The sequence below is a fragment of the Cydia amplana genome, chromosome 2, assembly GCF_948474715.1.
Source record: "Cydia amplana chromosome 2, ilCydAmpl1.1, whole genome shotgun sequence".
Classification (NCBI taxonomy): Eukaryota; Metazoa; Arthropoda; class Insecta; order Lepidoptera; family Tortricidae; genus Cydia; species Cydia amplana.
In genome coordinates, this window is record NC_086070.1 from 25,690,075 (window position 1) to 25,946,669 (window position 256,595).

At 37.4% G+C, this 256,595-nt stretch overlaps 8 protein-coding genes and 5 non-coding genes across 16 annotated transcripts; 7 read left to right on the top strand and 6 right to left on the bottom strand.

The window, feature by feature from the left end:
- The first annotated feature begins 4,691 nt into the window (after positions 1-4,691).
- LOC134661437 (inner centromere protein) lies at positions 4,692-39,191 on the top strand. The gene is made up of 22 exons (XM_063517534.1): positions 4,692-4,860; positions 5,169-5,286; positions 6,163-6,326; positions 7,888-7,987; positions 9,188-9,322; positions 11,343-11,453; positions 12,365-12,480; positions 14,079-14,142; positions 14,456-14,507; positions 14,972-15,305; positions 15,963-16,068; positions 16,810-16,912; positions 17,755-17,839; positions 18,219-18,332; positions 27,139-27,311; positions 28,656-28,748; positions 29,747-29,807; positions 30,628-30,767; positions 32,354-32,454; positions 34,217-34,353; positions 35,430-35,624; positions 39,041-39,191. Exons 1-22 carry the CDS (start codon positions 4,780-4,782, stop codon positions 39,044-39,046), a joined length of 2,589 nt encoding a protein of 862 aa, XP_063373604.1. The 5' UTR covers positions 4,692-4,779; the 3' UTR covers positions 39,047-39,191.
- Trnag-acc (transfer RNA glycine (anticodon ACC)) lies at positions 7,423-7,495 on the top strand. Its single transcript has one exon. It is a non-coding gene; the product is annotated as a tRNA-Gly (tRNA).
- Positions 25,626-26,892, bottom strand: LOC134655592 (uncharacterized). Its single transcript, XM_063511039.1, has one exon. It carries the CDS (start codon positions 26,890-26,892, stop codon positions 25,645-25,647), a length of 1,248 nt encoding a protein of 415 aa, XP_063367109.1. The 3' UTR covers positions 25,626-25,644.
- On the top strand, positions 38,721-38,793 carry Trnam-cau (transfer RNA methionine (anticodon CAU)). The gene has a single exon. It is a non-coding gene; the product is annotated as a tRNA-Met (tRNA).
- A 3,372-nt stretch (positions 39,192-42,563) lies between the features above and the next one.
- On the bottom strand, positions 42,564-51,135 carry LOC134661121 (ATP synthase subunit gamma, mitochondrial). 2 transcript variants are annotated; one of them, XM_063517083.1, is made up of 9 exons: positions 51,024-51,135; positions 50,674-50,844; positions 49,762-49,840; positions 49,309-49,366; positions 48,802-48,881; positions 48,606-48,683; positions 47,153-47,317; positions 44,706-44,804; positions 42,564-42,757 (listed from the first exon to the last, which is right to left on the bottom strand). In XM_063517083.1, exons 2-9 carry the CDS (start codon positions 50,832-50,834, stop codon positions 42,590-42,592), a joined length of 888 nt encoding a protein of 295 aa, XP_063373153.1. In that variant the 5' UTR covers positions 50,835-50,844; positions 51,024-51,135; the 3' UTR covers positions 42,564-42,589. The 2 variants fall into 2 exon arrangements, with proteins under 2 accessions (XP_063373153.1, XP_063373145.1); XM_063517075.1 differs by lacking the exon at positions 48,606-48,683 and having other exon boundaries at positions 48,724-48,881.
- A 1,002-nt stretch (positions 51,136-52,137) lies between these two features.
- Positions 52,138-52,241, top strand: LOC134662255 (U6 spliceosomal RNA). The gene has a single exon (XR_010098057.1). It is a non-coding gene; the product is annotated as a U6 spliceosomal RNA (small nuclear RNA).
- A 7,086-nt stretch (positions 52,242-59,327) lies between these two features.
- Positions 59,328-84,925, bottom strand: LOC134661239 (V-type proton ATPase subunit C). Its single transcript, XM_063517227.1, has 13 exons — positions 84,767-84,925; positions 83,610-83,743; positions 82,907-83,008; positions 82,190-82,241; positions 73,070-73,167; positions 72,559-72,647; positions 70,551-70,649; positions 69,851-69,974; positions 68,288-68,419; positions 63,824-63,921; positions 63,144-63,282; positions 60,833-60,936; positions 59,328-59,949 (listed from the first exon to the last, which is right to left on the bottom strand). The coding sequence occupies exons 2-12, from the start codon at positions 83,736-83,738 to the stop codon at positions 60,844-60,846; spliced, it is 1,155 nt and encodes a 384-aa protein (XP_063373297.1). The 5' UTR covers positions 83,739-83,743; positions 84,767-84,925; the 3' UTR covers positions 59,328-59,949; positions 60,833-60,843.
- A 1,047-nt stretch (positions 84,926-85,972) lies between these two features.
- On the top strand, positions 85,973-98,934 carry LOC134660930 (large ribosomal subunit protein uL24m). Of its 2 annotated transcripts, none has more exons than XM_063516818.1 (6): positions 85,973-86,121; positions 86,200-86,375; positions 86,556-86,673; positions 87,706-87,846; positions 96,174-96,305; positions 98,779-98,934. In XM_063516818.1, exons 1-6 carry the CDS (start codon positions 86,026-86,028, stop codon positions 98,875-98,877), a joined length of 762 nt encoding a protein of 253 aa, XP_063372888.1. In that variant the 5' UTR covers positions 85,973-86,025; the 3' UTR covers positions 98,878-98,934. The 2 variants fall into 2 exon arrangements, with proteins under 2 accessions (XP_063372888.1, XP_063372896.1); XM_063516826.1 differs by having other exon boundaries at positions 98,791-98,934.
- Positions 98,935-108,265: 9,331 nt separating this feature from the next.
- Positions 108,266-119,763, top strand: LOC134660947 (vanin-like protein 1). Of its 2 annotated transcripts, none has more exons than XM_063516838.1 (8): positions 108,266-108,403; positions 109,863-109,946; positions 110,962-111,033; positions 115,889-116,031; positions 116,437-116,618; positions 117,183-117,476; positions 118,554-118,686; positions 119,298-119,763. In XM_063516838.1, the coding sequence occupies exons 1-8, from the start codon at positions 108,341-108,343 to the stop codon at positions 119,686-119,688; spliced, it is 1,362 nt and encodes a 453-aa protein (XP_063372908.1). In that variant the 5' UTR covers positions 108,266-108,340; the 3' UTR covers positions 119,689-119,763. The 2 variants fall into 2 exon arrangements, with proteins under 2 accessions (XP_063372908.1, XP_063372915.1); XM_063516845.1 differs by having other exon boundaries at positions 118,557-118,686.
- A 2,259-nt stretch (positions 119,764-122,022) lies between these two features.
- Positions 122,023-126,654, bottom strand: LOC134661112 (chymotrypsin-1-like). Its single transcript, XM_063517063.1, has 7 exons — positions 126,456-126,654; positions 124,952-125,135; positions 124,417-124,561; positions 123,848-123,949; positions 123,145-123,291; positions 122,609-122,707; positions 122,023-122,155 (listed from the first exon to the last, which is right to left on the bottom strand). The coding sequence occupies exons 1-7, from the start codon at positions 126,538-126,540 to the stop codon at positions 122,024-122,026; spliced, it is 894 nt and encodes a 297-aa protein (XP_063373133.1). The 5' UTR covers positions 126,541-126,654; the 3' UTR covers position 122,023.
- On the bottom strand, positions 125,758-125,841 carry Trnal-cag (transfer RNA leucine (anticodon CAG)). The gene has a single exon. It is a non-coding gene; the product is annotated as a tRNA-Leu (tRNA).
- A 2,874-nt stretch (positions 126,655-129,528) lies between the features above and the next one.
- LOC134662234 (uncharacterized) lies at positions 129,529-137,336 on the top strand. Its single transcript, XM_063518495.1, has 11 exons — positions 129,529-129,577; positions 130,155-130,268; positions 130,991-131,102; positions 131,948-132,150; positions 132,823-132,921; positions 133,526-133,617; positions 133,955-134,075; positions 134,429-134,572; positions 135,325-135,506; positions 136,285-136,386; positions 137,173-137,336. Exons 1-11 carry the CDS (start codon positions 129,544-129,546, stop codon positions 137,293-137,295), a joined length of 1,326 nt encoding a protein of 441 aa, XP_063374565.1. The 5' UTR covers positions 129,529-129,543; the 3' UTR covers positions 137,296-137,336.
- A 16,290-nt stretch (positions 137,337-153,626) lies between these two features.
- On the bottom strand, positions 153,627-153,698 carry Trnag-ucc (transfer RNA glycine (anticodon UCC)). The gene has a single exon. It is a non-coding gene; the product is annotated as a tRNA-Gly (tRNA).
- Positions 153,699-256,595: the final 102,897 nt, after the last annotated feature.

Genomic DNA, 256,595 nt, shown 5'->3' on the forward strand with positions numbered 1-256,595 from the left:
ATGAGTAATGAAGAGATATATAAAAACATTACCTGTGACACGGAGGTGATCTCGGTCAAGAGATTTATGAGAAAAGTGGACGGCAAATTGGTCCCCTTAGGTACCATTGCCGTTACTTTTGCGGCTACGACTTTACCCCAATATGCATATATGCAAATGTACAGATACCCGATATATATGTATATACCACCACTGCTGCAATGCTACAAATGCTTAAAATTCAACCACTCAGCAAGAATTTGTCGAGGCGAACAAATGTGTTCAGCTTGTTCTGGACAGCATTCATATAAAGATTGTGATGTAGACGAACTCACTTGCATTAATTGCAAAGGCAATCACTTGGCGATCTCCAGAGATTGCCCTGTGAAACAAAAGAAAATGGAAGAAAAGAAAGCTAAGTATGAAAACCTCAGCCGTAGTTTTGCCACTGTGGTGAGTAATATTGCACCATCAGCCCCTGTACCTATTACTAATCCAAAAGTATTTCCAACCATAACCAAACCTAATAATACTACTACTGTAGGCGTAAGCCAAACTTCCCTGAATATTGAGCAACTACTGAACAACGAGACCATCATTAATGCTTTAATCAAATCTTTGGTTATGCTGGGAAATGACAGGAGTGATACTCCAATTAATAATAAAAGAATTAAAGAAATACTCAAAGAAAATTTATTAAATTAAATCATGGACACTTTTTTACATTTAGCACAGTTTAACATTCAAAGTTTGTTACATAAGAAAGCCCTATTAAATACATTTCTTGCAGAGCAGCAGATAGACATTTGTTTACTTAATGAAACATGGCTTAAAAGTTCAAGTACCATTCCTAACTTTGCCCCATACAATTTTGTACATAAAATTTCAAATAATGCTAAAAATGGAGTAGGTATACTTATTAAACAAAACTTACAATATAGTATCATAAACACAACTTTTTATGAGTCCATTCAGAATATCTGTGTAGCTATAGAAACTTCAATTGGTAAATTATACATTCTTTGTGTTTATTGTCCACCCAATGGTAGCAGGTTTGATGTTCGTAAAATGAAAAAGGTGTTGCTTGAAACACCCAAGCCATGTCTCATCATGGGCGATTTTAACGCTCATCACATATTATTTGGCTGTCATTCAAATAAAAGTAGAGGCAATAGTTTATACAATATTATTGATGAATTTGATTTGTGTATTTTAAATGATGGTAGTCCAACAACAGTGCAATATCCAAATAGGAATCCATCTGCAATTGATATAGCTCTTGTCAGTCCCACAATAGCTCCACTTTGTGAATGGCGAGTTCATGATGATCCAATGGGCAGTTACCACTATCCAACTCTGGTTGATGTAAATGTGAAGCCATCCATATATGAAGTCCGACCTGTGGAAGAAAAATATATTTATAATAGAGCAGATTGGTCAAAATATTATAATTTATCAGAAACCTGTTTTTCACATTTAGACATTGATGATAATACAGAACCTCTTAATTTGTATAATAATTTTGTAAATATTTTATATGACATTCGTTCAGAAACAGTTCCAAAACTAGAATCCAAACAATCCATGAAGGTCATGAGGAAACCTGTTCCCTGGTGGAACCAAACATGCCTTGAGGCTGTTAAAAAGTCTAAAGATGCTTTAACTCAGTATAGAACATCACCCAGCATTGCTAACTTTATAAATTACAAAAAGCTTGATGCTCAGAAAAAAAGAACATTAAAAGAAGAACGTGTGAGGTCTTGGCAAGAGCTATGCAGTAGTTTTAATAGGATGACACCGGTTTCTAGGATATGGGGATACATGAAAAAGTTTAAAAGAATTGGCTCTTCTCACAATAGACATTTAAATGATGAATGGGTGCCAAGTTTTTTAGAAAAATTATCAGACTCATCTCCATTAAATAAAAATCATTTAAATAACATTATTAATCAGTCAGACGAAACTCCAAGGAACACTTTTCTGAATAGACCATTTACACTTAATGAACTTTTTATATCACTCAAAAGTAGAAAAGACACAACACCAGGGTTAGACAATATACCATATATGTTAGTAAAAAAGTTGCATCCTAATGCTATAGAAATACTTTTGCATATTTATAATAAATTATGGGATCATTTAGTCATTCCAGAGTCATGGAAAACACAATGTGTTATTCCCATCTTAAAGCCAAATAAACCAGTAAATAGTCCTTCATCATATAGACCAATTTCATTATCATCATGTTTAGGTAAACTTTTTGAAAATATGTTAAAGTTACGTTTAGATTATTATGCGGAAACTCAGGGAAAGCTACCGGATGTTCAGTTTGGATTCAGAAAAGGCAAAAGCTGCACTGAAAGTTTTGTTTCATTTATTAGTGACCTTAAAAAGGCTAAACTTAGTCATACAAATGTTATATGTGTTTTTCTAGATGTAAAAGGTGCCTTTGATAATGTTAATATTGAAAGCTTAATTAATGTATTACATCAATTAGATCTCCCTGCAAAAATTTTAAATTGGATTTTTGGTTTTTTATATAATAGGACTGTATATGTAAAATTTAACAATAAGCTGTATGGCCCCACAACAGCTAATAAAGGAACAATGCAAGGTGCAACCTTATCACCCTTATTATATAACCTTTACACATCTCAAATCCTTAGTTTTGTAAATACATCCCAAGTTAAAATATTGCAATTTGCTGATGACTTGCTTTTGTACTGTGAAAGTCAAAATCTAAATATGGCTGTTGAGAATATGAACACTGCTTTAACTCAATTACAAAGGTACTACAGCAACATTTTAAAATTAGAAGTTAGTCCTGATAAAAGTAAAGTCTTAGTAATCAGTAGAGACCCATATGCACAGTCCATTGTAAATATTAGTTATAATAATAATGTAATTCCTATTGCCAATCATCACAAATTTCTAGGTGTTATTATAGATGATAAATTGAAATTTGATAAACATATAGACTATATAAGTCAAAATGCCATGAAAAGCATAAATATTATGAGAAGTTTAGCAGGAACATTCTGGGGTTCCGACCCAAAAACACTAAACATGCTTTACAAAAGCATAGTCAGAAGCCATTTTGACTATAGTTCCCTAGCATACATGAATGCAAGTAGCACACTTTTAAGAAAGTTGGATGTCTTACAAAACATTGGTTTGAGAGTTATAAGTGGAGCCATGCGCACCACTCCCATTAACTCAATGGAAATTGAAAATTGTATACCTCCATTGTCCTTGCGTCGTTTACAGCTGGCTGAGAGATTTTGTTTAAAGGAGTTATCTTGTGAGAATCTTGTTGTCTTGGATAAAGTGTTATACCCAGTAGAAATTGCTCAGTCAGCTAACATCTCGGCTAATACTCTCATTACAGGTTCTTTGCCTGAAATATCCATAATAATGATGAACACCAAAAATGTGGCAAAAAATATGTACATAAATAACCAGTGGCCAATTTATAAGTACTCATATAATACTATACTAAGTTATTTTGATGTTAAATCTCATTTAGACTTAGTAAACAACAAATTTGACTTTTTTGCATTTTTAAATGAAAAACACGACTTCTATACCATGTATACTGATGGCTCTAAAAGTGAACATGTTAAAGCTGCATATTATGACCCACAAATGAAAGTCACAAAATGTATTAAAATAGACAGTAACTGTAGTATTTTCACTGCTGAAGCTTGGGCAATACTAGAAGCTTTAACATATGTAAATAGTAATGTAAATAATGTAAATATTCTTATTGTAAGTGATTCTAAGAGTGTTTTGACTGCCTTGTGTAATAGTTCATTAGGATATAAGCAAAATTATATTATCTACCAGATTAAGGATATGTTATGTAAGTTAGACAAAAATGTAGAATTTGTATGGGTGCCCTCCCACAGTGGCATAACAGGGAATGAGGTTGTGGATCAGGCGACTCGTCGGGACCATGACCAGGACCTCACAGAATCGTTTAAAGTACCATTTACTGACTATTACCATAACTTCAAAATTATTTCTAAGAGAATGTGGAAAGAATATTGGAAGCATAACACAGAAGTACAGGATAAAGGAAGATGGTACGCAGATATACAAAAAGACTTACCAACAACACCGTGGTATTATGGCTTTAAATATACCAACAGGAAATTCATAACGTGCCTTAACCGTCTGCGTTTTGGTCATTGTTTGGTCCCAGCACATCTCAAGAGGAAGAATATTATTACTGATGATAAGTGTACTTATTGTTTTAAAGAAAATGCGGACATCAAACACGTTATATTTGATTGTGAATCGTTTGCCATGCAAAGGCTGTTACTTGTCAGTGTCATTAGTGATGTTGCAGAAGAGAACTCGTTAAGTGTTCCCCGCCGCGTTCAAGATTTACTATCTAACCCTGTTTATTTTATACCAGTATTTAACTTTATTTTAAATACTGTGAAAGAAATTTAATTAAATTTGAATGTATATAATTATATTATTTTATGTCTGATAAATTGCTTGTGTAAAATGTTTCAAAAAAAGTTAAGACTAATTGATGAAATTGTTATTCTTCTGTGTACTAATTTATCTCATATTGTTATGGCTATTCAATTGTATTCTTTGTGGTTATTCTTGTGTATTTTATGGTTTTTTATGTAATGTTTATGAATACGACTGAAGGACTTGTATCCATGGTCATGAAATAAATTAAAAAAAAAAAAATTTCAATTTCAAACGGTTTTCGATTGTGTAGTGTTTTAGGTCGTTTGTCAATTTGTGAAACATTTTTAAAGTGTATTTTTTATTACAATAATGTCCGTTTTTGATGAAATAATGTGTAAAGTTAATGAAATATCTAACAGTTATGTTCGCTCCCTAAATGACGAAATAAAGGTACAACGATATTGTGTTTAAAAATACGTTGTGAAAATGGTGGCTTGTAGTGTACCTTATCTAACCGTTTTTGAGGCGATTTGTTTTTGAAAGTGCCATGTTATTGTCTGTTTGTAATTCATTTACATCTTTTAGTCTACGAAAATACTCTATATTAACTTTAAAATACATATCCAGTGTAAAAATATCACATCAAAACTTCAATTCCAAACTTTGTTCTCGCGACGCAATTCCGCCTGGAATCTCAATAAAATATTAAATTACAGAGTGGAATGCAGTGTTAGTGATTACGTTGATGTGGTTTGCAGATCGCTTTCGACGCTATAGACAAGTTTGCTGAGGAATATCAGAAGGGACGCGGGAAACGGGACCAGAATCAGAAAAAGGCCCTAGTGAATACGCTTATGAGCATAAATGAAGACGAAGGTACGCTAATTTTACTAGAATATACTCAATTTATAATTTACATGCTTACAAAAATGTTTGTTTTGGTTTGTCTTAAGTTCTATTTAAAATGGTTACTGGTTTTACAACAGCCTACAAACATGTATTTGAAGTCTTCAAAAACACTTACAGCTACCGTGAGTATAGGTGTACTAGGTGTAGTAATCAGCCTGAAGTAAATATTGAGTAATTTTTTGTTGTTGAAGTAAGACAGCATTCACGTTTTCATACTATACTTAGCTCACTACTTACTCTGCCTCATAATTACAATACAATACAATACTCTTTATTGCACACCTCACATACACGTAGTTAACACATATTTATTAGAAAGTATGTTATACCAACTATACTCAGTTACCAAGTGGTCCGCAGGCGCTCTTGAGACTTGGCAAAAGACAATGCTAGGAAGCTGATTATTCAGACCAAAATTTAAGATCTTAGATATTGGACAATATTAGTATTTGAATACTGGGATTAGTTGCCAAGCGGACCCCAGGCTCCCATGAGCCGTGGCAAAATGCCGGGACAACGCGAGGAAGATGATGATGATTAGTATTTGAATAAGTAAAGAATAAGAAAAGTAATTATGAAACTTATTTCTAACTAAAAAGATTACTTTTTTTTATTTCTTATATTTTATATTGCCAAACGGTACTTATAATTCTCCAGCAAGATATCTGAGAAAATTCGAACTATACAGTCACCTGCAATAATATGTTATACACAATGAAGGCCGCAAAAATATCTGACACAATTTCATTTGTAGAGCCATAAGAGCGTGTCACATATTTTTGTGGCCTTTGAAGAGTAACATATTGCAGGTGACTGTACCAAACATTACAACATTAATTCCAGATGAAAACTCCCCCAAAGAAGCCAGGAAGTCCAAGGATGGCTCGGAGAAGCGGCTCTCGAACAAGCGGAGCAAGGAGCAGGTGGACGGCATGTTGAGCCCTGAACAAGAGAAGAGGCCCAAGAGAAACGCCTCCGTCAAGGCTCAGAACAATATTACCAAACAGGTAAATATTACAAACTCTTCTTGTCGTAACCTCATGGCTGAGGGATGTGACGATTGTGGGCACACTTCACTAGTGTTTGCTCCCAACGTGTACTTGGTTACTTGGTTGGTGCTACCACTAACCAAGTAACCGGGAGTGTAAAAAAAGGAAAAGATTTGAATTTATACAGGGGTGTTTAAAAGCTGTGTTTGAATCTTTCTGGGGAAGTCACACTTAACCTGTCGAATCCCACGATATGACGTCACCCATAAGCATTCTGGCTCAAATATGAGCCACTGGGAGCTGATAGATTAATCATAATAATTTTATCAATATAAAATAAAACTCTTTTTCATGTGCAGAAACAACCCCTGAAGTCTTTGAATCAGAACATTTTACTTCTCAGTGATGATGAAGATGTGGTAAATTTAAAAAATGTTTCAAAGTCCATAGAATGTAATGTAAATCAGTAGTAATAGCTAGTTATTTATTTACCATTTCTTACTTAGGTTTAGTTCTATCTAAAATTAAATTATGGAAAGCATTATGGATGGAATAGGGTATATTTTGATGTAAAATATTCTACTTTTATAGTTGTAGCAGTTCTTTCTACAATTTCTCCTAGCTAGGTGGTTGATATTATTATTAAAACAGTTTACCCCATAATATCTCACAAATTCCTAGTTGCATTGTTGTTAAAACATTTTGAGTAAGCTAGGTTTAATTTACTATATAAGGCAACTTACACACTGATTATATGATCTGTCGCGACACTTTCCCGCTTACATACTTGTTAACCCTTTATAAGGCACAAAGGTGTCAGGTATTATGCAAAATTTGAACCCTATCACTTTGAAATAAAGTTCAAAATTAGGTGTGAAACATATTCCATATGAATTTAATTATTCCATGTGACCGATGCTATTAATAGCATCAGACGTTTCTGCTTGTAAAAAAAAAAATTAAGTTAGTATGGGTAGCACATCGAAACTGGTGAATTTCCAATATGACTTGAAACTCCGGTAGCCGTTTAAGAAGTGTAACGCTCTTACGGTAGATGTCGCTAGGGTCCCCTAGACCCATAATATGGTGGAAAGATTTGCTGGCTATGGATGAGGTCTTGGTGACTCAGATGGCAGAGCGCTGGAATACCGATCCAGAGGCCGTGAGTTCAAGTCTCACCCAAAACAGTAATATTTCCACTTTTAAATTTATTCTAAGTGTAGTGTTCGGCGTTCAGGGGTTATAATGACAACACAAGAGTCGAGTAAATACTGCATCTATTGGTAGAAAGCGCTGGCCTTATATACTAAAGTTTTAACAGGCTTAATCGAGTGGAAGTTATGGCAATGGTCATTAACCATTGTATATCAAATTACAGTAAGTCAAGGTTTATGGCATCGTTAACTTAATGTTCTGTAAAGTAGTAAAATACATATATGGGAGATAGGTATCAGATGTATCAGCTGATAGCAGCTGTGTATGAACTGTGACTACACTACATAAGCTTAATATTCCATATGCCCTATAAAGGCTTTAAAAGTGGCTGTTGACATAAAACATAAATATGAATAATCTGCAGGTGAATGTGAATCTGACGCAGAAGCTGCGACGTGACGACACGGAGAAGACACGTCGAGGTCACGATGACAACAAGGAAAACACGCTGCCCGTCGTACAGGGTAATCTTGCTATGATACCATAAGCATAGAGAAAACAATACATAGAGTGCTCACTCCATACATCAGTTCAGACTATTAATTTCAGTGTCTACACCTAGCATCGAGTAGCGGAACTATCAGTACTGCTACTTGACAATAGATGTAGCACCGACCGAAAAGTCTTATCTCAACGGCATAAGACTTTCCGGTCGGTGGCGACATCTATTGTCAAGTAGCAGTACTGATAGTTCTGCTACTCGATGCAAGATGCTAATAGTCTTTTTGGTACTAAAACTGATGTATGGAGTGAGCACTATGTATTTTTTTCTCTATGCCATAAGTACATCTAAAGCTATGTCCACACTGCCATTTTGTTACAGAAGGTCATGTTTATAGCAAGTTCAACAACATACGCCAGACATGCCCGTGGTATAAATAAATAATAAATATTATAGGACATTCTTACACAGATTGACTAAGTCCCACATTGATAAGATTGACTAAGTTGTGTGATGGGTACCTACCCAGACAATGATGAAATGAAAACACCCAAGACTCGGGAACAAATATCTGTGCTCGTCACACAAATAAATGCCTTTACCGGGATTCGAACCCAGGACCGCGGCTTCACGGGCAGGGTCACTAGGTCACTACCCACTAGGCCAGACCAGTCTCACCATGGTATGTCTCTTTATATAGTGAGAAATAGACACCCTACTACCATGGTCACACTTTTCCTAACAAGGAATTGGGCGAAATGGAAGGGCCTGCAAGGCGAAGGTGCCTCTATGGGTGTACTTATCCCAATCAATCTTATATATATATTTTTTTAATTTATTTATCACAAAGTACACAACAATTTTTAACAATTTATATTCCTCGCCAAACTGCGATTGCAGTTTGTTGGCGAGATCGCGCTCATTTTTAAGTTTTAAACATAAATATTATGCTATGCACTAATGCACTAAATACTAAACTTAACTTAATATGGACATAGGTCGGCCATCCGTCCGGGTTTCCCCGGATTTGTCCTATTTTGGAGGCCAGCCAGGTTTTCAAAAACCCGGCCACTTTTTATATAAGGAAACACCTTATTGAATTTAATTTATTTTTTAATTTAATAATACTATTTTCGGACACGTCCGGGAAAAAATGTCCTGTGTCTATTAGGATTTTGATGAGCGAGTTTAAATACTAACATTGACTGTCTTTACATTACAGTGAAACAAGAGAAGATATCCCTCCCTTCAGAGCCCATGGAGACAGAGGCGGTGTTAGACATACCGCTAGTGCCTGTGAAACAGGAACCTAACAAGGATGAAACGTCTATGCCGCCGCCAGCCGCCCCTGTTCCGAGTAAGAGTCATATGGGCGTTTTCTAAAATAAATATTGAAAACCCAATTCTCCCAGATCCTGGTGTTTTTGGGTTCTTTCAACTCAGAATCACTAGCATATTCATTCCTGGTGATAAAAAAAATGGTCCCAAAATTTTGTATGAAAGTGAACATTTTTATCATACTAAAAACGTGACGTAATGGAATGGACATTTTGGGACATCTTTTTTTAATGGTAGGACGGAGAGTGCTGTCGATTCTGAGTAGAATGAGCCCAAGAATGTCCACGTTTGAAAGAATCGGGTTTTCGATATTTATTTTAGAAAAAGCCCATATAGATATAAGCCATAACCCGAAGCCACGCGTGTGGTGTGCGGCCATCGTGAACCTTGTCAGAATGCACTAAGGTTGATATTACACTGTAACCGAGCGCGTCAGCTAGTGTTGGTAGGAACTCGAATCCTTTGAGTGTGAATTTGAAGAACTCGGCTCGTTTTTACGAGACTGCGCTTAAAAAACTTCTGAGTCATTTAAGTCCTGAGTCGAGTCCTTTGTTGTCTTTTTTAAGAGCAACGTAAAAGGAGTCGAGCCTCCAAATAAAGGCTTCGTGAACAATTTTATAGGTTTTTCCTAAATAATAGTAAATAAGTTAGGCGTTATTGTATGATTTGTGTACCTAACCCACAAATTGTACATAAAGACAATGCATTTCGAAATTGTAAAAGAAATCAAGAATTCTCTGAAAAGGTCTTTAGTCTTTATAAAAGACTCGGGTCTCTATCAAGTTGAAAATAATTCGAGTTTAGACTTAATTATAAGAGTCTGAAAAACTGAGTCGAGTCTTGAAGCAGAGGACTCAAAGGACTCGAGTCCTACCCAACATTAGCGTCAGTTGACGTCTTTAGCTGAGGCTTAAGAACTGTAACAATACACTGTGATATTTATTAATAGTACATTATTGTCGAGGTTCGGAAGTAGCTACTTGCAGGCTGAGGATTCGTTTTAAACGGACGACCTTGGGAGTCCGTTTAATTGAATTCGAAGCCAGCAAGTAGCCTTCCAGCCGAGTCATATATAGTGCTTTTCTCAAAAATGGTGCAAGAAATAGAAATATTTTACAGAATTTACAGAAGCAACGTTCTAATTTTCCATTAATTTTCACAGAAAAAAATTCAACCATTAAAAAAATTAGCTTGCCGCCTTTAAAAAAAAAGAAGTGTATTTTTCTGCTGAAACTACGCCAACCTATTTGAGACACCTAAATAGTCGCGGTACCAACATTAAGCCTGTAACAGACTATCGCACCGCACCGCGACCTTGGAGCGTTGCACCCATAAGTGAGAGCGAGAAAGAGATATCTGTTTCTCGCTCTCACTTATGGGTGCGACGCTCCAAGGTCGCGGTGCGTTGCGATAGTCTGTTATAGGCTTTATAATAATAAGTGCTGATCATCTGTTTGGCTGTTTAAGGGACCTATGCCTTCATTTGATATGGCCATTTGAAGTTTTAAAAAGTTTGGAACTCGTTAAATAATGGAATTTGTATGCGACATTGCAGTCCCGAAATCGAGACTGCAATGTTTTTAACTTTTTAATTTTTTGAATGACCATAAACTACGCACTTCGCGACCTATTTTTTAACCGGTAACGTCGACTTTGCCGTCCATTTTTGAGAAAATAGACTATGATTTTATTTGTGAAGCGCTGGTGGCCTAGCGGTAAGAGCTTGCGATTTGCAATCCGGAGGTCGCGGGTTCGAACCCCGGCTCGTACCAATGAGTTTTTCGGAACTTATGTACGAAATATTATTTGATATTTACCAGTCGCTTTTCGGTGAAGGAAAAACATCGTGAGGAAACCGGACTAATCCCAATACGGGCCTAGTTTACCCTCCGGGTTGGAAGGTCAGATGGCAGTCGCTTTCGTAAAAACTAGTGTCCACGCCAATTACTGGGATTAGTTGCCAAGCGGACCCCAGGTTCCCAAAATGGCAAAATGTCGGGACAACGCGAGGAAGATGATGACTATGATATTATTTGTAGAGCCTCGCAAGCTACCGCCTAAGGAGAAATCTACGGATAGCGAGGAGGAGTCGACCGGCAAACGCAGCACAAGAACCAGGAACTACACGGACACCATGCCGCCACCAGCCGGTCAGACACATTGACTTTACTGTAAAATCGTTAGATCAATCTTTACCTTAGTTAAGGCTCCGTTAACGATTTTAGAGCCAAAATGTAAAATTGATAGATTTAGTCGTTGAAATTGTACTCTTTTTGTTATCTAAATAACAAGTATTGGTTTCTATTGACACGTCTTCTCATCTTGCCTTTTAATAATAAGGTCCCGAGCGTACGTCACCGGCAATATATGACGAGAAGGGGCAGTTTTTAAAAATTCATCAAAAAATTATAGTTATAAATTATAAAAAATAATGTATAGGAACAATTTCAGGAAATGTTGTAGATTGTTTAAGTATCGAAATTACGTTGGAATTAAGTTGATTTTCACGAAAAATGTTCACTTGTTTTGAAGTAATTTATGGTGAAAATTGATTTCGTCTAACATTCATTTACTCTTGTTCAATATCATATAACAAAAATGTAGTCTATGCAAGTTGGAGTACAGGATATGTGTAATACAAAATTACCATTTTTAGCAGTCCAAACTTTACGAAATTTACAAATAAGATCGACTAAATCAGTGCTTTACGCACGTTTACCTAAACGCCCATCAGAAAAGAAATCATTACTAATTTAGTGCGTCAATTTAAAAAAAAATGATGTGTACAAATGCAAGATAAGAAGACGTGCTAATAGATACCAGTACTTGTTATTTCTATTACGTAACACAAGATGCACAATTTCATCGACTAAATCTATCAATTTTACATTTTTGCGACTAAAATCGATACCGGCCTCTTAACATTAATTCTCATGCTGCATTCTGCATGGGTGCATTCTCTAGCTCTAGCTACGGAAGTCTCGGCGTCATTTAGGTTAAAATTAAATAGAATTTATAACTTTTTACTATTTATTTTATTGTCTGTTTGTGTATTTTGTAGCCCCGGCTCCCGTGGAGCGAGCGGCGCGCGCGTCTCGGCGCGGCACGGCGCGCGGCGCGGCGGGGGCGGACGCGCCGCCGCCCGAGCCCAGGCCCAAACGAACCCGGGCTAAAAAGGTACCTCCTCTTTTCAAACGAGCGAGCGAAGCGAAGTGAAGTTCTTACATTCAACTTGGAGCACACGGCTGGCCAGGGGCACGTCCCGGCATTTCGATGTTTTTAAGCTGAACTATCAGAGGATAGTTTGATACACAATAACTTGAGTAAATTTGTTCTAATTTAAATGAAATTGGGTAAACGTGTAGTTGAGGGCATTATATTTTAGTCATTAAATTATGAGCAGGCTCGATCAAGGGGTGATTGAGCTAGACGAGCTTGGAAGGCTAAAAAGCTATTTGTGATGGGTCTCGCTATTCTGGACATCTTTTTTGCAAGAAAGTATGGTCGAGTTTGGTATCAAATGAAAGTGCTCGGCTTACACATTTATAATATAGTTTTTAAATTTACAATTTTAAAATAACGATCTAACATTTTGGCGAACCGCGAGTTCTCAGTTCGGGGCGAACTACTAGTTATATCAAAAATACTCTACCTCAATAGGGATGTTGACACATGTTGAATTTTATAACAAAATCTAGTAAAATAGATAGCAAACGAGCAATTTATCACAATAATGTGGATATTAAAATAAAATATTGAAAAATTACAAAATTACAGGACCTGAAAGTTTCAAAATTTAAGTTTTTTTTAACTTCCAAAAACGATAAAAGTAAGGGTACCATTCGATTCCTTACGTTTCACCAAAAAAAAATATTGTATAGCAACTATATACATAAACAGAATATTTCACCGACAAAAACGCAATTTTCTTGTTTTGTCCATACTACAACGTGGGCGATGACGTCACGGCCCTTGGCCGTTTTGTATAGGGCGTTTCGCGAGTGAAGTGCGACTGTCGGACTTTGACTACAATTTCTGACTTTTGTGTTACTTTAATGCAATGGGTCCCATATAGACATTTGATCCTAAAAACAAACCCGATCGATTGATACCATAAAAAAAAATTAGTCATGTAGCCTATTATCCGGTAGGGAATATTACGCGAAACTATGCGTAGGGGGCGCCCCTCCCGCGATAAGTCACGATCTAAGGGTCTCCCGCAAACGAGAGACTCGAAATTTTGTTATCTAACCTCTATCCTATTTAAAATTCTGACGGAAAATCAACGCTGCGGTATCTATGCTGAGTCAGCGCCTATTCTTTACCACTACACATAAAATAAATATGTAAATTGCTATTACTGCTACTAGTGTCAAATTGTATGTTGCCTTCTTCTTTTTGTCTCTTGTTAACTTTCTTTGTTATTATTTATTGTGTCACAAAACATGTAAGTTGTAGTTAAATAAAGATTTTATCTATCTATCTATCCCTCTTGCATATTTGAACGATAAAGAGGCAAATAACTGAGTTTCGATTTCGCGCTTCCCGGTAGGCCCTTTGTAAACGAACCGCCTTGATGTATCAATGTCATATTTCATTGTGTGAATAGTTGAAAACTTGTCAAAAAAACAGTTTAAGGTACAGTAATGTATGAGTTACTCTATGGTTTCCTACGGGCGCTAGTGATGCACTCTGGCGGCAGAACATTGCAGTGATACTCCCTCCGCCAAAGACGTCAACTGACGATACACAATATATGTTCATATTTTTTGCAGAAAGTATCAGAGTCCTCAACTACAGACGCAGAAAATACACAACCGCCCGTACAAAACAACATTGGTAAGTTACCCTACCTCTTAATGAATGAATGAAATCGTTTATTTCAGGCAACTAGTGGCCCATACATAAATACCTTAAAACTAGCATACATATTATAAAAATATAACTAAACACTAAAAAACACATTATGATTGCGATGCATTACGCAACCCCGCAGTGTCAGGGAACCGGCCGCGGAACCGCGGATATATCACACAAAAATAAATGTACTCCATTTTACTTTCTAACGCATCACATTAAAATTACATTGATTTCCGTATGTTTTTCTTTATTTTTGTAAATTAATATAAAGTACTCATTAATATTTATCCAGGTACACCAGACAAACCGCGACCAAAGAGGACCAGGCGAGGAAAGAAAGCGGCGTAAGTATACTGTAAATATTATTAATGTCTACACCATTTAACTATGTACCTAAAGTAGGGACTGTTGCCGCTATTTCTATTGCTAAAAGAAATACTAAAAAGTACGGAACCCTCGGTGGGCGAGTCCGACTCGCACTTGGCCGTTTTTTTTGAATAATTTTATTCATAATCAGGAACAATTTGAAACCAGGCAAAGATTAAAAATGTCCCCAGTTTTTCACACATTTAGATACATACTTTGTCTGTCACATCTGTCTAAAATTGACAAAAATTAAAACATAACCAAAAAACATTGTCAATGTAAAAGTGTGATCTTATTTGAGAATGATAATAATATATAATAAATAAATAGAATACCTCCGCTAAACGTATGTATCGCGTTACCGGGCGTCGGTAACATAGTGAGGTGAGTTTTCACTTCTATCGGCACTCCCGGAGTGCAACCCGTTGTTTTTTTTTTTCAGCGAGGAAGAACCACCGAAACCAAAAGATCCATCCCCAGAACCAGAAATAATATCGCCAAAAGAAGAAAGAATATCCCTCCCCGACGCCCAATCGCCCGCCATACCCCAAAAGACCGTCAAAAAGACCAAAACAGACTCAACTCTGTCTATAACCTCGGACTCGATCCAATCGAAAAAGGGCCCTAAAAAGAAGGGAGCAAAGTCGAAAGTTGACAAGCAAACGATGGAGGAGACTCAGGTTATTAGCAGTATGAATACCACGGTGACTATTAGTATGGATAAGACGGTCGTGCTGACTAATGGGGTGTATGACCATACTGATGCGAAGACTACGGTAAGTCATTAATATTAGGTATCGAAGAGAATTTGAAATAGAGGCGCATTGTCAAAGTAAACTTTGTAGCCACAGTAAATTTACTGCCATCTTTCGACACATGATTTAAACCTTTAGCTTAGAATGCCATTTGACTCTTTCCTATCGCTCGAAAAGATAGCGCCATTCCTTTTTGGCATATACTCGAGTAGATGGCGCCACTTTTTGATATTTAACCTTTTGGACGCCAATGACCGATATATCCGCACCGTAGGTTCAACGCCAAAGACCGATTAATCGGTCACAGACCACAGAGCAACATCGACCTACGTGCATATACATAAAGTTCAACTTCAGTTTTGACACTTCAATGATGTGGCGTCTTAGTGACAGCTTTTGTGTTTGACACGGCGTGGAAAAGGTTAACAAATTTAAGACATATCAGTGAAAGACTAAGGATTAAAGTCAAAATGGCGTTCTAAAAGTTTTAATCATGTGTCGAAAGATACAGAATTTACTTTGACAATCCGCCTCTATACTAAATTCTCTTTGCCTATAATTAGATAAGAATGAGTCATGATTGTTATATAGATTTAAGAGCATGTAAGATGTATTATCTGTTGGTAATGCTAAATAAAGAAAAATAAAATACAACAATGGATATCTTTTTTTTTCTAGATTGCAATGAATGAAACAGTCGTTTTAGACAAAATCAACCGAGACACCATGGTTTTAGACAAACCACAGACTAAGATTATGGACTCCACAGTTGTTATAGAGAAAGGTAACATATTACTTCGATTTATAGTTGGGAAGAGGCCACAGATAACTTACGCGATAATTAGCACATACGTAACTATGTTGAAAATTTAAAGGGCCATATGTACTGTAAAACGTTGTACGATACATGTGCGAATAGATAATTCGCAACGAGTGGCGATAAATTAAAACACGACCGAAGGGAGTGTTTTAAGTTGGGGAACGGGAGTTTATTGAGGGTATGTATGTTTAAATTTCCTATTTTTTGCACTTGTATCGTAAATAACTATTATAGTTGAGAATAGGCCACAGATAACATTCTTTTTATTAAATGAACAAGGACAACATTACTTGTAAACAGTCATTTTCAGCATAAATATGTAACCTAATAACTAATAACGATATGACTGAATTTGTAAAATAACCTTTTCGCCTTATTTGGACTGTTTTCCTAAAATAACCTTTTTTTTTATTGTTTTCCTAAATTACGTCCAAGTATATTGAACGTTTTAATACCTGCCACGCAAAATTCAACTTTTTCATGAACGTCACAAAGACTGTCATGTTATATATGTATGTTCATCATCATCATCATATATTTAAGAGTAAGACTCTTGTCGGTGGAGCAATTTCCATGCGTGTCGGTCCTCTGTCTTCTCTTTGATAGCCTGATACGACACGACGTTAATTTTTCCTTTACTTGATCCATGTACCCATGTATCCTTGGTCTCCCCTTGTTCACTAACATAAAATGTATGTATTTAAGATGGCGCGACGCCCAACATGACGGACGACCTGTCTCTGCTGACGGACGACAACAGCGAGGGGTGTTGCACGCCCACCAAGGACCACAAACAACCAGAACCCACGTAAGCAAAGAATAAATAATAGTATAGTTTGTAGCTTTCTAATAGACCCCGAAGGCTAATCCTATTGTCTATTGTTAAGAAAAACCGCTCGCGCCACGTGCCACAACCACCTGCATAAAAAATCGGTACTTCGGTTACTGAGTGCCGGCGAGTCGGACGCTACAGAACCAGTCTAAAATGTGTCATCGAGATGCGTAACAAAGGCGCGCGCAGGCGTCGGAGAGCGCACCTACACTGGTTTTTTGAGCGTTGGACTAGCCCGCGCTCAGGTGCCAAATAGAATAATTAGGACCCTTTTTTGCAGGTAAGTAGCACGTGCGGTTTTACTGAACAATAGACAATAGGATAAGCCTTCGGGGTCTACTAGAAAGCTACAAACTATACTAGGTGCAGAAGGTTCGCTCTCTAACGTCTCTATTACGAGTAACTTAATGGCTACTAATTTATTTGCCTTTGATTTGATTAATTTTTGCTGGCGAAATGCTAAAAAGTATGTAGTCAGCTACAGAGGTGACCCCCCTGTATAGAAATTTGTTTGCAGGGACGAGGGGTCACCTCTGGGGTCAATTGTATTTTTCTTATTTACTCGTAATGCATGTTAATTATAAGATGTAATATTTGAAAAGATGTGTCCCGCCGAGTTTGTTGCCGGTCCCATATTGGGATACCCTCCTCCAATTGAGGGGGGATTTAAATCTTCTCGAGGCAAAGGTGTAGGATTGGAGCCGGTCTAGCTTTATTTGACGTTCATAAGCACATTGTAACCTACTTGAATAAACTAACTTTTTATTTTTATATCTGTGCAGCTGACTGTACATCTAATTGGTACGTTTGGTTTGCAGTTCTGCTGTAAAAGCCAAAGTGCAACAGTTTGAAGAGATGGCCGCCAGGACCACTAGGACCAAAACGAGAGCTATGGCCAAAAAGGTAATAAAACTTCTAATTCTGTCTTGAATAATCACTACATAGTATAAAACAAAAGTCGCTTCCCGCTGTCTGTCTGTCTCTATGTATGCTTAGATTTTTAAAACTACGCAACGGATTTAGATGCGGTTTTTTTTAATAGATAGAGTGATTCAAAAGGAAGGTTTTTGTATAATTTGTTAACCCGTGCGAAGCCGGGGCGGGCTAGTCTTAAATATATATTGCTCCTTAATTGGCCCACTGATTACCAGTCCGCCATCAGTCTGTCAGTTAGAACAAAAAGTTGACAGTTCCGAACAACTGACAGGCTGATATCGTCCGGCGGATTGACAACCCCCCTTAAGTTTAGATTGGAATTCAATTATTTTAATAAATTTGACAGGCCGCCGATACGGAAAACAGTACGCCGCCCGACAAAATAATATCCAAGCAGGTTCTGTCTGCGGACACGCTCACCAAGATGAACAACATGATATTCAACGGCAAGACCACTCAGGTGAGCCCAAACATAAGTATATGGTGTAAAAACCACAGAACATATTAAAGAGGTTAGAACGGCTATCGCGCGCAGTTAGTATCGGTGTCGCCGCTCGTTCCTTTCCACATTTCTCGCGCAACGGTAGTAAAAACTTGTGTGCCTGGTGAATGGATACGCCTCCTTTAGACAGATTTGATGTCTGGCTTCTTAATCTGAACGTCTATTGTGGCGCAAAAGGCATGTTTACGTTTTTCGGTCAGCGCGGGCGAGTAGCATGCGAGCGTTTGCTCATAACCGGCGGCGACACGTACCCTGCTCGCATCGCCATTCTACTTGTTCTGTGGTAAAAACCAAAAGAATTCAGAATCCAAGAAAAAGAAAATATGAAAAATTGTTGGCGTGTGCGTGACATTTTCAGATGAAACAAATCGTCACTACTTTGAAAAAATCTTGTATCTCGCACTGCTATTCAAAGTTAAAACGTAGTAACTCTATATGCATTTCATACATAGTTGCCACTTTTTCTTTTGATTTACAGAACAAGATAAGGTCAATGTGGCCGATTCCGGCTATTCCATCCACGAACGTATATTTATTTGATTTTCAATCGTGAGGAAAAAAAACATCTGCTTTTATTTGCTGAAACTAAAAGTAATCGCTGCTTTGTCGATGAAATTATCAATTTTGTTCGAGAAAAACGCTAGTAGATAAAATAGTCCCTATGACGGAATTAACCACATTGACCTTGTGAGTTTTTTTCAACTTAGTCACGAAATTACGCTCAAAAGGTTAATACAAATACAAATACAAATAATTTATTGAGAAAAGTATAGTACAGTGGTTGCTCTTAAAGACTAAGAATTTATAAAGACAAGTGATTTACAAATGCCTGAACTAGGATTCCCTGTGTTTCAGGCAGCGAAGGACAATATTAACTATTTATTAATTATTCACTTAATTATAAACTATAAGTAGTACACAATATAAGTCTTCTTACCTAAACAAAAAAGTAGGTTCTTAAGTATTAAATATCAGAATACATTTAGTAATACTATTAGTAAGTTCTCTGTATCATCGTACGTCATTTTTTGAAAGGCGCGTCGTAGAGTATTCTTGCAACAAGCACTCGGAATAATAAACCAACAGGAACCGCCATTAACAGGCGTTCCCCTCTGCCAAAAGTCGGCGGCCGCCGGTCAAGGAGGTTATATAAAACTAGTTGCCATACGTCATACGCCATTCAGCAAACGTCAGTCTAAGCGGAATGTTAGGAGCAGAAAATGCCGAATTGTAGCGTTTTCTCCTGTAAAAACCGATCGGAAACATCTAGCGTACTTAAAAAACACGTTTCTTTTCATATGTAACTACTATTACATGTAAATATTATGAAATAATGCACTAATTTAGCAAAAAACTAAAAAACATTGTCAATCTGAAAGTGATACCACTTCATGGTACTAGATCTAATTTAGGGTAAAATTTAAAGAAGACTTTCTAAATATTCATTAGGTATACCTAACTTCCAATTTGTGTTGCTTATTGTTATATAATTTATATAACACATTATTTTTCTATAACACCTTATTTTTATATCAACATAATCCATTCAATGAAATAAATAGTATAAATCATAAATAACGTGATAAGTATTACCAATATAGGGTCATTGTGCAGTTTCCGTCCATGCTCTAGGTAGTCTCTAGTTTTCGTCCACATGACAGATTAGCAAATAGCATATTTGATATTTAATTTGCTACTTGCCAAATACATTTTTTATGTAGATAGATATATTGTCTCGACATTAAGGATTGCATTAAGTCCAAATTTGTGCAGCAATGTAGATTTATATTCAATTTCGTCAAGTGGACGAAAACTAAAGCTGGTCGAAAACTAACGCACCTACCCTACTACTGTTTGAAAATTCATTTTTTCTTAGTTTCTATCGTATATTTTTTATTTTACATGTCCAATGTTTGTATTGTAATTTATTTATTTTAAGGTATTTACTGCCGTCATTTTCCATAAATAGGCACTTTTAATTTATTACTCTGGTATCACTCTACCATAGTTAGTGATGGGACACCATAAAAACCAATATCGATAAAATCTATATGAACATTATAAATATATTGTTATTTTGATTTATTTTTTAGATTTCCAAAAGATGCAATAAATTTTAAACATAAGCAGTTTTCAGCTTATCAAGCCATCGAAAACCTAAAAATATTGCAATATCAGTCACGTTTTAAATATCTAAGAACTGCATAAGTAAGTTTGTAATTCCATATAAATATATGCTATTACAAAGTTACTGTTGCAGTTCCTACAAATAGTAGGTAAAGTAAAGGTACACTACGATGTATGTACGATGTGAGTATGAATAAAGATGTGTTTAGTTATGATATGTGTATACATAGTATGGGTATGAGTACCCGAAAGAAGGACTGTCTACAAAAAGAGATGAGATCCCATCAAAAACATTACATGTAAAAAGGTGCAAGTCTCGCAACGCTTCTACTACAAAAAAGTTTTGACATGTAATGCTAATGTGAAACCAAGTCGGTTATTTTAATCAGTGCCAGGGGGTGTTAAAACCGTATCAATAAGATATCTTTAATTTGTAATACATATCATGACTTGGCAATCGCACATAATGCTTTACTCTTACCGTACTCGTAAATATATGTTATGCTCAAACTGCAACTAGCGTTATGTTCAAATTAGAATTATTTTTAATAGGTGACGATAATCCTTATGTCATTATACAGCCGTGCGATGGCCAAGTCATGATACGTATTACAAATTAAAGATATATTATTGATACGGTTTTAACACCCCCTGGCACTGATTAAAATAACCGACTTGGTTTCACATTAGCATTACATCTCAAAACTTTTTTGTAGTAGAAGCGTTGCGAGACTTGCACCTTTTTACATGTAATGTTTTTGATGGTTATAATTGACTAAAGAAGACAGTTAAAATTCAGTCAATAAAATATCGACAATATTATCGACAAGTCCCTCGCACTTCTACGTTTACTTAGAACTGACATCATCTCGTTCACGGACAGGGTTGTCTGTGTTTGTTCTTGTATTTGTGTGAATATAGTTTATGCTAGTGTTTGATAATTTTGTCGTGTGCGTGTGTAGCGACGCATGCAAAAAATGCATTAGTGTTTACATTATTTGTGTGCGTTCCTCGCCCCCCGCGCCGAAAACGGCAGAATTTTTCACATAGAAATTAGTGCGTGTCACTACTCCATATTGGATTATTACTCCGAGAACAAGCATAGCTAAGTGGGTATAAGTCTAGTGTTGCATTTAACCTGTTGTACAAAAATGGGCCCAAAAAGACAAAGAATCTAGATGAAAATACGTATTTTCTTTGTACGGTTTGCATGCATATAATATCTTTGCGCCTTTTATTTCTATAATCAGTGTTGAAAGGAGTTCTGGCGTGCTGCTTTAGTACTGTGCTTAATATATATAATTGACGAACAGTTAGTTCAATTTCATTATAACTTAGGCTAAAAAACCTAAGTTATAATGAAATTGAACAAATGTTAGAATAATACAAACGTACACGCACACACACACACACCCACACACACACACACACACACACACACACACGCACACGCACACACACACGTACACACACCACAAATATGTTTTCTCCTTATATTGTACTCGAGTACCTACTGTACCTCTACTTATCTAGGTACCTCTTCTTATTATTTTATATTGTAAACCTTATACTGACGCCTTCAGCGCGTCTATTCCAAATCTTTAAAATTAAAATTACTGTAAACCACCTGTTTATTATATAACGTCTACTTTAAGCTACAATTTGTGGAGGAGCGGTGTTCTCTTAACACAAGTATTTAAAATACTTAAAAAGAGGCACCGGATCAGATATTGTAATTTAAATTAAGTTAACGAATAAATCATTTTTATTTATTTTTTTTTTTTTAGTTAGTACTTCACATGATTTATAAAGGAGGTCAGTAGGGTATAGGAATGGGCGGGAAGTGGCTACCTTTAATAAGGCTCTTTGAGCTCTTTCTAGGGTTAGTAGTGTAGTTTTAGCTGTGCCACCCCAAGACGAGATGCAGTAAGTTAGTATCGATTGACATAGCGCAAAGTATACTTGTTTGATTAAATTTGAATCAGCGATTGAACGAAGTTTTTTAAATATAAACATTAACTTTCGAACTCTATTGCACAATGCTTCAATGTGATATTTAAAAGAGAGGGTTTCGTCTATCATGACTCCCAAATACTTGATTTTGTCAGTAATAGCTAGAGATTGACATGAGCAGAGATTATTCGAGTTTTCCTTACAGTTATGTGCGTAAAGTTTGAGGTTATGTGCGACCGGATCTGTTTTCCGCATGGAAAATCTTATAAAATTCGTTTTGTCGGAGTTCAGTGTTAGTAGATGCAGTTTTAGCCAGTTAGTTACAGCATCAAATCCGCGTTGAGCGTACTCGTAGGCCTCGTTTGTTGACTTTGCGGAAAAAAGTAGGGCAGTGTCATCTGCGTAGGAAATGATTTTGCCACTATCTATTTTTAGGTTGCATAGGTCATTAATATAAATCAAAAATAGGGTCGAGGCCAAAACGCTGCCTTGGGGCAAGCCAAAAGGAGTGTTTTCTAAATCGGAACTTATGATGTTATCTATTTTTACGCATTGAGTACGTCCGTCTAGGTAGCTCGCGATTAATCTATGCTGTGTTCCTCTAATACCTAGTGTTTCGAGCTTGTGCAGTAAAATGGGAGTAGAAACAGTGTCAAATGCTTTTGCGAGGTCCAGGAAGATGCCAATTGTCTTGTTACCCTTGTCTAATTCCTGAACTAGATAGTCAGTCAATTCGTGTACAGCATCTGCGGTTGATAATTTTGGCCTAAAACCAAACTGTGTCTTTGCCAAAAAGGCATTCTTCTCGAGATATTGTACAAGTCTGTTATTAATAATTTTTTCTAGGATTTTGGATGTCGCTGGTAACAGAGAAATCGGTCTATAATTTGTTACTTGAGCTTTGCTACCAGATTTGTGGATAGGGACTACAACGGATTTTTTCAAACATTTCGGAAAAATTCCTTCAGAGATGCATTTTTGAAATATGTGTGTTAGCGGTGGAACTAGGATGTGTCTGAAGGTCTTTATTATTTTGTTCGAGATGCCATCCCAACCAACCGCGGAATCCTCTTTTAAGTTCATGATAATTCTGTCAACCTCAGTTTCATCCGTATTTAATAACACAAAAGATTTGGAAGATTTGTTTGGTTCGGATAGCAATCTTGAAGGGAGTGGCGATGAAAATCCCTGGACTTTTTCAGCCAGGTTTTTGCCTATGTTAACGAAAAACTCATTTGTGTTATTTGCAGCCAACAATTCGGACGGACCTGCTTGCAGCAAACTTGCGGATGATTCACGTTGTTTTGCTGTGTGTGTTACGTTTTTAAGATGTTTCCAAACTAATTTACTGTTTTTTCCAGCAATTTCCAGTTGTTTTTTGTCGTAGTTTGTTTTTATGTTTTTCAGTAAGTTGGTACAAAAGTTACGATATCTTTTATACGTCAGTTGCAATATAAGATTGTCTGGATTTGCTTTAGCTTTCAAGTGTAGTTTATCCCTGTGTCTCATAGATCGAAGAAGTCCCGTGGTTATCCATGGTTTTTTGTTAAAATTCTTGCTATTTAAACGTGTCTTATTAGTGTTACGTAAAATTGCTTGCTGGACATTTTTGGTCAAGTACAGCATACTATTTTCTGCATCAGCAGAATTATAAACGGGGCCTAAGTCAATATTGCGTAAATCATCTCTAAGTTTGTTTATATTTAATTTATTGACAAATTGCGTGCGCGTGCATGTACTACGTGATTTACGATAGAGGGTTAGTAGGGCAGCTCTGTGGTCGGTCACTGTAGAGTTAGTAACAAGTGCTAACGCCGAAGAATTAGATTTTACCATAATATGATCTAAGCATGACCCGCTTTGATGTGTAGGAAGCGTGTGCGCTGGGAGTAAGCCATGGAAAGAACACAGGTTAAGATAGCTTTGGGCTGTCAGCGAGGATTCGCTGTTTTCAGATAGAATGTTAATATTAATATCTCCTATCAATACTATATTTTTGAAGGATGTTAGTTTACTTAGATTTTCATCCAGGGACTTGATAAAATTATTGGTATCTCTAAAGGAGGGGGGTCTATATAAGGCTAATACTGCAGTATCTGATCCGATTTTAATTAAGAGCCGATTGCAATCTAGTATATGGGGTTCCACAACTGTGATATTTAAATTATTTTTTACATAAACTACTACCCCGTCATTTTGGTTATAATTATACTTAGTGCTATACGAAATGTAACCGGGCATATTTGGTAGATTGGTATGAGTACTAAGCCAGCATTCAGTCAAGACAATGATGTCACAAGTAATATCTAGTCTTTGTTGAAATACATTAAAATTATCGAAGTTTTTGCAGATACTCCGTAGGTTTTGTGTTAAAATTGATAATGGACTTCGACAGCGACGAACATGTTGTTTGCAGGTTTCGACATCGCAGGCTTTAGACTCTGATACAGAGAAACTATCTAGGTCAGTAAATATGATATTGTTCATAGGTAGTTAAACTAATGAAATAAGAAGTGCTATATAACCAAAATCACCAAGAGAGCAAATTCTGTGCTGTATATGATCCGCAAAGCATTCCATGTAATTACTAAGGACCTATTTATTAGAATATATAAGTCATACCTTCGTCCTTTACTTGAGTATGCTTTTCAGATATGGTCCCCCTACTTTAAAAAGGACATCACATTGCTGGAGAAAGTTCAGCGAAGAGCAACCAAAATGGTTATTTCATTGAAAGACAAGCCATACGAAGAACGGCTTCAGGAATTAGGTCTTACAACATTGGAGGACCGAAGGAAGCGAGGCGATCTTATCGAGACATACAAAATCTTGTCTGGACACTACAATGTTCCTAATATTATCGACCTATACACATCAAGCCAGAATGTAAGGTTAAGAGGACACTCCAAAAAACTTGTCAAACCTCCGTGTGCTAGTAATCCTAGAAAACACTTCTTACCGAATCGTGTGGTAAATGTGTGGAACTCTCTACCAGAGACTGTTGTTAGTGCACCATCGGTCAACATTTTCAAAAATAGACTGGATGCACATTTTAGAACTTTAAAAAGTGCAAAATAAAATAAAATACAAGTGCTTCGATATACACGCATCAGCTCCAAGAGCTGCTAGTGTATCAAATAAAATAATAATAAAATAATAATAATAATAAGTATGTAGAAAGTTAGCGCTCCTAGGCGCCTTCATAATCTATAGAGTTTAAATACCTTTTTTCGGCCATTTTTCTAGCTGGGCAGTCGGCTTCGCCTGTTTGGTGGTTGCATGGTTTCTTGTAGTGCGAGCATGTTGCACATTTTGGTGCTTCGTCCTTTTTTGTGCATTCCTTGAATGAGTGACCCGCTTCGCCGCAGTGGCCGCAGATGTTGGTCTCCATTTTGCAGGTCTTCGCTGCATGATTGTAAAGCTGACATTTGAAACAGCGCGTCACCAAGGTGAAATCCCTAACAGGGCAGGATGACCAATTCACAAAAACTCTGTCGTTCGTAATTAAGGCCTTGCGTATCGCTCCAGAAACTTCAATTATATAATTACAGGTCTCGGCGTCCTTTTTTCCGGATTTGTGACTGAGCTTAGTGGAAGACATAAATTTTTCGAGCGACCAATCTTGTAATTTATCGGCTAAGTTTTGATTGAAAATGCACTTGAGGACTTCAGTTTCCTGCATGTCCGCGGGAACTCCAATGACTACAATTCTGGGCTTGCGTTTTTGTGGCTCGTCAACGGTGAGTCCAGAGGTCGTAAGCTGCGCCGATTGCTTCAGTTTTATGACGTCTTCTTTTGAGTCAGTGCTTATCACTACACCGCCGTTTTTGATCTTGCGCAACCCTCTCACGTGCAGCTTCATTTCTTCGGGCCGGATAATCTTTTGAACGAGAGATTTTGTCTCCTCACTCGATTTTAACTTGTCGACCGGATAGATTGCGACTGAGCTAATGTTAGATGGTTGAACGTACCTCGTTCCATTTTTCTTAAGGGCGTCGGCAAACGATACAGGTCCCGAAACTTGTCGGCTGGATTCCTCAATTGATTCCTTTAGTTCTTGGATGCGTTTTACGAGGTCCATCTTTTCCTGATGCGCTTGGCGAGACTGATATGCTTGGACTGCGTGGCTTTTTAGAGATTGGTATTCAATAGCCATTTGTGAGGCTAAGTGGTTCACGCTGCGACACAGGTTGTTGATTCTGAGCTTCTGGTCAGTGTTGAGTTTACCTTCTGCAGATGTAGAGCATACGTCGTGGAGGTTCAGTTCGATCTTTTTCAGCCAGGTCTGGATGTCACTCGTGGGAATTACCTTCGGGGGCTCTTCTTCCTGCTGCATGTTTGCTGGTGCGGGCCCGGGCGGGCCGGGCTGCGGCGTGGGCGTTGAGGGCGGGCTGCGGCGTGTTAGTCCACTCCGGTTAAATGGACTATTCTCCGACATTTTTCGCTTACACCTCGAAATAAATAAATCGAAATAAAATAATACAGAAAAGATACCTTGGTATTGCCAGGGTATTGTTACATCTACTATGTATTAATCTACGATGTAACCTTCGTATATTTATCAGAGCAGTCTATTATTGATTAAATTCAGGATTATTCTAGTGTTCGCTTTGAATGATTTTTTAAACCGCATTTAAATAAATCTAAAAACGTATGTAAATCCTATCATTTCCTTGTTCCCCAGATATCAAGTTCAGCCACAAAGCCGACCGCGAAACTACCCCCTGTAAAAACAATGCCGGCCTCAGCATCTAAAGTGACCGCCATTAATAAAGCCCGCGAGGAGTTGCTCAGCAAAGATGACGCGAGGAAGAAAAAGGAAGCCATGCTGGAGGCTAAGAAGGAGATGCAGAAACGGTGAGTGAACTAACACATTAGACAGGCAACAGAACTAACCTGAAGAACTAATAAAGCCATGCCGGCCTCGGTATCTAAAGTGACCGCCATTAATAAAGCCCGCGAGGAGTTGCTCAGCAAAGATGACGCCAGGAAGAAGAAGGAAGCCATGCTGGAGGCTAAGAAGGAGATGCAGAAACGGTGAGTGAACTAACACATTAGACAGGCAGCAGAACTAAACTGAAGAACTAATAAAGCCATGCCGGCCTCAGCATCTAAAGTGACCGCCATTAATAAAGCCCGCGAGGAGTTGCTCAGCAAAGATGACGCGAGGAAGAAAAAGGAAGCCATGCTGGAGGCTAAGAAGGAGATGCAGAAACGGTGAGTGAACTAACACATTAGACAGGCAGCAGAACTAAACTGAAGAACTAATAGCCATACCGGCCTCAGCATCTAAAGTGACCGCCATTAATAAAGCCCGCGGGGAGTTGCTGAGCAAAGATGACGCGAGGAAGAAGGAAGCCATGCAGACTAAGAAGGAGATGCAGAAACGGTGAGTGAACTAACACATTAGACAGGCAACAGAACTAAACTGAAGAACTAATAAAGCCATGCCGGCCTCTGCGTCTAAAGTGACCGATATTAATAAAGCCCGCGAGGAGTTGCTCAGCAAAGATGACGCGAGGAAGAAGGAAGTCATGCTGGAGGCTAAGGAGATGCAGAAACAGTGAGTCAAAGAGAATAGAGTGAATAGAGAGTTACAGTCATGGTATATTATGTTATTATGTAGCACCAGTACATTTACTGCCATCTTTTGACAAAATATTAAAACTGTTAGAACGCCATTTGACTTTGACCCTTATTCTTTCACTGACAAGTATGTGTTAATTTGCTAAATATTGAAATTAACGCCATCTACCCGACAGTAGGCCAAAGGTTATGGCGCCATCGCTCGAAAAGGTTGCACCATACCTTTGGCTTACTCTATTTCAAATTCTCTTTGTGGTGAGTGAAATAAAATGTCATAGATGTGCAAGTTGCCGAAAGTTTCCAAGCTTGGAAAATTTCGCTTGAAACAAGGGAAACTTGCATTATGGATTTTGATACCCATACAAAAATCTCATATCTTAAGTTTCCGAAATCATGTGGAAATTTCGCAATATTGGAAAATGTCCGTCGGCACATCAGTAGTCAGAGAGCTACGAGCTACAAATAGTAATGCCTGGCAAATCTGCATTCGCTGTATATATATCATTATCATAATATTGAAGGAGGTCCACAATTAACTGGACACAGGTTTCAGTAAAGGATTACTGCGGCTGGCCATGCGCTGTCATATTTAAAAACTTTTTTTTTTTTTTTTAGTAAACGCGAAGAGAAAATGGCGGCCGCCGCCGCGGCGCGGGAAGCGGCCGAGAAGGAGCGCAGAGCCGCGCTACAGGCGCAGGCGAAGGACAGGTACTTTATTTTTAGGGTTCCGTACCCAAAGGGTAAAAACGGGACCCTATTACTAAGACTCCGCTGTCCGTCCGTCCGTCTGTCACCAGGCTGTATCTCACGAACCGTGATAGCTAGACAGTTGAAATTTTCACAGATGATGTATTTCTGTTGCCGCTATAACAACAAATACTAAAAACAGAATAAAATAAAGATTTAAGTGGGGCTCCCATACAACAAACGTGATTTTTGACCGAAGTTAAGCAACGTCGGGCGGGGTCAGTGCTTGGATGGGTGACCGTTTTTTTGCTTGTTTTGCTCTATTTTTTGTTGATGGTGCGGAACCCTCCGTGCGCGAGTCCGACTCGCACTTGGCCGGTTTTTATTTATTAGATTTTAGATCTAGACATCTTCCTCATTAACTGGCCCGAAGAGTCGCTAGCTATTCGTGGAGATCAAGAGGAAATGCCTTTGCCTAGTAGTGGGACACTAAAACTGGATAGGAAAAAAAACCAGCCAAGTGCGAGTCGGACTCGCGCACGGAGGGTTCCGCACCATCAACAAAAAATAGAGCAAAACAAGAAAAAAAACGGTCACCCATCCAAGTACTGACCCCGCCCGACGTTGCTTAACTTCATTCAAAAATCACGTTTGTTGTATGGGAGCCCCACTTAAATCTTTATTTTATTCTGTTTTTAGTATTTGTTGTTATAGCGGCAACAGAAATACATCATCTGTGAAAATTTCAACTGTCTAGCTATCACGGCTCGTGAGATACAGCCTGGTGACAGACGGACGGACGGACGGACGGACAGCGGAGTCTTAGTAATAGGGTCCCGTTTTTACCCTTTGGGTACGGAACCCTAAAAAACTAGATTTAACTCGCGACTTCGTCTGCGTTGAATGACTTCCGTGATAAAGGCTGGGGAGACTTATGTTCTTCCCTAGGACACAAAACTCTAATCAATTTTTTGGTTTGAAAAATGAGTATTGTCTTATGTGTGAATGTTTGTCATCAGAATGGAGAAACAAGCCCATGCTGATCAAGGAAAACTAGAAAAGATGAAAGAGGTAGAAAGGGTAAGAAAAATATGCTAATGCCTTGAATATAAACTGATTTGTAACAATATTTTAAATATATTTTTTATTTATCCTCTTGTGAACCTTATTACAAAAGGCATAAGGTCCACCGATGTACGGTTACCAGTGTGGGCGATGGTACCATGAAATCATGAAAATAAAAATGCTGTCCTTATAAAACATACATTTGTTCGGCCAAATACAGCTTTTATTTTATGTAAGTCGGTGTTGTTCCCTTACTAAAAGCAGTATGTCTAACATATTCGTCTCCCAAAGCATGTATTTTTTTACACTTTCCTGTTTAATTGCGTTTTTCATAAACGTCTGCTAAGTTAATCAGTTGATGATCGTCGTTTGTATCTGCCTATCTGTCGTTATGCCATAGAGAGGGACAAACGACGATCATCAGCTGATTAACTTAGCAGACGTTTATGAATAACGCCGTAAGTGTATAATACAATACAATACAAATCCTCTTTATTGCACAACCTCAGAATAAATGTACATGGAAACACAAATAATACATGAAGACAGAGGTAAACAACAGGCGGTCTTATCGCTAAAGAGCGATCTCTTCCAGACAACCTTTAGGTAGTGGAGAAATGAAAAAAAATTATATAATTAGGAGGTGCAAAAAAACTAAATTTAAACTAGAAAGAATACCATTAAATTTTAATTCTACAACAATAATACAATACATAAACATACATACTACTAAAATTATTTATACCTACATACATATACACAACACATATATGTACATATATTATAATACATATATACAATACTATAATAATTATAATATAAACGTATGTTTTAGAAAAAGCAAGAGCTAGCGCGTAAAGTGGCTGAGACGGAAGAGCGGCGCCGCGCTGAGGAACAAGCGAGACTCGCGCGACTCGCCGAGGAACAGAGAAAGGCTGATGCCGCCAGAAAGAAACAGCAAGAAGAGAGCGAGGCGTAAGTACCAGGGATGTTGCGGATGCAGATTTTTTGACATCCGCGGATGCGGATGCGGATATTTAAAGGCTCACATCCGCGGATGCGGATGTCAAGATTAGGTACTTAGAAAACGTCAAATATTACATTTTTAGTATTTTTTTATTAAAAAAAAACGAAACGTTTAGTATTTAAGTAAGAATATAGGTGCGTTATATTTAATAAACAGTAACTTGGCCGACTTTTCTGGATCTAGACGATTTCGTTATAGGTAATGACGAAATGACCTAGCACTTACGCCGCCGCTAAGACGTTACTGTACCGACTTGTTCGACATCCGCATCCGCATAAGATCCGCATCGATTTTATGCGGATGCGGATGCAAATGCGGATGTTGAAAATAATGCGGAAGTTCCGCGTTTGCGGATGCGGATGCGGATGTTCGCAACATCCCTGGTAAGTACCATACGACACACTCAACTACTGATGACGTGATGACATATTACTGTCTCTTTCACTTGTTACGACTATACAGCCTGCAGCAGAAGTTGCTAAGCGGGCCAGGTGTTCAAAATGATCTTGATGCGACTTTGAATAAGAGCGTGTCAAGGTAATTTTGACCACCTCATCCGCTTAGTAACTTCTACTGCTGACTGTACCATGCGACACACTCACCTACTGATGACGTGACCGAGAACATATTACTGTCTCTTTCACTTGTTACTACTATGCAGTAATAATAAGCATAGTAAATAAGTATTTGGCAAAACTTTCATTTTTGGTACAAGCTTTTATCGCTGACTGTACTTTTCTTCCCACAAGAACCTAACAATCATCGAGACAATTCTAATAAACCCAAACACAATTAGTATGTGTTGTTGTATCAGAGAGTTCCCATGGCCACTTCCTATCTCCATCATCAGATCTGATCAATGTCATCATAATATTGCATTGTCATCAGATTTACATATGTGTGTAAAATATCAACTCCATCGGAAATCTAGAAGTAGGTCAAATTTAGCTTCCAAGATTTGACCCACACTAACAAAATAACTAACAGGGCAAAGTTAAATAAAAGCTTGTAATAAAATAAATATTTTACAGTGCATATTACATATTTTCCCGCACTAGTGCGTAAAATAGCACTTTTCCTGCGATGTCAAAAGTTTAAAGGGTCATATGTACTGTAAAACGTTGTACGATACACTTGCGAATAGGTAATTCGCAAGACTGCCTTCAGTCGTGTTTTAATCTATCACCACTCGTTTCGAATTTCCTGCTTTCCGCACTTGTATCGTAAATAACTAAAACCATTCAGACACAGTAAGCTCAAGAAGGCTTGTAATATTCAAATATGTTTCAGTACATAGACTAGGAATCCTCTAAGACTGAGTTTAGAGCAATTATTTCATGAAACCGATGCTGCCAAAAATACGGGGGTGCGGGGGGACGAGGTGAGCGAATCCCGTGCCGTGATTGGTCCGTTCAAAGACACGGACCAACCACGGCACGGGATTGACTCGAAGATGGAGTAAAACTACCGTATGAGTGGCAGAGGGGGTAGCGTTACTATGCTCAGTCTAGAGGATATCTTGTCTGTGTTTCAGTATGAAGAAAGAGGCTGCGATGATGGCTAAAGAAATCGAGAAGAGACAGAAAGAGTATCTCGAGAAACAGAAGATGAAGCAAAGAATGGAAGCTGACAAAAGTAAGTTAAACATATGTGACGTTATCTATGAAAAGGGACCTTATAGTCGTTGCCGCTTACGCCATTATTAACGATGCTCCGATATAAATACAATGCCGCGCGACGCTGTGCGGCGTAAGCGCCATCGACAATAAGGTCCCTTTTCATAGATATTGCCCCATATATACAGGGTGCCCAGGAATTAATGGATAACCATCTAACCACCAACAGGGCACCTTAGGCTGATCCAGAAAATGCACTTATAGGTCTAGTAAAAGTTTCGTGATTTTCGAGATAATCGAACTTTTCTGTCTTTTTTAATAGCTAGCACCATACTTCAGAAAAGTGCTATTATCTCGAAAACCACGAAATTTTTACTAGACCTATAAGTGCATTTTCTGGACCAGCCTAAGGTGCCCTGTCGGTGGTTACAAGGTTATCCATTAATTACTAGGCACCCTGTATATTTTTTACAATCCGAGCTTTTGCCCGCGGCTTCTTTGCGTGAAGTTAGTAATTTGGGTCTTATTTTTTATCCAATTTACTTTTTATCAATTCCCCATTCCAACTTCCACCCCCCTTTTCACCCCCTTGATTATTTCTGGGATAAAAACTACCTTATCTCCTTCCCCGGGATTCAAACTATCTCTATACCAAAAATTCATTTAAGTGTGAAGAGGTAACAGACACTGAGTCAGACAGACACGCTTTCGCATCACTACATAGCATAAAACAAAGTCGCTTCCCGCTGTCTGTCTGTCTGTCTGTATGCTTAGATCTTTAAAACTACGCAACGGATTTTGATACGGTTTTTTTAAGAGAGTGATTCAAGAGGAAGGTTTATATATAATTTGTTAACCCGTGCGAAGCCGGGGCGGGTCGCTAGTTTATAATATTAGTATGTATTTTGGTATTTCTCATTTGGACTATATATGAGTTATTAAATTATACAACGGGACTTAATCGCGTATCTAAGTTTTAAGATTTACCTCCGACGTTTCGAGGACGGCGTTGTCCCCGTGGTCTCGGAGAAGACTGGCTTAACCCTTAAATACATGATTTTTTCGTTTTGCCCGAAATTAATATATATATCACATAATTGTTTGCCGTTTCTAGGAAAAATAGTAAAAAAAATATATCATCGATTTTCACTGGGAAATCAGTGTTAAAAGTTGCATAGTCTAAATCATATTTTTGGAAATATATAGCTATTAGGAAGGGGTATAGGAAAAATCTTAACTGCCAACAGAAAGGTACACTATTTGTGATGTTCCTATGATAAAATTTGTAAATATAAAATAATTACAAACCCCGAAAAATCTGCCCAAAATCACATACTAAAAATCATCAACTTCCAGGTTTTTCCAAGTTTTCCGACATTTCGTCTATAAACAAATGTAACTTTTATAAATTAAAATACTGCGTAAATTTATGTAATAATTCGGAAAATTTATTAGTTTTACTATTGAAATAATATACAAGAACAAATAGAATTTGTTTAATAATGCATAACATTTGATGTTTATGTTGTGTGTATAAATGCATCACTATGCATTTAAGGGTTAAGTTGACATCAGCATCGTCTAACCGCGCGAGTTTTCGAACTACCCGCACTTGGTCTTGTTTATCCGTTTATCCGAGACCACGGGGACAACGCCGTCCTCGAAACGTCGGAGGTAAATCTTAAAACTTAGATACGCGATTAAGTCCCGTTGTATAATTCAATAATGTGTAAAAATCGTGAAAGTTTAAATCAGTGTTATATATGAGTTTTTGTGTTCAGTGCACACGCCACTGAAGAATGGCACGAAAGCGCCCCCTATGGAACCCGTGTACATGCAGGACGGATTCCAGCACCTCAACTCGGACGATGATGATGATGACGCGCCACCCAAGCTGCCCACACCCGCCTGGTGCAAGGTATTCATTGTTTAAGCTTAGAATAGAAATAGTACATTATTGCAGAGGCCGGGAAAAGTACATTATTGCAGAGGCCGGGAAAGGGCAATTCGTGGATGAGTTTCGATTTTGTCGGACGACGCGAAGCTCACGTCATTCGCTATTCCGCGAGAACGAGTACTAGATACCTACTGTAGATATGGATATATATGGATGCAATGCAAATTGCAAAGATGAGTTAATTCGGTTAATGAGTTCTATTGCATAAAGGTTTAAAGCTTAAAGTTGTTTGGACATAGCATGATTATATTAGCGTTGTTATTATACTGGCTGCGTTTTGTCACAGAATAATATTATGTCATGATACAAAATGAAAGAAACAATGTCGCCACGTTATAATAACTACTCTCTCTCTCTCTCATGACTCAAAGTCAGCAAGTGCCGATGTTGCGAGCGGGACGACTGTTACACACGGATATAAAGATATAAAAGAGCGATACACATCCCAATGATAAAAAGATATATATCAATCTTCTCCCTCTACTGACACATTTCGCCCATGTCTAGCCCACTGCCATACGCCTGTCCGATGGGCGCGCCGGCCAAATGTACCTAAACTGCGGATATATCGGTCATTGGCATACCCCGGCCGGCGAGAGAAAAAATGCGTTTGCTCCTAGTGCTTAATTAAATATCGACTATTCTATCGACATATGGATGTCGATAGAATAGTCGACTTTTAATTAAGCACAATTTTTTTTGAGCCATTAGTATTTGTTATTTATTTCAACTTGATACCTCCACGCGTTTCTAAGAATAACCCTAAAACAATTTTAAACTGAATAAATACAAACACTTGGTTTTAATTTTGTTTACAACAATAATCAATACTTCTGCATATCATAACGGTGGTCCAGTACATCGTGTTGTTTTTATCGACATCGACCAAAGTGTGTGTCCTCGCACTATTAAGCTGTCAACGCATTTTTGCTCTCGCCGGCCGGGGTAGATATGTGACCGGTTAATCGGTCTTTGGCGTTGAACCTACGATGCGGTCATTGGCGGTCAAAAGGTTAAAGTGAATGCTTGTGTTCCAGTCGCGGCACCGGCAGCTAGCGCTACAGCACCAGCTGCCTAACGGCCTCGTGGACTCTCTGTTCTCGGTGCGCGTGCACCACGTGGACCTGCGCGCCATTTTCCCCTGCGTGGAGCGAGCAGCGCTCAAGCGCACCTCCTCCGCCGTGTGGCGCACCCCGCCTACCCTACAACTGTCCAGGGTACAGGAATCGCCGGTCAGTAGCATCCACTGACAATCCAACCTCTAGACTGAGCTTAGGCCAATTCAAATATCAAATATCAACATTTATTCAGCAAATAGGCCACAAGGGCACTTTTACACGTCAATATGGAATTTACATACAGCAAAAACAAACACATCAATAATTATAAAATACAACTAAGCCGTAAATATCAAATCAAACTAACATAGAGATGTATAAAGCCTCTAAATGTCGAATTACAAAAAATGAAATAACAATAGTATTGAAAAAAAAACACAAAGATACAAAAACTATAATCTACAATTATTTAGAGATGTAAATGTCTCTAAGTGTCATCATAACTAAAAGATTACAATATATAGTAGTTAATCAAATTATCCTTAGAGATGTATAGGGTCTCCAAGAGTCAAAATCCTGTATACCTAATTAAAACATTCATTAAATTAAAGAAAATGATAGTAAAAATAAAATAGCATACGAGAACCGAATGAGGTGTGTCCATGTAATTATACTAAAAAATAAAGTTACGGTGCCATGGTTACCAGTACAATTTGACTGAGTAAACGGTTTAACCGCATAACCCCGGGTTAGTGGGATGGTGCAAGTGGGCCTTAATCACCTATTTATTTATTTTATTTTTATTTTCTTTATTGGAGAAACAACAGAAGTACAGTAAAAGTTAATGATAAGATATACAGTTCAGAAGATGTGCACTTACCTCCTAAAACGCTCTCACTAAGAACTATGCATAATATAGGTAAGGTAATGCTACAGTAAACTTAACTAAATTTAACGCACACTAGCGACTAGATAGCAAGGAACAAAGCTATACAAAGAAATTAAGTTGACTCAGCTAGACTTTCAAAGATTTGTTTTTGGAAACATACATATTTCTTAAAGTTGTAGTCTTCTTCCTCGCGTTGTCCCGGCATTTTGCCACGGCTCATGGGAGCCTGGGGTCCGCTTGGCAACTAATCCCAGTAATTGGCGTGGGCACTAGTTTTTACGAAAGCGACTGCCATCTGACCTCCCAACCCAGAGGGTAAACTAGGCCCGTATTGGGATCAGTCCGGTTTCCTCACGATGTTTTCCTTCACCGAAAAGCGACTGGTAAATATCATAATATATCGTACAAACCCAGGAGTGAGTGAATGGGAGTTCCGAAAAACTCATTGGTACGAGCCGGGGTTCGAACCCGCGACCTCCGGATTGCAAGTCGCACGCTCTTACCGCTTGGCCACCAGCGCTTCTTTTCTTGAAGTTGTAGTCATTTTTCAAAATTATCCAACGTTGGAGATGATTAGAGATTATCAAAATACCATTGATATAGTATAAAGAACTGGATACCCAATCAGCCGCCAAAAATGGCCCCACAAAAGTGATGTCAAAACAGATCATGCATTACTTTTTCGTTTAGTCTTGTTTGAAACGCTCAAATGTGAAGTTGTCAACAATTACGAAATGTGCCGTTAAAATATGTAAAAATAAGAATGATAAAACAAGGAAAAAGGATGGAATGTATTTCTTTCGGTTAGTTCTTTGGATAGCATTACATAATTTATGTAATCTGGTGGTAATTTTATGGTTTTGAATAAATTAATTTGTTAGTACCAAAGGGATGTCAAGGAACAAAATTCTATTGAGTCGATGTGAGGTCAATATTTTTTTATATTTTTATATGGAATTCATAAGAAATAATATTATGTTTAAATTGAAGATTTCCAAGAAAACCTATGCGACGTGCAAAGTGGACTGCTATTTAATTATAGCAAGAGATAGGGGTGATGCAGTTTTAAACAAGGCAAAACGGCACTTGTGTGTTTGGCCCATTTCCCTGTTTCCGACATATACACCACCAATAAGGGCTTATATCGACTAACTGTAAATGCTAAACCTGTCGGAACACAGTGACAACCACAGGATTTTTTTTATAAAGTATAGGTAGACTTTGTTGGTATGTAGAGGGTGTATATGCAATCGACACTGGCTTGACACATTTAATTTGAATACAGAAGCTCAAGTTTGAATGATGTTTAATTCAAACTTGAGAATGTCAATTACTCTACTTCCAAACGCCGTCATGTAATGTTGTGTTTATAAAGTTTATAAATTAAATAATAAATAATGTATTGACAAACTAAAGTGCCTTCCAGTATTTATAATAAACCTCCAAAGACCTCCTGCAACCAATTAAGAGACTTTATAAAAAAAATCCAATCAGTATCTAAATGTCCCCGTGCACCCGTGCTATGAGTAAATGTAGATCTGAAATACACAGTTATTTAATAAGTAGAATTTATTTCAAGGAAATTAGTATTTAAAGACGTATACTTACGAATTAAAAATTTAATTTGTTTGAATTTGAACCACGAATTAATTTTATTTGAGCTCCCGATTAAATTAAATTTGTTTTATTTATTACTTCAATTTTAATATTTTCCTGTACAGTAATACATATTAAAGTGTACCAAAGTGACTCCATTCGTTCATTATTCTCGTTTGACGTTGTTTGACGTAAATACGTTACGTTTAGTGCCATCGGACTAAATTTTTAAACAGTGTTGGTACTTATGTTTGCAAATTTGACACTTAATGCTTACGACATTAAGCTCTTTTCTGTACGAAACATTTATCTTGACTCAAAATTTACGTAAGCGTTTTTATCATCAATGCAAATGGTGCGAAACGTCATTGGGATCCACATTTCTTGACGTTTTTGTTCTGCTTTGTGTGTCTATTTCTTTTATATTAAGTCAGTGCAAAATACTATTTTAGCCCGGAATCGTCCTAGCCTATGACCGAAACGTCCTCGTCCCCGGTGACAAAAAACTATACTCGAAACTATACTTAAATTTTAAATTGATTGCGAAAACTGCAATATTCTAAAAATATTTCCAAACAATATTTTTTGAAATGTTTTTATTAGCGAATCTACTTAAATATCCCCAAAAAGTTGGATTCGTCAAAAGGAATTATACTAAAACAAATAATCCGGAACATAGATATGCACTTTAATTTTATTCTTTACCCCGAAAAATGCAGGTATATTTATATAGATAAATAAACACGACACACCAACAGTTGCTTATTTTCGTCGGTCCCGTATCGGCCTCGGTGGCGCAGTAGGCAGCGCGTAAGTCTCATAATCTTAAGGTCGTGAGTTCGATCCTCACCCGGGGCATAGTTTTTGTATTTATTTATGTGAATTATTTAAGGGCTTTTAATTTGAAAAATTTGTTTATCTATTTATGAAAAACCTGCCGAAATAAATCACGTCTATTTCTAAAAAAAACCTGACACTGGTATAATTTTTTTAAAGATTTATCATAATTATAAATTAATTCTTGCTTCATTTTGATATTAATAATTAAGGTGAAAAGGGCTTGCTTTTATTTGATTTTCAAAGTTTTTATCTGTATATTTTTCAGATATAACATCGAGTTGAGACCAGTCGCGGGCGATCATTGTAAATAGTATTATGTAATTTGTATGTTATCGCTAATTATATATAGATATATAATGCCGACCATCTACTGAAGACCTGATCACGCTCAAAATTACTCTAATTTTCTAATTTATAATGAGCTACTGTACTGTTGCTTATTGCCATCATGTATTTTCTCGGTATACATTATATTCACCAGAAGTTTTAATAATTAAGGCAGTCTTACACAAATCGAGTCCTACAGTAATCATAGAAATATTTTACGCTTAATATCTTCTGAAAATAATATGTATTTTACGCTTCCTCCAAAAGTGTAATTTTACTAAACTATCGACCTGGATCGGATATGTCAAAAGTATCGTTTCTTCAAACAAAAACGTCACATTAGACACTGACATGTCCGATCCATTTCGTATCTTTATCTTATAGTTCGAATCAGGCCGTGTAATGTAGTTAGTATCCAAAATACCATGAAAAGAAAATTAGCAAGTCATAAATATCATTTCGCGTTGATTTCATACTCGGTACCACCATAGAACTGTTTTTTCATGCTCAGACAGAATTAATATTTACCTACAACATGTGTATTGCCAATAAACGGTTTTTCTATATCTATAGCAGACTTAATTATGTTGATTATCTAAAGACTGTCAGTAGAGTATAATTTTAGAAAATATTCTCGGGTGCAAAGATTCGGGCGAGATCTGATTTATAATTTTAAATTCATTTGACAATACAATTATGTCAAATGAATTTATAAAATTGCCATCACACTTTGAAAACGGTCAAGAAACATTTATTGTTATAGTTTATTGTAATCATGTTTCTTAGGCAAATGGATATTGTTTAGGTATTTCGTGTTATTAGATTTTGTTAAAACATTGTTTTAAAGTTGACGACATAAGAATTAGCGCTAAGTTACGACTCGTGGCTACTGCATTCAATTTTAATAGGCAATTTAAAGGCACCTTTGATTTTGAACCTTAACTTAATGATTTAAGGCTGTTTATTGCATGTTTAGGTTGACATAATTTGTGTGCGATTTCTATATTTAATTTATGAATCTGCTCATTCTAAATTCAAATTTATGTGCTCTATGGTTAGGTTCATTTTCAAAGAATCATTTAAATATAAAAAGTATAACTTTATAACACTACGACCAACGCTGATATAATAATACTTATTTAGTGGCTATGTGCGCGACTGTTGCCTCACTTTTGAATGCATTTGTCAAATCGTGTGTAAATTTTTGCCACAACGTGCGTTGTCATGGTTTTAACATAGTTCCCTCTACGCGTTGCGCACATAGCCAATAGATGTATGTAGTAGGAAAAAATCTTATAAAAATTGTGTTAGACAAAAATATTAGATTTGTATAAATTTGAATGCAGCCGTTTCTTTGACGTATATTAGAATTTTAAATAATATATTATAAAGTTGTAACTGTATGTAATGTTTCTTGTCGCTGTGCAATTGAAAGTTTTATAAAACAGCGTGAATCTAAATGCGTTTTTTTGTTAATATAATTATATTCCTTTCAATAGTCCTTAGGATTAGCCCTTTGGTTGTCAAACAAAACCATTTGAACGTTTTACGTTATAGACAAAAACGTCACTCACACGCCAAGGTCACGGGCGCAAGCGAGCTAATGTAAACCTTACTTAAAATTTCGAAAATTAGTAAAAGATATTTGTTCATTTTAACGCCACTTGCACCATCCCACTAACCCGGGTTAACCAGTTAAACCTGGTATTACCATTGATACCAGTACAATTTGACACTGGGTTAACGATTTAACCTGTTAACCCCGGGTTAGTGAATGGTGCATTATCAAACTTTCAGAGTGTTAAAGAAATTGGGTTTAAGTCCTCATTGCACATTCTATTACAAAGACTGGTTTTACAATGTAAGTTTTAAATAAAAACAACGAATAAATCTAAACGATACTTTATTTAATAAACCACCACTTTCACCGTTGATTTCCAACCACGATCGACTATGAACAACCTCATCTAACAGTGTCCAAATATATTTATAAAAAGGTGTTAAAGCCAGTGAAGTATATAAATGCGTGTGTTTTACAAATAAATGTGAACACCGTCCGACAATGTCAGCAATATGGTACATTTTTCTATTGAATACATTTTTTAAACGGCAGTATAATATAAATAAAATAATGATTACTTTGACAACGCATTTCAAGCTTTTCTTATATGTCTTGTATGGTAAAGACCCCATGAGCCTAACACCTGTATTATACAGTTTTCACTCTAGATGATAAAATATCGATTCTTTTGCAGGAATTATATACGTCATCTTTTCTATTTCAAGACACAATAGCTTTTCTTCAGGTTTGAAGAAATATCAATTCAAATGCTCCGTCTCGGATATTTTATCTGTGTTTTAAATCCCAGCAACACTCTTAACTGTCCATCGGTGGACCTTATGCCTTTTGTAATAAGGTTTACGGTCGGTTAACAGAGTGGGCGATGGTGCTAAAATGTCAATTATCTATCAAAACGACAGATTGATAACAAATAGGGAGTATTACTGCAATGTTTTGCCGCCAGAGTGCAGCACTAGTGACTTAAGTATACCATAGAGTAACGTATACTGTATACTGTACCTTAAACTGTTTTTTGACAAGTCTTCACAGACAATCAAATATGACATTGATACATCAAGGCGGTTTGCTTACAAAGGGCCTACCGGGAAACGCGAAATCGAAACTCAGCTATCTGCCTCTTTATCGCTCAAATATGCAAGAGTGATAGAGAGGTTAGATAACAAAATGTCGACTCCCTCGTTTGCGGTAGACCCTTAGATTGTTTACTTGTTGTTGATGTGGCGCCCCCTACGCAGACTTTCGCGTAATATTCCGTATTCAAATGCTGTCTCAGATATTTTATCTGTGTTTTAAATCCCAGCAACACTCTTTAACTGTCCATCGGTGGACCTTACGCCTTTTGTAATAAGGTTTACGGTCGGTTAACAGAGTGGGCGATGGTGCTAAAATGTCAATTATCTATCAAAACGACAGATTGATAACAAATTGGGCCATTATTTTAGGGGTCAATCAACTATTTCTTGTTGTTATTCAGTCCCATCAGCGAGGAGACAATAGTAGCATAGATTGTTAGAAGAACTGCTGTACTATGTTCTACTAACATGCTCAGTAGGTGTCCCATTATGGAAAGGTCTTATAGCTACCATAAAATGCAAGTTCGGTTCGTTTAAATACGAAAAACCTGGAATTTTAAGAGTGACTCGGGAGACCGTAACCATAGCCGCCGCCGCAGCCGCCGCCGTTTTGTCGCCTAAATAGTGTTTAGTTTTTTAAGTTTATATAAAATGCATATATATGTTAGTCTGTAAGGTATTTGTAATATGGGCCTTGTTGCCTGATTTCAAATGTTAAATAAATAAATAGCAACGTGTGACAAGAAAAAGTTGATTAACCCTTAGTATCCGGGATATAAAAACAGTTCAATATTCCCCCCCCCCCCCAAAATCCGTTGTCGAAGTGGTAGGTTTACTCTAGCGCAGCGGCGCCGGAGATGATCTCGATGAGCTCTCTGGTGATGACGGCCTGGCGCGTGCGGTTGAACGTGAGCGTGAGTTTGTCGATCATCTCACCGGCGTTCTTGGACGCGTTGTCCATGGCCGTCATGCGGGACGACTGCTCAGAGCACGCACCCTCCTGCGGAAATAGGTTGTCATTAAAAGATAAAAGATAGTTTATTCAAGTAGGCATAATTACAATTTTTTTTTTTTATACCACATAGGTGGCAAACAAGCACACGGGCCGCCTGATGGTAAGCAGTCACCGTAGCCTATGGACGCCTGCAACTCCAGAGGTGTTACATGCGCGTTGCCGACCTTTTTTTAAAAACCTGTACACTCCTTTTTTGAAGAACCCCATATCGTAGACCCTCGGGAAAACCTCGGAAGGGAGCTCATTCCACAGCCGGAGCGTCCGCGGGAGGAAATTCCTCTTAAACCGCACAGTACAATGCGCTTATGAACGTCAAATAAAGCTAGGTAGACCGGCTCCAACCCTACACCTCTGCCCCGAGAAGATTTAAATCCCCCCTCAATTGGAGGAGGGTATCCCATTATGGGACCGGCAACAAACTCGGCGGGACACATCTTTTCAAAAATAATTACACCTTATAATTAACATGCATTACGAGAAAATAAGGAAAAAAAATACAATTTAAATTACTATAGAATTCATGCAATTATACACATAAGGTGTGATAGAAATTTGATTTAGAAAATATACATATGTACATGGAATCATACAAATTCGTAGCTCTTTCAGAAAACATATCAAATTCTTACAAAAGGAAAAGAAAATAAAGTTATTAAAAGAAATAGGAAAACATATTATATAAATCTGATTGATTATTATGAATTACCAACATATAATATTTGATGTGCATTGTCAGGCGTGGCTCACTCCGCGATTTTCTCGCTTCGCTACAAGTACATGCGGCCCACACCAATTTTGGTGTCTAGCCATAGTAGGTGCCGCGCACCGCCACGGAACGGACGCCTGCTCGTGCCTCGGGTCGAGCTGCCTCAAACTGAGGCTGTTTGCTTCAAGTCGAGGCTGCACGACCTGAGTTTGCCTCTAATGGATACGCGGATATACAGCGTGTGGCCTGTAACACGGGCGAAAAATTAAAACGTAGATTCTACTCCTCAAACTAGACAATGTTTGTTCAGCGCCTTTTAAAATAACTTGTGGTTTGGATTTTAAAACACTTTGAAATTTATTCGAACACGCAATGTATTACAAAATTGATTATGCCTGTACGGCGACAAGACTGACAGGCAATGTCAATTAGACGGAATTTAAAGTACATTGAAAATATTATTTAGTTTGTTTGAAAAAGGGACAATGTTAAGACTACATAATTTCAAAAAGTTGTTGAACTAAAGTTTTATAGTTTGAAGAGTAGAATCTACGTTTTAATTATTCGCCCGTGTTACAGGCCACATGCTGTAGACGCTTTTTGTTAGAGAGTGAATCTTCTGTACCTAGTAGTCATAGTGGAAAGAGAAGAGTCGTGGAATGTATGGAGCCCAATACGTGGGACCAACCCCGAAAACGCGAAAAAAAATCTGCTGTTCTATAGAAAACATTGACATGTGATTCACCGAAATGTATGAAGACAAAAAACTGAGATTTTTATCTCATTTGTCTAAGGGAAGCTTTGAATTGAATAATACCTAGCTAGAAACAAAAACAAGCCATAGTGGGCACAGTGTGTAACAAGAATTAACCTTTTGGACGCCAATGACCGATATATCCGCACCGTAGGTTCAACGCCAAAGACCGATTAATCGGTCACAGACCACAGAACAACATAGACCTACATGCATGCATAAAGTTCAATTTCAGTTTTGACACTTCGGTGACGTGGCGTCAGCGTGACCTTTGGTTTTTGACACGGCGTCGAAAAGGTTAAGAAATGACACAGTAAGGGCCACTTGCACCACCCCACTAACTCGGGGTTAAGCAGTTAAAGCGTTAACCAAGTGTCAAATTGTACTGGTAACCATGGTAAGTCCGGGTTTAACCGGGTAACTCCGGATTAGTGGAATGGTGCAAGTGGCGCTAAGAGAAACAAAATACCAACCTTCAGAGCGTAGAAAAGCATGGAGGCCAGGGAGAACTCCATGTAGGACTGTAGCACCTCCGAGTCCAGGGAGTCGTACACCGCCAGCTTGGGGGCAGCCTGTTGGAATAAGCAGTTTTCAGAATTAATAACTTCGATCAACACGGGCTTCCGACACGTCGGAAGGGATAGGCCCAAGCGATATCTTAACATACAAATCATTCTGCCATTTTTCGCGGGGGGGAACGTGCACACAGTCGCACTTCTCACACACTAACGTACAAAATCCAATCTGTAATGACGACACAAATACATAGAAAATGACACCCTACACAGACAAATCTTGCACACCTCGATCTGTTTTTGTGCACGGACGAGTCACAAGTGTCATAACACGCACACTAACGCATTTTCGTCAAGAGATGAGAAGTCGGATTTGTCGCTCGACCGATCCGCAATTTGTACTGGGCGAGAAAAATCGATAAATCCAACAATTAAGGTGAGTTCGACTAAGATCGGACGCCGGGTAAGATCGTATGATTCAAATTTCTGCCTGTTGCGGGGCTTTTTTTTAATGCTGGCAAGGTGATGCAATGCGCTGTTTTGTGCCGCACCCCCCTTCAGGACGCACTTAACGCAAGACGCGCCTAACGAACAGGTGAATCATACGATCTTACCCGGTGTCCGATCTTAGTCGAACTCACCTTACATGAAACTAAAATATAATAATTGTGTTTAAATGTAATTAAACGTACGATATGTAAAAAAAATATTACATGTGAAATGTAACACCATCTTTTTGTAAATTTGATGTATTCGACCTGTTTTTACAACAGAAAACCGAGCAAATAGGCATTTTTGTGTAGCAGTGTTCACTCGCGCGACTGGATTCGGTCTAGTTTAAAATCCAAGTGCAACTAGTTTTATTACCCGCACTAGATCAGTTGATCTTGTACCTCGGCAGAGGGGAAATAGTGCGAATACCGCCTCCCTTCCGTGTTGCTTTAAGATTAATAAGGATTGTAAATTTTATTTCTTCCCAAAAAAATTTATAGATGGCAGAAACGTTTCTTGCTATGTTGCAATCCCGTAAGCACATGCTGCTTGCCTTTGGAGTTGGTCAAAGACGCCTAGTCTTTCTATGATGGCATAAAGTCAAAAACTTGGGACGGATACCACCGTGACGCCTGTTTTTGTACAATTTTGTCTTTATTTGAACACAAAATTGCTACAAATCAGGGTGATTGGTACTACAGTAATCAGCAGAGTTATGTGACCCCCACTCCCCCTGCAAACATTTGAGCCGAACTCGTAGCCGGAGGTGTACTACAGTTATGTCACCAGTGATATAGCCTACCTCGACAGCCTTCCTGCTGAACAGGGGCAGGTCAGCCTGGGCGTAAGAGACCACGGAGCGGAACTTGTAGATGATCTTGGACCCGTCTCCTGGTGACATGGCTGTGGTACTGTATCACTGGTGACATGGCTGTGCTACTGTATCACTGGTGATATAGCCTACCTCGACAGCCTTCCTGCTGAACAGGGGCAGGTCGTCCTGGGCGTAAGAGACCACGGAGCGGAACTTGTAGATGATCTTGGAGCCGTCTTCTGGTGACATGGCTGTGGTACTGTATCACTGGTGACATGGCTGTGCTACTGTATCACCATAGAGAAAAAAATACATAGATTGCTCACTCCGTACATCAATTTTAGTACCAAAAAGACTATTAGCATCTAGCATCGAGTAGCGGAACTATCAGTACTGCTACTTGACAATAGATGTAGCACCGACCGGAAAGTCTTATGCAGTTGAGATGAGACTTTCCGGTCGGTGCTACATCTATTGTCAAGTAGCAGTACTGATAGTTCCGCTACTCGATGCTAGATGTAGACACTGAAATTAATAGTCTGAACTGAATGTATGGAGTGAGCACTCTTGTCTTACTATATTTCTTTATGGTATCACTGGTGATATAGCCTACCTCGACAGCCTTCCTGCTGAACAGAGGCAGGTCGTCCTGGGCGTAAGAGACCACGGAGCGGAACTTGTAGATGATCTTGGAGCCGTCTCCTGGTGACATGGCTGTGGTACTGTATCACTGGTGACATGGCTGTGGTACTGTATCACTGGTGATATAGCCTACCTCGACAGCCTTCCTGCTGAACAGAGGCAGGTCGTCCTGGGCGTAAGAGACCACGGAGCGGAACTTGTAGATGATCTTGGAGCCGTCTCCTGGTGACATGGCTGTGGTACTGTATCACTGGTGACATGGCTGTGGTACTGTATCACTGGTGATATAGCCTACCTCGACAGCCTTCCTGCTGAACAGAGGCAGGTCGTCCTGGGCGTAAGAGACCACGGAGCGGAACTTGTAGATGATCTTGGAGCCGTCTCCTGGTGACATGGCTGTGGTACTGTATCACTGGTGACATGGCTGTGGTACTGTATCACTGGTGATATAGCCTACCTCGACAGCCTTCCTGCTGAACAGAGGCAGGTCGTCCTGGGCGTAAGAGACCACGGAGCGGAACTTGTTGTAGATGATCTTGCCGGAGCCGAACTCGTAGCCAGAGGTCAGGATGCCGTTAGCTAGCTGAGCGGCGTCCAGAAAAGTGGGGGGGAGGCGACCGATCTGAAATAATTCATGGATATCATTATCCTCGCGTTTGTCCCATTTTGCCACGGCTCACGGGAGCCTGGGGTCCGCTTGGCAACTAATCCCAGGAATTGGCGTAGGCACTAGTTTTTACGAAAGCGACTGCCATCTGACCTTCCAAGGGTAAACTAAGCCTTATTGGGATTAGTCCGGTTTCCTCACGATGTTTTCCTTCACCGAAAAGCTACTGGTAAATATCAAATGATATTTCGTACATAAGTTCCGAAAAACTCATTGGTACGAGCCGGGGTTTGAACCCGCGACCTCCGGATTGCAAGTCGCACGCTCTTACCGCTAGGCCACCAGTGCTTTTTTTAATTCATGGATATAGTTTATCGAAATTAAAGTTTCGTGAGACATATTTTAAACTGTTTAGAAGAGAACGGACGCTCAGTGCACGAATTGCAGCCGCCGCGAGCACTTGACCCTGAAGATGGACCCCCGACGGGCCCGAAACATGTCGCCAATAGCAACTATAAATTTAAGTGAGTGAAACCGTTGTCGTCTAAACAGTTTGATATATTTTATGGTCCGATATTAATACAAATGTGTGATGACTTGGTGTACTTATATGGATATATAGATGGTTGCAAAAAATACGTATAGCATAACCTTTTAAGATCTTAAGAGACATATTATAATTGTTTCAGTGCCTAAAAGTTAAGAAATTACTGAATTTTGGTACAGACCTACAACTATATCAAGGTGGTTTCACAGACAGAAATCAGGCACCATTAGGTATCTTTAAATTCGGAAACAATAGTAACAACTTTTGTTTTACTACGAGTGTATGACCCCAATAATGGGGATCGCGACAAAATACCACCACGCCACTTGTTGCCGACACAGATGACCTTTGGAGGATGACCTTGACACCTGACTTGACCTTGACCTCGTTGCACAGTGCACACACACAGAGATGATGTGCTTCCCGTACAAACGGGACAGAATAGCGCGGGACTTGTCGACGACGCAGATGACCTTGATGCTCTCGGCGCTTGTGTATGACCTTGACACCTGACTTACCTCGTTGCACACAGAGATGATGTGCTTCCCGTACAGACGGGACAGAATAGGGCGGGACTTGTCGCCTGACGCAGATGACCTAGTTGCCCTTTGGAGGGTGACCTTGACACCTGACTTACCTCGTTGCACACAGAGATGATGTGCTTCCCGTACAGACGGGACAGAATAGGGCAGGACTTGTCGCCTGACACAGATGACCTAGTTGCCCTTTGGAGGGTGACCTTGACACCTGACTTACCTCGTTGCACACAGAGATGATGTGCTTCCCGTACAGACGCGACAGTATAGCGCGGGACTTGTCGCCGACGCAGATGACCTAGTTGTCCTTTGGAGGATGACCTTGACACCTGACTTACCTCGTTGCACACAGAGATGATGTGCTTCCCGTACAGACGGGACAGAATAGCGCGGGACTTGTCACCGACGCAGATGACCTTGATGTTCTCGGCACCAGGCTCGGCCAGGCGGAGACGGATGACCTTGGACACGCCAGTGTGGACGGCGCCGCACAGACCTGGGGATATTATGAGTAAAGACTTATGGCGCTATTCATAAACGGCTACTAACTTAATCAGTTGATGATCGTTGTTTGTCCCATCTGTCGTTATGCACTTATGAATAACGCCGCTGGTGTCCATACTGTCCCTCCAATACACACTGTTGTGACTCCAGGGATGTCACATAAGGGTTGCCACTTGCCTTTTTTAGCGTTGTAGCAAAAAAACAGGAAAGGCTCTTGTTCTTTGAATTTTCTGTTCAATTATCAATGAAAATAATTCCAAATTTGTGCATTTACCTGATCATTTTTTTAAGTTTCAAAGAATTGTGTTTGTAACTGTTGGTAGCGCAATACCTGATTACAGAAAATTAAGCTAAAATTATGTATGTATTCGTGAAAAAGCCCTTAGGGCCTACTCGCAGAATTAACGCTGATAACTTACCTCTGTCAGAGGTCATGGCAATATAGAGCTGCTTCGGCTCATCTTCGGGTGCCTGGACCTGTGGATATATCAGTAGTGACTTAGGATGTTTTTTACACTATGTTAAATACAAAGTATTGCAAATTTGTGAGAAAACCTTTTGTCATTTGTGGAGCCAAAAATGGTATAAATTGGAAAGAACTTGACAAATGTATATGACTTAGTATTTGAATACAGATTTTAAGATTCTAAAAGAAAACTGCAACTCTCACCAAACATGAGAAAATACCGGTTTAGAAGTTCTCATCATTAGTCTATTACTTTTTTTTTATACAAATTTTATTTATTTATTTGTGTGTCTATTACTTGAGTTCTTCTAATTCAGACTCATAACACCCAAGTTTTTACCAACTGCGATATTCTAGTTAGTAAGCATTATCTGTGTAAATTATAAGACCCAGTTAAGAGTATTACCTCAGCTTTGTCATAGAATTGGACAGCACCCTCCCCATAAGGTCGCGCAGCCTTCAGGTCACGCTCAGCGCGAGTGTATCTGAAATGGGCATAGATTACAAAACTCATATCACATAAGACAGACTCTTGTCATTGAAAAATTTATGGTTCTCTGCTAAACTTTATGAAAAGATTTTTTCCAGGGATTTTAGAAACCCCTAAATTCCATAGACAAATCAGTAGGGACCCGTTGCCTTAAGTTTGTTTTTCCCTTTCTTACAAATACATAAGATAAATGATAGATAAAGACAATTGATTCATAGCTAATTCAGGTATGTAGTGTGTTTATGAATAACGCTATTAAACACTAATAGAGGCTGTGCGGAAAGAGAAGAGTCGTGGAATGTATGGGGCCCAATACATTCCACAATTCTTCTCTTTCCGAGCAGACTCTATTCCTTTTATGTTAGGAGGGTATACAAAGAACTGGCAAGTAATAATTATAATATAGCACTTGTTCTTTTTTTTTCAAAAATGTCATGTTTTCTTTTTACTTAGACTTTGGTCATGTTAACAGCCTTTAAGTTAGTGGCATACTCTTACAATAGTTAGTCGAAGGACTGTCTCATTTCAAACATAGACAGAGAGAATCATACTATCTTTGTCTTACACTAGTACTAGCACCCAAAAGAAAAGGTTGAGTACCTATAGTTTTTTTGTTCTTATTTACTGACAATTTGGTTTCACCAACTATAAATTATATTACATCTAGTTTGTAGCTAATACTAACTATTACTTAGGTGTACCAGTTTATCACACCAAGACAGTTCATCCAAGCTTCTATGTCTATGAATGAGCTTTGACATACTACATGGTCTAGGACGTCTAGGTGCTAAATCTGGCTTAATACACCCCATCCACATCTGTACTTACTTGGCAGCAGACACCATCTTCATAGATTGCGTGATCTTCTGAATGTTCTTTACGGACTTCAGACGGAGGGAAATGGACTTCAGAGTGGCCATATTCCTGTTCTGCTGGTGACTGACCACCGCCGTCACCTGGGCGACACCAGGCGCGATACGTCCCAACATTTTCACGGCTCTGAAAACAAAATCAGATGATTGAAATGCAGGTTAGGTGCAGTTATGTAAGAATTTGACACCCTGATCCGCCGACATTGAAACAACTTTAACGCTTTATAAGCACTCAATTTCTACACGGATGTATTGAACACGTATTTGTGATGGAAAATGTGCACTTTTAATTGATATTATACTAACTTTTATTGGTTTTTTTGGTCAAGTACACCAGCCGACGATAATGTCGCTGGTTGGAAACGTCGTTCGTGGTTAGCCACAGAAAAAAAAACTTATTGTATCCGGAACGCAACCAAGAATAATATTATCCTCAGGGTAAAATAAACGTTAAAATATTCTTTGGTCAGCCTATTTTTGTTTAAACTTTGTTTTTTACGTATATTTCAATTGAATTATAATTAGTTATTAAACAACTGTACCGATATTCGGAACCTAAAGTAATATATTGAGAGTGGCAACACTGTAGTTAGTCGTATTGTCCTTTTCTAGCATATACGTCCATCTCTCTCCCACACCCCCACCACTTCAGGCAGTTGCGTTTGACAATTTTGACAGTTAGAAACAAACGCAAATTACCTCATTGGCTTGCTGTTTTTCCATCTGGAAGGTCGTGAAGCTAAACTGCTGGTGAGTTTTTGAATTTGTACCCCAGTTTAGCTGACTATATTGAAAAACAGTTTCTAACGGCTTTTGCCGTTCGAAATAAATATTTAAATTTAGTTGTCCGTTAAACTATCTAGCAAATAAAAATGATCCGGAATAGTGATGTGCAAGTGTTTTCAAAGGCTGCCTGCGCGCACCGTGGCTATGCCAATGAAAATACTAAAACACATGGTAGAAAACACATCGAGCTGGTAAAGCGTGCACGTGTCACCATTATAATTTAATTTTATTAAGTCTCTTCCGAGTCTTGTTAGTTTAAATCTTTGTGTGTGTATAATAACGGTTGAAATTATATAATACTTAAATGGTGATGTGTGGAGGTATACCCTTTCAAGTGATTTGTGTTTTCGAATACGAATGGATCGGATAGTTAATACGTGTTACGTAGAACCTACGTATTAAGGTAGAAGCTTATAGACGTGTAGGTTTTTTATCTGTCCAAGTATCTATCAGCAATTTATCTTTTTATCCCGTTCCGGGTTAATATAATATTGCAAAATTAATTTTTTGGTAATAAACTTGCTGATAAATAACGTGTACCCGAATAGGAGTCGACGATATTTCCGCTCTAAGGGACACAAGGTAACGAACAAACCTACATCGCAAACATTGCATTTATTTTTGTGGAAAGTGAGTACTTCGGCAGTACATAAACTTAAATCTGACTAGACATAGAGAGAGATTAGCATGGCTCTGCGCAAGAATGACATGCGAATTCGTGAAGTATTTCACTCTGTATCTATCAACTTATATCTCTCCAACTAGATCTTTGATTTATGTAGGTAGGTACCTACTTAAATATATAACTTAGCAGGTACTTACAGCTTTAAAGGTTAAGGAAAAGAACTCTTGCATGTAGGTGCTATATGTGCTTGTGTTATTTTGAATTTGAATAACTTGATTATTAATTCTATACGTAACTACATACAAGAGGGTCAATTCTTAAGCCTACTTACCTACCTACATAAATAGTACACTTAAATTAAACGTTTCAAATAAAATCGGAAGCCTGTGACATGGAAGGGCATTAACGATACGGGAATCTTTAGATTGATTCATTGACGAAGACGCATGGTTTGGTTCATATTGTCAAATTATATTAGTTAACTGTAGAGTTAAAGTTTAGTTTTGGCAAATCTGCGCGTCACCGTGAATGACACTTTCTAAAAGTGCCTGTTAAAGCCGGCGTAAAGCCTTTCACCTTGTCGAGCAAGGAACCCGTAACTTAGGGAATATTACCCATAAACTCAGGGTATTTGATTTGAATGATACTTATTCTTAAACTTACGTTTGTTATGGTTCCACCTGCTAAGGTGCGCCTAAGAGAATCTTTTATTCGTTCACAAACTAACGTCAAGTTATTTGTGATGAAACCAATATATTATGTACCTATCTAAACCTGCGCAAGGCTGCCATGTTTACACCTGCGTAAGGTGTGCCAAAAGAATCTTTGATTCGTTCACAAACTAACGTCAAGTTATTTGTGATGAAACCAATATATTATGTACCTATCTAAACCTGCGCAAGGCTGCCATGTTTACACCTGCGTAAGGTGTGCCAAAAGAATCTTTGATTCGTTCACAAACTGACGTCAAGTTATTGATGATGATATTATAACCTATGTAAGCCTGCGCAAGGCACGTCAGACATATTCACAGAAATATAAATGATATGGTCATAACACAGGCGTGCGAGTAGACCACAATCACAAAAATATTACAAAGATTAAGTTGTAAATATCTCTTTTTAGAGAAAGTAAAAATGGTTTAAAATAATGTTTTGGGTAAAAATCAGTCGAAATAGGCAAGGCTTCGTTATTAGAGTTTTCATTTTTGTTTACCAATCTATTTCAAGGGTCCCGAACACCCTATTGGCTAAACCCGAAATTGGGCTAATTAACTGTGGTAAAAGTGAAAACTGCTTTCCATTTACATAACATTTCTAAAATTATAATAGGTAAAATAAAAACCTAAGATTCCAGGCCTATCTCGACTCATTTTTATTTTAAAGATGAAAAAATCTTTGCACCCTAATATAAAATTGTGGTCTGGAGACGCTAAGCCTCATAACTTGGGTGGCATAGATAATACTAAGAGATTTAGTCACCTAATTTCGACTATAAGCCCAGGCAGAATATTGATAATTAGAATAAGGAGTGGTCAATCCTCCAAGGTCCATACAATCTGTGGACTCTAATTAAATCAGGCTCGGTAAGCTCACGACACGACAGAGCTTACGATTCCATTCTGAAATAAGCTATGTTTACAATATATATTACCCATGGTGTGAAACAAACAGCCTGCTCAAGGTGTACAAAGGGTCCGTTTAACGGCCCTATAAACATCTACAAACCTTTGAAGTCTAGGCCTGCTACAATATGACAGACTAGAAATAAATACATATGATCCCAATGTAAGAGCAGCTCACAGTTGCATAAATTATATTTGGCTGGAGAGCACTTGTCTTTCAGTTAACATGTTTACGAGTACCTACCTATGTACACGACATGACCAAGGTTACCTACCTTTTTACATAATTATTATATCCCTGACTGCCATGGTATATTAGGAAAATTATTATGTGCTGGCGGTGCTGCACAAGCATGTTTGAAATAAAATATACAAAACTGGCCTAACGGGCGTTTATGAATTATGTCTTTTACACCCTTGTGTCTGTATTGTGACCCTGGAAGTTTTAAACCACCTGTATCGTAAGTGCTCCTATGCACGGATTAAGTTTATAATAAACTACCCATGCCCTAACCTCAAGGGCAAGTGCTTCTATGCACGGACCAGATACTGTTATCACTTATTTCACTTATCATGACTTGCCATAGTTTGATACTACACGTTTAATAAATTTAAGACCGTGGAATGTACCCACTACAAAAGGTTTTTAAAAATAGTGACTGAATGGTTTGCACGAACGGTTCTAGCACAGTTTCTGGGCGGTCACGTCTAGGGCATGACCCTCTAGTTCTCAATTTATACAAAATTATAGCATTGTGATACTGTTCGCTTTGCACAATAAAATAGGGGAACAGGAGCACGCCTTGCGAAAAGGCGAAGCTATTTTGAAACGCAAACCTTTCAAAAATAGATTGAAATATATAAATAATTATGTTTTTGGTGTGGAACATGTAATTGTACACCCAAACAAATGCAATCATTTATTATATGTTAGCAAAACTCTGCCAAAGTGTTAGTCTGTCTCTACAGTGTAACCTGAAGGCATGAATGCACATGAATCTCTTGAAACATGGTGGATTAACTAATTTACACCCCGTCTGTGTCTTGCTCCTACCAAATCCACAAGTTGAGGACCTCAACCTATCTAGGCACCCTTCTTGCTCGAGACCTGAAAAAATAATCTCATGCAGTCAAGTGTCGGAAAACCAGGTCCACACTCTTAGCACTACCGTGAATATATCTAAGAAGTCTGTATACTGCCTTCCAGGAGGCGGGATGTTAATAGACTAGCCTATATAGTAGGCCAGAGATATAGTATACAAAAGCACACTGGCCCAAATCCAGTAATATTATATGCACTTCAGAATACAAAATAATTGACTATTCTGCGTATATTTGATATCAAAAAGTTACAATTACCTACCCTTAGGTCATAAGGAGGATAAATATACATAAATATCAAATATATTCGACAAAGTGTTGACCCTAGCATTGGATAAAATAGAGGTTCCTCTTAAACGGCATCTGCGCTGTTGGCTTTGGGCCCACGGGTGCCCGGCAAAAGGTCGGGGACCCCATGGTTCCGCACAGTTATTGCAAATAATGTCAAATCACAAAATAAACACAAATTTTCATTTTGGTTAAAAACACATATGCGATGAGCTAAGGTTTCGAATTAAGTACCTTATTCTTAATCTGGAAAGAGAAGACTGAACATTCAGAATTAAGCTATGTCTATGAATGGTTTACATAAATTAAGCCACTTTAGCGTTCAGAAACAATCAAGTTTATGTCTACTAGTAGGCACCAGATAAGGTAAACTACTCATACTGCATATATAGACAATAATGAGTACAATTAAGGTCACTTGATGATAGCTAAACATGAATATAAGCAGAATGAGCTGCACCTATACAAATATCATTGATAAAGCTCTGTGGCAATTCTACATTTACCATTTGAACGCCAAGAGCACCAAAAAGCGTCGTAACTAGTGCCCACATGAGTATTATGATATGGTTTAAGCTCTCAAAGTAACCTTCACAATTTTAAGTAAGGTTTGTTTAGGTCCATTAGCTCGCGTTCGCGTTAGTAAAGCGTACAAACGATTAAATGCATTTTATAGCTATAACCAAATAAATAGCTCACACTGGCTCACAGTCATTAAAAGAATTCAGTAAAATCATTAAAAGTATTCCCTATGACATTTTATTAAGTACCTACCCAATATTAACTTTGTGGGTGATAGTGATATAACGAATATTTAAAATATTCGTCTACTTAATCCTGAGGGATTCTGGAAATAAGAAAGGTCTTGTCCTTGTTATATCCTGCAACTGCTTACCTTACTAGATAATTATTATCAAACTTGTCAATAATTGGGAGTTATAAATAAAAACTACTCGAGTACTTTATGATTTTTATCTTTTCATATTTTAATTACATCACTCCATATCACAGATGTTGTATGCTCCCTGAAGAGTAGACTGACTTATCTTCTTTTACATAGTCTCACATACATATAATTAAGTACTATAGCACCCTTGTGGTGACTCACTTATTTTCGTTGAAAATTTATAAGTACCTACATTAAATACGTATATAAAATGGAAAGTTAGTATCATAATATAATGGTATATAAAATTGTATGCTTTACTAAATACCTCTCTCCTCACATGTATTAAAATAAAGGGTGTACTACATAATTAATTAATTAATTAAACACTCCTAATATAATAATATTACATATACATAATATGTAAGTACATGTATAATCACATTGGCTTGGCGTCTTCCCACCACCAGGCGATAACAAACACGTCTCAATATATTACTTTAGGTTCCGAATATCGGTACAGTTGTTTAATGACAGCGTTTTACACAAAAATAAAACGCTAATTAAATAACTTACCATATTCGGAACCTAAAGTTTTAATCCTGCCTGGTGTAAATATGTATAATTTTGAGACAATGAGGTAATTTGCGTTTGTTTCTAACTGTCAAAATTGTCAAACGCAACTGCCTGAAGTGGTGGGGGTGTGGGAGAGAGATGGACGTATATGCTAGAAAAGGACAATACGACTAACTACAGTGTTGCCACTCTCAATATATTACTTTAGGTTCCGAATATGGTAAGTTATTTAATTAGCGTTTTATTTTTGTGTAAAACGCTGTCAACAAAATGGTTCATGTCCTTAAATCTACAGCAGAAAAATTAAAACGTCACCAAATTTCAAAGTGCGTGAAATGGAGCGTTAAGTCTGATAACGAGGACTTAAACCACACTTAAACTGACTAATTTAAGAAGTTTTAACTCTGTATAGTAACAATGTTGTATCATATTCAACGTAATTTGTACAGGTCATACTTTATGAGCAATTTATAGGTGTGTACTTTTTTACAAGTTCTTTTGTTTTTATTAAAATTACTCATCAGAATCTCGTGTTTCTAAAATGCCCGAACCAGAGAAGACCCACCCAGCGAATCCTGACCAAATTCAAGAGCAGCCGACTCGAGAAATAAGTCAGACCGATCATTTGAACAAGAAATTGTTGACTTCCCTTTTCAAAAGATTGGATGAGGAAGATTCTACTGCCTCAAAAATGTTGGAAACGGAAAACACCACGGAAGACGACGAATGGAAGGACTAACGTTGCACCGTGGCAGCATTATTTGTAATTTTGTACGGTATTAAATTAAGGCTAGATGTAAAATATATTCTAATGTGAAAAGCGACATTGTTTTTATTATTGTTTCCACAGTTGAGTTGCCAATATTCAATTTTAAGAATTTATTTAATTAAATAAATAATGGGATCAAGAAAATGATCCCATTATTTATTTAATTAAATAAATTCTTGCAGATACAAATGTTTAAGCAACAGATTGCGTCAGCGCATCGCGCTGATCCACTCAGATAAATCTAGGGCATAAGCCAGCAGAAACATATTGTCTTAGTTGCACTTTACACGGATGTAATACAAATAAGGTTTACATATGTGTGCTATAGGTAAATTTGTGTATATAAAGAAATGCAAATTGTAAATAAATCAGATACCAATTGTCCGTTGGTGTTTCACTACCTCTATACCCAAAAACCTCTGCTTGCTCAGGGCGACACTCTGAGAGTAGAGGCTCCCATCCACCACCTTTTTACAGGAACCCTTGCTGTGGCATAAGACTCCTTCAGCCTTAATCGGTCGCTTGAGCCTGGGCGATCGGCAGCAAGTATCCATCCAAACCACCTTGATCCCCCCCCGTAGGGAATCCGTCTGTTACCGATAGGTCTCCCGGTACAGACATCCTTGTCATAGAATAAGTTAGGGCTAGGGAAGTAGGGACTTAGGCCAATAGGATCCCTTGCTATCGCCTCCCACCTTATTTTATGCAGTCTGTGCAGGCACATGCAACGCCTGAGTACCATTTGATTCCATAACGATTCAGTCCATTTAGTAATCCAGGTACTCGGCCTTAGCGTGTGGCTGTACACAAATGTTTTTCAAACGATAAAGGAATTAAACTTGCGTAAGATAACATTAGCATGGTTGATAGGTACTACTCTCTGTTGCAGGGTTTCCCAACATTTGTGTCATGCCTCATAATATATACTTTGGTGCCACTTTGCCATGTCGCTACACACCCCTCTGGGAAACTTAACATACACCTTAAAGGCTGTTTATTAATTGGCAATATCTTCAATCTTTATCAAACTAATGCCCAGTTTTATTAAGCAAATTCTTTATATTAAGAGACTATCTGAATTGAGGTATTACTTTTTCTAACTTTTTCTAGCTATGTGCTCCTGGGTGCCAGGGTTATGCAATTAGTTGTACGTTATAGGTAGGTACCTTTCTAAATTCTAACTCCTAATAATTCTAACTTACAATAAAACTTCAGTTTGAGTACTACATTATGGTGTTTATCTTAATATTTTTTGTGAATGTCTGCTGGTGTCTGATTTACAACTGATGTAATGTCATGGTTTTGTTTTGTATCAGAAGTAGGTATTTTTTACTACATTTTTTAACTACATTACTTAAACTTTGTACAACCGGTTTATAGTATTTCTAGCGTATCGAGCATTTGTGTGTATTGTACATTCTCGTTGTTTTCTTATCTTTGCTATTTTTAATCGTTATGCAATGTAATTCAATGGATGACATTTATTGGCCTTATTTTTATGTAAGCATTAATATGTCTTAGTTATATTTACGGCTGTTGTTGTCCTGAATACCAATAAAATAAAAAAAAATAAAAAAATTAATACTAGTAGGGAATACTCACAGTACTGTGGTTGTATGACGAGAACCAGGAATTTGTATATAAAACCAGTAACGGGAGCACTCGCCAGGCGCATGAGTTTTATATGAACAGAGCAGTTATATTTTCAGTTACCTATGGGAAATCTAAATCTTAGGAATATGATATTTTACTGAGCACTGAAAAATTATATTCGATCTTTACCCATTTATCAAATCACTAGCTTCTGCCTGTGCCAAATGATTATGATGGTTAAAAACTATCCTGTCCTTCCTTGGGCCTCAGTACAGCATTTTAATCATGAACAAGAGTTACTTTTGCTTTTATAGTAGGGATGGTTGTTTGGGTTAAAATTAATAACAAATAAAACACACACAAACAGTAACTTGAATAATAATTTTTATTTTATTATGTACTACACAAGTTATGACGAGGAATGTTCTTATTTACATAGTTTTTTTTTCCATTTCATTAACTCCAATATAAATATCTGTTGAACATTTATTATACAGCATCAAACGGATGATATGCAACTAGTCTACGAACGCAACTCACATAATACTGAACATAAGGTTGTTGCGCTTGGAACATTGCAGTTAAACACTTCCAAATACCTTATTTAAATAACAACTTACAATAATAACATAATAGAAAACATGCTTAATAAAATGTCAGTTATAATAGACAAAAAATGTTTTTTTATGAGACATTGACAGACCGTGTGCCAAATGAAAAGGCACAGAAAATTGGCCTGATTTTCAAAATGTTACTATTGTAAGAATTCAAAACATACAAACCTGCCTTTGAAAATATAAAATAAAACAAAAACTGTACATGGTAAAATATATCGCAAATGATTTTATTCATACAGGCCAGTGTATATATATTTTGTCGGTTGATAAATATTCTATTTAAAAATATAATTATTGTACAATTTTTTTTAACAGATTGCAACTATTTCTTGCGGGCCGCAAGCCGGGTGACATGTAGTTGTATTACCTGTCACAAAAAAAAAACAATTAAAATAATAGGTAAGTTATGCGGTAAAGACTAGTAATCAAAAGGTAATGTTTGACAATCCAGTTAAGCGGGCATTACATTATACAATTTGCAGAGCGCTAATTAAGTGTTGCTAGGCGAGATAAAAAAGAGCTTGTTCATTACACTACACTAGCTAGCGACGCTAGTTAGTGTCCTATTTTCATTTCGGCAGTGATCATCGTTCGAATCGAACCTCATCTTCCGAACAGAGCTAGTATATCATGGCACCATCAAAACATCAAAAAGTTGGCATTGTTTTAACACTTGTCTAGTACATTTTCACGAATAAAAATCTTTAATTGTAATCTTTATGTTTTTTATCCCATAAAAAGGGCATGTCTTAATAAAGTTCAATCATGTTTAAGCAGTACTTCCTTTTCCCTAGTCTGTGGCTGCATCATTTTGAACTGAAATACAATAAATAAAACATTGCGTGCCGACAACTGACCTTGCACAGTAATCGCTAAGCGCGCTAAAACCATTTACACTATGCGTTCTAGTGCGACAGAGCACATGCGATCGCACTAGATTGGGTCACTAACTGGCTAGCTGCCTTTACACTATGCTAACTTAGTGCGCTAACTCAGCTAGCGCTCTGCAAATTGTATAATGTAATGCCCGCTTTAGGGAACATACCCATAATACTAGTCCAGTTTAGGCGGAAGAGGGGGGGGGGGTCATCAAAATACCACGCTTGGTTACAGGGGGAGGGTGGGGTCTACCACAAAACATGGCGCCTTAAAGCGCCGCCTAGCTCAGCTGTCAAACTTGGGGCACTTTTTCTTAGGTTTAACATAATACTTTTCGACGATATGAATACACAATTAAGGTTGTGACGTACCTAGCTATGGCCTAGGCCTTTTCAATCATGTCGACGTTGACCTTGTAGAACACGTAGGGGAAGTACTCCGACTGCCCGAAGCCCAGACCCGCGAGTTCCGCCGTCTGAAACAAATAAAAAAATAAATTAAGAAAAAAAAAACCTGGAGTGTTTACTGATTAAGTAGTCCTAGATATACAGTTTTGAGAGCTTAACTAAACCCTTCTAGTTATACTTTGGAAAACCCACTTTGTCAGTAAGATAAAAGCGCGAAATTAATTCAAATTTTGTATTAGAGATCGAGGCTTCTCGCCTACATATTTCAAATTTTCCTACTGTGGGTAATGTCTTGCCAGAGTAGGTATAGTTTGTTATCCTTCTGCTACATCCTACTCCGGGCGCCTGGCAGCTGTTCATTGGGGGAAGTCATCATCAAGTCTATCCTCCTAAGGCCCAAGGTCCTACCTATAGGTATTTCTTCATTTCGATGAAATTTAAATTATATTCAATTGGAACAGAGTTGCATTTACTTTGTTTCAAACAAATCAATATCAACTCTATTCCCTGCACTATAGGTTCAAATTTCAGTGGCAATTTTTTTATTTTGATTTGTAGCCTTAGGAGGCTAGTATACTCACGTCTGCTGCGTTCGCCCCGTGGCTCTGCGCGGAGTGGTCGAGGTGCGCGTACAGCTGCTGCAGCACGTCGCGCAGCTTCTTCATGCTCTTGCGGGACGGGACCATCACCGCGGCCTGGCAGCTATTCATCGGTGGGTGTAGTATATGTACTCACGTCTGCTGCGTTCGCCCCGTGGCTCTGCGCGGAGTGGTCGAGGTGCGCGTACAGCTGCTGCAGCACGTCGCGCAGCTTCTTCATGCTCTTGCGGGACGGGACCATCACCGCGGCCTGGCAGCTGTTCACTGGTGGGTGTAGTATATGTACTCACGTCTGCTGCGTTCGCCCCGTGGCTCTGCGCGGAGTGGTCGAGGTGCGCGTACAGCTGCTGCAGCACGTCGCGCAGCTTCTTCATGCTCTTGCGGGACGGGACCATCACCGCGGCCTGGCAGCTGTTCACTGGTGGGTGTAGTATATGTACTCACGTCTGCTGCGTTCGCCCCGTGGCTCTGCGCGGAGTGGTCGAGGTGCGCGTACAGCTGCTGCAGCACGTCGCGCAGCTTCTTCATGCTCTTGCGGGACGGGACCATCACCGCGGCCTGGCAGCTGTTCACTGGTGGGTGTAGTATATGTACTCACGTCTGCTGCGTTCGCCCCGTGGCTCTGCGCGGAGTGGTCGAGGTGCGCGTACAGCTGCTGCAGCACGTCGCGCAGCTTCTTCATGCTCTTGCGGGACGGGACCATCACCGCGGCCTGGCAGCTGTTCACTGGTGGGTGTAGTATATGTACTCACGTCTGCTGCGTTCGCCCCGTGGCTCTGCGCGGAGTGGTCGAGGTGCGCGTACAGCTGCTGCAGCACGTCGCGCAGCTTCTTCATGCTCTTGCGGGACGGGACCATCACCGCGGCCTGGCAGCTGTTCACTGGTGGGTGTAGTATATGTACTCACGTCTGCTGCGTTCGCCCCGTGGCTCTGCGCGGAGTGGTCGAGGTGCGCGTACAGCTGCTGCAGCACGTCGCGCAGCTTCTTCATGCTCTTGCGGGACGGGACCATCACCGCGGCCTGGCAGCTGTTCACTGGTGGGTGTAGTATATGTACTCACGTCTGCTGCGTTCGCCCCGTGGCTCTGCGCGGAGTGGTCGAGGTGCGCGTACAGCTGCTGCAGCACGTCGCGCAGCTTCTTCATGCTCTTGCGGGACGGGACCATCACCGCGGCCTGGCAGCTGTTCACTGGTGGGTGTAGTATATGTACTCACGTCTGCTGCGTTCGCCCCGTGGCTCTGCGCGGAGTGGTCGAGGTGCGCGTACAGCTGCTGCAGCACGTCGCGCAGCTTCTTCATGCTCTTGCGGGACGGGACCATCACCGCGGCCTGGCAGCTGTTCACTGGTGGGTGTAGTATATGTACTCACGTCTGCTGCGTTCGCCCCGTGGCTCTGCGCGGAGTGGTCGAGGTGCGCGTACAGCTGCTGCAGCACGTCGCGCAGCTTCTTCATGCTCTTGCGGGACGGGACCATCACCGCGGCCTGGCAGCTATTCATCGGTGGGTGTAGTATATGTACTCACGTCTGCTGCGTTCGCCCCGTGGCTCTGCGCGGAGTGGTCGAGGTGCGCGTACAGCTGCTGCAGCACGTCGCGCAGCTTCTTCATGCTCTTGCGGGACGGGACCATCACCGCGGCCTGGCAGCTATTCATCGGTGGGTGTAGTATATGTACTCACGTCTGCTGCGTTCGCCCCGTGGCTCTGCGCGGAGTGGTCGAGGTGCGCGTACAGCTGCTGCAGCACGTCGCGCAGCTTCTTCATGCTCTTGCGGGACGGGACCATCACCACGGCCTGGAAGTTCACGGGGAGGCCGTATCTGAAAACAAAGGTTATATGTTAATTTGTAACTAGCAGAAACGTCTGCGAACGATGATATTAAGCTAAGAATAAATTTAAATAGGTCGGTTCCCCTTGACCTACATGGTGGAAAGATTTACTGGCTATGGATGAGGTCTTGGTGGCTCAGATGGCAGAGCGCTGGAGTTTCGATAGTATAGGGCGGATTGTCAAAGTAAATTTAGTAGTCACAGTAAATTTACTGCCATCTTTCGACACATGATTAAAACGTTTAGAACTTCATTTGACTTTGATTCTTATTTTTTCACTGATATGTGTTAAATATCAAAAAGTGGGGCCATCGCTCGAAAAGATTCGAGAAGAACTTGCGAAATTGCATGGTAACACCCTATCTCTGTACCTAGGTAACATATTTCTAGCAAATAAAATTTCTTTTCTCTTTCTTTATAACCTACCCAAAGATAAATAAAGATTTACGATAGTGACTATTCGTTTTTGTCCAACCGAACAGTTAAACTACGGCATTTGATGTCACCGATGGTGGTGTACATAATACCAACCTGAGCACGGATTCTACGAACACACGCAGCGCCTTCACGTGTATCCAGGCACAGAAGCACTCGGAGAAGTTCACCTTCAACCATCGGACCAAGGGACCCTGTGCAACGGAAAATAATCAATTATTACCCATGTCATTTAGTTTCTTGTCCAATGGATCGCCTATTAAATGCTAGACGAATGACGATAATGGTGCGACAATTACGGTGTTTAGGAGGATAATGAATATTGAGGAGGATAATGACATATAATTTACATCTTGTCGGTGACGAACTTGGTAATCTCGTTTACACCAGCGGAGAGGGTCTCCTAGGGACGCCTACTACTGTTGTACACAATACGTCCGACTTGTATTTTTTTTCTTGTTGATGCCGACAATATTGAGGCGAATGACGTATATGCTGCGACAATGACGGTTTTTAGGAGGATAATGTCCATGTCGGTTTTGAGGAGGATAGTGCCTACTGACTGATTTGAGGAGGATAAATAATGTCTAATGACGGATTTGATGAGGATTATAACGGTTTTGGGAAGAACAATGGCGGGGGAGGGTAGTGAATGACGTGAACGAAGAGAACGTACGAATTGTTTCTTCTTGTCGGTGACGAGCTTGGTGATCTCGTTCTTGCCGGCGGAAAGGTCGTTCTCGTTGTAGGAGAACTCGCGCCCAACGAACTTGTTAATGACTACAATATTGATGCAAATGACGATCATCAAGCAGCCAGTGACGATGTATAGGAGACAATGACAGTGTTTTGGAGGATAATATATATTTTAACTGATTATATTTTAACTGTATGTTCCTATCCTTCTGTGCTATGTTTGGAGTTATAGTCCAGATCTAAACTGTAAGCTTATTAATGTAATTCCTGTAAATGTCTGTAACTTGTTTTGTGAGCCAAATAAAAAAAATAAAAAAAATGACGGAAATAAGGAGAATGACGTACGAATTGTTTCTTCTTGTCGGTGACGAGCTTGGTGATCTCGTTCTTGCCGGCGGAGAGGTCGTTCTCGTTGTAGGAGAACTCGCGCCCAACGAACTTGTTAATGACTACAATATTGATGCAAATGACGATCATCAAGCATCCAGTGACGATGTTTAGGAGACAATGACAGTGTTTTGGGGGATAGTGACGGAAATAAGGAGAATGACGTACGAATTGTTTCTTCTTGTCGGTGACGAGCTTGGTGATCTCGTTCTTGCCGGCGGAGAGGTCGTTCTCGTTGTAGGAGAACTCGCGCCCAACGAACTTGTTAATGACTACAATATTGATGCAAATGACGATCATCAAGCATCCAGTGACGATGTTTAGGAGACAATGACAGTGTTTTGGGGGATAGTGACGGAAATAAGGAGAATGACGTACGAATTGTGTCTTCTTGTCGGTGACGAGCTTGGTGATCTCGTTCTTGCCGGCGGAGAGGTCGTTCTCGTTGTAGGAGAACTCGCGCCCAACGAACTTGTTAATGACTACAATATTGATGCAAATGACGATCATCAAGCATCCAGTGACGATGTTTAGGAGACAATGACAGTGTTTTGGGGGATAGTGACGGAAATAAGGAGAATGACGTACGAATTGTTTCTTCTTGTCGGTGACGAGCTTGGTGATCTCGTTCTTGCCGGCGGAGAGGTCGTTCTCGTTGTAGGAGAACTCGCGCCCAACGAACTTGTTAATGACTACAATATTGATGCAAATGACGATCATCAAGCATACAGTGACGATGTTTAGGAGACAATGACAGTGTTTTGGGGGATATTGACGGAAATAAGGAGAATGACGTACGAATTGTTTCTTCTTGTCGGTGACGAGCTTGGTGATCTCGTTCTTGCCGGCGGAGAGGTCGTTCTCGTTGTTGTAGGAGAACTCGCGCACGATGAACTTGTTAATGACTACAATATTGATGCAAATGACGATCATCAAGCAGCCAGTGACGATGTTTAGGAGACAATGACAGTGTTTTGGAGGATAATATATATTTTAACTGTATGTTCCTATCCTTCTGTGCACACATGTTTGGAGTTATAGTCCAGATCTAAACTGTAAGCTTATTAATGTAATTCCTGTAAATGTCTGTAACTTGTTTTGTGAGCCAAAAAAAAAAAAAAATGACGGAAATAAGGAGAATGACGTACGAATTGTTTCTTCTTGTCGGTGACGAGCTTGGTGATCTCGTTCTTGCCGGCGGAGAGGTCGTTCTCGTTGTAGGAGAACTCGCGCCCAACGAACTTGTTAATGACTACAATATTTATGCAAATGACGATCATCAAGCATCCAGTGACGATGTTTAGGAGACAATGACAGTGTTTTGGAGGATAATATATATTTTAACTGATTATATTTTAACTGTATGTTCCTATCCTTCTGTGCACACATGTTTGGAGTTATAGTCCAGATCTAAACTGTAGGCTTATTAATGTAATTCCTGTAAATGTCTGTAACTTGTTTTGTGAGCCAAAAAAAAAAAAAAAAAAGAAAAAAAAAAATGACGGAAATAAGGAGAATGACGTACGAATTGTTTCTTCTTGTCGGTGACGAGCTTGGTGATCTCGTTCTTGTCGGCGGAGAGGTCGTTCTCGTTGTAGGAGAACTCGCGCCCAACGAACTTGTTAATGACTACAATATTGATGCAAATGACGATCATCAAGCATCCAGTGACGATGTTTAGGAGACAATGACAGTGTTTTGGGGGATAGTGACGGAAATAAGGAGAATGACGTACGAATTGTTTCTTCTTGTCGGTGACGAGCTTGGTGATCTCGTTCTTGCCGGCGGAGAGGTCGTTCTCGTTGTAGGAGAACTCGCGCCCAACGAACTTGTTAATGACTACAATATTGATGCAAATGACGATCATCAAGCATCCAGTGACGATGTTTAGGAGACAATGACAGTGTTTTGGGGGATAGTGACGGAAATAAGGAGAATGACGTACGAATTGTGTCTTCTTGTCGGTGACGAGCTTGGTGATCTCGTTCTTGCCGGCGGAGAGGTCGTTCTCGTTGTAGGAGAACTCGCGCCCAACGAACTTGTTAATGACTACAATATTGATGCAAATGACGATCATCAAGCATCCAGTGACGATGTTTAGGAGACAATGACAGTGTTTTGGGGGATAGTGACGGAAATAAGGAGAATGACGTACGAATTGTTTCTTCTTATCGGTGACGAGCTTGGTGATCTCGTTCTTGCCGGCGGAGAGGTCGTTCTCGTTGTAGGAGAACTCGCGCCCAACGAACTTGTTAATGACTACAATATTGATGCAAATGACGATCATCAAGCATACAGTGACGATGTTTAGGAGACAATGACAGTGTTTTGGGGGATATTGACGGAAATAAGGAGAATGACGTACGAATTGTTTCTTCTTGTCGGTGACGAGCTTGGTGATCTCGTTCTTGCCGGCGGAGAGGTCGTTCTCGTTGTTGTAGGAGAACTCGCGCACGATGAACTTGTTAATGACTACAATATTGATGCAAATGACGATCATCAAGCAGCCAGTGACGATGTTTAGGAGACAATGACAGTGTTTTGGAGGATAATATATATTTTAACTGTATGTTCCTATCCTTCTGTGCACACATGTTTGGAGTTATAGTCCAGATCTAAACTGTAAGCTTATTAATGTAATTCCTGTAAATGTCTGTAACTTGTTTTGTGAGCCAAAAAAAAAAAAAAAATGACGGAAATAAGGAGAATGACGTACGAATTGTTTCTTCTTGTCGGTGACGAGCTTGGTGATCTCGTTCTTGCCGGCGGAGAGGTCGTTCTCGTTGTAGGAGAACTCGCGCCCAACGAACTTGTTAATGACTACAATATTTATGCAAATGACGATCATCAAGCATCCAGTGACGATGTTTAGGAGACAATGACAGTGTTTTGGAGGATAATATATATTTTAACTGATTATATTTTAACTGTATGTTCCTATCCTTCTGTGCACACATGTTTGGAGTTATAGTCCAGATCTAAACTGTAGGCTTATTAATGTAATTCCTGTAAATGTCTGTAACTTGTTTTGTGAGCCAAAAAAAAAAAAAAAAAAGAAAAAAAAAAATGACGGAAATAAGGAGAATGACGTACGAATTGTTTCTTCTTGTCGGTGACGAGCTTGGTGATCTCGTTCTTGTCGGCGGAGAGGTCGTTCTCGTTGTAGGAGAACTCGCGCCCAACGAACTTGTTAATGACTACAATATTTATGCAAATGACGATCATCAAGCAGCCAGTGACGATGTTTAGGAGACAATGACAGTGTTTTGGAGGATAATATATATTTTAACTGATTATATTTTAACTGTATGTTCCTATCCTTCTGTGCACACATGTTTGGAGTTATAGTCCAGATCTAAACTGTAAGCTTATTAATGTAATTCCTGTAAATGTCTGTAACTTGTTTAAAAAAAAAAAAAAAAAAAAAAAAAAAAAAAAAAAAAAAAAAAAATGACGGAAATAAGGAGAATGACGTACGAATTGTTTCTTCTTGTCGGTGACGAGCTTGGTGATCTCGTTCTTGCCGGCGGAGAGGTCGTTCTCGTTGTAGGAGAACTCGCGCACGATGAACTTGCGCTCGCGGGCGTGCAGCTTGAACTCGTCCGCCACCTGCGGAACATACATACAAACTTCAAACTTCAAACATTTATTGCCACAAAAAAAAACTTACTAGCTAATACATATGTACTTAATAATTAATCTATCGTTACAAATATTGTGAGGCAATAGGTCTCAGTCTCAGCATGTGCTGTGCCGGAGCCTCAGCGCTGGTTTTCAGACCGAGCCTGTGTTAAGAGAAACATAATACCAAATAATTAGTCTTAAATTTTGTTATTTTGTATGTTAATATTATTGTTATGTTATGTAAATATGAATTAATTTTAGATATTATCTAAGTGCATGTTTAGTATTAGCCATACAATTTGCATGTCACTGTGTGACAAGGTAGCTTGGCTCACTTAACTATGAAATGTAACATCCTATGTAACCCTATCTTTCGCAAATAGGTAAATAACTTATGACTTATGACATAGCATTACGAGCATATTGTGGCCTTAGGGGTCATCCATTAATTACATCACACGTTTAGGGGGGGGGGGCGTGTCAAGAAAATGTCACATGTTGTGACAGGGGGGAGGGGGGAGTCACAAACTTTGTGACGTCACTTTAAATTATTTAATTCGCTGTACAATCAAAGTTTTTGGGAAGATAATAATTTTTATTCGTTTAATTTTCTTTCCTAATCAGTTTTGGGTTAACATTACTAATATTTCTTTTATCAAAAATATTTTGATTAAATATTAATAATAGGTACAAAAACCTACTCCGATTGGCCGATTTCGTTAAAAAATGTGACGTCACACCAGGGGAGAGGGGTCAAAAAACCTAGAAATTAGTGTGATGTAATTAATGGATGACCCCTAATGCTGCCTATTGTATCCCACTGTTGGACAAAGGACACTGTGTGTCCACTGCTGGGAAAATGACCCATATGTCTCAGACCGTTCGGCACACAGACAATCCAACCTCTAGACATAGCATAGTCGCGCTAACCCCTCTGCCACACATACGGTAGCGTTACTCCATCTTCAAGTCAATCCCGCGCCGTGATTGGTCCGTGTATTTGAACGGACCAATCACGGCACGGGATTCGCTCACCTCGTCCCCCCGCACCCCCGTATTTTTGGCAGCATCGGTTTCATGAAAGAATTGGCCTAAGCTCAGTCTAGAGGTTGGATTGTCAGTGGTTCGGCATAACACCCAATACTCGTATTATGTTCCAAATGCTAGGCGAAAATGCCCACAAACTCGGGACGAATAGAAAAGCATGACCCAATTTCGTGCTACATTTCGCCAGTGTCAAAATGGAGTCCCAAGTTATTTCGTCAACGCCGACGAAGACATTACTCGTTTTAAATATGTCAATCGTTCCTATTTGATCCATAAAATAAGATTACCTTCTTGAAAAGCGTGACGGAGCGGGGCACGATCATGTCCGTGATCTATACGTATAACTGTACATGTTAGAAAGAGACGCACCTTCTTAAAGAGCGTGACGGTGAATAGGCCGTAGTCGTTGTCCTGGTGAACGAGCTGAGAGGAACGGGGTACGATCATGTCCGTGATTTTCTCGTAATTGGCATTCCAGTCGTTGAACATGGCCCTTTGAACCAAAAAGAAAATTGTATTGAAGGCAGTAAGGACATAATTCAAAGAAAATATGGTTTTGGCAAGAATTTCATTTTTGGTACAAGCTTTTATCGCTGACTGTACTTTTCTTTCCACGGACAACTGGATGGTGTTTAGCAAAAATGTCAAGCCACATTGATTTTGCAATAAAATGTCAACTTTAACCGTCAATTTTTTGAGTTGACATCTTATTGCAAAATGAATGTGGGTTGACACATTTAAATTTTGCTAAACACCAACTAATACTCATCGAGACAATTCTAAAAACCTCAAACACAATTAGGTTGCGTTATTTTATCGCAGAGTTCCTATGGCCACCTCCGGTCTCCATCATCAGATTAGCTTCATGGTACCATGATATTGCATTGTCACCCGACTTACCTACACACAAATTAACTTATGAAAATTAACTTGCAAGATTTGACCCGTACAAACATACATAGTTAAAAGCTTGTAAAAATAATAGTTGCCTTTTAATGTTCTTGTCCATTACAGCCGGGCTTTAAAAACACTCCTCATAACTGAACTTAACTGCGAAATGAACACTCACTTAGGCACGATGACGAGGAGCGTCACCAGGTACTCGCTGTCGAGGATGAAGTGCTCCTTCTTCACCAGGTCCGACAGGTTACGGGTCAACAGACTGCCGCTGTAAACACACCAATTTAATTAACTAACTAATATGGCTCAGCGACCCAAACCCGACCCGACTTTTCCCGATCCTGCGCCGTTTCCTGCCAAGAGGGATGTTGACACATGTTGAATTTTATAACAAAATCTAGTAAAATAGATAGCAAACGAGCAATTTATCACAATAATGTGGATATTAAAATAAAATATTGAAAAATTACAAAAAACAGGACTTGAAAGTTTCAAAATTTAAGTTTTTTTTAACTTCCAAAAACGATAAAAGTAAGGGTACCATTCGATTCCTTACATTTCACCAAAAAAAATATTGTATAGCAACTATATACATAAACGCAATATTTCACCGACAAAAACGCAATTTTCTTGTTTTGTCCATACTACAACGTGGGCGATGACGTCACGGCCTCTGTCCGTTTTGTATAGGGCGTTTCGCGAGTGAAGTGCGACTGTCGGACTTTGACTACAATTTCTGACTTTTGTGTTACTTTAATGCAATGGGTCCCATATAGACATTTGATCCTAAAAACAAACCCGATCGATTGATACCATAAAAAAAATTAGTCATGTAGCCTATTATCGGCTTGAAGCTGACGCAGATCCGCTTCCACACTGGTTCAGTCACCTAATAAGAATGGGAGAGGACCGGGCTGCCAAGATGGCGTACCTGGAAAGACCGACTGGTGGCCGCCCGGTAGGTCGGCCCAGATACCGCTGGGGAGACAGTGTGGAAGCGGATCTGTATCAGCTTGCAATTTAATTCAAATGAAGCATATTCCTAGCTAGCTCTATGCAAGGCCGAGAAAATCCTATACAAAAAATGTTTGTCTATTTCTAAAATCTCGCTACATTATTCTTAAGATGCAAGCACCAGTTGACCACATACATCTCGATGCCAGTCGGTGTCATGGTCTTCTTATCTTATCTTATTATTTTCGGGGGCCCTTACGGATACACTTCGACCCATAGGGATCTTTTGTGCAATTACCCCCTGGAGAAGATCCGTCAGCTACTCAAGAGCTTTTCCCGCCATATCCATGTGTCGGATGATGGAGCTCATGGGTAGCGTTTTAAAGTCCTTTGGTTCCAGATATCCTGCTCCAAAGTCCTTCATTCTTTGTCTGGCTAGGGCGTGACATTCACACATTAAGTGTTTCACTGTATCTTCCTCTTCGCCACACATACGACAATCGGTGTTGTCAGAGTGTCCCATCTTGGCCAGAATTCCTTTGACCCCGTAATGGCCAGTGAACACCCCCGTTATGATTTGGAGTTGTCTCTTGTTAAGTCTCCAAAGCTTTTTGCTCCAGCCGGAGTCTACTCCTTGCATGAAGAGCTTTGCATGCTTTAGACCCGTCAGACTGTTCCATTCTTCCTGATGTTTGGTCTTGGCATGGTCTTTGATAGCCGTTGTGATGGTTCCCTGTGAGAGCCCCACGAATGGTTCCGGACCTATAAGGTTACTTTCAGATCCGGTTCTGGCCAGTTCATCTGCATTTTCATTGCCTATGAATCCCTCGTGCCCTGGGATCCATACCAGTTGCACTCTGTTTTGCCTTCCAAGCTGGTTCAGAGCTTGGACGCCATTATATACCAGTCTAGAGTCCACTCTGTGCGATTCAAGCGCTTTGAGTGCAGCCTGACTGTCGCTGAGTATATAGATATTCTTCCCTTGGGTTTGCCTAACTATATTCTCATGCACGCAGGCAATTATAGCGAATGTCTCGGCTTGGAAGATGCGGCTTGGAAGAAAGGTTTGGCGGTGTCATGGTCACAATCGTTATTGACAAATGCTAAGTGAAAATGTATCGGGATCACATTGGGCCAGGGGACTACAGCACAACACAGGTCCTCTCACGCATAAGAGTACAGTGGGACGTGTATATATTAAATTATTATTATTGGACACTTACGTCTGTTTCTTCTCGAGGTTCTGCAGGTTGCCCTTGAGCGCGTTGTAGGCGCTCGACTTCACCTTCAGGTCTGCGTCGATTTGCCCCACCTGCACAACGTTTAACATATACATATAAACATCTATACTTGGTCAACCAGATCTTGACAGTAGAAAAAGGCGGCAAATTTGAAAAATGTAGGCGCGAAGGGATATCGTCCCATAGAAAATTTGAATTTCGCGCCTTTTTTTACTGACAAGATTTGGTTGACCAGCTATACCTACAACGCCTATGAAGGATAGAGAAATATGAGACGAAAAGTGTGTATATTCGTGTACAAAGTGATGATGTCTTTCTCTTCCTAGCTATCTATCCCACATGGTGCTGGGGTCAGCTTTCCTGCTTAACCTTCTCCACTTCGCCCTGTCCACGATAGTCCTCACAACTTGCACTCACTCATGTCCTTTATTAGCACTACATCCTTCCATCTTGTTCTAGGTTTTTTAAATAGACTGTGTTTTTTGAAGCATACCTGTTTGCTAATAATATCAGCGATGTTGCGCAGGCTCTGCTTGATGGGGTACTTGGCCATGTCCCACTGGAAGCGAGTCAGGTAAGTGGGCAGGTCGGCTGTAAACACACGTCCGTTTTACACTTGTATAACACATTTGGTGAACATACTCTTTTTTGAACCGACAGTCAAAGTCGTTGTTAATCGGTCTTTTAGCAAGAAGCTTTTATAAGCATCTGGTGGAGTTTGCACGCCGGCATGAGACGGGGACAGATAAGGACAAACGATTATTAGCTAATTGAGGGTTGTAGAGCGTTTAATTAATGAATAAGGGGTTAAAAGAGTTTATTGCTCGTGCAAACTCCATAAGCTTATTGATTTATATTAGACCAACTTATGTCAGTTTTATCGCTTTTAAAAATATTAGGCACTTTAGTAATCTGAAATGTCAGAGTTTAATAACATTTTTGTAGGTATGGGCAATATTTTCATGAATCAGACTAATCAGAGCCAGGGTTGTGTGGTGATATGAACTTAGTGGACAAGGGACAAATCGTTGTGGTGAAGCTTAAGGTTGAACAGTCACCACACGGGATTGTTACGCCAATTAGGGTCTTAGCTAAATTGGTTGTTCCAAACTTAATACGCTATGGAATGCCCAATTTAGCTAGAATCATAAATGGCGTAACAATCATGGAGCGTGACTGTACCTATATAGATAAGTAGTACATGTTGCATGTGTTTTAGTTTTAGGCAGATTTTAGGGTAACGTCTGGGGGAAAGTTCGAAATACTGCAGTCTACTTATTGCGATCTAGGAAACTTCTTGAATTACAGTAACAACTAGGTAACTAGGTAGGTACTTTTTTCTATGCAAGACTAATTTTGTCGTGTTACACAAAATAAAAAATAATCGTGTTTCAGTTGCGTTACACGCATATAAAAAAACGTTCAAACTTAAATGGGACAATCTAAAAAGGTTAATTTGGGGTTACGTGGCTTTAATTTACTATAAAACGAATAATGTAGTAACAAACATAACTACCAAGTTCAAAAATATGCTAAATATTTTTTTTATTAAGGTAAAACTAATCTAGTCCCTCCTTTCCATGCAACATGTAAAAAAACGATTTCAATGCCAAACGCAAAAAGTCCACAAGTACAAAATTAAATTTTTCCGGTCGTCTTCACAAGTGCGAAAAAAAAAAGAAAAGAAAAGGCTTCTCAATAAAACACTAGCAATAACACATTTCATGCGTTATACCTACTACGTGAAACAAAATTAAATTAACTTAACACCAAGTACTACAGCGTGCAACATATAGATATTTCATGCTTTCAAATGCCTACAACCAATGCAAAGCTTCACATACAAAGTAATACAAACCATACATATTTATTTTTATATCACAAACCTTTTAGAATCGAGATATTAACTATATCTCTAAAAATAATATCATATTGACCATATTGGGCTCTTCGAAGTCAATTTAAAGACGTGCCACTTAAATTAATTTTATGTCCAAGTGACGTCTTTGATACAAATGTAAAAGACACGTTTTAAAATGGACTTTTAAGCACCGGACAACATCAGGATACAGAAATATTGTGCAAAAAAATCCACAGCTTTTTCCACTCCCACCTAACTTGTTTGTTTGTTTAGATTTGTTAGACTCAAGTTAACTCACTAACTCATATTCAAACTCATAAGTGTACACCGGTAAAGTTTTAATACCGTATTAAGTTTTAATAATTTACGGTATTTTAGACCGTATGTATGTCTTTTTAATTGTATTTTAACCTGTCTTTTATTTATATCATTATTATTGGCAAAACACTTTTAGCCATCAAACTATTTCTATTTTGATACCAGTTGTTAATATTAAATAAAAAAATACGGTCATTGATTAGCTTTTAACCACAGTATTGCATTGCGGCATCCCGTGTAATATATCCTGTGTTTTTGTGATACTAATTAACCTAATAAATAACTTTTAGAAATAGGTATCGCCAAACTTATATTATGAATAATCACCAGGCCTCGGAGTTTTTTTAGCACGGTAAGACTAAGGAGAGCTATGGAGTCTTTGTTAACATTAAAATTAAGTTCATACTCATACTCATCCTCATTAATTAAGTACAAGTAAATTATGTACAGCTCTAGACCTAATAAATATCAGCGATCATCACAATAACGAAATACGTAACTATATATTCATGACATAATGTGACATCTGATTTACTCATACACATATTTAGGTAAAGAGGTTTAATCATAAGTGGCCTATCACTTAAAAAAGTACTTAAGACATGCAACCTATGATTATAAACATTGGTAATACGTATTCGACATATTAAAACGATATTCCATAGATATTAAAACTGTTTATTATTCATTAAGGTTGATATAGAGCTACAATATTTTAGAATAGTTATGCGTTACTCTTCCTTACGTCTACAAAACAGTTCGTTCACACATAATGGGCAGTATAAACGTCGTAAGTCGCATTCATGGGCATCATTTTCAAGACACCAATATCAATATCTTAACAGTAATTATAGTATGTAGGTACGTTAAGTACTTAAATAAAATATTGGAGCGATGACACTGCAATATGGGTAATATAATAATATTAACATACACATATACATATTATATTATTGGGCATCATTTTCAAGACACCAATATCCTTATCTTAACAGTAATTATAGTATGTAGGTACGTTAAGTACTTAAATAAAATATTGGAGCGATGACACTGCAATATGGGTAATATAATAATATTAACATACACATATACATATTATTACTTTTTTATAATATAACATTTAATTAAATATATGTAAACAGAATTAATTACATATAAGTAGTCTAAGTATTTATAAAACGATTCGGACGAACTTAATTAATGAGGATGAGTATGAGTATGAATTTAATTTTAATGTTAACAAAGACTCCATAGCTCTCCTTAGTCTTACCGTGCTAAAAAAACTCCGAGGCCTGATAATCACGACGTAAGTTGATTACCTATTTTGATTTTTATGTGGCAGTTTAAATCTTTACCAAATTTATAAAACACATTCAAATTATATATTTACATAGAGGGTGGTCCAAACCTACACGTCCAAAATTTTTTTTTAGATTCCTCACGTCTTGGGCTATCAGAATATACTCCATGTATGTTAGCCGATTTTTCGTACTTTTCGAGTTATGATTTTTTTAACTTTCAACTTTTGTTATGAAATTCTGCGGTTCCCATACAGGGTGGCTAAAAAATAACTGCATTCCCGTTGTTAGGGAGGTTTTGGGATTATACTGAGCAACTTTTACTATGGGACCAATCCCGAAATCGCGAAAAAAAAATTGGCTGTTTCATACATTTTGGCTGGTCCATTTTCTAATGGGAGGGTACATTTTTTTACCTAGAAAATACATAGAAAAGGATACATAGAAAAGCCGCATACAAGTATTTTAAAAATATGCAACTCAATACAAAATTCATACATACGATAATATTACTTATACATAATATATGAATAAAATACGAGCAAAATGCACGATTAAATGCGTCCAGAAATAGTCTGATTGAATTTCAAAACTGTTTCAAACTTAACTAAACGTTCATCTGTAAAAGTGCAATAACCTAAAAAATCACATTTTCGGGTAGGAAAAACATAAATTCGTCTTAATAAAGCTACTTACATATTTTATAACGAATAAAAAAACATCGATGCAAAATAAAAGTTAAACCTAAAAACAACAAAAGCTAAAAAACATGGTGTTTAGCGGTTTTGTGAATTTTTTTCAGGGGAGAAAAATTTCACTTTTGTCTACATGTTAAATAGTACTTAAATATAGCAGTTATACTTAAAAGCGACATTAAGAAGTGACAATCAAGACATACAATTTGCGGAATGCTAGCCAGTGTCACAGCGTCAACCTAAACTTGTAGCTTCACAAATGCTTTAAAATAATATTACGCAGAAAATATTTTGACCACTGACAAAAGAGAAAAGTTGTCGATATTAACTTTGCGCCCGACTTGAACAGAATAAAATGAAGGAGTGTCATTATAAACACCATATTTTTACAGAAATTTGACATTAATGATAACATTGCCACACTTAGTCACTGCAAATGCGATGCAGAGTTAGCTTGGTCCGACTAAGTATATTTTGCGTATATAGAGTACTGCTTTGTAAAAATATACTCAAGAATTAACTCTTTATACATTATATGATTTCTTGACTTGATTCTTAAATATTTTGGTAAACAAAGTCAACAGTGATCTGGATTATTGATGGAGTATGGAGCTGCTATCAGCGACAACGATTTAAAGACAAAACACGTTTGTCAAAGTTTGCGCTGGAAGTGTCTAATAAATAGGTATTTTGCTTCTTAATGGAAAAAGGAGGCTATTTTATAAATTTAGATTGGCGCTCGACACTTAATATTACGGCCAGCGCCAACTGCTTAATTAGCAACTAAATAAACCTAGATAGTCTAGATACCTATTGTTTACGCAATCACTGCCTTCACATTTGACTAAAAACGCAGGCAGCGCTGTTCGTAGAGGAATGCCTACGGGGTCAGAGCGAAAGGGCCTAACGGATAGGGAAGGGCATTTAGTCAATGATGCTGAGAAAATAGTCCATAATTTTGACATTATCAGATGATAATGTCAAATAGCCAGCCATTACACAATCCGATAACTCTATAGTATTGCCATCTGGCAATACTATAGAGTTATCGGATTGTGTAAGTTGTGTAACATAATTTCTTCAAGCTTGAACACTTTAACTACAAGGTCAAGGTACAGATAAGTAGCTTATATAATAAGGACTGGCATTTCATTTGCTTCGTCACCTGTCGTGGGTGCTCGCGATCTTCCTTTCCTGCTAAGTCTGTAGTAGACGGTGCGCGCAATTTTGCAAACACCTTCAACATAAAACTAAGTTACAATACGACTTACGAAGAATTCAGGCTTCTTATCCGCGGATTAGGGTTTTGAAGTAACATTAATTTCTACGCGCTAATTAGGGTATTCACAGGATTATTACAGGCCGTTAAGGTTTAGTAGACTTCCAGGACTATTCTCCAGCATCAAAGACAAGGATCTCGGGACCTAAACCTTGCGAGAGCACGTGATGCGGCCTCTCCTCTTCCTCCTCGTCGTCCCACCGCGGCGAGCTGCGACCGCTGGAGGCCTGGGACTGCTCGCAGGAGTCCCGGTGCTCGCACGGCCAGCAGCCGTGGTGTTCGGAAAACGCCGAGTCACAGATGGGTGAAGTCGGCGTGCCGGGCGGCTCGCCCCCGCCGGGGTCGCCGTATGAGTCCATGCCTGGCAGCACAGTTGTCGCGGATTCAAGAGCATAATCGTGCTTACGCAGTCGGTCAAGTAGCATCGAGGTTAGCGTACCTTTAAAAGGTACTGAAGAGCACCTAAAGAGAAGCTCCCTGGTGCCGTTGTGTTGAAAGAACAAAGCTCGCAGAGCCCTTTGTACGACTCAGTGTGGTTAGTCTACATGGCATTTGTAATATGGGGCCCTTGTTGTCTGAATCTAAATTCAAATAAAATAAATAATCTCCATACCTTAATCTATGATGCGACATTTACCCGTACCTATTTCAGTCATTACAGTCATTAGTTTATTATTTATGACAGTTTGACAGAACAACTCATTCGAGGTACTGTCATAAATAGTATTAGGTATAAATATTAAATTAAACATCAGTCCATTCCCATGGAACTTATAGGCCCGGTGAATATAGAATTATAAAATTTGTCGAACAAGGAAGTCATTCTTGCTGGTAATATTAGACTTCGAATATCCTTTTCTACATCGTTCGCTTCAATTATAAGAAGGATGCTCTTATACCCGCGACAACACATGCTGCAGGGTCCCACGCCATGTTAAGGAACATGTTAAGAGTGCTATAAAAGATTCCGACGAATAGACCACTTTTTTCTTTTTTTCAAATCGGTTTAATGGTTCAAAAGGTTGTTATATAACATTTTATTAATTAAACTTTAAAAGCTTCAAGGACCTGATTCCGATATCCAATCACCAAAATGTGATATCGTTATCACTCAGTGAGAGCTTTACTTCTCTGATTTTTTTTATTACCTTTTAATTCGTACTCTCTCGGTTTACAATCTGGAAATTCTTGCCATTTTCAAAGCTCTTAACACGGTCCCCCACAAAAGCATTGCCCGTATAAACTCCGCAGCTATAGTTAGGTTGAAGACTCGTAACGTGTTATTGTTATGAATTATTCATCGTTTACGATGTTATAAAGCTTTTATTCGCCTATAAAACGCTCTTCAGCGTCAGATTTTGAACCTAAGCTTGTTTTATTGAAAATAAAATAAAAATAGGATTTTAGTGGGATAGGAGCAAAATATAACAAATAAATTTAAGGAAAAATAAACTAAAATTTAATAATAACAAGAAGCGCAAAGCATAGACGGTATGTAGAAGCTCGGTATGGCTAAGCTATGAATGTCTTGTGAGGCAGTGATTGCGATATCTATGGTATGACGACATAATTCTACGTATATCTTATATCGAGACACTTGTGCATGTATAGTTATCATAAACGCCGGTTGTGGAGCCAAACATAGATAAATATGGATTAAGGAACCTCTTCTTTTAGTGGTAAAAATGTAAAGGGCTTACCACAGCAACCGATCGATTCACGATCCATGTGTCAAACGATACATTGGATCAGGCGATAATAAGCTGATCGGACGATTGAAATGGTAACACCTAAAATAATTTATTAGGTATTTTGTAATTTTATGTAGAACTGATTTAAAACAGAAGCCGTCGTGTCGTTGCTTCCTTAGGTAAGTTTCAAATTTACGCAAACAATAGTGCTTGTTGCAATTTAAAATGTTGACTTAACGACCGCACCTTGCCACTATATAGAAAAGCCTCCGTTTTTATCCACGTTTATCACAATATTATTTAGTTCTATAGACACTTATATAATCTATTTTAAACAACGATTACTTATTTTATATACTAAACGTCACATTTGACAAATAACCTTAAACACGCATTTAAACTTCTAAAACATTGTAAAACAAAGACACAAGACTTTTAAATAAGCTACAATACATAATACAACGAAATTATTTAAAAGACGAATGGTTCGAAGAATTTGTTTTTTTTTTAATACTTTATGTACAAGATGTACATTATTCCTTATTACCTAAACCAATTTCTAAAATTGTGAATAAGAATGTCTAACCATACATCGATCGTATTGATTATAAAATAAAAGAAATAAAAGACAAAATCCACATAGCGACGAACATGCAAAAGTAAAACTTCCAACAATATAGTTGACCTTTTTTTCAACAGAGTATCTGTATTTTTACCCTAACCTGACAATATCAGATAATGAATATAAGAACGCATATACTTACTTTCGCCGTAAATACATATATCATACCCGATACGTGGAATATGTATATCCTCAAAGCATCAGAAGCGCAGTAATTGCTAAGCTTTTACATATACTACTAAATAGTTACTCACTGCCAAAAAACTTTTTCCACTTTTCAGACACTGAAATGCAATTCCAAATACTAATTTGCAATCATCTACAATAGGAACGAATATATTAAAAAGGTCATTAACGAACCTTTATTGATATATTTAAATACATAAAAGAAGCGTCGAAAATAAAAAATATTTGTGATTTACGATGTTACCATATGATATAAATAATTTCGAAAAATAAAAACGAAAATTAAGAAGTCTTGTTTTAAAAAATAATGACTTCTCAAAATAATAATTATAATACATGTAAAAATCACTCACCAACTATACTTATAACTTTATCCACTGCATAATGTTTCTAGAAGTTGGCCCTAAAATAGAATAGTCAAAAGCGCCAACTTATAAAATTAGTTTATGATGTGCCTTTTCTATGACGGAGTCGGAGTATAACACATCAAATATCCTACGCAACAATAATATTTAAAACAACTATCGTATAATACAAGTGATACTGTAATGCAAAGTGCGAGAGGTCAGAATAGCTGTAAGTAGACGAACCTCTTTCTAAAACAATCAAACATTCGTAACAAACACTGTCCACGCAACATTCTTAGCCATTTTACAAAGTGTAGTCAACGAACCTTCTACGAAAAGCCCCAAACTTATAGATACAATAACATTTTAACATTAAAATAGACGTGCAAACTTTGCGATAGATTTTTTTGACTTGACAAATCTTGAGTTTTATACATTCAACTTATGTTATATCATCACAATTGACATCTTAATATTTTATGACAAAATATTTTTTTTTTCTGTTGTAGCATTAAGTACTTGGTTGACAAAAACAGTTCATGGTTTATGGCTTTAGGTAAAGATTCGTTGTCATTTGAAAATCACATTTAAGTTAATTAATTCAATATTAAAATATAAAAAGATTAATAGGTGATATGAGATGTGTACATGAAAATGGTAAGTGTTAAATAAAATAATTATGTACAAACATTCTTATATACAGTGCAATTTTATATTGCAAATAAAATTTAAAAAAGAATCCAGAAAGATAAAGTTACTGACAGTGGTTCAAGAATTAAATAAATTAACAAAGATTAAAGTGTTCGTTAAAAAGAAAAATACATGCAAAATATACACAAGTTGAAACGTAATTAACGAAAATCAAGTAGGAAGTATAAAAAATAAAAAAAAAATATAACCATCGAGATTCAGCGACGCATGCTAAAAATATTCGCACTACTCTGTGCTTTTATTTCTTTTTGTCTACATCAGTTCATTCTTGTCTATGAATTAGTTTTTCATGCTGGCCACTTTCCTGCTTTTAAGCAGCCTATGTCCTGTCTAGCCCAAATACATGCCATCGTTCAATTCTAAAACTTTACATGCAAGATTCTCGTCTTTTTAAAAACTTTATTTAACTTACTAAGACTCTAGGTATAACTTCAATTTTATTTCACTTGTTTAATTTTTAAACGAATGGCACCAAACAAAGTACCGTAATTGTTTTTATTTTTACGGAATTACTTAAAATAACTTTGTAATCAAACAATAACAAATAAAATGTTTAGTGCCACATGAAAAATAAATTGCTCCAAAAAATTAAAAAAGTGACTTACTGTTGTTTGCCATCAGATTTTCGTGCAGCTTGTCGCGTTGGTCTTCTAGTACCTGTCAAATATGATTTAATTCTTTTTTAATAAAATACTTCTAAAATAAATACAAACTATGTATTTAAAAACTTGAACGTTTTAAACAATGATGTAAATATTAAGAAAAAAAAAAACAAAATTTGAATTCTTTGGTATTTTTGATACCACACAAAAACACATCTAGGTACAATTGACAAACTATAATTTAATTTAAATTATACCCCTAGTGTAAATTTCAATCGATAGCGCGACGTGACGTACGCCTTTACGTTAAGTGTCATTTTGTATGGGATTTTGAGTTTCCAAAACTTCCCGCTTGGCGCGCTGTTCAAAATCCCGATATGAAAATAGACATAACGCAAACGCGAACGCTCGTCACGCTATGGAATGATATTTACACTGGGGATACCGATCTCTCGAACAACTCGAATGTCGAATAGTTGCCTGTAACAGGCTTGGCTCACTCCGCGATTTCGTCGCGTCGCTACAAGTACCAAGAAGTACATGCGTCCACACCAATTTTGGTGTCTAGCCATAGTAGTTGCCGCGTACCGCTACGGAACGGACGCCTGCTCGCGCTTGCGCCACCTAGTGGTCATATCTGGTCGTAATAAACGCGTTTTGTAAGAGAGTGAATCTTCTGTACCTAGTACTATTATTTATTCTGTAAGGAGAAGGACTCACCTCTCCGAGGTACTGGGCCACTTTCCTGGTGACTCCCTCCACGAAGGTGTCCAACTTGCCAAGGTCATCAGACAGACCCACCAACTGATCCAGCGTTCCCACCTGAAGAAAAGTGTTCAATAAATATAACAAAAAAAAATAGTTTTTAGTATACCATACAAAACTTTGTTGACGGAACACTTATGGCATTACTTTGGTCTTGTTATAAATGCATGGGCTAAGCAATATCCTTCGCCCATGGACACCTGAAACACCAGAGGGGTTGCAAGCATACAGTGTAAACATGCTAAATCCATTTTTGAAATTGATTTAAGTTTAAAGTACGAGTATACTATACAAGTAGGTACAAAATCCTCTATTTTCATAAATGGATTTATGTAGCAGGTTTACACTCTTAGCCAACAATATTTGTTACGAATTTCATTAAAAATTTCCTTATAAATTTTGAGTAAAATGGCTGTGAGGCTGTGACATACGGACAGACAGACAAAACCAAATAATTAAGGTTCGATTTTTGCCAAGACCCTAAAAAAAAAAACCTAAAAAGAAGCTGATTTGAATCATCCTAAGTCAGCATCAAAAAAATAGTGATGTCCAAATATGTCCAAACACAGCCTTATTCCCATAGCACAGGTGTGGCCACTTTGGTTGCCACTATCTACATATTTGATACTGACTGTTTGGTAAGTTAGTGTAAACATACCTTAAGGTCAGGAATGGGGAATTTGTAGTTGACGCTAAGGTTGCCTGATTTGGTGGCATTGTTGAGGGTGTCCCAAGTCTGTTGACACGTCTTGTCGCCAGGGGCGCTGATCACCCAGTACTCCGACATCTTCACTGTAAACAAAAAAACATCATAATTTCGCTTTTTAAAAATTTTAACAAACAAAATAAACATCGAATCAGATCAAGCAAATTTTGCACTGACAAGTAAGACTATGTGCTATCATAAGCATCAAATTCCTAGAAAAATAAGATGTTTATAGTTAAAATAGGGCATTAATTGTTTTAGAGGAATTTCTGCATACTGTATTTTATTTCAGTGCCACTTTCTTATTAATTTTAGTCGTTGTATATTATATTTTCAATACTTTTTAATTCAAGAACTTCAAGTAAATAAGCTATAAAATAGTGATACATAACCCATAACCCAAAAACTAAAGACTACCACTGTAGGATGTCGTAAAAAAAAACATGTGACTTATTTGAAGAAGACTGCATAACTAGACATACTACTGCATGGTCTGCATGATATGTACCTATTATTTTTTCTTATTAGACACTGTGATATAAAGTACTGCAGTGACGAAAACCACCAACTAACCTCAGGGTGAACTCGAAATCTATTACGCTCTAGTTTACAGTTCGAAGAGTAGTTCACTTCACACACCAAAAATACACATAGTTAAAACTCAGAACGGAACATCACGCGAATGTTACACATTATTGAGGAATGAGGGCTGACCTTGAGTGAGAATTAAGCTTCTATGAAAACCGTAATAGGCCAGAGCCCAAGCAAATACGCAGCGATTTTCATATTGAGAAACATAAATAGTACTCCTTGTCGAAAAAATCGATTAGGCTCCGAGAAATTTGGAGACGTCCTGTTTAACGCGAATATGGGCAACGAAGTGGTGTTTTGCGCGGTCTGGCGCGGTGGGATTGGGAATCGATACTCGCCCCGGCTGTCCGGCGCCCCGTTAACGCTCAGACATCCAGGCGCCACTATTACTAACACCAATTCACCCCAAACCACCCCATAGTACACCCGTCAGTATTTTGACACTTTCAAGTCCCGCGCAAAAGCAATTTAAAAGCACACCACGCACTTAATAAGCCTAAATACATTACTGTACTCACCTAGAACTTAAAAATTAATGCTGTTTAACAGTAAATATTAGAAACAGCTATAATTTCGTGAAATCACAAGACGTCGGGACTAGCCCTGCTTCAGCGCCATGAAAATTCACGTGACGCTGTGCTGCCACCTACAACGACTGATATCAGACAGCTGATTTACGTCAATTGTCTATGGTGCACTATGTTTTTGGCGAATTAAAAAACAGAGAATGTGTAAATTTACTTATTCAAAGTTATGATTTAACCGTATCTTGATAATCTTTTCAATAAGATAGTGAACCAAATAATGTTATATTTGCGACATAAGTAGATTTTAGGACAATTTTAGATTTTGACAGTGACAGATTGATTTTTTTTTGTCTATTATTTAGTTAGGTGTAAACTGACTGTCAATCATCTGTCAATAGACCGTTTAATCTTTTAATCAAACTTTTAATGCTCAGATTAGTCAGATTTGCCCCAGCGTTTAAGTAAGTACGTTCAACTAGAGGATATACTTGAAATAAGATATTATATCGTTTCTTTATTTAGCTCGAATCAAAGGTTCATAATAATAATAAATTTTATTACCGTGAAATGAAACGCTTTAGAATTGCCAGATGATATAAAAAAATAGGCGGCCAACGGTCATACACAATGTATGGACTGACGTTTATCTGACATGGCTATTTTTACGTTACGCATACATTTGACGTTCCCCTCCCCCGCAAAAATCGGCAGACTGTTTTGTAGAGAAAATTACAGACATGGCGTCTCCGTTTGATTATATCCTCCAAGATAAAAACTGAAGTGTATATAAAAAAAAATGCCGCTACAATTTTAATTATTCACTGTATTCTAGATAGACTTCTTCGTTCGATAAATTTTATTTATAATATGACTTTATATTTATAATTTAAAAAAAATATTTACTTTACTGTTTGCTTTCAGTCTCAATGCAACTGCCGCCGTGTAATTGTGTAGCGTTTTATCCAAAATTTGGTCAACGCATCTTGACAGTAGAAAAAGGCGGCAAATTAGAAAAATGTAGGCGCGAAGGGATATCGTCCCATAGAAAACTTGAATTTCGCGCCTTTTTTTACTGACAAGATTTGGTTGACCAGCATAATACTCACCTGTTTTATCACGCTTTTTGTAATGAAGAACTGGCAATACATTGAATTTCAGCCCCTGTCAATTCCTTCTGTGACATCTGTCACTGTTACTGTCAAAAGTTAGTAAAATTCGTTCTATATGTTCTAGGTTAATTACGGAACAAAATGCGAATAATAAGTTTCCTAGCGAAAAAAGTCGGCGACCTCACCGTTAAATACTCAAATTTACCGGAGTCCTACATAAAAAGAAGTTATGAGCAGGTATTTAAATCGAAATACTCACATTTATATTTTCTATTTGGTGCTACATAACCTATAAATTGTTATGTTTATTTTCAGGTGTATTGGAAGAACCCCACGGGCTACCCACAGTATCCGAAGGCGCAGGTAGCTCGCAAGAAGTTCCGTTTCACCACGAACCGTCCGTGGACGGGCCAGTTCCGAATGCAAAATGAACGAAATGTGCATAGGAAAAAAGTATTTTTGGAGCCCATTGGAGAATGGAGTTTCTTTAGGTAAAACACTGATCGAAGTAAAGGGCTGTTTTAAATTTTACATTTATTTTAGGTGTTAAATTTTAGGTTATTACCAAATCGATAATTATCAGACATAAAAAACACCACAATTATCAAGATAACTATCATTGATAATTATCCTTTCGAACCCTGTTTTTACCGGGCTGTATGTTTTTTCAGAGGTGACCGGGTTGAGGTGATGGTGGGCAAAGACAAAGGCAAGCAGGGCATCGTGGTGCAGGTCATACAGGAGCGCAATTGGGTCATCGTGGAGGGGCTCAACACACACCTCAGGACAGTATGTATTGCACACCAAAATAAATCATCTTCCTCGCGTTGTCCCAGCATTTTGCCACGGCTCATGGGAGCCTGGGGTCCGCTTGGCAACTAATCCCAGTAATTGGCGTGGGCACTAGTTTTTACGAAAGCGACTGCCATCTGACCTTCCAACCCAGAGGTTAAACTAGGCCCGTATTGGGATTAGTCCGGTTTCCTCACGATGTTTTCCTTCACCGAAAAGCGACTGGTAAATATCAAATGATATTTCGTACATAAGTTCCGAAAAACTCATTGGTACGAGCCGGGGTTCGAACCCGCGACCTCCGGATTGCAAGTCGCACGCTCTTACCGCTAGGCCACCAGCGCTTAGCACACCAAAATAAATATTAAAACATTTTTTATTTTATTTTATTGTACCACTTTGTTGGATTTATTGATTTGTATATCCATGCTAAATTGCAGCTTCCTAGCACTAACGATCACGGAGCAAAGCCTCGGACAGACGGACAGACAGACAGACAGACATGGAGAAACTATAAGGGTTCCTAGTTGACTATGGAACCCTGAAAAGCTGATAACTAAATGCTTTATTTCGTGCACGGTGTGAAATAATTTATTTTAAGTACAGGAAACATCCCTATTTAGTAATCCTATGACATTCCCTCATTGAAATAAATCTAATGACATCTCATGTATTGAAATGGTCAATTTCTGTAGACTGTGCTAAGGAATTAGCCATACATACATTTCAGAACAACCTTTCTTTCGGCAGTTGGTTAAAAATTGTTATTTCAAAAGCTTGACTGCTACAAGGTACCCTCATCTGGCAGAATATTATTTTATTTTATGTGAAATGACTATTTATAGATGCCATAATAGTCATTTCACATAATATTTTTTTGCCAGAATTTTCTAAGTGTGTTAGGTTAGGGTTTTCTGCCATATGCGAAAAAAATATATTCTATTAAACAACTTTCTGCAACACATTAGTAAACCGTGATAAATTAAACAGTATTCATTTGTTTTAATGAAACGTAAATCTTTTCTTCAGGTAGGCAAAGACAAAGAGTTCCCGGGCGTGACAATAAGATCCGAAGCACCCTTGCTGGTCACCACCGACGTGAAACTGGTGGATCCCGAGACCCTCAAGCCGACTGAAGTCGAGTGGCGATATACGGAGGAGGGGGACAAAGTATGATAATATATTTTTCACCTCAGCAGCTCGAACAAGGGTACTTTGCTACTTAAAAACAGTGAGCAAAATCGCATTTTGCTCACTGAGTGGGACAAAATGAGCAAAATGCGATTTTGCTCACTCAGTGAGCAAAATGCGATTTTGCTCACTGTTTTTTAAGTAAGTAGCAAAGTACCCTTGTTCGAGCTGCTGAGATGAAAACTTAATTGTTGGTATATCTTAAGAAAACATGAGTGAATAGAGGTAAGTGATGAAGAAGGAATACATTTTTCGGGTTCTCTAATATGTTCTCACTGCTGAGGTGAAAAATGTTGTGTACTACACGAGATCAAAGTTATTTACATCTAGTGCGCTTTTGAGTTGAGGTACATTAGCACAGTAGACGACTTTGACGTGTACCGAGCTACTAACAATGGCGAATGTATGCAGCTCGGGTGCGCGCGGTACACCCCTCGCACACCGCAAAATTGCCCTGTCTAGACGGCTTCGTCGAATGACTATTAAAAGATAAAGATAAAAGATAGTTTATTCAAGTAGGCATAATTACAATGCGCTTATGAACGTCAAATAAAGCTAGGTAGACCGGCTCCAACCCTACACCTCTGCCCCGAGAAGACTTAAATCCCCCCTCAATTGGAGGAGGGTATCCCATTATGGGACCGGCAACAAACTCGGCGGGACACATCTTTTCAAAAATAATTACATCTTATAATTAACATGCATTACGAGAAAATAAGGAAAAAAAAAAATACGATTTAAATCACTATAGAATTCATGCAATTATACACAAGGTGTAATACCAGCGTTTTACCTACCAATAAAACGCTTATTAAACAACTTACTCATTCGAAGCCTAATAAATGAGAGTAGCAACACTGTTATCCGTGACTATGTTGGTTGAAGTGCCGTTTTTCAGTACTGGTCACCCTACTTTCCCGCCATCTGTTTCCGTTTAAACCCCACCATGGTAGCCATGATGGATTCTCGAGTTCAGATCGAGTTTCATTGCGTCTTATTTACGCCAGGCAGAGATAGAAATAGGCTTCGAATGAGTAAGTTGTTTAATAAGCGTTTTATTGGTAGGTAAAACGCTGGTATTAACCAACTGTACGTCATTCGAAGCCTAATAAATGAGACGTGTCTGTTATCGCCTGGTGGGGTTTGTTTATGATTTCTAGCCAATGTGATGAAAATGATTCTGAAGGTAACATCCCAAGTTATTCCTTGGGCCTATTGGTATCAATTGCATGTATGAAAAGCAAGATTCATTATGTTATTCTTCAGAATCATTATGTTTCACTAGGAAAATAACTGGAAGTATTACTGACTGATATTGAACTGAAGAAGCAAGTGTATAGTTATATATATAACTATACACTTACTCCCTATTATGATTTGTACAAAAGAAACCAAGCTAGGGAAAATCATGAGCTCTGAAGCTTAGCAAAAACCGCTTCTTAGCTTGGCTTCTAATTAGGGAAAGCTGGGAAAAGCACAACTTGAGAGAAATTAAATGCAGACATCAAGTACAATAATGGTATTTATTGTCATACATAACACCATAAAATGCAGTTTTGCAAAAATTAAATAAAACATCAAGTTTTAGCTAGCACATCACATAATATCACATCCTTTTTATTATTATGAGAAAAACTTAACTGAAATAAACCAATCACTGCCAATAGTGCTAATATTAGACATACATATCTTAAACCAATCTCCTTATATGTATAACAGTAATCATCAGCTATCTGTAAGGATAATCACATTATCCCTTTGTCCGGCCAACTCCTGCAGGTGTCCCGGCGGGAATATGAAAGTTTAATTAATCAATCAAAACCATAAATTGATAAACTCTAGCATCTCAAAATGGTAGTATGCTAACAGAAGGATTATAAATAATATAGTAATAATGTACTTTATTTATACATGTATTTTATTTATTATTCGGCTCATTTTGATCAATTTATTATCACATTCTAGTTTCTTACAGTTATTTATAATCACTATTTGTTAGGGGTTAAATCTTTTGTGATTTAATAAGTTTGCTACAATACTAATACAGCAATCTAGAGATCATCTTAAGCTACAACACATTTCAGACTTGGTCGCTGTCTGTTTACACAAATGAAAAATGAAACAGAAACATACAAGAACATCATTTTAAAAGTTTTTAAAACACAAAATGGTATTTTTAATCAAATACATCTACACAATGCTTAATTGTTTATTGTTGAGAAAAACTTAATGATATTTTCATTATAGGTAGGTATGTAAATGAGGTTACCTAGATTTCTAATCAGACATTTTAGCATAAAATTTATACTATTATATAGGCACAAACGAGGGCACCGCAGGTGTTTGGGGCAAATTTATGGGTTGGATTTCACGGCGGTAAAAGCGAGTAAATGTGTCCCGGCTACGCCAGTTACCTTGCGCCAAGATGTCGTCTACAGGTAGTTGCAGCACCCAGTTTTTGGATGCCACCGCAGGGCGAAGGCTCCCTGGACTAGCTTTAATGCCTGCCTCGTTTAACGTCCGTTTCACCCACCCAGCAATTACTGTACGTGATGCGGGTTTTGGTGGTCCACAGCAGGTAAGAAATAAATTGTCTTTATTGCACACACTTCGCCGGTCTGCCGACAATGTAATGACCCGTTTCACCCAGTGAACTGGGTCAATAGTGATGTTGTTTTTATTGCGCAGTAGGCGCCAACCAGATTGCCTTTGCCTCTCATTGTCTGTCTTGGACCCAAACATTGGAAACAAGGACACAGAATCTTCTTCTATTACACACCGGTTTTGATTTATTGACAGCAATGTCAGGTCGTGAACCCTACGCCCTGAACATAGCAACAAGAGTGTTGCCGTTCTTTTGGAGCACTGAAATAAGTTATTCTCATCGCATTTATTATTTATGAGATAATTAGTCAAAATATCTGAATCCCAAATAGGTGGTTTACATGTTTCGCGTGGTTTTTGAATAGCTATTGATTTTAGAATTTTCTTTACCAAAATATTTGAGCTTAGTCTGTCTGATACATCGGGATTACATAAAGTAGCAATTGCCGATTTATAAACTAAAATAGTGCGATACGATAGCTTATCTTTTTGGTACAAATCAGAAAGAAATCTAGCTAATTGTGACCCACTAGGATCATAAGGAGACGATATATTATTAAATGAGCACCATTTTAACCATTTATTCCATGCATTTTTATAGGTTTTCAGAGATGATTCGCGCCAACCTGATTGTAACAGTAATTTCTGTTCTGGAGTCCAGTCTGTTAATTTACAAGTCCACCCCCACATCTCCAGACTTGAAGAGTCATTTCGTGGACTTTCTTGGGAGGTAGACCCGTAAGCGTATCTACTAGGACCCGGTGCAGGCGGTGTATTGTGAAAGGAGGGCTCAGGGATCTGTTCCGTATGTCTGGTTTCCAAAATACTTTCTCCCATTTGGGAGCTACAATCAGATAGGTCCCTTTGGCAGAATTCAGGTGAGAAAGTACTTTCGGAATTAGGAACGGCGGAGGAAAGACCCATGCTAGAGGGAAGTCCCAATTTCTGCTGAAGGCATCGTGAAAGAGTGCCTTCTGATCCAACATGTCCAGACTGACATACTGGGGTACCACATGAGCTGATTTCGATGCCATCAGATCGACAAGGGGCACTCCCCATTTTTGAAATATGACTTGGGTTACCTCGGGAAGAAGGTGCCATTCTGGATCGGTCCTGAGTCGAGATATATGGTCCGCTTCCCCATTGAATCTCCCTGGTATGTGGTGAGCCGTCAGGTGAATGTTGTACTGGTCCAACAGTTTGAACACTTTCCTGGTTATGCCCATCAAGCTGCTGGACTTCGTCCCGCCTTCCTTCCTCAAGTACGCTATTGTCGTCTTGTTGTCGCATTGTAACATCACAGACGAATCCTTTAGGTAAGGACCGCGTTCTCGCAAGACGTGGAGCACAGCGAGCATTTCCTTTTGGTTGGAGTGTAGGAGAGTCTCTTGCGGTGACCATCTGCCCGATAGTTGCCATTTGTCTAGCCGCGCTCCCCACGCTAAGCCTGATGCATCGGTCGCCAGAAAGTGTTCGATTGGCGGCTTGTGGAGGGCAGACGGCCAGTTGTGATGTCTCAGCCACCACTTTAACTCTTTTAGACTCTGCTTGGGGACCCAATAGCGGCGAGAGAAATTGTTGGCCGGCAAGCTCAAGGAGAATTGGATTAGCTCGCGATGGTTCAAGCGACCACGTGGTACTACAAAACTTGCGAAGTTTATGCGACCTATGAGGCTTTGAATTTCTTTTAGTCGAACAGACTGTCGACATAGAACTTGAAGTATTTTCTCTTTCAATACCGTGCATTTCGCATCTGGGAGGCTTTTTATCCCGTGCCACGGGTCCCATGTGATCCCTAAAAATTCCAGACTTTTTTGTGGCGTCAGTATGGACTTCGCATAATTGATCTGCCATCCTAAGGTTTCTAGGAGGTGTACAGCCTCGATTGCTTGTACCGATAACGTCTGCTTGTCTTGGTGGGCTAACAAAAAATCGTCTAGGTATACTATTACCCTGAGACCTCTTTCCCTTAATTTTTGGGTGACCCAATTCGACAGGCTGGCGAATACCTTCGGTGCCGTGGCCAAGCCGAATGGTAATGACGTCATCTGATATACTTTGCCCTTGAACATTATTCGTAAGAATCTTCGATGTGACTCCGCGACAGGGAGATGAAAGTACGCGTTGGATAGGTCGATCTTTACTAACCAATCGTGCGGTTGAATAAAATCCGGTATTCGTTGGATATTTATTAGACGAAACTTGGACACAATCAGGTATTTGTTTAAATTGCGCAGATTGAAAATCGGACGCATTGTCCCGTCTGATTTGGGAGCCAAAAACATTGGAGATATATAACTTGGGGATGGCAACACCGGTTCCAGTGCCCCGATTTTCATTAATGATTTTACGGCTAACTTCATTTCGCATGAGAATTTTGTTTGATGTTTGTGATTGTTCTTTGGCCAACAAAGGGGAACTTTTTGTTTCAGAGGCAATCGATACCCTCGGATCATTTTTATTAAAGAGTCTGGCGCCTTCATTTGCTCCCAAACATGAATGAATTTTAGAAGGCGGCCCGCTATGAATGTCTGCGCGACAGAGTCAGAATCTTCGCTTGCCTCGAAACTTTTTGCTGTCTCGGCGGCCTCTATAGTTAGAATTTGGCACTTGTTCGTCATTTTTCGGGGTGTTACGATTCTTATTGAATTTTCTATTTTGTTTGCCATCTCGATTTTGCGAAAATCGTTGTGGCATATAATAAGGCGCCTGTTGAGAAGGCGGATTCATCAAGTATCCTTGCGTAGGATATTGGTAGTATGGGAAACCATGCGCTGGTGGAGTTGGTAAGGGTTTGCCAAAATAGCCCGTATTAGGACTAGGGCTTGCAAATATTCGAAACTTTCAGATATTCGAATATTCGACTTTTTCTGACGACGTATTCGAATATTCGAATAATTATTCGAATATTATAAAAAATAAGAAAAGGAACGAGAAATCGGTTTATTATCGTTTTATTCAAAAGCTTTTTTCACATATTGCTAAAACTAAGGATATTTGGCAGAAATCCACTTAATTGACTAGATTTTATCATCCTACTATTTATAAGATGCCCACATTTCTAAAAACAAGTAAAACGCCAAAATTAGACGTATTTAATATTTCTAGATAAAACTTATTATAAATGCGTCTTTGTGTGAAATAATATAACTTTAACCATCCAAACACCTAGGAATGTAAGATATTTTTTTTTAGTAGGTACCTAATTATTTTCCGATTTAAATTAACTTGTAATCACTCAGAGGCCTGTAAAAAGGCCTTTAATTTCATTGTATTTTGAATCTTTATTGACTTAATTTGTTTTGGCAAGTTATTATTCCTAATGGTCGGCTAATTATATAATATTGGAATATTTAAGGGAAAAAGTTAGTTGAGTACCTACTGGGTGGATTATTCGTCAGCTAAAGGTGCATGGTTAGATTACCAAGTTGGGCAGGTTTGGTATGATTAAATTTGAGAATTGCGATAAGTGGCAAGGTTTAGACTTCAAAAATTCGCTTAACGTACGCTTATACCTACTGAATAAACAGAATGACCCTTTAACTTAAAACTTACGCACCGTAAAAATAACATACTTTTTGATTTCGTTTTCTTTTAAATTGAGTTAGGTTTCACTGTATTCACGAAGTCTATCGAGAGGAATACAGTAAAAATATTATTTCCTTCGTATTTGGGTACCTACCCTTCCTCATTCACTGTAAATACCCGTAAAACACACAGAAACTGTAACTACAGCGGATGACATAGATTTTTTTATAGTAATAAAAAATATTCGAATATTCGAAACTTGAGCGGCCGAATATTCGAATATCAAAACAGGTCGAATATTCGACAAATTCGAATATTCGAATATTCGAATTGCAAGCCCTAATTAGGACCATTGTTTGAGCCCTGCGCGGGCTGTCTAGCACGAGATGGTCCGGCTTGCGCAGCCGGCCAGTTAGACTTTGATGTAGTTTGACTTGGTAACGGCCAAAGGGTTTTCGCAACCCCGCCGTTCTTTTCTAGCTCAGCTGATAACAGCTGTTTATCAAACAACCCCTCGCAAGTTGGCGGAATCTTACGAAGACCCGCGCGAACGAATTTATCTTTAACGTATTTCAGAATACCGTCGCGCCTCTGTTGAATTAAATCTGCTCTATGCCCACATGCCATTTGAAGAAGATCAACGGAAATTTTGTTAAAAGAACCATTGATAAAAATTTCATTAAGCTTTTCTCTTAAAACAGCTACAGTAACATCTTCATCTGATGTGGAAATCCACGTGAGTAAAGACTCTAACCCAGATTGCAACGATTCTTTTTGTTTGATTAAAGCCTGAGTAATGGCGGCAAAGCCCTTCTCAGTGACACTAAGCGAGATATTTCTGTCGTACGGTTTCAATTCATCGTTACATTCGGTATCGATGAAACCTGGGGTAGAGGAATAATTCTTCTGAACCTCCGCATATCGCACGTCAGCCCAATCGGATGCGCCAAAGTGCTGTACAGTATTTAAAAAATCTATATGACCTTGACATGACTTTGGAACAGCCGGTTCTTTTACAGTAGTATTAAACGGTAAATTAATGCTTAAATCTGCCGTTTCAGTTTTATCCGCGCCACGTGGTCCATTGTCAGGGCAAAGTTCACCGCTGACATTCAGACTGATATCGTCGTCGTCATCGTCCGAGCTAAGATTCGACGAGGGCACAGGCATGGGCGGTGGAGCATGTGGGTACACCATTGAGGATAAAAAGCGTTTTACATCACTCACCTCCTTCACAAGGTTATGAACCATGGTATTGCTATTTTCGTGACGTTTCCTTTTTACTTTTGAAGATTTGTGGGGCGCTCTCCGTTTCCTTTTTGAGGGCCCTGGTATTGGCGGATCCACAGGACCCACCGATTCCATGCTCGCTTCCGAGCTATCCGAAAATGAGGAGTTACTTTTGTCGTCACCCATAGTTCGTACTGAAAAACAAAACTAATTAAAATCTATCATACGAACGGTTACACCGTTTAAAATATTTTCAATATATACCATAAATAGATATGAATAATTAAAAATTAGGCACTTATTTTTACCAGATCGCAGAAATATCGAGCGTGCTTTCTGGTAACAACCTTCTAGTCGGAAAACAAAATTGCCAATGAAACTCGATCTGAACTCGAGAATCCATCATGGCTACCATGGTGGGGTTTAAACGGAAACAGATGGCGGGAAAGTAGGGTGACCAGTACTGAAAAACGGCACTTCAACCAACATAGTCACGGATAACAGTGTTGCTACTCTCATTTATTAGGCTTCGAATGACGTACAGTTGGTTAATAGGAATTTGATATATTGTTTTATAGACTGTGACATTATACGCGTGAATGGAAGAAATCGCACTATGATATGCAGTTCTGACATATTTTTGATGAAATAAAAACACTATTGAGCGTATCAATATGCAAATTTAGATTTAAACGTACTTTTTTTGCGCCAATTACAACACACCTAATGAAATGATCCTTGGTACAATGCCTCAAGGGCCTATTTTAGATTTAAGCTAGTATTTAATTTCTTTTAGTAATACCTACCACTGTATATATCTTGTTTGTAAATAAATGAAATGATTACGTTTCGGGAGAAATGTAAAAAAATTGCAAATTGGTGTGGTTCCCCAACTTTTGGTCATTAGTTGGTGGCACCATTTTCACTCACACTCACTGTTTCAGGTTCGAGTCTCAACAGCCAGCAGCCGCATCATCCCAATACCAAAGACGGCGGAAGAGACCATAGATTATAAGAGCAAGGAGCTGTATTTGGAGAATGAAGAGAAAGATACCAAATCTGATGACGTCATCAAGGTGAGTCTTATTACGCAACTGTGCACTTACGGGTGCGTATTGTTACTACCTAACCCTTCCTTCTGAATATTGTCTTCGGTTACCGCGATAGTACATACATACATACATACATACATACATACCAGGGATGTTGCGGATGCCGATTTTTAGACATCCGCGGACGCGGATGCGGATGCGGTTTTATTTTTTATTTTTTTATATTTGGAAATTTAATTCAGGCAACAAGGCCCATATTACAAATACCTTACAGACTAACATACATATGTATTTTATAAACTTTTAGTAATTTATAAAGGCTCACATCTGCGGATGCGGATGCGGATGAGGATGTCAAGATAGATACATAAAAAACGTCAAATATTACTTTTAGTAATTTTTATTTCAAAAAACCGGCCAAGTGCGAGTCGGACTCGCGTTCCAAGGGTTCCGTACATTACGCTTGAATGCGGATATTCGCAACATCCCTGATACATACATACATATAATCACGCCTATTTCCCGGTAGGCAGAGATCACGGATTTCCACTTGCTACGATCCTGACATACCTCTTTCGCTTGGGACACTCTGACAACACCGATTGTCGTATGTGTGGCGAAGAGGAAGAGACAGTGAAACAGTTAATGTGTGAATGTCACGCCCTCGCCAGACAAAGAATGAAGGACTTTGGAGCAGGATATCTGGAACCAAAGGACTTTAAAACGCTACCCATGAGCTCCATCATCCGACACATGGATATGGCGGGAAAAGCTCTTGAGTAGCTGACGGATCTTCTCCAGGGGGTAATTGCACAAAAGATCCCTTTGGGTCGAAGTGTATCCGCAAGGGCCCCCGAAAACAATAAGATAAGATACCTCTTTCGCTTCCGTTACTTTCATAACACTCCTCATACACGCTCGCCGGTTTAGGGTGCTCTTGACCTGGCCTTTCTTCAGGACTTCCCCGATCTGATCAGAGAAAGACCGCCAAGGTCTGCCCCTTCCTACTCCCTCTTCTACTTCAAATATCAAATATCAACATTTATTCAGCAAATAGGCCACAAGGGCACTTTTACACGTCAATATGGAATTTACAGACAGCAAAAAAAAAACACATCAATAATTATAAAATACAACTAAGCCGTAAATATCAAATCAAACTAACATAGAGATGTATATAAAGCCTCTAAATGTCGAATTACAAAAAACGCAATAACAATAGTATTGAAAAAAAAACACAAAGATACAAAAACTATAATCTAACTCTTCTCCCTTATACTATATCTTTGTCAACCTTCTTTCACTCATTCTTTCCACCGCACCCATTCACTCACTCACCGCACTCATTTTTACAGCGAAACTTACTCATGAAATAAAACTATTGAATGAATGAATGAATGTTTCTTTATTCAGGTAATAGACCCATTACATAATTTTAAAATAAAAATACAATACATTTAAAAATAAAAATAATAAAAATAAAAAGGAAATAAATGTAAAAATAAAACTTAAAAACAAATTAAAAAACTTAAAACGGATTATATGGCGTATATGTGAATTTATAATACATCGCGACTTCAAAAAAGGAGGTCAAATTTTCCAAGTAAATGCATTTCTTACTGAAGGCTTATGGCGCCCCCTGGCCAACCCTAAGGTAGAACAGTATGGTTCGACCTTCTAACTGAATCCAGGTGATTCCGAGCTAGCGGGAGAGATGGCGCTGCCAATCAATACTATTAGAAATTCGACCTATGCCGCCGTGACTCAGGTCATAGATTAGTACTTATATGTTATTACTGTAGTCAGGAGGCCGAATGGCTCTGGCACCTGCCGCGATAGCAGAGGACGCTGGTTCGATTCCAGCCTTGGGCACTGGAGCCCTTGGTCACTTTCTGAAAATAATTTATTTTGTTCTAATACTTCTAATAGTCAGGTTTATGTGTTATTTTAAACCTACAAAATGGAGCATATAAGATGTTTCGAACGAAGCCTTTATAGTGTTTGTGGGCAAGGGGAGGTAACCCAAGCTGGTGGTCTCTACCACCACAAAAAAAACCCGGCCAAGTGCGAGTCGGACTCGCGCACGGAGGGTTCCGCACCATCAACAAAAAATAGAGCAAAAAAATCGTGTTTGTTGTATGGGAGCCCCCTTAAATATTTATTTTATTTTATTTTTAGTATTTGTTGTTATAGCGGCAACAGAGATACATCATTTGTGAAAATTTCAACTGTCTAGCTATCGCGGTTCATGAGATACAGCCTGGTGACAGACGGACGGACGGACGGACGGACAGCGAAGTCTTAGTAATAGGGTCCCGTTTTTTACCCTTTGGGTACGGAACCCTAAAAACCACCTACCACAAAAGCCATCTTCCCTATTCGAACGACCATCATACAACACATTGATGCAAAGCAATTTGACCCAAATTGAGTTAGTATCACACGTGTGATACCAGGGCGCTCCGCGGGTTAAATATCAGATATATTCACGTTGCAGATCACGTTCCAGCCGAAACTAGCCACGTTTGAGATGGACGTCATGGAATCCATGGGCATTAAGGAAGATCGGGTGCCGGCCAAGAGCTACTGGTACTGAATCAGATAAATTACTAGTTTATGTATAGTTTATGTTTAATAAAAATATAAATAACAACGTTTATTTTCATTTACTGTACAGTCATGGGGGTCGATTTTTGAATTTCGATCGCTCGATTTCGTCACTCGAAAATCGGTGGAAAACGGCGAAATGCTAATTTTAGAAATACGAGCGATTGAAATTTGGAATCTATTGGTATTGACCACTCGATTTCAATTCTAGAAGTAGAATTTAAATGCCTAGTAGTGGAGATATTAATTAACGAAATACACGAAATCGAGTGGTCGAAATTCAAAAATCGGCCCCCTGGTCTATAGTTCGTTTTTTTTAGCATTAGAAAGAAGGTAAGCGATTTTCTTTTTATTAAAAGTCACCATTGAAAAATAAGTCACAGCAAATATGTTAGAATTATAAATCATATACGTTCTTTTACATTATTTTGCTTTCATAAGTAGTATAAAGTAATTTTTAAAGCGTTTTTCAATATTTTTTAATAAAAAGACACGTCAAGATTGTTTACCTTCTTTATAATGCTAAAAAAACGAACTATAAAATATTGATAAGGGTAAAGAGTCAAAAAATCTATACTATAACCTAAAATCTATAGGCTACTATCTAGGCAATAAGGTAATGTACACATAGTTTAGGTGTTTTGTCCGTGACGATATTTTAGATTGTAAAGAGTAGATAAAAAGTTTATTTCGACGTTACCTATGCTCAATAAAAATTGGTTCTGAAAAGACAAAACACTACCTAGAATTATAACACGAAGAGAATAAGAGATCTTGGAGGATATAATCAAACGGAGACGCCATGTCTGTAATTTTCTGTACAAAACAGTCTGCCGATTTTTGCGGGGGAGGGGAACGTCAAATGTATGCGTAACGTAAAAATAGCCATGTCAGATAAACGTCAGTCCATACATTGTGTATGACCATTGGCCGCCTATTTTCGACAGAGGGGAAAGCCTGTTAATGGCTACTCCGTTTAGTTGTATCCTCCAAGTAAGAGATCGATGAAGCAGAAAGCATGAAGGTTGCTTAGACATCGCACTCAACAACTATAAAACTATATCGATATCAAATATACTCAAAACGGGACACTCACGTATTTTAAGTCGAAAACGCTCGACATGCTTCACTCCGTACCATAGAGAAAAAAATACATAGAGTGCTCACTCCATACATCAGTTTTAGTACCAAAAAGACTATTAGCATCTTGCATCGAGTAGCGGAACTATCAGTACTGCTACTTGACAATAGATGTCGCCACCGACCGGAAAGTCTTATGCCGTTGAGATAAGACTTTTCGGTCGGTGCTACATCTATTGTCAAGTAGCAGTACTGATAGTTCCGCTACTCGATGCTAGATGTAGACACTGAAATTAATAGTCTGAACTGATGTATGGAGTGAGCACTCTATGTATTTTTTTCTCTATGCTCCGTACCGAGGAGCGTCATCAGGAGCTTGCGTTAGCGTCATCAGTCTGCGCCGGTCTGTCACAGTTTTCAACTTAAAATACGTGAGTGACCCGTTTTTAGCATATTTAATATGTCTGTGTCTCGAAAATGGGCCCCTCATCGCACATACTTATTACTTAATCATGTTATTGACGAAGCCTCACCGATTAACATAATAACAACGTGACGTCACGTGTTTGTTAACTTTAACCTTTATCTAGCGGTTATCTTGCCGATAACTGTTGCCTGATTGTTGATAACGATTCGCGGGGGTATTTTTATAGCTCTTGGTGACGCTTTGTTGAATAATACCTAGGTATGTTATTGAAAATAATCCGCCGATTTTTTTGATCTTCTCGAGGCTGTGGTGTAAGGTTAACATCGGTGGTAGTTTATGACATTCATAAGAGCATTGTAATATGCCAAAATTGAAGAAGAAGGGCTAATTTCAAGTGGTTTTTCAATCTCAAGCTCATTCACATATTGGGCCCAAAAGTACGAGGGGTATTCAAAATATTCTCGGTATGAGAATGAAAACAAACAAGTACGAAAAGTTTGATATTTTTATTTTTCAATATACTCCCCCCCTATGTTCATACACTTAAAAGATCGATCAATTATTTTTTTTAATCCCTCGTAAAAATATTTTTTATCTTTCGTGTAAAAATGCTCCTCCACTGCCGCCTTCAATGCTTCATCGTCAGAAAATTTATTTCCACGCAGATCCTTTTTAAGATTGGGGAGCAAAAAGAAGTCGCTGGGGGCTAAGTCCGGACTATACGGTGGGTGAGTAACAGTTTTAAACCCACGTTCAACAATAGCTGCCTTGGCAATATGAGCAGTATGGACGGGGGCGTTGTCATGCAGAAGCAGAATACCTTTGGTTAACTTTCCTCGCCTCTTTTCTTTAATTACATCCTTTAATTGACGTAGAATGTTAGCGTAGTACTGTCCTGTGATATTTACACCTTTTTCTTTATAATCGATTAGTAATACTCCTTCACAATCCCAAAATATCGTGGCCATGACCTTGCCAGCTGAAGGGATGACCTTCAACTTCTTGGGATGAGCTGAACCCTTAATGTGCCACTGCATGGACTCTTGTTTACTCTCTGGGTCATAATGATGAACCCAGGTTTCATCTCCAGTAACTATTCTTTGCAGCACCTCATCAGGATTTTCACCGCACAGGTCAATAAAATCGGAACAACAAGCTACACGCATGTCTTTTTGAAGCCGAGTCAGCATTCGCGGAACCCATCTTGCACTTACTTTTGACATATTAAGATGGTCATGTATAATATCATGTACGGTACCAATAGAGAGATTGGTTACTTGTGCTATAGATTTTACCTTCACTCGACCATCTTCCAATATAAGTTTTTCCACTTTATCAATATTTTCTTGTGAAGTAGCTACTACAGGCCGGCCAGGTCTAGGGTCATCTTCAATACTCTCCCTTCCGCGTTTAAACTCGCTTGACCACTTTTGAATGGTAGATAAAGAAGGAGCAGACTCACGGTAAACACAATCCATTTCCTCTTTTATGGTTTTTTGATTTTTACCCTGTTTTGTCAAGAATTTTATCACGCATCGATGTTCTAATTTAGTTAACATTGTCAATTCGCACAGGATGTTCATGTTTGTTCAGCAATTGCAGAAAAACAAAAGACTATCTCGGTTCGAATTATACTTTTTTTTAATGTCAATGAATAAACCTTAGCGGCCAGTAACGAAAGAAATTTTAGAAGAGGTCGTAAGATATCAATACCGAGAATATTTTGAACGCCCCTCGTATACAATAGACTCCCAGATTCAATAGTAGTTGCCAAAAGCGTAGCAGTATTTAAAAACAAATTAAAAAAAGCGGCCAAGTGCGAGTCGGAATCGCCCATGAAGGGTTCCGTATATAGGCGATTTATGACGTATTAAAAAAAAACTACTTACTAGATCTCGTTCAAACCAATTTTCGGTGCAAGTTTACATGGTAATGTACATCATATATTTTTTTTAGTTTTATCATTCTCTTATTTTAGAAGTTACAGGGGGGGGGGGACACACATTTTACCACTTTGGAAGTGTCTCTCGCGCAAACTATTCAGTTTAGAAAAAAATGATATTAGAAACCTCAATATCATTTTTGAAGACCTATCCATAGATACCCCACACGTATGGGTTTGATGAAAAAAAATTTTTTGAGTTTCAGTTCGAAGTATAGGGAACCCCAAAAATTTATTGCTTTTTTTCTATTTTTGTGTGAAAATCTTAATGCGGTTCACAGAATACATCTACTTACCAAGTTTCAACAGTATAGTTCTTATAGTTTCGGAGAAAAGTGGCTGTGACATACGGACGGACAGACAGACAGACATGACACATCTATAAGGGTTCCGTTTTTTGCCATTTGGCTAAGGAACCCTAAAAATTGGTTAGTCGAGCAAGCGTTCTACGACCATAAAGAGTTCTTTAAAATTTAGGAACTTAGGTAGATGTAGCGTACTATATTAAATACAACCTACATTATGTAGTGAAAATTCATACTTAAATATAATCTTTATACACAGGATCTAGTGCGATTAACCATCATAAAATTGAAATTTAGCTTTAGCAATTGGTTGCATTACTATTTCCTCTTGTAAATCTATCATTCCTTCAAGTCATGTCCTAAATTAATCAAGATATTTATCTTAATCCAAATTAAGTGTAAATAAATAAAATCTATAATCTCAATCACGCATGCATGAACGTTGGCTGATCATCACGACTTTTACACGTGGTGATAATGGTGATAGTAAGACTTCGATAACTGATAAAAGTGCATTGCTTTGGTAACAGTCTTAGTCGATAAGTGATAAATATACCAAGGCCTAGTGACCGTCTATGGAAAACGCCAATCAAAATAACCTAAATAATTAAAGGAAAATTTTATGTAAATGCTCCCGGCTCCCTATACTGAATTTGTATGGCTAGAATCAGTAATTCCGGGATCTGGGACTGATTTTATTTAGAAAATCAGGGTCTCTAGCGAAATCACAATCGTTTACAAAACACGCCAATCGAACTCATGATATTATAATGTATGGAAATAGTCACGAGACTTTGATATACACGCATAGCAGTTACCTACAGCCTTTTGAAAACGCATTCAATCTTGGAGGATATAACCAAACGGCGACGCCTTCTCTGTAATTTTCTGTACAAAACAGTCTGCCGATTTTTGCGGGGAGGGGTAGGTACGTCAAATGTATACGTAACGTAAAAAAATAGCTATATATAGTAACAGCACCAGTCATGGGACATTTAAGAGGAAATTTGGAGTATTTGTGATATTTCCCTGATACCGGCAAAAGTTCTACCGCTTAGCGTGTTTAAAGATGAAAATCCTATCCATCTTTTATGTTTCAGGCGTGTTATATCAAAGATACTGCAATTAGTTTCCACATAATTTACAAATTAAAACTATGCCTTTTTTCTCCAGTCATGGACACCAAAGCTCCAGTAATGGTACCCCGGTAATGGACGTGGATCCAGTAATGGGCCCCCTATAATGGACATACCCTATCAGTATAAGATATTGGAACAGGGAATAAATTTTTGGCAAAAAACTAGTTATTAGTCATATTTGGTATAAGCTTTTATGTAAGAATGTATTTTTCTTTTCACAGCCAACTAATACTCATCAAGACAATTCTAACAAACCCAAACACAATAAGGTTGCGTTTATTACAGAGTTCCCATGGCCACCTCCTGTCTCCATCATGAGATCAGGTCCATGTTATCATAATATTGCATTGTCATCCGATTTGCTTACGTATCCAAAATTTCAACTCAATCGGAAATCCGAAAGTGGCTCAAATTCAACTTCCAAGATTTGAACCACACTAACTAACAGGCATGTTAAATAAAATTTTGTAAAAACGATATTAATTTTTTCTACTCCCGTACTTTTATTTGTCATTTAAAGGGTCGTGCACACACCTTTAAACCCCTCTCTTATAGTTGTCAAGACAAGTCTTTAGTCTATTCCCCAAAAAAGTATTTGTGCATACACGCAGTATCTTTTTGGCACTTTTACGATACTTCGTGTAATCACCACTTAAAAAATATTGTATGGAATACATTGTTGCCAACCTAATTTTAATTGTCATTTCTGCCAGATGAGTGAACCATAGACATGTTTTGGTCACATCATCATCATCATCATCAGTTTTCATCTTTATAGGGCTGTATCTCCTAAACCGTGCGTCGTAGCGCAAAAATAATCAAATTTTCGTTCCCCTTTGAATCCCGTAAGTAATATTTAAAAAACACGAAAAACAAAAAAAAAATTATAAAAAAGAAAGAAAAATGTTTATGGGTTGTATCTCCTAAACCGTGCGTAGTAGCGCAAAAATATTAAAATGTTCATTCCTCTGTAAGAAGCCCCTAATTAATATAAAAAAAACACAAAAGAGAAATAATAAAAAAAAAACAAAAAAAAAATTATAATGCTGTATCTCCTAAACCGTGCGTCGTAGCGCAAAAATAATAAAATGTTCATTCCTCTGTAAGAAACTCCTAATTAATATTTAAAAAAAAACACAAAAGAGAAATAAATAAAAAACAAAAAAAAAACTTTATAATGCTGTATCTCCTAAACCGTGCGTCGTAGTGCAAAAATAATAAAATGCTCATTCCTCTGTAAGAAACCCCTAATTAATATTATAAAAAAAAATAAAAAAAAACAAAACAAAACTTTATAATACTGTATCTCCTAAACCGTGCGTCGTAGCGCAAAAATAATAAAATGTTCATTCCTCTGTAAGAAACCCCTAATTAATATTAAAAAAACAAAAAAAATATATATATATTTATAAGGCTGTATCTCCTAAACCGTGCGTCGTGGCGCAAAAATAATAAAATTTTCGTTCCCCTTAAGAATCCCACGCACTGAACAACCTATCACATTAGGACATTAAACAATCATCATCATCTATTCTTATTATTATTTCATTGCATTTCAAAGTAAGTGCTTGGTCGTAGAAAAAGTATTGTATGCAACGTTGTTTAACTGAGTCAAAAAATACTCGTGGCGTCTTTATTAACAATTTTCGGCTTCAGGCCACTCGCCTTTTTTGACCCCTCTTAAACAACGGTTGCATAAAATACTATATCCGAAGTCCGAGAAGACTTCCTGACATAGTTCGTAACTACATTATACCTACTTCTGTATTATTTAAACATGAAATTACGCCATGGCAAGCATCATTATGTAAATTGTAAGTTATCCCATCATAGGAGGTATGCAGTTTTAGAGCTCCTATAATGGGATTGGGCAAAATACCATTATTTTTTATACATCTCTAGAGACACAAAATAGTGTGTTGTATACCTTATTTCATGGTAAATGCAATTAACAAAACACATTCTAGTTTACACCAAGTTATAATTAATTACAATTTAATATATGAACTCACCTCTCTTAGCGAAGTTGTTAAGAATTCTTACTAGTTATATTTTTCGGTGACACGACAACTTTTGGGTTGACGCCAATTTCTTAAAAAGTAACCGAAATTAATAAAAATTCAAACTTAAACAGCTCTATGACTCTTATTTATGGTAAAATATTGCCAGTGTTCATAAACTACTTTTAGATACTTATTTTAGAGGATTTGTGGTTTTATGTCCCATTACCGGTTCCACGTCCATTATAGGGTCCATTACATTAATTATGTCAGATAAACGTCAGTCCATACATTGTGTATGACCATTGGCCGCCTATTTTCGACAGAGGGGAACGGAACGCCTGTTAATGGCTACTCCGTTTGGATATATCCTCTAAGCATTCAAATGGTTTATCTACCGTATTCTCGCGCAACAAGGCTATAACAGCGAAAATCGAAGTTCGCAAACTGCGGGCATCTGTCTCTGTCACTCTAATTACGCCTTCATTGGAGTAAAAGAGGATACCCGCAATTTGTGGATTTCGGTTTTCGCGGTAGCCCCCAAGATTCCAAATGTAAACTGGGTTTGCAATGACTTACGGCTGTTATGCGTGGTAGCGCGGTTATATTGTTCCTAACTTTCAACATTTAGAACCCTCTGACTTGGAAAATTTATTTATATTTTCGTCCTTAGAACTCGATTTCCACCAGCTTACCCAATTATAAGCGCCTTTTCCTACATACCTATATAAAACCAAACCAAAAGAGCTCCGGCTTGCCTGTGTTGCCTATTTTTATGACGTAAATAAGTATTCTACCAATCAGGAAGTTGATAAAAATAAGCATCGTGGTGTAAGTCACGCAAGCCATGGTAATGACCTAGGATTCTAATAAAACTATGTAATTCACCAAACTTTACAACATAATACCATAAGAAAACCAGTATAACTCACAGCTCTTGCTAAGAACTATTACTAATGGACTTAAGGGTCAAATTAGTGTGGAGCTATGACGGTACTAGGGTAAAACAGTGGATGGAAACCGGTTTGAGAATGTAGGGTCAGGTCACTCAGGTCCTTATGAGACTTGTCAATGTATTTACGTATATGGACATTTATGGCACACGTTTTTGTAATATTATACACAGGCAATTTTATTGTTTCCTACAAATTACGATTGTCACGTATGCACGAAACTTTTATTTTATGCCACTTTGATGGTACTTTAACATAATTACGGCCCTTATGGTAAGCGGTTGCCGTAGCCTAATGCTTGTTAATTGAGTATTAAGTAGGTACATGCGCTTTGCCGACCCTTAAAACCTGCATACTCCTTTTTTGAGGAACTCAAATTAACTCAATGCTGTATATTAGCTATAGTATTTTGACAAAGCCTAGGTAAGAGTATATAAGTACCTAATACTTATTATTAACATGAGAAGTGTTCGCACAAAGATTTTTTTGTGTCTTAAATAACTTATTTTTTTATTAAATTCTCTGTTTGGTAATAAATAAGTAAGTTTTTGGCAAAAATTTCATTTTTGGTACACGCTTTTATCGCTGACTGTACTTTTCTTACGACAGACAACTAATACTCATCGAGATAATTCTAAAAACCCCTAACACAATTAGGTTGCGTTGTTTCATCACAGAGTTCCTATGGCCACCTCCTGTCTCCATCATCAGATCAGCTCGATGGTACCATAATATTGCATTGTCACCCGACTTACATGTGTATATGCAAAATTTCAGCTCAATTGGAAACCGGGAAGTGGATCAAATTTAACTTGCAAGATTCCATTACATAGTTACATACAGGTTGATCTAATAAAAGCGTGTTAATAGTTATTTTCGATACAAGTGCGAAAAAGAGGAAATTCGAAACGAGTGGCGATAAATTAAAACACGACCGAAGGGAGTGTTTTAAATCGACACGAGTTGCGAATTACCTATTCGCACGTGTATCGAACAACGTTTTACAGTACATATGGCACTTTAAAGTTTCGACATCGCACGAAAAGTGCTATTTTACGCACTAGTGCGGAAAAGTAGCCCCATATGTACTGTAAAAAATATACCTTTTTAATTACGAGCAAAGTAACTCAGTTTCTTCTGATAGAATACTTATAATAGGATTGCGTGACGTTTTAAGTTAGGTCAGGATACAATTACGAGTAAGTCTATGATGCTATCTTTTTATTGATTTAAGTATGCAGTAATGCACCGAATGCACGATATCAATTTGCATAATACGATTTGCTCGTATTGTCTTAAAACACAACTCAGAATGAATAAGGATTTCTGCACTTATTCTCACCACCAATCCTATATGAAACTGAAAACCATCACAAAACTTTCATCCATTAGTCGTTCCACAGAAAAATCACAAGAAATCGTATAATAAACTCAGCAATGAACATCACAATATCCAGATAACCAAACGATATATCTAAGCTATCTACTCTCGATTTCAACTATATATGTCAGGACGTCTATTTACTTTTCAGTCATTCCTTCGCGAGGTCTCAAAGAGAGTGGTCGTATTTTAAATAAACAAGTAGAAATATATCCGTGAGTGGAAATGGGGTGTTTGTTAAATACAGTGATCGTCTTTCTACTTGTTGGTTTGACGAACTCTTCGACGGTAAGTTGATTTTGCATTGTTTTTATATATTTTTCGTAATTGGTATTAGGTAAATATTAATATTTAAAGAAATATACATAAGGACAAAATACATTTGAGCTGAAACGCGAAAAATGTACAATTTTATTTTCGGAAAAAGTTATGTAGGTGCGCTAAAGGAAGCCCTTAGTTTAAATTTGTCTACCTAATATACTAGTTCAACAAAAAATCGCATTTCTTGTACATATATTTTTGTCGAATTTCTATAGGAGGGTAGACGTTAAAAAAACTACTTTTTGATTAAAGTACTATAGGTAGTTCGTTTTTTTTAGCATTAGAAAGAACTTGCAAGAAGGTAAGCGTTCTTGACATGTCTTTTAATTGAAAAACGCTTTTTAAAAATCAAAAACTATTACTTATGAAAGCAGAAGATTATAAATGATCGTATTAGATTCATAATTGTTACATATTTGCCATGACTTATTTTTAAATGGTGTTTTCCAATTGAAAGACACATCAAGATTGTTTACCTTATTTCTAATGCTAAAAAAAACGAAGTATACAAGTAGATTTCTGTAAACAAAATTGAACTTAACGCCAGTTCTGATTTAATTAAATACTTATTAATTACCTACTATAAAAAATACTTATACCTACCTACTAGCAACTTTAAACTTTGCATAGGTACTTTTCTATGCTATCAAAAAAAATAGGACAACTTGGGACATTTATGCGTGAGCACGCACGCATATTTTGGATATTAGTCGATAGTATTTAATCGTACAATATGTCTTTCGTGAAGATCGTGACTTCGACGGAAGCATATAGGGATATTAGGGATTTTGTCTCGTCCACTAAGCCTTATTATATTAAGGTTCCGTAGCCAAAACGGCAAAAACGAAATCGTAAAACCTCCCAACTATATATTAAGTCCAAAGCTCCCAAATATGGTCCAAAATTAACTGTATTTTTTTCGTTCTGGTGTGTCTTTTACCTAGGTACCTACTGTATTTTTTGTAGTTCTAAGGTAAGGTATGTTTATAAATGAAGAAACATCTGAGAAAAGAAAAAAGAGTAAACCAAAAAGAAAATTGGTACTTAATATCCTTTTGAACTTGTGGACCATATTTGCACTATTTGGACTATGTTGGGAGGTTTTACGGAACCCTTATAGTTTCATCATGTCTGTCTGTCCGTCCATCCGTCGAGCCGCTCGTTAGTTTAGAAATTAAAATTTGAAAAATAAATAAGATGGCACCTAAAATTTAAAAAAGATTTTGTTTAAAGTAAAATCAACGTTTTTTAAAAGTAAGTGGAAAAATTTACGAGGCTGAACTCGCATCTCTGGATCACTAGCCCATCGCTCTGTACTCAACTGAGCTACCGAGACTTCACTCGAGGACAGCTAATATTTCTACCATAAAATTAAGAAAACATAATTAAGTATATTTCTCTAAACTAAACCTAACATCAATTGCAGCACACCTACAAAGCTGGGACCGTGAGCAGCGCGCAATGCAGCCTCGATGCGTGTGCGCAGCTCGCCCAGAATGCGGCTAAAGCTGTAAGTACTGTGGGTATTATATATTTCCGATGTGAATTGAATACCTATTTCATATTTATTTTAAGAAACTACTCGAAAGTTTACATTAATTAATTAAACTTTACACATTTTTCGATTTATTTAATATATTAAAATTAAAAATGAAATTGAGGGGCAGTTTAATTACTAAGTAAATCCACAGAATAACTAATAGTACTACCATCGTAACGTAAGTAATCATTACCAACATAACGTTGGACCCTAATATGACTTTGTCAGTCCGATCCCGTACTTTTGGTACCAAAATTTGTTTATAACGAGTACATAGGTACTATATATATTTACTAGTATATTGTTGCACTGGTTGCACTAGCTACGGAAAGACTAATTATAGCACTATGTAATCATAAAATTAATAATGTAACTTAAGGGTTACCCGCAATTAACACTTCACCTCAAACTTAAGTATAAGTACATACTGCTATTAAATATTATTATTACAATAAATAGTGTGAAAGGTCAAAATGCTGGTTTTTATTATGTTATTTATTTTAATATGCCGTGACCGGCATTGTCGTACCTATCACGTATGTATTCGAGTTGGGAGGTAAATTCATTTCCTATTATGGTTACTTTTAGACTAATATGCTTTTTTTGTTGCCTTTTATCTAGTACCTAAAATTAATTTTCCGGAAGGGAGAGTCTATTTTTTATTCGGTAGACTGAAATGACAGTTAATAGTATGAAATGACATTTCATGTTCATACTATTAACTGTCATTTCAGTCTACCGAATAAAAAAATAGACTTTAGCTAGATTAATTTCTCATCTTTGTACGCACGTATATTGTAAGTATTGTTAGAGCCTTTTTCTAGAAATAATTATAGGTACCTACCTAGGTACCTACTTTAATATAATGCAAAAAAGTTACTTGACTGAAGTTACTACGTTACGTTACTACGCGTCACTGAATTTACCGTCTCACTAATTTTCTTTTAAGTAAGTACCTAAGAAGCTGTATTTTTGTCTCTTACAGAATGTTGATATATTGGTGTTGCCTGTCCCTGAAGATATTTCCAGATCAGTTCAAAAAGATAATTTTGATGAGGTACGTTATTATTATTAATCATAATAATACCGGTGTATATAGGTAGGTAAGTGCCCCTTATATTTAATTATTCAAAGGGTATCTACGTGTTGGCTTCGGTTCTAAAGATCCGGAACACCATTGTTCCGTGATGGGAAAGACATACAAACAAAAACCACTACGGTGCCGATAACATATAAACCTCAAGTATCGCCTCTATGAGTATGAGGCATCCTCATCCTCACACAGAGACCTTTAACATGCAAAATACGCAAATCTCAAGTAAATACAACATTTCGACATCTTTTATAATTATTTACTTACACCTTAGCCTGTTAGATTTGTAGTATGTACTATGTACTTAGCTTCCATGCATGCACATGTTAAATGTCTGTTAACGTTAATTTTTAACATGAACAATAACTTAGCTGAATACATATAATATACTTACCTAACGATAACAAAGTCGTTGACACCGTCAATGACAATGATAAGTTCGACTCAGTCATGTTTTAGTTTTAAAAATATACTTCAGATACTTTCAGGCCAATACGACTTTTAGTTATTCGATCTGTTTCAGATTTGATCCGATACTGATCTGCTCTAGTAGCACGGTCGCATTTTTATCATTTATCACCATGCCTGTCACGTTCTAACAAGTATGTAAGTGCGAAAGTGACGGGCTTAGTGATAGTGGATAAAAAATGGAACCGTGCTGAGCCCGCTGCTAGTGTCAAAAGTGACGTTTTTGTTTGAAGAAATGTAACTAAAATTCGAATTGGTCTGTTCGTTTATTTAGATAAATTCAGAGACACTTCTGTTCTCCGTAGCTGATGAACGATTGAAACTCCTTCGTCAAAAAAGCTTCTTGTTTCTCATTGCCGTAGTAGAGTCAGACCAAGAAAAGTCTGCAGCGGATTTGATAGCTCACGCAGTGCAAGTGTTATTTTAAACGTAAAACTTCTATGAAATTATGACGTATAAACAACACTTGCATTGCGTGGGCTATCAAATCCGCTGCAGACTTTTTCGTCCGACTCTACCTACCTACTTATACAAATTTAACTGAACTGTACTTAACACAATTGAACTGGCAACTGGAACTGGCTAAAAATGTTTTAGGCGTTTCTATCAGATACCAGGGGGCCTAGTCAAGATGACAATCATTTATAGGAAACTTCAATCGAAACTTAAATAATGTACGGAGATTGTCACTGTGAATTTCGTAGCACCATCCTGATACAATTTTAACCTTTACCTTTTTTTACATTTTTGTCATCTTGGCTAACCCCTAGTGCAGATATCAATACCTATAGGTAGGTATACCTACCTATACCTATAGGTAGGTATATACCTACCTATAGTATGGTAAAAGTCCTAGTTTTTGACAGTCTAAGGCCAATAGTTGACAGTCTGTTTGTCACCACCATTGTTTGGAATTAAGATTGAAGGTGACAATTATTAGGACAGTGTCCAGCCTTGGGATATTGATTACTTATACCTATTATACCTAGGTACTTTATTAGTTATTAGTGCTTAATCATCCCAAACACGTTTTGTTCACGTGTGTGATACCCTGATGACTTCTGTGCAATATCCCTACCTACCCGGGAGGGGGCCTGTCTGGACCACATCTTTATTAGAACTAATCGCCTGGTGACGGGCTTGGTGTGCGACCTCAATGTGACGGATCACAAGGCCTCCGCCATTGAGATCGCTTACCACTCTCTGTTTTATCCAAAGCGTAATAGAACCAAAAATACCATTGATTTCGAGGGCGTCGCTTTACAATTGTCTTCAACCAACTGGTATGAAATCCTTGCCGAATCTGATGTAAACACTGCAACTGACGCCTTCATGACTATAATTAGGAGCTCGATAGCTACAAATTCGAAACAAACAAAGATCCCCCGGTCTAAATTCACACTAAAGCCATGGATGACACCCGGACTCCTGCGTTGTGCTCGACATCGGGACAAATTGCATTTAAGGTCGAAGCGGTTTCCAAATGACGCCGTATTGCAGTTAACTTACAATCGTTACAAAAACTTCTGTAATAATCTGTTAAAAAAACTCAAAGTACAATACGAGAAACAAGAACTCGCGGCCAATAACCATAACACAAAGAAATTGTGGAATACTATTAAAAATATATGTAATATAAGTAAGAGAAACTCTCAGCCCACAGAACTTATTTCCACGTCTAATCCTGTAGACTCCCTAAACAACTGCAATAGATTTTTTACATCCGTGGGCCAAACTCTGGCTGGTAACATTATCTCAAACTCTGGTGAGTCGGAGGAAATAATTGCCAGTAAATTTCAACTAAGTGGGGGTAATGTTCTTGGCTTCTTTATGCAGCCAACGGATCAAAAGGAAATTGAAAGTATAATATTACAACTAAAAGATGACAGTGCGCCTGGGCCGGACGGCATTAGCAATAAGCTCCTAAAGTACATTAGAAATGTTATAATTGAACCTTTGACCCACATCTATAATCTCAGTCTCGGCTTGGGATGCTTTCCGGATCTGTGGAAAATTGCTTCGGTTACTCCCATCCATAAAGAAGGGCCTAAAGATATCCCCGGCAACTATAGGCCCATATCTTTGCTTAGCACCTTCTCAAAAATTTTAGAAAAGCTTGTTAACAGACGATTGGTAAAATATTTAGATAAATTTGATCTCTTATCTGAGCGACAATTCGGGTTTAGAAGGAACCGTTCCACGGAAGATGCCACTTTAGTTCTTACAAACCTCATATCGTCGTATTTGGACAAAAATTTAAAATGTATTGGGGTCTTTTTAGACCTAAAGACCTAAAGCCTTCGATACGGTGTCCTTTCCGATTCTGCTTCGGAAACTATATAATATAGGCATTCGGGGTGTGCCACTGGCCTGGTTCACAAGTTACCTGTCTGGGAGAAGGCAGTTCGTTAAGGTGGGTTCTTTTAATAGCGACTATGAGCGCATCGGGTTCGGGGTTCCTCAAGGTAGCATTCTCGGCCCGACACTATTTACAATCTATATTAACGATATTCTTAATCTTAATATCCCAAATTCTGAGATTATATGTTACGCGGACGACACCGTCATACTGTTTAACGATACTAACTGGGAGAAAGTAATTGCTGTCACTGAAAGAGGTATGCAAATGGCAGCGCGCTGGTTTCGCGACAATCTTCTGACCATTAACAGTGATAAAACGAAATTCTTATGTTTTCATAAAACTGCTTTGACAAAACCATCTTTCGATCCCACCATAAAAATCCACTCGTGTACTGATTTCCCAGATAATCTCTGTAACTGTAATTGTGATAGAATCCAGCGCGCTGACATTATAAAATACCTTGGCGTTTTTGTAGATGAAAACTTAAATTTTAAACATCACATTCACAAACTCTCTGGTAGAATCAGAAAGTCTATTTATATATTTAAGAAACTCCGTCTTGCTGCAGATGAATCTTTACTAAAACTGGTCTATGTCGCACTGTGCCAATCTGTAATCTGTTATTGCATTGGGGTGTGGGGCAGTGCAGCAAAGACTACCATGCTAGAAATTGAAAGAGCGCAACGTTCGGTGCTGAAAGTAATGTTCAAAAAACCTTTCCGTTTTCCAACTGCTGATCTCTTTGCTCAAGCTAAAGTTCTGTCCGTTCGTCAACTTTTTATTCACAAAATTTGCTTGCAAACACATAAATCGTCTAAATTATTAAAGGACTATAATAAGTTAACACAAAAACGCGTTTTCAATTTACCCATTCCAAGAGTAAATTCAGCATTTGGCAAACGTTTTGGTGATTGCATCAGAGCGTCTACATACAATGCAATAAACAAACTATGTAACCTCAGGGATTGTACTCAAATGGAAGCGAAAAAACTACTTTTCATACTGCTGCACTCGCAAAATTATGCCGAGACAGAAGACATATTTGACAGGATCTAGTTTCAATATTGTGTCTAGGGTTAGCTTTAGTTTTGTAGTTAAGATTACTAGTCGTAAGTAGTTTCTTACTAAATGTTAGACTAAATGTAACAGCTCCGATATTTAATTGTAATTTGGTTCCCCGCGATACAGGCATTGCCTAGTGCGGAGACCCCTGGTATATCTGTAACCTATTTGCTGAAATAAATTGATCTTTATTCTTTATTCTTATTCTTATATACAAAATATAACTTATCGTGTAGATAATAATCCATAAATAAAATAGCATTAATAGGCCTGCAAAATTTAAACAAAAACACGTAATAATAAATTAAAGATACTGTTTAACTTTATGGTAATATATTTAAAATAAGTTCTAATGCTACTAATACTTACGTAGTAAAATGTTAATTATTTAATCACCAACAGTGATTTTAACCTATCTAATATGTTTTGTGATGCGAGCGTGTTCTGTATCCTGAGCAAGCGGTTTTATAATAGAATCACTCGCCAAGCTAATGATTTTTAGGGTTCCGTACTCAAAGGGTAAAAACGGGACCCTATTACTAAGACTCCGCTGTCCGTCCGTCCGTTCGTCCGTCTGCCACCAGGCTGTATCTCACGAACCGTGATAGCTAGACAGTTGAAATTTTCACAGATGATGTATTTCTGTTGCCGCTATAACAACAAATACTAAAAACAGAATAAAATAAAGATTTAAGTGGGGCTCCCATACAACAAACGTGATTTTTGACCGAAGTTAAGCAACGTCGGGCGGGGTCAGTACTTGGATGGGTGACCGTTTTTTTGCTTGTTTTGCTCTATTTTTTGTTGATGGTGCGGAACCCTCCGTGCGCGAGTCCGACTCGCACTTGGCCGGTTTTACTTGTTTTGTTTTGTTTGTTTACCAACTTATGTGGTCATGAAAATATTTTTTCTTTTTTTATTCAACAGGCAGTGAAAGTAATCTCAAGCTTAGCGAAGGACAACAAAATCTACATCGTGTCACATTTCCTGGAGAAGGTGCGATGCCAGGAGAAAACTGAAATTATCAGGAATAACCTGGTTTTCGACCGGCAAGGGAGCGTCGTTTATATGTAAGACATTTCAACGTAACAATCTGTTAAAATTTCTCTCAAATGTGAACTTACAAGCCAATAAGTAATTCAAATTAACGTAGTCTGTTCTGTAACTGCTCAATTATTGCTTAGTTTTCATTATTTTTAATGTAAAGGTATATTTGTTGATATACCCACTGAAGAGATCTCTTTGTTAGTACGTACCATGTCGAGAAATAGATTTTGGTTTATAGTAGATATCTATATCTTGCCCTAATTCCCTTCGAATGTTACTTTAGTGTGTCTAATACATTGCTATATATTGCTAGATATTAAAACATCGAATGCAGTTCCTTATCTGTCACCTTGCCTTTTATGTTTGTAAGAAGGCGAAAATATATAAAGGGGTAACCAATAAGTAAATTACGATCTGTTTGTTCACAGCTATAGGAAGCCCCTGGACCTTACTGCCACCTGCAACGTCACGGCCACCGGAACCACATTCGTAACCGATTTCGGAGTCAACTTCGGTGTGCTCATGCCAGAGGATTTGGTGCTGAGAAATCTGCAAGGGAAGAACTTTGTAGTGGCTGGCGAGTGGGGGTCAGAGATTCCGGCTCTTGCAGGTTAGCATCAAAATAATGTTTCTAAGCGGCACTTGCACCATCCCACTAACCCGGGGTTAACTGGTTAAACCGTTAACCCAGTGTCAAATTGTACTGGTAACCATGGTAACTCCAGGATTAACCGGTTAACCCCGGGTTAGTGAATGGTGCAAGTGGCCCTAATAAGGTTAAGCATACAAAGTTAATTAAATAAGTCTGCCTGTAGTTAAATAATTTTAAGGGACAGATGATATTTCAAGTTTCAAATCTAGACGGTAGCTACAATATACACCTTTGTATTTGAAATCTTTCGATAACGCGCACTTATTTTGCTCCTAAAGAATGATTGAATATTTAAATATATATATTTTTTAATATTTCATTATTACACCGCATAAAGAACCCCATAAATACTTCGATGTTCCAATTCGAAATCCTTTTGCGGAGTTATTTTGATAAAAACTTACGTTCAGCCTTTCATATCTTCTACCGAATTAAACATATCTTTGGGACATCCCACCTATTTGACTTAAAGACCTCGCTTCCCTCGGTGAATTATTTCAAACTAACTCCTCATATTTCCAGCTCCTCAATTCTTCAAATCCTGGGCGTTCACCACCAATGCGAACCTGGTGACGTCTTCCGGGATATTCTCTGGGAAGGCTGGAGGAACTGGCCATGGAACTGACCTCGTTGCCGCTGAACTGAAGAAGGATGGGGGAGATGTCATCAACGCTCCTATTGCCACCACGTCTCCTCACGTTCAGGACCTGAGCCAGTACATCATCAAGCCCCTGGACCTCGCCAAACAGGATGTGCGGGAAACGGTGTGCCATGGACAGTTCTGCTGCCATTTCCAGGTCAAGACCAGTGCCTCTGGTAAGTTTTATTTATATTAATCTAGAAAATGGATGCAGGAGTTTTTACGAAACCGACTGCCAAGTACCTACATATAGGGCATATTAGGCCATAGTCTGTCCTAAACGGGTCAAGCATAGATTTAACCCCTTATTCATAAACGTCTGCTAAGTTAATCAGCTGATGATCGTCGTTTGTCCCTCTCTATGGCATAACGACAGATAGGGACAAACGACGATCATCAACTGATGAAGTTAGCAGCCGTTTATGAATAACGCCATTATAGTTTTTAAGTTTCGGCGTTTACGAAAATGAATGCCTACAATTTTCGAAGAGCCCGTTAGATAATATTAATCAAAAACAGTAAGTATTTTTGCAATTGAAAATATAGCTTCATTTGAGTTAAAGCGATGTTTTTGTTATATAACAAGGGCAGGGCAGTGACAAGTGATTTAATCACAAATAGAAATTACATAAAATGTGACTACAGTAAATATTATTATCTTTGTTTAGATGTCACTCATCATAATATTGGAATATGACGTTTAACTGACGTATAATCAGTGCTATCATACGATACTTGGGTACTACTCGCATTTAACAACACTCTTAAATGTGTGGACGAGTAAGCAACTTGAGTTATCATATGGTGACGTATGATCGCGCGATTCAGTATCTAATATCTATGAGGTACAATAACAAGTATAGCATATCAAAAACATGTTAGGAAAGCGATAATAAGAGGATAGAGGACTATCAATTCTCCATACAAACGTAGTCCTTATTTTGCTCCCTGGATATTGACATTATGGAAAATATTTTGACACAATTTTATGTGTTTGATTTTTTAAGTTTCTTGTCAGAAGACGGAGATAATCATACTGTATTTCTATTACGCTAGTATCATCAACCCAAAACTAGCACTAACTGTCAGTCAGTGAGCTAAGCCGCGGACGTATAGGCGGACAGACGGACAGAAATCATGTAAAGTTAGCTTGGTCCAACTAATCCATTGGTAATCTAGGTACAAATATCACACTCGACCAGCGTTTTCCTATTTCGCAGTTGTAGTAATCATGAAATAAACCTTATTTTCAGGAGCCCAAGGCTTGAATTTCGGCCTCGCCGCGTTTGAAGGCCTCCGCCATTACGGAGGTGGTCAGAACATCGGTACACAGGAATGCGCTCTTCTCCCCTGCGTTGGAAGCCTCAAGAGTTCTTGTGATATTGGGTAAGTGGCTGGACCACATGCATAAAGATCTTTGGGAACCCTATGTATTTCGTACCTTGTCATAGTGACAATAGTATGAGGTGCCTAGCGACTTTCAAATTGATTGTCCTTATGACAAGGTAGGTACGTAATAGTACGTAAATTAAATTATTTGACTGTAGAGTAGAAAGTAGAGGATTTCGGTCGTCATAAAGATGTTACATAGACATAGTAATAAAGTTTTCTTCTTTCTTACAAAAAAAAACTTTTTGAATTAAAATCCCGTAGGTACGTAGAATATGCTTAGAAAGTATTTTTGGTCTAAATCGTTTAGAAACCTCTAAATAGGTACTTAACTCATGTTTTGTCCAAAATGTATGTTTAAGCAAGTACTATATATAATTTAATTGCCACACTTAAGGTACACGTCCCAATTTTTGACACCCTAATCCCAATATATATTTTTTAATAAAATCTTTTTTGTATCCTTGCTTATAGCTTTGAATTTTGAATTAAGATTCAATGTGGCAACTAGTGAACCGGTTTCTTCTATTGGGAAATTTACCTCAGAATTACCTGGACATACCATTTTTATGTTAACAACGGGTGTTTATTTCGTATATTTTCCACAGATCCATCAACAACACCAACATCATATTCGACGAAATCTCCATCACTGCTAACTTCAAACCCACAGAATCTGCTCAGTTTCCGATCATCCTGTCAACCGACACTCTGTCAAATAGTCAATTCCGGTTTGACAGCAAACACGAGAACAATACGAACCAAGTAACTGTCAAACTGTACGATGGACAAAACCTTTTTAATTTCGGCATTCTTGGAAGAGATTTCTCGAAGGATTATGTAGAGAAAACTGTAATCTATGATAATAATGATGGTTTGACGTATAAAATCTATGAGTACGTTAACAGTGATGAGGTTCTAGAGTTCTGCGATTATGTCTGGATCCGATTGAGGGTACTTATTTTCGTTGTTTCTATCTACGTTTTGGAAATGATGTAAATGTAAGTTTGTAATTAAGTAGGTATATTATTTTTACATAATTTCGTCGCGCCATATTTGTTTTGTGTATTTGCAATAGTTATTAAATAAGTTGGTACTTTGTAATAATATATGTTAATGTTTTAACAACGAAACTCGGTTAACAAACTTAAGAATTGGGTAAAAAAGAAACATTTGGCATGCTTATACGACTGTTATTAGATAAACTTATTATTTTTTTAACTTACAAATTTTTACCATTTTAATGGCATGTCTAAAATTCCTATTTTTGCATTTAATTTTGAAATTATCCCAGTGTTATTAGTCGCGACATTAACTTGAGGGTTTGTTTATAGGTAAGTCTACTCTTTTATTTCAGAAATTATACCTATATATATCTGCGATACACTCCATAAAAATGTATGAAAAAATGTTTAAATGGTTATCACACGCGAGCTTCGACATATTTTTAATAGCCTAGTAGCAAATTACTAAAATTAAATTTAACTTGTTAAAAAAAATCGCGAAAAACCAAGGTTAGGTTAAAGAGCAATATTTGCACATATTTGGGAAATACCGCAGATTTGTCTCGGCATAATTTATTTCGGTAGGTAACTATTGTATTGTTTTGGTGTTTCTAAGTCACGTTTTCATTCACATGTAAGATTTAAGGAATTTGTTGTGTTAAAAAAAGCTATGTATGTACAAGGACCTCATTAATACAGTGTTTTCCACTTGGAAACCCCAAAATTGTATGTCAGCGTATGTAAATGTAAATCATTAGCGAAAATTTGAATTATTTTATTAATGTAAATTGAAAATGTCAGGTATGACATTATAAGAATTCTGAATTTAAGATTTTTAAGTAGGTACTACCTACATACTTGTACCTACTTATCATAATGAATTCTATTTTCATTTTGTAACATATAAGAATGTCTATAAACATATGCTTCATGTAGCAGTACATACAAATACATGCTACAAATGTTATGTTAATCCTATGTATTGAATAGGGAAAACTATCCATTAACAGCACCAGCACCTCTTCGATAATTAGCATGGTGAATCTTAACGTAAATCCTGCAAAAAGTAGATACCAAAGTTTGGTGCCAATTAATGGGTATTTTACCCTATTTATGTATCTGAAAAATATTAAGTTAAGTCAGCTGTGTAAATGGTAAAGAGGGTTTTTATGGTAAACGACTGAATACTGTGATATTAGATTATTAGATCCTACGCATGGGTGGAAAATAAAGATCGTTTAACATTTAGGTATATTTACTTTTAATTCATTATTTCATCCCTGGAACCGCTAGACCTACCTAGGAGTATAAAAATTACCCCGAATTCAGTCATTAACTCGTATTATAAAATATAATACATAATATTATAACTATTATAAGGATATGATTATTTCACAGGCCTTAATTAAACTCAAAAAAAAATTTTAATTAAGGGTAATCCATCACTCGTAAGTTTAACTAAATTCCAATAAACATAATAAAAACAGTAGGTATATTTACAATTAATAATGATGTAAGCTTATTTACCTAATGCCCTAAAATAAAGGAATACGGTCAAATATTCACAATTAATAAAATAACGAATTGCCCATTTCAAAATAAGCCTATTTTGTTTTCAAACTTACGAGTATTTCTGTCATTTTGTGACTAAAATGAAGATCACATACCTACAAGGAATTCAACTCGAAAAAGTGATAAAAGGTAAATATCGTTACGAAATAGTACTGTTTTAAATCTAAAAACTTTTATAAGTAATACTTAAGTGACTATAACCGAACTAGATACTTAAATATTATAACTTTCTGACGATAGATTGATATCAAAAGCTTCCTAAGACTCGGCCATAAAAAATGCAATTTTAACCTACAGTGTAAGGACTGTACCAAATAGTCGATTTTGCAAGTCGAACTTTTTTTTTTATATTAAAAATGGGCTTACTCATGGCCACAGACTAGCCGAGGCTAGGGTTGCCAACTATTTTTTGGTAGAATATAGTATTTTCCAGAATAGGGCATCAAAAATATAGTACATTTCAAAAAAATATGGTACTTTTAGATAAAATACTAAACATAAGTGTAACATACGTTTAATCGGAAATATAGTATTATAGCGTACTATATATTTTTCCAAAAGTATATAGTACAGAGAGCCAGAATATAGTACAATACTATATAATATAGTACGGTTGGCAACCCTAGTCGAGGCGAAGACGTGGCCTACGATGGAGCGAGTCTGCCCAGAAGGTGCCTGTTCACCCTTGATTTGAAGGTTGCCGGGTACTTTCGTTATCTGCCTCTCTATCGCGCAAATATGACGTTCAGGATTGTCGGTTAAAATCGGACGTTCCGGTGTCTGTTGGTCTTCCTCCTTCCAGCCTCGTACATCTTCTGGTTGATGTATCTCCAGTGGTCCTCATCATCGTCTCCGAGCGTCTTCTCTATCCAGCCCATGAATGCTTCCACCTGGAATAAAAATAAAATTTAACATATAAATTCACATTCGTATAAAAGAAAATAATAATATACCTAATGTTTGTTTTGCCATTATCGACTACAATCGGTCCTACCCAATCTTCAACAAAAAATTACATACTTAAATAGGTATAGTTTGTCAAAGGACTGTCTCATTTCAAACATAGACTGAGAGAATCATACTATCTTTGTCTTACACTAGTACTAGCACCCAAAACTGCACCCAAAAGAAAAGGATGAGTATATGTAGTTTTTTTTGTTCTTATGACTAATTTGGTTTGACTAACTATGTATATTACCTAACTAAATGTACGTCGGTTGTTTAAACGATTTCAACCTACGGCTATTCTGTTATTATCGGCTTTTAAAATGAACTGTAGATCAATGCAAAATCAGAAGTACCTATTTAGTTTTTAAAATGACAGTACCTATAACCACACTTACTTTAGTGTAAACATCCGGCTTGCCCCTGGCGCAGGGAATGCCCCACGACACGACGCCAATCTGCCGGCCCTCGCGGACCAAGGGACCTCCGGAGTCTCCCTAAAAACAATTCAAAAGTGATTCGTACTCCAGACATAAGTAAAACAACAACATTGAAGATGAACTTAATTCATTGTTTTATGGTGTACTGTATGCTCTCTAGCAAAAGTGGGCGAGGCGTTGAGAAAAAACTAGTGTAAGAACTTACGTACAGATTATTTTAACACCTGGCTCGCAATGCCACTTATTTATACGACTACGATGATTTTACACGACCCTGTGTTCATTGTTTCTCGTGCGACAAGTACCTATACTGTATAGTTGATAGTTCATTAACTACTCACTGTATCAGCGTCGGTCACATAGTTGTCTTTTGGCATTGGACTCACATCGTCATTTCCTTTAGCTCTCCCCATATAATAAATGGAATAACGCTATCGCATGCTATCGCTAAAAGAACATACATATTAAGACAGCTTTAAAAGATGTCCACTCACATGACAAGCCCCTTCTCCCCTCTTAGTCAGCGCGCAGATCTGAGTTTCGTAGACCGCGTTGATGTTTTCGTGTGCCTTCTTGCACTCCTCGTACGTGATGGCTTTCAGTTCCAACTGCATCAGGTCGTTGGGGAGTCGGCCGGGGTACTGGAAAATACTTATCATTGTCTAACTCATTCTAGAAAGGCAGGAAAAACTAAGTATCTTAACCCAAACATAATATCGTCTAAGTGAAAGTCACCTCAAAATTTTCTTTAAAAATAGGCTATCGTAACTGACGCCTGCATTTAACGGACTTCCAACAATCTACATTTACATTCTACCTGATGGAATTTTGATGAAAGTTTGTATAGGGACGCTGGCAAAGGTTTTAAAGTATCGACTGCAGCAAAGGGACCCCAGGTGTACAGACGATGGTGCCAAGATAATTGATGATGTAACAGATGTTGTAAGGACACCGTTGTATGAGGGCACCGTACTACCAGTGTGGACGTGGAGAAATGAAGGTTCTTGGGATTGACCTAGTTATGTCAAAGCCTTCCGGCTGATATAATGACGGACATTCATAACTTCAAATATAACATAGACAATGGACTTTAGAATAGCCAAAAAAACCTTGGGAGGGATGATCGCTATAACAATAAATGATCTATTTTCATTCGATATAACAACAAATGATATGATAATGGTGTAGGTTACTTACAGAAGTCGTCCCCCACCCCGTCAAGATCAGATCCTCTCCTTTCTCGACCGGCTCATCGTTGAGCTCTATAGCGTCCACCGTGCTGCTGAACTCGATCTCCTCCTGCGCAAGAAACATAAATCAATTTAAAGAAGGTCCATTAGGTCGTAACAAGATCAAAAGACTGGCACAAGAAAGAAATGATTGGCGATTACTCCAAGTTGATGATGAGATAACAACAGCTTGTTTGTTAGGTGTTTCATCTAGTAAACTCTGCATTAAGGATGACTCACGTTAGACCGGTCTGGAGCTTCCAGAGCTTCGTTTTCTATGTAAAGCATCACGTGATCACCTGTCATCTGACATAGAAAAGTAAGCGCCAGAAGATCCGGCCCGGACACGGCGCGGTCTAACGTGAGTCATCCAGGTCATCCTTTAGTGATCTGCTAATTAGGTGTTTCTTCCATTTGTTTATTTAGACTTAGGTCATTCAATGTTAAGGTAGAATGATCGTTAGGTATTAGGTATTTAAAAAGTAGGTGTTTTAGCAATAGGTAAATCAATTGCAGGTAGGTATTCTGATATGTAACCTGCGTGAACACGATGGCGATGTCGTTGACGATCTCGTAGTTGTCGTAGTTCTCGTGGTAGACGATCTTGCGGACTCCGTACGGGGTCCCGCCGGCGAAGAGTTGGTTGGTGCCGACGACCACTTTCAGGTATTGAGGGCGCATCCTGAAATAAATTGATCTGTCAGGGGGCAGTCGGGTGAAAGTTTTTTTAGTACCTACCTATTAACATATGCGAGTTTCCTGTAGGGGGTCCCTTTGTTTCCTTAAGTCGTAATTACTCGTAATGTTTTATTTGTCATAATATCATTAGTCATAAAACTGAAACCGTTAACCGTTCTGGATTTTCGTAAGGTTATCCTATAGATAGGCTGGGTTAGGTTAGGTTTTATGGCAATCCTGAAAAGTGACGCGTTTCTGAACCAAATGAATTATGACTAATAAAATAAAAATGCGGGCAAGCTATACATTATGACTTCAAACTTTTTGGGAAACAAAAGAGACCCTTCCTGTGGACATCAAAGGCCTGATAAGGTTTCAAAACATGCCGGTTTACCGTTCGACACAATGAGCCGCTGTGAGGATGACCCTAGGGGTCAAAATGGAGGCTCCACAGTAGTGCCACACGCCGTAGACCCGCAGCGAAGCCTGGTAGGGATAGGAGCCGTTGGCGGCCTTAGTGCCACCCACGATTCTCTCCCAGTCAGCCTGCTTCTCTGATGAGTAGAACTCGGAGGACACTGGGCGAAAAATGTTTTATTAAATATTTTTGAAATCCAATTTTATCAAAGATTTTTCAAATTTAATTGGCGCGGTTGGGAAAAGGAAAGAAAATAATTACCTATTTATTAAAGATTAAAACAAGTAGGAGTGTGTAACAAATAATGAAAAGCCTTAAAATAAAAATTACAAACTAAAATTATAAACTTAGCATAGAAAGAAAATCGAATCGGATTGTACGAATCACGGAAGAAAGAAAGAGCGCGCCGCGCTCTACGAATTCATATATATGTCAGGTAAAATAAAACTCTACATTTGAACATAAATATGTAACTTGTTAAAAGAAAGAAAGATTTATAATAACTAAGGTCGTTGGCTGTATTTGCTTCTTTTGAAAATTAGGTATCACAAATAGAAAATATATGTAAAACACACATGACAAATGTATCAATGTCATAACAGGGTCAAAAGATAAGTAAGATTAAAAACATGGATTAAAAAATCCATCGTTAAAAATGTTGATTCTTCTACAAGTTACCTATTATAATTATGTTATGACTAATTATCGTTAGGATTATGTTGAACATAAACGAATTCTTTGAAAAGTAAAAAAAACACTAACAGTAAATACGCAAAAAAGTTTGTCAGAAGTGGGATTCGAACCCACGCCCACAGAAGTGGACTGCGACCTGAACGCAGCGCCTTAGACCGCTCGGCCATCCTGACATGTCAATAGTGGGCGAAATTTGCCGTGAGTTGCGTTAGTTGCTTAATTGGATGTTTGAGTCACTGGAACGTGTGTTGCGTCATGTTATGACGTCACGGTGCCTACTGCTAGAAGATAATAATAGAACAAGTATTGTTATATCGAATCTTAGTTTAATAGTTACAGTTGATACTTAGCTCTTTCTAACTTACTAACATGAAAGTTAATGTAACTAGGTACCTATAAATTAATAATGTTATTAGCCTAGTCTAGTACCCAATTTACCCATACCCATTACCCATAGTACCTACAAGCTTTGCCTTTGCTTAGTTTGGGGCATGTTTGGGGCTAGGTCGACCAGTGTAAGATTGTCCCCAAATATTTATTTATTTTAAGAGGAATGGGGACGACCGTCTCTCCTTACAAACGTAGTTAGCATTTTCCTCCTTGGATATTAACATTACCGAAAATATTTTTATGTTTTTCTTTTCTAGTTCTTAACATACATTGAGATCATTTCGAAGCGGGGTAGTTAATATGAAAGAGTAGAGTGCTTCTATTAGTTTGGTAGATAATTGCCATTGTAAAAATTACCCCGCTTTTGGAGTTACTCGTAAAATGTAAAAAACCTTACCTAATAACGGGAATATCCCAAATACAACCAATAACAACGAAGCCATGATGACAGTTAAAAATACTTTAAACAAACCTCTCCACATCGTTCCACTATTTATATACCTTCCTCTTCCATACCAAAATTGTTAATAGCTTAATACCTATGTAAATGTATGTTTGCATGCAATATTGTATTGAGCTAAATATTTATGCATATTTTTACCCCTATGTGACTGCTTGCTTAATATCTAGTTACTATTGCAAGTATTGCATATATATGTAATGACGATTTATAAATAGGTACCTAGGTATATGAGTGAATGGTGTTTTTCAGTTAGCCTAGGGTCGTAGGGGTCGTAGGTACCTACCGTTCTCGCTCCTAGGCGTAATTATAATGCAGTCGCTGTGGCCGAAATCGGCCGGGAGAAGAGAGAGACGTTACCTAAAGGTCGATAAGTATAACATTGACACATAGGTAATATTTATTTAATTTTAGTAAGTAATACTTCTACTCCTTATAATTTTTTTGTATACCTACCTAATAATTTTTTGCAATGAAAACTAATACCAGACATACATCGTCAGGTGACAAGCAAAACTCACTAATTACCACCACAAGTTCATAGCCATAGTGAACCATATTAGTACTAAAAGAAGGTTAATTTTTCTTTAAGTAAATATTTTTTAGTAATTGGTGAGTTTTGCTGTCACCTGACGACATTATGAGTGACGAGATAATACTTTACACATCACTAGGTAAGGGGTTGTGCACAAATCACGCGAGGTGTTTTCGGCTACTTTTTGACATTGACATGGATCGTATCTGTCAGTGTCAAAACTGACGTTTTAGGTTGTAGAAATGTCACCTTTGACACGGACAGATCCGATGACCGATTCATCTAAAATTTAAATTGGAATACGCCTAAAATACACGTTGAGTATTATGATATTAAATTGCTATATTAGTTTTGACAGGCGTTTACTTTTTACAATTGTATGAACTGAAGCAAAGATGTGATGGTGTGGTGTAAAGTAAAATGTAAATCAACATTCAATTCAAAGTTGACTATGACTCACAATCGTTTATACGAGACATAAATAAATCATGACAAAAAATTGTCACTTTACTTTTCATAGCATCATCATATACAGACGAGACATAAATAAATCATGACAAAAAATTGTCACTTTACTTTTCATAGCATCATCATATAGTTGTACATACCTATATTTACATTTATACATACACATACATATACCTATATTTATAAATACATACACATTGAATATATTTTGATTTCCTTTGGCGATTGTCATCTTGGCTAGTTCCCTGTTCCTTCATTGATGATTGTGCGTGGCGACTATACACCTTATAGGTATAAAACAAAGTTTCCCTCCGCGTCTGTCTATTTGTGTGTATGTATGTTGGCGATAAACTCAAAAACTACTGAACGGATATTCATGCAGTTTTCACTTATCAATAGAGTGATTCTTGAGGAAGGTTTAGGTTTATAATTAGTTAAGGTTTTGTGTAATCCGTGCGAAGGCGGCGTGAGTCGCTATAGTCATTCATAAACCTACCGAAGTAACAACATACTCGTATTTATGAATGAAGCTATCAAAATACTCAATCGCATATCTTCACGCCTCTCTTACAATTCTATCGACACCGCAAACAGGAAACGAGCAATTTCGATCACTTACACACCAGACAACGTATCTTATTCCGTCGCATAACAAAAACCAACCTTATTTTCTAGACGATAGAGTATTACGTTGGAAAAGCAAGGAATATCAATAAAGTGTGTAATTTGTATCGATTTAAATGCAGCTCTATGGTAATTGTGCATGAAACGTTGCATTTGAATTGAAGGTTTATAGGTTAGCGTCTAAATTATGGTGTTATGAAACTTATGAATGTATGGTAACACATCATATTGCTTAACAGCAATTGCTTTGGGATTTTATAGGGATTATTTCTTAATTCGTTGGGAATAGTTCACGCTCGACAATTGGTCCTATATATTATCACGTTTGGTCACCGGATTCAAAACTAACTTTTTTATAAGAAGTTTCAATGTCCAATAGGATAACCTATTTTCCACCGAGGCACCGTTCCTTCCTTGACCCTAAGTCTAAATTAATTGGTTAAGTCTAATGTTTAAAAAAATTAACCTTTCAGAAAAAAAGCGCACGTATCTGACGATTGGTCTGGCCTAGTGGGTAGTGACCCTGCCTGTGAAGCCGCGGTCCTGGGTTTGAATCCCGGCAAGGGCATTTATTTGTGTGATGGGCACAGATTTGTTCCTGAGACTTGGGTGTTTCTATGTATTTATGTATTTGTATTAAATCAACCCTAATATACATAGATATCATTGTCTGGATACTCACAACACAAGCCTTCTTGAGCTTACTGTGGGACTTAGTTAATATATGTAAGAATGTCCTATAATATTTATTTATTTATCTATTGAAAATTTTCTCCTTTTTGAAGTCGGTTAAAACATTGTCATGCATCTGTTGTGCCTGGTGTACAATAAGCATCCTAACATTGCTTGTACCGTTATAATCACACAATACAACTTGCATAACGCGAGCACGTATGATGAAATTGCATAGCGCCATACAAACTATAAATGAAGGCTATAATGCTGCATACACATTGGCAGTAAATTTATTTTTTCACCACACCAGCTGGTAAAGGCTCTCTTGATTGTTCAAAAACTGATGAGAAAGTTGCATTTTATCCACATGTGGGTGAAAGTAATACATAAAATTTGAGTAGTTTAATTCTATATGTTTTGATCCGACCCCTACGGGGTTTTTAAAGACATTTCATTCATGTTCCACATAAAAAGTACATTAATATAAAAAATTGGGTAATGTACGGAACCCTTACAACGCGAGTCCGACTCGCACTTGACCGGTTTTTTTTTCGATACATGATGCATGCATCCTCAGTCCTCACAGACGTCAGAAAATGAAAATCGACGTCAGATACCTGGTATTAGTGTTTACCAATAGTGGCCCGAGGTTCCAAAAACAACAAACATGGCCAGTTTCTCGTGTCTTCACATTATTTAGTGAACAGTTGCGATCTTAGGCTGATGTGGCGATTGGTGGCTCTAGGCGTTCTTTGGGGTAAGTACTAAAGGCTATTAATTATAATGGTTTATTTAATGCTTGATTATTTGATATTGGCTAGGTAACGCTGGAAGCTGGGCGGTGTAACTTTCAAAGCTTTTTGATGATGGAACTGTGTGGAGTGTGAAATTTCTAATCTGCATTAGGATCGTGTAACTGCTATCGCTAATATCACCGTATATCCATACTTATTAATATTATAAATGCGAATGTGTGACTGTTTATTTGTCTGCCTGTCTGTCTTTCTGTCGTTCTGTCTGTCTGTGTGTCTGTTACCTATTCGCGCTTAAACCGCTGAACGGATCTAGTTTTAATTTGGCATAGAGTTTGAGTCCCGGGCTCCCGGGGAAAGACATATGATAGTTTTTATCTCGGAATTCATCCCTAAAGAGGGTGAAAAAGGGGGTGGAAATTAGAAAATTTATGAATTGCCTGATAAACATATTATGCTCAAAATTATTGCCATTAGACTTTATCCAGGTGCTATACTTAGGTACTCTAACTGCTGGAACTAATTCCACGCAAACGAAGTCGCGGGCAAAAGCTAGTCTAAATATAATGTATTAATTGGCAGGTTCAGTGTGGAGTCAGTTCTTCGACTGCCACGATGATCCCAGCTACGACCCTGAGGAAGGTCAAGTCACAGAGCTGCAATACTCCTGGTTAGGCGCCTTGCAGTATATCCATGGTAACACTCACCACTTATTATTAGCCTTTGTATAAAGGCGTATGTCTTGTACGAGTCTTCCGATTGGAGCTGGATTAGCACAAAAATCGAAATTCGCAAATTGCGAGGATCTTTCTCTTTTACTCAAATGAAGGCGTAATTAGAGTGACAGAGAAAGATAGATAGATAGACAAAGCATTAATTGCCACAACAAGGGTTAGGGTCCGCAATTAGCGAACATCGATTTTAGCGGTAGACCCTCTGGACATCTGACGGACAAAGATAATCATAGGATTCTTGGTCTAAAAATGAAGTAGCCATGCTCGAATTTAAGATCTAACCAGTATTGTAATTCCACAAGACTTATATCAGTCAAGTCTAGTATGAAACCGTGAATTTTTCAAAACTGTTTTTAAAACTCGCTCCGATGAGCCATGCTGTTTTAACTGTTTTTACCCGCTCATTAAATTATATAAGACTACTCCTGCTAATATGAATTTGTATCCACAAACCTATTTTGTAATCGTAGCTATTATTACTTTTAGCTTTATATCCTTTATATTGTTACCTAGCGCTGTATATTTTGGATTTATCAGTAGGTATTCCAGTAATCTGTGGACGATGTTGTTGGTCTCACACTATATTATCCTTTGTACTCTATTTCTGTGTCTAAACCCTTGTGTTACTATTTTTTGTTCCAAATAAATTGAAAAAATAAAAAAACTGTTATTGTAATTCCACAGTCAAGAACGGGACCCCCCACTACTTCAGGGTTCCACGTGTCATCCTCATTAGTCGTCAGTTCGTGTTGAGCACGGCAGTGGACGCTGCTGTAATTCCACATGGATATGCTTTGTAAGTTGGCCAGCTTGAACGATATCCTTGTAGCTATCAGAAAACAAGACCGAGATACACATACATACAAAATTGCAAAGTTCTTCCAGATAATTATTGGAGACAAATATTGTCTCATTGTAGGTGTCCTCACGTGACCGAAAACCGATATAGGTAACCGATTATTACCGATTATTTAGTGCGTCTCTCGCCGTAAATATAAAGTATTGAGATTTTCTTTCAAATCGCTCTTATAAAATGTTTTCCTGATAATTAACAATAGACTGCACCATTTCAAAATTAATAGTTTGCAAAATCAAAGACATATTAACGAATTATTACTACTACATAAAATTATTCACAATAAAATTGATTCTGACCTTATTAGTAACATACCATTCCGGGTGTACCCTAAACCATGCCGTAACCCAGCTCAGTTTTTAGTTCCAGCTGCTACAAATAACGTTTCACAACATAGTCCCCTGTCTCGTAAGTATATGCGCTTCTTACAATAAGATTTGGAATGATGTAGACATTTTTCATTTAAGTTATAATAGATTTAGAAACAGTGTAATTAAATTATCACATACCTAGTTGAGTACATGATCTCACTGTCCATGATCTCACCTTAATTATAAGATTACAAATTAATTGTTAACTAAATATTATAATCTCTAATGAATGTTGTGCTTGGTATAGTTATTGAAATGTAAATGTAGCACTATAAGTTTACTATAATATTAAGACGTATGTTCTTATTCGAATCTTTATTTTTACAAACCAAAATTGCATTTGTATTGGCAAGTTTTGATGTCTGGGCGGCTAGACTGCTTGTCTGAAAATTTGACCCCTTATACCCCTTACAGAGGAAACGTGATCTTCGGCGACTACGAGCGAGACGAAGTGGAATGCGAGACTACAGTCCTAGCTCTAGCCAACATGAAGGCAGAGTGTGAGCCAGCCATCCTGGTGATGCCAGTAGCTGATGTGCTCATCCATCCGGAGTTTAAGCACTTCGGAGCGAGGAGCAGCGTGGCCTTGTTGAAGCTTCTCACCACTGTGAAGTCCAGTAAGTTGGTTGAAGTGGAATGCGAGACTACAGTCCTAGCTCTAGCCAACATGAAGGCGAAGTGCGAACCAGCTATCCTGGTGATGCCAGTAGCTGATGTGCTCATCCGGAGTTTAAACACTTCGGAGCAAGGAGCAGCGTGGCGTTGTTAAAGCTTATCACCACTGTGAAATCCAGTAAGTTGGTTGAAGTGGAATGCGAGACATTATGTGCAAGTCACACCCGACTTGCTTTTACTTTTCTATGACAATTACAGGTGATCACGTGATGCTTTCCATAGAAAACGAAGCGCCGGAAGCTCCGGCCCGGACACGGCCCGGTCTAACGTGAGTCATTCCTTTAACCTGGTCTAACGCAATATATTTCTTTATTTTTCCTTTGTCTCAGCTAGGTTGCACCAGCTGTGGTTACGGATGGCTTCCTATCAAAATATCGACGGAGAGATGGGTAAAGAACACCCGAATGGCGAATATAGGTAGTTTAAAATGTTCGAGGTAGACCAAATATGACAAATTTACAAAACGCAAGAGTTTATAAAGTATTAGATGTGCAATTGTGCAAGTTGCGGAATATTTCGGAAATTTCGGAAAATTACTCGAGGTTCAGAAAAAAATCGATAATGCTAATGCTTTCTCGTGAATCTCTCTGAGTAACTTGAACATATTATTCCAGGATACGTGTTGCCAGTTTGTCTGCCCTTCAGGAACTTCCTCGAGCGAAGCACCGGCAAGCTTATGGAGGAAAGGCTTTACCACATTGACTTTGCCAGTGGTAAGTTGGTTGCTTAGTTTCACTGGTACTACTAGACATGGTTTATAGGACTACTCGTCAAAATCAAAACTCAATGATCTTGCGTTGTTTTGTTATATATACAGTTCTTATAGCAACATTCGGTCTCCCTTATCAGCACAATGGTACAATGGGATTGTCACTTAACTTACTACAGTTACTACTAGTAAGAAGCGATTTACCTCTTTATTCTAAACTAGCGACCCGCCCCGGCTTCGCACGGGTTAACAAATTATACATAAACCTTCCTCTTGAATCACTCTATCTATTAAAAAAAACTGCATCAAAATCCGTTGCGTACTTTTAAAAATTTAAGCATAGAGACAGACAGACAGACAGACAGACAGAGAAAGCGACTATGTTTTATACTATGTAGTGATGAAAACAGGTAAGGAATGGAGTATGCACCTTTCATGTCATCTGTATTCCCTGACAAATCTTGCCCAGGGCGGTGAATTTTTCTTTTAATACAAAAATTTGTAGCATCGCTTGCAGGCTACCCCCCCCCCCCCCCTCCTCCTCCATCAGCGACGCTCTAGCTAGGGTTAATCCCTTGTTGATATTTAATAAAAATATTGTTTTCCAGATGTCCCCCGAGATTTCATAGAGGAAGAAAAGGAAATCACCAGGATCAGCCTGTTGCCACGAGAGCTCTGCTACATATACGACTTGCCAGAAGTACGGTTATGAAATGTCTCTCTTTCTCTCTCTCCAGGGTCCCCGACTCTCAGGGTCCGAAGCTGACGTTTGGTTTGACACTATAATTTTAAGTCAACCCTATAGCTATAGCGTTATCCCTTCAGGCGGCTTAAAGCTGAGAGCAGGCTGCTTTCTAACAGCAGTAGGTACGTGCGGCGCCCGCTACCTATATAACTTCTGTTCATTTTCTACTGCGAGTTATTTTTAAATTAAATAATGTTATGACCGTATTTATTGCATTGCCGCCTGAGGGGTTATGGAATATTATCTACTACTTTCGATTCGACGATTATTATCGACTAATTTTCGATTTCAGAACAACACGCGACTGAAGAAGGAACGGATTGCCTGCACGACTGGCTGCGGGTTCCGTTCTGGCGCCCCGAGTCTAGTTCACGAGCACACCGGACATTGGTCCGTTGTCGCTCTCTCACATGGTCAGTTATACCAATATCAATAAAGTAAAGATGGACTACGAGTGTTTGGACACACAAGTTCTGGATACCTATGTTCCCCGCAAAAACGCGGTAAAAACTTAAATATCTCACTAACTCATTTTACTATCTCTCATTTTTGCATGTCGTTCACCGAAATACTTTATCACCTACTCATCTACGTACCTTAACATCCTGTACTACATGTTGTTTTAAGTATTCTAGTAAATAAAATAATACTGATTCTAACGACTTTTAGAGCAGGTTAAATCAGGATATCAGGAAACCCATGATGTTAAAGTTCATATAAAAATTGTAAGTAAGTAGTACTCGTATTTAGTTTATCTGTTTCCCAGGTGGAACCCCTTGCCCCGATCCGCTGCGGTCTCACCGGCCTCCAGCACCCCCTCGCCACACAGTGCTCTACCCTTACGTTTCCTGGATAACAGCTGCCATTACTGGCAAACCCCTGGGTGCTTTCTCCAAAGACGATCCATTCGGTGAGTAATGCCTTCTAGGTAGACGGTAGAAAAAAAACCACATGGAATTTAATTACTATTTGTTAAATTTAGAGCAGCTCAACTTGGGAAGTATTTTGAACCTTTTAGTCCTGCTGGATATAGTGTTCTCATGACGGTCAGAGAGCTCCCGGGAGACATGACCAGCCTAGGGGCTACAATAAGTAAATTTTAATGTTTTATTCGTGAAAAAATAACTACAATGTGACCCTCTGCCCATAAAGGATATACTCGCGTTAGACCGGGCCGTGTCCAGGCCGGAGCTTCCGGCGCTTACTTTTCTATGACATATAACAGGTGATCACGTGATGCTTTTCATAGAAAACGAAGCTCTAGTAGCTCCGGCCCGGATATGGCCCGGTCTAACGTGAGTCATCCTTAAAGCTTTTGACGACCGGTCTGGCCTAGTGGGTAGTGACCCGGCCTGTGAAGCCGCGGTCCTGGGTTCGAATCCCAGTAAGGGCATTTATTTGTGTGACGAGCACAGATATTTGTTCCTGAGTCATGGTTGTTTTCTATGTATTTAAGTATTTGTATATTATATATATCGTTGTCTGAGTACCCACAACACAAGCTTTCTTGAGCTTACCGTGGGACTTAGTCAATTTGTGTAGTAATGTCCTATAATATTTATTTATTATTTATTTATTTATTATTATTTAAAGCTGGATCCGCCCTTGGACTGTCTGTGCTAAGCAATGTACTCTAAAAGAAAGATACGTTTTTGTTTCCAGGGTTCGTGATGCCCCGCGCGTCCCCCTACGACCAAGTTGGTCACGCCTGGGTTGGCCATTGGTGGATGGGTGGCGTGCGATGTTACGACAGAGGAGATGCCGCTTTAGACATCTTCAGGTTTTATCAGGAAATCTTCAAGGTCAAGCCTATTGCGTTGTCCAGGGTCAACTATCATTTGGAGGTAAATGGCATATTATTTAAAAAGTTTCATAGAGTTAAATCTGAACGGCAAGTGAAACCTGTTCAATAAAGAATAATAGAAAACGCGATTTGTAAAGCAAAAATTACTATGCATTCAAAAAGATAATTCACAGAGAGTATGCATAATTGAGAAAGTCAATAAACTCTTGTTCAGGAAGAAATATATTCGTGGATTTGTATAGGTATAACAAATCCTAAGTGGAAGACTCTGGATCTTAAAAATATGAGTAAATGACAACAATAAAACGTTAAGTAGTAAATAAAGTAGAAGCCCGTTAAGGATGATTCACGTTAAACCGGACCGTGTCCGGGCCGGAACTTCCGGCGCTTCGTTTTCTATGGAAAGCATCACGTTCATCGACATAGAAAATTAAGCGCCGGAAGCTGCGGCCCGGATACGGCCCGGTCTAACGTGAGTCATCATTTAGATGATGGTGGCATGCTCTTGTTGTTGTCCTATGGCACCCCTGATCCCAGAGGTGCAAAAGGCCTTCTCAAGCTCGCGCCACGCCTTCCTATCTTCAGCGACCCTTCTGGCGTCGCTCCAGCTCATCCTCAACTGGCATGCTCCTATGTGTAAGGCCTGAGTGGACGCTCGAAGCGGAGCGTTCGGCGGGGCGTGCACTAAGGCCGCTCCTATACGTTTGCATTTGTTTAACATGCACGCTGCACGCCCCGCTCCGCTGCACGCCCATTTCGGGCATCCACTCAGGCCTTGCACTTATCTCCATGTAATTCCTTGAATGATTTGTTGTCAGATCGTGTCTCCGAGAGAAGCTATCATTATCTGCGTGAAGGTTGGCATGCCGTTCCAGATCGGTCACCCCAGGGTCTACGATTTAGACTCCCCTGAGGTTTCGGTAAGGGGCTCAGTGTCATCAGTGCTTTGAGTATTGATATCAAGTACATTTCCATATCCAAGTGCATGATTTTTTTAAAGAAAGGAGTGTAGGTACCTAGGTACTTAAAGAAAAGGCGAAGCATATATATTACCTCTCGCCTGTCTTTTCATGATTTATTTAATTACACAAACGGGTCTACCGCGATATAATTTCATTGTTTCTACCTTAAATTCCGACGTTTCGGCTGAGTTGCACCAGCTGATGTGGTCACGGAAAGACTCTGCAACTCAGCTGAAACGTCGGAATTTAAGGTAGAAACAATGAAATTATATCGCGGTAGACCCGTTTGTGTAATTATTTATGTGTACAAAACGAGAGAGTTTAAAGTGTTACGTATATTATTATTTTCTTGGTTTGCAAGTTTTGCACCTCCTCTTACATCCCTTAACATTTATTTGTAATACCTTTCTCGTTACATTTACATGACTTAAATGACTTTCATCCTTCCGCATCACGTGCCCATTCAACGCTAGGCGATAATGTTGATGATATAATGATGATGAATACTTATTACCTGACCTAGCGCGCGTAGCCTCTATGAGGAGCTGTCAAAGCGCCTTATAGAGGCTTCTGGTGTCCAGAGGGCTGGCCAATATTTTGCCCAGCGTATCAGCATTGCCATCCTTTGGCTTCTGCGCATCCTACCGAGAGACTACGACTTAGGCCAATTTTTTTATTTACAAGTTTTTAATTTAAGTGTTATTTATTATGTTTTGAATATATTACCTAATACATTGTTTGCAGGTGGACATTCCCCTTCTGCAGTTCAGTCACCAATACAGCTTCGAGGTGGAGGCCTGGGGCTACAACCACACCGAGTCCCAGTCCTCGGACAGCCAGGCCGATGATTCCGATTACCAAGACTAACAATGTTTTATATCTCAAATATAAAAATTACTTGAATAAAACTGTTTGCTATTTCAATATTTATAAACAGTCATCCTAGAAGGAACATAGATACTTACATAATTACGAGTATAAGTTTTTAGAAGAATAGAATAGCTATCTATGCCGTAATCGGCAACGGCGACCCTAGCTAATTACGAGCGTGAGCTCTGATATGGCTGGCAAAGCCGAACTTACTTTTAAAAACTCTATCGCAGGTGGGGCAGTGAAGTTGACCCGAACTAGTTTTTTAGACAATAAGTATGTCGGTAGTATTAGCGCTTTTTTTTGATACCACATCGGTGGCAAACAAGCATACGGGCCGCCTGATGGTAAGCAGTCACCATAGCCTATGGACGCCTGCAACTCCAGAGATGTTACATGCGCGTTGTCGACCTTTTTAAAAACCTGTACACTCCTTTTTTGAAGAACCCCATACTGTAGACCCTCGGAAAAACCTCGGAAGGGAGCTCATTCCACAGACGGAGCGTCCGCAGGAGGAAATTCCTCTTAAACCGCACAGTACGCGACCATTTAGGTTCTAGGGTGTGTGGATGAACACCCTGCCGATGGCGAGCGGTGCGGTGATAGAAAGCTGCCGTTGGCATCATGACAAACAATTCTTCAGAGCACAGCCCATTGTACAAGCGGTAGAACACACATAAGGAGGCAAGGTCTCTCCTCAGACTTAAAGGTTCAATACCGCTTGTAGATACGAATGATTATCTATTTAGTTTGAGAGGCAACTCATTGCTGATTTTGTGATATTAAGGGTCGGTTGCACCACACTGTTTGTCATCGTTAAAGAGTTCGCTAAATTTTATTGTATGGAAAGTTTCATAGTCAACCGCCGCGGCGCGCCGGGTGACGTTAATCAGTTTGTCAAGTGCGGATGGTGCAACTGGCACTAAGTACTTTCATGTTACGAAATTAACGTCATCAACTAAGTCGAGGCCTTTTTCAAAAGCTGGTTCGAATACTGCTCAAAAGAAAAGTCAAAGAAAACCTATCACGAATACACATATTAAAGACACCCAAGTATGGTATTGTGGAATTAAAACGTACAGTTCAGTGTTTGTGTCGTTAACGATCCGCGATCATTCACGAGAATAACCTGTCATTACATATAAAGAAAGGGCCGACGGGAAAGGAATGTACAGTCGGTGGCGCTGTACCACACTTAGTACCTTCCAGTGCAGACAGTTAAATAATACCCTACGCTGTAACATCACACCTTGGGCTGGGATTAAGACATGTAATTGTTTTTTCACCACACCAACTGGTAAAGGCTCTCTTGATTGTTCAAAAACGGATAGCAAAGTTTCATTTTATTCACATGTGAGGCAAAGTATATAATCAAATGAAAATTTTGAGTTGTTTATATGTTTGCTGGTAGGGTTGACTTTTAAATGATGATTTTGAATGGTAAATATTGAATAAAATTTTTCACTCCGATTTGATTTGGTTTGATTTTGTTTGATATCTTACATTTTCTTCGGGTTGGTGTGTTGAAATTGTTTTTCTACTATTTCCCTGTCTGGATTCAAACTACACAACGGCAACCAAAAATGGTTGTATGGACCAGTTTCAGGCTCAAGAAACAAAATAAGTCCGGCTGTACGTGCTCATAAAAGCGTGAATGCCTTTATTGCATTTGTTTGTATCTTCATTTCGATTATCAATTCTGCAATATTGCCAGACCGTGCTATTGCAATTTAAACTCTACTTATAAAGCAGAGAGTACCATTTTCAGTGATAATTGTTATTGTGAGTTGGTTATGAGGAAGCCTACCAAAGCATGATTTGTTAAGGCAAAGTTCTTTTAAGAAAAAAATACAGAATTGTCCAAAATAAAACAGGCATGGATCACATATTTCCGCTTTTTAAAATATTTTTATTTTTGGCAGCGTACCCTTCCTGTTTGAAACATAATATAGCCGATCCGATCGCCTATTGTGAATTTGTGATATTTACGCTACGGCCTACTATAGTAACAGTTACACAAAAATATATTGTGCCATGAGTTTGAAAGTGGCATTTGTCCTAGTCCTATAGGTATGTATAAAATTCAATTTATTAGTTGTACAGTTATTTACCATAAAATAATAATAATGTGAGCCTATATGCGTCCCACTGCTGGGCACAGGCCTCCTCTCATGCGCGAGTGGACTTGGGCTATAGTCCCACGTTATTTACCATAGTTCTTATCAATTCCTTTTTTCTCCTTTCACCATTTTTACATGTTTGGCCCGATAGTTGACTGGTAGAGAATGCCATTAAGAATTTAGTCCGATATTTGTACATTATTTTCATGTTTAGTGCAATATAGTTTAAATATATAAATAAAATTGATGTAGGTAAAGATTTAAAAGCAGTATTCCCCTTAAAACTATTCTTGCAAACTGGTTCCTTGTTAGTAGGCACGCCTCCTGTATCGCGAAACCAATATATCAACGCAAGTTCATAAAATATACAATGATTATCAACTCAGTACCAATAAATAAAGCATTATACCTATACATGAGCAATAAGTGTAGGCTTGATAACTCTATTATTAGTTGTTTTATATGGTCCATCTAAAGGTAAAGAAACGTAAAACCTAGATTGGCATAAAAACCTAGTTAAATTCATTTAATAATCATCATTGTTTTCATTAGTAGGTAATCCGTTTGGGCGTTTCTTTCGTATAAACACAGACTTACTCGTAAAACGTTTTATTCTAAAGATCACAAGAAACCCTATACCTATACCTAATTGGAGTTTGATTCTCATAACAAAAAGGTTATATTTAAATAGGAAATATGTCGTCGCTTGTGTCGTTCTGTTCACAAAAAAGTTATTCAAGATAACACGACAAACTTCGGACAAATTAGCTTTTTGTAACACTATACGGGTTTTGTGAGCGCTCTGAAAACAATTAAACGCTAAAAGCTTGAAGTCGATTCCGATTTACCGATTTGATATGGTTTCCGTCTCATTTTGATACGACCTTGAGGCCAATTCCAACTAACATTTGACAAAAATTATAACTTGATAAATGACATCGTTTAGATATGATTGTGATTTTTGATGTCAAAGTGTACTTCTGGATTGACGTCCTTGAGTCGTATCAAAAGACAGGGTCTCACGCGCACCAATAAGTGCGAGTGAAATTACTTACCTATGTTATGAGACGACTCCGGCGGTAGCACGGTCGCATTTTTATCGCTTGTCACCATGTCTGTTACGTTCTAATAAGTATGTAAGTGCGAAAGTGACGGGCATAGTGGCAGTCGATAAAAATGGAACCATGCTGCGCCTTCTGATTGAATAGGTAATCCTGATTGAATATTAAATCGATTATGTCTACATTAAGTGAAATGTAATTTTATTTTATGTACTCTTGACGTGTACAAAAGCGTGTGTGAAAGCTTTATCAATAAAATATGAATATTATCAGATTTTGTAAAGGTAGGTAAGTCAAAATAGGATGAAAACCATATAAAACGGTCAAACCAGAATCGGCCACCTTATTTTTAAGTGCGAACAAAGCTCTTTGTCAAAACACCGAAGCTAATATTTCAAAGGTTGGTTAAATTGTTGCTCTGACAACTTTAGTGGTCGTTTGGAACACTTTAGGCGTCGGCGTTGTAGGTCAGCAATGAAGCTTAAAGGATGACTCACGTTAGACCGGGCCGTGTCCGGGCCGGCGCTTCCGGAGCTTCGTTTTCTATGGAAAGCATCACTTGATCATCTTTCATAGAAAAGTAAGCGCCGGAAGCTCCGGCCCGGACACGGCCCGGTCTAACGCGAGTCATCCTTAACTGCAATTTGCCATGGTTGGGTAAGTTTGGTGACAATGCAGTACATACTTACTTTTATGTATCCTAGTGTGGCATTGAGCTGCAAGCCTAGAAACGGAACAAGCTAACTTTGCATGGCATTTGCAAAGACAAAATGTGGCAAAGTGGTCCAAAAACCAAGAGAGTTAAGTTTTAGGTCTTTAGATTGGTATTTCTATGAACTTCATTTTGTTCCATGGGCACCAAGCGGAATTCCATTGCAGAACTGAGATTTAGTATTTTAGTCAAAATGTATGATAATTCGTATCGTAAAATGGGGTGAGTAGGCGCAAAACTGACATTCATACCTCGATAACATTTTATTTTTACATATGCAAACTGAATGGTGTATATAATAAGTGTTCCGGACGTTTGTATTTTAGTGTTTATTTTATTTTGGGTAGTTCCATTTCATAACTTTGACGATAAACAGGAAAACCCACCTCACCCCGTAGTCCCTCGTATTTAGGGTAAGTTCGGATTTCATACAAAGGTGATTTTGGAAGATTGTTGGATCGATTTTTTTTATTATGAGTATTACTATAGCTCCATTTTAAATTGGAATATATTATTTTTGTAGCAGTAGCCTTAAAAACCCATCTCACCCCCCTTTCAGCCCTTCTCTCCCCATTCATAACCCAACTCTCCCCGCGAATCCTACTCACCCCATTTTACGGTAGCTGAATTGGTTACCTACGTCTCAGTTCTGCAATGGAATTCCGCTTGGTGCCCATAGAACAAAACGAAGTAACATAGAAATACCAATCTTGATCTAAGATCTAACATTTTTTCTGTTGGTTTTTTGACCAGGCTCCATACAAAGTTGCCCATGGTCCTTTCTATGAAAATAATATATGACGTTTATAATGACAAGTCCTCACTTTGTTCTGTTAAAATCGGTGCAAAGTTAGCTCGGGCGGACTCTATTCGAAGTATAAAAACACAAACACAAACGTTGCTCATAGCATTTTTCCGCGCGAGATTGGCAACAGAAAATATCGATCGGAGCTACTTATATAATTTTATAACAATACCTCTACAATGTGCCACAGGCTAAAATTAACAATAAGTTTCGAATAAAAAATCAGCAATTGATTCTAAGCACACAGATTAACGTTTTTTGCACGGTAACCAAAAAGAGCAACACTCCATTTCAAAATTAGGCACCCTACCACAAGTTACCACATTATTCTATAACGATATAATGTGTAATATAAACTCTATAGCACATACGTCCTACTAGTCTACCACAATGTCCACAATTACACACTATTCTGAACACATGACACATGCGTATTGTAAACTCTATAGAGCATACATAGACGCACGCATGTCGTGTGTATACAAACTTATGACCTTTTATTCGTAGTCTTAACATAGAGAATGGGTTTGACCTACCCTAATCGTAGGGTAAGTATTCATTCATGGTTTGACACAATTGGTAGCTTGTTTGTTTTTTTACGAGAATTTGTTTGCGAATGAAACTTTGGGCGAGTATTTTCGTTGACATGATCTAATTCTTCTCAGTTAGGCTTAGTTATTATGAGGTTATTATTATTAGGTAACCCTATTCCAAGGGTCTAGCAAATTAATAATGGTCAGGAGACTATGTCGAGAATAAAATTAAGAAAATTCTAAGAGACGTTTCTTGTATAATTCATCTTCAAGTTTCTTGTATAATCATTTTACTTCTTGTACCTATAATTCATCGTATATATCATTTGATCCATTTCCATCTTAAATCGGACACATACCTACATATTTTTTAAATGAAGAAAATATTTGATAAAGATAACTAATCAGACATTTAGACCGCTTTATATTAACACTAGTAATGTAAGTCTGTAAATATGTAACTAACAATCTATGGGCAAACTGGCCTGAAATAAAGAATTTTATTATTTATTTATTTATTCTTTCAAAACTGATTTTAAAAAATCGACAACAATAAAAGTATCTAAGTTGTAAAACTTAAGAAAGTAATTTCTATTACACATTGTTCAGCATAATTCGAAATATTTGAATAGGCATTTGACTTAATCCCCTAGACACCAAACAGTTTCAACCCCTGTTTAAAGAAAATAAATAAATATTATCGCTGCATTGTAAATATTGCAGCAATAGCTCTTAATCCCGGTTATAAATAGGGATTCATTAAATCATAGTTACGGTCGCGTAATACGGATTTACGTGCAATGGTTCCGCATATAAACCTAATACTTATGTATTCTTACGATCAATGAAAATGGGTCAATTTGTTTACGTCGTCAGTGTGTCATGATTAAGTAATAGAAATAATCCCTATCCCTACTTCCCTACTAATATTATAAATGTGAAAGTTACTCTGTCTGTTGCCTCTTCACACTTAAACCGCTGAACAGATTTAGATTTAATTTGGTAAGTATATGTAGGTACACTGAACAAAATATGATCTATCGAGCACACATTAAAATGATTTCATTAAGATGAACTACTTATACAATATAACAAATGTACCTACGTACGTACGTAACGTAAATGGAACTCATTAAAGCATTAAACCTTAATGCAATTTCAATTGTTTAAAACGATTTTTTTCTCAGTGCATATGCATGTGAGATAGTTTGAAACCTGGGAAAGGACAAACCAGAATTGTATAATATAATTTTAATTAGCTATTAGCTAGTAATATAGAATCACGGACCCTTTACATCAGGCATTGTGCCCACGGACCCCTGCTCGCGCACGCGCACGCCAGGTGCAGCAATCTGCGGCCGATTGTTGTCCGTGAATGAATGCATTCTTGAATTACTGCAGGTCAGGGGTGGTTCCCCTTTTTGGCGCGATTTGGATACGAGTAGTTTCCTAGACTGCTTCCATCCAAGGTCACATTTTTATATTTTATTAATGCTACCCGTTCCGTGGCCGAGGCATTAGGCGTGCCCGAAAATCGTAACTAAATATGTAATTTTGTAGCTTTTCAAAAATATATATCTGGTACACATATCTCTCTCTATGTAGAACAACTGAAGGGTACACGGAAACATGTCTAGTCACGTTTTTTTTTAAATGAGTAAGTATTTAATCTCAATGAACTATTAGTTAGAGCTTCGAAAATAATTTGGTTAAGTATGTGTATGTACATATCGTTCCTTTCAAACCGCCATAACTCAAAATGTTTTCAGAGTGACTATAGACATGTTCTTTCCGTTATAAATATACCCTTCAATTAGACTAACAGATGCTTTGAACGCAAACTGTAGAGAATTCCTGCTGACTGTACAAGAGGACATGCGACCTATCTCTACATGTTCCTAATAAACTAGCACGTGAGATCATCGGTTAACAGCTATCACCCAGTACTCTGATTCATATGGGAAACGTAACAAGGTTACACATATTACGACATTTCAGGTTACCCCCTTACATTACCATCCAAAAACCAACCTTAAATCAACAGTATACAGTCTAAATTAGCCTGGGAGGGCTGAGGTAGGGGGTTATCAAGTGTCAACTCGAATTTGCGGCCCACTTTCTTTGTTCCGCTCGAAATGAGAGCGATCGCTTGTTAATGTTCGGATAATGTGATTTTCAGTAGTGGGGTGCGGGAGGATTGGTCGCGAGATTCGTCTGAAGATATCGCTAAAAATGTGGCATAAAAACATGTCTGAATAGCTTGTGTATTTAGTACCGGCCGGCGTATTATGGATAGAAATACTAAAAAAACAGTTCAATTGGCCTATTCATTACGCAATTATCTGATGGCTTGTGTACCTACCAATTTTGTACTGAAATGACAGATCGTTCGGACAAATAATTAGATAAAACAGGGTCGCAAGGGAAATATTCTATCCATCCATCCTGACTTTCCGCGCGTTGTCAAACCTTTTTAACCCTATAGAAAAGAAAATTGTTTTTTGAGCGTGCTTTTTTGAATAAGTTACACATTTATCTCGAGATGCAACTCCAGACCTTCTCTCCTTCGTATCGCGTCGCGTTCGCGTAATATGGGTCAAGTGGACTGTCGCTGCATTATGCAGGGGCAGCGATAACACAACTTAGGCGGTTATCACACCGATGCGGTCCGGATGCGACTGCGGCGCTAGTCACTACTAGTGTGATAAACGCCGTACTCTGCATGTGTTTGTACTATTGCGAGTCCAAAAGGGTTGTCCGTCTTAGCAGCGGTTTGAGATGATTTAAATGAATGACGTCCCATAAAGGATATTTTCCAGTCAGCCTTAGAGCAATTAAATATTTAAATAAATATTATAGGAAATTTTATACAGATTGACTATTAAGTCCCACAGTAAGCTCAAGAAGGCTTGTGTTGTGGGTATACTCAGACAACGATATATAAATAATATACAAATAAATAAGTAGAAAACGCCCAAGACTCGGGAACAAATATCTGAGCTCATCACACAAATAAATGCCCTTACCGGGATTCGAACCCAGGACCGCGGCTTCGCAGGCAGGGTCACTACCCACTAGGCCAGACCAGTCGCAAATTAAAAGAAAAACAATAAAAAAAGAGAAAAAATAATAATAATGAATAATGATATTCAAACACTAATATTTAAAGGATGTTCCAGTCTGAATGAGCTCATGCTTCTGAAACCAAAAGCCACCCACGAAATGAGAGGACGCAGGACGCATTTACCCATTTCCAAAGCAAAATATTTATTAAAAGATTAGGTTTGGACAAAAACGGCGATAAATAGCGCGGCGGGGGAGCGATTTGTCAAACGTGCGCTCCGCCTAAACAAACATATCAGTTTCAGCCCAAAACATAAGCGCTATACTGCCGCATTGCCACCTAAAAATCCTGAAATGCCTGCGTTACATAATGAAAATCTCGTGGTCGGATCGTGTCAGAAATACGGAAGTTTTTCTTCTTCTTTTTCTTCTTCCAGTGCCATCTATCGGCTATCATGAGGGCTATACGAACTTTAGACACAGCTGCGCGGAATAATGAGCGTGTACTCCGTTTGAACCATGTTCGGAGATTTTTACCATGAGTTACGTCTTCGTCCGGATAATATTTTCCCTTCTTTCTTTCCTTTGATAATGAGTTGAAGGAGGTCATACATCTCGTTTCGCATGATATGACCAAGGTACTGTAGCCAGCGTTTTTTGACTGTCTTTAAAACCTCGACCTCTTTATATTTACTAACTGCAGCACTCTTTCGTTAGTTATTCTATCCGTCCATGATATTTTCATTCTTCTGTACACCCAAATTTCGAATGCCTCCAAGCGTTTACACATTTCTTGGTCAGTGTCCACGATTCTACTTCATACAGAAGTTCTGCGCGTGTGTCATTGCAGCGGCATCGAAGCTCTAAGGCCTGAGATACACTCGTAAGTTTTACTTACGTAAGTATAGGAACAAAGCTATTTGTTAGAATGAGATAATGTTATTCATCTCTCATTCTTTAGTATAGCTGCGATGGTGTGGTTAACTCTCCCGTATGTATAATGACAGAGTGGGATGCGGAAACAGGGCGGCCAACTTTTCGTAAGATCTTGTAAGATCTTTTTCGAGCAAGTGTGATGAAATTAAATATTGAAGGCCTTAAAACACACGTCTCTCCTATCTTAAACCACAGCATGCCTTATCGTTTTGGCTCTTATATCCGCGCGCGGCGCGGAAGGTTATGTGTTTGCCTTAGCAACGTTGATTGCAAACGTGACTTTTAAAACCTAATCCGGAGTTTACACACTTGTTGAAATGGCTGTAAAAAGTTAAGAGATACGTGCTTATTCACGTGTTCTGGTTATAGAAAAAAGTTACCGTCAAAAATATATATAGGTAATACATACTTTGCCGCTCTTTAAAAATAAGTTGTGATTGGCCATTGGTCACTAAAAGTTTTGATTGGCTAAATATGTAGGTATGTCAAACTTTTGCGCGGCATCACGGGTCATGAGAGCCCACAAATCACAGTCTGGTCACATACTCGTACAGACAGACAGATGACAGACAGACGGACAGTGGAGTCTTAGTAATATGGTCCCGTTATTATTTTTACCATTTGGGTACGGAACCCTAATAACCCAGGAAGTTCCCGGAAGAAAGTCCACCATTCACTCATTCGCCTCGTATCTCGGAAACAATGGGAATCCCACACTACATCATGGTTTGCACATGTGAACATTCCAAAGCCAAACAGCATGAAACTTTCACAAGCACATTCTAATTTCAACTTAAACGCTAATACGTTAAGTCTTAAATTACGTTAGTTAAAAATTCCATACGATAACACATGTCATTTTCAAAAGTGAAAAGAGCTAAAGTTTAAAGCAAGTGCGTAATACTTTCAATCTTAATGGTGATGGGATAGAGTCTAAAACGCAATTAATCAATGGATCCACTTAAAGCTGATTTGTTTTAATGAAAAATATGGCGCGAAGAACTTCCGTATCTGGCTTCTCAGAATGGCGACAATATGTCTGAGTTGGTTCGGTTTAATTTCTTAGAAAAATAGACAAGTTGTTCCAAAATATTGACTTTTTATTACTTATTAGATATTATGTTCCTTCAAAGGAAATTTAAGCAGCTTAACTTCTATTGGTTCATGTAAATCTCTTGACAAATCAAGTTATATTTTTAAATTCTGAATGCAGTTCCAAGACCTAGGTATCATATGCTGTAGGTATAGGTACTATACGTTGGATTAAGAGCTCAAGTAATTTTAAGCATGAAATTAACAAATTAAGCTGTTGAAGCTATAAAAAGTAAATGTAACTTGAGCGGTTACGTTCAACGAGTGACATTAATACGTCTGCAGAAAAAATAATCCAAAGTGAGTGATACAATTAGCTATGCTGATAGTTAATTAGTTACTGGCGGTGTATCGTGGCCGCTTTTAATGATTCTTTTTATATTTCGTGGGCGGCAACATGAACAGTTGATATTTGATTTCTTCGTACAGCACTGCGACTTTTGTCTCAAAATATTATCTTTACTAATACGCTTTACCTACGAAAATAAATTTGTTACCTCATAAACGTTTTACGTTTGTTCACGCATAAACCGTTTTAGATGAAATTTGGTGCGGAGATAGTTTAAGGCCCGACAGGACAGGTTTAAGGACATAGGGTAGTTTTTATCAATCATCATCGGGACAACGTCGGGAGCAGAAGCTAGTTCTTCATGAGCTTGTTTTAGTAATAATTGGTGTGGAGAGTGATAATGTTTCTGGGAAGAAGTATACATTTCGTGACTTCTTTGCAGATAATAATCAAAAAACAATTTCGGGGAATGATGCGTTTTATTTACTTGCCTACGTACTTGTTTCATCTTTGTCTTAAATCACAAATGAGTAATGTATGCGTAAGAAAATGTTTAATTTATACGCTGCCAAATTCTTAATTAGCTTAGTTTAGTAGTAATCGTTGTTTTCTTAGGAACATTAACGACTAATAGTGTAGGTACCTACAGTCAGTATCAAAAGTAGAGGGTCCGACTATTTACGCGTCACATTTTTACTCGTAAAGATATTTTTCTGTGTGTGGCAAATATTTACTTTAGAAATTAATGCGAACTTGAAGAGTTCCGTTTTTACTGTACCTACGGAACTTTAAAAAGTTCGATTCTGGTGGTCCTTTAATTATTAAAACGTAACTTTCGCGCGAAGCGTGTGATTTAATTTAAATTGAGCCTAAAAGCAATGATTATGGCAAATTAGGCACCCCGGGGCACGAAATGTGTGGTCTTTATTAAGGCCTTAAATGATTAAAGCTGTATTTTCACCAGATTGCCGAAGAAGGTGCAACACCTTATAATATTTTTTGTGTGTAATAATTTAGAACTTTAAATTGATTTATATTACTGTAGACCTGGTGAAAAGGGTCCAAGAGACTGCTCTTGAACTGCTTTTGAAATTTTTAATGTTCAATTATATATATGTATTTAACATTTGCGCTTCATTTGTGTAAACTGTTACACAAATGAAGCGCAAATTTAAATACATATATATATAATTGAACATTAAAAATTTGACAGAAGTACCAAATGAAGACTTAATTAATAATGTATATGTAATATATTTGTAACTATATTAACTAAAGTATGATTTCATACCTTTCAGTGTTTCAGGACAGGTCTTGATTAAGTAAATAATCAATGACGCCATCTTATTTGCTGAAAGAAACCATCTGTAATCCTTGGAACTCGAATATGATCGTTAACAAGACTGGGTTTCCCCGCGTCAATTTCGCGTATGAATTAAGAAATTAGGAACAATGGATACGTAGGTAGGCTTAAGGTGACAGTCCATTTCCAACCGCAGCTGCACTACTATCAATTTTACTATGGAAAGTGACAGTAACAGCGACGCGTTCAGTACCAGTAGTGCAGCTGCGGTCAGAAATGGAATGTTACCCTTACGGTAAATATGCATACAATACAGTACTTTAGTAATCTAGACACAAGATAGCGTGTGTGTAGCGTGTGTAAAGTTTACGAAAAAGGAACTGGCGAGGCATCAATCATGTGTATTGCCTTCATACTACATAGTTTGAAACAAAGTCGCTTCCCGCTGTCTGTCTGTCCCTATTATATTTATGCTTAGATCTTTAAAACTACGTGACGGATTTTGATGCGGATTTTTAATAGATAAAGTGATTCAAGAGGAAGGTTTACTTATGTATAATTTGTTAACCCGTGCGAAGCCGGGGTGGGTCGCTAGTCTTACATACGAACCATTAGGATAGGAGCTACTTTTGAGACATTAATTTATACCTATGTATTTGAAAATCTATTTACATAACGTAAGCACTAACTATAGAGCCCCAAAATCCGTAAAATACATCTTATTAAACCATTATAGAATGTACCTATGTATAATAATGTAAAATTTAAGACAGAGAACATAAGCACATCCTACATAGGTAGGTATAAGTACGCGATGTTTTAATACACAAGTTGCCTTTGACCCCAAGCAAATGCAATATGGTTCTAAATATCCTACAAAGTTAAACTTTGCGTCCACCTGGTAAACTTCCCACGCCAGGTCAAAGGTACCGATTATACCTAATTAATCCGCCTAAGATTATTTTGTATGAAGATGAAATACTGGCGAGAATGCCTTCACCATGAATTCCGGACCTAACATGTGACATAATTCAGAATACATTAAATGCAAATTCGTCATCGGTTCCATTGAAGCTTCATTGTGTCCCATATTAGATTTTCGGGTTCATTATATTATTATGTGGCTCTAAAATTCTTTGTATTTATTGTATTTCCTACATGTTTCACAGAAGCGCTATGTGTATGACATCGGTGGAAACAGGCATTTTCTGACTTGGACTTTTTGCCAGGCCGAGGTTTACCGAGGCGCGCCATTCTTTTTATCCCTGGGTAACGAAGAAAGGTTGACCGGCGACATGATGTACCTCAGTTATTTTTGAAGTGAAAACTTCTTTAGCGGCGCTGTGCACTTTTTGAGGTGGGGAAAAAATTTTAAACTCTCGACAGGTCACATGACCGACAGATTCGACAGATTGAAAATTCGTAAGACGGACACGTGACCTGACCGAAAAACTGTTACAATGTCATTGAGTTTTTCTTTAGGTATTGATTTAAATGGCATCTATAGTTCGTTTTTTTTTTAGCATTAGAAAGAACTTGAAAGAAGGTAAGCGATCTTGACATGTCTTTTAATTGAAAAACGCTTTTTATGAATCAGTAACTATTACTTATGAAAGCAGAAGAATATAAATGATCGTATTAGATTCATAATTATTACATATTTGACGTAACTTATTTTTAAAATGAGTTTTTCAATTAAAAGACACATGAAGATTGTTTGCCTTATTTCTAATGCTAAAAAAACGAAGTATAGTGAGTTTCCCTCTAACTGGTATTAATATAATTCGAGTACTAACAGTGATGTGCTTAGGAGTTTCAAGTAATGCGACGAAATAACGCTAGATGGCGTTAACCTCAATTATACATAGTGCATTTTGCACTAGTCATTGAGTTTTCACTTCTGCCGGCACTCCCTGAGTGCAACCCGTTGTTTTTTTTTTCAGTCTACAAATCATACTCCACGTAGGTATATGGAATGACCGCATCAGACGTGCTTGTTTGAAGTGGTACCGGCGTAATGCCGATGCCATGACAATGGATAATTGTGAATATTTAATTAGATTTTTGGAACTTGGCTATGGCGTTCATGGAAACTTTTAGTCACTAGCTTCCAGTAAAACTTCGTCATGTAAGTCATGTTGAGTAGAACGGGTTATACGGTAGGTAAAGAAGAGGGTAACTTCAAATTTCTATTGCATTTTAGCGTTTTTCAAGCATATTCAGGATGCGATCTTGGTATGAAAGTGGCGTGTGTGACTACCTACCTAAAACACATAAAAATAGTATTTAATAAAATAATTTTATTTGTTTCCTAGTAGGTACCTAGTACAAAGTTACAGGTTAATAAATAGGTAATATTCAGAGCCTTATGCAGATATTATGAAACTTTGCAATTTCTTAAATAGATAAATAGATACATCAATTTATTTCTTATTGAAAATTACATGATATTTAACAATGTACTCACAAAATACAGTCACAATACAATCACATATAATATACCTAGTACTTAGTACTTACCTAATACATAAATACCAGAGCGTACCTACACATACTTGTGTAAGTGCGTGCGTTCTAAAAATCCGATGCGTCTTTTTGCCTTACGTAATTTTCTTGAAAACTACTTCGCATCATTTCCTGTGTTTAACATTCCCAACGGTTAAATTAGTACTTACCGAGAAAAAGTTTTAATAATTATGTACTAAGTCGACTCACCTGGGGTCGTAGGTTCAGTTCCGAATAAAGCAATGCGTGATGCTGTCTTCCGTAAAATTATGTAATTTGTAGAAACATCATAATCATAAATAAAGATAATGTGTTAAAAGCAGTTTAGACTCTCGCGCGAGCCACGAGACGAGCCGCGAGCCGCGCCACGAGACGCGAGTGTAAGCGGTGGGCTCGCGGCTCGTCTCGTGGCTCGCATGCTCGTCGAGCTAATATAATTTAAACACTAACGGCACGGCATAAGGTTTATAACCGAATGACAAGCCGAACGCGAGTGTAAGCGGTGGACTCGCGTCTCGTGGCGCGGCTCGCGGCTCGTCTCGTGGCTCGCGCGTAGGGCTTGCAATTCGAATATTCGAATATTCGAAATTGTCGGATATTCGACCTGTTTTGATATTCGAATATTCGGCCGCTCAAGTTTCGAATATTCGAATATTTTTTATTACTATAAAAAAATCTATGTCATCCGCTGTAGTTACAGTTTCTGTGTGTTTTACGGGTATTTACAGTGAATGAGGAAGGGTAGGTACCCAAATACGAAGGAAATAATATTTTTACTGTATTCCTCTCGATAGACTTCGTGAATACAGTGAAACCTAACTCAATTTAAAAGAAAACGAAATCAAAAAGTATGTTATTTTTACGGTGCGTAAGTTTTAAGTTAAAGGGTCATTCTGTTTATTCAGTATAAGCGTACGTTAAGCGAATTTTTGAAGTCTAAACCTTGCCACTTATCGCAATTCTCAAATTTAATCATACCAAACCTGCCCAACTTGGTAATCTAACCATGCACCTTTAGCTGACGAATAATCCACCCAGTAGGTACTCAACTAACTTTTTCCCTTAAATATTCCAATATTATATAATTAGCCGACCATTAGGAATAATAACTTGCCAAAACAAATTAAGTCAATAAAGATTCAAAATACAATGAAATTAAAGGCCTTTTTACAGGCCTCTGAGTGATTACAAGTTAATTTAAATCGGAAAATAATTAGGTATCTACTAAAAAAAAATATCTTACATTCCTAGGTGTTTGGATGGTTAAAGTTATATTATTTCACACAAAGACGCATTTATAATAAGTTTTATCTAGAAATATTAAATACGTCTAATTTTGGCGTTTTACTTGTTTTTAGAAATGTGGGCATCTTATAAATAGTAGGATGATAAAATCTAGTCAATTAAGTGGATTTCTGCCAAATATCCTTAGTTTTAGCAATATGTGAAAAAAGCTTTTGAATAAAACGATAATAAACCGATTTCTCGTTCCTTTTCTTATTTTTTATAATATTCGAATAATTATTCGAATATTCGAATACGTCGTCAGAAAAAGTCGAATATTCGAATATCTGAAAGTTTCGAATATTTGCAAGCCCTACTCGCGCGAGAGTCTAAACCGCCTATTAAAATTGGAAAGTTATTCTCGGTTGAAAGCTTTTCTTGTACTTATTGTATGTAAATTAGTGAAAATAGTACATTACATACCTAGGAATTCGTAAATGCTCCAGATCGCAGGTGTTTGTGGCCCGAACTGAAGGTGAGGGCCGTAAATATGCGATTTGGGGCTTTACGAATTACCGACTTACGGGCCTAGGGTGACTTAAAAGTAATTTTATCGACAAAAAATTATAAGAATAAAATAATCTAATGTTAATTATTAATCAAAAAACAAAATAGCAAAAACGCGTGCGTTGGCCGGGAATCGAACCCGGATCAACTGCTTGGAAGGCAACTATGCTGACCATTACACCACCAACGCCGGTGAGTGCGCTGGCGAATTATGTAAATACGTTCCGCGCACATCCGCCGACCAACGACATTGTGACGTCACGAGGTTATTAACTCTTGTATCGTGGAAACGTGACTAGATGAATGTTTCACGCGAAATGAAAGATCTTACAAATAAAGCGGCTTAACTCAATAAAAATGCCTTTCTAATTTGAACTTTAAGTGTTTTACATAAGGTATAAATTTGTAACCTTTGAGGTATTCTGGTTTTCTTATATTGACCTAATGGGTATCGGCAATTTGGACATTTAAGTGACCAATTAAGGGAAGCGTGACTATAGGCACGTGATCATAAGTCATATAAATGTTTATAAATAGTTTCTTATTTATAGTTTTTTTCTAGTAAGCACATTTAGTACACCATTTGTTTACCCGGCAAAATAGTTAATAGACACAATGACTCACTTTATTCTCAATTGATTACCATTAGGTACCTGGTACAGAGGGGCTACCCCGAAAACCGTTTTTCGCAAATTGTGGGGATCTTTCTCTTTTACTCCAATAAAGGCGTAATTAGAGTGATAGAGAAAAATGCCCGCAATTTGCGAACTTCGATTTTCGCGGTTATAGCCCAGTATGTGAAATGCGTGGAGATGGAACTATTTATCCCGAAGTGGGTAAAATGCGATATTTAATGATATTCGTGGAGGTGTCCATTTGCATATTTAACAATGTCAGTTACATATATATGTCTACCTATGTCTTTCCCCGGGCCTCAAACTATCGCCATTAACAAAATCCATTTAAGTCGGTTCAGTAGCTCTAGCGTGTAGAGGTAACAAGCAGACAGACAGACAGAGACACTTTCGCACAGTTACAATTACCTACTTGATTTAAACTAACACGATTTCACGTTCGAAACGTCAGACCATACATAAACGTAAGTGCATGTTACGCGATTAAGTTCCGTGTTAGTTATAAAAATACAATTATTTGATATTATGTTTGATTATATGTTATATGTATGTGTGTGTATTATGTTTTATTTGAGGTTGTAGGGATTTTTGAAGTGAAAACTTCTTTAGCGGCGCTGGGCACTTTTTGAGGTGGGGAAAAAATGATAAACTCAAGACAGCGTTAGGGTTTAGATGGCCACTCATTTAGATGGCATTTAAATCAATAACGAAAAACTCAATGACATAATTCAATAAAGCTACATCTTGATGAAATCGCTAATAAAAGTGAACTCTAGTACTGGTGAATAAAACTCAAAATATCATGACCAAATATATTATTATGCGAGGTCTGCAAGGTAACTTTACAATGTGTATTCGAATTTGAATTTCGAATTTTAAACAAGCTCACTGACCAGCAATTTCGGAACTAAAGTTTTTCAATAGAAAGGAGGATGGGTCAATTATACATAGTGCTGCAGACATTTTGGACTAGTCATTGAATTTTCACTTCTGTCGGCACTCCCGGAGTGCAACCCGTTGTTTTTTTTTATCTTTATTTGTTACACTCGACCGATTTTTTTACGGCTTAAATACTTTGAGCGCCTTAAACCTCCCCAAATCCAAAAAGTCCTAAAAGCACACAACGCAAAACTCTAATAAACCCTTTTAAGAAGAACCCTATAATTATGGCCACCTGTCTTAAGGTTCCGTCTGGCTACGTCTTGTGGGAACCCGAGGGAGGGTACTAATAATAAACCCTATGGAAGGGTGCTTTCTTTGACCTTGAGGGGGTAGCGTTGTACGAATAACTTAACGGGTTCCTTGATATTTCACTATTATATTTCAAGTTTAAAAAAATACTTGACAAAAATAAGAGCTCTACGAAGTACGAATGACACACATAAAGTCAGATATGACGTTGATCTGGGAGAAAGTTATGTTTATTTTAAATAGCGATTGTATTATGTTAAGTGAGTAGACATAATTTTGTACCAAACAATTAAGCGATTATTAAAAGTAACTTAATTTAATTAATGTAATTATTTTTTAATTATTTCTAATTTTATTTAGAACTAGGTACTTACTTAACATTAAAGCGGTTAACCATTATAGTTAATTTAATCGATTTAATGGTTCATCATAATAGATGTGTAGATCTTGATAGATGTGATTGGATTGGAACCGAAAAATGGGTATGGTTTTATTTTCTTTATTTAACGGTTTAATCTTTATTGCACATAATAAATATTTTATAAAACATTATGGTTTCTCTTTAGTTATCTTAGTGTCACGATTTCTTTTATTCTTAACACCTTTTTTAAGAGCTAGTGGTTAATAGCGGATCTCCAAAATCTAAATTGCATAACTCAAACCACCATCTGTCATTATATAATCATAAAAGATAAAACAACGGTATTTTTGTCTCGGATTGGGATAAGATAGTAAACGGCTGATAACGGTAAAATTTACGTCAAATATAACTATGCAGTTTTGAACTTTATATCTTTGTGATAAGGCGAATGATGTTTACTTACATATTTTTACAGTTGACGGCGGCGCCGTTTTGATCCAGGAATGCGCAAAGATTTTGTGGTAACAATAAGTTACATAGTAACAATTGAATGAATACCGGTAATAGTTTTTTGTTTAGTTGTTCCTTAAAAAGGCGGGTTCTTAGTGGGATCAAGGTAACAATACCTACACTTCTTTTTTTGGGCAGTCGTGTAATGAACTAATGACAGTTACAGTAATACAACAATAATAGTAATATAAAGTTAGCGAAAAATATCTTTAAATATCTGGGCTTGTTTGAGCCTGGAATTCTTTGTAAGCCGTAGTTATATATTTTTTAAATCATTTTTCAATTTTTTACCTGATGGTAAGTGATATATATAGTTGGTCAAACCAATTTGTCAGTCAGTAAGAACCAGGAAAACTATACTCATCCTTTTCTTTTGGGTGCTAGTACTAGTGTAAGACAAAGATAGTATCATTCTCTCTATGTTTGAAATGAGACAGTCCTTTGACAAACTATACCACTGAATACAGAACCCGGAACTTCAATTCAATTCAATTCAATAAGCCTTTATTTAACAATCTTATCAACTAGTTTACAAAATATAATAGAACATGTTATTCCTCTTTTAAGTTGAACAAAAATAAAACTATATATTACTCTATATTTACGCTGTCAGACATCGGAGTCAAAATTGTCTTGCTTTCCCCCAAGGCCTCCCCCAAGTACCTCCACAGTTCCCGATCATGTGTTTTCCTCCGCCAAGTGGTACCAGCCATAGCTATGAAGTCATCTTCCCATCTTCGTAGAGGTCTATAGTTTTTTCTGCCTCCTTCCCTAGGATACCAATCAGTCACTTCTTTGGCCCATTTGTCTTCCTTGGAAGAACCCGGAACTAAGATAAGATAAGTATCTGATCTTTATCAATGCGACCGTCAAGGAGGACCATGACCTAGACAGACACACAAGGTTTACGAGTGCTACGATAGATCACTTATATTTCGATTCAAGGTACGAACAGAGATAAGTCTATGAAAAGGACTGTCATATAACTACGAGTACAGTAGAACCAGTAAGATGATCATGATCACGTTTAATACGATTGCCCGCGTAATATGCTAGTCTACTGGTCCCTACTGAAACTTGTTTTCGTTCATTTGTATTACGACTTACTGCTTTAAACACGATATCGAAAAGCAGAAGGAAGCATTGAACTATTATTACTATAGAGACGACATACAAACAATGAAACTGTCGCAATCACAACCTGTACCATGCGACCAAAACGTCGTAAGTGCCGTAAAATTCATGGCGCTTACGCGTTTAGGTCGCGAGACTCACGCTCCGCGTCTCTCTTCTTCTTCAAATTTTGTTCGGAACTATAATAATAACTCAATGGTTGGTATACAATATTTGTCTCTGACGAACGATCACGTTCCCTGACCACTGGTTGCAGATTGCTGCAGCTATTATATAATCAGAGCGATCGTTCACGTGCTGAAGGGGAAGACAATACTATTGATGCGTAAAATCACAACAAGGGAATCGAATCATGATGACGCGATATATAGGGAAACCCTTTTAACGAGTTTGACTTTTTAGGGTTCTGTACCAAAAAGGTATTTACAAAAGGAACCCTTTTATATGTCTGTCCGTTCGTCTGTCACATCGCTAAGAGACAAACGAGCAGTGATCGCCTGTTGGTAAGCGATTACAGTCGCCCATAGACACCCATAGGCGGTTGTAAGTGCTTTTCCAGCATCTAAGATGGGAGTACGCTTTAAATGATGTATCGGTGCGGAAATCTCGCAGGCGACAGTTCATTCCACAGTTTAGCTGAATGAAACCATTTCAATATTACACTCAATATAGGTCACGTCGTATGAATTTTATTTTACACAAAAAAGAACCGTAGTCATGTCTCTTGAGTGCAGGCATGCCTAAATAGGTACTTAACCACCTACACAATGCCAATGAAGCAAAATTTCGAGAAAAATTACCATTTACCTGATATTTGGTCTTTCCTCTGTCTCTGAGATCGTCCAATTCATCCAGCATTACCACTGCAGTATTGCGGCGCGGCATTACTGCCGACTGCATTGCTGCCGCAAATGTCAAAAATCCGCGCAGCAACATTGATAGAATCGTTAAGAAATAATCCTCTCTCCTGCTACAATCATATCATTCATATCGTTCTAATTCGCACTTATTTACCATTATACAAATAACACTTAACCCGGAAAAGAGCAAGTGTTTGTAACAATGTCAACAATCAATAAATCAGCGGAACCCTTACAGGGTTCAAGGAACCCGCTTTTTCGAGGAAGGGTTAAGCATCTGTGTCACTGCCGACGATAAGCGAGAAGCGATTGAAACAATGTCAACAATAGGAAATATTACGCGAAACTCTGCGTGTAGGGGGCGCCACTACCACAATCCGTCACAATCTAAGGGTCTACCGCAAACGAGAGTCGAAATTCTGTTATCTAACCTCTCTATCACTCTAGCATATTCAAGCGATAAAGAGGCATATAGCTGAGTTTCGATGACCTACCCGGAAACGCGAAAATCGAAACTCAGCTATCTGCCTCTTTATCGCTCGAATATGCAAGAGTGATAGAGATGTTAGATAACAAACACACACAAGCAAACACAAATCATTTCGACTCTCTCGTTTGCGGTAGACCATTAGATTATGACATTTGTGACTGATTATGGTAGTGGCGCCCCCTACGCAGTTTCGCGTAATATTTACGCCCTATTTACACGTGCATTTATTTCTCAAGAAAATAATAGACATCTAGATGCTTTATCGCCGCCGGTCGAACCGGTGCCTTATAACCTTTCACCTAAGTGTCAAGAGTGTGGTGTTAAGTGTCAATTTATTCAAATGTAAACTAGATCCTAGCTAGTGGGGCTTTAGTATTTGCTAAGTAGTACCTAATATATCCTATAGGTACATACGGTCACAGTCGAAAACATATTTATTAGTATTTTACCCGATTGCACGACGCAAAGGAGGGTGATGTATTTGTTAATTAGTACTAGTTTTGGCCCGCGACTTCGTCTGCGTGGAATCAGTAGTTTGTGTAGTTTATTTTTTATCCAATCTGTTATAAAGCAGACTAATTAATTAATTCCCCATACGAATTTCCAAAAAATTGTTTAACACTCGTGCCTTGAAACTCGCAACGCTTTAGATTCCAATTTTCAATGCACTCACTACGCTCGTGGTTCATTTGCATTTCATTTCTTCCTTAAATTGAAATCTGCTTTCTTATCAGTTTTTGAACAATCAAGAGTAGCGTTGAAAATTTCCGGTAAAAATCCCGTTTCTTTCCAAACGGCTCGTTTTTTTCGGATTTTTACGGAAAAAACCATGACATTTACCGCTTCAATTTTTCCGAAAAAAACGAAAAAAGCGATTTAAACAGGTTTCAATCGGTTATTTTTCTTAATACTGGTGAGTAAGTAGGTGAATGATTATAGACTTACTTTGCCACTGACATCGGATCGGTGTCAGTTCAGTTGTCACAGTTGTGTCATTAATGACTTATTGGTTTTTTCTTTAAAAATCCGAAAAAAACGGAAAAAAATTAAAATTTTATAAATTCCCGAAAAAATCATTTGATTTTTTCCGACATTTTCAATGCTAATCAAAAGAGTCTTTATCAGCTGGTGTAGTGAAAAATACCTACTTAAAAAAATTACAATTTTAAAAAAATTTGTACCTACTGGGTACTTAATTAATTATAATTAGGATCGACCGAGGATAATGGGGTTCATAGCACCCAACTTAAACCAGAAATATCCACTAACATATGTAACATAATACGTCAGAATCCTGTTAATCTACTGTTTTATCAACCCCTTACCACCGCTCCTTTAAGGGTCTTAACATTCCCTGGCTATCACTTCATAACTAGAAACCCACATCTCATTTGACGGGTTATCTTATCACCGTATTTTGTGATAGGTTATGTTTCGTGTTTCTGGTATTATGTACAAATTTACATTTGCAGTTAAAATTTCCAGTTGGAGCCGGTTAGTATGAGAATTGGAAGGAAAAAATTAATCCCAAATTAAAACGTCGGCAAATGTAAAATTGTATCTTGCATTGGTGAAAAACACAATGTTATATCTGCTGTGAATAGTGTCGCTAGCGTCGCGCGTTTAGTAAAATAAGTATGAGACTGCCATAGTTCTAATTTTTTCCACTGGTATTAACAATATTGTAGAGAAACAAAATTAATCCTGCCATCACATTGTCGCTACTGGTCTATAGCTGGCTAAAATTATGTATGATGATGAATGGTGTTTTGGTTTTGGCCGCTGGCTAAAATAAGTTTGTGCTATTAAACTGACAGCTTTCTTTAGTTTTTGTGGTGTAACTTGAGATTTAGAGGATCGGAGTCAGGTTTGACCCTGTGGGGGATAAAGATAACAGAAATATTGACCTGTTCTGAGGTTTTTATTTCATTTTCGTATTTGATATTATTTCATATTATAAATGTATAGGTATAGTAGAGTAGGTTACTGGGTAAAATGTGTTGAGTGTTCTGATTCGGAATATGGGCATCAATTTGACGCATCATTCGACACGAGAGGTAGGTACAGCCTTATTCGAACAATAAAATACGTCAAATATTAGAAATGTCTTCAAACAAAAACGTCACTTTGGACACTTGTTTGACACTGACCACTGACATATCCGATCCATATCGTTTCAATATCTAATATTTGACGTATCTTATTGTTCGAATACGGCTGTTAATGTTTTAAATCTTGTTCTTGTTCTTATACACGGAACCCTTTTCTCACGAACGGGACATGTCCAGTTTTTTTATAAATCATAGCAAAGGCAAAGGCGCCGCTGGTGATCGGACAGAAGTATGTGCGCATGGAGTGATTGATGTAGTTTTATAAAAACATGGCTGACCTAATGGGTTTCTAACGGTTCCTTATCCGTTTTAAAAGGGTTTTGTCTTAAGTTTGGCTAACGTTTTCCGGTTGCATTTAATCAAATAATAATAAAATGTGTTTCTTTACTGAATTTTAGAAATTAATGCAGAAAATGTTGTAGCGTGACACCAATTTTGAAACGTTTTAGAGATATTTTTGATATTTTACTGACGCCTCTAAAATTTACTAATATGCCAGTGCAAGCGAGATGCGTATAGGAAGTAAGTTACGCACACGCTAGCGAATATGACAGTGTCAGGTCAGTGTCATGGTCGTGGTAAGGCTACTGGTTAAATTACCTATACGGAACACTAGATACTAGAACTAATAAAACTAAAGAAAAGAAACCGTGTGAATAAGAGAAAATGCATCCAACGAGCAAAGACCTGTAAATCGATGTTTCCTTTTACATTTCTTTCAAAAACTCCTATCTCAAGCCAGCATTCCATTGCAAAACCACCCACAAACCACGTGTCATAAAACCCATATTCGCATCTGATGATGATGTTTAATAGGCGTTGGAGAAAGTTTGATTGACTGCTTTAAAAAAGCATTTCCTCAAAGACCCGTAGGTTAAAATAGATGTCGCAAGGACCCTTATCATTAGTATGAGAATCAAGCTATTACTGGCTCAGTGCGAGTGCGAGATTTGACAATAGACAGGAAGAAAGACTTGACAGGTTAAGTCTCACAGCCCAATTCGAAAAATGCTTATAAGATGTCACAGCGATGTCACCTATCTGTCAGTGTCAAAAGCGACGTTTTTGGTTGAAGAATATGACACTTTTGATACTGACAGATTGGTATCGTATCGCTGTGACAACTTTGAAACATTGTCGGAATTGGGCCGTCGAACTCATGCCTGACACATGAAAATATGGGATTATTGTGGCTCAGCTTTTTCGAGTCTGTACTCTGTAGGGGTTGAAGGACGTGCACTTGCAGGGTCTAGTTAATAAAATGGTCTATGCATTTCCTTTTAGATGACACGTACTAAGTTGCACCAGTGTAGGGACCGGTTAGAAACGTTACTTGTGAATGGAAATGACAGGTTTGATGGGAGCTGTCATTTACATGTGTTAGCATTGTGGCGTGTTAATAATTGTACTTTACTTTTTGACGGTTATACGACAATGATGTTGATAATTAAAACTGATTTTATAAGCACCATTACTATGTAGGTACGGGTGGTATCATGATTTATATATTTATACAAAATGGAACCTTATCGCTTTTTAGTAAAGTTCAAAATCATGGTTACCCTAGAACTTAAATGGTCGCTCAATGTACCTATAGTATATGGTTTTAGATAAATTCCCTTCCGTGAATGTTCCGGCTTTAAGGGCCTACGAAAACCGAAATTTGCAAATTGCGGCGATCTTTCTCTTTTACTCCAATGAGGGCGTAATTAGAGTGACAGCGAAAGATGCCCGCAGTTTGCGAACTTCAATCTTCGCGGTAGCCCTGAGGGCCTTTACCGGGAAACACGAAAATCTAAATATCGTTACCTGCCTCTGTATTTATATCTTTCGATTAGAATAGAATACGCAAGAGTGACAGAGATTTTTATATTTTTGTTTTTAATACTCTAGAGCCTTTCAAACATTGCCTAAACGGCCTATAGTTATTTACGAGACAAGTGTGGAAAGTAGGAAATGTGCAACGAGTGGCGATAAATTAAAACACGACCAAAGGGAGTGTTTTAAATCGACACGAGTTGCGAATTACCTATTCGCACGTGTATCGCACAACGTTTTACAGCACATATGGCCCTTTAAACTTTCGAAATAGGCACGGAAAGTGCTCATTCCCGCACTAGTTCGGAAAAGTAGCATCATATGTACCGTAAAATAATTGACTAGGCCGCAAAGATTAGCCTGCATGGTATAATAGGCGCCGTCGCTATTTCTTCGCCTTTGTTGATAACAAGAAAAGTAATAAGTACTTAAGTATATGTCGTTTTAAACCATGACAGGTTAACCCTAAGTCAAACTAAACCAAAGCCGTGAACTCCGAGTAAACAGCATGCAGTTAAGATTACACTGTTATCTTAACTTAAGAAGTTAACGTTTAAATTTGTACGTGTTTGCGCTGCGTTTGTCGTGTTGTTTTAAGGATCTATTAAGGGTCTTGAGAAGTTATTATACTTATGCCTGAGTTCAGGTTTTGCTTTTTTAGTGACTAAGCGCCATTTGTACCATCCCATTAACCCGGGGTTACCGGTGAAACCGTTAACCCAGTGTCAAATTGTACTGGTAACCATGGTAACTCCAGGTTTAACCGGTTAACCTCGGGGTAGTGAATGGTGCTAGTAGCCCTTAATATTCCATATTTTCTAAAATTTGTTAACTTATTCACGAAGTGATTCATTATGCGAACTTGTAGGTTGTATATATTTTTCTTCGGATTTTATAATATATCTAATACCTACTTATGTATTTTCCAGTAAATAAAAGTAAGGTGACAAAAATTACATTTTAACCAAGGACACATTGAAATTCCTAGTTGCGTTCATAAAATCTGGAACAACGGAAACAAAGTAAACGTTAATGACGGACCGATAGTGTAGCTTGCCCTTAAAAGTAACCTCGCAAACGATTTTCAACCTTAACACTGACTCCTATGGTTTGTTATTGAACGATGTGTAGTCAATAAAAATAAGGAATATAGGGAACTATTAACTCCGTAATAGTTCCGTTTGAGTGTTGCAGAGAGTATTAATTCCAGTTAACAATCTGATAAAGAAAGTCAACAATGTGTAGGGTTTTGTTTTCTATTTATGTATAGTTATCTAAGACTTTTCACATATTTATTAGCTTTCCGTAAATCCCGTTCACAAAAAATTGATTGATTCTGATTAATCGAATTCTCAGGCCAATTCGAACAAAATGAATAAATTGACATCAGAAAGACACTATAAGTATTTGAATCATGTTGTTTAGTTTACGTTCGAAATACTCTAAAAATTACCGTTTGTAGATATTTTTAAATATAGGTACATACACACCTACATTGCTGGAATTAGTTTAATTAAATTGGGTCACTGCATTAATACGTAGGTACTTACATTGTAATATGAAAACAAACGTTTTCTAAGAATGATCGATATGTGTATTTGTCTGTTTCTGTTTACTTTTCGTTCAATTTTAAATCTTACTTCTTGACATTAAGAGTCATACTCATAAATAAATAAATATTAATATTTACTGTTGGCCTATTATAGTATTAATAGCATATTAGGTCAATTTAATAGTTATTTCTGTTGTGGCCATTACTACTACAAGTACCTATATAGTCAAATTAGGTATCTAAAATTTTTAGAGTTAGTTTTTTGTCAAAAATATTTGAGGTTGGATTTTAGGCATTTATTGATATTAGGTATTACGTATTTAAACACAGTGCTGAAATACAAGCTATGTAATTTTGAATTACAGCTGTCAAAGTAAAAATAATTATCTAACTCTTATTGTTTATTATTTTACTTACTTACATTTAAACTTAAACTTTATTTTGAAACCACCTTTAGACTTTATATTATAAACGGTTACCTTACCTGTAAAGTGTCATTCAATAGAACTTGCGAACTATGTAAACAAAAGTTACTAGTAATTTGACATTCAGTGTCAATTTTAGTATGGCGGTTTGTTTACATAGTTAGCAAGTTCTATTGAATGACACTTTAAATGGTAAATTCTTTTAAGCGTATTCATCATCATCTCTTTCATTATAAGGCCCACTTGCACCATTCCACTAACCCGGGATTAACCGGATAAACATGAAGTTACCATGATTACCAGTACAATTTGACACTGGGTTAACGGTTTAACCGCTTAACCCAAGGTTAGTGGGATGGTGCAAGTGGGCCTAAGTAAATTAACAAATAATTAAATTCTGTAGGTATAATTAGTCACCATTCTTTTATACTTACTGTTTATACGAATTACTAATTCCGCAACAACACTAGGTATAACAAAAGAGCGGTTATAAACGTTTCAATGTGGTCAATCAAGACAGTTATAATTATACCCATGCATTTTGTAACAAACTTATACGTAGCTTAATTTAGTCTGGAGGACAATTTAAACTTTCATTGTGACATCGAAATTATATCTTAATGATGTCGGTCGCCCGTGCGTCTCGCTCGCGCCATGATACATGTACGGACAAGTACGAGCGAAATGTACGCGCGACTGACATATATGTATAACAGATATAATTTTGAGTTTGAGAGAATTTAGTAGAAGCATTTGTGGCCTTTTCAGGCAGACCGTTTTTGGTGGAATTTTAACCTGGTTCTTTTTATATGTTCAGCAACTTTTGTATGTACCTACCTGTATAATAAAGCAATTAAAATATGTCCATCTTTGTTTCAAGGTGATAATGCTACAATCGCAAGGAAGCGTCTTCTTCCTCGAGTTGTCCCGGCATTTTGCCACGGCTCATGGGGGCCTGGGGTCCGCTTGGCAACTAATCCCAGTAATAAAATACAGTATGATTTATTAACAGAGATTGAAACAAAGCCAAATTATAGTTAAATCATCATCATCATCATTGGCCACAGCATCTTTGCAGATGATAGTTGCAGCGCCTATTAAGGTACGAGTATTTTGAGGACTAAGTCTACAGCCTACATCGACTTCGATAGTTAAATACATAACGTTTAAAAGCCTTTTAATGATTTGATCTTACAAATTACAAAATATGGTTAAACAAACAGTAAAAGATGTTGTGTAAGCTGTTGTAACGTGTTGGATTATCTACGAATAAGGACTAAAGACAACCATTGCAGATTGTATATATAGAGGCATTAGCTTTGAAACAAGAGCGTGCAAATCACACAGCTCCATACTTGGATATCCTGCACTATAATTCGTTATTCATTTATTCCGATAAGGCCTGTAGTTGACATCGAGGCGCCTACGCTCCCTACACCTCTAAGGTAGTTTAGTTGCAATACAAAACCTAGACGTTCGTTGATAATTTTCTGTAGACTGTTAAAAATAACAACTTCTTTTAATTCTGAGTGACCTAAATTTAGTAAGCTTTCAGCAAACCGTAGCCAAAATTATTCTTGTTGCCAATATATTTAATCCCCATAAATAATTAGGGTTTTTATCGATTCGTCCTACAACTACCACTCCACTCCAACTCTTTATTGAAGTGAAATCTTCTTTAGCGGCGCTGGACACTTTTTGAGGTGGGGAAAAATGATAAACTCGAGACAGCGTAAGGCGATCACGTGACCGTAAGGTTTAGATGGCCACTCATTTAGATGGCATTTAAATCAATAAAGAAAAACTCAATGACATTACATGAAAAAAGGTTCTAATCTTGTTCGGGCTGAAATACGAGGATCTCAAAGTTACATTCTAACTTTATATCACTCAAATATAATTCAATAAAGCTACATCTTGAACTCTAGTCCTGGTGAATAAAACTCAAAATATCATGACCAAATATATTTAGATGCGAGGTCTGCAAGGTAACTTTACAATTTCTATTCGAATTTTAAATAATTAACGCTACAAATTTAAGCTCACTGACCAGCAATTTCGGAACTAAAGTTTTTCAATAGAAAGGAGGATGGGTCAATTATACATAGTGCTGCAGACATTTTGGACTAGTCATTGAGTTTTCACTTCTGTCGGCACTCCCGGAGTGCAACCTGTTGTTTTTTTTAATTAATTATATTTTCTTCACTATACAAGCAAGTATTTCGTCTAAAGAAAACAGCTTTGGTTGTTTTTCCTAGACTGTAACATATTGTTTATAAAACTGAGATGACAACATCATGAATCATGAAGACGTGTTGTTAATAAAATAATGATAGGAGAGCGCTTAATGTTATTAAGTCGGTTTTATTATATTAGCCGGTAAAGTCCATAAACGAACAACAGCAATTTTAATCCTTCAAGTAACATTTAACGAAACAAAGAAACAAAACTTTAAAGCCTAATGAGTCAATTAAGGATTTTATCAGAGCTCAAAATGTTTGAATGCACTAAAAAACAGCAAGCGCTCATTGTCGGGGAAGTCATTAATCCGAAACAAAAAACTATTGTCCTCGGTGTTTTTCAACTTTTTGGACCAATCCCAGATGCTACTTTCGTAATTAAATCATGTTACTTGTATACTGCTAACTAAATCATAACTGTAATTCAGTATACGTGTAAAATACGTTCTAAGAAAAATGTTACGATCTCATTTCAGGCTCTTAAAATCCCTGTGTAAAGATATGATTCACGACAAGATAATGTAAGACCCCAAATGACATCTACCAAGTGGAAAGAACACATCAATTAAGGTTATAAATGAAACGCGCCGGCGCAAAGCTCTAGCGTAGAGTGTGGTAGAGTTCTTCATTCATATAATGACAAATACATGTGTCCGACTTACTAACACAGATAAACATCAGATGCTATAACAAATGCCAAAGAAAAATAGACTGTGGGATGTAAAAGATAGGGTTGAGGATCAGGCGTTTGATTGTGTTGCACATGGGGTTAGTAAACATCGACGCGCGCGCAGCCGATGGTTTGGCTCGTCAGTTCAAAGCCGGCAGCTATTCAGAGGCACGCGTCCACTAACTCGCGCGCACGTGTCGAAATCGAAATTTAAAAAACGGTTTTTAACTTATATATGAGGAGTGCCGCAAGGGTGCGTTTTTGGTCCAGTGTTTAAAATATCGATCCAGTTCATAGTGTTTTAGTGATTTTAATTCATGTGCAGTGGTCCATTGGGATGCTGATATAAATGGTGAGTGATTTCAAAAGCATGAATGACACCCATTGTTTAGAAGAGCTTTTCAAATAATCAGTCAGACGTTCGGTTTGGCCATTTATCTGAGTAATTTTTAATTAAGTAATTTAACTGTTATTTTTAACGGCTCGTGTTTAAATGTGAATTTTACTACCGAAGATAGTAAAAAGTTTGATGTTGTTTTATGTTTATGTTTACGTTTTGTTATCGCAGAATCATTAATATTAGGAAGCGATAAGGGCACTGACTCACTTTGTTTACGAGATTTTGTCTGTGGGAAATTTATGATAAATTAGTTGGAAAGTTTTTATTCTAAAACCTTGAGTAGGCGAACATTGTCAATGCCAATGTCTCAACAACATTTTCTATATCGCACTATCGTGTTATCTTTCACGTAGCTCTTGACAATTTAGTATCCAAAGTACAATTCTTTTTAGTCCTGACGTCTTTTATTAATTTTGAGTAAAATCTTTTATCGATACAATAATAGTGTTTTAGAAATACATAATTATCTCATCTGCAGCATTCAAAATTATATTCTTTTATATACGAAATATTTTATGCAATGTAATTATTTAGTGCTATTTTTGATAGTAGGGGAAACTGGGGAGGGTTGATCACCCCTTTTGTTTTTAGCATACATTTTCTTAACTATTTGTAGTATTGAAAAACTTTATAGACCATACGACTCAGAATTTATCTCTTCATTAATAGTTTAAATTAGAACAGATTTGTGCAATAAATTAGATCATTATTTAATTGTTGACTTTTACCATGTGTCCCCTATGTAAGGGAGACTTGTTTACCCCTGGTCGGGAGCCTTGATCCTAGGGGGATCAAGTGACCCTGGTTCTTGGGACACACGGTAAACATATTTTTACCATGTCTCCCCATACCAGATTCTCATTGATTATATAACTCGGATCGCTATTAGCAATGCATCTATAATTTGTAAAATACACAGCAAACATATATATATTGCATCTTCCATGCTTTGAAGTTGTATTTCCGGTAATCAGATGTCTAAGCCGAAGGGATCAAGTCTTCCAGATTTGGGGACACTTGGTAAAAAGATTTTAAGTGGTAATGTCATATTTCGAGGGTAGTAGCTACATTAATTTATTCACTTTATCTACAGAAAATTAATATATGAAGATATCAAACACATATTAATCCATAATCTTATACTTTTAAAAAACAATGTAATCGTATTATCCATAAAACAACATAAAATAGGGAATCAATTTTTGTACCAAAAAAAAAACAAAAATCTAAGTTATTAACATAAAATTTCTTGTAACAAGCTAATTTTTTTAAAGTTCTTATGAAGGTATTTTTAGCGTCAGATACCTACAGCAATTTTAATTTTTTTACCCATCACTGGTCGTTATTGTTTAGTATAATAAATAAGTTTAGAAATTTACTGCTCACGTTTCGAGGACGGTGTTTGAGCTGCATAATCCTAAAATCCTTTCTATGGACCGTCGGTTCTATAGTACATAAGGTCGGAAAGCCATTGAAATAGCATTTCATCCATAAAAACAAATATCTTCGGTTGAAAACCAAATAACGTTATAAGTGTTTTTTGTCGACTGAGTAACATCCCCTGTGTGTAAAACGTTTAACTTGATAAAAAAGACCAAGTACGGGTAGTTCGTAAAATGTTGATGTCAACTTTAGTCAGTCTTTTCAAAGGCCACAGGGATAATTCCGTTTTCGGAGTCGGTTGTATAATTAAAAACTGAATTATACGCTATTAAATTCCGTTTTAATAAACAATAATGAGTCAAAAACCTTGAAAGTTTAAATCAGTGTTTCTCTGGTCGTACTTTCGCGGCATGATTTACTAAAGAAAAGAAAATATTTATGATAGTTCTATGAATCATTTTGTACGTAAATTTATTACGATGTATACTTGATCGCTTTGGGGGTGACATGATCCCGGAATCATATCTCCCCTGAAGAAAAAGACAAAGTCTCCCCATACATAAGTAAGATTATAAAACGTGCCGTACTCGAAACATGTGTTCGCGTATATCAATGTAATCCAAGTTAATCATCACTTCAATAAACAACAAATAAAATAAGCACACTCACTAACATAATTTGCATCTCATATTATAAAATAAATCCAGTTAAAGCTTATCGAAAATTGAATATAGTACGCAGAAAATCTTTCACCGTCCGTCATTTTTGAACCACTGACTTTTCCGATACAGTGCCATGACAGAACGTGAAGTTAGGAACGAATGAATGAGTGTTACCAGCGCAAAAAATTGTATCTCGTTTGGTTTGATTAAAAATGAAGTTTACCAAGTGTCCCCTAGGGATCGACCCTCCCCACCCTCACCTAGTTATAAGTTATAAATACTGCATCTTTTTCTACAATGTTTGCCGGTTAACCTCATTTGGCTTAACAGGTAAATACATACGTCCGGCACCACCATAATAAGTAATGAGCGATTTATCTACTATAAACCGCGTTGGATTCTCAAGACTTAAAGCTCCAACTGGACTTGCTAGTATATAGATCTCCATTAACTACCGTAGCTTTCTCTGTCATAAAATCTCCTTCATCTATTAAATAGTAGAAAACTGGCATATGCATAATATTAATGGCTTCATTTCATCTACTTTAGGTATATCATATTGTGAATCGGTTCTTTTATTGTTCCTTTTGTTACATTCTCAAATTGGAATTAGGCAATTTTATTTAAGTTGTACACTAGGTACCCTTTTTTAGATATTGGTTTTTTTAAAATGTTATTTCTATTATTCAGAGTAAAACAAGCTCTTTCGAACCTAATATGTAGGAGAAAAAACTGACCCAAAATTTCCATTCAATTTTCGTTCCTTCCATTGCGTTACCGTCATACAAAGATAAAAATTGCAACGGAATGGAAATCTTCGAACACCATTTTTCTCCTATAAGGATCGAAAGAACTTGCGATTTTTTTTCTTTTTTTTTTATTGCGATTCCGGGTAGAAATAACATAAAAAAATCCAAATATAAAAAACAAGTCTACTGTGTAACTTTAAATAAACTGGAACAATTATGCCTAAAAACCTGATTGATTATTAAATAAATTTAATCTTCTGTACGTGCTTATTAATTCCCTCCACTGCCTTTATTATCGGGTAGTTACTTTAAAATAGAACAAGTTGAAGTGCGGGATGTTCTTAAAGCAGATCCATAGCTTAATCTCAAATTAAATCTCTCTCAGGGAGTGCACGTAACTTTGGACGGTTCAAGTCGGTACTCAATAACTACTTGTTATCAAGAAGAATTTTAATCTTCTTCAAGTGCAGGATAATTCTTAATAGTGTACAATTCTACATCTTTATCGTAATGGGCTCATTTCATACGGTTTATAACTAAGCTCAATTTTATTGCCTAGAGGTGTTCCTATAAGTATTTATGGTTTAAAATACTTACACGTTTTATTTTTATTGCGATTTTGCGATGCAATTTTCTACCTGGTATATGAAGGGTAATTTATGCTCCTTAAAAGGCGCGGAGAATTTTATAGTATTATAATCGTAGATATAACAGTAAAACCCCTTTGTATGGGTATTTCCCGACACTTCGTAATAGTGTACATATTTGAAAGTTTTATTTAACAGGTATAACGATTATCGAAGATTTCTAAACTATTTTTTTTTTAATTTATAGACCTATATTATGTTTTTAAAAGAAGCGCTGGTGGCCTAGCGGTAAGAGCGTGCGACTTTCAATCCGGAGGTCGCGGGTTCGAACCCCGGCTCGTACCAATGAATTTTTCGAACTTATGTACGAAATATCATTTATATTCACCAGTCGCTTTTCGGTGAAGGAAAACATCGTGAGGAAACCGGACTAATCCCAACAAGGCCTAGTTTACCCTCTGGGTTAGAAGGTCAGATGGCAGTCGCTTTCGTAAAAACTAGTGCCTACGCTAATTACTGGGATTAGTTGCCAAGCGGACCCCAGGCTCCCATGACCCGTGGCAAAATGCCGGGACAACGCGAGGAAGATGATAATTATGTTTTTAAAAGAATTAAGGTAAATAATTTTGGTCTGTTTAAAAATTCAAAATTTAATTTCCAAAAATGTAACAACGACGCTATAAAACGTTAAGTAAGTACAATTTTATAAGCGCCAAAAACCGTCATCTTTTATGGGTATGTAAGTATAGGAACTTACAGACTTCTAAAAATAAAATAACAACAGTATTGGATAAAACTAAACGCATAATACAAATTATAAGAAACCTTTATTGTGAACGGTACAGAAGGGAAGTTAATAAAGCTATACGAATAAGCCTATACAAAGAATAAGATGAATTATATCTGATACCAAGTGCATGTTTGAAATGCAAACTGAACAGATTAGGATAATAGCCACAGTAGGTTTTACGAGACATTAAACACAAAATTCCTTTCTAATTATTCCATAAATCCTTCGTTTGGTGCCCAGAGCGACGCCTGATATGTTTACGAGAAAAATGTCAGCGTAACTTGTGCGATAATATAATCTCTGATAATACCTGACGTTGGCTCAGTTCAAGTTACAAACTAGAATTGTACAGGATTGACTACACCGAAGCTAAAAACTGCCACTGTGTATTCGCTATAATGTCAATTAGGAGTGTCCTTTCTATAATTTATATATTTTGCATGAACCCAATATTATAACTGAATGAACTTCCTAATTTTTTTTCACGACTGTCCAAAAATAAGTACATTGTTTTTCAATATGAAAATGAGTTCTTGTCAATGAAAGAGCTAACAGTTCCTTATAGTTAAATGTCGTGGGATATACTCTCACATTGATCAGAACGTTTTAGAGGTAATACAAACACAACATGTCTGAAGATATTTAAAGACAGTTTTTGTCGAAGACGAGTTCGTGTGACTTTTAAATATACCAACAACCTAAACCCAAGTTCAATAAGTCATCGTACATCTAACGACATTCCTTGGAGTTGAGTAATGGCTGGCTAGGATGTCAAGCGAGACGCAGGACCTCACAATTGGGATTTACCAGATCTAGTGATTCGATAACTAAGTATGTCTTCCACACTAGCCTTCCAGTGCCACGTATTCATTCAGTTAGGCTTTGAAGATGGCAATGTCAGTGTCCAGTATTTGCGTCGAAAATTCTCAAAATTCTGTCAGATTGTAATGTTGAACGTTAAAAGTAGTTTGAAATAACTAAATTACTAAAGAATACAATCATGCTCTTGGAAATTATAGTCCTTACTTTGTTACAAATTTAGTTACTGAAGGATCTGACGAAGACGAAATCGAGAATAAGGGGGCACTTTGTAGAAAAGTTCGTAGAAAAATCATACATGTTGTTTATGTTGAGTTACTCATAGAGGATAGCCATCGAAAAAAACACACATATTTGTACAGTCGCCATCAGAAATATGCGAGTGACAAAGGTGTTCACAAATATCTGAACACGCCTCTATTTTCAAGGCGTTAGATACGTGGTCAGATAGTTATGAGCACCTCAGCAGCTCCGATATATCTGATGGCGACTGTATATGGGACAAACAGAGGTGTAGGCAAATCACATACTAATGTGAAGGTCAAAGGTAATGATGTAAGAGTTCACGATGACATACCGTTATTCGGATTCGGAGTTACGGTGTTGTAAATGTTGTAATATCACGGTGTAAACAATATAACAAGGTCTAAGATTTGCCTTCGTCACAACTATATATAAAAATGTTTATTAAAACAGAGATTAAACAACAAAACAAATAAATAATTCATAAATCTACCCCTAAATTAGCCTGAGGCATTGTTCTCAGGACAGTGGCCGCGTTTCCCCTCTGCGCAGCTCGTAGGTCGCTAGACACCCAGACTAGTTTGGTAGAAATTTCTTTTACTAGTTTTTTGGTGTCTGACGACCAAGGACTGAGAGTAAATTAATAATAAATTAGTAATTATTCACAACTATATAACTATATACTATTGTTATTCGGAACACTAAATTAAGCTTAGTCAACCCTAGTCTTACGTAGTTAACTTTGGACCGAGTTGAACAGAACTAAAGTGAGGGAGTGTCACTATAAATGTCATATTTTCATAGAAATTTTAAATTATCGATGACAAATCCTTCACTTTGTAATTGCAAATTCAATGCACAGTTAGCTTCGTCCGACTCTATAAATTTAGTCCACCCACACGGTCAGATTTAGTAGAATTGCTTACTGAAATCGCATTAGTACCTACTTACAGTTATAGAATAGATAAATAGATAATAAGTAATAACACTCAGGTATCAGCATTATTTTTTAGTGTTGAAACATGAGGACGTTTCCGCTAAGATTTTCTCCAGGAAAAAAACTCTAAACTATCCACTAATTACTGCAAACCAATCAAGCCAACAGTTAAGTTTAAAAAGGTGTAAAAATCCCACCAGATTAAATCACTGATCGAGCATCCAGCCAAGAATCAAGAAAAAGTAGTCATTATGAGCCAGCGCAGAAAAATCCCGTTACTTTTTAGTAATTTGAGTCATTATGCTATCATGGGGTCGGCTACCTTATCGCATGTAAACAATAACTTTGTTGTTCTGTTGAATATTGAGTACTTGATGACTGGCTGTTTAGGGAATTATGATTTTTAAGGTCATTAAGAAAAGATAAGGACAAACACTTAAAACAGTATGTTGGAAACCGGTAAAGGGAATTTGATAAAAACTGGATTCCTACGTGATTGATTCTTATACGAGTATGATATAGAAGGCAAACGAGTAAACGAATCGCCCGATGGTAAGCAATTGCCGTCGCCCATGGACAACCTGCAACACCAGAGAGGCAAGTGCGGTGCCAGCATTTAAAATGGGAGTACGCTCTTTTCTGGGAGGTTTGGAGGTCACGCACACACGCGACATTTCATTCCACAGTTTAGCTTTGCGATTATATTATAATCAATAATTATGTACTTTTAAGAAATACATATGTAATACATATATAAATGAAGCCACTCGTGCCATATCTTTTTTTATCTTTTACCGTATCGCCGAAATAATTTTTAGCTTGTAATATTTTTCGTATTATATGTAGGTATGTAAGATTGTAAGATACGTATCTATCTATGGGCCTTAGTTGCCTGAGTGATAATAAATGTTTTTTTTAATTAGGTAATCCGTTAAGCATAACAGGCAATCGTCACTTCGAAAGTCTTATGTACCTATATTTTGCCATCGATTTGGTTATCTCCGATATTATAATATTATTTAGGGCTATTATCTGTTCATCTGGAATATAATTATTCATAACTAGCTCTTTTCACCTCTATCATGATGATTGATTAGTTAAAAAACACAGATTAGAAAGCCCGTTGGAGTTATTTCTCATGTGCAGTCCATTTTTAGGGTTCCGTAGCCAAATGGCAAAAAACGGAACCCTTATAGATTCGTCATGTCTGTCTGTCTGTCCGTCTGTCCGTCTGTCCGTCTGTCCGTCTGTCTGTCCGTCCGTATGTCACAGCCACTTTTCTCCGAAACTATAAGAACTATACTGTTGAAACTTGGTAAGTAGATGTATTCTGTGAACCGCATTAAGATTTTCACACAAAAATAGAAAAAAAAACAATAAATTTTTGGGGTTCCCCATACTTCGAACTGAAACTCAAAAATTTTTTTTTCATCAAACCCATACGTGTGGGGTATCTATGGATAGGTCTTCAAAAATGATATTGAGGTTTCTAATATCATTTTTTTCTAAACTGAATAGTTTGCGCGAGAGACACTTCCAAAGTGGTAAAATGTGTGTCCCCCCCCTGTAACTTCTAAAATAAGAGAATGATAAAACTAAAAAAAATATATGATGTACATTACCATGTAAACTTCCACCGAAAATTGGTTTGAACGAGATCTAGTAAGTAGTTTTTTTTTTATACGTCTTAAATCGCCTAAATACGGAACCCTTCATGGGCGAGTCCGACTCGCACTTGGCCGCTTTTTTTATGCTGATTACTAGCAGTGTTAAATATACAGCTGAGAATTTGTATCACCCACATTTAGAATACTTATTAGAAAAGTCATTGCATAAAATTATAATTATGAAGGTGACGGTTGGATTTTACCCCTACTGCATTGGGACATTGTGGACAGCGCTTCAGCTCAACAGCGTCGGAGAAATGGTTCTGCAAAACGTTCGATACAATGTACCTAGAGGTAAAAATACCATCACCATGTATTTGTCCCTTATCTGTTATCAAAAATCAGAATCTGTAAGACGAGTGTTTTTCTAGATAATGTCGCTGATAAGATAGTTCTGATAATGGATAATTATTTATAGCTCTGATAAGAAACTAGGAACTGTATGTTTTCGGCTTGAAACTTAGACGTCAAAAATTGCCAATAAAAATGCAATTTTGATTTGTCAAAACAAAGATTCAAATTAGAATGGAACAGAAGACCTTTTTATAGGTATCTGGGTGGCTGGAGGGTATGTATGCTTACATCTTTAAAACTATGCAACGGATTTTGATGCGGTTCTTTTAAATAGATAGAGTGATTCAAGAGGAAGGTTTTTGTTAGCCCGTGTGAAGCCGGGGCGGGTCGCTAGTATTATATAAATATGTAGTTCGATTTGCAAGCGTCCAAAGGAAAAAACACATTCTTCGAAGAAAAATTCTTCGTTAGTCTAGCAAAAATATGGACAGCTTTTAAACACGACAAAGTAAAGAGTCACGTGTTATTTTTTGCTGAGCCACGGCACGGCTTCGTTGATTTTGTAAACACCACCGTGTTTGCAAACGGCCGTCTCGAGACTCTCGCAAATATACGGGTCACGTTGTGGGCTCACGTGGGACTGGGGAAATTAAAATAATAATTGGTAACTGGCACTTAGAAGTTGCCTTCGTCCGCTTAGAAGTCGGTGGACTATGTATCATATGAATGACATAACCTTCATCCTAATGCACACTCACAGATTGTAATTTTAACACTAGTTTCTGTGCGACTCAAAACCTATCAAAATGTATGTATTGTATTTTTTACGAGTTAAGTACTAAAGTACCTACTCAAATCGAATAATGGCTCGACATATTTCGATCAATTTTTTGAATATATTAAGCCGTAGTGCAAAAATTAATTTACAGTCTTCTCCTACCAGTAAAAAAATAAAAACTATTTGTTGTGCTTCAAAATTTGGATTACAGATTTTTTAAAGAAACAGTACTAAGTACTAACGGTATAACAGAAACGTGTACAGAAAATCTACAGAAGTAAAATATTCGCTCAATTACATAGAAAATCGCTACGTGCTACAACTCAAAAATGGGCCTTGCATAGTTTTGTATGCCATACTAATCTCCAGTACATTGACATAAATGACACAACACGAGTGTATTGGCTGACACAACATAACACAGCGAGGTCACTTTACTGTGATTCTATTGCATGTGCGAGCGCAGGCGAGTCCAGAAGCTACGTTTGAAATTTACAAAAGATTTTTTTATTTAATTTACTTGCAGTTCCTTGTTTGTGGTTATTGGTGTGCGCGTAAATGTTAGACGGCTAACACGTAAAGTCTATTTTTTTATTCGGTAGACTGAAATGACAGTTAATAGTATGAAATGACATTTCATGTTCATACTATTAACTGTCATTTCAGTCTACCGAATAAAAAAATAGACTTTAAGTAAATAGATTTTGTACACGTTTCAACCAAGGGGAAATGCTATAAAAATTACACGGGAACTAGACTATATTTGCAAGAGCAGACTCCAACGAAAACCTTAGAAGGTTAAAGTTGGGTCGATTGAAAAATATCACGAACCTTGCATGTTATAGCAGTACGAATATAATTTTAATATAAAGTCTTTAGAAGTTTTTTTATCCATCACCACAGTGGCACAAACCACGGTAACAAAACTTGTAAGTGATTAGAGTAACCTTTAGTACTTTTGCAACTCTAGAGTCTCACATGTGCGTTGCCTACATGTATACCTACTCTTTTAAAAGAAGTCCTTACCGCAATCTCACACATCTCACATTTATTATGTTTTTCTGGTCCTTCTTAGCGTTCGACTCGCGTTCGGTGAGCGATTATGATATCACAATTGATTGTGCAGTACTTACCTACAAACTCTACTATAATGTCGAGTTGACATGACATCAGCTACTAGACTAGATACTTTTGAACAAAATTTAAAAATAAATATACATTTTATTACTTCAACTGACCGCAAATAAATTAAAACTACCTATCTCAAAACTTATTAACTTATTAACCAATGTCGTTCTTATGTTTGTTTATTTGTGTGTATATAAGTAGTTTAAAGTCTGTAGTTTTTAGAGTTATTTAAAATTCAAAAGAAATGGTCCGAGTCCGAACCAATAAGTCCGCATACTTACTGTAAACATTTCTCCAAAGATCGAATCTCGTAAAAGGTATTATTATACTATTATACATTTATTAGTTATTATAGTCAGCATTTTCTCGGAAATGTAACACACTTTTTCTCGACCGCGATGCCAAAAGATAACGCAATATATTTACATACACATGAGGCATTGAAATAAATAGGTACACTTAATTTCTCGGTAAATAGCTCAAGTGGCCGTAGTCAAGGCCTGACCTTCATATTATTACAGTTGTTAAACAATGTTTTGACAAATTCAAGGCAGGTTTCAATAACATTGTTTTCCTTATATCTCATTGTAATAATTGACAGATACCATATATTCAAATCCTACTATAATTATAAATTTGAAAGTCATGAAATATTGTGGACACTTTGTTCATCCAATTTCGATAAAATCTTGCACACGGGTAGTAAATACTAAATATCCTGGATAGGACAGTGAAAAACTATGAGCTTAACTTGATTTTCGTTAGTCTCCCCATTCATTTGAAGTTGTTTGCTATATTTGTAAATGCAAAAGTTTACTCAAAACCATAAAAACTCTTATCACCCTAATTTAAATCTTAGAGAACTTTCTTTAAAAAAGTACTCTATGTGAGCCCTTTAGCTCAAATAATATCGAGTTCGGTCGCGTACAGTTAGACAAACTAGTACCGGTTTACACTCCTGCGCATGCATCTGTCATAGCTCTTACTTTCTTCTACATAAAGTCTATTTTCGAATAATCTAACTGCATTTCGTGTTAAACCTATTGTTAAAATGTATTGCATTTGTGAGAGCCCTAATGAGCTAAATATTAGAAGTTATTTTTGAATGATTTATATGAATTATGTAGATGTTAAATCAATGTTCGCGTGTCGTGAATGACGCGTGCTCGGTCTTTAAGGAATTTAGTTATTTACTCATACTTGTAATAAAATACCGTTACCAATTTTTAAGTGGTGCTATCGTATTAAAAAATGTATGGCGATATTAAAATATAGGATATAAATGCATACAAACACGTTTAAATAATATATCGACTCCATGACGCATTTAATAAAATGCAGTATTATGTCTTTATTTTATTATACTTTATGGCACATTAAAAATAAGTACAAAAGGCGGACTTATTGCCACATGGATTCCATTCCCCTATCATTTACTCACAAACAAAAATGAATGTAAGTACAATGGTGAAATAAATCTATCGGATGACCACATTTTTTTGTTCTACTTTGAAAGAAACTACATTTTAAATTAAAACCAAAGTCAGTTCTGTAAAAACTGCTGATGTTTCGTATTTCCTTTTTTTTCCTTTTGGTTGTTTTGTGCCGGATGGCCGGATGTGCAAATATCAAATATTTTGAATACTTCTCTTGCTGCGAAACCACACATGATTTGCAATATACCTACAATGCAAGTATTGTAAACGTGGGGGATGAATTATGGAAATTATAATTTTTTGTGATCGGTTTTTTTTTATAATTTAATCGTCTCATAAATTATTTAAACAGGAGACTAATTATCTGGGACCAAGATCTTAACAACAGTAGGTATCAATAGTTAGGAATTAGACCATGAGTAAAAAGTGTCTGCTATGCTCTAATAGTTTTGCTGAGAGATACATTATGTCTCAACATAGAAACGATTGCAGATACTTTTGACCAGTTTTCGGTGTGTGTGTGTAATTGTGTAGTTTGTCTCTCAAGCGATTTATTTCTATTTGTAAAAGTTCAAGTATTAAAGGGTGGCCTTGTCCTATCAGCTACCTACTCAATATTAATGTGTTTAAATGTTAATAATGTTGACTCTGACTGTACCTATTCGTTAAAATAATGCGCGGAAATCGTGGAAGTTGAAAAATATGAGTTCTATGATGACTAATAAATCAGATTGATAACGGGTTTTACACAAAACATAACTAAAATGAACTAAGGTCAAAGAACACCGATAAATTCTGACCTGTATAAACCCGATGTGTGTTGTACCTACAGTTCTGGGTAGTGTGTAATCGTGTGTAAATATTGTGCAGATTAGTGCTTGTTTATTTTCCTATTAGATATTGAACTAAGGGTAGGTTGAATAAGGTCTGTACCTAGTATTGATTTTAAGTAAAACGTGACTTGTCGTCTGTATGTCTTTATCTGGGATCACGAAATGCCAAAAGTACATTACTAACTGATTAGAATTTATTTAGTAGGTTAGAACCTTATCACACTGGCGATTTGCCGACTTGAAAGCGAGACGAGCGCGCAACGTTTTCGTCGCGATCAACTCTCCCGAAAATCGCCAGTGTGATAAGGCTCTTAGTGCGCGAAAAATGTTGTATAAATAGTGAGCAGAATGTCTTGGATTTGTTATACCCAGGGCCGGATTAAGCATGTCGGGGCCCCTAGGCAGTGCAATGCTCGGGGCCCCCTTACAGTTAATTCTGCATACATAAGTTCAGTTGTTCAGTACAGGGAAGTAAGTTTGCGGTTTTAATTCCAACCTCCAGGTGTCGGTTGAGCCGATCCGAAGATGCCGAACGATGTCTTTTTCGCTCTTGCGTGGACATAAAGGTTTTTTATATTAGTTTTTGCTGATTCCTCCTTGCGTCCAGTGTGGGGAGAGCTCTTTTTTTCTCAATAAGTAGTTATATATTTTGCGAGGCTGAACAGCGATTGTCCGACCATACGAGCCACATAATTAAAATTAACCTATTAGGTTAATTATATAAATATTTTACATGTGTTTAAATGATTATTCATTAATCAGTCAAACTAGCATGTACGTACAGGGTAAATCGGAAAAGCAATAAAAGTCGCGAGCGCAGCGACCGCGAAATTTTTTGTGAAAAAATTGTGAAAGCGTGTTAAAAAAGCCTAAAAATCCGAAGTTCCGAAGTAAGTGAGGCGAGCTTTCATGCGAGATCAAAGCCGTGCTTCAGGGTAAGCTCGGCTAGATCACAGACGCCAACCAATGTCCATTGTGTTAAAAAGCGAGACCGCAGGCCAAGCTTGGCGCAGCGAGGCCAAAGGCTAAGCTGAAGAAGATATTTGGTAGGCGAACCAAAAATTGAGGTAAAAAGTAAGGCTGAAGGTCGAGCTCAGCAATCTCCACATTACTGAACAAGCCCGAAGCGTACTTATAACCAGCGAGGTGAGCTTTCATGCGAAGCAAAAGGCCAAGCTTCTGAAATCAATGTTTATATTTGTTAAAAAGCGACGCCGAAGGTCGAGCTGTAAGAAAGCAGCGCTCTGATACGAACCAATCGTCAAATGTTACTCAACAATAATATATGTGTCATACAAGAGTTACTCGGAGGGCCGAAGTTTCATTAATGAGGTTTTAGGCCCTCGGGAGCCTGAAATTCGAGCTCGATTTACAGACTTTAAAAGCGATAAAATAACATAATTAAATTTTGATGATTGTGTGTCTGAGAAACTGATATTGGACATTAGGTATAAGTAGGTACCATAAAAAATTTATGGTACCTATTTTATTTATGAATTTTGGCCATATGAAACATTTTTTTTTTGCGCGCGCAGGGCCGCCGGGGCCCCCTAGCAGAGGCGGGGCCCCCTAGCCGAGGCGGGGCCCATAGGCAGTTGCCTACTCTGCCTTAGGGTTAATCCGGCCCTGGTTATACCTATAGCTCCAGATATCTGTATCCCTGTTACACAATGGATACAAGAATTGTAACAAATTCTGTGTTTACAAACATTTGTTACATTTATAAACCAGAGCGTCGTTAAATCCGCTGTAAAACGGTGAAAAGTAGGTTTGTTGATAGAGCTGTGTCTAGAAAGTGATCTAGATAAGATTAAGGTTACGTAAACTATGTAATACCATGTAATACGTATCTGGATTTACCTACTTTCATGTTTTTAGTTTCTACCTAGTTGCCTTATGAATATTTGCAGCTTTCAACCATGAAGCGTATTTCGCTGCCCATTTTTATGGGATCCTTAGTTTAATTAAGGGCAGTCTTCTTCTCTCGTATCGAGGTTCCCCTAAACAGTGGATGCCCAGAAAGCACCTGTGCTGGCAACTCAGACCGTGGCGTCCCTCATGCCGGCCCGCCGAGTTTGTTGCCGGTCCCATATTGGGATACCCTCCTCCAATTGAGGGGGGATTTAAATCTTCTTGAGCCAGAGGTGTAGGGTTGGAGCCGATGTAGCTTTATGTTCATAAGCTCATTGTAATATGCCTACTTGAATAAACTATCTTTTATCTTATCTTTTATCATGGGTTCTATTTAGCTTCTAGTAGTTAGTTGAGGTTTCTAAAAAAAACCCCCACACTCCTGAAAAAGGACAAAATCCTAACATAACAGCCGGCCTAGCCAAGGTGACAATCGCTTGTGCTTCGCTATCGAATCGCTTTGTGTCTCTCTCTATCACTCGTCCATGTTAGTATGACAGTGACAGTTGCGTTTCGATCGCTACGGAGCGTTAGCGATTGGCACTTTGGCTACGCGGCCAGGGGACATTCTGACGTATGGCAACACTAATAGGCAGGGTAACGTATTGAGGCCCTAGAAATCGCATAACCTTTACAATATCTACTAACAAAACATTCAGAGTAAATACTGAGATAATTCAAAACCTATCACTTAAAGTTGTTAATCGAGTAGTCGTTATTGTTAACGGTAAGTTAAATTCTTTATCAATTATCCAATTTACGTTAAACGATGGTTCGATTGTGACAATTTCGGACAATCCAACTTGATTGAGATAGATGAAACAGTAAATAAAGCGAGTTTTAATATACCTAAATAAGCTTAAAAAGCGGCCAAGTGCGAGTGGGACTCGCCCATGAAGGGCGGAACCCTTCTTATTTTAGAAGTTACAGGGGGGGGGGGGGACACACATTTTACCACTTTGGAAGTGTCTCTCGCGCAAACTACGTATTCAGTTTAGAAAAAAATGATATTAAAAACCTTAATATCATTTTTGAAGACCTATCCATAGATACCCCACACGTATGGGTTTAATGAAAAAAAAATTTTTGAGTTTCAGTTCGAAGTATGGGGAACCCCAAAAATTTATTGTTTTTTTTCTATTTTTGTGTGAAAATCTTAATGCGGTTCACAGAATACATCTACTTACCAAGTTTCAACAGTATAGTTCTTATAGTGTCGGAGAAAAGTGGCTGTGACATACGGACGGACAGACAGACAGACAGACAGACAGACAGACAGACAGACAGTCATGACGAATCTATAAGGGTTCCGTTTTTTGCCATTTGGCTACGGAACCCTAAAAAGGGTTTGCTCATTAGGTACCTGTGGTTTCGGCCTCCGATATCGAGCCTACGATACTGTAGCCTTACCATGAGTTTGACTTGACACATTCGCTAGCGTGTGGTATTCTTTTGGTGTGGTTTTTAACTAGTATTATGAAACATTGGTTCGTATAAACATAATAACATTAATTGTACAATACATTACAATACAAATACTCCTTATTGGACACCTCAATAAAAGAAAACAATAAGTACAAAAAAAATAAAACGGAAACACAAGCAGAGGTAAACAACAGGCAGTCTTATCGCTAAAAAGCGCTCTTCCAGGCAACCTTTGGGTAGCGGTATAAGTTTATAAATTTACATATCTCAGTAGGTGTTATTAGTATTACCTATCACTAAATACACAGATAATTAACAAACAAATCCACGCCCAATCCATTGTTTGTTTGTATCCACGTGCACTTTACGCTTTACTAATTTGTTTGTTTGCAACCATTTAAGTTAATAATGTAAACTGCTTTCTTAATTACATATAATGTTTCCTCATTAAGCCTAAATAACTACTGCATAATATGCAAACATCTATATTAAGGGGCCCACTGATACCAGTCCGCCGGACGATATCAGTCTGTCAGTAATTGTTCGGAACTGTCACCTTTTGCGTTTAACTGACAGGCTGATATCGTCCGGCGAACTGGTAATCAGATTACTAACATATTACCAGATTTTACCTGCTCCCCTAGCATATATCTACTTACCCATTATTCATAAACGCGCCACAAACCTCAATTAGCTAGTAATTGTTTGCTCTTATCTGTCATTTTGACTTATGTATTTGCAAGAAAGGGATATAACTAGGGATTGCAATCCGGGCCGGCGGATCCGGTAATCCGGCCAGATCCAGCACATTTTACAAGCTACCGGATCCGGCAAAATTCACCGGATCCGGTAAAATGAATCAGAGATATAAAATAACGCTTAAATTTAAAAGTTCTTGTCAATATTCGAACGTCGTGAGATTCCCGTGCACCGTAAGTATTGAATTGTTTTATATTCAATTGTGTTGTTACATTGTAATTAAATATACGTGTTTTTTCGTTTTATTTTGCATAAACCATTATAGCCCAGTTATAATAAAGTGCTACCTGCATTTAAAATATAATGAATAAATATTTATAAAACTTCGTTCAGCACTTCAGCAGTTAAGTTAAATGTTTTGTCGAATTAAAACTAATTAGAGGAATATATGTTGAATTGTTGACTTTTGACGACCGGTCTGGCCTAGTCGGTAGTGACCCTGCCTGTGAAGCCGCGGTTCTGGGTTCGAACTTCGAATCCCGGTAAGGGCATTTATTTGTGTGATGAGCACAGATATTTATTCCTGAGTTATGGTTGTTTTCTATGTATTTAAGTATTTGTATATTATATATATCGTTATCGTCTGAGTACCCACAACACAAGCTTTCTTGAGCTTGCCGTGGGGCTTAGTCAATTTGTATAAATATGTCCTATAATGTATGTCCTATGTATGCACGTTCATTGATTTTGTTTGCTCAAACTAAAATGGTTGAATTGAAAGAACCTTTTTGTGGGAAATATGGGTTGGGCTATATGTAGATAGGTAATTTAAGAGAAAAAGAAGATTTTTATTTGCGACACTGATTATTGTAATAAGACTTAGTGGTTAATGAATAAAAACGTTAAATTTTGAAACTTAAAACAACCGTTTTATTAATCCATTAATAAAACGGTTGTTTTAAGTTAGTTAGTAAAATATCCTTAACTTCGCATATAACGCTAAAAAACATAATAAAATACGTGATTTGATGATTTTTTTATCCGCAATACCAATCCGGCCGGATCCGGCCGGATCCCCGGACTGAGGCCAAAATCCGGCCGGATCCGGATTCAAAACCAGACCGGATTGCAATCCCTAGATATAACATAATTTAACTAAATCACGCCCGTAAAGTTTTATGAATAAGGGGGTACATCGTTTCTCTCGTCCGTATGAACTACTTAAGAGCCCATCAACGTGCACACTAGCGCTACTGCTAAATAATCGTGATTATTTAAATTTAACGAAATATATTTAAAAAAGGGAGCCGCTACATACTGTATCTTGTATTAAAGTACCCTTTGAATACATCAAACTAGTTTCTATGTTGCTGGATTCGCCAAACTATGCGTCCAAAGTTAAAACGGCCGTTTTTGTTTTGAGTTTAATAAATAAAATAAATAAAATAAAATAAGCCTTTATTGCTGTTTAACACCATAACAATGTAAGTATTAAGTAGGTACCTTTACACAATATTTATTTTAATACTACACTATATATCTATATTTCTTAACTAAGTGAATCGGCAACCGGTTTTCGTCTCTTCCTTTTTACAGCTTGTCTTTCGACATAGGCCTCCTCTAAATCTTTCCATTTTGTTCTGTCCTTTGCAGTTCGTCTCCATGTTGGGCCAGCTATCTTTCTTATGTCGTCTTCCCAACGTTTAAATTGTCCTCCTTCGTTTCTTGTCCCGTCCCATGGGTACCATTCCGTTATTAATTTTGTCCACTTTTCTGTACGTTCCCTTAACATATGCCCTGTCCATCTCCATTTTAATCGTTTGTAAACAGATTGAATGTTTTTGAATTTCGTTTTATTCTTTATAATTTGTAGACTAATCTTATCTCTGCGTTTTACTCCTAGAACACTTCTTTCCATTCCATTTTGACATACTTTTATTTTATTTATTTGTTGTTCGGTCGGTGCCCATGTTTGGCATCCATACGATAAGCATGGGAGGATACACGTATCAAATACTTTTCTTTTCTCTTTGATAGGCATGTCTTTGTCCTTCATAATTTCGCTCAAAGACCAGAATCGTTTCCAGCTGTTTGTAATCCTTCTGTTTATTTCTTTTTCCATTGTGTCTTCTGGGGCTATTAGTTGGCCTAGATATATGTATTCATTTACATATTGTATTTGTCCGTCATTTACTTTGATATCTACTCTAGTTGAGTTTGTCATCACCTTTGTTTTGGAGGTGTTCATTGAGAGACCTACCTTGGCGCTTTCATCAGATAGCTGTTGTAGCATTTCTTCTAAGTTACTTGGGTCTTCAGAAAACAGGACGATATCGTCTGCGAAACGTAGGTGGTTAAGGTTTTGAGTTTATAGATTGACAAATCCAGCAACATAGAAACTAGTTTGATGTATTCAAAAGGTACTTTAATACAAAATACAGTACGTAGCGGCCCCCTTTTTTTAAAATATCTTTCGTTAAATTGAAATAATCACGATTATTTAGCAGTGGCGCTAGTGTGCATCACGTTGATGGCCTCTTAAAAAAATAACACAAATATTTTTTTACCGACAGTCTTACACAGATTGACCTTTAGCCTCAAACTAAGTAAATGCTTGTACTACGGGTACTAGGCGACGATATACATATACGTATTAGGTAATATATTGAGTTATTGAACTCAGGATCAAATATTCGTGATAAACACAAATAAATGCCCTTACCGGGATACGATCCCGAGACCTCCCGCTTCAAAGGCAGCAGAAATGTTGCACCATTTCGTTACTACAATACAAAGTGTGCAATTGCAATAAACATTACCCATTTAAGCATGCAGACGCAGGTAGTTTGACTTTTTCTGACATAAACTATACAGCCACTTAAAGCTTTTCAATTCGTACTAACAATACAAAGTCAATCCGAACCAACCTAGAAAGCTCTAAAAAGACAATCGATGGGAATTCCCCATTCCTCAGTCCTTTTATACTTTGTCGTCAAGGTCCTTAACACTATAACTTTAAGGTTTATTTTCCTAGCGCTTAAACTGCAACCAGGCATAAAAGCAGGTTGCATTTTGTCATAAATTTCACAACGTCGTAAGCGCCCAGTCCTTCTTAAAAAAATATGCTCTTTCAACAAATTTATACAATTCTTTAACTGAGAACCAGAATGCCCTATATAATGGTCACATATTCACGCAGATCTAGTGTTAAATGGCTTAGTAATAAGCGATGTAATCGCGTGAAACGTGACACAGGCCAATTCGAGTTTTAGTTATTCGATCTGTTTCCGATTTGATACTGATTTGTCAGTGATAATAGTGACGTTTGTAGAAATGTCACTTTTTACACTGACAGTACAGCATCATATCGAAAACAGAGCGAATATCTTAAGTCCGAATTGGCCTGTTAGTTACAGAAGTATGGAGATGTCAGACGCTTCAAGTCTGAACCTCGCCGAGAAGCCGACAGGCGGTAAATTGCCGACGGACACGCATTCTGCGGCTAAACGTCAAGCGTGAATTGGACATGTGAAAAAAGTAGAGTCTGGTTACCACAGGCATGTAGGTATGCTAGGCATTGGCAGTCTAAAGTTACTGAAATGTATCAACTTGGAACCTATAGTTTCGTCTTTTTTTTTTTTTCAAATTGACTAGTGTGTACGTATGTATACTTAGTAGAGTACGCTACCTATATGCCTACGATTTGCCGCGACTAGGTAAATAATATAAAGGGCGTTTTTTTTTGTTGTCCCCTACACTTTTTTTTTTTCAAATTTGGGATTTTTTATGTTATTTCTACTCAGAATCACGAGCTCTGTCTATCCTAATAGGAGAAAAAAAGTGTCCCAAAATTTCCACACATTTTTCGATCTTTCCATTGCGCGACCGCCCGACCGCCATACAAAGTCTATGAAAAATGGTGACGTAATGGAAATAAAAACCTTAGGACACTTTTTTTCTCCTATTAGGATAGAAAGAACTCGTGATTCTGAGTAGAAATAACATAAAAAATCCCAAATTTGAAAAAAAAGTGTAGGGGACAACAAAAAAAAACGCCCAAATAAGATAACTATACCTATTTAGTTATACGAAATATTAGATTAGGTACTACTCATACTAGGTATAGGTAAAGTTATACGCTAATGCACTCTAAAAAATGAAGACCAACTAAGAGCAGTTTTCTCTTAGTTGACGTTAAGTTAATTACAACAATAACGATCTTATATAAATCAAAGAAAGCTGATTACTTAAAACAATAAGTGTATCTGTGATTGAACTAATAAAGTAGGTATGTTATTAATCCTAACAATTGTATACTTTGCATCTATCATTAACTTATTGGCATAATTATGTAACGTAGGTTGATTCAATCCTTAACAGCCCTTAGTTGATCTTGCTAGGATCAATTAGTTAGCATAATTATTTTTCGTGTAAATATTGAACAAGATCTTAATTGGTTCAGTTACATAGATATAGTAATCGCAATCAGAATTACCTTATTTTATGTGTCTAAGTTCTTATTAGGCTCGTATGGAATCAAGATGCTTGATTACGACTATCAAGATATTGATAGGGCCAACCAAATTTTTTTATGAGTGTGTCATTTGTTTTTTCTGTAAATATCCTACGTACTCTACGTATTCTATTTAACAAGCCGTATTTGTAGAAAAAGGTTATTGTTACATATTATTATTTCTCTAAAGCAGAGCTAACGAGTTCAAAGAAATGTACAATAAGTATAGTGATTTACAAATACGAGAAACAGAAGGCCTACCGCGAACCACGTTCGACGTGTTGTCTCTTTGTCGCACTTGTAAATTCATACGTAAGTGTGACAGGTAGGCATCACGTCGAACGTGGTTCGCGGTAGGCCCTCAGATCTAATTTTCGCACACTCGAAAGAAACAATTTCTGGGTATTATTGGATATTTTCACAAAGATAATGTTATGGAAAGTTAATTTGACTAAAGTTCAGAGTTTATAACATATTAATACAACTGTTTCCGCTTAAATATGTACATAATACCGACCTATCTCAACTGTGTGGAATCACGAATGTAGTAAACTGCAGTTGTGTGGAATCCATATTGTATGGGAATCGCGAATAGGAAGAATTGCGTTTGTTTTGTCGATCGCATAATCAATCTCAGCCACTAAGTTGAACTATCAACAAAGTTATCATGTAAATATATAGCCGATAAATAATTGTATTAAGCAAATAGTGTAGGAATTGTAGGATCATGTGTTTAATACAGGGTGGCCAAATAAGAGGTATACTACACTTTATTTTTGAAATTTTATTCTATAAGACATAAAAAATATTATATAAGTATTCCTTGTTAAATATAATATGTAGGGTCAGTAATTACACATGGAAAATAATGTCAGACAAATGTCCACCTCTAGCAGCATGGCAGATGTGAACCCTTTTCATCGCGTTTTTCATCACTTTTTCACACATTTCTGGCGTTATCTCAGCGACAGTGTTTCGAATATTTTGTTTTAATTGCTGAAGGTTCGTTGGCCTATTAGCATAGACACGTCTCTTTAGATAGCCCCACAGAAAAAAGTCAGGAGCTGTTAAATCAGGCGATCTTGGGGGCCAGTCAATGTCACCGTTTCTCGAAATTAATCGACCGGGAAACGTTATTTTTAATGTTTCTATTGTTTTTAATGATTAAAACACGTTGTTCCGTCGTAAAACGCTCCATAATAAATTTGCCGTATCTACACAAACTAATTTTCATGCAATAACTGTCATATTTACCGCCAAAATAAAATGGCGGCAAAAAAAAGTTGTATACCTCTAAGTTGGCCACCCTGTATAATAAATAAGCAAAGTTTACATCTAAATTCATTAACTGAATGTACTTTAGTGTCAACTTGTAGTTTTAAATCCATAAAATTAAAATGGTAGTTTTAAAAGATAAAGTATATAGACTAGCAACAAAATACAAAGTAAAATGAATGACTTTGTGGCTCAAGCACTTCGCGACTACTTGTTATTGTTCAATTGATTTGTTGATAGATGTTTGACGTGTGTTACTTTTCGAATATGCACAATGTATTATGAAGTTCAATCAAAAATGATTACCTACGAATGTTACCCCCAATTTAGACTCTCGCGCGAGCCACGAGACGAGCCGCGAGCCGCGCCACGAGACGCGAGTGTAAGCGGTGGGCTCGCGGCTCGTCTCGTGGCTCGCAAGCTCGTCGAGCTAATATAATTTAAACACTAACGGCACGGCATAAGGTTTATAACCGAATGACAAGCCGAACGAGAGTGTAAGCGGTGGACTCGCGTCTCGTGGCGCGGCTCGCAGCTCGTCTCGTGGCTCGCGCGAGAGTCTAATTCGCCTATTAGATCACAATGTGTTATATTAGTAGATTAAGTACCTATTATTGAAATAAGAAATAATAATGTACTAATCAACTTTAACGCAGTAAGAGTCGAGAAAGTAGGTTCTTAATTATCGTTTATTTATAATTATAGCGAGTGACAGTTATTATGTCTTAGATTAGAAGAACTTATAAAACTATAAGAGAAATTACGATACTTATCACGAATTTATTAAGCAGAATAGCTCCCCATTTGTAGGCATAGTCTTGCGATATGATTTAGGTGGGTAAAATTGTTTTTGCAATAAGTACATAATATTACAAATCTATAGACTACCTAGAAAAAAACCGCCGTAAACACCAGATTCCAAGATATAAATGTCATCTCCCATGTCAATCATGTCGGTTTCCAATTTTATTACACCCGTGTAACACCGACACCGACAGTGACTGATTTATTATTACATTAATCACGGATTTTGATGGAAAAAGAAAGTATGGAGGAAGTTTCTGGTAGATTGGTGTGGCGGAGACGAATTGAGCGTAAAATTGGATGCGATCGTGAGACTAAGAGGCATTCGAACTTTGTTAATTGATCTCATCTCAAAACAACTCGCAGTGCATCTCACTCTTAATAAGTAAGAGCAGGATAATGTCAGTGATGTCAAAAACATGTCGAAATAAAATTTGTGAAGTTTCGAATGACGCTTCAGAGCCAGAAAACATTGTAGATTGTAGTGTACGAATGCAGAGAGTAATTATAAGATATTTTTATGCGTCGGGTTTTGATTACTTAATTAACTTTAACGGCTGATTTTGCAGCGTTTTTACATTATTTACTGTTTTTTAACAAAATACTTATATGTAGGTATTATTAAATTTATATTAAATAGTACTTTTGCTGGATAACAATATAAAACGCAAACTTTATGGAAAAATCTTTTACTAAATAGTTATCGTCTGTTAAGGTATGGTGGTAGTTATCATTATTTAATTATTTGATGAAATGAGAAAATATATTATCTGTAATTATCAGAAAAGAGTCAAAACTACGACGAAACAGTAAATGACAAAGAAAACAATCAAGATCTGAAATTAAAAAAAGCGTGACTAAATAAACGATTTAACTACTAATAATCTTTTATAAGAACTCAATCAAAACCCTATAAAGAGACCACACATCTACACAAGAACTGTTGCTTATAATAAACAATAAATCAAACCAATTTGATCTTTACCCCCATTCCATAAAGGTCCGTGACATTTTTATCGTCAGCAAAAAGAAAATAATGACAAAGCATTATATTTCTTTAATAGACTCTTATATGCACGCGCCTTTACTTTTTTTCTATAATCTTATGCCATCCTAAATTGTACTTTACCATAGTATATTTAGGGTTGAAAATGGGTCGGTAGTGAAATTAAATTTAAGGGTGGAACATTAGAAACGTCTTAGGTGGTCGAATAGAGGAAGATGTCATTAAGGCGGGGTTCGGACATGAATCAGATTGTGGATTTGTTTGACGTTTACATGGTAATATTATGTTATATTGACAATCAAGTTTTTATCAGGCTTAGGAATAAGAATAGTTTTTTTAAGCGCACAATAGTGAATGGAAAAAAAAACCGGCCAAGTGCGAGTCCGACTCACGCTTGACTGCACATTTCTAATAGGTTTTCCGGTCATCTATAGGTAAATAACTATTTTGTGTATTTTTTTCAAAACTTTAGACCCAGTAGTTTCGGAGATAAGGGGGGAATGGTAATTTTTTGCCTATTTTCTTGAATAACTGCAAAACTATTAATCCTAAAATTATAAAAAAAATAATTTGAGATTCTTACAATGAGCTCTTTCATTTGATATGTAACACGATATAGTTTGAAAAACTTTATTTTTTAATTTTCTCATTTACACCCCAAAAATGGCCTCCATATTTAAAATACATTTATTTACGTTACACGTCCATCTTTGGGCCACAAACTTACATATGTATACCAAATTTCAACTTAATCGGTCCAGTAGTTTCGGAGAAAATAGGCTGTGACAGACGGACGGACAGACAGACAGACGCACGAGTGATCCTATTAGGGTTCCGTTTTTTCCTTTTGAGGTACGGAACCCTAAAAATCTTAAAATATTCAAGAATAATGATATCTAGTAAAATTGGGACCACATTATTACTTAAGTACCTACTTATGATTAGAAATTTGTGAAACAACTACTTGATACAACAAATCAGCTCTCTCAGGAAAATGATTTTAATTTCCAATTTGTTTACTTGTCAAAAAGGTTAGGTAACAAGATCTAAAGCTTCTAAAACCAACACTTAGGAAGATCCAACGGAAGATCCAACGTTCCATTCTATCAAACCTAAACGCTTGATACGAACCAAATTGTAAACTGAAATAGTTCCTGATTTAGATCCCGTATGTTTGTTCTTAACACTAAAGTGAACCCTTTGTCTTCCTTGATTTCGTAAAACAAACCATAATAATGTTAAAATTATGGACCATTATCCTCTAATCATTAAATACCTGAATGTAATAAAACTACGAATTTATTAAGTCATTAATTTAAATATATCAACAGAACGATATACGTACTCGTAAGAGATAATTAACCCATTTTCAGCGGCTTGACCCGAAATGATGTGGTAACGAAGATAAACAGTTTAGAAATAGTTTGGAAAGTAAACTTAGTGAAAGCTTGTAAATTTGATTAAAATTATCTCTATCTAAATAAATATAGCTACTAAGTAATTGCAAAATACAGTCAACTGCAACTACCTATAGAACTATAAATACTCATTATTTACCTAATTGTGTAGGTACAAAAATGTTACATAACGAAGGTCACGAAAATATCTGACGCGATCTTATTTGCACAGTTATAAGAGCGTGTCACATATTTTTGCGGCCTTCGAAGAGTAACATAATATTATTGCAGGTGACTAGAATTCTTACTACTTTTATGCATATGATATAATTGATATATTATACTATACAGTCGACGTCAAAGATATGTAATTTTTATACCTTACCCCTTTGTAATAAAGCGAAAAATGTTAAAATATCTTTGACGTCAACTGTATTTATGTTTTTTCTTAGCCTATAATTTAGATAGCCTATATAAGCTTTATTGTATAGATAAGTACTATAAACTGAAACAGGTGTCATACACTTAAGAAAAAGTGACCAAGGTCGGAAACGAATTAATATTATACATTCCAAATTGTTAAAGAAAGTAACTTTATAAACGAAATTATTATTCAATAAACCATAAGAAAGTTAAAAAGAAGCACTTATAAGTTAGAATACATTTCGAAATTGATATTACGAATGTATACGGGTGATACCAAAAATTCAAGTTAATAACCGAATGCATGAAAATAAATAACAGTGTAGTCCCAATGTTAATTAAAAATACGTACAAATATTAATGAAAACTACTAATTAACTTAAACTGCTCATAATTAAGCGATTACGGAGATATTAACGGTTATGGTTTGTCTACCTGGGTGGCTTTAGTAAAAAAAGAAAAAACGTGCATTATGATTTAAACGAAAAAAGTAGGATTGTTTTTGTATTTTGTATTGTAATTTGAGATGTTATGGGTTTTGATGTTCTTTTGGGGTTGAAAACAATAGGATTGAGATGTTAGATGATTTAAAACGTTGTTACGTAAAAAAGGTAATATAATATCGGGATTAAGGAATTTGACACTTCTTTTATAAACGTTGGTAGGGCGACTATATATTTTAGATTTTTTAATATATTTGTCTGTCTATTTCACAGTTATTATCGTTCATGTTATCTAAACGATAATTTCACGAGCTGTAGTTTTAGTTAAAACTTATTAAGTAGGTATGTAAGAAAGTTAGATGAGATCCAATAGATATCTAAACAAAACTTAAGACTGCGTATGTGCGTTGGTCAGTTGTATAAGACTTATATAACTCTAAGTCTAATTAGCTTATTCATTAATATGTTAACAGGGAAAACCTTAACTAATCAATGATAGTTAGGTATTCTGTGATAGCACAATTTATATAATTGTTACGTTGTTAGTATTGTTACAAGCGCAGTTATAAACATAGAGTAAATAAACTAAGTGTGATCAACAGATGTTAATGCAAATGGGTTTTATTATCATTGGAATTGAACCATGTTGTCACTATTTTGTATTGCTAACAACACTCCTTACAAAATGGCGTATGTTCATTGAAATCATCAAGACATGTGTCCTTTTAGAACTGAGGGTGTAGTTATAAATAAATTAGAGCAAATAGTCGCCCAGCCGTCTGAAGACGCGTGTTACTAAGTATGAATGCTACGAGGAAAGTGGATTGTAAACAATATGTTGCTAGAGCTACATTAATTTATTTAAGTAATTTAGGGAGTTATTTATGTAAAACAGAAAACAACACAATTTGACAGTTTTCGAATGAAACGGTACCTACAATTACCATATAAAACTAGCTAAATATCAAATAGAAATAGATATGTATAATAAATATAATATTCTCGAGTACATGTTTGCCACTGGGGGGCTTTTTTAGTTTCCCTTTAGTACTTAAATTACAATATCTGGGAGACATAAAAAAATTAGCGTTTTCCCAGAGATAGACCTAGCTAGATGGATTTTTCGCCCCCGAAAACCCCCGAAATCGTTAGAGCCGTTTCCGAGATCCCCGAAATATAAATATAAATAAACAAGAATTACTCGTTTAAAGGTATAAGATCTATTTCAGTTTATATTTTGTTTTATTAGGTATTAGATTTAGTCACTCGCGTATTCAACTTTTTAGAAGAATTTGTTAAATATTTATGCATAAAAAAGAGATCCTTTACGTTGAAAACGAAGCACGTACCGTAGAGTTTCGTATCTTTGCCTGGGCTCCCTATTTTCGCCTACTTTGACAAAAGTTGCCATTAACAAAATGTTTCTAATGTAAGCCTTACATAAAACTACTAAATACAAAGTATTTTTTACGGGTGTCAACATTCTTCGAACAATCTGCGGCTAACTTCACACAGTTTACGTTCAGTGAGGTTTTTTCGCGACGCCGACCACACGTTTTTTTAAGCCAGTGTTTGAACTTCGGTTTTTAACAGTGATACAGACCGGTAATGTTAAACTCTTTACATGATTATATACTATAACTATTTCTTTTTCATATGAAACTATTATTTAATGGCTAGCTTACGTTTAGAAGTCACAATTGGATAAAACATTGGTGAAGGTACTTTGCGTCCATCTTGTTGCCAAATTTCGCCTACCCCTAGGGTTGTCAAATTTGTTTTACCACATTAATAGGGTATTTTTTTTTGTCTAGACTTAATTTTATTTCAATAATATAAATACAATAATACAATTAAAAAAAAACACAAACAAAAACACTAAAACTACCTTAAAATAAAAAAGCACACTAAACTATAAAATAACCTACTTATCGCCCCCATTCCGACCCCCACCCAGCCCAAAAGTGCCAAAGATACTAGCGGCGGATAGGGTATTTGACTGTAAGTATTTCAAATAAATTATTTTACACCATGCATGAAATAAAGCATCATAAGGTTAATAGAGAAACGTAGACAGCAGTTATTTTTTAGACACAATTTATATTTTAAAACCGGTATAAAACTATAAACAATAGGTAACTTGATTGTGACGTCACATGCTAATGTTACATAATAAACCCCATAGTAGCAAAATCGTTTTGACAGTTCGAAAAAAGAAACTGATTTGACTAGTAGTCAAATACCCTATTGGTGGTGGATGGCATTACTTGTTTCCAAATTTAAATATTTTTGTACAGTCAGCAACAGAAGTTGCTCAGCGAGCCAGGTTTAAATATTAAATATTTTTGTTAAAAATTATAATTTTTTTACTTATAAACCATTACTCCCCTTTATTTGGCATGTTGGTTAATTTTTGGCAGCCCTAGCTTCGTTATAGAAAATGTATGAAACCAACTTCAGACTGTTACCAAACTTCGCCTACTACACCGTTTTTTAGGGTTCCGTAGCCAAATGGCAAAAAACGGAACCCTTATAGATTCGTCATGTCTGTCTGTCTGTCTGTCCGTCTGTCCGTCTGTCTGTCCGTCCGTATGTCACAGCCACTTTTCTCCGAAACTATAAGAACTATACTGTTGAAACTTGGTAAGTAGATGTATTCTGTGAACCGCATTAAGATTTTCACACAAAAATAGAAAAAAAACAATAAATTTTTGGGGTTCCCCATACTTCGAACTGAAACTCAAAAATTTTTTTTTCATCAAACCCATACGTGTGGGGTATCTATGGATAGGTCTTCAAAAATGATATTGAGGTTTCTAATATAATTTTTTTCTAAACTGAATAGTTTGCGCGAGAGACACTTCCAAAGTGGTAAAATGTGTGTCCCCCCCCCTGTAATTTCTAAAATAAGAGAATGATAAAACTAAAAAAAATATATGATGTACATTACCATGTAAACTTCCACCGAAAATTGGTTTGAACGAGATCTAGTAAGTAGTTTTTTTTTTATACGTCTTAAATCGCCTAAATACGGAACCCTTCATGGGCGAGTCCGACTCGCACTTGGCCGCTTTTTTAAAATATGGCTAGTCTGGTGTAATTAAGGTTCATAGTATAGTAGCACATTCCAAATAGATACGACTTAACATGTGTTAGTCACAGAAAAGTGTATTATTAGCGGTAAAGCATGCCGTAGGCGAAGATTGGGAAAAATACCCAAACATCGCCTATTGCCTTTGAGGCCATTTTTTACCAACTTAACCAATGAAATTCAAAGTTTCAATTGTGAATACTGATAGTTAGGAACACTAAAAACGTTTTTTCGCCTTAACGGATTAAAATGCTTTCAAATTTGAGAGATTTTTTAGGAAAAGTGTCAAAACCCAGGTGAAGATAGGAAACTCTACGGTATCCTCTTGTATTCGTATTAGGAGCCAAAGAACAAAACATACAAATATGCGCTTTTTGTACCTACATGCTTACCTGCAGCGTTACGTTAAATTTAAATTGTCAACAGTCATTTCTTTTCGCAATTTACACTTTCAAAAGTTATTGATTGTACATTAGAATCTTCCAATAAGTATTTAAAATTCCGATGGTACAAAATCTCGCATATTTGCTAGAGACTATCTCGTGGGAAAGCCTGTTAAGATGACTCTTTGTCTCGAAATTCCACCAAAAACAGGCCAGCGGTCACATTGTCATTTATCTTCATCATTTGTCACGTGATGACGAGAGATAAAGATAGCTTTCCGAATAACTTTATTTCTGGAATTAATTAATTTTCATCTTTATCTTGTACATAAACAAAAGCAACATTACACATTTTATTGTTGTTGTTTGTGTCTTTTAATTGAAAAACACATTTTTATAATAAGTCACGGCAAATATGTAACTATTATGAATCTAATACGATAATTTATATTCTTCTGCTTTCATAAGTAATAGTTACTGATGTTTAAAAAGCGTTTTTCAATTAAAAGACTTGTCAAGATCGCTTACCTTCTTTCTAACGCTAAAAAAAACGAACCTTAGTTATAATTTTGAGTATTTTTCAACAAATTATGAATAGGGAAAGAAAAAAGTAAAAATATAGGTATATAAGAAAAAGCAATTCAATTTTTTTTATGTGGTACTTACCTACTAACCCGAAAGACGTAGGCAATGGTTTAGAAACGTTTGAGGCCACACAATTCTCACAGCAAACATTCAAGGAAATCATTATAAATTCGTTCACGGTGTCAGTTCGGCCGATATTGTCGATATTCATCGTACACCCACAAGACGTGTAGCCCTAGAAAGTAGTAATCGTTGGAAAGCAATAGGCCAACGGCTAAACGGGAATGCTAAACACCGACCTCTGCTAGTGGAGGACTTCAACAAGACTTTTGAGCATATTGATACAGATTCGAGTCTTTAGGTCCGATTCGAACTTTAAGATACGTCAGGCGTGACTTACTCTGCGATTTCGTCGCTTCGCTACAAATACATGAGGCCCACACCAATTTTGGTTTCTAGCCATAGTAGTTGCCGCGCACCGCTACAGAACGGACGCATGAATTAGATATATCAGTGTCAAAGTGACGTTTCTTCAAACAAAAACGCCACTTTTGACACTGACATATCGTATCTAGACGTAATATTTGACGTAAGTTCGAATTGGACAGTTTGGATGCATAGACTTTAAGCAGCCTTCTTTATGAAAAATTAATTAAAACTGATATCTTTATGAAAACCCTGGCTGTTCTCAAGTTATTTTGAAGGAGAAGATTTTCAATTCGCAGCCCACAACGTTTAGTCTTAGATCATCTAAACCACATCTAGTACCTACTCATACATTCTAAATACAGGTAAATCTCTGACAAGATTCAAAAACTAAAGCTTCTACTTGATGACTTTACTTTAGCAAATCTATATCGAGTCTTAAAAGTGAATACTCCAAAGACCCTAGTTCTTTCCAACCTTGGACGGGCATCACTAACTTTAGCGACTTCACGGCCAGACCAATTTAAGTCTGACCTAAGATTACACCTAGTCATTACTAGGATAAGGGTCAAATTAAACTGATTCTGTCTGACAGGCCCCTAGGTTTACGATTTGACAGTCTGACCGGAACTGGGACGTCTCGTCTGTCATTTTAAACATGGACAACCATTTACTAGCCATTAAAAAGTATTAAACAGGTAACATAGAAATAGTTGCGATTAACTTTTTACGGGAGTTTTATGTGGTCATTTTATTAACTATAAATACACACTATTTTATACCATTGAATAAAATAGTGTGTACGTAAAGTATGGTTCATTATTAGATGCCATTTATTTAGTAGATTTTTCTACTCATCTACTCAAAGGGTAGCTAAGGTTAGCCGTGAAATATTTAATGTCTACTTAATACTGTTGGAATCTCCGACAATATTTTGGTTTTAATTTTTTTTAATACAACTGGTATTAATTTTAAGTGGACTTCAGTTTTACACTATAAATAGTGGAAAACGTTCTTTCATGCGAGATAACGGAACCATATTTTAAAATTAAATAAACGTTTGTGTTTCAATGATAATACAACTGGCTCCCCCTATATCATAACACTGTTTTAGCTAGTACTAGTACCATTCCTGATACATATTCATCATATTATTACGTAGGCGATTCCTGCTACGATGATGTGTTTTTCCGCGTCGTATCGACGGTCCAAGGCTTGCATGAGGACAATCCGTAGGACACCTAGCATACCTATAGATTGAGGATACTGCACGATCCCTTATAGGAATAGGTCTCAGTTTTACCTTATCTAATTGTAGGTACTTCCTGGTTGTTAGTGTACTTAATCTATCGTTCAATTGGGAGATGTGATGTGAAGACGTTTTCACCTCCTCATCTTAACAATTACTCAGCTGGTCAGCCGGCCAAGAGGCCTTTTTGAGAATCCCGAGATGTGGTAGGTATCCATAGAAAGAGGCACTAGATATTGTTGTGATTAATCTGGTTTCCACGGAATGGATATCGCCATTATAAGATTGGAACCCGAAAATAGTTCCTATTAAATAGTTAATATAATATTTAAGTGGAGTATTTGACAGTCAAATCAGCAAGACATTATAGGTGTTGTATTGAATGCACAAAAACATGTTTTTTTTTCCGTAAATTTGATTTCATGACCGTTCTTAAATTATTTAATTTGCCTATAGTTACCTATACGAAATACGTTATTTAGCAACTCTATTTAAATCCACGAATCTGGTTTAAAACCTGACCCACTATGTATTATATGTATGTCGAACCGATTTGTATGTAGTTTAACTCATTATATCACTGGTTACATTCACCTGTCCAGAAATAAGCAAGTCTGAAGACCTGTGCCAGATCTCGTTACGTCAGGACTAAATATACCCCGCCAAATGTTAGGTTAAATTGAACTTGTGTGTCACTCCCATATGTCACTCCAATAGGTCTGTGGCCCATATCTATATCTATTTAGTCTACATGCACCCCAGGCAATAAAAAACTGTGATTTACATGGGATCGATTTTTACACTATTCACTGAAAATTTAAAAATAAGAAAACCCTTTTTTGTGTGTAGTACACAATTAATCGGGTTATTTATAATTAAGTAATCTACAATTCTTTGTAATAGTTTTCTTAGTAATTATGTATGAAACTTTAGACCTATTTTGGCTATTAGTTCATTTTTGTATGACATATTTGTAAAATAAGAGCCAACAGGAGTGGTAATTTTTCCATACAAACGTACTCGACTGTTTCCTCCGTGGGTTTTGAAGCTAGAGCAATGATTTTTTCAACACAGATTAATATTGTCAATATCTGTGTCGGACCGTTTTGCAAGTTTTGATATTTTTGTTTTTTAAGGCGCTAGAGCCCTTCAAAAATGGCCAAAATGATCTCTTTGACTATGCCGCAATGAGAGGCGTGGTATTCAAAACTGATATCAATTAGCCAAGAAAGCAAAACGGTCCGACACAGATAATTTCATAATCATTTGGATTTCCAAATTTGGTTACGATTGGTTAAGTTTTGGAGGAGAAAACAGTCGAGTACGAAACCTCGATTTTTGAGATTTTTACGCAGGATTTTTGCCTTGTCCTTATCGCACTAGTTTTAGGATCCGCTTCTGTTAGCGATATACCTGATATTTACCTAAACTATTTAAATCTCAGCTCCTGTTTCGTCTTAATTGACATAAGACTTTAAATATAGGTTTCAAAATTGGCCAACTATAATCATAATAAGAAGATAAACATAATTTTGACAGTGATGCAAATTAATAGTGTAATTTTTATCGTGAAATAAAGAAATATAATCTAAATCTATAGGTAATCATAAAATCTACAATTCTACACCCTCATTAACTATTTAACTGTTTTCCCAAGAATCTTAACTAAAACTAATACCTATCTTCCAAATCTTCCAATCACTGGGAAAACCCAACCACCACTTGACCAGTTAGTTTAACCAAATAAAAGTCAACAAAAAGAGTTTAAGGAAACCCATAACCCATCAAAATCCCCAGGTTCAGGTAGCCGGGTATTCCCGGATGAAAGTCCTCTTGACCTTTCTTGTGAGAGTGAGGTCGTGTTACTCTGTTGAATCGTGTTAAAATTAAAACAAGCTCTCTGCAATAAAGATACTGATCTACTGCTCATTTATGTTGCATTTAAATTAATCTTATACCCATTTTATAAGCTTCTGTAGATTAAAACTGATATTATTAGAGAGCGGTTATTTCATACCTAGTCTACTTGTTTGGAAAGGTATGTATGTAGTAGGTATGTAGGCACATAAAAAATGAAACGAATCAAGATTTCAGAATTACAAGCCTTTTGTAAGTGTCATTGATATTTTACATTAAACTTTATGTCTATAGGTCTTTAAATTTTACATCAAAATGAAGTAAACGCCTTAAATGGAGATCTATGCACTTAAGTGTTTTGAATTAATTTATGTTTCACGATTTATAATTCCGCGTAAGTACTTATCTGCGTTTAACCTGATTGAATGCAACTAGGTCGTCAATTTGTAGGAATTATCGTTAATTTCAAACTCTTTGCCAATTATAATTACGATAGATAGTAAATTTTATGCAAACTGAATATTAAGCTGGGTTAATGTCGAGTCAAAGGCTTTTAATAATAATTGGGTACTTCATATGACTTATAGATACGTATAACGAAGTATTAATTATAATAACTGGGAGAATGGGCTTTGCTCGAAAAACATATAAAAATTCAAAAATGCCCGTTTTCCCAGAGATAAGACCAAGCTATAGATCGATTTTTCGCCCCCAAAAACCCCCATATAGCAAATTTCATCGAAATCGTTAGAACCGTTTCCGAGATTCCCGATACATATATGTATATATACAATAATTCCTCGTTCAAAGGTATAAATAAGATTTGTGACAACATCTAAATATCTCCTTGTATCCCTTTGTATTACAAAAGTATACCCAGTTAACACTTTCCTTACCAAGAAACCTTCAGCAATCAAAGATAGCCCAGAAAGTGTTAACCAGAGTGTTTCGACAATTTGCCAACAAGCGTCTTATTTGCCCGTAGCGCTAACAAAGCTTAAGTGGCTTAATAACCAGTTTTCCCACGGAGTAACTAGGGGCTTTCTAGACCGAGATCTAGAAATGCTAGATCGGACTAACTATCAAGAATGGATTATTATAGTAAGAAAGTCTAGTAGTCTAGTTAAGAGGTAGTCTTAAGTTAAGAGTTAAGAATAATTAAAAATTATATTTAGGTAGGTACCTACTAAAATAGTTACTGATACGGAGTAATTAGTTATAGGTACGTATTTCAATTTGTTTGTTTACTCTTTTTGCCATTTCTATTGAAAAACATTATAAGGATTTCTGGGAACAGATCTTTATTGGCACAAATTACCTACAATGACTCAGCTAGCGTGTCATTCATACGAGTGATATTGATATACAGTGAGAGTCAGAATGGCGGGTGTATGTAAATAAAAATGAACAAAAAGCATACCATATTTTAGTACCTAATTTGTACTATTTGGTACCTCATATAAAAAAATTAGTACCTCACGGTATTTAAAGTTATTACCAAAGAACGTTACACCCGCCAACCTGACAGTCAGAATGGCGGGTGTATTTTATTACGCTATGATCCCGCGATTATTGATAAATTCTATAAAATCCAAATTTTAGTACCTTTTTAATACTTTAATATTCAATTATAAATTGAACCATTTTATTTGTGGTTTCCGAGTTTTACTAATTTTACACATTGCATTGCTATTAAAAAAAATCAGGCGCTTTAATTTTTCACCGTATCGATATCGTTTTTAAGAAAAAACGCTACGCTACAACTATTTTTATTACGCCAGGATTTAGTACCTTTCATGTTTAATCTGTTACCCTTTCACGGTTAATCTGTTAGGTTCAATTAACTATGAAAATTACGTCTTACAAATGGCCAGGAGCAGCCATGTCAAGGGATGCTTCCTAAGAAGAAATTCCGCTCTTCATTGTGCATGTAATTGTGCACCTAATACCTATTCTTAAGTACATGGTGATTAATCAAATAAAACTTGCAAATTATGTCTGTTTGTCCGTATATTAGTGTGATGAATATACTTCTTTGTGGGATTCCGTTGATGTCCTTGTTTTGCTAAGAAATGCTAAGTACCACATACTATATTCTACTGTGAATACGATTGAAATACATACCTTTTACAAACAATATTTTCATTTAACTATTCTTACATGAGGTTTTTCTATCGTCTCGGTTAGTTTCTTAACTTATACATAACTAACAAAATACCACACCCGGTAGTATTTTCATGTTTAATATCCAAAAGGTGGATACAGGGTGGATTTTCTTTTTGAGTCAGTGAGGGCAGCTACCAGATCCCGTGCTGCTACGAGAAAACGGTCTTAGAAGACCTTCCCTCGATTTCAAATTAATAAAGATTGGCTTTTACAGATTTTGAAAAAAATATACAGGGTGCGAGAAAAAGGTCATTTTTGCAAACTTGTTGAAGTGAAAACTTCTTTGGCGGCGCTGGGCACTTTTTGAGGTGGGGAAAAAATGATAAACTCGAGACAGCGTAAGGCGATCACGTGACCGTAAGGGGCGTAAGGCGATCACGTGGCATTTAAATGAATAAAGAAAAACTCAATGTTATTTGACATTTATGTTGCGGACTCCTTTTCAAGACTCTTTACCTATGTTCAAATAATTTGACGTTGTCATGGCAGTATGTAAATAAACATGTCAATGAAAAAGTGTGATCTTATTTGAGAATGATAATAATATATAATAAATAAATAGAATACCTCCGCTAAACGTATGTATCGTGTTACAGGGCGTCGGTAACATAGTGTGGTGAGTTTTCACTTCTATCGGCACTCCCGGAGTGCAACCGTTGTTGCTTGTTTTTTGATGCCAATCGATCCCATTCCTATTGAGCATCAAAAGCTTGTATGGAACCAAAAAAAACATCCGGCTAGAAAAGCCACAAATCGGGGAAAACTTTTCCCATACTCTTTGTATGAAAATGAAAACTTTTATTTTTCACATGCTATTTTTGTATGCCAATCGATTTCCTTCCTATTCAGTATCAATAGTTTCCTTGGGGTCAACTTACGGTAATGTACTAAAAAGTCAACAAATAAAAAAAAACTTTTTCCATACATTTACTATGGAGAAAACGTGAAATTTAATTCACATTCTTCTATCTGCCCAATCAGTCCTGTTCCTGTTACATTTAAAGATCATAATACTGTATGAAGACATCATACTGCTGTAAGACTGATGGGCGAGATAGAAAATTGGATAGGAATGGAATCGATTTTCATACAAAAATAGCATGTGAAAAATAAAAGTTTTCATTTTCATACAAATTGTATGGGAAAAGTTTTCCTCGATTTGTGGCTTTTTTAGTCGGATTTTCTTTTGGTTCTTTTGATCCTCAATAGGAATGAGATCGATTGGCATCAAAAAAAAGTTTGCAAAAATGACCTTTTTCTCGCACCCTGTATTTTTTTTTCAAAATCTGTAAAAGCCAATCTTTATTAATTTGAAATCGAGGGAAGGTCTTCTAAGACCGTTTTCTCGTAGCAGCACGGGATCTGGTAGCTGCCCTCACTGACTCAAAAAGAAAATCCACCCTGTATAGAACCTTTTGGATATTAAACATGAAAATACTACCGGGTGTGGTATTTTGTTAGTTATGTATAAGTTAAGAAACTAACCAAGACGATAGAAAAACCTCATGTAAGAATAGTTAAATGAAAATATTGCTTGTAAAAGGTATGTAGTATAGAGTCGAGTTCGATTATCAATGGGGTAAAAATATAGTATGTAGTACTTAGCATATCTTAGCAAAACAAGGACATCAACGGGATCCCACAAAGAAGTATATTCATCACACTAATATAGGGACAAATAGACATAATTTGCAAGTTTTATTTGATTAATCACCATGTACTTAAGAGTAGGTATTAGGTGCACAATTACATGCACAATGAAGAGCGGAATTTCTTCTTAGGAAGCATCCTTTGACATGGCGCCTGGCCATTTGTAAGACGTAATTTTCATAGTTAATTGAACCTAACAGATTAACCGTGAAAGGGTAACAGATTAAACATGAAAGGTACTAAATCCTGGCGTAATAAAAATAGTTGTAGCGTAGCGTTTTTTCTTAAAAACGATATAGATACGGTGAAAAATTAAAGCGCCTGAAATTTTTTAATAGCAATGCAATGTGTAAAATTAGTAAAACTCGGAAACCACAAATAAAATGGCTCAATTTATAATTGAATATTAAAGTACTAAAAAGGTACTAAAATTTGGCTTTTATAGAATTTATCAATAATCGCGGGATCATAGCGTAATAAAATACACCCGCCATTCTGACTGTCAGGTTGGCGGGTGTAACGTGTTTTGGTAATAACTTTAAATTCCGTGAGGTACTAATTTTTTTATATGAGGTACCAAATAGTACAAATTAGGTACTAAAATATGGTATGCTTTTTGTTTATTTTTGTTTACATACACCCGCCATTCTGACTCTCACGATATACAAGTACATATGTGGTATAGCAAGCGATACATTTTAATTATCTATTGGTGTTTTTCGATATAGATAAAGTTAACTATTGTATTAGAACAAATTAAATTATTTTCAGAAAATATTTTAATTTGTTTTTATTTCAAGTAGACACACTACTATAAATTATAAACTTTGAATAAATGTCATATACTAAGAAAAAGGCCAGAGAGCCAGAGGTGGTTAGAGGTGGCCAGGGGGCGCCATAAGCCTTCAGTAAGAAGTGCATATACTTGGAAAAATTCGACCTATGCCGCTGTGGCCCGGTGGCCGAATGGCTCAGGCACCTGCCGCGATAGCAGAGGACGCTGGTTCGATTCCAGCCTGGGGCACTGGAGGCCTTGGTCACTTTTTCTTAGTATATGACATTTATTCAAAGTTAACTATTGTCATATAATATTTAAAACTTTTGCGTTATTAACTCACATTTGTAGACGGTTCTATCGCGAATTTATTTTATTACCTTTATTTACCGACGTTTTGACACAGGTTTCAAGCAAAATGTCAAAACAGAGATTTGTGCAACTACCCGATGAAAAGTGTATGAAAAAGTTCACTATTGTCATTTTGCCTAGGCGTACTGGTATTGCAAATTTTGTCTTGTGATGTGGCTCAAAACCAGTAGGAGTGGAGGAAGAGGGGGGAGGCCTTTGCCCGCAGTGGGACACAATAGGCTCGCAATAAAACTCTTCTAGCGTATCGTATATTTTAGTCGTATATCTGTGGCAAAGCACGCGTCTTGTCGTAAATAATATCAGCTATTGCACGTTTTGACACGGCTACACAAACATAGTCGGTACTAGTCTGTAGTGATCTAGTAATGTAGGCTTCCTGTGATTATGTACTATAGTCGATTTTGCAATACATATTATAAGTAAATTAAGAGTTATTATAAACTAGCCGCCGCCATACAATTGAAAGTACGCTCCCATTTTAAACCGAGATTCTGATATGACATGAACAGTTTTCGTTGCTATAACTTGTAATTAAATAAATTAGAGCGAGTAAAAGTTTAATACAAAAGTTCTAGGCGCTTTTGTTTCTTTTAAAGCTGCTGTAAAAGCCTGAAGTAATACGGTTAAACCTAGGATTTATCGGTAAAACCTAGGTTTTACCGATGCTGATCGGTAAAAGCCCGAAATTATAATATACATATAACAAACATGTATAAACTAAACTTCAGTGTCTAACTTGTCATAAACCTTAGGGTAATAACATTCCATTTCTGACCGCAGCTGCACTGGTACTGAACGCGTCGCTGTTACTGTCAATTTCCATAAAAAAAGCGGCCAAGTGCGAGTCGGACTCGCCCATGAAGGGTTCCGTATTTAGGGGATTTACACGTATTAAAAAAAAACTACTTACTAGATTTCGTTCAAACCAATTTTCGGTGGAAGTTTGCATGGTAATGTACATCATATATTTTTTTTAGTTTTATCATTCTCTTATTTTAAAAGTTACAGGGGGGGGGGGGACACACATTTTACCACTTTGGAAGTGTCTCTCGCGCAAACTATTCAGTTTAGAAAAAAATGATATTAGAAACCTCAATATCATTTTTGAAGACCTATCCATAGATACCCCACACGTATGGGTTTTAGATATGGGATCCTCTTATGGGGAAACTCAGTTGAAATAGAACGTGCATCTGTAGTCCAAAGAAAGTGCAAAACTATTTGCAAACTATTTGTGGTAAAGGTCGCAGAGAATCGTGCCGACTTGATTTTGCAAAGCTTAACTTATTAACACTGACAAGTCTATACATTTACGAAGCAGCTGTCTTTGTGAAGAAGAATCTAGAACTCTTCCCGCCATTTAATAATATAAATAATAGACCTCTTCGACAGTACCAAATGACACTACCGCCCTATAACCTTAAAATAAGAAAAAAAAGCGCCTATCACATGTGTATACAAATTTTTAACAAAATTCCTGCACACATAAAGACGCTACCATTTAACGAGTTCAAATTTAAATTGAAAAATATATTGTGTAATGCAAGTTTTTATAATATTGATGAATATTTTAATTATAAATTCTAACTATTACTTTATTGTGACATGTAAACTTTTGACATCATAAATTCTAATTTTTACTTCATTTTGACATGTAAACTTCTGACATTATAAATCCTAATTTTAATTATAAATTCTATTACTTCATTATGACATATAAACTATGACATTATAAATTCTAATTTTTACCTAATTTTGACATGTAAACTTTTGACATTATAAATTCTATTTTTTTTTTACTTCATTTTTACATGTAATCTTTTTATATTAAGTAAGGAAATTAGATTTAACTATAATAGTTTGATGAACTTATGCGCTGAATATGAATGACTAACTGACTGTAGATTGAGGCTTGAAACTTGATGTTTGTATTTAATAATTTAATTTTTGATAATATTTTAGTAAACGCGACATTTTGTAACGTATTTTCTTTTGACATGCATGAACTATGTCAATACAAATAATTTTCACATGCCATAAGGCCGAACATATCATGGGTCAATATGTATACTTAATAACATCTACTGTACCATATGTTTTCGTGAATAAACTTTCATTTCATTTCATTTCATGAAAAAAAAATTTTTGAGTTTCAGTTCTAAGTATGGGGAACCCCCAAAATTTATTGTTTTTTTTTTCTATGTTTGTGTGAGAATCTTAATGCGGTTCACAGAATACATCTACTTACCAAGTTTCAACAGTATAGTTCTTATAGTTTCGGAAAAAAGTGGCTGTGACATACGGACGGACAGACAGACGGACAGACGGACAGACAGACAGACAGACATGACGAATCCATAAGGGTTCCGTTTTTTGCCATTTGGCTACGGAACCCTAATAAAATGAACAGTAGTGCAGCTGCGGTTGGAAATGAACTGTCACCTCGCTTTGTTTACTCAAACTGACACTAATTATTAGTCAAGAATAGTACATTATTGCAGAGGCCGGGAAAGAGCAAATCGTGGATGAGTTTCGATTACGAATTGCTATTCCTGCCGAGGCATATATAGTGCTTTTCTCCAAACATGCGAGGAAATAAGGTAAAATAATAATTATTTAAGCATCAAGCATCACTCAAATCGAACCTTCACATCAAAAATGTCAAAAACAATTTCCCTCTTTAATTAATTTTTAAAAGTTAAGGGTACAAACTTATTCTGCCAGTCAGTACCATTCAATATTCGTTCATTCAATATAATTGTGCAATATAGTTGGTCAAACCAATTTGTCAGTCAGTAAGAACCAGGAAAACTATACCCATCCTTTTCTTTTGGGTGCTAGTACTAGTGTAAGACAAAAATAGTATGATTCTCTTTGTCTATATTTGAAATGAGAAAGTCCTTTGACAAACTATATAAGCTTTATGAACACGGACGAGATCCTTAAAAAAATATAAAAATAATCTTTGATTTTATTAAGCAGTATTCGCACGATCATACACGAGCACAACGGTCTTGTAAGAACGAGACAAGTAAGGTCGTTTATCTTACTATCTCACTCTATCCTATAGCTTGAAATGATAGCTGATCGGGTCGTGTAGACGCGGCTCGTTGGCTGTTTGCGTTATTTATTTTTAAAAAGTAAAAAACACTACAGTAATAAGTTATTAAGTGTTTTTTTCATTCCCGTCCGCTAGAACAGGACAGCGATAGTTTGATTTTTTTAATTAGAGTTTGACAATAACGAAGAACTTCCCGTACTATTTTTGCTACAATAAGGTGAACATTTCCGAGCATATTGGAGAAAAGTTAGTTCCTCGTTGTCGTTGACAAAGAAAATTACTGGAAAACGAAAGGTATTATTTTATAAGAAGCCTTCAAGAATATACTACGTTGTTTTGGTTTTAAAACAAGTGCTATAGGTATCAATATAACGCTTTTACTTTCGTATGTTTTACTGAACATTTTCTGCTACGATTAGCGAAAGTGATTTAAATTGCTCCCAGTTTTACAGTCGAGGAGAAAAGTCTTAGAATTTTAAAATCCAACATTATTGTAGACTGTTAAGCTATATCTGAATGCCATCCTAGAAAAAAATAAGGGCCATGGCAAACAAACATCAATCGTTTATGTTGATTTATTTTAAGTGCAAAAGGTTGTTGTTGATTTCACAAGGCATATATAATAATTTATGACCTGATATTACTTGTAGAAATTTCCAAGTTCATGTACAACGTAGTAGGTTGTCAAGCGTTGGTGGCCTAGCGGTAAGAGCGTGCGACTTGCAAATCCGGAGGTCGCGGGTTCGAACCCCGGCTCGTACCAATGAGTTTTTCGGAACTTATGTACGAAATATCATTTGATATTTACCAGTCGCTTTTCGGTGAAGGAAAACATCGTGAGGAAACCGGACTAATCCCAATACGGGCCTAGTTTACCCTCTGGGTTAGAAGGTCAGATGGCAGTCGCTTTCGTAAAAACTAGTGCCCACGCCAATTACTGGGATTAGTTGCCAAGCGGACCCCAGGCTCCTATGAGCCGTGGCAAAATGCCGGGACAACGCGAGGAAGATGATGATGTACAACGTAGTAGGTAATTTAAGCTATGGGCACTCAAAAGAATCTATGCAATAAGATGTTGCTAAAACATATTTATTTTTTCAGGTAAGCTTCCGAATACACCCGATGGATTACATACACAATACCGAAATAATATCAGTAAGTAAAGAAACAAAACTCAGGAAATTATTAAGATTCCCGTTACTCCCGTATGAAGACAGCAAAAGAAGATCTTCAAGAGAGAGAGGGAGAGATTAAGGGCCCGATTCGGATTTTGAAATAGACATCTATAAGATATCTTTTAGTCATCATCACCAAGATACGATAACGATATGTTTAAGATCTAACCTGTCAAATTTGAAATTTCCGCGATTCTGGAGATACTCTTGAACGATTTCCACAAGATATAGCTTAGAGATCTAATTCACATCTATTAGAGATATCTAACTCTATCTAACGTAAAAGTGACATTGGTTGCCCGAATTGCGCTGCAAAAGAGAACTAGTTGAAATCTAAACTACCTATAACTTATCTAGAATAGATCTAGTACGTGTAGTCTCTTGTGAATATCTTGAAGTTCGAATACGGCAGCAACTCTCTTGAACGATTTCCACAAGATATGACTTAGAGATCCAATTCACATCTAATAGATATCTAACTCTATTTAACGTAAAAGTGACATTGGTTGCCCGAAATGCGCTGCAAAAGTCGCAAGAAATTGTAAACGCCCATGCCCATAACAGGATCTCCAAACTTTTTGACTCTTTCTCGCTCCCTTTTCTCGGAAACGAATTGACAGGCTCGCGGTCCGCAGGTTGGAGGCCCTGGTCTATAGTATTATTCTACCATCGCCTGGTCTATACTACATATTACTCTACCATAATCATACGCTTGTTTGCAACCGACCTAAAGACATGTGAACCTGACAGTACCGCAGATTAAACTATTATGAGATTTATCGCTCCCGACCCGTGGTCCAACCGCTATGTCCAACTGGTTGCACCACGAGTAAGTAAAACTATCCGTAGTTCGACTGTCAGAATATTTTTTTTTCTGTGATATATTTTTATGACCCGTGGTACAACTGAGGGGCAATTGTCCAACTAGTATAATGAACCACCGCTATGTCCAACTGGTGGTACCACGGGTAAGTAAAACTATCCGTAGTTCAACTGTCAGAATTATTTTTTTTCTGCGATATTATTGTCTATTCGTCATGTCCGTTTATCAGAATACATGTGCTGACAGGCAAGCCAATATTATACTGTATGTAGAAATAAAACTCTGTTTATACTATAGCTAGCTTTGAGTTTATACTGACACTAACACATGTAATGTATTTTTCGTTTACTCTGTTCACCCAAGGTGCATAAGGTTAACTAAAAGTTCATTTAATGTACTTGTGACCAACTGCAGGTGAACTAAGTTTACTTAAAGTTTATTTGATTATGACCAAATGCAGATGAATTAAGCTGACTTAAATTTCATTTTAAATATATTAACGGTTAATTTACCATGCACCAAGTATAATTTCTTCGATTTAGTTTCCCTATCAGGGTAAGGTATTAAATTAGTTCCTAAAAGTTGGTAAGTTTACCTAAAATAAACATATTCATAATAGAATAGGACTAGGAGGATAGAATTTCGCAGTTGGAAAGTAGTTTGTTATGTTCTACTCATTGAACTATTATTACTAAATTATAGAACCGGTACAGACAACCAGTATTATAATTACAATGAAACGGCCACAGCATCATGGATATATCCAAAATGAAGGATTTTCTAAGAGAGCACTCATCGCCTAGTGTGAGGTAACACAGAATGAGGCAGTAATGGTAAAGAATCACCAGTTCATTGAACTTGTAAACCTTGCTGAATTTTGAATTTGAAATGCTCGTAAGATCGCTTCTAGGTCCAGTAAAATACATAAAAGCTTTGCCCCTTAGCGGAAAGTATCATGTGTAAGAAAACGTAATACCGGACAAAAAACGATTCCAGTATTATGGTTTCTGTCGTACTTCAAGTTTTTTTTTAATAATAAGGTTTAGCTAGTGACATCTTGTATGCGATAGAAGAACTCAAACTGTATTGTTTGAGGTGGCGAGTAGCAGAACTAACGATATTATGACAATAATGCTAGCTCCACATAATGACTTTACACGTCCGAAAAAAGTATGCGTAAGGAAGCAGCTAGGACGTTACATTGTTGAACACGATTAAATTACGTAGGTCGTTTTTGGGTCATGTTGCCAGCAAAGCTAACTCATGATTCTAGTATATAGTCGTCCCTTTCAAATCAATCTAAGAAAACGGGACGATACTACGATGTTGCCACTTTTTAATTTCTACAATTTCTTGTCGGTCTATACCTAACTGAATCAGAAGGTCTACCGCGAACCACGTTCGACGTGTTCCCTCTTTGTCGCGCTTGTAAATGCGGCCGTAAGTGTGACAGGGAGGCAACACGTCGAACGTGGTTCGGGTGGACCTTTTTTGTTGAATATCTCGTTTCCGGGAGAAGTACACTGGATTCTATTAAGGTAGGTACCTACACTAAGGTACACCGAAGGTACAATATGTTTATATTGCTAATAATTCGCTGAGGTCCACCCGGCATCCAGACTTCCTGACGCACACCGTGGTTCGCGGTAGGCCCTCGGCATGAGGGGTGGGCGTACTGGGCGTGGGTGTTTTTAAATCAGACAAATTAATGAAACGTCCAACTTAAATTATATTTGTTTATGGTAAAATTTTGCCATTGTTTAATCGCTGTTAAACACTTATTTTACAGGAATATGGATGTTTCCTACAATTCCTTACTAAACAGATGCTAAAAAGTCACTAAAACCTCCAGTTATAAACCGTGTCCAGACGAGCTGGGCAAATCAACCTGAACTGCACTAATGCTGCACTCTGACGGCAGAACATTGCAGTAATATTCCCCTATTCTTATAGTCTGTCAAGCCATTTCCGTCAGTAGAAAAACGCAGCAAATTAAAAAAAAATTTAGGCGCGAAGGGTAATTGTCTCATTGAACATTTTAATTTCGCGCCTTTTCCCATTGACAAAGTTGTTTGACAGGCTATAACTTCATACATACTGTACCGTGTGGGATGTGCCTTGAGGGATTATTACACATCTATCCTTTTTCAGGACAGTGTCTTCTTTAGGGCCGGTACAGACGGACTGCAACCCGACTGCAATTTGTATGGCAACTGCACGCCCAAGTATACTTGGTCAACCAGATCTTGACAGTAGAAAAAGGCGGCAAATTTGAAAAATGTAGGTGCGAAGGGATATCGACCCATAGAAAATTTGAATTTCGCGCCTTTTTTTACTGACAAGATTTGGTTGACCAGCTATAGCAGTCGGGTTGCAGTTCGTCTGTACCGGCCCTAAGAGGGACACAAAGGCACAGTTTGTTTTCCTGTCTTTCTCAACAGCAGTATTTGGCAAAAGGATAGATGTAACAACCTCTTTAGAGTTGCCTAACAGAAATTATACACAGCGCACCAGAATTCATAACTCTTTGGTCTTAACGACACTCAAACCATGCTCAAACCCGACATTTTGCTGTCAGCCGACAGCAATAGCATAGCATTGTTCACATATAGTCCGATAAGTAATTGTAGAAAATTATTGAGGGCAACAATTTAGTATGGACCTTTTTAGTTCCATTTTATTTAATTTCTACTATTTTAAAGTGGTAACATACTATCGCACCTTGGTGGTGCGTCGCACTTATGAGAGCGAGAAAAAAATATGTGTGCGGCACAGGTCGCGGTGCGGTGCGATAGTGTGTTACGACTTTTATGTCGCACTAGCTTAGTGACGATGACAGCTGATAGCCGACATCACATTAATTATAGCCTGTCAAACAACTTTGTCAGTAGAAAAGGGAGCGAAATTTTAATCTTCTAAGTATAAGAAGATTACCCTTCGCGCCTACATTTTTTAAATTTGAAAAGAGGAGGAAAGCTTGCTTTTTTCTACTGGCGGAAATAGCTTGACAGACTTTAAATTGCATAATGAGCTGTACTGTTGTTTCCGGAAGTCGTTTTTAGTGTACCGCACAAACTTTGTTCGCGGTACACTTATGGGATCACATCGGTCTTGCAAATCAGTTAAATGTGTTTTTTCCAAGTTGCGATTTGTTCCATTCGCAATTTTTAACACTTTATTTTCTCTCAATAGCTTCCTTTTCCAAAAGCATTTCTCACCATACGCATAATATCCCATTATATTTATTATTCAATAGCTTATTTACTTGATTTGCCACTATGTTTCATTTCCTTACAATCACGGAATGTCTTCCGTCTTATGTCTGTCTCCACCTGTCGGTGGAGATAGGCTCCTGTAACATAAATATAATGGGAAACTTATGCGATAGGTTAGACATGCTTTCGGGAAAGAAGGCTATTGAGAAAAAATAAAGTGGTAAATTGCGAATGGCAGAATTCGGGTTTGTTCCTGTATCGTCGTATTCCTGTTTCGTCGTATTCCTGTTTCGTCGGATTCCTGATTCGTCGAAATGTGCTAAAAATGCTATAAAAAGTACGATCACTGGTGATTACATTAAATCTTCATATTTAGGTAGTAAATACTGGTTTACTGCACGACATATTTAATTATATGTATATAATTCCGACGAAATAAGAATACGACGAATCAGAAATCCGACGATACAGGAATACGACGAAACAGGAATACGACGAACCAGGAACAAACCAGAATTCGCAACTTAGAAAAACGGTTTCCAGAAATCATAGTATACACTCCGCATATTTGTATTCAGATGACAGCTGTCACCGTACCCAAGCTATGTGAAAAATACTATTACACGTTCAATCCGTGCCCCGTATATGAGTTATGGCAAACCTCAATTACAAAGCCGTTACCAATTCAGTTAAGGCTTCTAACTTAGACCTATCTCGCGGTAATCGTGTCGCGGTAAAGCGGTGTCGTGGCGCTCCTGTATAGAGCCTTAAGCCTGCTGTATTATTTTGAACGACCGTGTCATCGTTTGGTTTTTAACACTGCACTCCGTTTTACCATATTCCTTATAAGATTTTGTAACACTACCTACTATGGGAACTAAATAATAAATAGTTTACAAACCCTTAGGCCCTTGATTCTACTTTAGGACGTTTGTTATCCATTTGTTTATCTTACATAGGGTCGGAACTTGCACCAGACCGTCTGTCACCGTTAAAGCGTTCGCTAAATTTTATTGTATGGAAAATTTCATAGTTCACTAGTGAGTGACTTAATCAGTTCGCTAATAGCGGTTGGTGCAACTGGCACTTATTTATTAGTATTGCTTCAGACCTCTGCACTCTGTTACCAGTTATATCATTCATTCATTTTCTTCTTACGTAATTAGTTTACCTCTTCTCTTTCAGCCTTTCACAATCATATCGTATAATTATTAATACTTTGCATTTTCTCGCCAACCGCATCACATCTATAAGTCATCGATATATCACAGGCCATATATGTATATTACATAATTATAGCTATAGTTATTATATTATAAGTGCAATTTTCAGGGACTCTGGTACACGTACCTATCATCATCATTGGCCTTCGAGTCTATTAAAGACTATACAAGCAGTGTCAGGTAGGCCGACAACGTTTTCATGGCTGTGTAAGCCAATACGGGAGCGGCAAACATGACCACAGGCCTGGCAGGTGTAGTGTGCCCGTGGCGAACAGGTGTCGGGCTGATGACGATTGGCTCACTTACTTGCGATTGTCTTAAACCATGCGTCGTCGTGAATTTCCGTATAGACGTATCCGTTGAATACCATTTTGCGCCTCTTGACTCTGTCCTCGGCAAGCTCCTCCCATTTTGAACTGGTATGTTGAAGGCGTGCATGTCTCGCCAGGCGCAGTCCTTATGTCGTAGCATTGGCCGAACGACGCTTCTCTTGGCATCAGCTATGGCGCTAAGCAAAACATGCCGCGGCAAACGAGAAGGTTGCATTGTGGTTGCATTCGATGCACATGGTCCAGCATAAGCGTTTTTGCTTTAGCAGCGCAAAGAGGCTGATGGGCAGCTGAGAAATCTCAAGCACCCTCTCGTTCGTGACCCTATCCTTCCAGTATATGCCCAAAATGTTCCGGGTAAATATGTGCTACGCGACGTATAAATATTCATATTTTATTCTTCGACACATGCCTGTAATATCTCTACCTAGGTACTTTATATTGAAACCATCCAATAAAGGTACATCTTGTTATCTAATCTATTAATACAGAATACAGATCTTTATTGGTAAAAGCAGATTTTACAGGTCACATTTTATACACTATTTACACAAAATATATGTTGGTAGGTACTTACATATGTTCTTTAAATTACTCATTTACGTTTCATATTGTAAACATTAGGTAATATTTTAATTATGATGCAGTAGTCAACGACCTCATCGAGTATTTATAAATTCGTCAATGCTATAATAACATGCTTTTTCTATAAGCAGCAGTTTAAGTTAAGCTTTAAACATTAGGTCACTATCTATTATAGTTAACTATCTTAGACAGACAGACAGACGGACGGACGGACAGACAGACGGACAGACAGACAGACAGACGGACGGACAGACAGACAGACGGACGGACAGAAAGACAGACAGATGGATGGACTACCAGACAGACAGACATACACTCAGACGGACGGACGGACGGACAGACAGACGGACGGACGGACGGACAGACAGACAGACGGACGGATAGACAGACAGACGGACGGACAGAAAGACAGACGGAGAGACAGACAGGCATACACTCTGACGGAAGGACGGACGGACGGACGGACAGACAGACAGACAAACAGACAGACAGAAAGACAGACGGAGAGACAGACAGGCATACACTCAGACGGAAGGAAGGACGGACGGACAGACAGACAGACATACACTCAGACGGAAGGACGGACGGACGGACGGACGGACGGACGGACGGACGGACGGACAGACAGACAGACAGACAGACAGACAGAAAGACAGGCGGAGAGAGAGACAGACAGAGACACAAACTGACATGAAGACATATAGACAGGCAGACGGACGGACAGACAGACAGGCATACACTCAGACGGAAGGACGGACGGACGGACAGACGGACAGACAGACAGACAGACATACACTCAGACGGAAGGACGGACGGACGGACGGACAGACAGACAGACAGACAGACAGAAAGACAGACGGAGAGAGAGACAGACAGAGACACAAACTGACATGAAGACATATAGACAGGCAGACGGACGGACAGACAGACAGGCATACACTCAGACGGAAGGACGGACGGACGGACAGACAGACAGACAGACATACACTCAGACGGAAGGACGGACGGACGGACGGACAGACAGACAGACAGACAGACAGAAAGACAGACGGAGAGAGAGACAGACAGAGACACAAACTGACATGAAGACATATAGACAGGCAGACGGACGGACAGACAGACAGACAGGCATACACTCAGACGGAAGGACGGACGGACGGACAGACAGTCAGACAGACAGACATACACTCAGACGGAAGGACGGACGGACGGACGGACGGACGGACGGACGGACGGACGGACAGACAGACAGACAGACAGACAGACAGAAAGACAGGCGGAGAGAGAGACAGACAGAGACACAAACTGACATGAAGACATATAGACAGGCAGACGGACGGACAGACAGACAGGCATACACTCAGACGGAAGGACGGACGGACGGACGGACGGACGGACGGACGGACGGACGGACAGACAGACAGACAGACAGACAGACAGACAGAAAGACAGGCGGAGAGAGAGACAGACAGAGACACAAACTGACATGAAGACATATAGACAGGCAGACGGACGGACAGACAGACAGGCATACACTCAGACGGAAGGACGGACGGACGGACAGACAGACAGACAGACATACACTCAGACGGAAGGACGGACGGACGGACGGACAGACAGACAGACAGACAGACAGAAAGACAGACGGAGAGAGAGACAGACAGAGACACAAACTGACATGAAGACATATAGACAGGCAGACGGACGGACAGACAGACAGACAGGCATACACTCAGACGGAAGGACGGACGGACGGACAGACAGTCAGACAGACAGACATACACTCAGACGGAAGGACGGACGGACGGACGGACGGACGGACGGACGGACGGACAGACAGACAGACAGACAGACAGACAGACAGAAAGACAGGCGGAGAGAGAGACAGACAGAGACACAAACTGACATGAAGACATATAGACAGGCAGACGGACGGACAGACAGACAGGCATACACTCAGACGGAAGGACGGACGGACGGACGGACGGACGGACGGACGGACGGACGGACAGACAGACAGACAGACAGACAGACAGACAGAAAGACAGGCGGAGAGAGAGACAGACAGAGACACAAACTGACATGAAGACATATAGACAGGCAGACGGACGGACAGACAGACAGGCATACACTCAGACGGAAGGACGGACGGACGGACAGACAGACAGACAGACATACACTCAGACGGAAGGACGGACGGACGGACGGACGGACGGACGGACGGACGGACAGACAGACAGACAGACAGACAGACAGACAGACAGAAAGACAGGCGGAGAGAGAGACAGACAGAGACACAAACTGACATGAAGACATATAGACAGGCAGACGGACGGACAGACAGACAGGCATACACTCAGACGGAAGGACGGACGGACGGACAGACAGACAGACAGACATACACTCAGACGGAAGGACGGACGGACGGACGGACGGACGGACAGACATACAGACAGACAGAAAGACAGACGGAGAGAGAGACATACAGAGACACAAACTGACATGAAGACATATAGACAGGCAGAGGGACGGACAGACAGACAGGCATACACTCAGACGGAAGGACGGACGGACGGACAGACAGACAGACAAACAGACAGACAGAAAGACAGACGGAGAGACAGACAGAGACACAAACTGCCATGAAGATATATAGACAGGCAGACGTACGGACGGACAGACAGACAGACAGACGGAGAGAGAGACAGACAAACAGAGACACAAACTTACAGGTAGACATATACACAGGCGGACAAACAGACAGAAAGACAAAAAGAGACACAAACTAACAGGCAGACGGACGGACGGACGGACAGACAGACAAAAAGAGACACAAACTAACAGGCAGACGGACGGGCGGTCAAACAGACGGACTCACGGACTGAGATACAGATGGACGGACGTACTGACTGACAGACAGACGGTCGGATGGACTGAAAGACAGACATACGTAGAGACACAAATTTTTACACTAGTCAAACGAACAAATGGCTGACAAGTGTAAAAATTGTTAAATCTGCTCAATGTTCGTATAGAACAATGTATGACTTATTCAACTGAATGACAGACAGACGGAGAGAGGCAGACAGACAGACAGACAGACATACAGACAGACGGACGGAAGGGCAGACAGGGGTAATAATTGTTAAATATATGTTACTTCAATGTTAATGCCAAATGTCATATTAATCATATTATTTTAGCATGTCGTTATAAAATACGTTTGTATGGCGGTGGCTATGTACGGCGACTCCTTACCATTTTTTTTACTTTCCAAATTCATACATTGTCATAGTAAGTAGGATAAAACCTCCAAAAGTACCCTAGAGATGATCTTAATACTACATACAAGTTTACGGTTGACCTAAATCAGGACGATGCAAGAAACAAGGGCATTTCTCAATTGGTAAAAAGGAATGCTTCTCTTACTCCTAACCAAACAAAAACTATGGGCAATCCTCATTAGGTTTATTTTAATAATTTCAATTTATGGATCCCATGAATTTTTGTTCAGATTCAGCACACAACAAAAAATTCTGTGCATTAGAATACACAATATCCACCAGAGATATAACACGCATTCCGGATGATACTGGCATTCTAATGCACAACATAGTTTAATTTATTAGTCAATATCGAGAATACATAATAATCAGAAAACTTATACTGATAAATATGAGGATAAATTTCGTCTTGTTTGCTTCAGATTTAGTCGTACATATTGTCGTAGGCTTGTCGTACATATTGAAAGTCGTACATACTTGCATCTCTGAAAAAGTAATTGTGCGTTTTAGTTTTGATTACGCTTACCTACTTACTTTATTTCCATACATTAAATAAACAAGCATTTCGAAATACGTGCTCTGTTATATTTTAATTTCAAATTATTTATTTGCAACCAAGCACACAAACACATGAAAACGTAGGTACCTTACATAGAATAAAGTAACATACATAATACCTACAACTTTGGGAACAAATCAAATTATTTTATGAAATAGTTTTATTTGTGTGTGTGTTTTTTAAGTATTTACAGTGATATGAATTACTAGCGACCCGCCCCGGCTTTGCACGGGTTAATAAATTATACATAAACCTTCCTCTTGAACCACTCTATTAAAAAAAACCGCATCAAAATCCGTTGCGTAGTTTAGAAAAAAGATCTAAGCATACATACAAACAGACAGACAGACAGACAGCGGGAAGCGACTTTGTTTTATACTATGTAGTGATAAACTGAAAAACACATAGTTTGTGGCATGCGCAAAAGGCAACAATTCAGACGACGCTGAAGTCTTTTAGACTCCGACTGGCAAAATTAAAAGCAGTTAAAAGCGAGGAAAGAGCTTGTAAATGGTCTTCCCTTATACTTTATATGGTCTTTTTGACACTGACCTTACCGAAATCGCGAATAACGTCAAGTTACTTTATACCTACTTACCTAAAAGCGTAAAACACAATAAGTCAAAATTTATTTAAATATCAGTTAGGTACATACCAAAAGGCAAAACAGCTGCTTGTACCGACAACACCCACATTTTTGGCCCACATATACCGATATGTGGGCCAAAAATCTGGTCATGGGGAAAGACTTTCAGAAAGTCTCCACGTTGGTTTGTTAAATATAAATAAATATTTGGGGACAATCTTACACAGATCGACCTAGACCCAAACTACGCAAAGCTTGTACAGTCAGTGTACGATTTTATTTATAGAGCCATAAGAGCGTGTCACATATTAATGCGGCCTTCGAAGGGTAATATTATTATTGCAGGTGACTACTATGGGTAATAGGCGACGATATATATACTTAAATAGATACATACATACCTATCTTATACCTTTAAACGAGCAATTCTTGTTTATTTATTTATTTATATATATATTTCGGGGATCTCGGAAACGGCTCTAACGATTTCGATGAAATTAGCTACATGGGGGTTTTCGGGGGAAAACAATCGATCTAGGTAGGTTTTATCTCTGGGAAAACGCTTTTTTTTGAGTTTTTGTATGTTTTCCGAGCATAGCTCGGTCTCCCAGATATTATACATATAAAACACCCGTGACTCAGGAACAAATAATATCCGTGCTCATCACACAAATAAATGCTCTTACCGGGATTCGAATCCGGGAACATCGGCTTCGCTGGAAGGGTCACTATCCACTAGGCCAGACAGGTCGCCTATGTACATACTATCCCATGTACCTCTGTAAGTATAACATATATTATATATGTTTTTCTTGATTTAATAACAAAACCCTTGGCCATACTCTTGGGTGGCTATCATCCTGATTTATAATAAAACAAGTTACTTTTTTGCATTTTCAGGCCCAATTTTTAGCTGATCAACTTTTTTTGTATGAAATATTAACGTTAACTCTATGAGTACATATTGGTTAATCAAACGGAATCTTTATTTCTGAGAAATGGTAAATAAAATTACATATTGTACAGATGTAGTGCATAATTGTAATCCTTCGAAACGTTTGTATTAAATAGTCGTGCTACTTCAATCAACTTCAGTACTTTTTGTACCGAGACTGACTAAAATAGTAAGACACGGTAATAAGTATGTTTTCAAAGGTGCTTAAAGCCTAAAGAGATTACCCTGGGATTATAGAACGAGCGATAGGGCCGATAACTATAACAGCGAGTTGACGGTGTGTTCCTATTTTCCCATTCTCATGGCATTAGGTAAATGGGAATAGATACATTCATATGAATTATTCTCATTTGTCTCTCATCAGTCACGCGGGGCAACACACTGAACACAGCAAAATTACCAGAATAGTATTATTTAATAAACATACCTTATGACAACAATCCTTCTTTCAGGAGCAGTTTCGCAGAATAGTTCATTGCGGTGTCGTTTCCATATAATTACGCAAATTTTCACTGCAAGTAGAATAAAATATGTAGGTTTTATTTTTTTATCACATCTATCATTTTCTTGAACTAATGGGGGACTTAATACCAAAAGGCATAAATAAAAAAAACTAAACACTAATATTTAGGCGACAAAACGGGCTCCGTTGAATCGTCGTAGGTATCAGTTCTATTTAGCTTTTAAAATACCGTTTAGTACTTTTTTCTTTAACATCGTTTTTGTTACATTTGATTCAAACGAGTAGGTAGTGGAAATATAGTGCATAAATAACTTCTCAAATCTCACAAATAAAGTACCCAACCAGGATTCGAACCAGAGGCTGCCAACTTCTTAGCCAGGGACTCTATCGATTAGCCCACAATCCATTGTCTTCGTTTTAGTCTCAACTCTAGTGGCCAATTAAGTGGATAGAAAACAGCTCCAAGTCTCAACAATAGGATTTTTTTTATACCAGGATGCGAACCCGGGGCCGGCCACCTATTTACTTCTAAAGTAGCATAACTTAGGGTCGCTATTAACTAGGGTGAAAGCAGTCTTGGTCTCAATTTTAAGTAGTTTGTACGAGTATGTACATATAAGCATCGTTTATATTCACAAATATCCTCATCTTCGTCATTATTTTGTAAATTAGTAGGTAATTCATATTATCGTAATATAGGTACTAACATACATACACCCTTAACTATATAATTACATACATACCTACGTGCACTGCGATTACTTTTATGTAATGCTGCAAAAGTTAGGTACCTATTAAAGTGAAAGGATGATTCTTGTATTGAAATCTGCAAACTAATACTACTATTACTGTAGGTATACTATGCATTTGAAGTACTGATTGGGTTTGGTACGCATGGAAAAAGGCCCAAAGGCTTTTTTGTCTAGAAACACCCAAATACATGAATGCTCTCACCGGGGTTCGAACCCAGGGCCTCTAGCTTCATAGGGTCACTACCGCCTAGGCTAGGAGTCTGTTGTTAATAATATAACTATGTATTACTGGTCGCTTTGTTTGTGTAGAATAAGCACTAGGTATACAACCATTCCATTCCTTATTCTATGTTATTTCCCTGTCAAATGTTATCTTAATCAGTTCTAATAGTTTAAGCGTGAAGAGCTGGGTGACATACAGGAAAAGTTGCTATCGCATTTATAACATTGTGTAGTAGGGATTTCACTTTATATGACACTTAGTAGGCCCGATCGAATTTTAAGAGCACTTCAGTCACTACTTACACCACGCTTAAAATTACATAGACTACACACCTATTAAAAAAAACACAGGCCAGTTGTCCACAATAACTATAAAATACTTATCTCAAGGTATTTCAACATGTTCTCTTGTATATATCCCTGGTAATAAATGTATATATATGTCCACTTGCATCTCCAGGGTGGTTGGAACCAGATTTGCTCGGTGACTTTAAGGCGCTCTAGATTGTCAGGGCTTCTGCGAGCAATGTGACCAAAATACTGAAGAATACGGTGCAGACACTTTTCTTATTTCTATAAATCATTATTTTATTTTATTAATACTTTTTAAATACATTTTATGAATACAATATCACTGCTTTTGAAAGAAATAGGTATATTGAAATGACAGTTTATTGCAGTGACAATGTCACTGTTTTATGTTTTTTTGTTTTAGAACGTAGTGATTATATGCTCTTTGTATTTTACCAAAATCATAGACAATAGCAAAACAAACGTTTATTTTAATATAAACGCTGGTGTTAGGTGGTATAGTTTGTCAAAGGACTGTCTCATTTCAAACATAGACAGAGAGAATAATACTATCTATGTCTTACACTGGTACTAGCACCCAAAAGAAAAGAATTAGTATAGTTTTATTTGTAAGTTACTGACAAATTGGTTTGACCAACTATTCTAGGGTAAAATAATTAATACATAATATATAGGTCATCAAATCAAATCATCATCTAGCCGTTTTCGGCCACAGCGAGTGCTTTCTACCGCTAAGGCAGCGGTCGGCAACCTTTTAGCATTCAAGGGCCACATAGTACTTAACGAAGTTGACGCGGGCCGCACATTATTAATATTTATGACTTTATCAGACATTGTCGTTTGTCAATATTACATACAAAAAAACGACATGGAGGCTTCGCGGGCCGCAAGTGACAGCTTCACGGGCCACGGGTTGCCGACCGCTGGCTAAGAGCATCGCTGGTGCACTCTCAGGTCTCACTTCAGCAATCTTATAATCAATCCATATGTCGGAAACCTTAACTAAATAACTAATTTCAGCCTAGGGGCTGTTCATAAATTACGTCATCTATTTTTGACGATTTCTGACCCCTCCCTAAAATCATTCAAAAATCATGCTTCGAATGACCCCGTTTCCTCCTACGTCATGCTACCATCATCCGATGTTCAGACCCCCCCCCCCCCCCCCACGGTTTCCCAATTTGAAATGACGTAATTTATGAATAGCCCCCTAGCACTATTTTCTCCTTTCCTTTCTCATTAATTGATTGAAAGCATATATGTATTAATGTCACTTATTTATTATATGTATACTAGAGACAGTACATCAGAACCTTCAATCGTGGATGACGAGGGCTTTCAATTAAATACGATATTCAACTCATTACTGGACGAGACTGATTACAAATCATAGCAGACGTTACACTTCTTATCCAAAGCAAACCAGTGGGTTCGGCCCAGGAACCGCCACCACGTTACCTTCTCCCGTTCGTTCTCGTTTGAAGATTGATTGTCAGCATAACTTCAATGAATTTATTTTCTCCGGCATATATATCACACAGCACAGGTTCTGGATACGCCAGACGCTTAGTAGCAGGGAATCTGGCGCGGGCTACACGCCCTTCAGTCGTTACACACCGGTACTCTGTTGGAACATCACACTTAGCGCTTTGCGACCTGCCTACGATTTGGCGTCCGGGTATGTACCACTGCGGTAATGACGTCTTCGGGCCGAGGTCCTCGGAGGTCCGACGATGCCTTCGAACACAACAGGCACGCCGGGCTCAACGATATTCTCAAATGGTCTCTTATTGTCAGCGTCAACATGCTAGTTCTACTTCAACTCCAATATAGCCCTACATTATCAGGGACGATAGGACGAGTGACGCAATTTTTCTTTATATTCGCTACATTTCTTGAACGTAGCTACAGCGTTTTAAGAATATTATTATAGTTAAAATATAAATCGCACAATGTTTATGAAGTCGTGGTTGGGTATTTAATTTTTTTTCTTATACATTTAATATAAAAATTAATTAATTTGCAGGAAAATTATACAATTACCAAGATGATGAAATTTAATATATCACGACTGTATATTTTATAAGCAAATTGTTTATTAATGATTATTTAAAATGTCATTTTGGATTGTATTCTATATGACATAAGGTGACAGCTATTTTTTTTATCATGCATAGATAATCGTTGCCTATTTATTACCTTTAATTAAATGATGGAGTAAGACTTGAGTAAGACCGACGGCATTAACGTCTTTCCTAATTGTCAATATTTAAGTAGGTGCAGTTCGTACAGTTATGACATGTAGCGGCATCTATTGTTCAGTAGGAAACTCTAAGCATAAATTACTACATTTTTTTATAGAGATTCAAAAGAATTAGAAGCACAGAGACTCCTACGAAGATACGAAACTCTCCATCACCCGAGACGCATTGTACCGATTTTTAGGGTTCCGTACCACAAAAGGAAAAAACGTCTGCCTATCTGTCCGTCTGTAGCCTATTTGCTCCGAAACTACGCGACCAGTTAAAAACTACAGTTAAAATTTGGTACAGATATTGAAGTAGGTACCTAAGTCTGTAGCCCAAAGACGGACATGAAACGTAAATTTACTCTTAAAAATTAAAAAAATATGTTTTGCAAACTATAATTATCGTGTTACAATATGAAGTGGAAATATCTCATTGAGAGAATCTCTAATTTATAATTTAAAGATAAATAGTTTAAAAGTAATTTGAGATATGGGCTAAAAAACCTTCCGGCCTAGCACAGGACTACAGGAGGAGTGGCGCGACAGTATATCGCCCGAAAGATAGATAACCCGTCTTTTTGTAGCGGTATTAATTAGAGAGGGACGGGTAGTGCTCTGCTGAGGTCTAATACTTATCTCCAAAACTACTAAGCGTAAAATTTTGTAAAAAAAAAAACAATCCTTTAACTATTATACATTATTCAGTTCAATAAGGTGTTTTACTACTAGGTACTAAATAGGTAGATCACAGTTGATGTACACAGACACAGACAGACACACAGACACACAGACACACAGACACTGACACACCGACACACCGACACACAGACATACAGACACACTGACACACTGACACACCGACACACCGACACACAGACACACAGACACACACACACACGGAAGACACACGGTGCCTCCTAGCACAGGTTATTTTGTAAATAACTTACAACAAGGAGACACCAGCCCTTGTGCATTGTAAGATTTGTAATGGTTTTGAATGAAATAAAGACTTGCATTTTTTGGAATTTGTAGGTATGCGAATTCAAAAAACAAACACATACAAAATACAAACCTAAAAATATAACTTTAATAAACAAAATATTCTCGCTACTCGCAACAGAATAAATCTTATTCTTTTTAACCTTATTATTCTAAAGTTGTTACCTAATAATTAACTATAGTGGGATTATTCGTATTTGCATTATTTGACACATTATGACTGACGTATATAGAGATGTAACTAACCCAAATCGATTGTCACAGAAAGCGATTACGATTGGAGGACACCTAGACTGAGGTATCGAATTGTGACGTTTAATGAATTTTTATTTCCGATTTAAATAAAGCTACAATTATATGGTTAATAAATAATAATAAGAAGATATAATAAATTTAATAATGCTTTGTTATAAATCTCTAATAACTATTGTAATATGAATGATTTATAACAAAATTTACCTAGATTTAATAATTAATTTTGTATTAAGCAGAAACGTCTGCGAACGATGCTATTAAGCTTCGAAATAAATTAAAAGTGGAAAAATTCACTGTCTTGGGTGGGACTTGAACCCACGACCACTGGATCACTAGTACAGTGCTTTGCCATCTGAGCTACCAGATGAGCTGCTCAGATGGCAGAGCACTGTACTAGTGATCACTGTTGGTAAAAAATCAATTCGAATTGACGATTGATGACTGAGGATTGACTGATCAATTAGAATTGACGATTGACGATTGACGAAACTAATTCTAAATCTACTGATTGAAGATTGAAGATTACTAATCGTTAATTCGAATTGATCGGTCAATCCTCAATCCTCAATCATCAATTCGTATTGACGATTACTTTGTATGTATCTTACCTACCTAATGTCCTTTTTATTTAGGCCATTTTTCGAAACTGACCAAATGCATTCAAAAGCGGTGTCTGAGTTTACCAAAGGTTCCGAAACATGTTTCCGACGGCAATATGAAGGATGTCCTTTTTGGAACATTTTCGGGACTTTCCTTGAAATTAACCGATAGCGTTCAAAATCGATATCTGAGGTGCCCAAAGGTTTCGAAACTTGTTTCCGAGGGAAATATTGAGATGACCTTTTTTGGGACATTTCTGGAAATTACCCGATTGCGTTTAAAATCGATATCTGAGGTAACCAGAGGATTCTAAACATCTTTTCAACTGCAATATTGAAAGGTGTCCTATTTTGGGACATTTTAGTGACATTCTTTGAAAGTGACTGCTTGCATTCAAAATCGATATCTGAGGTGCAAAACATGGTTTCAACGGCAATAATTAGATTCTACACTTTAGCCGCGTAGAGTTAGACCAAGAAAAGTCTGCAGCGATTTTGATAGCCCACGCAGTGCAAGTGTTATTTACACGTCATAAATTCATAGAAGATTGACGTTTAAAATTACACTTGCACTGCGTGGGCTATCAAAATCGCTGCAGACTTTTCTCGGTCTGACTCTACTTACTTTACTACCTGCATTACGCCACCCTACTGATAACAAGATGCGTTCTAAGAACGTACGAGTGCGAAAGAGATAGCATGATTCTAATCATTTTATTGTTCTAGTGGTGTCCAGTTTGAGTCCAGTAGAGATAAGACATTCGGTCTTCAACCCTTGTCAATCGGTTAATTTCTAGAAACGTCCTAAAATGTCCCAAAAAAGGTCATTTCTCGGTATTACCGTCAGAAACATGTTTCGAAACCTTTGGGCACCTCAGATATCGATTTTAAACGCAATAGATAATTTTAAGAAATGTCCCATCAATGTCCAAAAAAAAGGAAACTCCGTCTGTATTGCCGTCGGAAACATGTTACGGAACCTTTGGAAATCTCAGATATCGTTTTAAAGTGCCAACGATCAATGGTCAATCTAGATTGAGAATTGATTTAATCCGAATTGAGGATTGATGCATTAATTCCAATTGATTTAATCGGATTGACGCGTCAATCAGAATTGAATCAATTCGAATTGATCAATTCGGATTGACGCGTCAATTCGATTGATCAACCCGGATTGATTTAGTTCCGATTGATGCCAACACTGCTAGTGATCCATTGGTCGTGGGTTCAAGTCCCACCCAAGACAGTGAATTTTCCACTTTTAATTTATTTCGAAGCTTAATAGATTTAATAATGTTTAAAAATTTGACGTGTAAAATGTATATTTTATGAATAAAACATTGAATTGAATTGAATTGTTGCGACCTAAAATGAAAAATTTATATCGATTTACTTAGACGACTACCGATTTATAACGGTGGTGTCCGGCCAACCCTAAATTTAAAAAAAGAGACGTAGAAAGTAAACGTTCGCAGTGCAATTGTCTTCCTTTGTAATTTCGATAGGCAAGACATTTTAAGTTGTATTGCTGTTGTGAGTGACATGTGTCAAATAATGCAAATACGAGTGCACAAAGTATAAGTAAAGTATTATGTATTATTAGTAAGTCCTTCAGTCTGCAGTCAGAACAATTTATTGTATTTGAATAAAGAAAATTAAATTGCACCTCTGCAAAAAAGTAAACTTCTTTTGTGTTTAACATCTGCTTCATCTTAATTTGTCAAGAGCGTTGCCAACAGTAATATGACCCTTTATTATCTGTAATTGTACATGTCTTATGTAATCGTCAGTCATTATATACTGTAACCGTCTTTTTACACCAATTCGCTTCTTCCGCGGGGGTCCCTTTGATAAATTGCCCATTGTACGTAGAGCATTTAACAGCCTCATCAAATTAACATTGTTTTTGTTAACCAACTTGTTTAAGCTGCCATTAAAAGATTCGGCCACATTATTCGTTCTATGGCGTTCTCCAAAAACGGTTATAAACTTTTTTATTCTTTTGTTTAACCAAACGCGATTCATATATCTGACGAACTTCTTCATTTTCAAAAATTTTAAAGCAACTAGCTCACTTTTTATGTATTTCCAGGCCTCAGTAATGTTTTCGGCTGGAAGTAGCGGCAGTACGGCACACATTCCTATTATTCTTTTTTCAGGTTTGGACTTGTTATGTCTTAATTGCTTAGCGGTTTTCCATATATTTTTGGAAAAATGCATATAGCAGCCCTTTATATCAACGTTCGGGAAACCTTCTAAAAATGCGTTGATAGCTGCGGCTTCATAGTCGCAATGATATTTCCTAAGCTGCCATGTTGGGATTGCTGACTTGATGATATTAATCATTGTCAAATACGTGCTTTTCTTTTTATTAGTCAGTAACGCATAAATTAAAGGAACAACATTTGTAGTTCCGTTGTCACTCCCAATGTCTCCGTGCAAGATAAATAATTGTACGAATGGATGCGGGCAACTTTTAAAAGTTCCATCTCCGAAATATTCATCAATATTTTGAACCATATTTTTTGCGTCTGGGGTGCAAAATATAATTATTCTTTTATCGCTATCACAATAATCACCCAGAATGAAATCAACATACTGCTCCGGAACGACCACCTCTTGTGCAGCTGAGTAAACAGATTTTGTTACTCCCATTGATTTATGCCTTGCGTTATATAAAGAGTGTTTAATGTTGTCAAAATTTGGTATGCTATCTATCAAATGAAAACCTTTATCTATTAATTTTGCCTCGTGTTTTTTGTAAAGTTGTGGCATCGGGATATCTGTGCTTGATGCTTCGTTTTTCAAATCCATAAGAGTTTCGGCTACTTCATTTTTTTCGTAATTAGGTTGACAAGAGTGCTCTTTTCCTTGAATTATTTGCGTGTCCTGTAGCAAAAATTTTACATAAATAGGATAAATTCATTTATAGGTTTAGGTAAGAAAAGTACGAACGATGTAATTAAGTTATTTTCACCACACCAACTGATAAAGGCTCTCTTGATTGTTCAAAAACTGATAGCAAAGTTGAATTTTATGAGGCAAAAGTAATCAAATGTAAATATTGAATTGTTTTCTTATATTTGCTGGTAGAAATGAGTTCTGAATGATGATTTTGAATGATAAATATTTAATAACATTCATTTGGATTTGATTTGGTTTGATTTTGTTTGATATCTTACAGTTAATATATTCTTCGGGTTGCTGTGGTGAAAAATTTTGTGTTTCACTCGGAGGTAAATTTTGTTTAACCCTCGTGCTTTGAAACCCTAGCAACGTTCAAGATTCCATTTTTCTAACCACTCGCTACGCTCGTGGTTCAATTTTTAAATATTTCGCTTGCTCGTTTATCAATATTAGCACGAGCGGTTAAACAACAACTTTGCCCCCTTGTAAAACAAATAACTATTTATTTACCAGTAATTAACAATTGTTAAGTTGGCATATGACATTCTGTACCGAAAAGTTTATCGGGTGTATTACTGCCTTAAAAATGCGAACAATGTCCGCAGCATACTCTTCGTTAAACTGACTAATATTATGCGAAGCTGCAGACAACTCCTTCCAATTTCCCTCTTTTAAATGCGTAGGACACACGTTACACCTTGGAGGTACATAGGTAAAAAGGCGAATTAGGTAAAGTCAGCAGCAGAAGTTGCTAAGCTGGCGAGGTGTTCAAAATTACCTTGACGCGCTCTTATTCTCTTAACAATAAAGTCGCGTCAAGATAATTTTGAACACCTGGCCCGCTTAGCAACTTCTGCTGCTGACTGTATATATAACATAAGCACCAACATACCTTAATGGTAACGGATCCCGTACATTTTTCTTTTTTGTATAAGGAACACCGCCAATATGATCCGCGAGACTTTTCTTTTAAAGATTTAACTCTGTAGAACTGCCGTCCGCAAAATAATAGAACACATCCGCCTTTTCTCTGAATTATTCTATAATCTCCATTTTCTGCCATTTCTTACCCGTATAATCACAGCAAACCTCAGCAAACAAACAAATGCAAGCTTTGACACTGGTGTCAATTTCTAATCGTCATCGAAACAAGGTTGCAATCAATTAATTGACTAAGATAACCTTTTTGCCTTTATGTGAGTTGGTCCATGGGTAAACGTGCGTTTCCGTGGTGCAACAGTTGGACGACGGGTAAAAATTTTTTTTAGTGTTGGACTACCGATAAACTTAGTGTCCCGTAGTCCAACCGATTGGACCACGGGTAAACTTGCTTCCTCGTGGTACAATCGGTTGGACTATGGATAATTGTACTTACCCGTGGCACAACCAGTTGGACATAGCGGTTGGACCACGGGTCGGGAGCGAGATTTATGAGGTAAATAGCGGGCTATTTCAAATTCTTCGCATCGCAGAATGAAAAAGTTGCGAATTATTTGCGAATAATTACACTCTTACTTTCCGCTGTAACATGCATTTGCAATTAGTACAGCTAGCAGAAAAACTAGTACTTAAAAAGTCTGAAGACTTAAATATAAGTAGGCGTAAACTACTTTTGAAATACTGGGGCATCACCCTACCGCTCTACCAACCAAGCTAGAACGCCGTCTGCGGGCGCAGCATGGTTCCATTTTTATCGCCTGTCTTTATGCCCGTCACTTTCGCACTTACATACTTGTTCGAACGTGAGGCTTGGTGACAAGCGATAAAAATGCGACCATGCTACCGCCGCCGCAGAGCTACGAAACTTAAGTACACATTTGAGTCATTTTTCCTTCAAATTTAATTATTACTCTACACCATACGCTACCTAAATTTAATCCTTCGTTTTACCTTAGTAAGAAAATTGACAAAAACTAGAGCTTTCCCGATAAAAATTGTATTTTTAAAAGAATTTCGTTCAATTTAAGTAAACACTGAATTTCACTGTTAACCAAGGTATCCATTTTCATAAATGCACAAGCAAGAAATAACTCACTAAATACATACCTAGGTAGGTACGTAGGTGTGTGCACTGTGTACAGTCGCCATCAGATATATCGGAGCGGTCAAGGCGCTCACAAAGATCTGAACACGCCTCTATTGTCAAGGCGTTAGAGTGCGTGTTCAGATATTGTGAACACCGTGGCCGCTCCGATATATCTGATGGCGACTGTACATAATGTAACATTGCCTGTAACAATACACTATTAAAGCACAGTTAATGTTAAAGTTATACGCGCATACGTTTTACCCCACTGACTTAATATTTTTACCCTTTTGTCAGAAACGAAGAATGGAAGAATGGAATCTATTCGGACAAGCTTTTGTCAGTAGACTTTCTAAATCCAAAGTTTTTTATACCTACTTACAAAAAAGTAAGGTTCGTAACGAGCATTGGGAACGTTTACCATAACAGTAGGTAAGGTAAACGTACTAGTGCTCGACATGCTAATGCCCAATAGATGACACCCTGCTGGCACCTCTATTGACAATGACTTAAGTTTCAAGATGACATGTACTGGGACCGCGTCGAGCACCAGTACGTTTACCTACCTTAATATGATCGCTTTTAACTTTTTAAAATATCATTAAAAAAAATAGGTACGGAGGTGACAACAGGGTGTCATCTATGAACTTCAAGCATCATATCTATAAAATATATTATATTAAGTACCTAACGAACTACGACAAAGTGAATATTCTAGATACATACTCGTAGCTTTGTGAGATTTTGAAGTTTGACTTGCAGATTATTATACGGCCGGTATCACTGCAACTTTTCACACAAGTCACTACGCGGCAGCCATCATGTTACAAAATATAATTTAAACAACTCGAATTTACCTCCCGGTTATAGTTCAAAACATCTTTTGTGTTCCAAAAATACTCAATCGAAACGAATGCACATCCAAGTGGCATCACTCAAAGGTGTACGACCAACTTACAAACTACACTTCACCTCACTCTTAACTTAACCCATTAAAGTCAAAAATCGTTTACCCTAATTTCTTTTGTACTAGAGTATTTTGACAAGTTAGTTATGCGGTTAGAATAGTTCTTATCAAAAGGGATGAAAGTTGATAATAAAGGTGTAAGGATGTATTTGGAATGGAATGTAATGGTATAAGGCAGCTTGTGCTATGAAGAAAGCACGCCTTGTTATTGATACTTGACACTGCACTGTTCCATTGTACGATGCACTTGAAATTATATTTATTATGTGCTAAAAATCAAACACGGTATGGAGAGAAGCATGCTAGGAATAAGAATAAATGACAGATGGAAACTGACAACAATCAGGAAAAAACTAAAGTCAGAGACGCAGTCAAAGAAATAAGGAAAAGAAAATGGAAATAGACAGGTCACATGGTAAGATCAAAAATAATCAAATGGACACAAAACGTAACTAACTGGTTCCCTACATACAGCAAGAGAGGTAAGGGACACCCGAAAAGGAGATGGGAGGACGATTTCCCACCAAAATGGACAAGAACCGCACATGATAGAGAAGATTGGAAGGCTTTAGAGGAGGCCTTTGTCGGAAACCCCGACAACCTGACCAGCAAAAATTTAAATTAACTATTTACAAAATAAAATCATATGTCACGAGTACAAACGAGTCAGTGAATAAAGGCTAATCGAGATTGAGATGTGCTAAAAATAGTCACCAAATAGGTAAAAGTAAAACCATTACCCTCATCTTCCTTACCCCCCGGTACCCTTTTATATGGGAATCCACCTTCAGCTTCGTATCTATTAGTCAGTGTCACAACCGACTATTAAGCTCACTGGAATTGAAATTAAAAGTACTTAACATATATCTATGTATTTCTGGTATATACCTACTAGGTACTAGTCTTCGTTGCGTATGCTTGTTTGCCACTGACGTGATACTTAAGTATCGAGTTGTGGATGTTATTTATACGTCGTACGTATTTAGCAACTCTTGTTTTAAGTAGGGGTACTAGACTTTTACATATATCGGTCGTATTATATAGAACTTAAAATACTCCAAACACAATCCTTATTTAGAGTATACTGTGACATTACGTTATGTCTTCGTGGTATGGTATGATATTGTTGAAAAATATAAAAACGTCTGGACATAAAAATATTCCAATGACGTGTCGTGTAAACGATGGAAACGCGGCAAAAGCTGCGCGTGCGGCGGTAGCCAGTAATTCAGTGCATTGGCTAACCCGACGGACACGACCGTTACAACACCCTGTAACTGACAATTTACTGATAATATGGGTTATAGGAGAAAACAGGCCAGTGATTAGCAATGAGAGTTTAAAAAACAGACAAAATTAAGATACAATTCGATTGGGGCACATTTGAAAATATTAACGACCTTGTCATATCTAAAATTCCACAAATAACGACGAGTACACGAGATTTTCTGTGACTTTTAAAATGCCATAATGAGGGTCCGCTAGCGGCTGGCTGACGGAGCGGGCGCAAGCAGAGGGCCTACCGCGAACCACGTTCGACGTGTTGCCTCTCTGTCGCACTTGTAAATTCTTACGTAATTGTGACAGGGAGGCAACACGTCGAACGTGGTTCGCGGTAAGGCCTCAGGTGCCCTTGTATGTATAATCCGTCGCACGCGTCCGCGCCAGGTATAGTATTATACTATTTTTCGTTAACCCGCTCACCCGCTCCGTGCAACCGCGCAAGTTAGCGGACGCCCTGAAGGTGTTTACGAATTTCCAGCTCTCATTTCGAGGTTGACCTCATTTTTAGGGTTCCGTAGCCAAATGGCAAAAAACGGAACCCGTATAGATTCGTCATGTCTGTCTGTCTGTCTGTCTGTCTGTCTGTCTGTCTGTCTGTCTGTCTGTCTGTCTGTCCGTCTGTCTGTCCGTCCGTATGTCACAGCCACTTTTCTCCGAAACTATAAGAACTATACTGTTGAAACTTGGTAAGTAGATGTATTCTGTGAACCGCATTAAGATTTTCACACAAAAATAGAAAAAAAACAATACATTTTTGGGGTTCCCCATACTTCGAACTGAAACTCAAAATTTTTTTTTTCATCAAACCCATACGTGTGGTCATCAAACCCATCTATGGATAGGTCTTCAAAAATGATATTGAGGTTTCTAATATCATTTTTTTCTAAACTGAATAGTTTGCGCGAGAGACACTTCCAAAGTGGTAAAATGTGTGTCCCCCCCCCCGTAACTTCTAAAATAACAGAATGATAAAACTAAAAAAAATATATGATGTACATTACGATGTAAACTTCCACCGAAAATTTGTTCTTCCACCGAAGGTTTGAACGAGATCTAGTAAGTAGTTTTTTTTTATACGTCATAAATCGCCTAAATACGGAACCCTTCATGGGCGAGTCCGACTCGCACTTGGCCGCTTTTTTTAGTGCTCCGTAAGTACAAAACTTTGTTAACGGAACACTTTTTAGGCTTGGTTGGCTTGAAATGACTGGGCAATAGGGTCTACAACTTATACGGTAGTAATGAATGACTTTCGCCCGCGACATGGACACTGACTCTCAGAAGGGCCAATTAGTTACTAATACTATTTGCGAGACAAAATTCAGAATGAGGACATTCGCCAACGCACTAAAGTTACAGACATAGCCAAAAGAGTGGCGCAACTGAAATGGGAATGGGACATGTCTGTCTTAGGGATGACGACCGATGGGGCCAGCGAGCACTGAACTTCCTTGAATTTGTATAAAAAAAAAGAAAGCACGTTTATTATCAGGCAACAAAAGCCCATAGATACAAACTACAAATTAACTCTTTTGCTCTAATACACTCTTTTGGCCCACAACTGAATGATGCGACAGATTGAAACTAGTCGGAAGTTTTTACGTAGATATATGGACGGGGATGACTTCAAGTTTCCCTTTAATGAGCTACAAAAATACACCCGAAGATATAATCTTTGATCAAACACTGTCACACAGTTTCCTTATCTCGTAACCCGATAAGTTGTATTGACACCCGATAGGCCGGAAACTAGTGAGGACAGTAAACAGTGATTATTTTAGATAAAATGGCGCCCGTGTGTCAGGATGTGTGTGAATGTTTTGGAACTTTTGGATTACCCATCCTATATGACGACAGCCTACGTACTTGGATAAAAACTTCTCTTCGTTGTGTTGTAGTTTCACTCTTAGCAGAGTGGACATGGTTATTTAACTATTACCTATATTTGTGACAAGCTTCAAGGTTCAGTACAATTTGTAGATAATACCCGTGACATCGTCTAGGTATAAATAAACTTAGTGGGTACTTTCGTACTAAATCGCCTCCTCCATTGCAACCAGCGGGCGCAGCATGGTTCCATTTTTATCGCCTGTCACTATGCCCGTCACTTTCGCACTTACATACTTGTTAGAACGTGACAGGCATGGTGACAACTGATAAAAATGCGACCTGGCCAACTAATTCCGTCATTAAAAAGGGCGCAAAAAAATCTATAGGTAGGCCATTAAACTTCCACGCCTACATTTTTCAAAGTTGCCAAATTCATCATAGGAATACAATATAGGAAAGAAATATTCCCGTACCTATCCTAGTATGTATAGAATAAAATTGTACTCAATGTATAGACAAAACATTTTTACGATTTTCTCAGTATATCACCAGTCGACGTATATATCGATCTATTTTATCGTCACCCGTATACGGGGAAACACACAAGACATGTCAGTCAGTCTGTCTATTCCTGTCGTTCAAGGAACGATGAGTTCCGCGAAGCTGTTTCACGGTTTTTTGTGAGTTATTTTAGATCTCGATTCATTTGTTTCTACTGAGAAAGTTGCATCAATGGTTACTTAAGACGAAACAGGAGCTGAGATTTAAATATTTTAGGTAAATATACCAATCTCGCTAACGGAAGCGGCTCCTAAAACTAGTGCGATAAGGATAAGGCGAAAAATCCTGCGTAAAAATCTCAAAAATCGAGGATTCGTACTCGACTGTTTCCTCCTCCAAAACTTAACCAATCGTAACCAAATTTGGTAATCTATATGATTAAGAAATTATCTGTGTCGGACCGTTTTGCTTTTTTGGCTAATTGATATCAGTTTTGAATACCACGCCTCTCATTGCGGCATAGCCAATTAGGCCATTTTGGCTATTTTTGAAGGGCTCTAGCGTCTTAAAAAACAAAAATATCAAAAAAAGCAAAACGGTCCGACACAGATATTGAAAATATTAATCGGTGTTGAAAAAATAATTGCTCTAGCTTCAACACCCACGGAGGAAACAGTCGAGTACGTTTGTATGGAGAAATGACCACTCCTGTTGCCTCTTAATGGAGCGATAAATGATAAAAATGTGGTGCTGACGGTTATTATATTATGTAGAAAAACTTCTGTAAGTAATAGATAATTTGTCATAGGTAATCAAATCTTCGTAAAAAGTGCCCTAGAACTTTTAGAATTCGTTTCCAAAACATACCTATCCTAAAAGATTGCGGACTTAAAAAAATGGAGTTATACGCAGAGTACGATTAAGTTCAACCAAAATAAATAACAATTGTCGAAGCAGATTCGTTTGTGTGTAAGTATTTGTAACTAAGTTACTTTGCTATTTAAGTTATTTTGGCATTTTATGTTTTAATGTATGGGGAATTTTGCCTGTAATAAACATTTTGATTGATTGATTGATTTGCTATGTATGTAAGCAGAACGGTATATGCATCAAAAAGCATTTTCCTCTATCGCCCATCAAACCATTATGCAACTGTTATGAAACAACAATAAAATATTTGATCATAAAAATTCGTATTAAAATCCAATCGACCATTTGTTTTCGCAATAAATTCTTATTTTACGACTCTCTCTCCTATACGTATCGAATACAGTATGATTATACAGTATTTTAACTTTCTCACTGGTTATTGATATTCCATTTTGTTCGAGCGCGCACGACTCATGAAATCAGAACTCATTTGTTTTATTCGTGATAACTAATCTTTAATGTCATACGAAAGTTCAATAGGATAAAAGAAAATTACATACAACAGAGTTTTTTTTTATGATATAGGAGGCAAACGAGCAGACGGATCACCTGATGGTAAGCGATTACCGTCGCCCATGGACACCCGCAACACCAGAAGGGTTGCAAGCGCGTTGCCTTTTCTTGTGTACGCTCTTTTCTTGAAGGTTTGAAGGTCGTATCGGTCCGGAAATACCGCAGGCGACAGTTTACCGAAAAGGACCCGCCTCAGCATAATGCTGACCCGGAAGTCAGCGCTGATCTTCCGGGGGTCATTAGTGACCACGATCGCAGCCGTAGGGTACGACACAACACCGCCTTACTATGTATAAACTAAACGATCAGCGACAACTACTCTGGGGGTATGATAAACACGATTACTTCGAGAAGTCATTTAGGTACTCTCTAATATCTAAAGTAAATGTGGCACCAGTGGACTGTGGGAAATTTTTGACATCTGTTATAATTAGCACATTTTATTCGCACCAGTGTAGAAGTAAAGGTTAATAATAGCTTTGTGAGTGACGTCAAAATTAGATCATTAGTAGATTTCGAATAGGCCTCAAGTCGCTATTCTGCTGACAAATATTTGTGGCAGTTAACCTATTTATTTTAAAAATAAAAATAGGTTACCTATAATGAGGTAACATCAAGAAAGTCCTATTGTACGAAGTTTTGATCTTGGCACAAAACGTCGTGATCCGACCTCATTTAAATGAGAACAAAATGAGCTAAACGAAAAAATAGTTCATCCCTATTGGTAACAGAGCCCATTGTTATAACTTCTAATTAAAGCGACCGCGACACATAGCTATGTTTTGTGTTAAACAACCATAAAAGTCGCTCCTAAAATAACATTAGAACTCTGCAAAATGATTTTATTGCACGATCACTCGTAGTGAGTTTTTAGAGGCGAGTTTTTAAAGTATAAGCGACAAGCACTACAAGTGATGTGGGATGTCAAAATGAGATCAATTTATTACGTTCGAATTCCTGTTAGGACTATAAATATAAATCTCAGAGACACTCAGGTGTAGTGTACGGCGCGGCGTGGAAGTTCACATTTCTTCGAAGTCACAATACTGATTATTGGTATCGTGGCTCAGATCTAAGCCTATACGGTTTCAGCCAACTTTTCGTAATAAATATACTTTTAGTTTTATTTCTAAAGTTAAATTTGATACGCATACACGTGGATTATAAAATGAACTATTTTAATGCCAACGTAAATGAGATTTTCTAGTCAACTTCTTTTCTTTCCAAAAGTTTTACCTAAAAACTTTTAGCGAAAAACATAGTTCAGGCGTAAGACTTTCATCCAGTTCAGGGGCCTAGCCAATGCGACTTCAAACGTAAATAGCGTATGGAAATAGTCACTTGGCTTTTCGCGGCATCTGTATCTGTAATCCCGATAATTTTTATCTTTTCATTCGGCATTTATCGATACACGATTGTCATGAACATAAGGAAAAAAAACTCAAAATTTGCATCTATACTTGGTCAACCAGATCTTGACAGTAGAAAAAGGCGGCAAATTTGAAAAATGTAGGCGCGAAGGGATATCGTCCCATAGAAAATTTGAATTTCGCGCCTTTTTTACTGACAAGATTTGGTTGACCAGCTATCTAACTACCTTGCACTTTGCAGTTTTTGACGAAAAAGAGAGACTTTATGAGCTGGGTGAAAATAACCATTGTTTGTACATTATATTACTAGTTTCCTTTCCCCTTTCCATATTACTAAACAAACCTATATAAAATCCATTTAGGAAATGACTTTCTATAATCTCTTAATACGCCTACCTTCTGCTCTGCATTTATATGCAAGGTAGCGATGGGATTAACAAAACGGTTCTTCAATAAAATTATGATAATATCCATTTTACTACCTACCTCAATAGAAACATTTACAGCCACTATCACTTTCTATCTTCTATAACCGGAATAACCTTTTAAAAGTACAATAGGAAGTATTCATATAAGACCATGTTAAATTTATGCAGTGACCAGCGTAACCACAGTTGCGGTCAGCTGCCTCACAGGCGACGGAGCGTAAGCACTGTCTACAGCACAGTTACATCATTGTCAAATTCTACAGCTTTTAAGGTTTCGTGATAGAGTCTGTGCGGAAAGAGAAGAGTCGTGGAATGTATGGGGCCCAATACATTCCACGACTCTTCTTTTTCCGCACAGACTCCAGTTTTTTTATCAACTCTCAAAAGAGATTTTTGTTGTTTAATTAAAAATCGAACTTAATCATTTTTATGTGGTTTTTTTGTAGCACGTCGACGGCAGACGGCTTAATTGTAAGAGACACCTATTTCATCACGGACTATACTCGTAACTGTTAAGGCATTTTGTTTGTTTTTCTGCAAAAGCAGAAGACTCTGATTCGATTCCAGAACTTCGGCACACTTGAGACTTTGGATACATTTTTTTCTTATTTGACATCTTTTTCCGTTTATATTTTACTAGTGATTCCACTGGATTAATGTAAATCAAAATAACTAATACTCGTAAATTAATTTAATTTGTTCCTCTTTGCGTGGACTTTGAATGGCTTAACAATTAAAGTCCATGGCATAAACATAAAATGAATGAATGTAATTTAAGAACTAGTAAAGTATCGAATGATACTGTATCAATCAATTGTTGCTAGAGGAGCAATACGGTCACAACAATAAGGTTGTTAATGGTAATGGAGCGTTATTGTTATGGACTTTGTGAATGATAAATTGATTAGGTAATTGGGAAGATCGAGGCGAATGGAATCAGACTAAAAAATTGTATATATTTGAAATATTGCTCATAACTGGCGTGGCGTTGCGAACTAAGGGGGGAGACGTTAGGTGCATTATAGTGCGCTTACTTATATCAATATTACAAACATCAGCGGATTTTTCGTCTTGATCCGAACCCCTTGGTATAATAGTAGTTTATGCAACAGTGATATAATAAGGGTTCTTAAAATTCAAGGGTCGAAGTTACAAAACGAGACGTAGTCGAGTTTTGTAAAAAAAGACCCGAGAATTTTAAGAACCAATTATAAGCTGTTGCATACATTACTTTTTCTATGACAGCTGCAGCAAAAAAAAAAAAAAAAAGAGTTATTATTAAAAAAAAAGTTATTATTAAAAAAAAGAGTTATTATTTAAAAAAAATTGAGTTATTATTTAAAAAAAAAAAGAGTTATTATTGTAAATGAAAACATACCTCTTTCAATCAAGATGATCGGAACTTGTATCTTTAAAAAAAATAAAGCAGTTGTATTATACTCATAAGATGATATTGAACAGCGCGTCAAGCGGGACGTTTTGTAAACTCAAAATCCCATACAAAATGAGACTTAACGCAAACTCGTACGTCACGTCACGCTATCGAAGAAAACACCGGGTTACAGATTCGGCCTGTACATACGTGGCTGTAGAACTCGATACCATTTTTCGAAAACTCATTTACAAACATAAATAGGTATATTCAAATATATTGTTCGTTGTATAGGTGTAGCAATGTGCTTAATGCGTAAGAAAACTTTTATAAATTCCCATGAAATTTTCTCGGTATTTTTCTCTGCAAGTTTATTGCAATGATATGATGACACTACGTACGACGTACCTAAATGTTAAATGAAACAGTCGTCAATAGTTATGAACATTTAGTAATAATTGAGTGGACATTTGCATGAGAATTTTCTGCAATTTGCACTTTGCTATACCTATAGGTGTATACGCCTATGTATAGAACTAATTCTCAACGAAGCAGAAAACCTCTTCCGCATAGACCGGCGACTTTGTAAACGATCCCTGTCTGCTCAGTCAGGCAAGAGTTGACCAGGTGCGGTGTCGAATAAAACAATAATCGCCGCGGAATCTGCCAAGCTGATGTGAAAGCTCACTTATCGGGTTACATATTTGTAGTGATGGATGGATTATACATATACTAGGTAGGTACCGTAACATATACCTACTAGGTACCGTAAAACCTCCCACTATAGTCCAATACTGCAACTATGGTCCACAAGTTCATAATGAAATTAAGTATCAACTAGCGACCCGCCCCGGCTTCGCACGGGTTAACAAATTATACATAAACCTTCCTCTTGAATCACCCTATCTATTAAAAAAAACCGTATCAAAATCCGTTGCGTAGTTTTAAAAATATAAGCATACAGACAGACAAACAGACAGGGAAACGACTTTGTTTTATACTATGTAGTGATACCAATGTTCCTTTTGGTGTACTCCGAGTTTTTTCTTCCATTTAAGTATAAACAAACCTTGCCTTACAACTACAAAAAATACAGTAAAAGACACACCTGAACGAAAAAAATACAGTTTATTTTGAACCATTCCCAACTAGATCCCGCTTTGGACTATAGTTTGGAGGTTTTACAGTACACACGGTGACTGCTATAGTATAGTTATTGGCCTTTACATAGTAATTGGCCTTTCTTAACAAATCAGAAAGAAACATCGTGAAGCAAAGGAAAATCAACTCTTTTTCGCATTCATAGACTGAATTTTCGCACATCATATGGCATATTATTATTTTTTACTTAGGTATAAGATATTATATTAATGTGATAGGTCATATAGCAGCGCAGTGCCCCGTAGGTTAGCTAAGCGTTTAATCTTGGCAGTAAGTTTATTTATACAAGGACTACACAGTAAAATTAAAGTTTTATTACCCTCAGTCTAGAGCTGGCTTATGTGTGGGCGCTATTCAACAAGTTTCATAGGCAACTCATGACATAAGATTATCAATAAATCAGAAATGATTTAAACTGAAAACTGGTCAATTTTGAATTAAAAAACCAACAGCGTTAACCATTTTTATGTTCCGGAAAATTGGTGTTGTAGAAACGTCCGTCCTCATCTGTCTCCACGATTGGAGGTAATTGGGTAGCGTTTAATACGTAATATGAAGGCTGACTTTCCACTGGGGCGGAGATGAGAGGAGACGTGTGGGAATCAACTGCGGAGCGAAGAGATGTGGATTACAACCAATGCTATTGGTTGATACCCGCACGTCTCCTCTTATCTCCGCTCATCTCCGCCTCGGTGGAAAGGAAGCCTAAAAAACGCTCATATCTTACTAACGCGCCGTTTCAGAAAGTGACGTGACGTGCGTCTTGTCATGTCGTACGTGAAAAAGCGATCAGAATATGAATATGATAATACATATATACGCTTGCTGGGAAAGCACACTCGTAAAACTGCACAGATCTTCGGTGACATTACCGTCACGTTACAAACTCAGCAATATCACCAGTTACCGTTACAACGTCTCGAATATAACCATATGGCGTCAGGTTATATAAGCGACCTAAGATGTAACCAATACGCGATATCTACAAAGTCAGCTGCTTCCCGTTGTTAAAAGCTAGATTTGTAGCCTATGTCCATGTTTTTATGATGGCAATAAAACTTGACATTATTTCTATGTATAAGTACATAGCATTAATATTAACAAGCTGTTTTATAACTCTAGGTATTATATGTAATCGTTACATAAATACCTAAGCTACAGATGTTATCTAGATTCGTAAAACCTGGATATAAAATTCTTGCGGTGGATTCACTACATAGTTTAGCTGCTTCTTATGTTGTAAATTCTTCTGGTGAGGTTCATAATTACTTAAGACATTTATAAAATGATTTTGTGATCGATTCGTTACCTGATGTCAATTGAAAAACCTACTGATTTATTAACGAATTTATCTGTAATCAATCCTCTAATTTAGAGCATCAAAACAGTTTGAGCTCTAAGAAACTACTTGCCCGTAGCAAACTGCAGGAATCCATTTTTCCATATTTTCGTCTAGTAGGCCCATCCCCAGTATTAGGCTCCATATGTCTTAATCAACGAGCAATAGTCTTCCTGCATTACTCTTATCTATTAGCTCATTGCTTTTTAGAAAATTTCTAACTCTTTTTAGCAGATAAACTCCGACCATGCTAAACATGGACTCTTTATTCCAATATCCAGCATTTTCTCTCTTCATCTACTCTCGGCGATCTCGTGCCCATTTCGCCCCTTCCTACTAAATCTAAAAGCATGTTGCCGGAAACCTAGACAGGTCTAGTCATAACTGCAATCAATCGCAACTTCGCTACGTACTGCACCTATCACAAGAAAAACATCCCAAGCGCATACTCGTTACCTTCCGACGCTCAGGCAGTAAGGTTGGGTGCCGTCTTCACGCAAGTAAATGAGTAATCATGAACCATATTGCTTTGAGATAAGGGTTATTTAAGGTTAGTTAAGATAAACACGTGCTTGGTCTGCATTTGTTGCACGTGAGGAGTGATGTAGCAGATATAGTAACAAATTGGATAAACGACTAGTTAGGAAGTTACCTGAGCGATTCGCGAAGCGTGCTGTCTAGTTTGCTAAAGCGTGTGCGATGGGCCTTCGATTACGCATAACTATGCGGAATTTTGTGGTGACTCTGAGATTCATAACTATGAATCTCAGAGTCACCACAAAATCTATAAGATCACAGGTGCATACACAATATCAATCATAAAGTAGTAACTTGAACGTGTAGTCGTATAAGCCTCATAACCCATTCTACAAAAAATCTCTTATGTGGGAATTACTGTTTAAGTATTTATAGTATAAAAGATTTAAAAAAAAATTGGCTAAAACGGAAACTGATGTCAAGTTGTTACTTTTCAGACGGATATTTAATATGATATACAATTCACCCATGTAGAAACTAGAAACATTTGAATGTGTATTTAATGTAATTTATATTGAGTCCACTATTTTACGAAACATTCTATGAGAAAGCGTCATCTCAAAAGCGCAGTTAGTGTTTATATAAGTGTCGTTAGTTCTCAACATTTTTTTAATGTAGATGTTTTATTATTAAAGCCTGCCAGAAAAATCCGTCATTAATATACAATTTGAAGCAGGGAGATCAGCGTATCGCGTCCCTCTGTCGCTCATTACAGCCGAGCGGTAATGATGCCGATTAAAATGTCGCGGCTTACAACCCCCGACACGACACGACATGGCATTGTCCGGTGATTTGAGTGGGCTGCTGCAGAAAAAATCATCATCATTGGCCTGTAACGTGTATGGCGGAAGATTTGTTGCAATTTATGTTTGAATAAAATTTAAAGGATGGCTGTAGAAATCAATTCTTCTTCTTCCTCGTTCTCTCATTGCTAAGGATCGCGACCACTTGTGATTATTGCAATAATAAAGTGTGGAAATGCCATCATTAGTGTCAAATTTCTATGAAAGTATGCCGTTTAAAATGACACTACTTCGCTTTTTATGTTCAAATCCCCCGTCATCAATCAAATTATGATCCCGTTGTCGTTACAACGTCGTTGACCAAGATTCTCAGGCCAATTTGAACCTGCACTGACATCAAATCGATATTGGAAGCATATCGGGGTACTTAGCCAAAGTGCCAATGGGCCTATCTATATTATTTCCCAAATAGTTTTAAGTCATAATGTATTGTTTGCCCGCATTTTCGTTAGTCATAATTTATGTGGTTCAGAAACGCGTCACTTTTCAGGATTTCCATAAAACAAACCTAACCTAATCCATCTATAGGATAACCTGACGAAAATCCTGAAAAGTTAACGGTTTCAGTTTTATAACTAATGATAATATGACAAACAATACATTATGACTTAAAACTTTATGGGAAACAACGGGACCCCGTGCCAATGGTTTACGCTCCGTGGCGTAGCGTAGTCACCTCTCTATCACTCTTCCATATTAGTGCGACTTCGCTACGGATGGAGCGTAAACGATTGGCACGTTCGCTACGCACCCTAGTACCTGTCATTCGCGGGTTCATTTCGCTCAGATTTACCCGCACAAATCTGAGCAGCCGGGCTAGCGCATGACATGATTGGCGCGACAGTATCTCGCGGCGAGATAGACTACCCGTCCCTCTTTAATTAACATAGTTAGAAAAAGACGGATAGTCTATCTCGCCGCGACATATTGTCGCGCCAATCATGTGCTAGGCCTGCAGTGCTGGCATGTCTATTAAATCAATTAGGCCGTTTATTTTCAAGCAACCGTTTCAATTAATGGAAATTCCCCAACGAAAGATCAGCAGACCTCTCGCGGAAGACCCTTGGGGTTGACCTACCCATCACTTGACTGTAACGTACGACTACGTACCATTCGAACCTTATTTCACAGGCGTATTCTGATTCTAACAACAAGTTATGAATTAGACCTGGATTAGTTAACGATCGGATCTGTCAGTGTCAAAATTGACGTTTTCGGTCGAAAAAATGTCACTTGTAACACTGACAGATCGGATCCGTAACTAATCCAGATCGAAACCTGTTATTAAAATCTGAATACTCCTGCCAGTCTCAAGAGGACTATATACAAATACGACCCTAGGGCGATCCTCAGTGTTAGACAAACTACCTAACACACCGTGCGTTGTGTCGGTTTAAAATGTGTGTATTATTTACGTTTTAGATGTACGTTTGAGTTAATATTAAGTTTTGAGTGAAACATATCTGGTAATTTCACTAAGAAACTTTGATAAATTTTCATATTAGATGGACTGTCTTAGTTTAACTTGACGTATGATATTTACCACAGTTTTGGATCTTAAATTGTCTAGTGTCTCATTCTCATTATTTCTGATAAAAACTCAAAAGCAATAAGTTGTACAACAATTTCTTTCATTGTGTTTTTACTGACAGGCTAAGTGAAATTAGTGGTTATTAGTGACATAAAGGAATTTTAGGAACCTGAAATCTAAACTCATGTGTTAAACGTTAAGTGCGTCTTCTGTATAATCTGTAAGTATTATCTTAATTAGATAACTAATTGTTGATGATTTTACTTCGTTGATCTGTTAGAATGTGAAGAAATAAATTTGCTTTCAGTGTACATTTCATTCGCGTGACGTGACGTACGCATATAGGATTTTGAACAGCGCGCCAAGCGGGACGTTTTGGAAACACAAAATAAAATTTAGGTACACTAGGGGTTCTGTATTTTCGTAGTCGTCAAAGTTCATATAGTTGAGTATGTACGAAATACATTGAATTAATTATTCTTTATAAATAGATTTTTTTACATCGTACATTGTAAAGGGTAGGTACCGTATAAAGATGTAACTAGTCGATACAAGCGCTGGCAGGCAATTTGCCGATGTATCGTTTCTTAATAACACTGAATATCACCTAAAAAGAAAAAATGCGAGATCGCATCTCAGGCGATATAATATGGTAGTTAATGGGTGTTTAAAATAATAACATGAGTCGGCGCTATATATTGCAAGGTAAAACTAGACGATGTACAGGATCAGGATATCTATGCTGTACATTTTGTCGTACTATATGAAAATGGACCTTAGGTTGGATGGATTTTTTTTTTAATAAATCACGTAATAACACTAGCTATTTTGCGTTTTTGACGCGTATTATTTATTGCCGATGTAACGGCCCACAGAACGTATGTCGTGATATCAAGAAATTGAAGAACAACTTTTTTAACGAAAGGTTTTTTTTATGGGAAACAGTGTATAGTGTATTACTTACACGGTACTCCATTAAAAAGCTTATTATGTCACGATTGTATAAAATATTACATATGTAGGTATATGTTTATGAGTGCTCAAATACCTCTGATCTGCCATTAATTGTAATTAGGAATTTTTCTTTATTGACATTTTTGATGTCCTGTTCCTATCAGAAATGTATTAGCAAAAGTAACAGAATTTTACATGTCAGGCATAAAAATATATTATAACTAGTTATAGATATGTCGCATTTTTAATTCATATATTCGTATATCTATTTTAACCTTCGATCAACACGAAAGGGATGCGGCATTCGCACTGTTTCCCCTCTGCCTAGGTACAAGATCAACTGATCTAGCGCGGCTAATAAAACTAGTTGCGCTCGGATTTTTAACTAGACCGAGTCCAGACGCGCGAGTGAACACAGCAGCACAAAAAATGCCTAATTGCTCGGTTTTTTGTTGTAAAAAGAGGTCGGGGACATCAAATTTACAAAAAGGTGTTATATTTCACACGTAATATTTTTTTTTACATGTCATACGTTTAATTATATTTAAACACAATTATTATAATTTAGTCTCATGTAATTGCTGGATTTATCGATTTTTCTCGCCCAGTACAAATTGCGGATCGGTCGAGCAACAAATCCGACTTCTCATCTCTTGACGAAAATGTGTTAGTGTGCGTGTTGTGACACTTGTGACTCGTCCGTATAGACCGCGAGCCACGAACAGGTTTCCATGACCAATCGCCTCCCAGGCGATAACTCTTATAATGGTTAACGGCTACGTATGATGAATCCTCGTGGACGTCAGCTGCCGCTCCGTTGGTGGGTTGAGGAATGGCAGCAACCGAAACACGTAAAAAAAAAAATATTTTTTTACATGTTCATGTGTACAGCTGACGGTGATTCCACCGCGATACAACCGGCTGACGATTGTTTTTATTAACAATAGCACCTAAACTTTCATCTGACTAAGTATCAAACGGGAGGCGATGACTGAAAAAAAATTTTTTTTTTACGTGTTTCGGTGGCTGCCATTCCTCAACCCACCAACGTAGCGGCAGCTGACGTCCACGAGGGTTCATCATATATGGCCGTTAACCAGTATACGAGTTTTCACCCGGGAGGCGATGACTGACGAAATTTGCGCCTGGCTCGTGGACCAGTACACAAAAACAGATCGAGGTGTGCAAGATTTGTCTGTGTAGGGTGTCATTTTCTATGTATTTGTGTCGTCATTATACAGATTGGATTTTGTATGCAAGTGTGTGAGAAGTGCGACTGTGTGCACGTTCCCCCCCGCGAAAAATGGCAGAATGATTTGAATGTCAAGATATCGCTTGGGCCTATCCCTTCCGACCTGTCGGAAGCCCGTGTTGATCGAAGATTTTAACTATTAGATAATGCCGTTACTATAACGGCATTATCTAAAGCGGAGTGACGTAAGAATCGATTTATGACATTTATTAATTGCCCAGATTGTTCATCTGTTAATAACTCTATTTTCCCTCGCATTTCCCCCCATAACAGCTGTAAAAGCATTTTAATTAATGCATCGTCCGAATGGCTCGTAAACTAGCAAACAAACATGGACGCATGCTATTGTACACGTCGTAAATCTGCAGTATCGCTTCCGCGTTGTGATAGCGAGTACAACGACCAATTTTTATTGTGATTTTAATGTATCGGGTAGTCCTTAATTCTTTACTGGCAAACAAATTAATGCCGATTTTTTTACCATTACTTGTTTGCTAAACTTAAATTTTTTTAATTTTCATCTGTCTATCGCCATCGTTACCTGCAAATGTACCTAGTTAAACATAGAAAAATAAGTGCCTACAACACATATCATTATTATGAATCTTGAAAGCCTTTTATGGATCCTTCTCTAGGTCTAAACAAAGAATAGTCAACCCGAGTCTAGGATCTAGCAGAGTATTTTTAGTTTATTTTAGGTAGTCAGTGACGCCTATGACTTTTCTAAAAATAGTACAAATTATCTAAATGCGTAAATCACAATTCTAAAATACTTCAACGGCATTGGCCTCGACAGACGCACAATGCCAAGTGTTTTACTAATATCTCTCGTAATAGTTACAATGAACTCGGCCTAGGTGTTTACTATTTTTAAAATATTTACTGACACCACATAATCACTCGTCAAATCAAATCTAGCCCAGCAATTGCTTGCTGCTTAGCGAGACTTGCACCATCTCACTAACCCGGGGTTAAGCGATTAAACCGTTAACCCAGTGTCAAATAGTACTGGTAACCATGGTAACGCCAATGTTAACCGCGAGTTAGTGGGATGGTGCAAGCGCTTAGTAGTACGGTCAGGTCAAGGAAAGTATGTTTTTTTTCACTTACTCGAATTATAACTGTACCTACTAGCCTCTGGCTGCGTCGTTTTTTTGCGTAACATCCGTTGAACTTAGCCAGTTTTTAGATATCATCGTAAAACGTTTAAATCAAAAATTCCATAAAACTTTCTACTTACGTTTTTTCTTAACAAAACATTTTTCTAATTTCTATAGAAAACTAGTCAATTGTAATTGTTACTTTCGAACGACACCTGTGTGAATATTGTATGTATCCATAGTCCATTCATCTCTACCTTCGTAAGTTACGCTTGTTTGCAACCATTGCGGTATAAAAAGCTTTATGTATGGCATTGTAAACCAATGGCGCCAAGTCTGAGCAGACTTAAAAACAAACACCCCTTTTGTTTACCCTTAACCGTGTATTGTTTACCCTCAAATGTTTATTGTTTACTCTTAAATCAAAGCCTGTCAAAAGTTATCGATAGCGCTTATACTAAGTTGACAGCTTGACAAACGCTGAAGTAACGCAGGCGTTCAGGTACGTCCACACCATGCAGTGCATCATTGTGTCTTCACACTTACTGCCCGATTCGAACTTTATGATACGTCAATGATGGGCGTTTTCTAAAATAAATATTGAAAACCCGATTCTCCCAGATCCTGGTGTTGTTGGGTTCTTTCAACTCAGAATCACTAGCATATTCAATCCTGATGATAAAAAAAACTTGTCCCAAAATTTTGTATGAAAATTGTACATTCCACTACGTCACGTTACATACAAGTGAAAATTTTTCTCATACTAAAAACGTGACGTAATGGAATGGACATTTTGGGACATCTTTTTTTAATGGTAGGATGGAGAGAGCTGTCGATTCTGAGTAGAATGAGCCCAAGAATGTCCAGATTTGAAAGAATCGGGTTTTCGATATTTATTTTAGAAAAAGCCCTGATACATTTAAAGCCAAATTAAAAATACACATACTTACATAAATTATGTGTACCTATTATGTAACATAATAATGTAAAATAAACCTCTAGCGATCATGCTGTTTATGTTAATGTTTATGTTAATTTTAAGAAAAGCAAATAATTAAGCTAATTTAATGAACTGTATTGTTCATATGAGTAAGATAAAAGATAAAATATAGTTTATTCGAGTAGGCATAATTACAATGCAAATAAAGCTACACCGGCTCCAACCCTACACCTCTGCCCCGAGAAGATTTAAATCCCCCCTCAATTGGAGGAGGGTATCCCAATATGGGACCGGCAACAAAGTAATAAAGAATCTCTAAACCTAATCGCAACAATGCGGCATCGACAGCAACGCCGTTTATCAAGGAACCTGCAGTCGTAATTAGAATATACCCTTTAACTTCAATCGTCAAACGCTGTCAGCTGTCATAATCATAACCCTCGACTGAATATATTTGTTATGGCGCCCTGACCCGAATGCTACTCTGTATAAATAGGATAGACGGCCTTCCGCCGAGCGCATTTCCTTGAAGCGATTCCAATAGGAGTTGACGAAAATATACAGGGTGACTTTTTTATGACGCTGTGTTGGCGATTCCGGTTCAGGTGATGAAGGGCAGATAAAAATATATTTACAATTTTCTTAAAGGTAAGTTATGTAGTAATGTAGGTACCTATATAAATAGGAAGTCCATTTTTGCTAGTTTTTTCCTTTTCGAACTGAAATGATGAAAAAAATGCAAGTGAAAATCTGAATAAGTATAATATTCAGATTTTGAATACCCCCTGAGCTATAATTACCCCTTGTAACAACTTTATAAGTGTAAGATATTTTAAAGACTAACGGGAATTTGTAGCTGACAACTTCATTATTTTGATGTTAAAAAATAAATATAAATAGTTTATATTTATACTAAAGTGTAAACAAAACTAAAAAGAAAAACTAAAGTACCTATGTAATTATAACTATTAAAACATATTAAGTAACGTCTAGGCTTTAAATGTGTCATAGTTTGTAAATGTGTATTGTAATTTAATATTTAGTATAAATACGTTTACGTCGCGCAAACAGTCGTTACTGTGCTCAGATTAATGATATTTACTCGGAGAAATTGTTTACCAAACTATTTATTTTGTCCGGCGTCATATAACACTATGCCAAAGTATACATATTCACAGTTGCTATAATCACTACTTTAACTACTTTGACGGTAAGTCGCAAAGTTTTAAACAGAATTATACTTTCAGAGTTATTTAAGTAAAACGTTAAAACCCGCGCGATCGCCAAATCTTTGTTCCTTTTTAATTTCCTAGATTTTAGGCCCCCTCTATACAGGATGTTTAAGACATTTTGGCTGATCCAATGTCGATTTTTTGCTATGGAAAAAAACATTTTTTCGCGATTTCGGGGTTGGTGCTGGTTCGACAGTAAAAGTAGCTCGGTTTAGCGAGTAAAGTCGAGCCCTGCATTTAAAGCCCCGTGGCGGGAGACACGTTGTATACCTAATGTGGTAGGTATTCGTTCAATTGGTTTAGAAACTTTAGAATTTTGGCAAAAAATAAGTAGGATAAATTACATTTAAAATAATAAATATCATAGACATCATAGTTGAATTACTGCTTTAGGTCATCAACGAAAAATGTTCTCAGCAATATTTATAATATTGGGTATTACTAAACTAGGGGGGAGTCCCATATCCGCTTGCATCAATACGTGTTAACATGATATATGTTACGTTATAATAAACTTAAGTGTCCCTACTGCATGGTAAAATCCCATAAGTATTTTTTACGAATATTTGTGAGATTTTTAAAGGAAAGTAGGTTAAAATTACATATTAGGTAATTACGTGGGTCAGTGCAGAAACACATAAAAAGTACCTACCTACGTGAACAACGTATTGGTATGTTATTTATGTGTAGTGTCCAATCGAAACCGGATTTATTGCCGAAACCGAAACTGAAGGTTCGGTTCCGAAAGTTCCGGCTGAAATCCCACTTTCGGCCGAAACATGTTTTTATGCCGAAATCTGTCGAAATTATAACTTCAGTCGGATAATACATAGAGATGGTCAAGCAGATCTTGTCAGTAGAAAAAGGCGGCAAATTTGAAAAATTTAGGCATAAAGGCATCGGCAATTATACGCAAAGAGCGTACAGCGACCTTCGCGTCCAATACAGTAACGCGTTCCGGGTGCTGATGGGGCTGCCGCGACACTGTAGCGCCTCTGGTATGCTTGCCGAAGCAAGGACAGACGGCTTTGCGGCCGTCATGAGGAAAAGGTGTGCCTCGCTCATGGGCCGTCTGCGCGACAGTCCCAACCGCATTCTGAGCGTGTTTGCAAACCGCTGGGACAACCCTATGTTAGCCCGGTGGACGTCCATGCATGTTGTCAAACACTGCTGACGGTATGTACGAGGGGTATTCAAAATATTCTCGGTATGAGAATGAAAACAAACAAGTACGAAAAGTTTGATATTTTTATTTTTCAATATACTCCCCCCCTATGTTCATACACTTAAAAGATCGATCAATTATTTTTTTTAATCCCTCGTAAAAATATTTTTTATCTTTCGTGTAAAAATGCTCCTCCACTGCCGCCTTCAATGCTTCATCGTCAGAAAATTTATTTCCACGCAGATCCTTTTTAAGATTGGGGAGCAAAAAGAAGTCGCTGGGGGCTAAGTCCGGACTATACGGTGGGTGAGTAACAGTTTTAAACCCACGTTCAACAATAGCTGCCTTGGCAATATGAGCAGTATGGACGGGGGCGTTGTCATGCAGAAGCAGAATACCTTTGGTTAACTTTCCTCGCCTCTTTTCTTTAATTACATCCTTTAATTGACGTAGAATGTTAGCGTAGTACTGTCCTGTGATATTTACACCTTTTTCTTTATAATCGATTAGTAATACTCCTTCACAATCCCAAAATATCGTGGCCATGACCTTGCCAGCTGAAGGGATGACCTTCAACTTCTTGGGATGAGCTGAACCCTTAATGTGCCACTGCATGGACTCTTGTTTACTCTCTGGGTCATAATGATGAACCCAGGTTTCATCTCCAGTAACTATTCTTTGCAGCACCTCATCAGGATTTTCACCGCACAGGTCAATAAAATCGGAACAACAAGCTACACGCATGTCTTTTTGAAGCCGAGTCAGCATTCGCGGAACCCATCTTGCACTTACTTTTGACATATTAAGATGGTCATGTATAATATCATGTACGGTACCAATAGAGAGATTGGTTACTTGTGCTATAGATTTTACCTTCACTCGACCATCTTCCAATATAAGTTTTTCCACTTTATCAATATTTTCTTGTGAAGTAGCTACTACAGGCCGGCCAGGTCTAGGGTCATCTTCAATACTCTCCCTTCCGCGTTTAAACTCGCTTGACCACTTTTGAATGGTAGATAAAGAAGGAGCAGACTCACGGTAAACACAATCCATTTCCTCTTTTATGGTTTTTTGATTTTTACCCTGTTTTGTCAAGAATTTTATCACGCATCGATGTTCTAATTTAGTTAACATTGTCAATTCGCACAGGATGTTCATGTTTGTTCAGTAATTGCAGAAAAACAAAAGACTATCTCGGTTCGAATTATACTTTTTTTTAATGTCAATGAATAAACCTTAGCGGCCAGTAACGAAAGAAATTTTAGAAGAGGTCGTAAGATATCAATACCGAGAATATTTTGAACGCCCCTCGTACCTTATATTTTTATTTATTGTTTTAAATTGTTTTAAAATGTATACTTATATTTTTATTTATTGTTTTAAATTTTAAATTTTGTGCTAGTTAATAAATTAATAATTAGTTTTAAGTTTCACTAACAAAATTGTATGGGCTCTGTCTGAAATAAATGTTATTATTATTATTATAAAGGGATATCGTCCCATAGAAAATTTGAATTTCGCGCCTTTTTCTACTGACAAGATTTGCTTGACCATCTATAGTTATGTTATGTGACGTACCGTGAAATCACAGTTAATAGTTCGTTAGTTAGTTTTATCATAGAGAAATACAAGTAAAGAAAGAGTGGTAACTCCATACATCAGTTTTTTTACTAAAACGCGAGTTATTTCGTAGTCTAAAATGTATGGAGTTACCACTAATTCTTTACTTATATTTATTTCTCAATGGTTTTATCGACGTGATGTCTGTTTATCTCTAAGCTGCATGTTTACATTGAATACAGCCGATGTAGAGAAAAGCCTATTAGAGAAACATAACATTGATAAAATTACAATTTAAGACAAACTTCAACTATTGTACCTACATAACACAATAAGTCGTTAAATTTTTACATTTTCTAATGCTTGGAAAATTCATCATAGTCTTTGTTTATGATTGTAAATCTTACAATCTTAAACAAAGACTGTGACTCTTACAATGTAAGAGTCTATTGTAAGATTGTAAGAATATAGTCGGTGGAGTTATTGTCTGTTAACTCTGTTCATTTCCTTTGCGTTTCCTTTATTCTATAATTATTTTCTTATAATATATTATGCTTTCCTCAAGAAATGCTTCCTAAAACGTA

Bases quoted from the DNA above. Each gene is read 5' to 3' on its own strand.
- LOC134661437 (XM_063517534.1), top strand. From the start codon at position 4,780: ATGTCCGTTTTTGATGAAATAATGTGTAAAGTTAATGAAATATCTAAC. The intron at 9,323-11,342 runs GTAAGAGTCATA...TATTATTTGTAG, and splicing joins GCCAGCCGCCCCTGTTCCGA to AGCCTCGCAAGCTACCGCCT. The intron at 17,840-18,218 runs GTAATAAAACTT...TAAATTTGACAG, and splicing joins CGAGAGCTATGGCCAAAAAG to GCCGCCGATACGGAAAACAG.
- LOC134655592 (XM_063511039.1), bottom strand. From the start codon at position 26,892: ATGTCGGAGAATAGTCCATTTAACCGGAGTGGACTAACACGCCGCAGC.
- LOC134661121 (XM_063517083.1), bottom strand. From the start codon at position 50,834: ATGTTGGGACGTATCGCGCCTGGTGTCGCCCAGGTGACGGCGGTGGTC. The intron at 49,841-50,673 runs GTAAGTACAGAT...TGCCCATTTCAG, and splicing joins AAGATGGTGTCTGCTGCCAA to ATACACTCGCGCTGAGCGTG. The intron at 48,882-49,308 runs GTAAGTTATCAG...TAATATCCCCAG, and splicing joins TGCCATGACCTCTGACAGAG to GTCTGTGCGGCGCCGTCCAC.
- LOC134661239 (XM_063517227.1), bottom strand. From the start codon at position 83,738: ATGTCGGAGTACTGGGTGATCAGCGCCCCTGGCGACAAGACGTGTCAA. The intron at 69,975-70,550 runs GTGAGTGTTCAT...TTTGGTTCAAAG, and splicing joins CTCCTCGTCATCGTGCCTAA to GGCCATGTTCAACGACTGGA. The intron at 60,937-63,143 runs GTGAGTACATAT...TATTTGTTTCAG, and splicing joins ACGGGGCGAACGCAGCAGAC to ACGGCGGAACTCGCGGGTCT.
- LOC134660930 (XM_063516818.1), top strand. From the start codon at position 86,026: ATGCGAATAATAAGTTTCCTAGCGAAAAAAGTCGGCGACCTCACCGTT. The intron at 86,122-86,199 runs GTATTTAAATCG...GTTTATTTTCAG, and splicing joins TAAAAAGAAGTTATGAGCAG to GTGTATTGGAAGAACCCCAC. The intron at 86,376-86,555 runs GTAAAACACTGA...ATGTTTTTTCAG, and splicing joins GGAGAATGGAGTTTCTTTAG to AGGTGACCGGGTTGAGGTGA.
- LOC134660947 (XM_063516838.1), top strand. From the start codon at position 108,341: ATGGGGTGTTTGTTAAATACAGTGATCGTCTTTCTACTTGTTGGTTTG. The intron at 108,404-109,862 runs GTAAGTTGATTT...CATCAATTGCAG, and splicing joins GTTTGACGAACTCTTCGACG to CACACCTACAAAGCTGGGAC. The intron at 116,032-116,436 runs GTAAGACATTTC...GTTTGTTCACAG, and splicing joins CAAGGGAGCGTCGTTTATAT to CTATAGGAAGCCCCTGGACC.
- LOC134661112 (XM_063517063.1), bottom strand. From the start codon at position 126,540: ATGTGGAGAGGTTTGTTTAAAGTATTTTTAACTGTCATCATGGCTTCG. The intron at 122,708-123,144 runs GTGAGTGGACAT...AATTGTTTTTAG, and splicing joins GGGGAGAAGGGGCTTGTCAT to GGAGACTCCGGAGGTCCCTT. The intron at 122,156-122,608 runs GTAAGTGTGGTT...TTTTTATTCCAG, and splicing joins AGCCGGATGTTTACACTAAA to GTGGAAGCATTCATGGGCTG.
- LOC134662234 (XM_063518495.1), top strand. From the start codon at position 129,544: ATGTGGCGATTGGTGGCTCTAGGCGTTCTTTGGG. The intron at 131,103-131,947 runs GTAAGTTGGCCA...TACCCCTTACAG, and splicing joins ATTCCACATGGATATGCTTT to AGGAAACGTGATCTTCGGCG. The intron at 136,387-137,172 runs GTAAGGGGCTCA...CATTGTTTGCAG, and splicing joins TAGACTCCCCTGAGGTTTCG to GTGGACATTCCCCTTCTGCA.